The following is a 243,793-nucleotide window of genomic DNA, read 5'->3' on the forward strand; positions in this document are numbered from 1 at the left end:
AATTCAGAACTCTACTTTTAACCCCCGGAAACTGTTCTCTATCTTCTCCTCTCTCCTCAACGCACCGCCTCCTCCACCTCAGTCCTCCTTCACTGCTGATGACTTTGCTGATTTTATTCGATGAGAAGGTCACAGACATCCGCAGATCCTTTACAACCACCGCCCCCCTCTCTGTGCCCTCCCCCCCCAGACCCATCCCTTCCTTTTCCACTTTCTCCCCCCTTACAGACTCTGATGTCTCAACTCCTGCTCTCCCACCGCCCTACAACCTGTGCCCTTGACCCTATCCCCTCTTCTCTCCTCCAGACTTTCATACCTGACATTCTCCCATTTGTCACCTCCCTTGTCAACTCCTCACTGTCTTCTGCCTGTTTTCCAGCAACCTCCAAGAGGACCCACATCACTCCGCTGCTAAAAAAGCCTACTCTGGATCCCTCCATCACCCAGAACTACTGCCCGGTATCTCTTCTTCCTTTTCTTTCTAAAACCATAGAATGAGCCGCTTCTACTCAACTTTCTTCTTTCTTTTCTAACAACAACCTGCTAGACCCCCATCAGTCTGGCTTCAGATCGGGCCACTCGACAGAGACCGCGCTCCTCTCCGTCAGTGAATCACGCCATGCTGCACGAGCAGCCTCCCTCTCCTCTGTCCTCATACTTCTAGATCTCTCGGAAGCCTTCGACACTGTGGATCACTCCATCCTCCTGTCCGCCCTGTCAGCAATGGGCATCTGTGGCACAGCCCTGGACTGGATTGAGTCCTACCTCTCTGATCGCTCCTTCCAGGTTGCCTGGGCTGGTACGGTATCGATACCTCGGCCCCTTGCCACAGGAGTTCCCCAGGGCTCAGTCCTAGGCCCGCTTCTTTTCTCTTTTTTCTCTTTACACTCGTTCCCTTGGCCCTGTGATCACTGCACATGGGCTATCCTACCACTGCTATGCGGACGATACCCAACTCTTCATCTCATTCCCACCATGATACACAGGTTTCAGCTTGTATCTCTGCTTACCTGAGTGACATCCAGAGCTGGATGGACAACCACCATCTAAAGCTCAACCCAGGTAAGACTGAAGTGATATTCATCCCTGCTAATACCTCTCCCCATCTGGATCTCTCCATTTCCCTCGGGGATACCACACTCACGCCATCACCCAGTGCAAGGAACCTCGGCGTGGTGATGGACAGCAGACCCTCTCTGAGAACATTGCGGCGGTGACCCGGTCATGCAGGTTTTTCCTATACAACATACAGAGAATCCGCCCCTTTCTCACCCCCTACCCGACCCAGCTCCTGGTCCAAGCGATGGTTCTGTCCCGCCTGGACTACTGCAATTCCCTCTTGGCTGGCCTCCCAGCGTCCGCCATTAGACCCCTCCAACTTATCCAGAATGCAGCAGCTCGTCTGGTCTTCAACCTTCCCAAATACTCACACGTCACCCCCCTGCTTACTTCCCTCCACTGGCTGCCTGTCATGGCTCGCATGAAATTCAAAACATTGGTGCTAGCCTTCCAAGCAGTTAAGGGGTCTTCCCCAGCTTACCTACAAAAAATCACCCCTGTCAGACCTCTTCGTACAGGCCGCTTGGCACCTCCCTCTCTTCGAACCTCCACCTCACGCTCACGACTACTGTCTGTTCTGGCTCCACGGTGGTGGAATGAACTCCCCATTGAGGTCAGAACTGTAGAATCTCTCCCCACCTTCAAGCACAAACTGAAGACGCACCTCTTCAAGCAGCACCTCTCCCCGTCCCTCCCTACCTCCCCTTGTCTTTCTGTGATTTACTTTGTGTATCGGTATTTTTAGTTGGCTAGGTAAGCAGTGTTTGGATAGTTAAGTTTGGTCACTTTTGCTTTGTTGTTTGTTTGTTTATTTATTTGTTTGTTTCAAAAAAAAAAAAAAAATTCAAATAGGCCCTGGTCCTTATCTTTCTTCTATAGGTAGCAGTTGAAATTGTACTTCCCTCTAGGGTCTTTCAGCGCACTTATCCCTGGTTATGGGTATCCACTTTGTTGTACGTTGCTCTGGATAAGAGCGTCTGCTAAATGCCATTAATGTAATGTAAATATCTGTTTATAGGTGCCAGAAGTTGGTTGACTCGATGCAACGCAGATGCACAGCAATTATCAAAAACAATGGTTATGCAACTAAATATTAGCTCAGTAATTTAAAGTGAAATTAAATCTTGAAAAATGTCTTCAGTTTCTACAGTTTGAAGAGAGTTTGAAGAGAAAAATGTCGACACAGCCATTTTTTTTAACAGTTAAATATTCCTTTTCTTTGCTTCCTGTAAAAGAATAACGCAGACTTGATAAATTTGCTAACTTTGATTTGGAATTGAATGTGTAACGTTTCCACTACATTTGAAATATTCAACTAAAAGCTATTAAAAAAATATTTGCACATATGCACAACTGTATACGCTTGTAATTTGGACATTTCTGGTCCTCCATGAAGAGGAAGTGGTGTCTTGAGAACATAGTCTTGCCTTCTTCTCCAAAGAAAACTACAAAGGTCATCTCTTCCCTCCTTGTTATATTTCAGGGCGACTTAAGCCATCTGAGCTGTGCATATGTTCCCTGGTATTTCCCATGGGCACAGCGTGATTATCCTGTACTCTTCTGTGTTACTGTTCTTGGGAACCATAAGCACTATTACTCCAGCAAGTGCACATACAATAACAAATTTGAGAACTGTACAGATTAAGCAGTATTAAAATGTGTAAATGTATTAAGTCCTTATGGTTCCCAGAAACAGTAACTCAGATGAGGACAAGGTAATCATGCTGTGCCAATACTTTCAAATCCCCTGATGTAATTCGAAGTGTTGTACTCACCTTTTATTATCAGCCAATGATAGACGGTTAGGTACAGGAAGGTCCATCCATATATCCTTCTCTTTCTCACAGTTGGCTTTCTGTGAATCTGGCCTGCACCTTACCCCCATGTACCTCCCTTTGGTTGGGAGACCTGTTATACATGTACAGTACAAACATTCCTCAGACAATTTGTCTTTTCTATTAAAACAGCCTTTTTCATTATGTCTGCATTAAACAATGTTTGCAAACATTACTAAACCAACAGTGGGCTCCAGAAGTATTGGAAACCTTGATAAATATGCACAAAAAATAAGTTTTATTTTCCAACATGTGTAATCTAGTGTGCTTTTGACTGATTCAATGGAATCAACCAAACTCTTACTCTTTCAAATATAAAATGTATTTCCCCTAAAATAAATCTTCTGATTTCCTCTATTATTGCATTTGTTAGACTGAATGGTTTCAGACCTTTAGACAAAATGTCATATTTAATGAAAAAGTCAGCAAACAGCCATGTTACCGCTATGAAAAATTGCCCCCATTGAACTTAATAACTGGTTACACCACCTTTGGCCACAATAATTGCAACCAAATCCTTCCTTTGATTTGATGTCAGTCTTTCACATGGCTGTGGAGTCAAGATCACTTGGAACAGTGAGGAATCCTCCCAGGAGTGGCTAGATCATAAGTTATCCAAGAGCACAGCAACAACTCTTTGAGAAAGTCACAAGATCCAAGAGGGACATCTAAACTACAGGACTCTCTAACCTGAGCTATGATCAGTGTTCATGACTCCACAATAAGAAAGAGACTTTGCAAAAATGGGATTCATGGGAGAGAAGGTGGAAACCAATGCTAACCAAGAGAAATATCAATGATCATCTCAGATTTGTAATCAATAAATAAATACATGTCGAATCTATAGGCCACTTGGAATAATGTTCTATAGAACAGTGAGTGAAAAGTGGAATTTTTGGATGACATGGGTCCCATTATGTCTCATGCAAAGCACATCCTGTACAGAGTAAGAACATCATACCCACATTCAAACATTGTGGTAATATAATGCTGTGGAGATGCTTTGCTGAACCCAATATAGATGCTGTGGTAGTACCTGAAACTTGCAGTTCAGTCTTGAAAACCTACCAAATTGTCTGAAATTAATTAAATAATTTTTGCAAAGAAAAGTTGGCCATTTGATTTGGGTGTTTGATAACCTTTCTCATTAAATACATGAAATATTAATGAAAAACTTACTCAGGTTACCTTTGTGTAATATTATATTTTGTTGAAAGATCTGAGGCCATTCAGTGATTCAAATATGCAATAATAGAGGAAATCAGGTAGGGGGGCAAGTAATTTTTCACGGCACTGTACTGTAGCGTTCATAGATGGCTCAGTCACGCGTTATGTATGATGCACCAGTTTACTAGCTAGAACATTGCCAACATGTTCCTGATTGTGGAACATTATTTTACTGTCGTCTTATTGTACATAATGTAGAGTATACTTAAATGCAATGTGTATATACCATGGCTGCAATTGTCACATAGGGTATTGAAACATTTTCTGTGTGCAGATATGTGCTAGATGAACATAAAGTTTCCCTTGGAGGTATCATAAATAGTAAAAAGATTTATTTCATCCCAACCCAATGCAACAGAAGAGCAACTGTAGAGCAAAGAAAAATGAGTACAACAGAGAACTAATACTGTATGCTTTATAAGGGACAATAAACCGTTGACTTGTAGTAAAATATATAATTATTTTAGGATTAACAGCAAGGCACAATTGAGCCATTTGGGATAGATTTGGAGACACTCATTTATGAACATTTTTCTTCATAAATATATCTTTAGCATTTATGCATATCACCCTCAAGCATTTTCACCTAGATTTTTTGTATTAATCCTACTTTATTTATACCTAAATTATGAAAATAAACTAAACTAAATGGTACAAGATCCAGATCTCTGTGATGCTCACAACCAGAGTTATAAATCCTTTTATAGAACACCACATACAGTACAGTGGGCTCCAGAATTATTAGCACCCTTAATAAAAATGGATAAAAGAGGCTGCATATAATAAACAACATGGATAATGATCTATATTTTATGTTCAAACATATGGGAAAACAATATACTTTTATTTAAATACATTTACTCATGTTTCAATGTTTACATTTAATCTATTTTTTCTGAAGACTACAGGTGCCAAAATTATTCGCCCCCCTCACAATTATTGTCAATTATTGTAAATCAAACAAAGTGAATTTGCTAATACAATTTTACTGGATGTAGTTAATCACAGTGTAAAGGAACTACACTCACCAAGCACTTGAAGTTGAACTGTGATTGTTTCTGGCTTGAAGTTTACCAGAAACAATCACAGTTCATCCATCCATCCATCCATCCATCCATCCATCCATCCATTATCTGAACCCGCTTATCCTGAACAGGGTCGCAGGGGGGCTGGAGCCCATCCCAGCACACATTGGGCGAAAGTCAGGAATACACCCTGGACAGGTCGCCAGTTCATCGCAGGGCACACACACCATTCACTCACACATTCATACCTACGTGCAATTTAGACTCTCCAATCAACCAATTTGCATGTCTTTGGACTGAGGGAGGAAACCGGAGTACCTGGAGGAAACCCACATGAACATGGGGAGAACATGCAGGCTCCGCACAGAGAGGCCCCGGCCGACAGGGATTCGAACCCAGGACCTCCTTGCTGTGAGGCGGCAGTGCTACCCACTACACCATCCATGCCGCCCAGTTGATAAGAGCAAGTGCTAAATTGGACTGAACAACTGCATGATTTACATGGAATATATAACGTTACATTAAAAGTTGTTGTGGCTGATGCATTTATTTTATAGAATATGGCATGAACACACACAAAGTCACACACAGCATGCACACACACACACATACACATACACAGTCACATGTGTATACAAACATACATGCATGTACACAAACAAACACACACATGCACAAATAGGCTACATGCACACACGTGCACGCAGGCTATACATGCACAATTTACACACAAATTCACTCCCTTCGCACACACAGATGTTCAAACAATGAGTTTCGTATTTAAATGCAATTTGTGCATTATCAAGTAATTGTTGTTGTGTTTCAATGATATTTCAATATTTTATATTTTAAACACCCACAGAACCACCTCTACATCATTCACACACACAAATCAGACGTGTGTATCGGCACACATTCACCCACCTACCCACAGACACACACAGATACATTGTTTAGAATTAAGTTTTTGCTGTGCAGATTCACTGGCCCATTTTAGATGATCACAGTATGCTTGTGTTGGAGGGGAACATCTGATGCTCCATCACTAAAGCATTTGTTTTTATTACATAATTCCAACACAGAATGATAGAGGAGACCTTACTTAATAATTAAGAAACATATGTGAAAGTTTAGCATTGTGTCCATAGCTATTTTTACGGTGTGACAGACGATTAGCCAAAAAGTTGACCCAATTTACCTGACTTCACCCGAAAATGTAGTATTGTTTGTGTATATTTATTAAGGCTACACATAATTTTGGAGCCCACTGTAAATAGTAGAGGATTGGCCAGATTTGGCATCTGCACGAAGGGGGTAAACAAATTAATACTGCTTCAAAATAATGTGCGAGATTATGAGAATGCCAGTGATCAGGTTAGAACTCAATTCTCCATTTTCCCCCTCGCTCTTAATGTTCGCTTATGTATGAAATAACAATGGAACTGGAAAAAGAAATGATTAGTTCCGTAAGAGGTTGAAAGACGCGCTAAGGTGTTCTTTTCTAAATTTCTAAATGTGCGTTAAATATAAAGGCAAGCTCTAGAAGGTATTGTTTTCCAGCAAAGAGTGGAGGTAGATTTGCGTTTAAATAACATGCTGAGTTACTTACCGTTCGTGATGGGTCCCAGAAGGCTTAGCAAAGCCAAAGTTAGAGAAATAGTAATAGGAATCCCCATGTCTCCGGTAAAATAGTTCACAATCTATAAACTCCCAAAAACAAGTAAAATGTAAATTAATTAGTTATGTCGTGAGAAGCAATTCAGTTTTCACACAGAGACTAGTAGTCGCCTATACCATACACCCTGCCCAGACGCGTCACTGTTTCCTGAAAGCAGACTATTTCTTAGTTTATTCAACATACACGGAGGAAATAACTTTCCGGAGTTCGCGGCCGATGATGCTTTGTAGGGGAGACCGGGGATGGGTATTTCGCTGGCATAATTTCTGTTACAATATTGTAACCAGTTGCAAAGGTTAACTGTTGTAAATACATATATATTAATGTCCAGACATGCTTTTTTAAAATTATGTGGTTAATGATTCAAGTAATTTTGCCCACTTGTGCCAGGTATTTATTCGACTTTTTAATTTTTGTTAATTTTTTTTACTTCTTACTTGTTTTTCATATTCATGTCTGTTGTTCTGTTTATATTCATTAGTCTTTGCACTCCTCTTCCCCTGTGATGTCTGAGTCTGAATGTTTACGAGCCCAGTCACTCCCCTGTCTGCATGCTCCACTATTCGGGTGTTTACGGTAGTTCCGGGGTTCAACCTTCCTTCCAATCTTGCATTCCTTTCTCTCCATTTCATGTTTGTACATAGCACTAATATACTAATCCCAACTAACATAGAATTTGTACAGTACTAATTAGACAAACCCACTAATATGTTTCTCAAATTAACAAACTAACATTCAGTAGTTTAGGGTATTTGCAATTTAAATTACTTAACTGACTTACTGTCAGATGTTCCGAGAACATTGCGGCGGTGACCCGGTCTTGCAGGTTCTTCCTATACAACATACGGAGAATCCGCCCCTTTCTCACCCCCTACTCGACCCAGCTCCTAGTCCAAGCGATGGTTCTGTCCCGCCTGGACTACTGCAATTCCCTCTTGGCTGGCCTCCCAGCGTCCGCCATCAGACCCCTCCAACTTATCCAGAATGCAGCAGCTCGTCTGGTCTTCAACCTTCCCAAATACTCACACGTCACCCCCCTGCTTACTTCCCTCCACTGGCTGCCTGTCATGGCTCGCATCAAATTCAAAACATTGGTGCTAGCCTTCCAAGCAGTTAAAGGGTCTTCCCCAGCTTATCTGCAAAAAATCATCAGACCCTACACCCCTGCCAGACCTCTTCGTTCAGCCTCCACAGGCCGCTTGGCACCTCCCCCTCTCAGAACCTCCACCTCACGCTCACGACTACTGTCTGTTCTGGCTCCACGGTGGTGGAACGAACTCCCCGTTGAGGTCAGAACTATAGAATCTCTCCCCACCTTCAAGCGCAAGCTGAAGACACACCTCTTCAAGCAGCACCTCTCCCCATCCCTCCCTACCTCCCTGTGAACCTTAATTGTTATCTCTGTGACTTGCTTTGTGTATCGGTATTTTTAGTTGGCTAGGTAAGCAGTGTTTGGATAGTTAACTTTGGTCACTTTTGCTCTGTTTGTTTGTTCAAATAAATAAATAAATAAATAAATAAAATAAAAAAAATAAAAAAAATGGCCCTTGTCCTTATCTTTGTTGTACAGGTAGCAGTTGAAATTGTACTTCCCTCTAGGGTCTTTCAGCGAACTTATCCCTGGTTATGGGTATGCACTTTGTTGTACGTCGCTCTGGATAAGAGCGTCTGCCAAATGCCAATAATGTAATGACTTACTAACGCATCTCCAGTTTCAATTCTGTTCTGTAACTCCGCCTCCGCCTCCTGATTCTGTGCAATTGTCTACTCCCTAGTCTGGAGCTGTTTGTATTACATGTGTGTCTTTGTGATTCCAGTCCGCGTTTTTGTTTCCCCCCTCGTTATTGTGCTATTACCCTTTCATGTGTCTCACCTGATATTTATTTGTTAGACCCTCACTCCCATGCCCTGCCTAGTTTGTCTCATTCCCCTGTGTATTTATACCTGTCCTGTTTTTTGAGTCCCGAGCCCTTTATTCCTTCCCCCTGTTCTAGCCCACTTATTCCCGAGCCTTGTTTTCCTGAGCCTTGTTTGACCCCTGCCTGATTTTGGACTCTTTTGTTGGATCTGCTTTTGTACTTTGGATGTGGACTGTGGGGACTACAACTTCCACATTCCCACAGGAAAATTCCGCAACGTCCACCACGAATGACGTCTAACTTGGTTCAGCCAATCCCGTAATGGCGGGAGCAATAAACGGTCCCGTATAAGAGCAAGACATGTTCTTGGGATCTCTCTTCTGCTTCTTCTGCTTCTTCTCTTCGACGCACCCTTTTTGGCCATTCGCTTCAGCTCATCTGCTCCGAGACTCGGACAGAGGCTGAATGCTGCACAGCGCACTACCAGGCCTACAGACACACCCCGTTACCTCGCGGTAACTTCGTGGCCTATAGCAAGTGGAAACTGGCGTACTCGGAACACTACATCAGTTTACCCCTGCAAAGCTCACCAAAGAACAACTGCAACGAACATCCTTCCAGCAACCGAGTGGACCAGACGACAACGCGCGGCTAAGACGCCCCAGCCTGCGCATCTCTCCAGGACACGCATTCACAGCACCATCGCGGCTCCTATAAGGACAGCACGTCTTTTGGATCCAATGCGTATGGACTCAGTGAGAGAACAAACATTCAGGCATAGCCAGTGTTTAGTTTAGTCTTAACTGTTTTTGTGAATCTGTGTTTCAATATTTACCACCCTACCATTGTAATGTGTTTGGTTAGCTACATATATATGTACGTGAATTGATTCGCCGTCTTTTGCGTATATAGAGTAAAACTACGCAAGTAGTCCCTTCTCACAGCTAACTCTAACTCATTACCACACCCAGAACTCTAGCTCACTCAAGCTAGCTACTCCCACCTTTCCTTTGTTCAAGCAACACGCACGCTCACGCGCGCCCGCGCGCCCGCCCGCCCACACACACACACACACACACACACACACACACACACACACACACAGACACACACACACACACACACGCCCTAACTTAACCTACTAATTTACCCAACTAAATTTCCATTAGTTTATCTGTTATGTGTTTGTATGTTTGTTTAATAAATATATTTTATTAAACCCCGGTGTCCGTTTTGGAATCGCATAGACATGAGAGCCGAGTTAAAGCAGTCTTTCGAAGAACTTCCAACCTTCAGGTTATCGGTATGTTTAAGCATTAATATTGGTTATTTTAATTATGAATTAAAATACTAAATTTGTGGTTAGATATTTCTGATAACAGTAATTTTATGAGACTGATTACTTTTTGCAGTTATACTGCTACATAACATTAACTGGCGCCCCGGTTTCGTAGAGAGTAAAATCCCTACGCTATTTGGCGGCCCGTGCGAGGACCCCACATAATTTGGAGCCCCGTGCGAGGACTCTACATAATCTGGAGCCCCGTGCGAGGACCCCTACAGGACTGACCCCCTGGTTTTTCATCTTGGCCTGTTTTGGATTACGCTCTGTCTGTCCCTTCATCTGCCTATTAAACCTACCATTTTTCTGCACCCCTGTCAGCTTTTGGTTCCTCTGTTCCCCCCGACGTAATACGTAATGATCTCAGTTCTCAAACGAACGAATCTTTTCAAATGAATCTTTCAAATGAACGAACCGAGATCTGGCCGCCCCGCTTAACCAAAAACAGTGATTTCAGTGACTTGCAGTGTCCAATGGCAGTATTGTGTGATTAAGCTGATAGGCTTACCGAAAGGCCAATTAAACAACCACAAATGAATGACCATACGTACCTACGTCAGCGAGTCATGGAGCCATACTGAGCCGGTGAACGAATGACTGAAAGGATTGAACGAACGAAAGAGCCACAGAGCCGGTGAACTAGTTTGTGAATGAAGAGACAAATGAGCCATTGAACGACTGAATGAATGAGTGAGCTGGTGTTGAACTGTAAGTACAGCACAATTGACCAATAGGGCGTAACATTAATGCTGTCTGCAGGCAATCCATGGATCAGCTGAATAGTTAGGATATCAGAGATAATATTTAGCAAAATCATGTTGTCTTTTTATTTTCTGTAATATAGTCAGCTAGGCTGTGCAATAAAAGTGATCAATGGTTTTGCAAAGACCACAACGTACATCGTGTCATTTTATTTCTGTAGGTAGTATATTAAAACATAGCTAGCTATGTGTTGGCTGCAATAATATATTTCAGGTGTTGTCTTAATTGCATTAGTTTAATTTTTAAAGTTTTAATATTACATTATATACAATGTAGCTAATTGTAGCCTATGTAATCTAACTTTAACAACATAGCTTATTTCTTAAGAAACCTGAAATGAAGCATTGGAAGATAAAAACATGTATTAATGCTTTTCATAGCTGATGTATTATTTTGAATACTAAACAGATAGCTTTTGTGCAGTATCATCTGAACTGAAAAGCATAATTAAACAGATGTTCAATGTATTGACCATTATTAAGAAACATTTTGACGCAACAAGTAGCGTCAATGAATGCTGTCTAAAAGAGGGGTAATGATTATGGTTATTTAACCAATTACACTTTGGTTGTGGTTTACACGTTATAATAAATTAATTCCGCAACTAGACTGGGTGATATTCCAAGGGAGCCACACGCAGGCGGCTGTGAACCAATACAGTTGTATGCTGCAAACAAACTGAGTAACATATGAGACTCATTCCGGAAGTACAAGTGAACGAACGAGTGAGACGAACGGCGGATAAACTGAGAAACACATGAGACTCATGCCCATAATTTCCGTGATGTTATGTACGGTTCCGAAGACCCAAACGCAGACCAGGGGATATTCCAAAATTGAGTTTTTATTACAATCCAAGTCCAAAGCTGAGAGATCACTAGACAACAAAGCCAAATCGAGATGCAAAAGGAAAGTTGAAAAAAACAAGCAGGGGTGAAAAATCCAGAAAATCAGAAGGCAGAGGTACTTAAAATCAAAATTAAATAATCAGAGGTGCAGACAAAACAAAGGGGCTAAGCAAACTCCGAAACAGATAAAGAGTTGTCGTAAGGAATCTCAATAAACAGGCATACTGGTAACTCTGAATAAAGATTAACATTCTGACAATGAACAAGTCAGAGACTGAGGTTTAAATACAAGAGGGAAGGTGACAAGGCAGGTAATCAGTGAAACTAAGCAAGTAATCATGGGGCGACATGGCTCAGGCAGTAAGAGCAGTCGTCTGGCAGTCGGAGGGTTGCCGGTTTGATCCCCCGCCCGGGGGGGGGGAGCAAGACACCTAACCCCGAAATGCTCCTGATGAGCTGGTTGGTTCCTTGCGTGGCAGCCAATCGCTGTTGGTGTGCGAGTGTGCGAGTGTGTGTATGAATGGGTAAATGAGACGCATCAATTGTACAGCGCTTTGGATAAAGGTGCTATATAAATGCCAACCATAATCAGTGATAGAACAGAGAGGTGAATTACAGAGCAGAATTGAGATAACGTTAGTAAATTAGTTTTGTGCTTAAATCTAAATTACCCAAGATAAGTGACTGTTAGTTAATTAGTTAGACAGACAACAAGTGTGTTAATATAATTAGTACTGTACAATAATTTTGTCAGTAGTTATTAGTAAGTATAGTGCTATACAACATTAATTGGTGAGAAAGCAGGAAGTAAGGAAATGCAAGACTGGGAAGGAATCCCGGAAACCCGGAAATCTCCGAAACCACCCGAATAATGCTGCACGCAGACAGGGGAGTGACTATGGCTCGAAAACATACAGACACAGACATAACAGGGGATGACGAATGCAATGGACTGTAAAGGGTCAAAATAAACCAGATACGAAATAAACATAAATAATAAGAATAAGAATAAACAAACAGACAAAGTACAGGAACATTATAAGTGAACGAACAAGGGAGCCAAACAAACAAATCTTTTGAACAAACAGAGCCAAAAGCTCCGGCTCACCTAAATGAACGAACGTTCCCATCACTAATGCTGCTGTCGTAATAAATGGTTATTTGCATTACTGTCACCTCCCTGGCAACTTCGACCAGTGTGGCCCTTCTCATTAACAACGCATTTCTGCCTCAGAATGAAAAATTATTTAATCGTAGTACCGCAACACAAATGTATGATCAATGTATGAACCGCTTACATAGCCAAATAAAATATCCTAATACACAGGTAAAGACAACAATTAAGGTTTACAGAGAGGTATGGAGGGAGAGGGAAAAGAGTTGCGTCTTCAGTCTATGCTAGAGGATGGCAAGAGATTCTACTGTTCTGACCTCCACGGGGAGTTCGTTCCACCACCGTGGAGCCAGAACAGACAGTAGTTGTGAATGGGAGGTGGAAGTTCAAAGAGGGGGAGGCACCAAGCGGCCTGTGGTGGCCGAATGAAGAGGTCTGGCAAGGGTGTAGGGTCTGATGATTTTTTGGAGGTAAGCAGGAGCTGACCCCTTAACTGCTTGGAAGGCTAGCACCAATGTTTTGAATTTGATGCGAGCCATGACAGGCAGCCCGTGGAGGGAAGTAAGCACTACAGTACTACAAGTACTACAGTTAATTGATGAATGCAGCTAAGCACATATCACAACAATGAGACAGGCCAGTAAAATGCTTGGGCAAGAAATTAGTGTTCTCACGTATTACTTCACCATATGTCTCGTTCACAACAATGACAATTCAATGATGCAATACCATATGTACATGGTTTTATTTCAAACAGTATATTCACCACTGGCAGGTCAGTGGGAGAGGTAGCTGAAGTAGTGAAGATGAATTTCAATCCTTTTGAGCCAAGCCTCAGTCTGTGGACAAAGGTCACAACACAAAATTAGCTTTAGTACTGATTACTGTTGCAGGAAATGAAAAATTTCAATGCATTGTTTGTACATCATGTACCAACAGATGGAACGTGGACCAGTAAATTACCTTTGACAGCAGTGTTTTGTTCCTCAAAGCAATGTATTATAGTCCAGGATGATGGATGCAAAAGGACCTTTTACTTTTGTAAAAGTTCTGTTCTGTAATTGCTTTTGTCTTTTACTGTTCCTTTTAGAAATAGCACATTGTTCATTGTGCCATATTTTTATATTTTATATTATATTTTTATATTGCAACAGGTCTCCAATAAATAATTTTAATGGTAAATGGACTATATATATAGAACACCTGGTATATATACTCACTTAGCACTTGATTAGTAAAACAAATGTACACCTACTTATTCATGTGATTATTTAATCAGCCAATAGTGTGGCAGCAGCGCAATGCATACAATCATGTAGATACGGGTCAGGAGCTTCAGTTAATGTCCACATCAACCATCAGAATGGGGAAAAAATGTGACTATGAGGAATAGCATCTCTGAAAACACAAAACGCATCATAACTCTAAGTGAAAATAAGTCTAATAAAAAAACCAACCAGAAAAAAAATCCAAACCTGTGGCCCTGTGCGAAAAAGTGATTGCCCCCTAAACCTAATAACTGGTTGGGCCACCCTTAGCAGCAACAACTGCAATCAAGCATTTGTGATAACTTACTCTTACAGTGCTGTGGAGGAATTTTGGCCCACTCATCTTTGCAGAATTGTTGTAATTCAGCCACATTGGAGGGTTTTCGAGCATGAACCGCCTTTTTAAGGTCATGCCACAGTATCTTCAGGTCAGGACTTTGACTAGGCCACTCCAAAGTCTTCATTTTGTTTTTCTTCAGCCATTCAGAGGTGGACTTTTGGATCATTGTCCTGCTGCAGAACCCAAGTTCGTTTCAGCTTGAGGTCACGAACAGATGGCCGGACATTCTCCTTCAGGATTTTTTGGTAGACAGCAGAATTCATGGTTCCATTTATCACAGCAAGTCTTCCAGGTCCTGAAGCAGCAAAACAGCCCCAGACCATCACACTACCACCACCATATTTTACTGTTGGTATGATGTTCTTTTTCTGAAATGCGGTGTTACTTTTACGCCAGATGTAATGGGACACACACCTTCCAAAAAGTTCAACTTTTGTCTCGTCAGACCACAGAGTATTTTCCCAAAAGTCTTGGGGATCATCAAGATGTTTTCTGGCAAAATTGAGACGAGCCTTAATGTTCTTTTTGCTCAGCAGTGGTTTTCGTCTTGGAACTCTGCCATGCAGGCCATTTTTGCCCAGTCTCTTTCTTATGGTGGAGTCATGAACACTGACCTTAACTGAGGCAAGTGAGGCCTGCAGTTCTTTGGATGTTGTTGTGGGGTCTTTTGTGACCTCTTGGATGAGTCGTCGCTGCGTTCTTGGGGTAATTCTGGTCCGCTGGCCACTCCTGGGAAGGTTCACCACTGTTCCATGTTTTCGCCATTTGTGGATAATGGCTATCACTATGGTTTGCTGGAGTCCCAAAGCTTTAGAAATGGCTTTATAACCTTTTCCAGACTGATATAAAGTAATTGAGATCTTTCTCATTTGTTCCTGAATTTCTTTAGATCTCAGCATGATGTCTAGCTTTTGAGGATCATTTGGTCTACTTCACTTTGTCAGGCAGGTCCTCTTTAAGTGATTTCTTGATTGAGAATAGGTGTGGCAGTAATCAGGCCTGGGTGTGGCTAGAGAAATTTAACTCAGGTTTGATAAACCACAGTTAAGTTATGTTTTAACAGGGGGGGCAATCACTTTTTCACACAGGGCCATGTAGGTTTGGATTTTTTTCTCCCTTAATAATAAAAACTTCATTTAAAAACTGCATTTTGTGTTTACTTGTGTTGTCTTTGACTAATATTAAAATTTGTTTGATGATCTGAAACATTTAAGTGTGACAAACATGCAAAAAAAAAGAAATTAGGAAGGGGGCAAACACTTTTTCACACCACTGTATATATACTCAAGTAGTGTGCAAAAATGTAAACAAAAGTGAACCTGACCTCTAAATGGTACAACATTGTATCTTTGTAACTCAGGCAACTATAACACCTTGTAAGCCTGCAAAGAGTCTTTCAATACTTGCTTTTTTCCCATTCTTCCTAGCAGAACACTTCTAGCTCAGAAATATTCTTCAGCCACCTTGCATGTACAGCATGTTTTAAATCTCTCCAGAGATTTTCAATAATATTCAAGTCTGCGAACTGGGGTAGCCATTTCAAAACCGTCATCAGTCTTTCTTGGAGGTACTTTATGGTCGATTTCGAGGTGAACTATGGATCATTGTCTTGCTGGAATACCCAACCACTCTTCAACTTCCAAGTCTGAACTGACCTTTGAACAATATCCTCTAGAATTAATATTTGGTGGAATCCATTCTTCCTTCCACTCACACAATATTTCTTGTGTTCCCAGCTGCCACACAACCCCAAAGCATAATGGATCCACCTCCATGCTTCAAAGTTGGCAAGGTGTAGGTTCAGACGCTTTGTATTGAGGTCATTCTTTCTGGCAACTCTGCCATGTAGGTCTTTGTTGTTTAAAGTATGTTGTATTATTGTCTCGTGAACAGCTAGACCTGTGTTTGCTACTCTATTTTGCAGCCTTTTTGTGTGGGTTCTTATCCAGAGCGACTTACAACAAAGTGCATACCCATAACCAGGGATAAGTGCTAGAGACCCCAGAGGGAAGTACAATTTCAACTGCTACCTGTACAATAAAGATTAGGACTAGGGCCTATTTGATCATCTGAATTTTCTTTTGCTTTAAGTAGCCAAACAAAACTAGCAAAGGTATCGTCCTAATGACACAAGTAAATAATACAAGTAAAGACAACAGTTAAGGTTTACAGGGAGGTAGGGAGGGACAGGGAGAGGTGCAGCTTGAGGAGGTGCTTCTTCAGTCCGCGCATGAAGTTGGTAAGAGATTCTGCTGTTCTGACCTCCACGGGGAGTTTGTCCCACCACTGTGGAGCCAGAACAGACAGTAGGTGTGAGGGGAAGGTGCGAACGAAGAGGTCTGGCAGGCGTGTAGGGTCTGATGATATTTTGGAGGTAAGCTGGGGTTGACCCCTTAACTGCTTGGAAGGCTAGCACCAATGTTTTGAATTTGATGCGAGCTATGACAGGCAGCCAGTGGAGGGAAGTAAGCAGAGTGGTGACATGAGAGTGTTTGGGAAGGTAGCTGCTGCATTCTGGATAAGTTGGGGGGGTCTGACGGCGGATGCTGGGAGGCCAGCCAGGAGAGAGTTGCTGTAGTCTAGGTGGGACAAAACCATTGCTTGGACCAGGAGCAGGGTCGAGTAGGGGGTGAGAAAGGGGCGGATTCTCAGGATATTGTATAGGAAGAATCTGCATGCAGGAATGTTCTCGGAGAGGGACAGCCTGTTGTCCATCACCATGCCGAGGTTCCTTGCACAGGGTGATGTCGTCATTGAGGTATCCCCTAGGGAAATGGAGAGATCCAGATGGGGGGAGGTAAGAGCAGGAATGAAGATCATTTCAGTCTTACCTGGGTTGAGCTGGTGGTTGTCCATCCAGCTCTTTATGTCACTCAGGCAAGCAGAGATGTGAGCTGAAACCTGTGTGTCAGATGGTGAGAATGAGAAGAAGAGTTGGGTATCATCAGCATAGCAGTGTTAGGATAGACCATGAACATTGATAACAGGACCAAGGGATCTAGTGTAAAGGGAGAATAGAAGTGGGCCCAGAAGTATGTGTTGCAAATAACAGTAATTGTTAAACAGAATCTGAATAGAATGATTAAGAACTCATAACTGAAGATTCAGGAAGTGCCCCTTTATGACCCTGCATTAAAGTTGTGAACGTAAATATTCTGGCTAGGCCAATGTGTGGTTGTCCAAATAGAGGAAGCAATGGTATAGGACATATTCTAGAGAAGGGGATAATGCAGTGGTTGACATCATAGTCAATATTTTCAACATTTAAACTGACTGTTACACTGGTAGGTGGGAAGAGGAGGGAGTTCAAAGTTGTCATGACATTTATAGGAACAGAAAACCCCCTATAAACTCATGAGAATAGAAAACGGTTTTGGATGCCTGTGTCTGATTAATGTGAACCTTCATTCAAAGGCTGTTGTTATTCAGTTCAAGTTTTAGTTTTTCTCTCATTTTGTTCTCTGCTGACAGAGTTATATATAATATATCACAGGAAATGGCCATATCAGGTTCTCTGATCTCCCCACAGGAAGTGAAACTGCAGCGCCGACAGTAAAATTGAAGTGCAAACTCGCAGGGCAAGCTGTCAGCGTAACATTTTGAATTGACTCATTTATAATTGTGGTAAACTGATTTCAGAAGTAAAACCAACATTTTCAGCAAGGTTTTAATTAAATTGTTGCCTGTGCACTTGAATTTGAGATGTTACACACAGTTCAGATACACTACATGCATGGATAAAAATGCCCTGCTTTCCTCCAAAGTGTAATTTAATTTTTAGGCCACAGTGTTACCTGTGTTTGTTAATTTCAACAAGCTTTGTCAACAAAACAATTGTACTCCATAATGAATGCATTACACTGTTCAACACATGAAACAATTCCTATTCATTGTGCCCTCTGCTATAGCCAGTGATGATGATCTTACACAGTTTGATGTCACAGATTCAACATACTACAAATAAATGCATTGTGTTTTTATTGGAGCACAAACAAAAATGGCAGTAATGGAAGTGGGAGACAGACATGCCACTGACCAGTTCATGGAGACTGTAATGCAGTTTTATCTCAGTGCAGTAAATGGTGTCAAAAAGCACATGCCAATCAATAACAAGGTTCTCAAGCCGGCACAATTCCTGGAATACCAAGTCACAGCATTTACAAATATTACCCATTGCCATTGACAAGGACTGGCACCAAGTTTCACTTCTCACCTCACTCAGTGGAGAGCCCTGCTTCCCCACCCTCTCAAGGATCTCCATGAATATGCTGGCTTTACCTCACAGCACTGCAGTGGTGGAACACGTTTTTTCCCCAAATGAACTTGATTAAAACTGACGTCAGGAATCAGCTGTCAACAGAAAGGCTGGATGGAATATTGACTGTGAAATGTTGCAAAACGTGTCCATTTATGATCACAAAAATGCTTCTGCAGAATAGGGTAAGTGCATACTTATTTTATCATTTTATTTCAGAACAAATCTGTCAGTAAAAAAATAGCCATGTCAGTAAAAATGGTCAAACTGAGAGAGTCATGTCAGTAAAAATTTAGGTTAAAGGTTGGTTATTTCACATCATTAGCAAAATATCTAAAGGTACATTGATGGTGTTTAGACTCAAATTCAAATCTGTTTGCCTGGTCTGCTTAATGATATAACTTAGCTAGCAATACCTGGCAGCTAATGTTAGTGAATTCAACTAGCAGCAGCCTGTAGCATAGTGGTTAAATTACACGACTGGTACCCGCAAGGTCAGTGGTTCGAACCCCAGTGTAGCCACAATAAGATCCGCACAGCCGTTGGGCCCTTGAGCAAGGCCCTTAACCCTGCATTGCTCCAGGGGAGGATTGTCTCCTGCTTACTCTAATCAACTGTACGTCACTCTGCCAAATGCCATTAATGTAATGTAATGTAGCCAGCTTGCTAACTAATTAGCTAGCTAGAGTCCATGTGGGCTTCCCATACGTACACAGAACTCTTGTCTAAACTCGTCATGTTTGTCTGCCTGCACGTTACTGGTAACCTTAGCTAAGATTCTGGATAGAATGAATGTCCAAGACAAGGGTTGCTTTGCCTGCCAGCATAACATTATATAATGTTAATTATAACGTTAGCTTATTTCTGATGTAAGTGGATGCTCTGATGGCAAAAAAAACGTATAGTCAAACACAGAAGCCTCCACTGATGAAAATGGACACAGTACATAAGTGCAAAGTACAGTACTTGTCAAATGAAACGGATGCAGCGCAATAAGCAAATTGCAGTAAGAAAATGAAACAGATGCAGAGCAATCAGATAATCAGTGAAAATTACAAACTACAATCCCATAGGTGTCAGCTAACATTTCTTTAAGTGTTCACAGGGGAATAAGGGATGGCAGCTTGTTCTGTTTCTGAAAGGAATTCCAGAGTGTAGGACCCGCAATGTGAAATGCAGAATTTCCCCATTTTGTTCTAGCTGTAGGTAGGTGCTAGTGGTACGTGTGATCTAGTGGGATAGTTCGGGACATGAAATGAAAGGTGGCTGGATAGATACGGAGGTAGTTTGGCAATGAGAGCTCTATATGTAAATTAGACTCCATGATGTTTTCTCCTGAGCTCAAGGGAGGGCCACTCCAATTTGTGGTACAGCAGGTAGTGATGGGTTCTAAACCCTTCGCCTGTGATGAATCTTAAGGTAAATGATAAATGGGGTCAAGGGAATTTAGGATAGTGACTGAGGCGTGCATGTACATAGTGTCGCCATAGTCAATAATAGGCAGGATAATTGTCTGTATAATCCTTTTTCTACTCTCCTGGGTGAAACAGGTATTATTTCTAAATAGAAATCTTATTTTAGGTTTCATTTTGTTTCTATACAACAGAGGGTGCTGTTGTATAGAGTACTGTGTCATCAGCATAGAAATGAACATTACAATTAGTAAGATTAGAGGCAATTTTGTTTATGTAAATGGTGAAAAGTGGCACATATCACATTTATTTGGGCTCACCAAATACAGATACAGATAGCATAGCAAGTTCAGTATTATAGACAAGGAGACCTATACCTGCCCTATTCAGGTGCCGACCATCGCTGCTGAACAGGTGTCCAAAATCCAATGAAGTTGTCAGCATAAGGGACGTTGAGACCACTGCAATACCCTTTGAGCCAGATGTGCAGTTGTCGCAGGCGGCTGAAATCCATATTGCCGAAAGATACCGATGGAATGGGTCCACTGACCATGCACTGCAACCGGCTGCCCAGAGCTGAATTAATAAGTTCCATAAAGTCCTCTTTTAACTTTTCCGATTTTTGGAGGTGGAGATCGTTTGAACCCACTTACATTACACCGATTGGTGTTCCCGGACGATGGTTGAAATGTTGGAATTAATATCTGAAACTCGTACTCCTGGATAACAGAGAGTTTCTGTGTTTCAAAGTTTTACGCCTCTAATCATAGACGAACCCACAACCAGTATGATAGATGAGCAGCTTGGGGGCTCTCGGTTACTCACAGGCCAATTTGCCTGTGTAGCTCTGGGCTTTGCAGCTGTGGGTGGCCAAGGTAGGACCCCTCCCTCTGTTCCATTCCCTGGCGGATGGGAATAAGTCCGGGGGGGGCACCCAACTTGGAGCCGGTGATCCGCAATGAATCTGTCTCCCAGGTGGGGCAAGACATCTAGGCGAGATGTGTGATGGCTTTGAGGCTTTCCCAGGGGCTGGGAGAGCCCGTCCAGTACATGGAATTCATTTGGAGCTGGAGGGAGAGACGTGCACCTACTGCATCGGCTGCCCATCAGAACACTGGTCCAGGGAGTGACTGGAGCTGGTGTGCTACAGACTTTCAGCCTAGCACCCAACCCAGGCCACTCCACAAGTGAGTCTAAATGCATATCGTCTTCTTTGATTGAATATAAAATTTAAATCTGTTCTAAAATCCTCTCATTTAGTTTATTACAGCTTTGGCAAGGAGAGGTGGGCAGACTCAGCATTTCTGCTCTGAAGATATATATATATTTTTTTTTCTTTTAATATTAAAAGCGAATAAAACATCCGAGATCCTTACACAAAAAAACACCGTCATTAAAATATAGATTGAAACTTAAAAGGTTAAGACCATATTAAGACTTGTAAAAGCGTTATATAAAACCATAAAGGAGGTGAAAGTCCAATTTTTGCTTTCTTTTTTAAATCACAGCTCAGAGTGGAACTTCCTGCGCATTCCACGTGTTCTACCGTATGAGGTGAGAGGAGAGAAGGGAGGCAGGGGATGTTAATGAAATGGTGACCTGACCTGAAATATGTGACCAGACTGTACCCAGTGAAAAAAGAGTCAACACCACAACCTGGACATAGCTACATACTGAACACTTTTATGAAAAGTGAGTTTGTTATCAGTACGCGAGCCAGTTTATGCACCAATTAATCAATTTCGGTGTAACACTGGCAAGGAGGTAATTTAAAGTACAGAAGCTTGAAGAAAACTGTGTGGAGTTTCAGAGATGAGACCGCAGAAGAAATGCAGCAACAGTGATTTATTCTCGACAAGGGAGACGCAAAAATTTTATTTTATTAAATTCCTCATAGTTAAAACAATCTAGGAGGCAGACTTTGGTAAAACAGTGACATTGTTCACTCATGACTGGTAGGAGTTGAGGCACTGGGATTCATATTGTGACTACTCACGTTGGGGCATAGCACCACCCTGTCTGACAACTATCTTGCTTATACCATAAATAACTTGCCAAAGTAATGGGAACGAAACGCAATGGGAACGGGGAACGGGAAAACTCCATGACCCCAACCAGTCTGGCTTCAAGAGTGGCCACTCCACTGAGACCGCCCTGCTCGCGGTCACTGAGGCACTCCACTCTGCTAAAGCCAAATCCCTCTCCTCTGTCCTCATCTTCCTCGACCTGTCGGCCGCCTTCGATACAGTCAACCATGAGATTCTGCTCTCATCGCTGTCTGGGATGGGTGTCACAGGGTCTGCACTCGCTTGGTTTTCCTCCTACCAGGTGACTTGGAGGGGCTCAGTCTCTGACCCTCACCCCCTACAAACTGGAGTCCCGCAGGGCTCAGTTCTTGGGCCTCTCCTCTTCTCGCTATACACCATGTCTCTTGGTTCTGTTATCTCTTCCTATGGCTTTTCTTATCATTCTTACGCTGATGACACCCAACTCTTTATTTCCTTCCCCCTCGACACCCAAGTCACCACATAGATCTCTGCCTGCTTGGCTGATATCTCTGCGTGGATGACTTCCCACCACCTGAAGCTCAACCTTGCCAAAACTGAGCTTCTCTATATCCCTGCTAAGTCCTCTCCGTCAATCGACCTCTCACTGACTGTTGAGGACTTTGTAGTTTCCTCCTCCCGTACGACAAAGAATCTTGGGGTGACTCTTGATAACTGCCTCACCCTGGCTCCACAAGTATCCTCCACTGCCAGAACCTGCAGGTTCTTTCTGTATAATATACGCCGTATCCGTCATCTCCTGACGGAGAAAGCCACTCAGCTCCTAGTCCAGGCGCTCGTCATTTCCCGCCTGGATTACTGCAACTCCCTCCTTGCCGGTCTCCCAGCGTGTGCCATCAAGCCCCTCCAGCTGGTCCAGAATGCTGCAGCCCGCCTGATCACCAGTCAGCCCAGGTCGGCTCATGTCACCCCGCTCCTCATTGGCCTCCACTGGCTTCCTATTGCCGCACGCATCCGTTTCAAGGCCCTAGTGTTGGCATTTCAGGCTGCTAAGGGGACTGCCCCACCTTACATACAATCCTTGATCATTCCCTACTCCCCAGCTAGACCACTCCAGTCTGCCAGCTCTGGCCGCCTTATGGTTCCCTCTCTACGTGCACCTGGCGGTCGAGCTGCACGTTCACGCCGGTTTTCCGTTCTGGTTCCTCAGTGGTGGAATGACTTGCCTACCACTGTCAGGACAGCAGAATCCCTCCCCCTATTTCGACGCAGACTCGAAACCCACCTTTTCAAACTCTATCTTAGTCTTCCCTCCTGATTTGGATTAAAAGCGGCTGCCAAATGACAAAAATGTAAATGTAAATGGAAAAAAAAGTCCCTGTTGCTAAGAAAAAAAATCTTCACGTAGCCTAAAAGTTCCTGCTACAACAAAAAGTTTACTAGCTCACCATCAGCAAAAGGAAATACAATGTTCGGCAAATATTAGCTCGCAAAATAATAGTAAGCAATTTATAGAAATTTGACGCTGTATTCCAGCCTTCAGTGCCATGCAACTGAACGGAGCCCTTCTCATTTTGAACTAAAGCATAGAAAGACCTCTATTTCTTTGAATTGTACAGCACAGCTCTCAGTTGGCATGCTTCCTTTGCAGCCAGTCCCACAAAACAACATACTACATTATTACGGACTTCATGCATGTAGTGTACAGACAATATATTTTTTTTCCCATCTGCAGCTGGCCTCATCAACAAGGCCCGGGGAACCCTCCATTGTCACAGACTCTTATCCCGCCCCCATAGACTTGCACTTTAATAATACTTCACATACCCCATTCAGTATCATCTTGTATTGTAAATATTTATTTTTATTTTTATTTTTTATTTATAGTTACATTCCACTTTATTTTATATCTATGTGTCTATTTTTAGTATTATTCTTTATGTTGTCTGCATGCACCCACTAACCACAGCAAATTCCTTGTATGTGAAAACTACTTGGCGATTAAAGTGATTCTGATTCTGATTCTGATTCTGATATCAGTGTAACGTAAACTCACCGTATTCCAAACACCAAGTTAGCTCAAAGAACAGTGCAACATTCATGGTGACAAAATAAAAGAAAGTGAGTGTTGTTTTGTGTGTGTATGGTCTAATTCATTCCGTTTTAATAAAAACTTGTAATAAAAACAGCATACATTGACATGGTAATAGTGCTCCCCTGTGACATTGAGGTGGGGAAGCTGTTGCTAACCAGAGAATAGGACCGGGCAGGCTTATATGCCTCAGCCTGCATAATAAAGTGAATGGGTGTTCAGACCATCGTGAGCTAGCTAGCAAAACGGTCTTCTGAACATAGGGGCGTTGTGCAGTTATTTGTTGTTTTCTATATATATATTGGTCCAATTCACATCAAAGTGTTTTATTGTCTGGGATAGTCAATAAGAAACCATAATCATAAACCACATTCTTTCAGAGAAAAACTACAATTGAACAGATTTTAACTTCTGGTGGAAGGGGTCGCTTCCCCCCATGTTCTGTTCGGAACACGGTGAGTCTATGTTCCTGAATATATTTTCGTATCTCGGTGTGTTCCGTGTCTATGTATATTCCTCTACGCTCACAACTTACTGTTGTTTTATGGGTTGAATTACAGACAGTAGACGTTTGATCACACCTCAAGCACTTGTGTATTGTAATCATGCCGAGATCTAAAGAAATTCAGGAACAAATTAGAAAGAAAGTAATTGAGATCTATCAGTCTGGAAAAGGTTATAAAGCCATTTCTAAAGCTTTGGGACTCCAGCGATCCACAGTGAGAGCCATTATCCACAAATGGCGAAAACATGGAACAGTGGTGAACCTTCCCAGGAGTGGCTGTATACAATGTTATATACAGTGCCATCGGTAATGTTTAGGACAAAGACATTTTTTTATTTGGCTCTGTACTCCACAATTTTAGATTTGCAATCAAACAATTGACATGCTGTAAAAATGTATATTCTCAGGAAATATTGACGGGCATGTTTACAGACTTTGGTCTCACCATATTGAAATTACAGTGTGTTTCATACATAGTAACCATAACCATCTAGGCCTTTGGTTTGTATTATTGTCATTAAACATGAGGGCCAGAGTTGTTCCAATGAATGTCAGGAAGCCATTGTGAGACTGAAAAATTAAAATTAAAATCTGTAATGTCTGTTTTGTTATGTCAATCCTTAGGTGTAACAAAATCAACTGTTTGGAACAGCATTAAGCAGAGAAAACATGTAATGGGGCAAAGGGCATGGCAAGCCAAGTAAGATAGCTGAAGAATTCTCATCATAATAAAGAAAAATCGCCAAACACGTGTCCGACTGATCAGAAACACTCTTCAAGAGGCAAGCGTGAATGTGTCAGAGACTACTGTCCACAGAAGACTACAATAATGTCTCAGTGGGTCACAGACTTCAAGCAGTCATGCATACAAAAAATATGCAGTAAACATGACTATCATTTACATCACATAGATATGTCCCAAACATTATGGTGCCCTGAAATGGGGGATTATGTTTAAAAAGTGCGTTCATGTCTAGATGGTGAAACCATCTAGAATATATAAGTGAATAACTATGTATTGTTGTTTGTAACAATATTAGCAGGGTTGATATGCACAGGTATTAAAGGAGACTGGGCTTGGGACTGGGGCAGGTGGAATAACCAGGGCAGGAGGGAAGGTGACAACTGGCACCCACACAGCCTATCTCCCGACAGTCAGATGCTGCCACAACTGGGTCTCTTGAAGCTTCTCAGGACTGGTGTTAAGTACTGGTATTGTTTTGATTTTGCCAAGGACTTCACAGACCTCTTCGGAAGCACACCTGTAGCCTACCTGAGAGAAAATACAGTGGTGTGAAAAAGTGTTTGCCCCCTTCCTGATTTCTTTTTTTTTTTTGCATGTTTGTCACACTTAAATGTTTCAGATCATCAAACAAATTTAAATATTAGTCAAAGACAACACAAGTAAACACAAAATGCAGTTTTTAAATGAAGGTTTTTATTATTAAGGGAGAAAAAAAATCCAAACCTACATGGCCCTGTGTGAAAAGGTGATTGCCCCCCCTGTTAAAACATAACTTAACTGTAGTTTATCAAACCTGAGTTCAATTTCTCTAGCTACACCCAGGCCTGATTACTGCCACACCTGTTCTCAATCAAGAAATCACTTAAATAGGACCTGCCTGACAAAGTGAAGTAGACTAAATGATCCTCAAAAGCTAGACATCATGCCGAGATCTAAAGAAATTCAGGAACAAATTAGAAAGAAAGTAATTGAGATCTATCAGTCTGGAAAAGGTTATAAAGCCATTTCTAAAGCTTTGGGACTCCAGCGATCCACAGTGAGAGCCATTATCCACAAATGGCGAAAACATGGAACAGTGGTGAACCTTCCCAGGAGTGGCCGGCCGACCAAAATTACCCCAAGAGCGCAGCCACGACTTATCTAAGAGGTCACAAAAGACCCCACAACAACATCCAAAGAACTGCAGGCCTCACTTGCCTCAGTTAAGGTCAGTGTTCATGACTCCACCATAAGAAAGAGACTGGGCAAAAATGGCCTGCATGGCAGAGTTCCAAGACGAAAACCACTGCTGAGCAAAAAGAACATTAAGGCTTGTCTCAATTTTGCCAGAAAACATCTTGATGTTCCCCAAACTTTTGGGAAAATACTCTGTGGTCTGACGAGACAAAAGTGGTTTTTGGTGTGTGTCCCATTACATCTGGCGTAAAAGTAACACCGCATTTCAGAAAAAGAACATCATACCAACAGTAAAATATGGTGATGGTAGTGTGATGGTCTGGGGCTGTTTTGCTGCTTCAGGACCTGGAAGACTTGCTGTGATAAATGGAACCATGAATTCTGCTGTCTACCAAAAAATCCTGAAGGAGAATGTCCGGCCATCTGTTCATGACCTCAAGCTGAAACGAACTTGGGTTCTGCAGCAGGACAATGATCCAAAACACACCAGCAAGTCCACCTCTGAATGAGTTGTTGCTGCTAAGGGTGGCCCAACCAGTTATTAGGTTTAGGGGGCAATCACTTTTTCACACAGGGCCATGTAGGTTTGGATTTTTTTTCTCCCTTAATAATAAAAACCTTCATTTAAAAACTGCATTTTGTGTTTACTTGTGTTGTCTTTGACTAATATTTAAATTTGTTCGATAATCTGAAACATTTAAGTGTGACAAACATGCAAAAAAATAAGAAATCAGGAAGGGGGCAAACACTTTTTCACACCACTGTATATACAGTTGTGCTCATAAGTTTACATACCCTGGCAGATTTTGTGATTTCTTGGAGATTTTTCAGAGAATATGAATGATAATACAAAAACATTTCTTTCACTCATGGTTAGTGGTTGGGTGAAGCCATTTATTATCAAACAATTGTGTTTGCTCTTTTTAAATCATAATGACAACAGAAACTATCCAAATCACCCTGATCAAAAGTTTACAAACCCTGGATGTTTTGGCCTGATAACATATACACAAGTTGACACACAGGTTTAAATGGCTATTAAAGGTAACCAACCTCACCTGTGATCTGTTTGCTTGTAATCAATGTGTGTGTATAAAAAGTCAGTGAGTTTCTGGGCTCCTGACAGACCCCTGCATGTTTCATCCAGTGCTGCACTGACATTGCTGGATTCCGAGCCATGGGGAAAGCAAAATAATTATCAAAGGATCTGCGGCAGAAGGTAGTTGAACTGTATAAAACGGGAAAAGGATATAAAAAGATATCCAAGGAATTGAGAATGCCAATCAGCAGTGTTCAAACTCTAAATAAGAAGTGGAAAATGAGGGATTCTGTTGAAACCAAGCCACGGTCAGGGAGACCAACAAAAATTTCTCCCACAACTGGCAGGAAAATTGTTTGGGATGCAAAGAAAAACCCACAAATAAGTTCAGCTGACATACAGGACTCTCTGAAAAAAAGTGGTGTGGCTGTTTCAAGATGCACAATAAGCAGGCACTTGAAGAAAAATGGGCTGCATGGTCGAGTCCCCAGAAGAAAGCCATTACTACGCCAATGCCACAAAGCTGCCCGCTTACAATACGCCAAACAGCACAGAGACAAGCCTCGAAACTTCTGGAACAAAGTTATTTGGAGTGATGAGACCAAAATTGAACTTTTTGGCCACAACCATAAACGCTACATTTGGAGAGGAGTCAACAAGGCCTATGATGAAAGGTACATCATTCCATTCCGGAGGTGGATCGCTGATGTTTTGGGGATGTGTGAGCTACAAAGGCACAGAGAACTTGGTCAAAATTGATGGCAAGATGAATGCAGCATGTTATCAGCAAATACTGGAGGAAAATTTGCACTCATCACCCTGGAAGATGCGCATGGGTCATACTTGGACGTTCCAACATGACAATGATCCAAAACACAAGGCCAAGTCGACCTGTCATTGGCTACAGCAGAAAGTGAAAGTTCTGGAGTGGCCATCTCAATCTACTGACCTCAATATCATTGAGCCTCTTTGGGGAGATCTCAAACGTGCAGTTCATGCAAGACAGCCCAAGAATTTACAGGAACTGGAGGCTTTCTGCCAAGAAGAATGGGCAGCTTTACCATCTGAGAAAATAAAGTGCCTCATCCACAACTACCACAAAAGACTTGAAGCTGTCATTGATGTTAAAGGGGGCAATACACGGTATTAAGAACTAGGGTATGTAAACTTTTGATCAGGGTCATTTGGATATTTTCTGTTGTCATTATGATTTAAAAAGAGCAAACACAATTGTTTGATAATAAATGGCTTCACCCAACCACTAACCATGAGTGAAAGAAAAGTTTTTGTATTATCACTTGGATGCACCGATTATGCAGGATGTAGACTGTCTCATGAGAGAGATGGCAATCTTTGATCATGACGTCTTGGGCCAGGAGGCAGCCATGAAGCTAACCCACCTCCGTCAAGGCAACGACACTGTCGCAGGGTTCTCCATCACCTTTCGAGCCTTGGCAGGTGAGACGGGGTGGCCCAAGGGACCCCTAATGTCCCTATTCCGCAATGCTCTCTCAGAGCCGGGCAAAGACGTTTTAGCTCCTCTCGAACCGCCCCCAACACTGGACACTTTGGTGTCTACTGCCATTCGCATTGATAACAGACCCATCCCGGCCGTCTCTCATAGTTGAATTCCCCCATGCCACTTCTCCGACCAGGCATGGGCCTCTGAGGCGCCGGCTTCTTTTTTGTGGGGAAAAAAGATGGAGGGCTAAGGCCCTGTATTGACTACCGGGGACTGAACAGCATCACCATAAAGAACCGGTACCCCCTTCCCCTGATGAACTTGACATTTGAACGGCTGCAGGGGGCGTCCGTGTTCTCAGAACTAGACCTCCGCAACGCCTACAACCTGGTACGCGTCAGGGAGGGGGATGAGTGGAAGACCGCTTTTAACACCCACAGCGGCCACTACGAGTACTTGGTGATGCCATTTGGGCTCAGTAACGCCCCTTCCGTCTTCCAGGCACTTGTTAATGACGTGCTCAGAGAGATGTTGGAGAAGTTTGTCTTTGTATATCTGGAGGATATATTGATCTTCTCCAAATCTCGTAAAACAAGTCCTCAAGTGCCTGCTGGATGCACGCCTATATGTGAAGGCAGAGAAGTGCGTGCTCCACACCACATCCGTCTCCTTTCTGGGGTTCATCATATCTGAGGGGCAGCTCAGAATGGACCCCAGGAAGGTGGCGGCAGTCAGGGACTGGCCCACCCCTGGCACAGTGAAGCAGGTGCAACGGTTTCTGGGGTTTGCGCATTTTTATCGCAGATTCATTCGCAACTTCAGCACTGTAGTGGCTCCCATCACTGCATTCACCCGAAACACACCTTCTCGGTTCCAATGGAACTCAAAAGCCCAAGCACCTTTTACCGAGCTGAAGAAGCGCTTCTCCTCTGAACCGATTTTAATCACCCCAAACCCCTCCCTCCCCTTTATTGTGGAGGTCGATGCCTCAGAGCAGGGGGCAGGACCTCTCGATGGGAAAGTACACCCGTGTGCATGGCTGATTGCAGTCACCTGTCTCTTCCTGGCACTGCTCTGAGCTTGGTGTTTCAGTATTGACACATGCACAGATCTGGTATTGTGGGAGAGAGAGAGAGAGAGAGAGAGAGAGAGAGAGAGAGAGAGAGAGAGAGAGAGAGAGAGAGAGAGAGAGAGAGAGAGAGAGAGAGAGAGAGAGAGAGAGAGAGAGAGAGAGAGAGAGAGAGAGAGAGAGAGAGAGAGAGAGAGAGAGAGAGAGAGAGAGAGAGAGAGAGAGAGAGAGAGAGAGAGAGAGAGATGTTTCTAGACTGAATTTATTTCAGTTAGAAATTAGAAATAGACAAGTTTAGGGTCTTTTCTTGTTTTCCTTTAGGTTGGTTGGCTCTTGAGAACCTTCCCTAGTTTTGTTTCTTGTTTCCGCCTCAGTATTGAGGGGCAAGTGGCAGAGTTCGGCAATCACTGTTTAGCCTGTTCAAGACTGCCGGTATACTCTCGTTTTGTTTTCCCTGACTATTATAGTTCTAGTCATATTTTCGGTTGGCAGATCGCCGGGGAGTTTTGTGCCCTTTTTCTGTTATTTTCCTCACTTATTTTAGTGGTTATTCAACTTATCGTTGGTAACTTTGTCATCTCTTCCCGGTCGCTCTTGGTCTCCCGCCTCTGCTCCCTCACATCCGCACTGAAAAGACGTCTTTTGTTTAGCTCGGAACAGCGCCCACCGCCGGCACCCACCAGCCCCCCCCACCGGCCCCCACCGCTCCTCCCCCAGTGTGGGCGCTAGGTGTGAGCATGTAGTGTGTATGTGTGATTGTGTGAGTTGTGGGCTGTGTGGATGTCTATGGAGCATTAAAAAAACTAATTGGGAGGACAGTCATGGTGCAGGGGCCTAAACGCTGGCCAACTATCCCTGTCCGCCTCCCAAGGCCCTAGTGTGATATGTGGTGTGGGTGGAGTGTGTCTCTGACTGACGTGCAATTAAAATTGGGGGGAGTGACCAGGGCAGGGGGCTCCCACCGCGGTTGGGCGACAGAGAGCTAGTCTGCCCCATCCCTCCCCCCGGAGCCCTAGTGACATATGGTGACTAGTGTGTGTTGTTACATTTGTTTTTTGTTTTTTTGTTTTTTTTTTGGGGGGGGGTGGCGGCGCAACAAGGCAGGGTCCGGCAAACAGGATAGTTTTCTTTGCGATAGTAAGGATTGTGAGGAGCCGGTGGGATTGTTTTGTGTCCATGTTAAGGTTAGTGAGGTCACCAAGTAGGCAACGGGAGGAGGAGGCCGGGATGGGGTGTTCTAGGTGCAGAGATAGGTCTTCCCAGACCCTTCGCCAAAATGCGTTAACAGGTGTGCAGTGCCAAGTGGCATGTAAATAGTTATCTGGCAGTTTGTTTCTGCAGTGTGAGCATATGTTAGTATCACTGATACCCATCTGAAACAGTCTTTGTCCTGTATAGTGTGTTCTGTGAAGAATTTTGTATTGGATTAGCTGTAGGTTTGAGTTTTGGGTCATTCCAAAGGTGTTTTTGCAAATTTGCGACCAAAAGTGAGGGTTAATAAGTAAATCTTTTTCCCATTTATGGGTTGGGAGTGAATGGGATGAATCATACTCAGATAATCTTATATAGATTTTGGAGAGTATTTATTGTGGTGGGAGTTTTAGAAGGTTTATTATATTTGGCGGGACTCCGCGATCCAAATGTTTAGTTTTGAACCTGGTTTGAATTATAGATTTCAGCTGGAGGTATTCTAAATATTTGTTTTTGTCAATACCATGGGTATCTATTATTTGGGTAAATGTGCTCCAGATGTCTAATTCCCTTATCATACCAAGTTGTAAAGTTAATTTTTATTTTATTTTGTAGTATGTCAGGGTTGTTCCAGATGGGTGTGAGTCTGCATGGGACCAATGAGGACCTGTTTGATTTAAGAAGTTCCCACCATGCTGTCAGCGAAGAGCTAATGCTGATACTCTCGAAGCAGCAGTGATGTTTGATGATGGGACTGATGAATGGTAAACCCTGTATTAGGATGTCATTACATAGTGATTGTTCAATATCCAACCAGCCACAATCTTGTTGATTTTGCGTCATCCATTGTACGATATATTTTAGTCTATTGGCCAAAAAATAATTATAGAAATTGGGAAGCTCAACTCCACCCCTATTTTTGGCCTTCTGTAATGTTTTTATGCTTATCCGCGGTGGTTTAGATTTCCATAAGAATTTAGTCATTGCGGAGTCTAATGATTTGAACCATGCCCTAGGAGGTTTATTGGGGATCATTGAGAAAATATAGTTGATTTTTGGTAGAATTGTCATTTTGATTGTAGCTACCCTTCCCATGAGTGATATGGGCAGAGAGCTCCAGCGAGTGAGGTCATCTTCTATTGTTTTGAGTAGGGGAGCGTGATTTAAGCGTATTAAATCAGATAGTTTGTCTGAGATGTTGATGCCCAGGTATTTGATGTTACCGGATTTTAGTGGGATGGCTGCGCTTAAATGGAAGTCGTGAGCAATAGGAAGGGCTATTGATTTGTTCCAATTTATAGAGTAGTCTGAGATAGATGAGAATTTGTTTATGAGTGATAATGTTGCAGGTTGAGAAGTGTGTGCGTTTTGGAGAAAAAATAATACGTCATCTGCATATAAGCTAATTTTATGGCTCATGTTTGCTGTTTGAATCCCTTTAATGTTCACATCCTGTCGAATTGCGGCTGCCAGTGGCTCAATAAATAAGGCAAATAATGAGGGAGAGAATGGGCATCCTTGCCTGGTGCCCCTCCCAAGGTTGAAGTTTGGAGAGGTTTGGTCATTTGTTTTGATACATGCCCTAGGTGAATTGTATAGTATTTTAATCCAATTTATGAAGTTGTAACCAAATCCGAATTTTTGTAAGGTATTGAAGAGGAAGTTCCAGTTTACTCTATCAAACGCCTTTTCTGCATCCAATGAGACAATTACTGCTTCTGTATTTTTAATGTTGCAGTTGTCTATCAGATCAATTAGTCTCCGTGTGTTGTTAGTAGATTGACGGCCCTTGATAACTCCAGTTTGGTCTTGGTGTATTAAATGAGGTGTTACTTTTTCGATTCTACTTGCCAGTGCCTTGCAAATAATTTTCAGGTCGGCGTTTATGAGTGATATTGGGCGGTAGCTAGATGGGAGTGTAGGGTCTTTGTCTGGCTTAAGGATGAGGTTTATATTTGCACAGTTCATGTTAGGGGAAAGTCTGGAGGTTTCTTTAACTTTGGTAACCATTCTATGGAAGGTTGGTGCAAGCATAGGCCAGAATGTTTTGTAGAATTCTGCTGGGAAGCCGTCTGGGCCTGGGGCTTTCCCATTGGGCATGTGTTCGAGGGCCTCCTGGAGATCTGTTATTGATAACAGTAATTCCAGCATTATATTTTGCTCATCATTAAGTTTTGGCAAATTGATAGTATTCAAAAATTCTTCTATGTCTGTATTGGAAGGATTGATATTGGATGAGTACAATTTCTTATAGAATTCCCTAAATATATTATTGATTTCTTCTGGGTCATGGGTTGGTCTTCCAGTTGAGTCTGTAACTGAGGTGATCAATACTTTTTCTTTGTTTTGTTTCAACTGATTGGCTAAGAATTTACTTGATTTATTACTTTGTTCAAAATTATTGAGGCGTAGTCTTTGTAGGTGAAATTGTATTTTCATATCTATTAGTTCTTGATATTTTATTTTAAGTTTCCTTAACTCGTCTAGTAGGTGTTCTTCTTGAGAGGTGGCGTGTGCCATCTCCAGGGCTTTAATTTTCTGTTCTAGTTCTAATTCAAGTGCTTGGTCCCTTTTTTTCTTGTATGACGAGTATGAGATTATTCTACCTCGCATGACAGCCTTTGCCGTCTCCCAGAGAACGCAGGGTGAGGTGCCGGGAATGTCATTGGTATGTAGAAATGTTGCCCATTCTTTTTCGAAAAATTTTATGAACTGTTGGTCTGTGAGTAATGATGCATTAAATCTCCATTGTCTAACTGTTGGTGTTTTCGTTTTTTCCGTGATTGTCATAGTAACTGGTGCGTGATCACTAATCGTAATGGGGTGAATATGTGTTTCAGATATAGCCTTGGTGAATGAATTACTGGTTAGAAAGAAGTCTATGCGGGAGTAAGAGTGATGGACCGGCGAGAAGAAGGTGTATTCTTTGAGCGTTGGGTGACAAGAACGCCATACATCGCACAGACCGAAATCTTCCATGTATTGCTTTATTGTTTCCGTGGATTGCCAGTGACGGTTATTAGCTGCTCTACTTTGTCGGTCAAGGTCAGGATAAAGAGTCAGGTTGAAGTCCCCACCCATTATAAGTGGTGTATCCGAGTGTCTAACTAGTAACGTGAATAGGTGGTGGAAGAAGGATGGGTCATCAATGTTTGGACCATATATATTTGCAATACATATTTCTGTATTAGTTCTATGTATTGATATTTTGATTATTATGAATCTACCCTCTGGGTCTATGAGAGTGTCCTTACAAGTGAAACTAATTTTTTTATTAATTAATATTGCTACTATAGCTAAGTAAACATGGGGGAATTGTGATGATTTAAGTGTATGCTGTTCTGTTTTGGGGATGTGAGTTTCCTGTAATAAGACGATGTCTGCTTGTAATGTTGTTAAATATTGTGAAATTTGACGTTTTTTTAAAAGTGAGCCGGTTCCTCGCACATTCCAAGTGACAAAGCGCAGTGAGTTCATACTAGACATAATTCTTTAATTAAATCTGTAAGCGGTGTGCGCGTGTGTGTGCGTGAGTGCGCGCGCGTGCCTACATGTGTGAGTGTGTGCATCGAGTGCTTTCTAAGCAGAGTATTATTGAATTTTCCTATAAGTACGTTACAGCAACAAAAATAATGACAGCAACAGAGATAATGACAGTAAGAATAACAATTATAAAAATAACATTGAGGTAACACAGATCCTAATGATAGGGGATCATTCGGAGGGGGTGCGTATTCCATCATTCTCAAGCTATTGAGCTGTGCGAACTAAGCGTGCGTGATTTAAACAAGCGTGAAGCATACCCATGTTGAGGAAACACCTCTACAACCCTGTCCCCCGGCGGCCAGAAGGAGATCTTCAAGCCGCATCATCTCATGGTCTGGACCATGATTTCGGGAAATTTAGGGATCTTTTTTCATGCAGTGATCCATCTCTGCTGAGTCCCTCCCCCCAGCCTTTGGCAGGACCGGGGCACAAACTGCATCGAACTAATGCCTACATCAAGGTCCGATGCCTTAACCATGTGCCACCACAGTACTTCAAGACAAGCTTTTTTACATCCAGCTGGTGCAAACGGCCCCAGAAAACCTTTTTCTAGAACTCTGCAGGTTCTTTTAGGTACTTCCTAGCAAAATAGCTAGCTATACCACAAAGCTAAAGAGGGGGAGAAAATCAGGTATTTGGATTTCACAAGCTTATACCCATACTGTCAGGCTAGGAAAAGCTACCCCATAGGTCACCCTCAGATAATTTTCAAGGACTTTGAGCCCCTCGAAAATTACTATGGCATAGTCAAACAACTGCCACAAGGGCTACTACACCCCCATTCTACCCTATTGCTGTAATGGGAAATTAATGTTCCCTCTCTGTCGAACATGCGTTGAACAGGAAAACCAGACTACACCCTGTCACCACAACGGTGAAGAAAGGTCGATTTCAGGATGTTGGGTTAGTATTGAGCTGATGAAAGCTATTGAGAAGGGTTACGTGGTAGTCAGGATAGACGAGGTGTGGCATTTCCCCCAAAGCTCAGACACACTATTTTCTGACTATGCGAAAACCTTTCTTCAGTACAAACAGGAGGTTAGCAGTTACTCAGAACAGAGGCCGACAAGAGAGCCTATATTAATGACTATTTTGAAAAGGAGCATATTAGGTTGAATCCTGATAAAATATGCTTGAATCAAGCCTGGAGATCCATCAACAAACTTCTCCTCAAAAGCCTCTGGGGGCGCTTCTCAATGAGGGAAAATTTACCCATAGCAGAAATGTTGAAAGACCCCGACCAGTTTGCTTGATACATTTTTGGTGATGAGTATGATGTCACTCACTTTTCGTTTGTCTCGGAAGACGTGGCATTGATTCAGTGGTGTCATGTAGATGGAAATGGTGGACAAACTTGCAAACGTGTTTCTTGGTGCTTTCACAACGGCCCATGCATGATTTGTTTTTTGTAAAGATGTTGATAGGCAATGCTTTCAATGCGGTTTCTGATGAAATTGAAAACATTGTGTACATTTGTGACTGTTGGCAAGCGCTTTACAATGAATTAATGAAGATGAGACATCAAGTTCATTGAAGGTGTCGAGGACCCGGCCCTAGGCCCCCCTGATGAGAGATTGACGGGGGATGGGTTTGGAAGGAATGTATTGTTAACCCCTCGCACACGCCATCGAGGTGGTAGTAAGAACGCCCGTAAGAAGAAAAATATGTGGTACAAGATAAATGTACAACCGTATATGGATACTGAGGAGTCTGAAGTCGGGGGACTTAGATTTAGGGTTTTAAGGAGCAAGGTTAAAGTTCTGACTGAGAATACCCCAACCCTACAGGGGAGGGGCACAATGCCTGGCTAAAGAAAAAAAATAAGGAAAATGGAAAGGATGTCAATACCGAAAGAATATTAAGAGGCTTTAAGGGCCTTCCTGATTATAGCACGAATAATTTATCGGATAGATTCAAAGGACTGACTATAGAAGAAGTTGGGGGATGATTTACACTCAGCTATTGGCTGGATGTCCTTTGTAGATCCCTTAAGGCGCCACTGAGAGGGGCACCTGAAGAGTGTGTTGAGATGGTGGAGGGCACTAACTTCTGGCTTGTATGAAGTCAAAGTTTGGAGAGAGTCCAAGGAGAGATTATGACAGGGAGACAAATACCAGTGATGAATAGGTTCATTAAAAAATTACATAAGAGCTAGTGTTTTTCCACTCGTATATTAAGATGGTGGAAATTCCCAAACAGGAGGGGCACATGAGATAAAGTATTGGGGAAATTTCTTTTGAGATATGAGAAAATGAGAATTGGAAAAACAGAAATAATGAATATGGTCATTAAAAAACGAGTTGCATAAGAGATAAATGTCTTCCCGCTTGATATATTGGGGACATTTCTTATCAAAAAGGTAAACTTTGGTATGCAGAAAAGATATATAAGGAATAAGCTTTTAGACCTTAGGATGGGATCTTAGAATTTTGCTGTTGAAGATATCTACAGGCTGTTGAAGAGAGAGCAACGCAAGACAGCTGTAGTCAAGCCGGAGTGGCACGCTCCCTCTGCGCGCCACTCCGGGATCTGGATATGGAGAACATGGAGTGATGTACGTGGTGCGGACTCAGCCCAAGAGTTGTGGCAGCGGGACTGATGTCGAAGAGGTGTTCATGCGCATCCCTCATCATACAGAAAAGCTGGTGAAAGAGTTAAAGGGCTTTTACGACATGCTTGGAGCCGTGAACTGCACCTGGAGGCCAACAGACGGGACGCGGGGTTCCTCCACGCTACAGAACACCTTCCTGCTGGACCCACGCAAGAACCTGAAGCCTCCCCCCACTAACCTCAGTGTCAGTGAGGAGAGGCATATGCTGCGGCTGCACTGCAAAACCCCCGACGTGTTCGAAGACATACCAGTGCACATCCCATACAACAGGCAGAAGAAGTACGAAGTGCAAAGTCACGTCTTTCGAAAGTCTGGGTCTTGATCCTGCCCCAGATTCCCAAACCAATGCAGCTGTTCAAAGAGCTCATCAACAGCAAGGCGGAAGGATCAAATCCCACAGAAAACGAGATGGCTATATTTAGGGCATGGGTGGTAATTATAATCTATATTACTTGTAAAAGTAGGAAAAGTAGTACATAGAAGCTCAACATTATAAGTTTCCTTTCATTTTTATGTCTTTTATTTTTTAGTAAGATACTATATACGATATAAATAAGTAGTAGACTTTAGGGGTGTTCGTACCCATTGTATTAATGGAAGTTCAGTAGCTTTTATCTCCGTGAAGGGGGAGCCATAAGATAAGGTAAAGGCCAAAGAGGATGATGGATATTTGAGGGGTGTACCTTGATTTTTAAACATCATAGGTGGAAAGGTAAATTAGAAAGAGCTAAAGGGGTATATGTAACTTGCATGTGATTAGCAAACTGCAAAAGATGATATGTACACTGTAATCTGTATAACTCTATTCTTTTGATTGATTATAATAAAGTATATCTTACTATAATCATATGTGATAAAGAGTCTTTAGAGGAATACATTGAATACAGGACATCGAATACCAGATTTGCATCACACCCTTCACTTCGAGACTGGGCTGGAAGTTCAATAGAACTTACCAGGGCTCCAGGACATTCGGAGTACTTGAGTTCGTCCCCGAGACACCTCATGGTGAGGTACTGCTCGCGGGAACGTGAGGTCTGAGCTCGGCAAGGGGTCCGTGGCTCACGACAAAGGGATACCCAGCACTCTAGATGACGACAAACTACTGCCTGTAGCTAACAAATTTTTTTTTATTTTTGACGATGTGTAATAATCACCTTGTTGAAAAGGTGTTTACACAATATGTACATCACCGCAACCTCAGTGCCATCTGCAGGATTTGTTTTTTCAGGGTAAAACTAGCAGAACAATCAGTTTGAATACGAATTATCTGATTTTGTTCAAGAACCCGAGAGACAATAATCAAATAAATGTACCCCAGCAATACAAAGTATTTCATGGAATGTTTTAAAAATAGCACAGAAAAGCCCTATGGTTATCTCCTTATTGATTATAAAACCAAAACACTGGACACACATCGTCTCAGAACAGATTTGCTTTCAGAGTATCCAGCTGTTTAAGTCCAGAAAAAAGAGTTGAGAAACCAATATGTCGGCTAGGATTCATAGGAACCACTTTTGAAGCTATTACTTAAAGCTAAACCGGCTCAGAATCGACTCATTTTGCGTATTTTGCGCAAGTTAAACACGATGCTGATAAAAAGATTGGTGTACCCAGGAAAAAACGGGCTGCCTTCTACCACTCTTAAGTGTGGCGGTTCCATTTATAAGTAGTCTTATTTGCAGCAAGACAGAGTTCAAGCTGATGGAGTATGCTGAAAAAATGTATTTAGTCCCCAATGTCAGTTGGATAGATTAAGGGATAACAGAACCCCCATACCTCTAAGACAGACTGCTGAAAACGACTTGGACGTCTCTATCAAGACTATTTTGAGTAGACATGATTTGGACTCGCACGAGAAAGCCAAGTAATACATATAATTGTTGCATAGATACTTGTCCTTGGTTAAGCAGGGGGAACTTGAAACGAATACTTTAACGCTGACTGTGCCAACACCTTCTGTAAAGAATGATGCAGACCAGACTTTACCAACAACACAAGCCGTCGCTGTCGGTGTGGAGGGGGCACAGCCGGGTTAAGCCATCCCATGGCCCTGGGCTATCTGTATCTCGGGGGCCCCCTGGCCGTGTGCGCTGCACTCGGGCGGACGCAAGCACCCATGTGTGTGCGCACACACACATTTGTTTATTCAGCAGTGCATCGAGTTCCAGGCAACAGAACCGCTTTATTATAATTGTATTCATACACAAAGACGCTATTAGACTAACTTATAGGCTGTCAGCTTCACAGCCACGATAAAAATCATATTGGTGATGTAAAGCTTTAATAACAAATCAATACTGTTAAGCAGCCAAAACACATATAGGCCTACTAAACCAACAGCGAGATAATAGCACTATTGCACATAATAACCCAACTGAACAGCCAGAGAATAGCACAATTCCACAAAACCCAAAACACAACGACAGACACCTTACACGATTGTCAGAATTTTACATTATTGTTGAAATAGCCTAGTCGGCACTAGAAATATTTAAACTACTTTACAGTTGAAGCTATAGGCCTAGGCCTACTCGTGAATAATAATATCTGACTCACCACTGATGTTAAAGAGCCCAAAGTCGTCAATGAGGTCTCCAAAATCCAGTTACTGAAGTAAATCATGCTCAATTGATATCAAAGTCAAATTGTTCAATCCTCAGCCATTGAGGTCCTCAATCTATGTTTTATAATAGCCAATGTCGAAAATTATCTTTCCCCACTGGCATTGCTGCCAGGCAAAGTTAGGTATGTCCGGAGTGCTATGTCAACATTGGGGAAAACACTTTGGAGCTGTGTCTCTTTTATTAATATAAATAAGTTCCTTGGTGTTGGGTCACTGACTGCATCAGCTGAGAAACTGACAAATTGAATTAGTTCATCAGGAAAATCCTCATGTAGATTGGTGTTATACTTGCTTTGCAATTTGAGGCTTGCTTCGCGTATTTCACTATTGGATAGATTCCATATATAGTTAGAAATGCCGTTTCCAATCTATTAATTCTTTTGGCCAGGGGTGGTCTCATCATGCACAACAGCATTATGAGTGTCATCTTCTGCTATGTGTGTTAAGAGTATTGTAAATATTTCTGTAATTTAAATGAAGAGCCTTTGTTGTGTGTGCTTGTGCAGACCATCTTGTTGATGACAGTCCTTCCACTGTCTTGATACATTTATTCTCGTTCGAGTCTAGCCCATTAATGAATATTTTCCAGCGGCCAGGCGAGGCTGAGAAAAAGTTAAAAATAGTTTGGGCTAGTCTAAAAAACAAATTAGCCTCACTGCAGCAATCTACACTGCACAGGGAGTGGGCTGCACACGGAATCCAATCAGCAAGTGGGCATTTTTCCTGAATACGAGCCCTCAATCCCTTGTATGTCCCCTGACATATTAGACGCGTTATCGTAACACTGTCCCCTGCCATTCTTTATGTCAACGTTCATGTTCTGTAGGACACTGGTAACCAATTCAAACAGTGACTCACCTGTATGACTAAAATTTGGCAAGATTTTCTGAAAATGCTCGAAGACGCTCGAAGACTTTTAAATCGGGGGTAGAGTCAACAATTAAAGAAAAGTACTTGGCTTTCTGCAGCTGCATAATTATTTCATATTGAACCCGTTGACCCATTTGACGGATAAATTCTTCACAGATAGTGGAGGATAAATATGAAGGTGTCCCTCGACCCTTTGACCCCGAAAGGGTCAAATTGGCTGAGTAGTTCCAAAATCCCCAAATAATTGCCATTATGGGGAGAACCTAAATGTTCATTTTCTCCTTGGAATGCAAAGCCACGTTCCAATAAGAACTGTATGACTGCCACAACTCACCTCAAAACTTCTCTCCAGTAATTCTCTTCGTCTTTGCACTGTTCCTTTAGCGTGGAGTCTATCCCATGCACCTGTGTGCGAGAAAGCCAAGTGAGCGTGGTGTTTCTATGTGGCTGGCCTGCTTCATGCTCCTCCACCCGGCAAACTGCATGTTTCCAATCCGAAAAACCAGAATGAGCAAAAGCAGATGAGGTTGTCTCGCCAAATAGCCTACAAAAAAAAACAATAAACATTCCCAGAGGATGGGGAATAAACGAGCCATTCTCTTGAAACTTTTTCCACATTTCGGAGTGTGCGTGTGAACAAAGTTTTACTTAAGCATCGTTTCAGATTTTTGTATATTCTTTCCGATGCCAAAAAATGTACATCTTTGTTCTGACAGTGTGGGGGCCGTAACCCCTTTATTGACCCAGTAGGAACGCAACTCTTCTGTAATTACTCCCCAGCATTCAGCATCTAACGATATTTCTTACTCGGTGGCGCCGTCACTGTCTGATAGTGTTATTAGGCCGTTGCCTACCTCTGAGACTTCCCCGCAAATATTTGGGCCTACCTCTGATTCTTCCGTGCTAATATTAGCTTATGCTAATGTTGAAGTACCTGGCTCTTCGAAATGAACAACATCACAACTTGTAGGCCCGGCCGGCTGGCATTGTGATTGAAAAAGATGGGTGCCCAGATTTGGTGTCTTCTTTAACAAATCAAAAGCTCTCTCCTGTTTCTGTTGCCATCTTCTTTTCTGGGCCCTGCTTTCATATTTCCATTGAATGGACATTTTCACAGGTTAACTGTCTGTAACTGCTAGCTAGCTATTATAAATTTGTTATATGGCGCTCATCTACACCATAGAGTTTTAGTGGTTTACACTTGAGTGCAACATGAGAGAAGAAATAATGGGGAAAGCCAGGTATGGGTACACTGAAAGGACAAAAGAGACCAAGCGATCATAATGTTATTCAATCACATAACGCAATTCCTACAGATAATCATGCTTTGTCAGGGGGCCCCCTAGTGGCTGGGGCCCGGGTCTGCAGCCCCTGTAGCCCATTGTCTTAACACGGCCCTGGGAGGGGGATAATATATTTAAAGAAGTTTTGAAAAACGTGCCATCGAGAAACAGAAAGAATGGCTCAGTACATTTTAGATAAGATGTTTCAATCGCAAGACACGGCTTTGTCGGGTGAATTTATTTTAAATGGCACCGTTATGTGCGTTTCCCACATATTTGATTTGGTGAAAAGTGTTACAGCGCCACAAATGGTGAATGTTAAGGCCCAGACACACCAAACCGACGGTTGGCCGCGGAGCGCCGACAAAGATCGCCTCCCGTCGATACGCGTCGTTAATGTTGGCTGTGCCGAACACACCGCAATGACGGTCCGCCAACGGCCGAGTTGCACGTACGTTCTGCGCCTGCGTGAGAGGTAATAACTCTTGTCTTTCAAAAAATGGAAACCGGAAGACCGGGGAATGCGTTTGCATTGCGTTGGACCGAGAAGCAGCCATTGTCTCGCTCACAACGAACAGTTTGCAGCAATTTCCTTGTTCTCTCGTTATTTAGTAATACTAATCGAAAATTATGTCTGGTAGTGATAGTAACTTTGGAATGGCTTGCTTTCGTCGCTTCCGTTTCTCTTCTCGTGCACTGATTCGCTAGCTGGACAGCCAATCAGAGAGCTCTCTCTCATCGACGGCGTCAGAGCCCTCCAAAACACGCCGACGGAGTGTCGGCGTGCTGGACACACCGGAAAGACTCGGCCGACGGGGCGCCTTGGTGTGTCCAGGCCTTTAGGCCACAGTGTTGGCATGAATTCCTGAGGGCTATTGCGACTCTAAACATACCACTTTCTACAGTTCCAAACCGCCTTGATAAAGCTTAAATCAAATCACTTAAAAACACTGGCAAGATACCACAAGAACCCCAGAAGCTCCTATATTTAGATCTCCGATTTTGGATGCTGCCGCAAAAATTTTCTGGCTTTTGTTTTTATCATTATTATTTATTTATTTATTTTACTGCAAAATGTGTTTTCCCTTTCTTACTAATGTGTTAACTTTTATTTTTTATTTTTTTATTCACACTATGATTTTAACATTGCTAATAAATGAAACTCTGACTTATAAAATGTGTTGTCTTGTTTTATTTTCAAGCATCATCAGGATCATCACCACAGTACATTAAAGTTTGAACATTATGAACATTTATGAACCATTATGAACATTTTCCCCATTTGTACACATTGAACACAGTTACAACTGTGTAACACAGAACACAAATCAGAAATACACACACAGGGCCGTAATTTCGCAAATTGCAAGACTATGTTATCATTTTTAACCAAATTATCCGAATATTTTAATACATCTTCATAGATTGATCTTCTTGACATGTGATAGAGGAAAAAAGGCAGTGTTCACCACACGTGATCGACATAAGGTCTTGAACCTGTTTGTTTGAGAATTATATTCTTGAACACAAAGTTCAAGTTTGTGATTTGGTTTGTTTCCAAAACTGTCAAAGAAACAACAACCGATACGACCCTCACTTATATAGACAACTTAATTAGTGATAAATGTTGACCGCGTTCTTCGTCGGGTGTGAGGTTAAATGCGTAGTGTGTAACCTTTCAAAAAGTGTCAATAGCTAGGGCTCCATTTTTAAGATGACTTCCAGAGGCGAGTGCTAGCTGGTAAAACTTACGCATGGCTGATATTGGGGTTGTAGAGGCTGAGCTTTGTTGTCCATCCACGCAGACCGCTAAGTATTCTAGATTATAGTGTTTGAATGCAAAAGAAACACCCATAAATGCATAATTGTTGACCATACCTATAACAATAGATTTTAGTAGCGTTCCTAAAAACAAATTCTCCTGATTGGAGCCACGTGTCCCAGCATTTTTTTTTTTAGATAAACTCTATCAATAGGATATTTTGCAGTAGCCGAGAGTAACAAATACAGAAATATTTTAACAAATAAAGATGCTGTGTTTATTTTGTATGCCACAGCGTCACTGCACATTAGGCAAAATTAATTTTCTTGAAAGAATATATCGTTGTGGATTGGTACCAGCAATTCCAACACATTACTGACATTTGTAATGGTGGCTCTCTTTGTCAAACCATTATTATTGCCAGTGGGGTCTGTTACATCCATATGTCCGACTGTATCGTTGTAAAAAAAAGTCCCGCAGAGAAAAGTGAGTCCAGGGTGTGTCTGTCGTAGTTCATTAAAAATTCTTATGATACTACGGTATGGGTAAGTGCTCTGTGAGATCAGTCTGTCGTCCAACGAAACATCAACCTGAGAAAAAATGGCCCCAGGATAGTTTATCAACCCCACTACTGCACCGTCGGCGATGGCTGCCCCATCAGGTCTTGTGATTTTGAGTCGGCGTATTGTTTAGGTCAATAAGGTCTTCACCATTCCCTGCGATGAAAAACTCCCTACTTCTACATGTGTTTTTTAAGTCCAGCTCTGACTTAACACACTCTTCTGACATATCATGCATCAGGGTTAGAATATGGTTTTAAAAACTTTACTACTCGATGCCTGTCTATATTGTTTACCTCTTGGCTTCTTTTTTGACAATGACACATTCTTACAAACTGTTTTGTTTTTCTTTGCGCATGATTCACGCCTCGCCCCAGGGGGTCTTTTCACTGACCCGCGCGACATCACGAGCATACCTGAACCATCTTGGTCCTTCCACTGCTTGCCCAAGTCATGACATTACTGAACACTTCGCTAACAATGTTAACCAGTGGTCTTGAGATGTGGATTTGCAATGTTTAACCCTTTTTTTAACAGCGGCACAGCCATTCGAAAAAGCCCGCAAAAAATTCCACCGAGCCCTGATCATACATTACAGTACTGCCCAAATATTGAAAATGTCTGTTAATCAGAGAAAATAGTGAATTACACCAGTAATGTGATGGTGCTTCTGGCAAATAAACCCTGATTGCAAACTAATTTAAGGCACCATGACAAAGATATTCAAATAATGCAAATAAAGGTATAAGAAGGCATATTGCTAGGTGGGGTGTAGCGGGACGAGGTGTGATATCACAAGCCATATATATAATTTCATCTAAGTAAATGTCCTTTATTGCACTTTATTCAATTCACTTTTCATTGCAAATATCCATGTCTGAGAATAAATGCAAAGTCAAACATTTCTAAGATGATATGCATCTCTATTGTGTTAGGCCATGGGAAAAAATGGTGCCACCAAAACAAGTGCATGTTATCATCAGATAAAATCAGAATAATTATCATCATGAATTATAATCATAATTGAGACAAAGATGTATTCTCTAAAGTTATGAATATAACATTTTGCACATTATTTCTCCTTTCACCGTTTTACTGCAGGCCTACTGTGTAATGACAAATCATACAGGCCACTCCAAAATATAGTAAAATAGCTTAATATGCAATGCCCAGCAAAATGTTACGGTGTCAGTTGAAAAAGTTGAGAGAGAAAGAAACGCTAACATCCTTATGTGTGCAGTAACTTTCAGTGACATAGGGATCCTGTCAGTCATGTACAGTCGTGTTAAAAAACATTGCAGTACGCCATCAGTAACCTGATGAACCACTGTTATTAGTAGTGATATTTCTGCATGGCAAATAATTTACTTGTAGATGTAGTAGTGTAATAGAAAAACAACAGACCCAATGATATGCATGCAAAAACCCAAAACACGCGGGAGAAAACGAGCAACTACAGTTAAAACAGATCAAAGAATAGTCAGAATGCCAAAGATTCAGCCATTCATCAGCTCCAGAATGATCAAAGATGATCTACAATTACCTGCAAGTGCTGTTACAGTCAGGAGACATTTGATCGAAGCTAAGCTATCAGCAAGAAGCCCCCGTAAAGCATCATTGTTAAAGAAATGGCATGTGCAGAATCGGTTAAAATTTGCCAAGGAACACATTGATTGGCCCAAAGAGACAACCTTCGATTTTCTTCTCCCTGGTGGCTAATATCAATCTTTGGCAAACGAAAAAACAACTTCTCTCTCATCTCTTTCTATCAGCTTGATTTGAGCAACCATAAACTGCGCAGAAATGAACCATAATGAATCTGTGTTGTCGTATTATTTATATTCTTTTTTGTTGACCTGAGATTTGTATTTCTGGTAGAAAAATAGAGTTCTATGGGCAGGTTGCCCTCCAAGCATAGCAATGAGTCAAGGTCACATGGTTTGTGACGGGCATTAAGATGCAGCAGACTTGCGGTTGCAGTTCACTGCTAAGCTAGCGCAGTATACTAGACGTACGTATCACCATTCCACTAGCTAAGCAATGGTACTAATAGGAACTCGCAATAAGCAGCGTTATTGCAATAATGTATCCCCACTGCATTAACGTTAGCTAGCTTGCTAGTTTACCCTACACCTGACAACACTGACAGACAAGTCATTTGTCTTTGTTGCAGTTTGTTCCGTTTATCTGGGCACTGTCAGATAACGTGCAGTTATTGAAAAAAATCATAGTTATTTGCTTCGCCAGGGTTTGGTGGTCTTGCTGGCATTTTGATCCTAGGATGTTGCCTTTGTATTTTTTTTTTTAAGTCCTTTCTAAATCCCCAAGAAGGTCCAAGGACACTTTAAAATCATTCATTTAGTTTTACTTTGGGAGGCAACTAGCAGCAAAATGATGAAGTTAGGTTAATTTTGCTTACAAAGTAGATAAGAGTAATATTAAAAGATGTGTGAAGATTCCATTTAGCCGTGCTTGGCTATTGGCACGGCTGGAATGCAAACTGACCAATAGAGACAATGGACCGGACCTGTCCGTTGTATAAATGTTGGATAGCTAGCAGCACTGAGTGCCAGATCTTAATGTGACATTGCAAATCTCATGCTTAGAATTGGTACAGTGTGTTGCTTTGTTGAGGCCACACAGTCAGTGTCAGCCCATGGCCTCCAAATCACTTAATGCCAGCCTGAGGGTGGGAGATTAATAACACAATGCACATCCAGGGATTTTAAAGAACACCTTTAATGAAGTCCAACTCATTCCTATGAATAGGCAGTATATAGGATTACATATAAATAATTGCTAAGCAATCATTCAATACAAGTTCAGGGGTGACAGGGTTGAAGTAGTACAACCTGAAAGCATACACAAGGAGCAGGAATATGAAATATGAAATCAATCCAGAAGACCAAGTTAATAATCAAAGGCCCGACTAAAACTACGTTTCTGACCTCTTCCTGACCCTTCCCTGCCTCCCCCTCTCCTGTTGCTGTGGTTCCAGGAGCCTCTTCCACCTCCTCCCCTTCCTGCACGGCGACCATTGAATCGCCCAGATCCCCGGTCACCATCAGTGCGTTTGCTCTCCTCCAGCTCAGGAAGCTCCGTGGCAGCAGACAGCTGCCAACGTCGACCGTCCTGCCACACTTCCTGTAGAGAGGACAGGAGGGGTATAATGACATGAGGCAAAGTTCACCTGACAATGGAGAATGGCGGATCTTTGTTAATGGAGAATGTAGCTGGTATCTTGTGATTATAAAAAAGTCTAATTATATGGATGATTATATCCATTATGGTCCATCCCTTTTGTAATGTAATCACTCCCCTATCACAGGAATAGCCATCACTGCTATGCTGTCAGTAATCTCAACACCTGGCTTCCTTTCAGCACCCATACTAGTTGGATTATGGCCGTTACACATGCTGCTTAGTATGCAGGACTAGTAGCATACTTTGCTGGTGCATTGCTTTCACAGAAATAGTGTGGGACTGCACAGGTGTAAATTTAAAAGGCAACAAAGCAAAAGTGTCTGACCTGCTTTTTAAATAAACCTTTCAGAGTGAACATTGGGCGTGTCGGTCACCAAAGCAATCTCACCAAAATAAATTTAAATGGATTCGTAAATGCGTCTGCAGCTATTTAAATGCATAGCCTAAATAAAGGGATGGAAACATATGTCCTCCAGGCTTCATAAGAAGTGAACCAATCACGTCCAAAAACAAACTTTAAAAAATCCAAAGTAAACACACATCATGGGAAAGCCTTGTGAAAGATGTAATACAGAAAATGAATTGTCGACATGGAAAAGCACTGGGAGTTGTAGGCTATGACCTCCAGCACACCTTTTTATAACTTAAGCCTTAAAAAAAGGAAAGGCTTGGGATGAAGTTGCCGAACAGCAAGGTCAATTCCTTTGTTTTTGCTTTACACTGAAGACAATTGATGTACGTGAAATGACACGACTGATCAGAATTTCACCTTTCATTTCCTGGTATTTTTATCGAGATTTATTAAACAACTTCGAACATATCAGACCTCCCAATTTTTAGGTGAGCAAAAGTACTGGAACATGTGAAGAAAAACCGTAAAACATCAGTCAGTGGAATCACAAACAATCTCCACAGGGCAGGGGTGAAGGTATCTCAATCAACCGTTCGAAGAAGACTTATAGAGCAGCAATATAGAGGCTATACTACAAGATGCAAACCACTCATCAGGAGTAAGAATCGAGATTCCAATTCACAAAAAATTAAAGAGATGAGCCACAAAGGTTTTGGAACAAAGTTTTATGGACTGATGGGCCCAAGATTAACCTCTACCAAAGTGATGGAAAGGCCAAAGCGTGGAGAAAGAAGGGATCTGCTTATGATCCAAAACATACGATATCATCTGTGAAGCAAGGTGGAGGAAGTGTCATGGCTTGGGCTTGCATGGCTGCCTCTGGAGTTGGGCTCACTAATTTTTATTGATGATGAACCTCATGATGGTAGCAGCAGAAAATATTCTGTCTGCCAACTTACGGAGAAATGCATCCAGACGAATTGGGAGGCAGCAAGAAAATTAATTAATCCTGCTGCTACTATCATGAGTTACATCATTAATAAAGCTGCCTTTGTTTAGGCCTATATTGCTGATATAAACGTTACATGAAAACCATATTAAGGGAGACCACATTGCTATAATCAGCCCTTTTGGCTCATTGTAGCTATGCTTTTTATATAGGCCTTTAAATGCTTAAAAAAAACAACATCGTGCTCTCATTCTCATATTACTTGTTATGCGCATGGACCTGTCTATTGATTTTGTCACCTCAACGAGTGTGTATGTTCATGAAAATATATGACGGGGATAGGGTTAGAAGAAACTGGCAATACATACCTGGATTTCTTTCACCTTAGCAGTTGGAACATCAAAACAAACACCCTTTAAAAAGACAAGTATGTATGGGTAAGTATCAATAAGTGCATGCATTGTCCTTGATTCTAGTTCATGAGAGTCATGTCATGATTCATGTCAGTGAAAACTACCAAAAAAGTGTACATGCAAACATTTTTATGCACAGTAATACGGTTTATTATACTTGTCACCATTATTTAATATTAATTTGTATATTCATTTGACACAAACAGACCCAAAGCCGTCAAACCTAAGAGTGAGTCTCATTTTCCAACAGTAAATGTTGGAGAAGTAGTGCATTCAGGGAATGTTCAATTCATGTTCAGTTCAAATTCAGAGTATGATATGGGCAGTCTTCCCCTTAAAGCAAAGGAATCTCAAAGTGTGGAACACATACGGTCTTGCCCTTGAGGAAAGTCATCCTTTGGATCTTATTGTCCATGTCCTCTCCAAGCTGCTCCTTTAGGCTCTTCCAGGCATAACTGATGCTGTGCATCTCTTGTGAGCACTTCATCAGCATGGTTGTGTAGCCCTGATGTAAAACAAATAATAAATGTAAAGATTATCAACATTAGATAAGCATCTCACAAACTTAGGTGTTTGGGGTGTTCATATTGAATTTAGAAGAACACTGCACTGCTATAGGCTCCCCTATAAGCAAGTTTGCTTCCCTGATGCTGAAATCTTGACATGTTCCAGAGCATCACATTGCTGTTCAACGGTAACTAACACACCATTTTCAAATTTGTATATACATGCAACAATTTACACTATTGTTTATGATGCAATTTATTAAATACTTCTGTCAGGGAAGTAATTCCTAATTCACCATTGGGCCATAGGGAACTTCAAAAGACCAGGGGCCTCATTTATATCCGTTGAGTACGCAGAAAAAAGGGTTTGAAATGTGCGTACGCCACTTCAAGCATAAATTGGGATTTATAAAAAAGAAAAGAACTTGAAACATAAATTGGGGTACATTTAAGGAAACTTTGACCCATGTATACGCACATTATGGAGGTAGAGGGAAATGGCGACCCTGCAGGCAAAGTATTGAAATACAGACAATATAACAATATGACTCAATTATTTGGACTCCATATAACATTAATTTTCATAATGGACTTGGTGCATCAATTCGTCCACTTATTCATTCAAAGTTATAAAACGGCTGGGTGATGACCGTGTGCAATGATGTGCAATAGCTGCTTTAGCACTGTTGGAGGGCTTTGCCAATGGCAGGCTTCGGATGGAGAGGGTGTTCAGGGATCACAAGGATTTTCCGGCCCAAGATGATGGAGCCTCGTCATCCCATCAGTGTGGGATGGCAGAATTGGAATGACCCAACGATACATATGGTTTCCCTACACTGCGGGTGAAGCCAACATCAAAGCGCAAATTGTACCGTTCCCTAATTTAATCGGTGTGATCGAATGCACTCATGTCGCAAAAAGGACACCAGACGAGGTAGGGATCTGACATATAATCAGTTTTTGTAAACCATTTTTTAAATGGTTAACTGTGTAACTGATATTGTTCATATCTTTTTCTTCTTTTTCTTAACTGTACTAACAAATTTAATTGCATTTTCAACTTTATTTTGGGCCTTTTGGGATTTTCATCTGGTTGCAATTTGTGCACTTTGCTAAAGGTTGATCCAACAGGTTGCTCTATAAATGAATTTGGCAATTTAATAATTAACATCTTTGATAATTACCAAATTAAATCAAATAAACATTTTACATGTTGATTAAGTGAGGCGTTTTAACTGGACACACTTCAGAATTCAGAGTGCTGGACATTTAAATAAGGGCGCTGACGGTTAAAACCGCTGGATTCCGGAATTGCTGTTAAACACACACAATCCTCGCTTCCCTGACACTTGAGGCAAAGAGAAGAGTCGCCCAATATTCACACCAGCAACATTCCATATTGCATATTGCACAGGCCACTTATCAAAGTGCTTCAAACTTACTGCATCGGAGTTGAGGAGGGAGCGCTGTTCAATTGCGGTAGCACCAGATATGTGGGCCAGGGCAGCAGCCAAGGCCTCCACTGCCCCCCGCTGCTCAATCAGCTTCTTTGCAGCCTCACGGAAATAATCAATGGCAGTCGTGGGTACAGAATCCAAATACCTGGGTTGAAGAGTGATATATTAAGATATACCATTGCTGATATGTGCAGAAAACAGATTATTTATCGATAAGACCCAAGTTACTGATTTCAAACATCTGTGGTTCCCAACGATGTTGCTGAAGATCTACCATCTTGCAAGTTTTAATTTCAACCATAATTACAAACACATGATTCTACAAATCTACATCATTATGGATAGCAAGGTAAGCATTTATGGCTTTATAACTCCAGAAATCACAGATACTTGGCAGGAATGAAACAAGACACCTGTACCCAAAATTATTATCTAAACTATCAAACCAAAATGTGGAAATTGAATTGGTAATTAAAGTTACCAATATTAATGGTCAAATACATGACTGATTTGACTTGGCTCCCATGTTCACATGACACCAAAACATACACAGGGTTTAATTATTATTTAATTTATTAAACAGACAAACAGCTAAGGGGGAAGCATCATACTTTCATGGTGTCCTTCATCAGCACCACTTGCTGTATGGTGTCAAAACTTGAAATACTCGTAAATATCTTGTTGAAGAACAGCCACAAGCTAAATTAAGTAGAGTATTTATTCAAAAATATACAATTCAACAAAAGAGGGAAATTAGATGGAATGGCTGCTATCCCCTATAGGCTAACAGGTTGTAACAACAAAGGTTTGAGGCTAATTTGATACATTGATTTGATACATTTGATGACTTAAAACCATTTAGCCAACAGATGTGCTCCATGCTGCATCAGCTTAATGTATAGCTAAATTTATTTATAGCTTATTTATAGCTAAATCAGCTTAATTTATAGCTAAATCCACTCCCCAATTCCCATAGAGATCCATTCAAATGAAGAGGTTTTAGTATCGCTTGTAAGACAACTTGAAAAATATAGCTGCAAGCAGCAATGAACGGGCCCAAGCACCATGGGCGCAACCGCCTTGGTGGCATAGTTGTGCCAATGACATGTTTAACAATATGTACACACTTTGGAAATAATCACCTTCCTTGGCAATGTATAGTGTGCACAGGAATTCCCCTTTGATCAATGAAGATGTTGGTGTTGCTATTGGAATGCATCAATGATATGAGACTCACTTCCTGTTTCCAGATGGTGGCGCTATAATATTGAGCCGTGTATGGTTTTTGAATTTGATTACACTCCAATAATAAACCTATTTCAAAATTTTCAGCCACATCAGAAGATGTTGAGTGAAATTAAGGTCAATTCAATGTTCTAGTTTCCAGATGGTGGCGCTATAACATTGAGTCATTTTTGGAATATGGATTTAATTACACTCCAACAATATACATATTTCTACATTTTCGGCCACATCGGAAGATGTCGAGTAAAATTAAAGCCACTTCCTGTTGCCAGATGGTGGCGCTATAACATTGAGTCATTTTTGGGATATGGATGTGATTACACTCCCACAACGAACATATCTGTGTAATATCAACCAGATCAGACCATCTAGAATGAAATTACGACCACTTCCTGTTGCCGCGGCGAGACCTCAAATTGTACGTCTCGCTATAGCCGTACCGTTTGACATATCAGAAATATCCTTTCAATTTAGCATCAGGATTATCCTGAGACCATTCTCACCACATTTGGTGTGAATGTGATGAACCCCCTAGGAGGAGTATTTCAGAGTTTGGTACGTGAAAAAACACTTAAAAACACACAAAATCCAGAATAGCTCACTTCCTGTTTGGAAAAGTTAAGGGATGCAAATGAGAAATGTGTGTGTCTTGAGGAGACCCATATGCATACCATATTCGGTGAATTTACGTGAAAGTATATGTCCACAATATTAGAAAAGAACCATAGGGGGCGCTGCGTAGCCACGCCCAGATGTATGTGGATATGGATGTGATTGCACTCCAACAGTGAATGTATCTGTAAAATATCAGCCCAATCAGACGATGTAGAACGGAATTAAGCCCACTTCCTGTTTTCGCTCATAACGTGTGTATTGTACGCCTCGTCATTGCCAAACCGTTTGCGATATCAAAAATCCGTTTGGCTTTTAGGGTCAGGCCTATCCTAAGATCATGCTCACTACATTTGGTGTGAATGTGATGAATACCCTAGCAGGAACACATAGAAATATGATAAAAACCTCACTTCCTGTTGCCAGATGGTGGCGCTATAACATTGACTTCTTCTTGGGACATGGATGTGAGTATACTCACACAATGAACATATTTGTAAAATATCAGCCAGATCAGACGATGTAAACCACAAAATTATGGCCACTTCCTTTTGGCGCGGCGTGACATAAAAATTGTACGCCTCGCCATGACCATACCGTTTGAGATATCAAAAATATCCTGGCAATTTAGAATCATGACTATCTTGACACCATTCTTACCACATTTGGGGTGAATACGATGAACCGCCTAGGAGGAGTACTTAAAAGTGTAGTACATGTGAAAACGCAAAAAATTCAAAATGGCTGACTTCCTGTTCGCATATTTGCATCAATGCGAATGAGAAATGTGTTTCAATTGAGGAGCCACACATGCATACCAAATTAGGTTCATGTAGCTCAAAGTGCCTGCCCACAATAGACAACAATGCAATGGGGGGGGGGGGGGGCAGCGCAATAGGGGGCGCTGTGGAGTCCCTCGGCCACACCCAGGTTTGAGTATCTGATAGATCCTGACGGCCACCACTTCTGATGTGTCGGCAAAATTTCAAGACTTTTTAGCCATGGCAAGGCCCTCAAAACTGCCCATTTGACGGAAGAGAAAGAATAATAATAATAATAATAATAATAATAATAATCTTTACAATAACAATAGGGTCCTTCGCACCCTACGGTGCTTGGGCCCTAATAATAATAATAATCCTTCCAATAACAAGAGGGTCCTTCGCACCCTACGGTGCTTGGGCCCTAATAATGATAATAATAATAATAATCCTTCCAATAACAGTAGGGTCCTTCGCACCCTACGGTGCTTGGGCCCTAATAATAATAATAATAATAATAATCCTTCCAATAACAATAGGGTCCTTCGCACCCTACGGTGCTTGGGCCCTAATAATAATATTTACAATAACAATAGGGTCCTTCGCACCCTACGGTGCTTGGGCCCTAATAAGATATCCAGACTCTGGAGATTGATAACAGACTTCACGTAGTAATGGTATGCAAAGGATAAGCAACCAAATGCAAAACATGACTACTACTAAAATACACTTTAATAAAAGCTGAGACTCTGCACTTTGACTACAAGTGAATTGTTTGACGTTTTATTTCCTGTTTGTCATCAATCAGAATAAGCAGAAATGGGTAGGGCTGCACGATTTTGACAAAAATAATAATCACGAAGATTGATATTGGGATTGTGATTATGAAATGCAATTAATAGAATTACAATTAAATACCTATTCTTTGGTGCTACTGCACATGAACACACTCACACACATACAGATATGTGCCAAGACAAATAAAGCTGAGATGTGTTCCTAAATACAGTAACTGTGCAAGTCTTAGGCACCCTAGATTTTTTATATGAAGTTGGTCTTGGATGTTTTTTTGTTTTCTGCATTATTGTGAGAATAAAAGAACAAATTTGTTTTCAAACATTTATTAAAATAAATAAATGTTAAGAGTTTTTTGTATTTTGTTAAATAAAGTAACATGTTAAGTAATAGACCACTGGCTGTCTGGGATTACCTGGAAAGCCAGAAGCATATTTCTCCAATAGGTGGAACAATCCATCAACTGATATTCTTGGACAGGACAGTGTACCTGCCCAAGAGAATTGATGCAGTTTTAAAGGTGACAGGTGGTCATAACAAATATTGATTTGATTTTAAACTGTTCACTGCTCTTTACAGTAAATCTTTTTATATTTAGAAACTGCTCATTTCATTATTCTTCAAAGAAACTTCACTTTGATTTTTGTGCCTCATACTTTTGCACAGTACTGTATTTTCTTTTTTTCTTTTTACCATAGCAGTCAAACATCAAAAGCTTAATCACGGTTTTAAATTCATGCGCATCAACATAAAACTAATGTGGACAATTATATTATTTTTGTTCAAAACTGTTGGCACGCTGGCAGTTACTACATCATAGTCGGAGCCACTGTCGGCTCAAGCCTGGTCAGCTTGTTGTCCGTGAATGATAATAGTAGGCATCTAATCTATAGTGATTTAGTGTTGCCAACAGTGTAATCATCCTGTCATTAGAAAGTAAACATTTTAAGTGAAATGTTTGCATTTTCTGAACGCCTAAAAAGACAATGCTTTTACACAAAAATCTTACCTATTGTACCTTTACAATATACATCCATTGAGCACTATTAGGTAACTTAAACATTTTTACTTCAACTGCTGTAGCCTATCCACTTTGAGTTATGATGCGTTGTGTTCAGAGATACCACTGTTGTAATGTGTGGTTATTTGTGTTACTGTCAGCTTTGACCAGTCTGGCCATTCTCCTATGATGTCTCATTAACAAGGCGTATCTGTCTGCAGAACTGCTGCTCATTGTTTTTTTTATCACCATTCTTTGCAAACTCTAGGGATTAGTGTGCGTGAAAATCCCAGGAGATCAGAAGTTTCTGAGATACTCAAGCCACCCTGTCTGTCACCAACAATCAATCCAGGGTCAAAGTCACTTACGTAACACTTTTTCTCCCACTCTGATGGTTGAACATTAAGCTCCTGACCCGTATCTACATGATTGTATACATTGCACTGCTGCCACACAATTGGCTGATAAGATTACACCTACTTATTAGAGCGATTAAGTAAAAATGTTCCCAATAACATGCTTGGTGAGGGTAAATCTCATTGTAAATCCATTTCCAAAAATTAAGTTTCAAAGGCATTAAGACTTAATTTCTTCATAATGAGTCTCTTGGTGCATTACAAATGCCTAGATAATGGTATCCATAATGTACGGTACAGACAGTTGTCTGCCTCCATTGCGAAATAACCACTTGAGTGCATGATACGATTGCATACTAAACAACATAACGAAAAAATGTGTGGTGAAAGTGCTGCATTATTCCGAGTTACATACTTCACTGCATCTTTACTGGAGGATTTGATGATCTCATTGGCAGATGGGACACCAACCCGTTTAAATGTTATGCCCTTAAAAATAGAATTGTGCGTTTAGAAAGAGGAAGCAGTTAAAACACACAGGGATTCACATCATGCAATTACATCAACTGCCAGTTTGCCCACATAAGCTTAAAAGGCAAAGTTACTACCAAAAAAACATTATTTTAATCCATAAATGATCGCAACAGTACAACAAATGTAAACAAATGCCAAATCTTAAGCTTGCAAGCAGTGGTGATTCTATAAAATCATACCTGGTGTGGCAAAAGGATGGCAAGGTAAAAATGTAGGGGTAGCATGCCCAATGCAATTTTGGGTGGAAGGAAGTTATAACAGAATTAACAATGATAATTCAAATGATTCGAAATTGTATCACCTAACAGTAACTTCATTACTTCTACTTCTTGAGGGCATCACGTAAAATTAAAAACTAACAGTTTATATTTACTATATAAAAAATACAGGCCCCACAGTAGGAACTCAATGCAACAAAAGTCAGTACACTTTCCATTACTAAGATTCAAATCTTTTATTTTTTCAATACTTTGTATGTCCACCTTTATTTTTGATGACAGACTCAATCCTCCTCGGCATGGAGGATATCAGTGTTGCACAAATTTCTGGAGAGGTGTTCTGCCATTCTTCAGAGATGTGTGTGCATGAAAACCCCAGGAGATCAGCAGTTTCTGAGATACTTCATCATTTTATAACCATGTTCATGTAATTAGTGCAATTAGCCTAATTGGAAATCACAAGTGTACTCACCTTTGTGAGTATACCTGTGGTTTAATGATCACAGGTGTATTCACTTTTGTTGCATTGAGTTTCTACTTTGAGGCCTGTATTTTCAATGTATTCTTTCGAAAGTATTTGTTTTTTATTGTTCCTAAGAGGAAATACTCTACTTGTCAACTTAGAAATAATGGAATTATTGAGAGGTGATACAATATTGAATCATTTGACATTTAAGTGATATTGCACACGGGTGTACTCACTTCTGTTGTATACTGTATATACATACAGGTGCATCTCAAAATTAGAATATCATGGAAAAGTTTTTTCCGTAATTCAAAAAGTGAAACTCATATTCTAGATTCATAGATTAATGAATCTAGAATATATGAAAGTTTCACTTTTTGAATTCAATTACAGAAAAACTTTTTCACAAGTTTTGGGAAAAGGCCTTGTGATGTGATGGCAAGAGCAAAGTATGAAGGCTAAAAAACTGCCCAAGAACCAGAGCACCCCACTCATCTGAGAAACATGGTGATGGGGGTGTTGTTTGGGCTAGTATGGCCGCCATATTGAGCCTTGCCATATGTCACTCTGAAATTTAGCTGAAGTACATACCATTGACAGTTGGGTACGTAAAAGATTTGTTTGTTCAATTTAGAACAACACTACGGCAAAGGACATTGAAATTGCATAATCCCCAGGCTCATGCTTGCCCAAAAAAAAAAAAAGCATATTTCTATTAGTTTCAAAATGTATAGTTACATTATTCTATACATAGTAGATGACAAAATATCCTCTTTGATTCGTTTTTTTTTTTTTTTTTACATAACTCAAAATTAATACATGGAGTGAACACACATCACAAGAATAGCTACGAGTGTAGCTGAAGTTTTAAAGCAAACAGAATAGATGGCTAGCTAGCTAGCTCTCCATGACGCAAAAAAAGATGAGCATGAGCCAAAGATCACATTTAATTTTACTGCCAAGTTATAGGAATGACAGTGAATCTAACATAACACTAGCTTGCTACTTAATTAAGATGGGACTAGAATGCATAAATGTCTGGTTGCTAGGTGATGTTAACTCAAAATGAATAGCCTTTCATTTTGAAAGCACAATATAAAACAATATAAAAGTGAATGCGCTCGTTTTAATTCTTTGGCAAGTGACCATGGTATAAACAGGATAATGCACAAGCTATGAGGTTATATATTTTTATGAACTCATTCCATAATCATGAATAAGCATCAAACAAGCATACATTAGCTGCTAGCTACTTGTGACAAGATGATGTCAGTGACGGTCAGTCACATTTTCTCCCCATTCTGATGGGTGATGTGAACATTAACTGAAGCTCCTAACCTGTATCTACATGATTGTATGCGCTGCACCGCTGCCACCCAATTGGCTATTTGGATAATCACATGCATAAGTAGGTGTAATAAAGTAAAAATGTTCCTAATCAAGTGCTCGGTGAGTGTATTAATACCATTACATGCTAGACCTGTGATGGAAACTCTCAGTATTGAAACCAGTTCCTGGATGGTTGCTAGCAGTAGGTCAAACCAAACTGAGGCACACATATTACTATAGAGTGATGAATAAGCTAACAAACTAATTGACTCAGACCGATCCACCGTCCATAGATTTCATTGGGTGGGGCGACATTCATGCACCATACAGCACGAGTATCTCACTCTGCATTTAAGTGAGAAGAACAGTGTTTGCGACAAAGGATGTGAGGGGGAGGGGCAGATATGCATACATTTCTGAGAAGGGGACTGGATCTCAACTGGCTAATATGGGGATTTACAACCAAGTTGGAAAAAATGATAATTTCATAATAATAAAATAAAATAAAATAATATATATATATATATATATATATATATATATATATATATATATATATATATATATATATATATATATATATATATATATATATAGATAGATAGATAGATATAAAAACTACTTTCATATCAGTTAGTTTAGAGAACTGGGGAGGCAAGCAGGGTAGCAAGAAAATATTTTGCAACAACCACCCTATGCCACCCTGATGACTACCCCACTGCTTGAAAGCTTTCCTGTCTCGGATTAATCCAACATTATTTTGCTTGAAAAACACTCACGGCATTGTTTTCCACATATCGAAGCTGTTCCTCTTCCTTGCGCTGGTAGAAGCAAATGCAGATACCTGTCCTGCCCGCTCTGCCTGTTCGCCCTGACCTGTGGATATAAGACTCAACATCCTGGAAAGAGAACAATTCCGCATTGAAAAACATAAAAAAATAAACATTTAATTTAGCACTACAGATGTACAGATCAGCGCTACAGACTAAAGCAGGCTGATAACTCTGTTGTGGGCAACAGGAGATGAGCAGTCGTCTGGCAGTCGGGGGGGTTGCCGGTTTGATCTCCTGCCCTGGGTGTGTCAAAGTGTCTCTGAGCAGGACACCTAACCCCGACAAGCAGATTGGTACTGCTGTTGTTGTGTCAGTTGTGTCAGTTGTGTCAGTTTGTGTGAATGGGTGAATGAGAGGCATCAACTGTAAAGTGCAATTAAGTAAATGCAGTCCATTTTCCATGTATAACTCAAATAATATTTTTTGGACAGAACAAAAGATTAAATATTGTTTCATTGTTTTGGCACGAATGTGCTTAAGTAGCCACTTATGACCATTTTAGTATGCTATATTTTAGTGTATTGAAAGGTTTGCCAAAAAAAAAATATTCACAATATTCGTTTGGTTTGTTGAGCATATTTGCAATTAAGCAACTTGGAAAAAGTACAAAGCTAGTTCAGCTTTGTTATAACCATATTAAGTCAAGTCACCTGTGTAATTCATTTCAGTCCTACATGCTGTACATGTTGCCACAGCGTGCATGAGCTAGATGTCAAGATCAATTAATTGAGAGTTAAAAGATAGTCCAAGCTGTTTTTCTCTTCAGCCTATCTATGCACTAAAATCAAGTATGAATGGTGTCTTTTAAACTTTTAAAGTCAATGCATTACATTGGAACTGATGCATTGGCATACATTAATTGCAACAGCCCAAATAGGGAGAATGATTTTTTTTTTATTAGTTCCATTAACCAACTAGAGGGGGTGTGTATCATACTACTCTTGGCGCATGGCAGAATGTGCAGTTTGGAATGCAACCTCATGGTAAACTGTTGTAAACACTAAAATAATTATTGTAAAGACTGTTTACCACTACTTAGTGTGTACCTACCATCCAAAATAAGTGACTTCTTTTGAGTTATAATACACATTTTTCACAATATTTAATTACAAGGCCGAACATATACAGTCATGTGAAGAAGATAGACAAAGGTTTTAATGGGGTGTCTTTTTTTACATATTTAAACATATGGACATTTAATCTTCATTTTAACAATATTGAGAGATGGAGGTAATATAACTAAACAAATACAACTGAGCCTGTATTATTAAATCCTCAGACATTTAGTTTGCTCTTGATTGTTGAAGTGAGTTGTATCACCATGGTGAGATCAAAAGACCTAATATTTCATGGGGTGTCCTAATTTTTGACTAAGTGAAAAAGTGTAATCTCTGATAATTCTCAGAACACACATGGGTATGCCAAAAGCATTTATACTGTACAAGTGCAAATGTGTAACTGCAATGAGTTATGCTACTTCCTTACCTTTGGTGGAGAACACTGTATGACCAAGTCAACTTCTGGAATGTCGAGCCCTCGAGCCGCTACGTTTGTGGCTACCAGGACTTCAAAGGACCCATTCCTGAATCCTTTCAGTGTCATCTCCCTCTGTTTTTGAGGAATGTCTCCATGTAATGACTGGGCATCCTGTGGTGCGCAGGAATAGAAAAAAAAAGTAATCGTCACACATTGCTACCCAAATCTGAATAAATAAATAAAATTAATCCGAAAATTTTGTTCTACACCTTGTGTACACAGGGAAGCAAATCCACCACAACATTCAAATGCAATCACATTTTGTTTACATTTGAAAACCATTTCATAAAACAAAAATGCTTTGTGTTTTCATTTAAGTTAATGTACATACTTTATTTTACCATTTTTTAAATGTTAAAGCAAAATCAATTTCATATTCAATTTATTGCCCTCTATGACATAACCCTGTCATAATTTAACCCTTTAAGTCTCATCGGACAGTGGTTATGCTGTGGTGGGTAGTTTATGCATTCATTCATTTTCTCACGGTGCAATTAACAATCTACGGTAACAGGATATACCGTTTGAAAGTGATAAACTCGTAGTTCTCTGCAGAACCTATTTTATGGAAACGTTGATAGAACGTCCATGGTTTACATAGGATTTCTCTGGAGGAATTATCATTGTTGTCTGTTTCGCTGTTGCATACTTATAGAAATGACTGCTGTTATCTACATTTTGTACAGGTTCTTTGGAACACGATGGGCCAACGTACGAGCTGACCAGAAATGGTATTGCAGTTGGTCAGTATAGGCCCTCACCCCATCCATTAGCAAGAACATCTTGATTTAGATCATTATAAAATTAGTAGACATCAACTACGCTATGAAAGTTGAGTCTTACGCCGATTAACCAGATTCATGTTTATGTAGGATGAGAAAAGCACCTCAACACCCCCACTGCCAGACAATAGTCAAGAGGTGTTCATAGCCAAAGTGGGAATGTGGCCAACTATTCAGTAGCAAACTCACCAACAAAGGAGGGAAAATCAAAATGGGCTGCATGTTTTAGGACATTGGGTGAATTTGGGACACTTCTTTGTAAATGCAATTTCTGAGCCTGCCAAATTACCTGAGACACTAGCACTTTGTAATCTTGCATCTTCTTATGAGCAAACAATTACAAATCCTAACAATGTGTATTAATATTGTAAAAAATATATTGATCGTTTTATTTGTTATTTAAACATTGCAAAGTTTAAGTCTTTGAAGAGCCTGTCAGGGAGGTTACTGTAACAGCGGAAGGAGCGGTATCGCTAAACATGCTCAGTGTACAGTATTTTCATACTTTTAAGGCTCACCGAATGCAAAAATCAGCATTCTACATTAATATGAGACCATTCAAAAATAAATAGTTTAGACATTTCCAGAGAATTTGGCTTTATTAGAATTCATGCTACTCATGGCTTGTGAGAAGGGGTTAAACAGGCTACCATTTTATAGTTGAAATGGCATAGGCCTAAAGCTTTTTCGTTTTGGTTTCAACCGCTCAAAAAAGGATGATTGCATTCTCAGTTTCAATTCTGGCAGGGATTGTAGGTGACCACAGGATTAGAATACAAATCCAAAAATGCCATTTGATTTGATTTCTGTCATACTGGTACCACAAAAATATGAAAATGAAATTATTAATCGAATTATCATTTTTGTCATGGATAATGAGGTTACAACAAGAAACTGCCATTACAAATTATTTTAATCCTTTTTCATTTAAATTATGACAGGGATGTGTCAGAGGGTGAAATAAATTTAATCTAAATTTTTCAAATGGTCAGATGAAATGTGTATATTAAATTGAAAAGTAAAATGCAAAGTGGGATTAGAATTATAGCATGCATTTTGTGCACATCGAAAAACAAAATACGATTGCTGATTTGCATTTGAATCCTGATACAGATATGCTTCCATATTTTATGAGGATTCTAACACCATTACTGAAGTGCACAGTCAGGAGCAGATTGGTACCTGTTTTATGGAGGTATTCATTGACAGCTCGCTGGCCTCCTTCTTGGTCTCACAGAAAACTATGGAGCGGCCATGGCTGCCACTATACACCTGGATTACATCTCCAATGACCGCCGCCCTCTGAGACCAGTGACAGGCGATAGCCAGATGCTTTAGACCAGGGGAGAGAAATGGTCAATGAAAACAAACTGAATTTCCTTTTGCATTATGATGCATGATGATACACGTCATACGTCAAATATCACTTGTATATGTCAAGTGATACATATGGGTGTACGCATATTCTCCTGCTGAGTAAAGTTCAAATAATAATTTCACCATTTATTCACTGAGGTACCATTAATATGCAGCAGACCTTTAACCCTGTGCGTACCACACTGAGTAGCCTATGTAGTTTATTAAAAAAATCTATTTTGTAAATGTCGATAAGCCCGACCATTTCGATGTTTCTAAAAGGCATACTATGAAGGATTTCTTGCTTCCCTTCTGTGTTTACAACCAAACAACATTTCACATTCCCATTCTCAACCCCACCAACTCGATGACAAAGCTACCCACCTATAAAAAAAGATGTGTTATTCTGGCTAGCTGTCAGTAGATTTGTAACATTCGGAACTCGAGTGTGACGTCGAAAAACATCCCGGTATTCATTCATTCATTCATTCATTATCCTAACCCGCTTATCCTGAACAGGGTCGCAGGGGGGCTGGAGCCTATCCCAGCATACATTGGGCGAAAGGCAGGAATATACCCTGGACAGGTCGCCAGTCCATTGCAGGGCACACACACCATTCACTCACACACTCATACCTACGGGCAATTTAGACTCTCCAATCAGCCTAACCTGCATGTCTTTGGACTGTGGGAGGAAACCGGAGTACCCGGACGAAACCCACGCAGACACGGGGAGAACATGCAAACTCCGCACAGAGAGGCCCCGGCCGACAGGGATTCGAACCCAGGATCTCCTTGCTGTGAGGCATACCGGTATTTCATTTTGTTAAATTGGTCTATCAATTCAGTATACTTCGGGCCAAAAAAGAAAAACCCACAACCTCAATGGCAATGACATCAAATAACCAACTAAAGGCTAAATTGTAAACTTGAAAAATAGCCAAATCAGAAACAAATCCTTATTGTGACATTAGCAAAGCAATAAGGCTTTGTACTCTTGTCGATGACTGCAAATGGTAAGCAAAATCTGAAAAAAAGACTTAATCTTTCTTAAAATGAAAATTATTTGCCTCCTTTCGCTTATTTCCAACAGCGAAAAAGTATTGGTGTAGTACTTTCTTTGTAGGCTACTCTAGCAACAGCCCTTGCCTAATTTCGATAGAATTTTAAGTTCTTAGTTTGTGTTCCTCATTTGCAGTCATTTTCAATTAATTTCATACCGGTGGATTTCAGTCTGCTCTAGCCTGTCTGTAAGGAAGCATTGCAGATTTTTATAACATACACACACTCAGACATGCATCAACTAATATTCAATTTATTTTTATCAGACATTAATTCTTCCGCAACATCTTTTTCAGTCTTTTTTGGAGTCCCCTGCCCAGGAGAGGAAATAAGCAGAAATGTCCCAAACAGTTTTTAAAATAGCAAATACTAAACAAGCATGGTACTGGGCAGAAGAGAACACAGGCTGCCAATGTATCATAGTAATGACTGAGCATGTTTGTTTTATAATATTTTCAAGGCAAAAATCCTGCATAGTATGCCTTTAATTTCATGCACATTTTTGCTGTAAAATAACAGGAAGTGACAACAAAAATAAACTTTTTGAAATCTAATAAGCAAACAAAACGATGAACAATGCCATTATGACTGTTTCATACCAGCCACAAGCTGGTTTCCCTGTGAATCCCAGCCACATACCTCCACTGTGGTGGCAGTTTTTTTTGTCTTTTTGCCAATGAGGTCGATGTGCTCGAACTGTGGCCGCATGTACTTCTTGGCCACATCATACACCCAGGAGGGACAGGTAGCAGAAAAGAGCAGGGTCTGAGGATTGCAGTCTGAATCTGAAACAACATCCCGGCGTATCAGTCACCTAAACGGCACAAGGCCAATGAGACAATTCTGACCTCACAACTTCTAATATGGCATCGTTTTTGATCGCCTTCGGAGTCTGTTATTGGCATTTGTCAACATGAGGACCAGAGTTGTGCTACTGACAATCAAGGAGGCAATTATGATGGTGCAAAATAAGAAACAAACAGGCAGAGACATAGGCCAAACAATAGGCTTGCCAAAATCTCAAAAACTGTTTGGAACATCATTAAGAAAAAAGTATACTGGTAGGCAAAGGAAAACCTTTATCGTTATTTTTCAAGATAAGAGTGTCTGTATCTGTATCTCTAGGTAGGGTGGGGGGCCATTTGAGGGCCCCTGTCTCCTCAATGGTTGAACATTCTGGTTCATGAAACATTTTAACACTCTCATATAGCTTACCATGAATAAAACATTTGTTAAAAATCTAAGAGGTGTCGTAAGAAAGATTATTTCTGATCGAATGCCTCGTTTCCATGTTCAATATTTTGCATTTACCTTTTTTGTAGGAAGATGCTAGAATCTCTTCAACTTGTTCAGAAAAGCCCATGTCCAGCATCTGGTCGACTTCATCAAGGACCACATGCCTCACCAGGGACAGGTTCAGTTTGTTGTTCTGAAGATGATCTTTCACACGCCCTGGTGTGCCCACAAGGATATCGATGCCATTGCGGATGCTATCCACTGCAGGGAAAAATTCAGGTAAACGTATGTTGAATTGCAAAACAAATGTCATGAAAGGGCTAGTCCACCCTAAAATTAGAAGAAACATCTTTTAACCAAAATTTTCTGTAGTGACTTTTTGTAGGGTTAATTAGCACCGAGTTTTGGGGCATTTATTGGGATCGAAGCATATCTACTTCAGAATTCATCCTAGGCTGCTGCCTAATATTATTAAACCACTTGAAATGAATGTTTGAATATTTTTTGGCAAGCAGCACCTTTTAGTACACTGTTGAGGAATACAGCGTTAATAGAAACTGGAAAAGGTGAGTCTAGGCAGTGAAGCATGAGTGCAAAACAGGTTTTTGTCCATTGACTTCAAGGTAAAAACCCAAGCTGATTAAACAACCACAGAAAAAATACAAAAAAATGGAGTGATTAGGTTATGAGATTGACTGTTTGGGTCCAGAAGTATTGGGAAAATATTGAATTTTAATACCTCTTTTATAATAAAATGAAAAAATTGCCCTGTCTCCAATCTCGCCTATGAAGTCTGTAAGAACACAATAGAAAATATTGACATATTTGTTGAGTAATCAAACTGCTGCAGCTCAGCCAACAAGAAAAGGTTATAATGCAGTTATGCTAGCTTGGCAAAGTACAAAGCTAAGCTTAAGTAATTAATACATGTATAGCTTCTTTGTTTGCCTTGAACATGCGTCCACGGTGTGCATGCATGCCTGTATAACCACACACATGCAGGAGAACATACAAACTCCCCACATGACTGCGAGCATGCGCACCCAATGCAAAAACAAACACACACACACACACACACACACACACACACACACACACACACACACACACACACACACACACACACACACACACACACACACACACACACACACACACACACACACACACACACACACACACACACACACACACACACACAGTTTGTTGTACATCACTGAAGTGAATTGTGCTTTGCCCTCTTCGGTACTTTGTGTATAATAAACTTTGTATTATTTTCCAAGGTTGTTTGTATTAATATTACTCCTGTATTGAATGAAGTCGGCTTCTGCTAATTAAAAAAAACTCCCTTCACCTTCTTAGCTGAATCATTTATATTAATTCCATATCAACTGAATGTGTAGTATTGTGATGAACTATTAATGAGGAATTTTAATGATAATGTAATTATTAACTGACATTGCCAATTTAATTATAAAATATTTTATGAGACTGATATTTTAAATTAGGCCACCATCTGTATAAGGATGGTATAACCATATATCCCATGTTATTTGGCACCCCACGTGTGACAACATCAACATGAAGACGGATGCATGTTAATTATCAATCCTCGCAATTGGATAGAGGCATATCCCTTACACACCTCATCTGTGAAATACAGTGGTGGGGTGTTATGGCCTAGGTATGTATGGCTGCTGAAGATACTGGCTCACTTATCTTCATTGATGACATAACTGCTGATAGCTGTTAGTAGCAAATTAAATTCTGAAGTGCATACTGCTCAAGTTCAAGTGAATGCCTCAAGACGTATTGGCCGGAAGTTCATTCTACAGCAAGACAATGATCCCAAACATACTGCTAAAGCAAGAAAATAGTTCAATTTCAAGTGGCCAAATCAATCACCGTATTTGAACCCAATAGAGCATGCCTTTCGTATGCCGAAGATAACTTAAGGGGACGAGCCCCCAAAACAAGCATCAGCTAAAGATGGCTGCAATACAGGCCGGGTAGAGCATTACCAGAGAAGACACCCAGCAACGAGTGATGTTCAAGAATCGACTTCAAGCAGTCATTGCATGCAAAAGATATGCTAACAAAATACTAAACATGACTACTTTCATTTACATAACATTGGTTATAACCACTGCTACAATTTCTACATGGTGAAACGAAAATGTAAAAAAATGTTAAAATCTGACAATGCACTTTAACCACATTTTTTGTATTACAAATCTAAAATAATGGTCTTTGTACCAAACATTATGGAGGGAACAGTAGGTAATTGTGTGAAATAGAATGGATGGAGTGTGTAGCTAATAAAAAATCATTTGTGAACCATGTACAACTGCAAAAAATCTCATGTGTGGGTGAAACACTCAACTTTCCATCAGAACGATCTGAGCAAAAATTTACTTGGCAGGCTTACAGTGCTACCATTTAGCCAACAAGCTATAGGCAATGAACACAGTCGAGTTTGCCAACTCAGCTACGTAGTAATAAAGACGAAATTGTTTGTCAATTATAGTTAACTAGGTAAATGGCAAGCCTCAGCATTTTTATTAAACTTTATTCTTCCAGGCCTCAGATAAGAGATAGGAGACATTACATTACATTATTACATTACGTGGCATTTAGCAGACGCTCTTATCCAGAGCGACGTACAACAAAGTGCAAATTAAACACAAGAACAAGTGCAAAGTGGACCTGAGAGGACAGTACTTGTTCCAGACATGGTTTCATAGACTTTCAATTGTAAAAAAGGTATTCAAATTAAATATTTACCGAAAACATCTGGACCAAAACAATCCTACAGATAATTAAATTTATGGCCGAAACAAATTAGCCTACTTTTACATGATAGGGAGATGCCAAACTAGCGCTTTTCACCATTAGAGTAATGACTAAGCATATGCTGTTCACAAAAAGACACGCAGGCCAGTTGACGCTACCATACACATCAAGGGAATGTATCTTATAGAATGCATCATAGCAACCAACAGATAAAGCTTGGCAACCACGCTGTCGACTTGACGCTAACTTACACATGAGGGGAACGTAACTGGAAACTGGAAATATGATTTGTATGATTTGTAATTTGTTGCAACAAGGCCAACAAGGGGTAACAGTGAAGACAAAATACTGATAAAAGTTAGCAGCCAGAAGCGTGTCTTTTTGTTTGTTTCCTTCCCACTCCTCCCCCCTTTGGGGCAGTATACTGAAAACTGTATTTAAGTCATACTGTGTGTGTGTGCGAAAATTGAAGAGCTATCAGAAAGCTGGTAGGCCTTCCACTCTCTTGTTGTGTTTGATCAAATAAATAAGGGGGTTAACTAGCTATCTCCAATTACACCATCCCAAGTTTAAATACTAACAGCCAAAAAGGTAACGGCTATTTTTTAGCTGATAAGCTTGTTTCTATACACTGTTCAACTTTGTTGTTGTGAAGTATCCATCCATTATCTTAACCCGCTTATCCTGAACAGGGTCGCAGGGGGGCTGGGGCCTATCCCAGCATACATTGGGCGAAAGGCAGGACCCTGGACAGGTCGCCAGTCCATCGCAGGGCACACACACCATTCACTCACACACTCATACCTACAGGCAATTTAGACTCTCCAATCAGCCTAACCAGCATGTCTTTGGACTGTGGGAGGAAACCGGAGTACCCGGAGGAAACCCACCCAGAAACGGGGAGAACATGCAAACTCCGCACAGAGAGGCCCCGGCCGACGTGGATTCGAACCCAGGACGTCCTTGCTGTGAGGCGGCAGTGCTACCCACTGCACCATCCGTGCTGCCTACATTTATAACATAATATTTTCCCTTTGTCTAATATTGCATTTTGTCAAAAGATCTGAAACCATTCAGTGTGACAAATCACAGTAACAGAAAAAATCAGGAAAGGGTCAAATACTTCTTCATGGTATTGCACACACACTTGGGCTTCTGAACCCCAACCCAGCACTGTTGATTCTTCACATTTTGAAGTACTACCATCAAGACCCTGAAACAATTGGTCAAGTCCACATTTCATAGAAGGCTGGCATTTACTGATGTTTGACCACATCAGTGTGGCAGGCTTATATCATGGAAACCCTGCTCTGTGAACATAAGAGGAACTCACGTTGGGGGACGTAGGAGCTGCCACCATAGAAACAGGTCACAGATAGCTTTTTTGTGATATCTTTAAAATCCTTGGACACTTGAAGAGCCAGTTCTCTGGTTGGTGCAAGGACCAGGACCTGGATAAAAAAAGAGCTTGTTAAAAATTACTTCAGGATAAACATTCATGAGGTGTCACAAAACATTTTTTTTAAAGTAAGTAAGGTCCTAACTAAGGTTGGGCAGTAAACAATTTGCTACCATAAAAACTTCCCCAAATTTCAGCATGGTATTTGGCATTACCTGCCAATTTAAAAATAAAGTTGGATTTATGCTATTCAAAATGCTGAATTTATGTGGTCGTTGCTATATAGTCTCCTACGACACAGTGGGCGCACTTCAACTGCAATCCTTTTCACACCACAAAATATTATTGGGATAAATGTCCCATGTGACACTAACAATTTCTTTTGTGAAAAACATCAGAAATGAAATAGCAAATGTTACACATTTACAACACCAGAATATTGAGGCTTACAGCAGTAACAACATTTATCAACAAATATAAAACTTTATACAGCAGGAACCCTAACATACCTTAAATGGGAGAAAGGCCTATTTATACATTTTAACAAAAAAAATTATTCTCATAATGGTTTCCTTGACTGTTATTGTGGCACAATATTGACAAACACCAAGAACAGACTCCACGGCCATCAAAAGTCTAGAATCAACAGACTGGAAACTTTCTTATACCTTTACGAAGAAAGTGGCTGAAAACATTTGACTAATCAGAAACTAATTCCATTTGGTCCCCTGAAACAGGCAGACTATTTATAAAAGGGATGCAATTCGTACATGAATCACCCAATATGGATGCAAATACCCTCAAATTAAAGGTGACAGTCTGCTCTTTGACCTCATATTAATTGTTTAATTTCAACTCCAATGTGCTGCAGTAAAGAGTCAAAAAGGGCAGACATTATATCCATCCACCCATTATCTTAACCCGCTTATCCTGAACAGGGTCGCAGGGGGGCTGGAGCCTATCCCAGCATACATTGGGCGAAAGGCAGGAATACACCCAGGACAGGTCGCCAGTCCATCGCAGGGCACACACACCATTCACTCACACACTCATACCTACGGGCAATTTAGGAAACCCACACAGACACAGGGAGAACATGCAAACTCCGCACAGAGAGGCCCCGGCCAACGGGGATTCGAACCCAGGACCTCCTTGCTGTGAGGTGGCAGTGCTAACCACTGCACCATCCGTGCCACCGGCAGACATTATATGACTGCCCAAATATGTATGGACTGCACTGTATGCACAACAGAAATGTTATGATGGTAAGGAAACAGACAGTATCTTTATTCCTCTTTATACCTCGGCATAGGGTAGTACTGTCGTACTACCCAACCCAAGTCCTAACTGAAGAGAACAATGGAAAAAACACATAATAATCAATCCATAACAATAACATTTCTGAAATCATTTAGTGAAATTATAACTATGAACTCCTGCATGCATGGGCATGTATGAAGTAGCTGGTTGCAGGGATGGTGAGCACGTAAAATGGAATACCTCAAAACTGGGTATATTGCATATTCCTGTTAAAATAATTAATGTAAAGATGAGATGTGACATCATAATTCTATAAAGATGTATGAGAAATGCAATACTTCAGGTAAACCAATTCTGAGAGGAATATTAGGGAGCATGAAATTTTTTTATGCATCGAAAACTACGAAATATCACTTAAACCAAATATTAATCATTACTGAATCAAAAATTCAAGCAATTCTTTTTTTTACCCAAGCTCATTAAGACATCTCTTTACAAAAAATTCCTTTGCTGGGAGTCAGGCCCAGGGAGAGGTCCAATTCCTTGGACCTGACTCTTTGTAAAATTTGGCATCTAACAAGCATGGTGCCCCCAAATAGTATTGGGAAGCGCTCACCTTTGGAGCTCGGCCTCTCCTCCTCTCCTCAGTTTCTGCCAGTAGCTTTTCAACAAGGGGAATGGCAAAAGAGAAGGTCTTCCCTGTGCCCGTTCTGGCCTGTGCCACCACGTCTTTTCCATCGTAAACAGAGTTGAAGGTTTTGACTTGGATATCAAATAGGTACGACACACCTCGTCCTATTGGGAGAGGAAAAATAAGTCAAGGAAAAGTGCATTCAACGGAGGAGAACAATGGGGATTGACAAACATCATTTTGACAAACATCATAAATGGTTGGCATTTATATAGCACCTTTTTCCAAAGCGTTGTATAATTGATGCTTATCATTCACCCATTCATACACACACACACACACCAATGGTGAATGCCTGCCATGCAAGGCACCAAGCAGCTTGTCAGGAGCATTTGGGGGTTGCATGTCTTGCTCATGGACACTTAGACACACCAAGGGCGTGATCAAACCGGCAAGTCTCCGACTGCCAGACAACTGCTCTTACAGCCTGAGCCAATGTCGCCCCCAAATTACAAAATACCTGCGTAAAAGCTAGACATACCTTGAAGGTTTTTTATCATTTCTTTTGAGATTCTGAAGTTGGAGAATGCACCTTCTTTCTTTTCCGGAGTCTCTTCCTGCATGTAAAAGTAAACAAAAAAACAGTTCTGAAAAATTGATTTGTTTGATAATTTTGACACAAATAATAAATTATATAGCAAAGCAGCAGTATGTTGCTGCTACATCCTAGTAAAGGGCAAACTGCCTCCGTGTGACATCACAACTACCTTCCACAGATCAACAGAGCGGCTACGTCGACCCGATGTCGCTTTTCTCATGGTGCTGTCAGTAAAGCTTTGGATGCATTAATGTCATTGTACAGAGGAAAAAGAAGTAATGTTAAAAACACTACTCCACTATTAGAGGGGGCCTCCTCAATGGAAGGGGATAGATTGGCCCCTGCAGAGTGCCCATTGGTCTCAGCTTCTTGCTGGTCAGTTATAGTCAACTTTGCATTCAAGACACCTTGAAGGTTCTTCTGCAAACACTCACAGAAAACTTAAAGTTACTACAACTGTGAAAATCTCTCAAAAGTACCAATGCACTTATTTTCCTATAGTAATGAAGTGCAAACAGAGAAGACAAGTCAAAAACTGAGAAGTTCTGAGGAATAGAACCTGATTGTGTAGAATTACAATGGCAAAATGTCTTTTTGAAGAAACAAAGTCAAATCAGGCATTTCTCAAAACCCAAATTACCTTGATTGAATTATCATGTTCAGAGCCACTGGAGGACTCTTCACTGGAATGAGATGGAGTTTTCATTACTGGCGTTCCATTATCCAAGTTGCTGTTGACATCATTGGACTTCTTCTTTGAGCTTCCTTTAGTAGTGTCATCTTTCTTTTTCTTCTTGGGAACAGGTGGATCACACTCAACCTCCACTTTAACTTCTTTCTTTTTATTCAGCTTTCCTTTCTTGGTCTTTTCTTTTTTACATTTCTGTTGATCATGAGCCAGGAGAGTTAGGATTTCAGAGTGTTTGGGAAGGTGTGTATTCATCCCCATTTTACAAATGGATATAGCCTAGCCTAGCCTAGCTTCAATGTTATGTCGGCCATGTTAATAATAGCCATATTGTTGAACTGACGCAAGTAGCTGTGAAGATATTATATTAATCATCAGTAGACAGAAGTCAACAAGCAAATGGTAAACATGTTGTCCCCCACACCCATGCACTCTCACCACCTCTGATTTCATTGGGTGGGGGGGACAATTGCCTGAGTAGCTGTGAAGGATAAACAGAAGACTTACTTGACAAAGTGAATTAAAACTGAACACCGAGGATTTTGTTTTGCGTGGTTTTTCTTTTGTTTCTTTATTTTCTACACATAATTAAATTATACTACACGTGAAATGAGGAGTGCACGCTGCCATAGAAGGCAGGACAATTGGGCTGGCCCTGGCAAGAATAAGGGGGCCGTCTTCCAACAGAGGTGAGTCACCGGTGGAAATGGTGGATGTGCCCTTTTGGTTTTTTCCTTTTTCCATGACTACATGAAATTAATCAGCAAGAGGCCAGACTTGCTCTAAAGCAGTGGTTCTTAACCTTATTGGAGGTACTGAACCCTGCAAGCTTCATCAGTGCATTCACCGAACCCTTCGTAATTGGAAAAATAAAATATGATTTCATCAAAACATAGGTATATATTTTATGACCCCTGCCAAACCCCTGAGATTGTTTCAACGAACCCCTGGGGTTCGATCGAACCCAGGTTAAGAACCACTGCTCTAAAGGAATTAGAGGAGATGGCTTGTTCGTTGACAAGAAGCAGGCTTACAACAGCTGAGCTCATTTCTGCTGGCTGAGTGCGATTTCACCAGGTGGTTTATACAGACTACGTACATGACATCCTCATGAATTAACATTAAACCTAGTTTTTTTGCAGGTTTTCCAGCAACAAGCCCGTCTATTTTTCACCAGGATTGTCTACATTCTGAGAAAGAGAGACAGAAATTGCACCCCTTATTAACCCATGTTTAAAACTTTATCGGAGTTGTATAAATAGAAACAAAACATAACCATGTTTCCCTCTGGTGAGTATTTAGGTACTGTTGGTTACTTCCGGAAACAGACTTTTCAGATCTTTCATGATAGATAATGAATACTTCTCATGATGAAAAAGGGCACAGCTGCCCCCCTACTGTCAAAACCTGCAAGCAAGTCAGACTGCTGTGGATTAGTGCGCCAACATATATCACCTGGTGATAGTTGTGCGAACAACAAGTAATTACTGGGGAAAAAACTAAAAATCCCGCTGCCTGGCAGATCTCCCGAGGCGGGAGAAGCGGGGGGCGGCCTGTAGCGTAGTGGTTAAGGTACATGACTGGGACCCGCAACGTCAGAGGCCCTTAACCCTGCATTGCTCCAGGGGAGGATTGTCTCCTGCTTAAGTCAACGTCAACTGTACGTTGCATCTGCCAAATGCCATTAATGTAATGGAATGTAATGTAAAATGAAACAGTGGTTTTGTATCTCAAACCCATATGTATTCAGTGTGTTGTAAAAACAAAGGAATTGGCCTTGGTGTTCCAATATATTTGAAAGCAACTGTAAGTAGGCAAGATCTTACACAAGAATATAATGGATTATGGAAAATGAGCTGAGTTTAAAGTCCAAACCAGAGGCTTAGCAACTTGCCACAAGGTATTTTACAACAAAATCAGCTAATAAATGTGGTACCATTACATGTGTATCATAATTGGTGATATCCCATCAGGATTTGGGCGTAAAATCATTACACTACAAAGAGTGGGTAATTAACCAACAATCAAAACGTTATCTCCTCTCGGTTACAAACTTCCACTTGGCATCGTAGCTGGCTAAATCACTACAGAAATATCATACCCATATCCTCTACTTGATTACAGTTGACTTAATTGATCTAGGTGTTTCACTATTTAGTTATCAATTACATTGCAGCTTATATTTGCGGTGTCACCGATTTATGTTATTAATGCATAAAACAGAGTATTAGTAGGAATTTAAGTAATAACTAGGCGATGTGCAACCCAGTCCTACAGAGGACAAGAGGGTTTCTCCAGCAGTGAAGTTTCCCCCTTAGATCTTTGTCTTCTTCTGTTACAGGTCAACCATCCAACCTTCATTTGAAAACGGATATTGACTGGGCACCACCATACTAATTATTAATGAATGCCATCTCATGTAGGCCTAGTTTGACCCCTGTGTTTCACCACTAAAATGAACCAGTTGCAAAATATGCTTTGATCATTGTTTTATAAAATATAATTTAGGCATATTTTTGATGTGACATCCACTACTGTTCAAAAGATTGGGGTCACCTTGTCTTTTTCTGCTTTTTCTGATTTAATATTTTATTTTCTTGGTTTGTAATCAAACAATTAATACATGGTCAAAGTGCAGACTGAGCTTTTTTTGGGGTATTTTTCGTTTCACCATGTAGTAATTACAGCACTTTTTACATGTAGTCCCCCATTTCAAAGTTTGAGACAAATTGACAATAAAATAGTCATGTTCTGCATTTGGTGGCATATCTTTCGCATTCCATCACTTCCTGATGTCTGTGACCTATCAACATCATCAGAGTCTGGATATCTTATTTTCAGGTCGTCCAACAAGCAATACTGCAACTCTTTGCATTTGAATGGGTCTCAAGGGGAATTTGGGGGTGGGACTAGATTCAGCAGTAAATTATGCCGATACAGGTTGTAACACGTGTTGGATGAATGGCTTTAAGTAATCAAGGGCTGAAGGTATCAAATGAGCCTGAAACCATCATGCTGCAGCCAGATATGGCGTAAATACGACAAGAACTGTTTCTCCTGACAAATTTTCCTCTGGAACTCAATGGAAAAAATATTCAGGAGAAACATTTATTGTAGTATCGTCAGCATACCTGACAGCAGCTCTGTGATTTTGGCTCATTTGATACCTTGGGCGACAGGGAATTAAAAGCTGCAGTATTGTAGTGCGAGTCTGTAGCTGTGGTCCACATAGGCTATGGCTTATTGTTTTTCCATAGCTGGCGTTTCAGAGGACTCTGTTTATTCGTTGACACGCAAATTCAAACTACTGGCAAACAGAACGTAGCTTTCCAATATGCGGTATCTACATAAAAATAAATAAAGCAATACATCATTGGACAAATTTTGCACGCAACATTACTAAGTAGGAAAGTTGAAAAATAAAGGCTATAATTATGTGTAAACACTGTTCATAATTTTATTAAACCCATCAACTTTAATCAACTGTGTTCCGAACAGCAAATTAGTGTAACTTTCAAGGTGAATAAATAAGGAATTACTTCTAGATCAGCTTTGGTTTTTGTGCGTGTATAGAGTAAAATGTGTGTGACAGAGTGGTGGGGAAGCTGTTGCCAACAACAGACTACAAACCGGACAGCCTTATATAGCTCAGCCAAAAGTGTTCCTTGCTGGAGTGTCTCGGTGGCACAGCCTGGAGAGCACCATCCACAAGCTCATTGTGAGCCACGATGTTGGCTGCATTCCAATATTTGTTGCATGTCGTCCCCTCTCTCACTCCCTTTCTTGCGGTCTCTCTACACTGTTCTGTCCAATGAAACTGAAAAAGCACTAATTTCATATACAGTGGGAGCAATAATTATTTGATCCCTTGCTGATTTTGTAGGTTTGCCCACTCACAAAGAATGGAACTGTGTAGAATTTTTATCATAGGTACATTTTAACATTGAGAGACAGAATATCACAAAATAATCCACAATAACATCATCATATAAATTTTATAAATTTATTATCATATTTTTGCATGAAATAAGTATTTGATCCCCTACCAATCAGCAATAATTCTGTCTCCCACAGACCAGTTAGTTTTCCATTAAGAAGCACTCCTAATCTCAACTCATCACCCAAAACACCCGTGTCAACTCGTTACATCGTTATGTAGCTGTATAAAAGACACCTGTCCACACAATCAATCAGATTCCAACGTTTCAACCATGGCCAAGACAAAGGAGCTGTCTAAGGACATGAGGGACAAAATTGTAGACCTGCACAAGGCTGGGATGGGCTACAAGAAAATAAGCAAGCAGCTTGGTGAGGAGTTAACAACTGTTGGAGCAATTATTAGAAAATGGAAGAAACGCAAAGTCACAGCCAATCTCCCTTGGTCTGGGGCTCCACGCAAGATCTCGCCTCGTGGGATATCAATGATCATGAGAAAGGTCAGGGATCAGCCCAGTACTACACAGGAGGAGCTTGTTAATGACCACAGTTGGGACTACAGTCACGAAGAGAACCATCAGTAACACACTACACCGTGAAGGATTAAAATCCTGCTGCGCGCGCAAGGTTCCTCTGCTGGAACACATGTACAGGCCCATCTGAAGTTTGCCAAAGAACACCTGGATGATCCAGAGGAGGCTTGGGAGAAGGTGATGTGGTCAGATGAGACCAAAAGAGAGCTATTTGGCATCAACTCGACTCGCCGTGTTTGGAGGAAGAGAAATGCTCAGTACAACCCCAAGAACGCCATCCCCACTGTGAAGCATGGAGGTGGAAACCTTATGCTTTGGGGGTGTTTTTCAGCTAAGGGGACAGGACGACTTCACCGTATCGAGGGGAGGATGAATGGGGCCATGTACCAGGAAATGTTGGGCGACAACCTCCTTCCCTCAGTGAGAGCACTGAAAATGGGTCGTGGATGGGTCTTCCAACATGACAATGACCCAAAACATACGGCCAAGGCAACAAAGGAGTGGCTCAAAAAGAAGCATATTAAGGTCCCGAGTGGCCTAGCCAGTCTCCAGACCTAAATCCCATCAAAAATCTGTGGACAGTGCTTCAGCTGCTGTTCAGATCATTGTGAATTAGTGTTCGGAACATTGAGAGCTACTGTCTTCTGAACACGGGGAAGTTGTGTTATGTCGCTTTTTCTCTGTAATTATTGGTACAATTCACGTGAACCCATGTGTTTTAGTGTCTGGCATAACCAATAAGCAACCATAATGAACCATAACGCCCAATGAAACTCCTTGGGAGAAAACCTACCATTGAATGGATGTTAACTTCTAGTGGAAGCAGTCGCTTCCCTGTGCTCTGTTCGGACAACTGTGGGTCTACGTTACTGAAATCAGGCCAGAGGTTTACCTATATTTTCAAGGTTTGTGTAGTTTAACTATTTCTAAAATAAAGCAGAATTGTAGGCATAAAAGAAACATTCTTGGACCAGTAGCATCTGTTGAAGTTTGATGAAAATGCTCTTATTGAAAACCAGGAATGTCTAGAATAATGATGAAGTGTGATTTAAATGCTTTTATTAAAACTGTGAAATGGTTAGAATTGAGAATAAGTGAATAAAGTCAGCATGAGTAATTAGAACTGTGAGTCTGTTCAAACACATTGAGCTGCAAAGTACAGTGCAGAGAACACTTAATCAGGTGTTTAAAAAGCCATGGCATAGGATACGACCTGTTTTGACTAAGTGATGCCGGTCAAGCAATTTGTGTCTTTGCAGAGAAATGTTTTGAGTTAGTGATCACCAGCCAATTTGCCCGCGTCAATATAGAGGCGAAAGGTTAAGACAGCCCAGCTTTCATAGAGTGACAGAAAATATTAAGGCGGGTTAAGAGAGACAATGTAATGTTATATGACAAAGGATTGGTTAGCTATAATGTATAAAGACTAGGATACTTCCTACTGTTACTTTGGAATTCTCTGGTCTCTGGAAGCTTCTTGCACGGAGCACACAGATCCCCCAGATTAATCTGTTTTATTTTAAACTAAAGATTTGTAATGAGCAACTATTGACTGAATATTTCTTCAACATCATTGCCGCCAATAGAACTTCACCCACGTAAAAGGGATGAGGAGGAAAAGCGACAAAAAATATTTCCTCAACACATCATTATCCATCAGATATTGAAAGTGAAAATTCACTGCCTTAAATGGGCCACATTAATCGGGTCACCACAACGATTGGCTTGCTGCATACATATATAATCAGATGCATTGGCAAAGTTTACCGTTACATAACAATAAGACAAATTGTATACAAACCTGTACTGGCATTAAAGGTACAATAGGTAGCCTAATTTCTGACTCCTAACGGTAAAGAGAATAATTTCAACAACAGACAACCTCAAATCACAACACTATTTATAAATCGTGATTATACAGTTCAGTGTTCTCATCCACTGTTTTGGAAAGCTGACTAACAAACGCAACAGAGTCTGCAGTCTTTTTGTAGTGTTTTAGTAAGAAATTGTACGCCGAACAGGTGACAGATCTTGACTTTGGTGTGCTACACAACACTATTTATAGTTTTCACTTTAGCTAACTATATTGTGAGCAAGCAAGTTATTTGGCTGCGTAACTAGCCGGTTATATTACTATGATATGATAGTCTACCACAAACGATGGAACCGCCACTTAAGAGTTTGAGAGAAATAAAGGTTTATGGATGATTGAAAATGTGAAGAGAAAAGGAACGTGTAGCTGCCCAAATTGCACTCAAGACAAGCGATCACTGAAACTGTATAAAATTGCATATCGGGTTAGAAAACAATAACAGTTCACTATAACAAGCAAATTAGCGATTACTAGTTCGTTTCCCGAATGTACTAATATCCACCTGAAGCACAATACTTGCGCAATCCCTACTATGTTCGGGATTTTTGATACATTTGACGGCCCGACAAAAAAACACAGGCAGATGGTGATTCAACATGTGATAGGATAGGAAGGGATTTACAGTGGTCTTGTAACAATTTTGGCCCTTTAACGGTCAAGAGAGGAATTTCAGCAACAAACACACTCAAACCACAACACTGTCTATTCCTTCCCCTTCTCTGTGAATGTGCGGACTTCACTATCTAACATAAACACAAACATGTTTAGGCTATAACACAATCGTGACAACATTAACGTAACAATTAGCGTTCGAGTAGGTATTATCGGACAGGTTCCTTTTACAACAGCGAAACGTAAACATCAGCCGTATCTAAAAACGGGCGAAATATTGGAAACATTCTGTACCGAGTTAAGTAGAAATTTTTTTCTATGTGCTTGCAGAGACTAACGTCAAGTAACTTAAATCGAAATGTGCTTTGTTTCTGAATAAACACGCAGAAAATGTTTAGCTATCTAGATTTACAACTGGCATTCACGCCAGCCACGTGGAAATTGCTTGCTAATTCAACAACTAGTTAAAGTTAGTCTAGTTAATGCCATCAATTCCGACATGCTGCAAAAGCGAATTGAAACGAAGCAGTTAAGTTAATCAAATCGAAACGTCTTTGTCGTTTTGATGTAGCCCCATCTGTTACTGCAAACATCATGTACATGTTCCTATGTAGCTTATTTCCTCCGCAACACGTGCTTACCGTCCATGTTGTAATCTGAATTGAGTATGTCCGCCTGCGCCACAACATTTCATTTAAAGTTATCTGAATTTACCTTCATTGATTTTTTCTCCGCCAAACTGGTCCCCATGTTGTTTTCCATTTCGATATATTCACTAGTCATTGTGATCTTTACTGGCATTTTCACTTCGATTACTTTCCCCACAAACGGAACGATGTTAAAATCCGCCTGGAACACAGACGAGGTTAGAAAAGGAAAGAAACATGTCACGTCACTAGCGAAGTCGTGAATTACGGATAGTAAGAGGAACCAAAAGGTCCGATGGCATTTGCTGTGTCTCAAATTCAACATTCATAGGCTGCGGATGCGTCACATTATTTTTCACTGCAACCACTACCACTCCTCCACGACAGCAGAAGTCGGGGGTTGGTAGGTGCATGCGTGTGGCGATCGGAAAGTGAGGACGTGGTGAAGAACAAGCGGTTTTCAAATAAACGTATAACAAACTGAATTCATATGTCATTTGTGACGGTTTAGCATAAGATGGTTTCTGACTGGATCGGAATGGAAGGTAGTAGTGGAGGCAAGTCAGATGAATGGAAGAACGGAGTAGAGTTTCTAGTTGGAAGTTAGGTCTCCAGGCAGTGGGAGCAGCAAACAGGGTTTAAAGGAATACAGTCAGGAGGATAAGGCTTCTCGTGCCATTCATATTAATAGGCCTACTTTGCTCTGTCTATGGAGTTGAAAAAAAGCCAGAGATATTGAAATGGCTAAAGTTCTTTGAGATGGAAGTTCAAACGCTCAGTCCTTCTTCAGAGTGTAAAAGTAGGTTGCATTAGTTTTAAGGTGATGGCATATGTTCCACATCTACTAAGATGTTACAAATGCCGGAAGTATGGACATATAGCGGCAGTGTGTAACGGTAAGAAAGGATGTGCTGAATGTGGAGGGGAACACAAATATGAAGAATGTGGGGATAAAGTGCACGCTAAATGTTGCAATTGTGGAGGCGCTCACAGTGTAGCATATGGTGGATTTGAAGTAAAGAAGATAACAATAAAAATTAAACATGTAAAGACCGTAAATAACATCACCGTTGCAGGAGAGAATGAAATAGGGTTAATCAAATTGTAGATGTAGGCATTGAACAGAGAAGCCAAACCTCGAAGAGTCCAAGTACAGATACATTGATTTTGTTCATTGCCTATTCCAGATAGTAAGACGACATTGAAAAAATATTGTTTTTCCACCTGAAGCATCTCCATGCTAAATCTCCGGTATCTCCAATACCGATAAAACCCAGCAGCATATGGCCTAGTAATGTTGAAGGCAGTGATGTTGGAATAACATTGATTTATAGTTGGCTTGATTACAATTGATTGATTTGTAGTTGACTATGTAACCACAATGATGTTGAAAAGTCATCGATTTATATTTGACCGGGAAATATGATCGAAATGTAATGACTGGGAGACCATCATGTGGTAGACCAACGTTACTGCACCCGACACATCTCATTTGTGAATCCATATCAGGGAAGCATGCATTTATTTAGGCTATCTAATTTTTGAAGTTGAATTGTAACAAATTGAATATTCGGAAACGTTTATAGTTTACTTACATTGTCTAACATTATATGCAGTCATACATATATTCGTGCCTGTCACAATGGTCATTATTATAATTTAGACACCTATAAAATGACGCTCCAGCCGTATCTGATTGACAGAGAAATTAAAAGACTTGCACAAATCAAATGACGAAAATGACACCGCCGACCAAGAGGAGGAAGTGTATTACTTTTTCTCTGAACGGTGATTTATAATGACAAAGATAAAGAAAATAGCAGTGAACAAAGTATTGCTAGCTAGATAGCAAAGCCAACCAAAGTGTTTCTGGGGAGAACTGGCTAAACATGAGGTAAGTAACTTGACTGTTGTGGGTTAATCAGCGAATGAGTCAATTAACATAAATGTCGAGAGAAGAAAATTATACATTTGCTTGTCACAAGGTCAAGTGGTGTTATTTCTACAGATTGCCAACCTTTACCCATGAACCAGGTCTACTGGCAATGGGCTGGCGGTTCTGAGATGTCAGCCATTGAAGTCACTGGGATGCCTGAAATTTCCTAGGGAAATATTACGTGAGGACATCGTTAGAGCATCCTCGACATTGCGATACAGTTAAGTTTAGCAGGCCGTTTAAAATAGCAATGATGAGTTTTATTGTAATGTATTCTGATAGGAATATGCTGTTATGTTTTGCAGGAAAAGTATTGGGGGTGTGGGGAATAATGTGTAAATAATTAATATGCTTATATGCGAATTGAATTGTCCCTCACTGTTCCCTAACATTGTGCTTTATCTTTGTCCTTTTTCAAATTTCAATAGGCCACATTAATCAAGTAAGCTAGTCTTTAAAATAGCCTATCTTTAGCCTTCTGTTATTGTATTTTTAAATATCTTAATCTGCACCACTTGCACCCACAATGGCATGACGCACATTTAGGTCAATACTTCATGCCACAGAGTCAGAGATACTACAGGAGTTTAAAGAGACCAAGAACAGTGTTGCTTATGAGAGACTACGAACCGTGCAGGTGTAGCCTATAGCCGACGGCTCTGAGCTATATCGTGAGCTAACACAGGGAAGTTTTTGTAGGCTATTTTTATTTTTATAATTATTGCTCAAATTCACATACATCAGAGTATTTTAGTGTCTATGATAGCCAATAAGCACCTATAATCATAAACCACATTCCTCAGGAGAAAGACAACCATTAAACGGATGGAAGCGGCCGCTTTTTTATTTTTGTTAATTTAACTGTAAACATTTAATTTAATTTAGTTATTTGTTGTTTAATTAGTAATGTTGAAGGATAATCAGATGAGGTCTGATTATCTATGAGGTCTAATCACTGTTTGCAAAAAAAAAAGAAAAAACAAATAGCTTTTTCCACTTTGATGTTTTCTGTAATTCTGTTGTTAAGCTGTTAGATGTTTATTCTTCTGTACCTGTCTTTAAGTATTTTTTTCATTGTTTATTTATTGTTAATTTAATTGTAAATTGTTGAATGAATTTAAACTAATCTAATCTTAAAACACAAAAGTACCTATTACTACTTTTTGCATTATATTTTTGAATTTGCTGTTGATCAGTACTTTTTAACTGGCAGTATTTTAAGTCTTAAGCTGTTCCTCTCATTTCACAAAACTACCATTTTCATGAATGTGTTTTCAACCCTACTCGTGATTTTGCATAGTTAAGTACTCAAGGAACCATGGAACTTGGAAGAACCATTTTTAATTGAAGAACCATTAAAACCCTTTTTTTTTGTGTTAAAATGGTGGCTTTGGTGGTTCTTTCAGGCACCTTTGGGGGTTTTATTTAAAAATGTTCTTTTTTTTGTGAACAAAACTTTTTTTTTCTTTTCTTGAAAATAAAAGTAATAGGGGGGGAACAGAAAACAATCGGGAAGGGGGGTACAGACAAGTTATATCTCAAATAGATCAGATTGGAGAGCATTAATCAACATGTTACTTTGCAGTCAAAATACAACAACTTCCAAACATCAACTGTTGCCGGCTTAGCTTTGTTTAGACTAGCAGTAGTGCATTCAATATTAACAATCCTTTGTAAAAACCATATCCAAAATGTATTCATGCATATATTGAGATGTAAATGATCTGATGATATGCCAAACATTGATGGAATTTCCATCATTTCAAGTGCTGTCATCAAAGACCTTGGTGTTACTTTTGATCCAGATCTTGCATTTGACACACATATTAAAAACAGGTAACGGGTTGCTTTTTATCACTTGAGGAATATCTCCAAAATTCGGAAGATACTGTCCTTAAATGATGCAGAAACGCTAGTGCATGCGTTTTACCTCAAGATTAGATTACTGCAATGCTCTTTTGTCTGGATGTGCAAATTCCTCTCTGAAAGGGCTCCAGCTAATTCAAAATGCAGAAGCTCATATTCTTACTAGAACAAAAAGATTTGAGCACATCAGCCCAGTGTTAGCTTCACTTCACTGGCTGCCTGTTAAATTCCAAATAGATTACAGAATACTACTTCTGACTTTTAAAGCCTTACATGGGCTTGCCCCTCTATATTTAAACAATTTACTTAATCCTTATACTCCCTCACCAATACTCTGTCAGGGTGCAGGCCTCCTTGTTATTCCTAGAATAACTAAAAGTTCCATAGGTGGCAGACACAATCACCTTATTTAAAGCTAGGCTAAAAACGTATCTCTTTAGTCTGTCCTATAGTTGAGGGGCAGGAGTGGGTGGCTGGCATAAGCTATCGAGTCTCTGGTGGACTTGCCGGTTAGTGCTGTCAGTGGATCATTGTTGGTAGTGCTGTGTTAAGCATAACCAGTCATGGTCTGGTGGTGACCGTCTCAAGCCTGCCCTCATGGCTGTGTTGGCCACTGCCTCGGTTTCCCTTAGCTATGCAGCCATAGCCTTATTCTGCTGGGGTTCTCCTTATCGCACACAGGCACTTCTTCCTCCTGCTGTGATTGACCAATTACTATCTGGACCCCCTAACGATGTTACTTTCCTCTTCTCCCCGCTCTGGGCACCTGCCCGGAGCGCTAGCCCGACTTTTCCTGCACACCCCCTCCTGGCCCAGCCCAAGAGCAGCCCAAGAGCAGCCGTACAACTCCCTCCTGCCACTGCTGATTCAGCTGTAGCACCAAGGCTGTCCCCTTGCCTGACATTGCCACCCATTGGCGTTCCTGCCATCCCTCAAACTCATCTCTGGTTCAAGTTTATAATTGGACATTTATGCACTTTTATTTAATCTGGTTTTCTGTTTAAAACAATTCTTTCTACAAACCGGTGTCAACCAGCAGCAGATGGGTTCCCCTACTGAGTCAGATTCTGCTGCTGGTTGACACCAGTTTGTAGAAAGAATTGTTTTAAACAGAAAACCAGGGAGTTTTTCCTTGCCACTGTTGCCCTAGGCGTACTCCTGGGGCCCGGTTTCTCTGTAAAGCTGCTTTGCGACAAAGGCCCTTTGTAAAAAGCGCTATACAAATAAAATTGAATTGAATAGAATATATCAGGTGTTATCCAATGCTGCAGAATTATTTTTTTTTTGCAGATGTAAAGCCAGCAAAGAACATTTTTTGTTGGGTAATTCTAAGGTTAAGATCAGAATCATCACTAAGCAAATGTAGGGGTCCTCGCACGGGCTCCAAAATATGTAGGGGTCCTCGCACGGAGCTCCAAATTATGTAGGGTCCTCGCACGGGCCGCCAAATAACGTAGGAATTTTACTCTCTACGAAACCGGGGCGCCAGTTAATGTTATGTAGCAGTATAACTGCAAAAAGTAATCGGTCTCATAAAATTATGTTATCAGAAATATCCAACCACAAATTTAGTATTTCAATTAAAAATTAAAATAACCAATATTAATGATTGAACACACTGAACCTGAAGGTTGGAAGTTCTTCGAAAGACTGCTTTAACTCGGCTCTCATGTCTTTGTGATTCCAAAACGGACACCGGGGTTTAATAAAATATATTTATTAAACAACGTACAAACACAGAACAGATAAACTAACGGGAATTAGTAGGGGAAGTTAGGGTGTGTGTGTGCGTGTGTGTGGGCGCGCGCAAGCGCGCGTGTCGCTTGAATAAAGGAAAGGTAAAAGTGGGAGTAGCTAGCTTGGGTAAGCTAGAGTTCTGGGTGTGTTAATGAGTATCAGTGTTAGCTGTGAGAAGAGCAACTACTTGTGTAGTTCACTATGTATGCGCGAAAGACGACGAATCAATTCACGTACATACACGGCTAACAGAATACATTCAAATGGTAAGACGGCAAATATAGAAACACAGATTCAAAATAACAGTTAAGACTAAGCTAACACTGGCTATGTCTGCAAATGCTTGTTTAGTCTTACTGAGTCCATACGCTTTGCTGGATCCAAAAGACGTGCTGTCCTTGTAGGAGCCGCGATGGTGCTGTGAATGCGTGTCCTGGAGAGGTGCGCAAAGCTGGGGCGTTCCTACGTTGTTGTCTGGTCCGCTCGGTTGCTGGAAGGATGTTCGTTGGTCCCTTTTCCGGGTGGAAAAGTTCGTTGCTGTTGTTCTTTGGTGAGCTTTGCAGGGGTAAACTGATGTAGCGTTCCGCGTACACCAGTTTCCACTCGCTATAGGCCACGAAGTTACCGTGAGGTAACTGGGTGTGTCCGTAGGCCTGGTAGTGCGCTGTGCAGCATTCAGCCTCTGTCCGAGTCTCGGAGCAGATGAGCTGAAGCGAATGGCCAAAAACGGTGGGTGGAAGAGAAGAAGCAGAAAAGAGCAGAAGAGCGAGATCCCAAGAACGTGTCTTGCTCTTATACGGGAAAGTTTATTGCTCCCGCCATTACGGGATTGGCTGAACCAAGTTAGACGTCATTCGTGGTCGACGTCGCGGAATTTTCCTGTGGGAATGTGGAAGTTGTAGTCCCTACACAAACATAGGCATGGATTGGAAACAAAATTATTCTTAAGCAATAAGGGCAATACGGAGTTGACATGTTTCCAAAATATTTTCACAGATGGACAGTCCCAGAACATTGGAGAAATGACCAAAATTGACAGTAGTAATTGGGTTGTAACTTCATTTGGTACCTTCAGTAGGGTGTGGCATAGGCCCTGTGAATTACTTTGAAATTAATAAGTTGATGTGCTAAATTTCTAGAAGTGGAATTGAGATTGGACCATACTGTACTCCAATTTGGGTGGAAACCCAATTCACCAAGCTCTCGACTCCATTTGGCCTCTACTGCAATTGGTTTTTTTATTGCATCTAATAGTTCACGGTAAATTTTAGATACGCATCCATGCGAGGTTGGAGTGGGTTCAATCCAATGTATCATAGGGTGGGTCGGAAGTGGACAGCACTCCGTATGCCTTTAGACCAGATTTCAGTTGTAAATAAACAAAATGTGAGGATACTGGAAGAGCAAACTTAGTTTGAAGGTGCTGGAATGTTTACAGGCCATCATTGCCACGTATGTCTCCCAAAGTGTTTACACCCATGATTCTCACCTTAAGGGCCTTGATTATAATACAGCCAAATCTCTGTGTGAGATTTTTGCGTTCTGTGCCTGAGAAAAGAAAGCCCTGCAGTCTAATTGGGCTGGCCAGACCTGCCTCTATTGACCTAAGGCTTGAATCTGGAAGGCTAGATAATACATTTTTAAATTTGGGACTGCCAACCCGCCTGATAATTTGGGCTGCTGTAAGGTTGCCAGACAAATTCTCGGGCGTTTGCCTTCCCATAAGAATTTTCAGACCATTGACTGAATGTCATTGAAATAATTAGGTGATGGGGGCAATGATAGCATTGCAAACAGGAAGTTGATTCTTGGCAAAACAAAAAATCTTAATTATTGTAGTTCTGCCTTGAAGAGACACTTTAAGGTTATCCCATCGTTGGACATCTGCTTTAATCTTATTCAATGTAACATCAAAGTTATTCCTGATCATTTTTGAAATGGTCGGAAGTATAGTGATGCCAAGGTAGGTGAAGAGATTTTTCACTGGTATATGTGGGGGAAGACGAGAGGTTCTTGCTGATAAGCTAATGGGCATATAATTAACTTCATCCAATTGATCTTGTAACCTGACATTTCCCCAAAATCTTTAAACACTTCCAACACATGAGGGACAGAAGTTTCAATGTTATCTAAGAATAACAAAATGTCATCAGCATATAATGGGGTGACATGGCTCAGGCAGTAAGAGCAGTTGTCTGGCAGTCGGAAGGTTGCCGGTTCGATCCCCTGCCCGGGCTGTGTCGAAGTGTCCCTGAGCAAGACACCTAACCCCCAAATGCTCCTGATGAGCTGGTCGGTGCCTTGCATGGCAGCCAATTGCCGTCGGTGTGTGAGTGTGTGTATGAATGGGTGAATGAGAAGCATCAATTGTACAGCGCTTTGGATAAAGGCGCTATATAAATGCCAACCATTTACCATAATGAAATGAAATGATTATGGCCATAAATTGGAATGGGGAGATGGATTTATTCTGTCCGATTTTTTGTGCCACGGGTTCAAGGGAGAGACAGAACAGAATTGTGGATGACGGACAGCCTTGTGTGGTTGATCGTCCCAGTTAGAAAGGGGGGGAAATAACTTTGCCTGTTATGACTGATGCGGTTGGTGTGTTATACAGGGCTTTGATCATAGCAAGGAAATGACCCCCAAAGCCAAAGCGTTTGGCTCTATTTCAGATCTGTATAAGCTGCTGTAGAAAGTTTGAAATATATTATTTACAACTTGAGGGATAGTGGAAACAGTACCTGTGTGATCCTTAATAGCACTGATAGAGGCCTTGCTTTCACTCTCCTTCGGCCTCAGTGCTAGCAAGCGACTCGGCCTTTCGGCACCAAAGTAATATTTCTGTCTAGTTCTGTGAAAGATGAATTCAGCCCTAGAGAGAGACAGAGCATTATATTCTCCTTCAAGAGAAGCGAGCCGTGCAGCTTGATCATCTGTAAAGTTTTGTTTTTGTAAGTTTTCCAGTGTTTCTTTTTTTGTTGTTTTTTTTTTTTCAACTTATTAAAACGCTTATTCTGCCCTTTGGAAAGGGTAGAAGAGAATAAAATTCAAAAGCCCCTGATAAAACAGTTTGTGGTTTCCACAGAGTTCGAGAATTATCACAGCCCACCCTATTGATGGCCAAGAACTCTGCCAATTCAGCTTTGAGACCGGGTACAAATACTAGATTTGTAAGCAAAGTAGTGTTGATGCACCATCCTTGGCAATATCAGCAGGTAACCGGTGTTTACGTTACATTACATTACATTACATTACAAGGCATTTAACAGACGCTCTTATCCAGAGCGATGTACAACGAAGTGCAGATCAAACACAAGTACAAGTGTGAAGAGGACCTCAGAGGACAGTACGGTTCCGAGTCCTATGTGATAGGGGAATGATGCCATAAAATACAATGAAAAGAAATAGATTATTAATACTCTACTCTATCTGAAGATAGGCTTGCCTGTCGGGAGGGGGAGGGAAACCAAAAAATATGGGAAAAACTATATACAGACAAGATCGCAACCCGCGTAGGTATCCTACAGGCTTGCAAAAACATAAACACTTTCTGAGATGTGACTCAGTCCATTGCAATGCTGCAATCGACAACTCAGCTCAAACCACCATTCCTCATATCAGCCAATATTTATTGAGCATCGAATAAGAAAATAGCTGGCTAGCTGCCCCATATTTGGATCGGAGTTAAATAAAAATGGTGTGATATCTGGTTAGCAGCTAGATTGTCACTAACATTTCGAGATTGAGAATAATAGTAATAAATAAAAAAGAGGGCATTGTGCAATTTAGAATGTAAAATCCCCTGAAGAAAAATCAAGTGTACCTAAACTTATTACTAGCTGCTTCTTAGTTAAGTATGCTTAAGTAAAGCTATGCTGCTTCGTAAATAAAGAGAATATGCATTGCTGGCTATCGGGTTAGCAGCTAGGTTGTAGCTAACATTTCGAGATTAAGAATGAAAGTAAATAGAAATAAAGGTAAGGACGGTAAGAAGCAGACCCATCAACAGAGCCCCAGTACATTAGGTGAGCATTTCTACCGGGTCAGCTTCCTCAATCGGTGGATCATGATGAACCTCTACAGCAGTGGAGCCCCCTGGGTCCAGCCGGCCAGCGTGCGAGGATCGAACGGGTCCTGCCATCATCTCTTTCGGCTTGTCATGCAGCGCGGCGCTGGTGAAGGACACAGACCTGTGTGATTGCTGCAGCAGACCTGATGATCGAATAAAGTCCTCTGCTTCTTTCGGACATTTAAAGGTCCATTTCTTACTGCTGTGTTCCATTCTAAGAGTAGCGGGATAGAGAAGGAAAGGTTTGAGGCCCAGTGCTCGCGCACTCTTGATAGCAGGGTTGAATCCCTTCCTTTTGGTTGTGGTCACAGCACTATCGTCCAAAAAGAACAGGAGGATCGACTGGTCGTGCTTCACAGGGTGTGTCTTTGTCGCTTCTTGTAGGATAGCATTTCTGTCCTCCCATCTCCATAAGATAAAGATGAGAGTGCGAGGTTTGTCGCTGCTTTGTCCGCGGCCATTGTAAATTTTGATACCGTGGCCTGGAGGGAATCCATTTAGCTTTAAGGTAGCTCGCAGCGTCAGAGCCCTCCGCCGACTCTGGTAAGCCCACTAAACACACATTATTTCTGCAAGCCCTGTCTTCCATATCAGCGGTCTTTCTTGTGAGCTGTTCAATTTGTTTTTTGAGTCTGTTAATAAATGTCTGTCCTCACGCACTGCTAGCTGAACGCTATCAATATGGTTTTGGGCCTTTTGGGCTGCCTTTGCCTGATGTTCAATATCCATCCTCAAACCTCTAACGAATTCCTACATTTTTTTTTTGTGAAGCTGGGGAATTAATATAGAGCTCATGGCGTCTTTGACGGCAGATGTAACAGCAGCGTTGATTAAGTGTTGCTGTTCTCTTAGAGCTAACCTGATACATTACATTACATTACATTACATTACATTACATGGCATTTAGCAGATGCTCTTATCCAGAGCGACGTACAACAAAGTGCAAATCAAACACAAGAACAAGTGCAACATTGGACCTGAGAGGACAGTACAGTTCCGAGTCCTAGTGTAAACATACAGAAATTCAGAACCCTTGAAGAGTACAATCAACTTTCAATCTAGCATACCACAGTTGGCAGCTAGAATACAACAACAGCCAATAAAAACAACAATACCTATACAAGTACCAATATCTATACATAAGTGCCATTATGGTCTAAGGCTAATCACAGTGATTGTGAGTTGGGGAGGGAAAGGTGTAGCCTGAAGAGATGGGTCTTCAGTCTGCGCTTGAAGGAGGTCAGCGACTCTGCCGTTCTGACATCCACCGGGAGGTCATTCCACCACCGTGGGACCAGGACAGACAGCAGTCGTGAGCGTGAAGTGCAGGTGTGGCGAGGGGGAGGCGCCAGACGGCACAAAGTGGCAGAACGGAAGGGTCTTGTAAGTGTATAGGTCTTGATAAGGGATTGAATATACACAGGGGCTGATCCTTTAACTGCCTGGTATGCGAGCACCAAAGTTTTAAATTTGATGCGAGCCATAACAGGCAGCCAGTGGAGGTTGCTGAGCAGGGGGGTGACATGTGAATGTCTGGGAACATTGAATACCAGACGGGCTGCAGCATTCTGGATGAGTTGTAGGGGTCTGATGGCAGATGCTGGAAGGCCAGCCAGCAGAGAATTGCAATAGTCCAGGCGGGACAGGACCATTGCTTGAACAAGGAGCTGAGTGGAGTAGGTGGTGAGAAAGGGTCGGATTCTCCGGATGTTGTACAGGAAGAACCTGCACACCCGGGTCACCGTAGTGATATTCTTGGAGAAGGATAGCCTGTTGTCCATCACCACTCCAAGGTTTCTTGCACTAGGGGATGAGGTCACTGTGGTATCCCCTAGTGAGAAATCAGAGAAGGGAGAGGTTAAAGCAGGGATGAAGATCACCTCCGTCTTATCTGGGTTGAGCTTTAGATGGTGGTTGCCCATCCAGCTCTGGATGTCTCTCAGGCAGGCAGAGATACGGGTAGAGACCTGTGTGTCTCATGGGGGGAAGGAGAGAAAGAGTTGGGTGTTATCGGCATAACAATGATAGGAGATGCCATGAGCAGAGATAACGGGGCCAAGGGATCTCGTGTAGATGGTGAAGAGGAGGGGTCCGAGGACTGAGCCCTGGGGGACCGTCCACAATGGCGGCGTCTAGGTCCTCTTTTGAAATCAAAGTATCTTTGAATTTCTTCTTGGTCGGGGCTTGTTCAACCTCTCTTTTGCGAGAGTCCTTTGCAGAGGATTTATAGTTAGCTTTTCGTATATTGGTTGAGTAAATTACAGGTTAGGACGATAATCTAAGCGGAGACGAAAGACTACATGTGCATCGCCATTGAGTGGTCACACCTCTCCCTTAAAAATGTTCTTCAAAAAACCTTGGTCTGAAAGGTTCTTTGTGAAACCAAAAATGGTTATGGATATCTATGGGCTATAGATATATTTCATAACATTTATCAGGCTGTAGATAAAGCAGAACATATTTTTTCATAATATTTTGAAGTATGAATAGTAATTTGCTAATTTGCTAATTGCTAACCTACCTGTTCTGCCACCTCTGAGTCTGTGCTTTGTTCTGATTGCCTGTCCTGTGACACTGTAAACTGTCATTACTTGCAAATAGTATAAACTGAGGTTCCCCATGCCTCACACAAAAAGACGCATCCAAAGATTGTGATGCAACTGGCAAATTATGTGATGCAAGTTTGAATCCAACTGCATCATTTTTAATGAACGGGTGGAACATTTGAAATTGCTTTTATAGCAGCTGCCACAAGCAGGGTTACTTGTACAAAAACATCCTTCATCCCTAAACCACCCCTAAAAAGAGAGAGAGAGAGAGAGAGAGATCGCTTCCCTGTCAACATTGCACAGGGCAACATAAATCCTCCACAATGACAAAAACCTTTTTTTTGCATTAGTGAGTAAAATTCCACTCTCAGCCTCGCTGCCACCAGCACCCCTAAAACATCTATTGCCTCAAAAGTCCCTGTCCCCAGTCTCCTATTCTTCCTGCTGTGCCATGTAGCAAGGTTGGCCTGCCCAAAAAATAATGATTAGGAACCAAACTCTCCCTTTTTCCTCCACCCTGTACCTTGGCCCCCAATATTCATCTGCCATGAAAGTCGGGCTTGCAGCCAACCCAACCCAACCCCTTAATATTCCCAGCAGTCCCCCAACCTACTGCACAATTGGATCCAGGTCTTTTCAGTTCCTTCTGTTTGACTGAAATATTTTACAATTGTGCAGTACCACTTCACTACAGATTTACATAGTAATCTATAACGTTACACAGTAATATACAGGTGTGCAAGTTGTAATTTTTCTTTTCATGCGGTTATGGGAAGCTTGGGCCACTTTTTTCCAACTCATTCCCGCAGCGAAAGCAAATGCTAGCTGTGCAGACATGGATTTGGGGGAGTGAATCTGAAGCAAATGCGGAAGTATGAACTGAAGGGTAATCGCAAAGATGTCTTCCTGCTTGTAACATTGAAATCGTTTACAATATCATATTTTTAATATTGTTATATTTGCATTGCCAATGTTATAATGAGTCTCCTGGCTCATAGTGGCATGCTTTGTTAGAATTCAAACCACCTGAGTGGTGAAATCCCCTTGCAACAAAAAAATTACCTACATTGGAGTACAGTCAGTGACAGTGACTGAATGATTACATGTTTAGGTATGTGTACCACAATGTGTCACTTTTCCTTTCTGCATCAGACAGTATTCAGACCCCTTAATTTTTGACACTTTATGGTGTCGTTTATTTATTTAATTTTAAATTGATACATATTTGCCCATCGATCTACAATCAAAAACCTGTAAAGACAAAGAGAAAACATGTTTTTAGAAATCTTTGCAAATTTATAAAAAAAACGAATATCTCTCATTTATAAGTATTCAGACCCTTAATTCAGTACTTTGTGAAGCCCCTTTGGCCCACCTGGATTTGGGCAGTTTATTCCATTCTTCCTGTCAGATCCTCTCAAGCTCCGTCAGATTGGATGGAAAGCATCTGTGAACTGCCATCTTCAGGTCTCTCCACAGATGTTCTGGGAGTTTAAGTCAGGGCTTTGGGTGGGCCACGCAAGGACAGTCGGAGACTTGTCACAAAGCCTCTCCAGCATTGTCTTGGCTGTATGCTTTGGGTCATTGTCATGTTGAAAGGTGAGTCTGAGGTCGCATATGGAGCAGGTTTTCTTCAAGGACCTCTCTGTATTTGGCTAGATTCATCCTTCCCTCAATTCTGACCAGTCTCCCTGTCCTTGCCACTGAGAAGCACCCCCATAGCATGATGCTGCCACCACCATGCTTCACCATAGGGATGGTATTAGGTGATGAACAGTATCTGGTGTTCACCAATACTGGTGACATACTTGGAGGTCTGCCCAAAGAGTAAAATATTTGTCCTTTAAATGCCGTTTGGCAAACTCCAAGTAGGCTGTCATATGCCTTTAACTGAAGAGTGGCTTCCATCCCCCTAATCTACCATAAATGACTGCTGCTGAAAGGGTTGTTTTTCCAGCAGGTTCTCCCATCTCTGCAGAGGAATTCTGAAGCTCTGTTAGAGTGCCTGGACACTCGACCACAAACTGCCTTATCCCTGCTGTATCCGTTTGCTGGCTATCAACCTTAGCCTGTCTGCTCTGCTCTATTTACAATAAAGACTAAACTACAAGCTATGACTTTATCTCACATCTGGGTCTGGTGTTCTACAAGCGTCATAGAACAATCTGGCCAGAATGGACCCAGTGAGCCCAACCCCGGCTATGGAGGCACTGAGACTCCAGGGACAACGCCTCGGAGTGCACGAGAACAAACTCCACTCCCTAAGCCACAACGCGAACACCTTACTCCACCAGGTGGCCATGTTGCTTGGTTGCCTGGCTAAAAGAACATCAAACCTGACGCTCTATCCTGTCTGTACTCACCTCTTCAAGCTGATGAAGAGCCTGCCATGATCCTGCCTTCCTGTACTCTGGTCGCCACCACACAGTTCGATATTGTCAGCAAGGTGGAAGAAGCCTTGAGGGGCTGTCCAGCCCCTGACAACACTTCGGCCAACCGACTGTTCATCCCTGAAGCTGTCTGCCTGCTTGTCCTGGACTGGGCCCACTCGTCCTGGCTTGCCTGTCACCCTGGGGTCAGCTGTACACTGGCTCTCCTGGGTCACCACTTCTGGTGGTCACCCGGCAAACCAGATACGGCCAAATTCGTGGCCGCCTGTCCTGAGTGTTCCGGGGGGAAATCCAGGAACCAGCGACCCCAGGGACTCCTCCAACCGTTGTCTGTTCCCCGTCGCCCATGGCTTTGGACTTCATCACAGGTCTACTCATCACCAAAGGGAATGTCAATTGTCCTGACGGTGGTAAATGTGGGCACTTCATCGCCTTACCGAAGCTTCCCTCATCAAAAGAGACTGCTGAACTCCTAGTGCTTCATGTGTTCTGCCTGCATGGCCTTCTCCTGGAAGTAACCTCGGACCAACGTCCACAGTTCTCCAGTCAGTTTTGGAAGGCCTTTTGCACACCAACTCTGGATTGCCCTGGAGAAGAATCTCCGCTGCACGGTCACAGTCACCGACCTTCTGCTCCAATTTCACGGTTACCCCTCTGCATACATCTGATCACCACTTCATCTCATTCTCCCTCCCTCTTTCTCCCAATCCTACTCCCCTCCTCTCACCCACACTTCCTCATGCCGCCGTAATCTCCACTCCCTCTAAGCCTCTTCCTTTGCCACCACTGTCACCGCCTCTCTCCCCCCTCTCTAATCCTTCTCCAAACTCCCCACTGACTCTGCATCTGCCACCCTCCTTTAATTTCTCTCTTCTGCTTTTGACTCTCCCTGTCCCATTGTCTCAAAGCCACCTCACACATCCCCTCCCAGTCCTTATCTGATACCTTATGTACATCCAGGGCCAGCCTCTGTGCAGCTGAGAGGAAGTGTGGAAAATCCAGAGACCCATCAGACCTCACAATCTACCAGTCTCTCCTGGGGGTATTCTCTTCTGCTGTCACTCATGCAGAATGATGCAGCTCGTCTGGTCTTCGACCTTCCCAAACACATTACATGACATTACTGGCATTTGGCAGACGTTCTTATCCAGAGCGATGTACAGTTGATTAAACTAAGCAGGAGACAATCCTCCCCTGGAGCAATGCAGGGTTAAGGGCCTTGTTCAAGGGCTCAACAGCTGTGGGGATCTTATTGTGGTTACACCGGGATTAGAACCACAGATCTTGCGTGTCCCAGTCATTTACCTTAACCACTAAGCTACAGGCCCCCAAACATTCGCATGTCACCCCCCTGCTTACTACCCTCCACTGGCTACCTGTCATGGCAATTCAAAACATTGGTGCTAGCCTTCCAAGCAGTTAAGGGGTCTGCCCCAGCTTACGTTCAAAAAATCATCAGAGCCTACACCCCTGCCAGACCTCTTCATTCGGCCTCCAGAGGTGGCTTGGCACCTCCCCCTCTCCAAACTTCCACCTCCCACTCATGACTACTGTCTGTTCTGGCTCCACAGTGGTGGAACGAACTCCCCGTGGAGGTCAGAACAGTAGAATCTCTCATCTTCAAGCGTAAACTGAAGACACACCTCTTCAAGCTGCATCTCTCCCTGTCTCTCCCTACCTCCCTGTAAACCTTAATTGTTGTCTTTATCTGTGATATTTGCTTGTGAATTAGGATGTTTAGTTTGGCTAGGTAAGCAGTGTTTAGCTAGGTAAGCGGTTTGTTCATACATGTGCGTGTGACGGTATTACGGAAAAAATCAAATGGGCCCTGGTCCTTATCTTTGTTGTGCGGGTAGCAGTTGAAATTGTACTTCCCTCTAGGGTCTTTCAGCACACTTATCCCTGGTTATGGGTATGCACTTTGCACTTTGTTGTATGTTGCTCTGGATGAGAACATCTGCCAAATGCCATTAATGGGATGTAATGCGGGTGGAGAACCTACCATGGATAGAATATGCCTAAAATTTGTTGCCCGTCTCCTCTACTGGGGTGTCTCCATTCGCCTGCTATTTTGGCTATCAGCCTCCTATGTTCCTGGAGGAGGACAGGGATGTGGAGGTGCTGGCAGCTTAGCTCCTCATTCGGCTGTCCTTACGGATGAGGTCCTGAGGAATCAAGAAAGTCTACTTACAGCAGTCAACCAAATCAACGTCCCTAACACCAGCTTGAAGGAAATCTGCAAGGCACTTTTGCGTCCTCAATAAAGTGTTATGTTGTCAGTATTGTGTGATGTGTGTGATCTTTTAAATATAGCCTATTTGTATACATTTTAAAGAGCATGACATTAAAATGAACTGAGGTAGCCTACTGAAACAGGATGTTGTATATAAATATAAAACAAAATACAAATGAAACTAACTTAAAATTACCTTAAAATTGCTCTACAAGTCGCTGGCGTGTCTGTATAGCAGCCGCATTTCGAGGCCCAAGAGCTGGTTCCGGAGGCAGTCGTTCCTCTGCATTGGGGACTTCAGGCAGGGGAAGGCCCTGTTTAATGGCCACATTGTGCAGGACACAGCAGGCTAATATTATTTTGCACACCTTCCCGGGTGCATAAAGAAGGGTACCACCTTTATTGTCCAGGCAGATCCATCTTGCCTTCAAGACCCCGTTTGTGCGCTCCACAACGGCCCGAGTAGCAGTGTGTGCTTCATTGTATGCCAGCTCCTACGGTGTCTGCGGGTTGGTCAGTGGGGTCATAAGCCACGGCGTCAGTGCGTAACCCCTATCCCCTATGGATATAGAAGGGTAAGTCCATATATAAAACACACATGCAATTGTATAGGCAGGCTATATTCTTACCAATGAGCCAGCCGTTCCTCACAGCTCCATCCTCCAAACGCGTGCCAACTGCGCTATTACGCAGGATAAATGCATCATGCGTCCCACCAGGCCACCGTGCCACAACGTTTAACAGCATACACTTTGCATCACAGATCAGTTGCACATTAACGGAATGAAAGTTTTTCCGGTTTATGTAAGCAAATGCATCACAAAGAATGTGTAATCTACTGAGTCGATTTACATAGATAATTCACAATCATGAACCTAATCTGGATCTTAAGCCTGCTAATTGCCAACTAATTTAACTAAATGTGTTATATTTTTAATTGTTTGTCATGTTCATATCACGTGTTTCAAAGGCATCTGCGTATTGTTTACATAACAGAGCGCAATATGAATTAAAATGTAAATTTCCAATAGTGACAAGCATTATTTATGTGCATTCTTGAGTTTACACAAGCACTATGCGTGGCCAGCAGCAGGTGTAGATTTTGTTAGTAGCTACGAAAAGATCGGAGCTTCTAAAATATTGATGAATGCCAAAAACCCGTAAATTTCCCTCTACTCACATTTTACACACAAATTCGTTCTGCTCACGTTTCATGAATGAGACCCAATGTGTTAAATGGATGACATTAAGAAATATACACACTTAAAATACAAACATTCAATAGATGTTAAATACATATGACAATGTTACTAAAAACAGAGGTGAGCACCCTTTATTAACATTGTTGCCTACCCAAAAGTGGTCCTGAAATGTCTAATTTTACAGTTACCACTGGTTACACCTCTGGTAATCCTGTTCCCCCCCCAATCTACAGATTAATTTACTAAGTGTATCTGGTGCTAGACCATACAAGCATTTATAAAACAATTTCAGGTAAGAAAACTGTATAAAACTTTCAAGACTTAATAAGTTATAACGCTTTAGTATAAGACAGTGATGCCATCTCTGAGACTTTTTATCCATTATTTTAAAAGTTTTATTATACAAAGAATTCATTGTTTTAATAACAACATCAGAGGCATGGCTCCATGCTGTTAAGAGATGAGTAAATCATGGCATGCATATATAATTGCGCTGATTTTGTGGGAATATAGTGTCTTATAAATTTAAAACCATTTAAATAGTTTTTTACAGTTGAAGAAATGTTTTTAATATTCATTATTCATTATCCTAACCCACTTATCCTGAACAGGGTTGCAGGGGGGCTGGAGCCTATCCCAGCATACATTGGGCGAAAGGTAGGAATACACCCTGGACAGGTTGCCAGTCCATTGCAGGGCACACACACCATTCACTCACACCTATAGGCAATTTAGACTCTCCAATCAGCCTAACCTGCATGTCTTTGGACTGTGGGAGGAGTCTAAATTGCCTATAGGTGTGAGTGAATGGTGTGTGTGCCCTGCGATGGACTGGCGACCTATCCAGTGCGCGTTTTCGTCTCCCTCCTGTTATGATGTTATTACCCTATTGTTTCCCCACCTGTTGTCTATTTGTTTAGCCCACCTTCTCCTCCCCGCCTAGATTGTCACCTTCCCTTATGTATTTAAACCTCAGTCTCCGTTTCACCCATTGTCAGAACGTTGATCATTTATAGAGCCATATTACTTGTACGCCTATATATTGAGATTCCTTAAGATTCCTTTCACTTAGATTTTCGAGCTTGCCTTGCCCTCTTGTTTTGTTTGCCCATCTGCTTTCCTGGTTTTTGATTATCTGCTTTGTGTTAGTGATTTCGATTTTTGCCTTTGCCCTTTTGATTTATTGGATTTTTGACCCTTTTGCCTGTTTGCTCGACTATTCTTTTGCTTTCTGTTTTTGGCATTGTCTTGGATCTCTTGGCTTACAAACTCGGGATAAATAACGTTTTGGATTATAAATTCCTCTACAAATTATAGGAACGTATTAAACCAGGGGTGCCAGTAATTATGAAACCTGTTTTTGGGGAAATACATTTCTATTTGAAAAATGTAAGACTATAGTTGATTCCATTGAATAGTTAATGGAGCATACTACTTTATAACGGTTGCTTTGTCCTGTGACTACAACCATTAATGATATTAATAACAATGAGAAGGAGAGGGAACGTGGGCATGCAAACAAAAAGTAGCTGTATACATTTATGCAGTTCAATGCAATGGCAGACATAATCACTCCCCAAGGTTAAAGGCTAAAAAAGCCTGACAATCAAGATTCCCAGATTACCGCCGAAAAGTACCGACAAAACCAAAAAGATGAAATAGTCCACAAAACGAAGGGCAAAAAGAAAAAGGTTAGATCTCACCCCTCTGTGGTTTGGAAGTCCATCATTTCAGTTCTTATAATCCAGTAATCCAAAGAAAAAGAAAAGTCTTTTAAATCCAATGGGCCTTTGTATTTCATTTTCCCAATGGTTCAATAAGTCCAACAAAGCAATCCTTTTCCTTGTTTTTTAAAGTGATCGCCAACAGTCCTAACTAGGCCTTAGCCCAAAACCATTCTCTCTACTTCCTTTGTTCCCCTTGGTACCTCCCCTTCCTGTCTCTAGCACACCCCCTTCCTGACTGCTGGTGGTGAGAAAAGGTATAGCTCTAAAGAAATAGGGAAGAGTTTACAGGCCCTGCTAACTGATGGAACCCTATTCCTTAACAGGGTTACAACTTCACACATGTTGGAATATAAAGTTAATAATGGAATTCTTTGCTAGTTTACTGTGGTTTTTATGCATATTTTTCAAGGGTGTCAATAATTCTGGAGCCCACTGTATATGCATCATTTAAATAAAAGTATGAATGCAAGCGTTTCACATATGTATGTGTGAGTATTCCATATGTATGTGTGAGCGTACCCATGAGCATGTACATTGAGGTCTGTAAGTATTTGGACAGTGTGACAATTTTTGTTCTTTTGGCTCTGTACTCTAGCACATTGGATTTGAAATCGAAAATGAATATGAGGTTAAAGTGCAGACTGTCACCTTGAATTTAAGGGTATGTCCATTCATAATGTGTGATCTGTGTATGGACATCTTTTTTTATCCATAGTCCTCCCATTTTATGCGATTAACATTGGACAAAATAATTGGCTGTCTCTGATTATCAGACATATTCCACGTGTGTATGTTGATAAGTACCAATCAATCTTAAACAAAAAAATGTGTGCACTGAACTTGATTCAGCATAATTTGACACCCCTAAAATACTTAATAAGGACCACAGAATTCAATTTCAGGCAATTTAATTGAGATTTAAAATGCTGTGAATTTAAACATCTTGCCTTTTGAACATTAAAATGTATATTAAAACTTATTTAGGAGTTAACAGTTTTTCGCCATTATTGCTTGCTGTTTTTGTGTAAAAAAATGGATGAGGAATGATTGTCGTGGTGAAGAAACAAAAAGAGCTCTGACCCACAGAACCAGCTATATAAAGACAAGATTGAAAAATAGGCTATTTGTAGCGGTGCCACCAAGCTTCTGATAAGTAGCCAATATCTGCAAAACTAACATCTAAACAGTCTAAACTAACATCTAATAACTGCCAGCTAATTAGCTTCCTTTGCTTTATATAGGCTACATAAAGTATGTATGCGCCACATAGGACTGGAATAAAATGAACAGAGCCAGTGCTGTATACATACCTCACTATAAAAAAAGAATACAAAACATCTACCCAATAAAATGAAGGGAACAGATTACAAGTATTATTACTGAATAAATATAACTTAATGTTATTAATTAAATTGATATAGCATGTAATATTATTGATTAATGTGTTAACTTTCTTGAGTAAATAAGGGTGTCATTTTTTACAGTGTGGAGCCGCACTGCATGCAGAGTAAAATGGGTGTAAGCAGTGGAATGTCGGGGTCAGGGAAGTTATTACTGTTGTTGTAAACTCTCGAGTTCCACGTATTATGGAACAGATAAAACAAAAATGGTTTGACATTAAACTGGAGGCAAAGTTATACAATTATCCCAGGAGAGACATTGCTGTCTGGAATTACCCTGGAGGGCATCATCGGTATGTTTTCCCTGTCTTGTGCCAGTTCCCAAGAAGCTGGATGAAAGGAACTGAAAGCATTCTGTAATTGGACAGGAATGGCTTGTAGATCTTCTGAGTTCTGGTCCAGTGTGTTACATAAACTCAGACAGAGGTGTCTGGGAGGTCAGAACCATTTTTATAAGGTCTATGGTCGGAACTGACTCGTGAGCCTCACCAAAGAAATTGACCCGGTCTTTGAAGATGCGCTCTCTCCGAAGTACGCTATTTGTGCAATGAAGGTCTAAGCTATAACTTGTACGCCCTATTTATAGCAAACTTTGTTTTGGTGTTTTATGTCATCTATTTAGGGGGCGACATGGCTCAGGCAGTAAGCGCAGTCGTCTGGCAGTCGGAGGGTTGCCGGTTCCATCCCCCGCCCGGGCTGGGTCGAAGTGTCCCTGAGCAAGACACCTAACCCCTAAATGCTCCTGACGAGCTGGTCGGCGCCTTGCATGGCCATTCGCCGTTGGTGTGTGAGTGTGTGTATTAATGGGTGAATGATAAGCATCAATTATACAACGCTTTGGAAAAAGGTGCTATATAAATGCCAACCATTTATAGTAATCTCCAATTAATCAATAATTCATCCGGATTAATCAGGGCCCGAATTAAACACAACCCATTTTAATGCTGGCACCAGTTGCGTGTTTTTATATGGTATGAATAATTGTTATATTCAACTCACATAATAAAATAACAAACATAACTAAAATAATTTTGCCACATGAATGAATAGAGACAATGACAAGAGACAGGAAGGAAGTACATATAAGGAGTGGGGAGGCGGAGACATGAAATGATACAGGGGGAACAAAGGAATGAGGGAATGAAACTGGAAACAGACTACGGTGGTCAATTTTATTTGGCTCACGTTTGGCCCAATGAGTTGGAGGCATATCATTCAACATGAGCAGATAAGATGTTTCGATACTGTCAATAGGTACGTTATCAATGAAGGCCGTTGAGCCAGCCAGCGTTGTGGCAGCTATACATGCCCAAAATATGGCACCCAAATCACCATATTTCACAGATGGGGGGGGGGGGGGGGGGGTCTTTTCTTGGGCTGTTCCTTTTAGCCTCCACAAGACCTTCTTTTTGTTACTACATAACTGCCATCTGGCCATCCTGTTTTTGCAGATAACTAGTGGTTTGCATTGTGCAGTGTAGCCTCTGTACATCTGTTTGTGATGTCTTCTGTGGAGAGTAGTCACTGACACATCCATGCCTGCCTCCTGAAGAGTGTCCCTGATCTCTTGGCCAGGGGTTTTCTTCAGTAATCAACTGTAGAGGTCTTCCTCGGTCTACCAGTGCCTTTACAATTATAGCTCAACAGTGCCCTCTTTCTTCTCAATGATGTTCCAGTTCCTTTTGGAAAGCCTATCTATTGGCCTATGTCTCTGACAGTTTTTTTCTTCATATTGCTCAGCCTCATAATGACTTCCTTGACTGTCATTGATCAAAAGCCTTGAGTGAAGACTAGATACTGAAAGCTTTCTTATACCTGCACCAAGGATATGATTGAATATACCGGACTAAACAAAAACAGCTGAGAAGCATACGGTCAAATTGCCTTTGATCAGGTAAAATGGGGGCATTATATATGATCACCCAATATGAATGTAAATATGTAAATAATTAAAGGTGACTGTCTGCACTTCAACCTCATATTTATTTTTTCATTTCAAATGTGCTTTACTGTCCAAAAACGAACAGACTGCATTGTAGATATACAAGATATATACAGTACTGTGCAAAAGTTTTAGGCAGGTGTGAAAAAATGCTGTAAATGAAGAATGGTTTGAAAATAGAAATGTTAATAGTTTATTTTTTATCAATTAACAAAATTCAAAGTGAGTGAACAGAAGAAAAATCGAAATCAAATTAATATTTGGTGTGACCACCCTTTGCCTTCAAACCAGCATAAATTCTTCTAGGTACACTTGCACAAAGTCAGGGATTTCATAGGCATATAGTCAGGTGTGTGATTAACCAATTATACCAAACAGGAGCTAATGATCAGTGGTCGGCCAAGGAAACTTAGTGCAGCAGATTAAAGACACATCATGCTTACTTCCCTTCGCAATCGGAAGATGTCCAGCAGTTCCATCAGCTCAAACCAGTGGCAGACCCAGGTACACCCATCTACTGTGAGGATAAGTCTGGTCGTCATGGAAGAATTGTGGCCAAAAAGCCATACCTCTGACATGGAAACAAGGCCAAGTGACTCAACTATGCATGAAAACACTGGGGTGCAGAAAAATAGCAGAAATATTTGGCTGTAGCAGAAGGCAGTTTGTTCAACAAAGGGCTGGAGAGTGGTACAAGAATGAGTGTCTGCAGTCAACAATGAAGCATGGTGAAGGTTCCTTGCAAGTATGGGGCTGCATTTCTGCAAATGGAGTTGGGGATTTGGTCAGAATTAATGGTCTCCTTAATGCTGAGAAGTACAGGCAGATACTTATCTACCATGCAATACCATCAGGGAGGCATCTGACTGGCCCCAAATTTATTCTGCAACGACCCCAAACATACAGCCAATATCATTAAGAACTATCTTCGGCGTAAAGAAGAACAACGAGTCCTGGAAGTGATGGTATGGCCCCCACAGACCTCATCTCAGGGATTACATGAAGAGACAGAAGCATTTGAGGCTGCCTAAATCCACAGAAGAACTGTGGCTAGTTCTCCAACATGTTTGGAAAAACCTACCTGCCGAGTTCCTCCAAAAACTGATGCTGTTTTGAAGGCAAAGGGTGGTCACACCAAATGTTGATTTGATTAGATTTTTCTTCTGTTCGTTCACTTCTTCTGTTCATGCATTTTGTTAATTGATAAAAATGAACATTCTTATTTTACAGCATTTTTTCACACCTGCCTAAAACTTTTGCACAGTACTGTATGTAAAGAGGAGTAGGCTCAGACTGCAGTTGCAGTCATAGCAGTAGCTCTGATAGCTATCCTGGGGCAAGTAGTGCGAGTTGTGTAATAATGCATAGGGAGAGCGAGTAGTGCACAATAAGTAGGTCTTCCATCAGTTTTGTGCTTTTATGCCTACACAAAGTAAAAGGGGGTGAAAGGTGGATACAGGGTGCAGATACTGCCATGCAGACCTCAGGTCTCACATGTAAAATCAGTATCATATCAGTAACTGTATGTGACAAAGTAGCAGCAGAAATACCATTGCAAGGACAACACAGCGTAGGTGAATTCTAAGGCTTTTATTAACACACAGCAAGAAGGTAGTGCAAAGGGACAAGATTGTAATGTCATACATTTGCTTCAGTGACAAGGCTGTGCCTCCTGTGGGCACAGAGGGTCAATTTACATGTAAATGAATGGTTTACGATTGAATTGGTATAGCTGAATATATAGCCTCTAAAATATAGGTCATAGACTAATCATAAATGCTGTTAATTTTTCACCAAAGTACAGATGAGGGGGAGTCAGATTGTCAAGACTGATTCAAGATAGTTGAATCAGTCATGATTTTGGGAAGCCATCATTTCTTTAAAGATGTTTTTTCTGGTGCTGATAATACAATAAAAATAGAATGGTTTTTTTTCTCTTCTCATGGTGTACATCAGTTCAAAGAAACTGGCACTGCTTCTTTTGTGAAAAATTACAGACACTACTTTTTGTTTAATACTTTTTGTTTTCAAACTCATGCAATAAATTTGCTTGATTGCTGCTTGTGTTCTCAGACATTAAGATTTTAGTATTGTATAGTGTTGTTTACTTTTTTCGAGGAGGGGTAGGTGACTTCATACTTCTGGGTGGGGTTGGGGATTTGGAGCCCTGCGAGGGGGTGGGAGATTTTGCTCTGACAGGTGGAGTGGGTGATTTAGCACCAACAGGGGGAGTTGGTGACTTTGCACCAACAGGTGGGGTGGGAGACTTTGCGCTGGAGGGGGTGGGAGACTTGGCAGCTTGGGGTGAGGGGGCTGGGGATTTTGGGGGTGCAGCTGTCCTGGTCATCTGTCCAAGTTTGGGCTCTGGAATATCCTCACCCTGCCTGTAGACACTTACAGTGATCTCCACAAACTCACCGCCATACTTGTTCCGAACATTAATACTGTACTTTCCAGAATCGTCCGATGACACAGACTTGATAGTGAGACTGGCAAATTTGCCCGATTCAAATGAAATCAAGTTGTGGTCATCAGACACCACTTCTTGCTCATTTTTGAACCAGGTGACCTCAGGGCTGGGGTCACCCCACACTGTACAGGTCAGGCTCAGGGTCTATACAGAGCAGACATAAGGAGAGTTCATTCAGTCATTTCAGATTGAAAGTGTTTTCCTGTGGCTGTTTATTTAATCAATAGATCTAACAATTGTTTTTATTATATCACTATCAATTGCTGCACAATATTTAATACAGAAATCCTAAGACTATACTTCTGATTGTTGAGCTATTCTAATAGCTGAGACATCCGAGGAACAAATGTTTTTTTCTTCAATTTCATCGAAAGTCTATAGATGGTGACTATGGTCAACTGGTCAACTGGTGACTCAAGCTTTAGGCCGACTGGATTTCATTATGTATTTTGTCAATTTCTGGCATGGTTCACCAGTTTATTTGCATCCATCCATCTTTCCACCAGAATTCTATTCATGTACATTGGAATGTACATTAATGTACATTGACATGGGTGAGAGGCTTCAAATTAAATACTTGACTTATGATGCACAGTGCAGTCCGTAAGTATTTTGACAGATGATTTGTGTTCTTTTGACTCTGTAGTCCAGCACATTGGATTTGAAATGAATATGATTGAATATTAGGTTAAAGAGCAAACTGTCACATTTAATTTTAAGGTTGACATTGGGTGATCTGGTTAGGAATTGCATCCTTTTTTATCCATAGTCCTCCTATTTTAGGGGACCAAAATTGAACAAAATAATTGGCTTATCAGCTCTTTTTGATTAGTTTGTTGTATTCAATTGCTTCCTTCATGCCAGTATAAGAAAGCTTTCAGTGTCTTAATACTTGGTTTTTGACTGCCTTTGGAGCATGTTATTGGCATTTGTCATGAGAATCAGAGTTGTGCCAATTACAGTCAAGGAAACCATTATTAGGATGATAAATAAGAGACTGCTCTCTTTCTTCCTAATGATGTTCCAAACTGTTTATTCTGGTAAGCCTACTGTTTGGCCATATGTCTCTGACAGTTTTTTCTCATTTCTCATAATGGCTTCCTTGACTGTCTTTGGCACACCTCTGGTCCTCATGTTGACAAACACCAATAACAGGCTTCAAATGCAATCAAAAGCCTAGAATCAAGTCTATATACAACAATCTTTCTTATGCCTGCAATAAGGAAGCAACTGAATATACATCACTAACCGGAAACAGCTTAAAAGCCAACTGTCCAATTACTTTTGGTCCCCTAAAATGGATTATGTAGAAAAATGGATGTAATTCCTTCACAGATCGATATGGACACCCACAAATTGTGACAGTCATATTTATTGTTTCATTTAAAATTCAATGTGCTGGAGTACAGAGCAAGAAGAACAGAAATTGTACCACTGTTCAAATACTTACTGACTGCAATGTATTTAAACTAGACAATGAAATGTGTCAGACCTTGTCTTCATTCATTAATGATTCAAATTTAATTTAATTAAAGTTTAAATGTTTCTCGATCAGATCTTGAGAGGGAGACTATCATTACACTGATCCTTAATTAACTGACCCTTGTGGTAACTGAACTGTATTGTTACAATAAATAAAATCATTACAGCTGTGAAGTGCGACATGCAAGTGTGACAGTAATAAAATATATTTGAGTCAAATACATAAGTCTGATGCAGATCTAAACTAAATCTTACCTTCTTTTCCATAATAGTAACAACATCAGGGAGACCACCGACCACTCTGCCACGGTCTGAGGATTTCAAAATGAGAGAATTCCATTTCTTCGTCTGACCAATTCAATCAAATTCAAGCTACAGTTTGGACAATGACTATACTCACTCTTTTCTGCAAATGCTGCGGCCCTGAAAAAGAAGAATGTTTCATTCAATCACTAAAATTATTTTTTAAATGACCTGCCCTCTCATATATGCAATAAATGGAAGATGATGAAGCAATAAATGATCAGCCATACTCAAACAAAGAAAGTTACTGCCTAATGTATGGGGCATAGCATGGCAACAAGAATCAGGGAATCTTAAACTATCTGAAAGCTAAGAAATGAACCACTTAAATGAGAAAAAACTTTAAATGGCAATGTTCATTTCTCCAAAACAAGAGGCACTACTTAAAAAATTGAGTAACTATTTTGTGTGACTGTGTTCAACTTCCTGTTAACATGTGGTCAAAATCACAAGACATATTTTTCTTATTTTCACCTTAAAAAGTAAAAAAATGGCACTAGGCACTCTGACCGGTCTGCAGCTACACAGCAGTAAGTTAATCAGTCCTCCTCAGACCACTATCGGTTGGTACTTACCACTGCTGACAGGGAGCAACCTACAAGCATTGCCGTTTCAGAGATGCTCCAACCCAATCATCTGGCTATAAAGATGCTTTATGCTTGCCCATTTCTCCCATATCTAACACGCCCACTATGAGAGCAAACTGTTTGCTTCCCGTCTAATACTGTATATCCCTGTATATCTTGGTGTTGTTATGAGATCATCAATGTTATTTGCGTTATCTGTGAGTGGTCATAATTGAACTGGTGCCTTCAGATTGCTGCTTTGATTCTTTTAGTGGCCTGAGCCAAGTTTGAAGGATGAAGGTTGGCTGGATAACTGCGGTGTGCAGATCAGAAGATTCAGTTTGAAAGTGCAAAATTAGTCTTCGGGATTTCCATTTTTTCCACACTTCGGAATATGATTAACAACACATGCTGCAGAAAGTAGTGGAGTGAAAAGTAGGATATTTTACTTGTGAAATGTAGCAGAGTGAAAGAATGAAAGTAAAAGTCTCCAAGAATGGAAATTCTTTAATAATGTACAGGTACTGCAAAAAGTACTTCCAATAATGAATTAGTGCCACTGTCCACCACTGTTAACAGGTTCTGCAGACAGAAACGTCTTGTTTATGAGAGACGTCAGAGGAGAATGGCCAAACTTGTCAAAGTTGACAGGTAGGTGACAGTAACGCAAATAACCACACATTACAAAAGTGGTATGCAGAAGAGCATCTCTGAACACACAACTAAGTGAATAGGCTGCAGCAGTAGTCTGTGAGTGGTCATAATGCTTTGACTCATGCAGTTTAGCACAGCAGACATATCACTGGACTCTACATGACAAGACAGGCTTTTACAGTGGTTTCATGTTTCATTTGGTGGTTTGCTTCTGCGGCATTCTGAATGCTGCCAGCTGGGAAAAAATAGGCAGTTGCCAATTGTAGTGGGTAATCTGGTAACCAGAAAACAATAATTGTGTTTGTTTTTGGTTGTGCGTTTACTCTCTTGGAAACTTTTGGGAGGGACAAAGTCAAGTTTCAGATCAAGCGGAATGGTGGATATATGCTGGATGTTACATTACATTACATTACAACTATATATAAGTGCCATTATAATCTATGGCATACTAGGCTAATCATGGTGGTGAGGTAAGGAGGGAAAGGTGCAGCCTGAAGAGATGAGTCTTCAGTCTGCACTTCAAAGTGGTCAGAGACTCTGCTGTTCTGACATCCAAAGGAAGGTCATTCCATCACCATGGGGCCAGAACAGACAGCAGTCATGATCGAGAATAGTAATTTGCAATGCTTGCTATATTTCAAACAAATACATAAAAAGAGGTAATGCAATTATTGAACTGATGACTGTGAATGACTGTGTTGAAAAGTTAACCATTTGGTAAGATAGGCTAAAGCAAATGATGTGACCAACCTGTATCGTGTTAATACATTTTTTTAAATATGGACAAAATTAAACATGTGTTAAACAAACAAGATTGTAGGCTAATTGTTTGCAATATTGCACAATAAGCACAATGTGAGCTCTGCTTGGAACACAAGCGTTCCTGATTGTGGTCATTGAAATTTTATACCTTGATAGCTCCTATAAGGAGGGCCACACAGCTGCCTCCTTTCATTGCTTTTCCGCAATACAGTATGTCAGTGTTTCCCAACTCCAGTCCTCGGGACGCACATGCCAGAAGGTTTTTGTTGTAACCAGTAACTCACACACCTGATTTAATGATTGAACCAATCAAACCACAAAAATGCCCTTGATTAGTTAAATCAGGTGTGTGAGCTACTGGTTACAACAAAAACCTTCTGGCAAGTGGGTCCCGAGGACTGGAGTTGGGAAACACTGCAGTATGTCATAGCCTACCTACCTTTTAAAAAACTTTCTGGAAACAGATTAGCAAAAATTTCTAGAACAAGCTCTGAAGCAAACGCCCCTACCCCACTCTCCTTCACACACAAATTAGTGCCATTCAGATATATTCCCACTCTGTTTCCTCCCTTTATAGACATGAGAATGAGTAAGGGAGAATTTTGGCAAAAGCTGCTTAGTCCCAACTATCACATTTGCAGCTAATTAGTAGAACAATACTAGGCTACTACAGCTTCTAACCTCTTTACATTCATTTATTTGATGACAGGCTTGAATGGCTCTAACTATGCACTATGAAAGTAATAAGCACTAGGTCTACTAAAAGATAATGTGCTAACATTTACTTAATCTGTGTCAGTCTGTATATGTTCTCTTCTTTAAAACTCCTCCACTGATCAAAACAATATCCATTTTTAATTATTGTTCTGTTCTGCCGAAGATCATTTTGGCAGACGTGCCTTCAGATTGCTGCTTTGATTCTTTTAGTGGCCTGAGCCAAGGTTGAAGGATGAGGGTTGGCTGGATAACTGTGGTGTGCAGATCAGAAGATTCAGTTTGAAAGTGCAAAATTAGTCTTTGGGATTTCTTAGACAACACATTTTTTCAACACTTCAGAATATGATTAACGATACATGCAGCAGAAAGTAGTGGAGTAAAAAGTAGGATATTTTACTTGTGAAATGTAGTGGAGTGAAAGTAAAAGTCTCCAAGAATGGAAATTCTTTAATAAAGTACAGATACTGCAAAAAGTACTTCCAGTAACAAATTACTGCCACTGTCCAACACTGTTAACTGTCAGGTTCTGCAGACAGAAACGCCTTGTTTATGAGAGACGTCAGAGGAGAATGGCCAAACTTGTCAAAGTTGACAGGTAGGTGACAGTAACGCAAATAACCACACATTACAAAAGTGGTATGCAGAAGAGCATCTCTGAACACACAACACATTATAACTAAGTGGATAGGCTGCAGCAGTAGTCTGAACAATAAGTCTAATAAATTCCTAATAAAGTGCTCACTGAGTGTACATCGCTAACTCTGTTAGCATGATTAGATAGTTGATGTTTTTGGATAAAGTCAGGAGTTTCGGTTTCATAAAGGGATTTCTCAATGTAGATGGGCTTGTTGCTGGGACAACAGTGTCTTAAGCACAAACCTACAAACCCCCAGGTTTAAGGTAGATTAAGTAAATTAGGAGGATAAGATGGACATAAACCACTCAAGCTGGTCATAGCTGGATTTTACACCAGGGACAGCTAACATCAGCTAAGTTGTATAACAGACATTTGTTTACTTTTACGTTAAGTTAATGTTTGTATTGATGAGCTAATGTTAACAACATCCACGTTTCTATGACACTATGTGCAAATGGCCTTTGAGCTCATGCGCCCGATTCTTTTAGTTTTTTATACCACAAACTAAAATTACATCAACTGCCTTTTCATCATCAACCCCATGCCCCTTTCACCCATTTTATCAGTTGGGCTTGTGTCCGGTTGAACTTGAGAGGCCTTAATTCTCTGTCATCTAATATTATTAGGTTTAATTCTAAGATAAATATAGGCTAACGCATTATTTGGAGCTAGCAAGCTATTTGAAATTTACGTTATGACCTAACATGAAATAAGCTACTACAACTTTTGCTATTGCAGAATGCCACAACATTGCCTACCTGGCTAACGCACAAAAAAACATGTCAACGTAGAACTAACCATAAAGCGACAGGTCCAATAGACTTCCATGACTAAACGAATACTTGCCTGTTATCCGTTCGTTGACCTTAGCATTCCATAATATCCCCAGGCTAGTTTTACCTCCAGTCCCCCAAGCGCCAGCTCAGGTAAGACTTTTGGCATAATAATAATTGAAAAAAACCTAGTAATTAATTTCAAGAAATGTCTGGGCAACTGTGTTGACAGTGATTTCTGCTGGGTGGAATGCAAACATCTTTTTTCTGTAATTAAAATTTACAGCGATCAGTTTCTAAAGTGTTTTCTTTTCTTTTCACCAATGCACCAAATGGAAAGGTCCAAAAAGGAGAGACAGGAACTGTGATCTGCAAGCCACGGACATGATCAGAAATCAGATTAGTCTACCGCACCTCGCATGCTGAAATGAGTTGAAGGGACACTGGGTAACTCATTGTAAAATTTTCTAAACGCTTGTTTGTTCACTGTGCAATGTATTCAGGATATTTCAGTTTTGTTGATTTTTGTCGAAGTGCAAAGTTGTACTGGAACTCTGCCCTCGTTCAGATCAGCACCATGGCGCTGTCTAATTTCAAGCGGTAAAGTCGGTTATTTAATAATACTGGCCTATCACACAACAGTTCATGGAACACATTCCTTACTGATGTACAGCTATTGCAGCCAATGAAAATAAATAAATAAAATACAGCAATTCTTCGATCATTATGGAAAATGATCCAATTGCTCGTACAGCACTCGTGTTCGGAAAAATTTTATTCATCGTAATGGGTACTCATCTCGTCAGATTATTCAGATCACCCCGAATAAAAACATTTAATATGACTTTCAAAAAGATAGGGCCGGCTAACTCATAGCGTGTACTCGCTCTCTGTAGTGGCATGCGAAGTTGTAAACAGAGAAACAGAGTCGTTCGCTGACAGAGAGTATTTTTAAATAAAAGTCGGCTAACGTATTGCTGGTGCTAGCTTAACTGTATCAAGATAGCAAAGCATACCTTTGAATTACACACAAGCTTGCATACTGCAGTAAGTGCTGGGTAGATTTTAGTGGTAGAAAGGAACTATGAATGAAGCAACTTGAATTTAGCATTTAATACTTTATTAACATTATTTAGCTAGAAAAAAAGATAGTATGTCACTGCCCTTGCTGAACAATTGCCAAACTTTTATGTAACATGGTAGTGTCAGCAGCATGTTGTATTTCCTAAAAATATTGTATAGATTAAATATAGATTAATTGTATTGACCATGACAACACTAGACATATAGCTACATTATTAATGTAAAAAGTGGCCCGCAATCATTGTTGGGAATGTAGGCCTAGAATGATGACTATGACGTTTTGGCTAATATTAGTTCAACAATTGTATGATCTAGATCGAGCAGTTCAGCATGATTGCTAGCTATATGTATATCCTGTCATTATCTGTTTCCCTTAGGCTGCACATGAAACCATTAGCTAGCTATTTAAAATTGTATATATTTAGAAATCAGTGTCGTAATATTTTGTCATGCTCTTGATCTGTGTCCGTTCGCCAGCATCACAACGTTCCTTTGTTTTGTTTTTGACACGGGTAATGTTCCTCTACATTTAATAAGGTAGGCCCTATAGCCTACTCTATAAACGGCTTGCTTTACTACTTATTTTCTTTCAACAAGCTCATTTTTCTGATTTAGATAATTAGAAAATGAGTACACATCAACTACGCAATGAGAAGTTTTAAAGTTTGAATTGGTAAGCCTACATTGCATGGTTTAAGTCTGTGATGAGCCTGTCGGTGAGGTTACCATAACAGCGGAAGGAACAGTATCCCATCTGAATTGCAATACAAAAAATTTGCATCCGTATTTCAATGAATATGAACAATAGCACTAAACATGCTCGCTCATATACAGTATTTTAATATTTTAAGGTTCAACAAATGCAAAGATCAGTATTCTATATTAATATGTGACTTTTCAAAGAAAGAAATAAATAATTAGGCGTTTAGATTGCAATTCCAGAGAATTCGGGTTGACAAGGGATAGACAGACGCATTAACTGTAACCAGTTTTTGCAGTACCTGTACTTTATTAAAGTATTAAAATTCTTGGTGACTTTCACTTTCACTCAGCTATATTTCAAAGGAAAATTTTAGACTTTTCACTTCACTACTTTCTGCAGCACGTGTCGGTAAGCAAGTGTGGAAAAAATGCATTGTCTAAAATATCTCAAAGAAATCCAAAAGAATAATGATGCATTTTTAAACAGAATCTTTCAATCTGCACACCACAGTTATTCAGCCAACTCACTCCTTCAACACCCCCACTGCCGGATAGTAGGTGTTGATAGTCTGGGTGAGAATATGTCTGACTGACTATTCAGTAGGGCTACATTGCAAGGTTTAAGTCTTTGATGAGCCTGTCAGCAATACCGCAATATGCAGATAAGCTTGAGTATAACTGGAAGACAGACTTTGCCATCTCGATCCAGCCTCGATGCAGCCATGCTCTCTATCAGCTAACAACTCTGTTTCTCTGTTAACAACTTTGCTACATGCCACTACAAGAGAGATGGTACTGGTTATGAGTTAGCCGACCCTCTTTCCGAAAGTCTTAAATTGTAGTTCAGGCTGGAGCTAGTGCAGACTGCAATTTAAAGTCCGTAATAAAATGTATTCAGAAATGTAGTGTTATAGTAAACAGCAAAGTTAGTTAGCCGACATTAGCTGTTGATATTCGCTTCTGAAGCCGGACATGGACGTAATGTTACAAGCAATATATTATAAAGTTTGTTAATTTCATGTAGGGAGGGCAAAATGGAGCTTTAGAATGTAGAACGCTGTATGTGCACATGAACAATACATTCCTTACAGAACAGGTAGTTTCCCCACTTTTTTACTTCATAGCAGTGATGATAAAACTTACAAGAAGTAAGTTCTAGCGTGTTGTGTATGAGGTTAGTGTGACATGGCTAGCATAAGCCAATAGCACAAACCTATACAATTAGCTTTTTAACAGTACTTGGTAAGTAGAATTATAAAAATTAAAGCATTCAATTACGGTCAACATTCTCAATTTTTCTCAATTCATAAACAGAAAAAAGTCCCACTACATGATCGATAAAAATTTGTAATAGTTATATACGAGATGCCAGTGCTTCAATTAAAGATATACCCTATACCCTCACATTTGCCACCTGGTAATTATGGGCAATCACTGTGGATTATGGGCAATCTTGACTTCTCTGCCGGTTAAGCACCAAATGAAACACAAAACCACTGTTCCTGAGTCCGACTATGAAATTGATAACTGTACCTAAGACCAGGCCATTTATGTGTCATAGCTGTGAGGAAATGAAGGTGGGGGGAGGGTGTTCTTCATCAGTAAGATCTGCACAGCTGTTGGGCCTGGGGAGGATTGTCTCCTGCTTAGTCTAATCAACTGTACATCGCTCTGGATAAGAGCGTCTGCCAAATGCCATTAATGTAATGTAATGTAATGAGGATTGTTGATGGTTGCTCATTGACAACCAGCAATTGTGCGTGGGGGCAAAGAACCTCCCAGATCTGACCCTGCTGGTCATTTGATGAAGCTACATTTGGTTTTGAATTTTAAATGAAAAAAAAAAGCAAATAGAAAAATACTTGGTTGGGGCACAAGTGTCACAAGTGCATACCCTCTACTTAACTGCCTGTAACTCCATAGTGAAGTAAGATATGAAGATGTGATGAATACAAAATAAGTGACTGAGAATTCATAGAGTAAAAAGTGTGACAATATTCCCTGCTCTTCCCTAAACTTGGGGAGGGTACATTTGTAACAATTATGAGAGAGCTCTATCTATTATAAATTCTGATGTAATGACATATTGAACATTTAAAGATGGATATATTGGTTCAAACAATCAGAAAAGATGTAAGGGTATATAATTAGTGGATTTGTCCCATGAACCAATTACATATACATTTAAAATAATCTAAAATGTTTCAGTCATTGTAAGAAATAATAAGCAATAAGCAATAATCTTACTTCAGTCTCTGGAATTCTGCATAGGCATCAGTGTATGCTGCAATGAAAAGACAAAAAATGATAAGCATATTGCCATATTTTCAATGTAAAAATGTTCAACCACGAATCTGAGAAATACAATTTAAATGTAATGTGTCCATCATGGTTGCCCAGTTACCATCCTATCAATTGCTCTAGTTAGCCCCATATCTGAAAGAAAACCAGAGATAACTGGATTCCCTAAAAAACCTTTACATTTATTTATATTCCATTATGCATATCACACTGCATGAATGGTCAGTGAAACCTTTAAAGAGTGGTAAAATCAAGGTTGCATATTTCAAAACAATATATGCATATTGTATATCTCTCATATACATATAGTACCTGACTAATACAAGCATGAATGAACATGAATCAATAATAATAAATATAGCTGGCAAGCACACAGACTGCGACCACACATGCAACATGGATGTAGAAACACCACACAGGTTTTTTGTCACTCCCTGTTGATTTTTAGTGTCCACAATTGGAAAAACATGTAAAATACATAATTCATTTTACATAAAATACGTGATTTGGAAATGGCTGTTTCAATAAATGAATTAACCCTTTAAATCCAATGTAAAAGGAAATGTATTCCCTGTTTGCACTGCTTTTAAATAAAGCCTAACTGTTGCACACACACACCAGACACTTGGATGACGGCAGTATTTACAAAAACATTTAAAAAGATGACAGAAAATGTTTGACGGTAACAAGCCATTCAGCCAAACTTGGCTTGTCATTTCTATTTAAAATAAATAAATAAAAACACAATCATTTGAAGGGTACAAGTGTACCATCAAAACCTATGAAATATGAGAAGAATTATTCATGGTAGGCGACACGGATGGTGCAGTGGGTAGCACTGCCGCCTCACAGCAAGGAGGTCCTGTCGGCCGGGGCCTGTCGGCCGGGGCCTCTCTGTACAGAGTTTGCATGTTCTCCCTGTGTCTGCGTGGGTTTCCTCCGGGTACTCCGGTTTCCTCCCACAGTCCAAAGACATGCAGGTTAGGCTGATTGGAGAGTCAAAATTGCCCATAGGTATGAGTGTGTGAGTGTGTGAGTGAATGGTGTGTGTGCCCTGCGATGGACTGGCGACCTGTCCAGGGTGTATTCCTGCCTTTCGCCCAATGTATGCTGGGAAAGGCTCCAGCCCCCTGCGACCCAGTTCAGGATAAGTGGGTTAGGATAATGAATTAATTAATTATTCATGGTACACACAGAATGCTTGTAACAAAAAACAAAAAGCGCCCATTCATGCAATACTTGTTCTACTGTTCATTTCTCCAAATCCACATCAGTCAGTGAGAAAAGTATGGGTACCAAAAAATGCATACAAAAGGGTTTCTTAGGAACTATACTTTTATGCAGCGTTTTTCTCCAAATCAAATGGATTTAGTAAATAGACCCTCAACAACCATATTTACCCTATAGGTTTTGGAGCTTGAAACTTATCTGGTGCATCTGGATTACTTTACATTATCCTTAATATACATTTATTGGTCAGGGGCTACTCTTAGCTTGTAAAACACAATTGTTCCTAAAAACGTTTATTAATTCCTAAAAACATTTATTAACTACAGCATTCTAGTTTAAGTTCAGTAAATATTATTCAGTGATTGTGCACAGAAAAAGATGCAACTTGAGTGTGTTCTTTTTTCAAATGAGGCTTGCCTTGTCCGGAGAGGTCGAAGGTGCGAGTGTGGGACTTCTTAGCATCCAGGATCTCAATGGCATAATGGCCCTTGTCTTTATCAGTGGGCTCACATATCTGCATCCAGGCCATCTCCGAGGTGCCCCCAATCCTCATCTTCTCAGATGAGGAGATCTTGCTTTCCCTGGATAATTGGGGGGAAAAAGTCAGCCGATGCTTATCAGTGCCTAAAAGATAAAAGATTATCGACTGAAAAATTTAAACCCCTTGTAAAATAATGAAAATCGTCTGAATGTTTACTACTTTACGGTAGTTTTCAGGATTTCGACATTCCTTCCAATCTCGCAGTTCTTACTTCCTGCTTCTCTCGGTAGTTAAATGTTGTAAAGCACTATTCTTACTAACTACTACTAATCTAAATATTGTACAGTACTAATCCGATGAATACACTTACTGTCTGTCTAACTAACAGTCACTTTTATTGGGTGTTTCTGCACTGTTCTATAACTCTGCCTCCCTATGCTATCCCTGATTACTTGCTTAGTTTAAGCGAAGTGTTCGCACTTGTCTCTGACTATCACTACGTCTTCAATCTATGCAAATGTCTACTCCTTAATCCGGAGCCGTATGTTTTACCTGTTTGTTAAAGTGCATCCAGTCCGCGTTTTCGTCTCCCCCTGTTATGGTGTTATTATCCTATTATATTTCCCCACCTGTTGTCTATTTGTTTAGCCCATCTTCTCCCCAGCCCCGCCTAGATTGTCACCTTCCCTCATGTATTTAAACCTCAGTCTCCGCTTCATCCATTGTCAGAATGTTGATCATTGATAGTGCTGAGTTTTTGTATGCAATGCAAATTGATGCAATTGTATTCCACAGCCTATTCTTGAGATTCATAAAAGACACCCCTTTGGTTTTGATTTTCGAGTTTTGCCTTGCCCTCTGGTTTTGTTTGCCCTTCTGCTTTCTTGGTTTTGACTATTTGCTTTGTTTTGTGCCCTTTTGTACCTTAGCCCTTTGACTACTTGGATTTTGACCCTTTGCTTGTTTTCCCGATTATTCTTTTGCTTACTGTTTTTGATGTTGTCTTGGATCTCTTGGCTTGAACTCTACGTTTATGGCCCGTGGTCTGCACTGGGTCCTCAGTGCCGAACGTAACATAATAATCATGGGTTATGAAAAAAATGGGTAATGAAGTAAAGAATTATAAAAAAGAAACATTTGCATACCTGTGGAACCAATGAGTTCTCATTTCTTCTGTGTAGTATTTCATGTAGCACTGCAGTCGGATGCCTTCTGGTGTGCACTGAAGCTTAAGTTCAGATGCAGAGGATCCTAGAAAAGACAGCATGACCAGCCATAAAAATGTGGTATACACTCACAAAACACTTTATTAGGAACATTTTTATTTATTAAATGCCATTATCTTATCAGCCAACTGTACGGCAGCAGTGCAATGCATATAATCATGTAGATATCGGTCAGGAGCTTCTGTTAATGTTCACAATGGGGAATGGGGAATGGGGAAAAAATGACTTTGACTGTGGAATGATTGCAGACAAGGTGGTTTGAGTATCTTAGAAACTGCTGATCTGCTGGGATTTTCACACAACCTTGTCTCTAGAGTTTACAAAAAAAAAACAAAAAAAAAAAAACAGTGTGCATACAGAAAAGCCTTGTTAATGAGAGATGTCAGAGAAGAATGGTCAGACTGGTAAAAGCTGTCAGGAAGGCAAATAATCACACAAATAATTACAACAGCAGTAAGCAGAAGAGCATCTCTGAACACATAATGCATCATAACTCTAAGTGGATGGGCTACAGCAGTAGAAGTAAAAACAATTAGTCTAATAAATACCTAATAAGTGCTCGGTGAGTGTATATGCTGTCATAGTAGCAGAAATAAATGTGCAGGTATTCTATCCACAATTCCAGGACAAAAAGCAGTTCTCAGTCATTTCAATTGCATGCTATGTTATTTCTTCAAAATAATGGGAAATAACAATGAAAATACCATTTGAAAAGTAAAATGCAATGCTATTACAGGGTACTACTATCTTTCAGTTTTACTTCATATTAGCTTCATCAACACTACAAAATATTTTTAAATGCTCACGAGAATAACCACAACTTTTCATAAGTAGGGATGTGTACCGAGAGCCGGTATTTTTTGGTACCGGTTCCTAATTGGTCGGTACCAGAGTACCGCTAAAGATTCTTGACAAACTATACTATTTTCGGTATTTTTTAAGAGTCTACCTAACCGTCGCGTAATTATGACACTGCCGCCATCGACAGGTTAAGACGCAGCGCCCCGTTGTTTTCTCTAGTAGTCGATATGTCGGCCTTAAGAGCTAAGCGCTCCAAGGTATGGGCTCACTTCATCAAACTCAATGAATCCTCTGCAAGAAAGTAGTTACGTCAAAGGGGGGTAACACCAGCAACATCATAAAACACTTGCAGTCTACCAATAGTATAAAGCTGAAGGAGTGTGGCGTGTTTGACTGCCTAAACAACGCATCTAAAGTTAGCAACCCGGCAGACGCTAACAACACCGTGCCCTCCTCCGTGCAGGCAGACTCGGACAGTGCTTCTTCATCAAGTCACGGTTACCCAATTACCCAATTGGAGACGCCCAAAGGCATTAAGATTTACATTACATTATTATTACATTATTGGCATTTGGCAGACGCTCTTATCCAGAGCGACGTACAGTCGATTAGACTAAGCAGGAGACAATCCTCCCCTGGAGCAATGCAGGGTTAAGGGCCTTGCTCAAGGGCCCAACGCTGGACGCTGTGCGGATCTTATTGTGGCTACACTGGGATTCGAACCACAAACCTTGCGTGTCCCAGTCATTTACCTTAACCACTATGCTACAGGTTGCCCCTGTAAGATAATGAGAGAAATAAATTATTTTTGGAGAGCTTTGCACTGTAGCTGTGCCTGTGTATTTGGGAATTTGTATTTGACTTCCACAGTTGAATGTTCCGGGTTTTACCCAGACCTGCATCACAAGCTAGGAGAGGAAAAACCAATGGCATGTTCAATTTCATATGAGGAACCTCATTGGTGGTTGGAGAGATAATCTTGAACTTTGATTTCAGGAAAAATAGATTTTGCATTAAAACTGTGAATGTTGATGCTGATGAGGAAGGAGCAGTGAAATTCTAACAACATGAATAGATCATTTTAATAAAAATAGAATCCACTCACTATAGTAGTGCTTTTTAAAGTCAAAGTCAAATTCAAATCAAAACAACTGTTATAGGCATTGAAGCAGCCAAAGCAATAGGATTCAAGCAGCTTTCCAGCCTGGACACAAAATTTACTCAAGTTTAAAAAAAGAAACCTTTTTATTCAGACTGACCTGCCCAACATAAGACTAGAAGTTGCAACGCTATAAACAAAGCCTAGAATTAATTAATTAACAGAATTAACACAATTTATACATAACAAAATTACATTTAATTGAACACTGCAGCCAGAATTATCCACCTGCAAACTGTTTATATAGAACAAGAATTATTGCTTATATGTTTGGGGTATATATAACGAGAATTATCTTGTTATACAGTACTGTGCAAAAGTTTTAGGCAGGGGTGAAAAAATGCTGTAAAAAAAGAATCCTTTCAAAAATAGAAATGTTAATAGTTTATTTTTATCAATTAACAAAATTCATGAACAGAAGAAAAATCTAAATCAAATCAATACATGGTGTGACCACCCTTTGCCTTCAAAACAGCATCAATTTTTCCAGGTATACTTGCACACAGTTTCTGAAGCAACCCAGCAGGTAGGTTGTTCCAAACATGTTGGAGAACTAGCCACAGTTCTTCTGTGGATTTAGGCAGCCTCAAATGCTTCTGTCTCTTCATGTAATCCCAGACAGGCTCGATGAGGGGGCCATACCATCACTTCCAGGACTCGTTGTTCTTCTTTACGCTGAAGATAGTTCTTAAGACATTGGCTGTATGTTCGGGGTCGTTGTCCTGCTGCAGAATTAATTTGGGGCCAATAAGATGCCTCCCTGCTGGTATTGCATGATGGATAAGTATCTGCCTGTACTTCTCAGCATTGGGGAGACCATTCATTCTGACCAAATCCCTAACTCCTTTTGCAGAAATGCAGCCCCAAACTTGCAAGGAACCTTCACCATGCTTCACTGTTGCCTGCACACACTCAATCTTGTACCGCTCTCCAGCCCTTCAGTGAACAACCTGCCTTCTGCTACAGCCAAATATTTCAAATATTTCATTTTGACTCATCTGTCCGGCTGCCATTTTTCTGCACCCCAGTTCCTGTGTTTCCGTGCATAGTTGAGTCGCTTGGCCTTGTTTCCACGTCAGAGGTATGGCTTTCTGACCAGACTTCTCCGCACAGTAGATGGGTGTACGTGGGTCCCACTGGTTTCTGCCAATTCTGAGCTGATGGCACTGCTGGACATCTTCCGATTGCAAAGGGAAGTAAGCATGATGTGTCTTTCATCTGCTGCACTAAGTTTCCTTGGCCGACCACTGTGTTTACGGTCCTCAACATTGCCCGTTTCTTTGTGCTTCTTCAAAAGAGCTTAGACAGCACATCTGGAAATTTGACATTTCTGCCTGGGAGAGACCTTGCTGATGCAGTATAACTACCTTGTATCTTGTTGCTGTGCTCAGTCTTGCCATGGTGTATGACTTCAGACATTAAACTGTCTTCAGCAACCTCACCTTGGAAGCAGAGTTTTAACCCTCATACACAGCTGTTTCTGTTTCAGTTAATGATTGTGTTTCAACCTACATATTAAATTGATGTCCATTAGCTCCTGTTTGGTATAATTGGTTAATCACACACCTGACTATATGCCTACAAAATCCCTGACTTTGTGCAAGTGTCCCTACAAGACTTGATGCTGGTTTGAAGGCAAAGCATGATCACAACAAATATTGATTTGATATAGATTTTTCTTCTGTTCTCTCACTTTGCCTTTTCTTACTTGATAAAAATAAACTATTTTCACACTTGCCCAAAACTTTTGCACAGTACTGTATATACCCCAAACATATAAGCGAAAGTTTCATGAAAATTGTTCTGTCGACTTCATAGATGTCGTCACATGCCATGTGACTCCCCTGGGAGGATAGAAGAGCTGGACACAGGGGTATATCGAAAGTCTGGATTATACCGCTATTTTATTATTTAGTCATGAGCGGGGAAGGGAGAGAGAGCGAGAGCGACTCTTAAAATAAACAAAAAAGTATTTGCCAATTACCCTCATGGGATCTGGGAAAAAGAATAAAGGCAAACAAAATTAAACTGTTCTGTTTGCTGTCACTTTCCAGCTCTGTTGCTGTTCAGCCCTGTCTCTCTCAGAAACAGCTCTTTCATATGTGGACACCTACTGCGGAAAAGAGCACATGTTAACAGCCTTGACTAATTTGAAATGTAGTCTGTGCCCTTGCTGCAATGTTGTTAAAGCATTTTTCTGAAAGTTGAAAATAGCAAAAAATCTAAAATATACCAGATAAAAAATAATTTAAAATGTAAAAATTAAAAATCACTATTGTCTCAGGCAGGTCCCCACGCTGATGGCATGGGCCAGCATGACTGTTGGAACATCTCATTCTCTATGATTGCCAACTATTATGCCGCTATTATGCCCCAGGGATTTTAAGGCCTATAACTGCTGTTTGGACTGGTGAAACTGAAAATTGGTAGTCCTCTAAACTGACCTGTTTGTCAGATGCTGGCACTAAAGCATTCAGTCAAACATTCAATATTTAAAAGATCATACATTTTGTCCAATCCATTTGTTGAAGCTTGCACTAATATAGTCACAGGACTAAAGTTATATAATTATGCACATTTAGTTTATTAATTCTAGACTTTGTTGGAAGCTTTGCAACTTTTGTTAACATATCGGGCAGGTCAGTCCGAATAAAAACAATTTGAATGGTGTGGGGCTGTGTTTCCCGAAGCCTTTTTAATGCTACGTCGTTTGTAACTTATACCTTAAGCTGTACCTTAAAGTTTCCGGGTGTTTCCCAAAAGATCTTGGCTAATTATACCTTCTGTAATAGATACTTTTGTAAGGTTGGTCTGGACCACTCTTAGCTATACCTCATCAATGTTGTCTGCTCACTCCACTACAGTGGCCACCATTGTTACGACTGCAAGCCTCTGAAATCAGCTGTTGCTCCTAGTTATGTTTCAATCTGTTAAACAATATGTACACTAATAGTTCTACAGTTATAGTTGGCTAATAATTTTACTAAAATAGCACATTAATGGGAGTGTTTTCATGCAAATAATAAAATTGTACATTAAGATGGATGCACGTTGCACTTTATCAAACATGTAGCCTAATTAGCTTTTAAATGATATTCCCCCAAATTATATCAGCTGGCAAACAATTAGGGGCTAAATGGGTAGGAGTTATTATGGTGATGAGTAAGGCCAAACTATGGCGGCGATTCAACGTGTTCAACAGAATTTGATATTAAAAAATATTACCGGGCTGGAAACGGGAGATCAGGAAGTAAATATCAAGGTTGGACGCTACTCCGTTTCACAAGTTTGCTTAGTTTTGTGAACTCAAGCAGGATCTGAATTTCTGTTAATTTCAAAACCTGTACATTGTGCACAATGTTCCCGTTGTTGAACACAAGCATCTAAGAAGGATGACGAATGAAGAATCACTCGTCCAACAGCAAATAACCTCTTTAAGATTGCGCTAGCAGTTTCCCACTCTAGCAGCACACATAATGTGCATGCACTTTCTATTCATGCTTGTAATCGCAGTGTAATATAGTCTATTCTTGTTCATGTAAAATGCATCGTGCACCTGTGTGAGAAGTGGCTTGACAAAGAGGCTGTCTTGAACTCTAGCTAGCAGAGGACTGAAGCATCATTCAAGAAAACAAGGGGACACAAAGTCATGGCCCTACTTATGAAGGTAATATGTAGTTCTTATTAAGCAGTTACATATTTTTATGAAGGTCAATTTAGAGATTTTGTTGCCACATAATATTGTTTATAAATTAGCTAATGCATAATACTGTATAATGTTATTAGTTAAATTCCAAATATGTTTTGAATAAAATATTAGGAAGCAACCTTCATCTGTAACACAGAATTAGCACAATAACTTATTACAATTACAACAGCAATTAAATGGTAAATGGTTGGCATTTATATAGTGCCTTTATCCAAAGCGCTGTACAATTGATACGTCTCATTCACCCATTCATACACACACTCACACACCAACGGTGATTGGCTGCCATGCAAGGCACCGACCAGCTCGTCAGGAGCATTTAGGGGTTAGGTGTCTTGCTCAGGGACACTTTGACACAGCCCGGGTGGGGGATCAAACCGGCCACCCTCCGACTGCCAGACGACTGCTCTTACTGCCTGAGCCATGACCCCTCTTGAATTGAATTAAAAATATACTTATAGCATATAGCAATCATACATGAGAGTTTATATGATTCAAGCCATTTTGCACAGTTTCACTCGTGATTTGTGCAGTCTGAAGTTGAAAAATGCATATGATGATGATATTGCATGAAATTATATTTGGGGAAAAAAATATTAAAATTAAATTTAAATGAAGTCAAATATGGATCCAAATGAATAAATGCTTAAATGAACATGGAATGGAATGGAATACATACCCGCAATATGGGCAATGGCATTGATGATATCTTCAAACACTGTAACAAACAGAAGTCAATTAATTTGTTTGATGTAATTCATGTATTATCTACAAATGATAATACATCAGTCAGCCAGCATCAGTGTGCACCAATGTGCATCAGTGTGCTACAGCACTACACTGTGGCAATACCTTGGCCTGAAATGTCAAATAGAGATACATCTTTTCCTCTGTCATCACCAAGTGTAGCTTTGTAAATGCCCTGGTCTTTCCTGGAGAACTACAAAGAAAACAGAGAGTGTTTTGAAATGAAACAATTACAGATTACTGTTAGTGGCAGCTGGTCAGAGGAGGCAAGAGAGCCAACACATGGTCAAGTTTGAGCAGGAAGAGATAAAAAACAAACCTGTTTATTAATTTGTATACCCATTATTACCATTATGAGTTTCTGCTCAGTTTCAACCTTTTAACAAAGTTTATATTTGCCTCCCTGGTGATAAGACCCACAATATGCTATTGATAACCACATATGATAAACATTCACATGTTTATCAATATGGTCTCCATGTTCTAGCTCACTGCTTAGGACTAGTTACCAGGGGGATAGGAAGACTGCAGGTTCCAGACATTGGTTTCGGTTCCACTTCAAGAACAATTTCTTCATCATCCTTATACCAATGGAACGTAGTTTCTTTCTTCACATTGGCAAGCTGTGACACAGATATAGAACACACATTCATTAAATAAAGGTTCAGCATCTTAAGTTTCCTTTTACACCAGAGTGTTTAGTGAGGTTATATGCATCTATAGATCCACCATTCGCTAACAAACACAGTTTTCTATTGATATTTTGCCTGTTCCAATCTTTCAAATAAATAAGTATATATGAAAATCTATTTCTTAATCATTTAATTTAAGGCATATTTAGAGAGAAAATATATACACGCCACAAACTAAAAGGTTACGCACATATAACAAGAAAATAGGAGAAGGAGAGAGTGTGCTGTTTCATCTGAGGGGCTGTGTAGGCCATGATTCATTTTGGGCCTCTCACATATATTCATTTTATGCTCACATACATATATTCTCTTTCTCTCATACATACAGTGCAGTCTGTAAGTATTTGGACATTGATGCAAATTCCATGCTATGACTGTCAGCTTTAATTTCAGGGTATTTTCATCCATATCAGGTGATCCTTGTAGGAATTATATTCCTTTCTATATCCCTTTCTAGGAGAGTGGACATGACCTGGAATTTTCATGAAATTTCATTTCAAGACAAAATAATTATTCTTCCTGTGTGGAATATGAGTTCTAGTTATGTTTTTTGAAATTAGCCCAATATTTTTCAAAATATTGATACAATTTTAATAGATATACTTTGTGCCAATTAAAGTAAAAAATTAACGTGATAGAAATACAAATGGCGGCCTGTCGAGGACCCGGCCCTAGGCCCACCTGATGAGAGATTGACAGAAGATGGGTTAGGCAGGAATGCATTGTTAACCCCTCGCACACGCCAATGGGGTAGGAGTAAAAGCTCCCGTAAGAGGAGAAGTATATGGTACAAGATAAATGTACAACCGTATATGGACACTGAGGAGTCTGAAGTCAGAGGACTTAGATTTAGGGTTTTAGAGAGCAAGGCTAAAGATCTGACTGAGGCCATGCGTAGAATGTGTTCTAGCATGACCGTGGAAGATGCTGAACATGCTGAACGGGAAATTGGTGACCCAGGGAGTTTGGCGTTCAAGGAGACGGTAGATGTGATAACATACTTAGTTGACACGTGTGGGCTTGCTCCTACAGGGGAGGAGCACAAGGCCTGGTTAAAGCAACAGGATGAGGAAAACAATGAAGATAATTTGGAGATCAAAGAGTATGAGGAGATGGAAAAATGTAGGAGAGATAAGGAAAACGGAAGGGATGTCAATACCGAAAGAAGATTAAGAGGCTTCAAGGGCCTTCCTGATTATAGCACAAATAATTTATCGGATAGATTCAAAGGACTAACAGTGGAGGAGTTAAATGATGAATTACACTCAGCTATTAGCTGGATTTCTTTTGTAGATCCCTTAAGGCGCCACAAAAAGGGGCACCTGAAGAGTGTATTGAGATGGTGGCAGGCACTAACTTCTGGCTTGCATGAGGTCAAGGTGTGGAGGAAGTCAAGGAGAGACTATGAAATTGAAACAGACACCAGTGATGAATAGATTCCTTAAAAAAATACAAAAAAAGCTAGTGTTTTTCCACTCGTATATTGAGATGGTGGAAATTCCCAACCGGAGGGGCACATGAGATAAAGTATTGGGGAAATTTATTTTGAGGTATGAGAAAATGACAGTGGGACAAACAGAAGTGATGAATATGGTCATTAAAAAGTTGCATAAGAGATACATGTCTTCCCACTCGATATATTGGGGACATTTCTTATCAAAAAAGGTACACTCTTATACGGAAAAAGGATAAAAGGAATAAGCTTTTAGACCTTAGGATAGCATCTTAGAATTTTGCTTCACAAGATATCTACGAGCTATTGAAGAAAGAGCAACGCAGAACAACTATAATCAAGCTTGAGTGGTAATTATAATCTATATTACTTCTATAAGTAGGAAAAGTAGCACATAGAAGTTCAACTTTATAAGTTTCCTTTTATTTTTATGTCTTTTATTTCTCATTAAGGTACTATATAAGGTAGAAAAATGTAGAGAAGTTTCTATAGTTTAGATAAATATAATATTCTAGGAATAGTTTATTTTAAACGTCCAGAAGGGGGAGCTATAGGATAAGGCTAAGGCCAAAGAGGATGGGTATTTGAGGGGTGTACCTTGAATTTTAACATCATGGTGGAAAGGTAAATTAGAAAGAGCTAAAGGGGTATATGTAAGTTGCATGTGATCAGCAAACTGAAAGATGATATATATCCTGTAAGCTGTATAACTCTATTCTTTTGATTGATTATAATAAAGTATATCTTACTATAATCATATGTGATAAAGGTTCTTTTAGAGGAATACATTGAATATAGGACATCGTATACCAGATTTGCATCACACCCTTCACTTCGAGACTGGGCTGGAAGTTCAGTAGAACTTACCAGGGCTCCAGAACGTTCGGAGTACTTGAGTTCGTCCCCGAGACACCTCATGGTGAGGTACTGCTCGTGGGAACGTGAGGTCTGAGCTCGGCAAGGGGTCCGTGGCTCACGACAATTTTGGCGCCCAACGTGGGGCACGAGTAGTTGAGAACTGCTCACGGCCTAGTGAGGCACTGCCCGTGTAGATTCCTACTCGTGGGGCTCGAGTCGATTACTGGCACTGACGAGAAAGGTGCTAGGCACCTAAGTAGTGAAACCGTAAGACTGTATAGGACAGTAAATTCTAATAAAGTAATAGTATAAATATTAATTTATAACTAGGTGGGAAAATGGCTGTCAGTGATATGCCAGACCCACATATAGAAGTATATTTCCTAATAAAGAATAGCCCATAGTAGGGACTAAACAAGTCGCGCATCCGACAGAGGGAGAGGCATTGGTTCGAAAAATACATGAAGAGAATGGACATTTCTCTTTTAATGTAATTAAGAACCTGAAAAGGTTACATATACCCAAGCTGAAAGAGGTAGTGAAGGGAGTAGTTAAGAACTGCTCACAATGCCAGATGATTAATACACCACACGGCCTGTGGAGTGCTGGATTACCTATAAGGTCGGGAGTACCCTGGGGAAGTATTTACATGGATTCGGCCGGTCCTGTGATGCGATCCACAGGGGGGCACCGATACTTACTGATAATAGTTGATTTGTGCACTGGGTACACCCTTATCCATCCTCTGTGGCAAGGTACGGGGAGACAGATTCTAGCCAGGCTAGAAAGCACAGTAATAGCAATAGGAAAACCCAAAGAAATCAGATCAGACAATGGAGCTCATTTCAAGAATACCTTTATTAATAAATGGTGTATCAAAAACAATATAGAAAGAATATTCTCCCCACCCTATCATCCTCAAGTAAATGGGATAGTAGAGAAAGTGTTAGATAAAAATATGGTAAAATTGAAAAAGGGAGGAATAACCACAGTGGCACAATGTAGGAAGATATGAAAGGGCCAGGCTGTTGCATCCTGTGTTCATGTAATGAGTTAAGGCCAGGATATCAGGGACCTGGTGGGGCAAGAGTACCCCCAAAAAAAGAGGGGTTACCAGGGGACGCCCTATGGGGAATGACAACCCAGACAGGGCATTCTCCAGTCGTGATGATGCACAGATTAGTGGTCTGTGGACAATGCAGAATTAGCATTGCGACAAATACCACTTTCCTCATGGCCAGAGAGATAGAGGGGCCTGAGAAGGGGGGGCAGCCTAGGAAAAAATGTTACTGCCTTGAAACAGCAGAAGGGGAACTTGTGACATGTAATGAGTGCAGAGAACTCACTTTCGAGGGATCAGCTGTAGCAGCAGGCCTCACTCATGCATTAATCCCCTATGATAAAAACGAGACCTCCAAAGGTCAGGAAAAGTCAACATACGCCCAGCCCATTATGGGTAGACAATGAGACGACCAACTAAGAAATGTTATTGAACAGACATACAACTACGGGCCCACCTGGCTGCTGATGGTTAACCGAAGGGGGGAAACAGATACCAGACCTATGAGGTTTAGGCGAAAAGCCATAAATAGAGAAGGAAGAGTAGTATGGAGATTAACAGATTATAAAGAAGAAGTTAAAAATTGTCTGTACCCACCAGAAGATGCTGAAGTACTAGACGTACCTTTTGGGGATCATACAACCAGAGCATGGTACAGCAGTGATACAGATCTATTAATGAGAAAGTTCAAAGCTAGAGCACAAAAAGTAGGGCAAGTGGCATACTTCAGGTTACACGCTTTCCCTGTAGAAGGGATATTAAAAGGGGTTAGAAGACAATTAACTGTGTGCACAGAAGGCCTAATTGATGATAAAGGGCAAGTGAGAGAAACAATTGTGGTTGAGGAATCTCGGCGGGGAGCCACAGGGCGGGTAAACCCTCGCCACAACTATTCTGATGATAAAGATGAGGCCACAGGGCCTCTCTACATACTAACCATAACAGTCACCACCAGAGTTGTGGTTGGCGAAGGTGTATACTCTGTTTCAGCTAGGCACTCGGTTGAACCCCCGTCTGCAGACGAAGATGGAGGAGAAGCAAACACTACGGGAAAAACAAATCCTACGCCGTGAGTCTTTGATGAAGGAACAAGATCGGGAATGTTATGGGTTAGCAATACTAGGGTTAATATTTTTTGTAGCAGTAATAGGATTAGGTTTAAGTTATGTAATGAAATATAGAGTCCCTTACCAATATACATGTGTTACTAAGGAAATAAATGTGATCTGGTGTGAATACAACATGACATCACCAGGAAGTGAAAACAGTACTGAAAATTGCGGTCAGAAAATGAAAAACGAAACATGCTGTCACTATTTAACTCGCGGTCGGAAATCCAGTATGATAGAATGTGATGTCAGCTGTATCACCACAGACGGGAAACAGAAATGTTCAAGAGGCAGGCAAACTCGATATTGTCCAAGCTCATTGGGGCGTAAAGTAAAGCGAGAGGTCCCGACAAAAAATACTCAAAGGGCGAGGAGATGTGAGCTTAAATACCCCTTGATTATAAGGAAAGGGTTACCGAGTCAAACTGGACTTCGATGGCCGCAATTAGAACAACAAGGAATAATATGGGGACCCACAACACCACTACTCACTAGTCTTTATATAGGGGACCCGCAACAATATCCCAAAATAGATAAGTCAATAATGATGCAAAAGGACAAAACCAGGACTATTTCAAAAATTATGTCCCTGACTACTTTATGCCACCGCTCAGGACTAATTTCACAGGGAAGCAAGAACATGGAGTTAAGCCTCAACTAATTTATTTTAATGATAAATACTAATCATAGGAATACTACATGTCATTTTTGTATGCTTAAGGTGCAGGCGTCATAGACAACAGTATGCATACCACAAGCTCAAGTCTCAAGAACAAGAGCATGAGCATCATCGTACTTTTGCTGAAATCTTGACCAGACGACCCCGGCAGGAAATCACTGATTTTTAAGAAGGGAGGCCTACGATAGACATAATAATGGCAGTTCCTATGAAACCATGAGCCAAACCGGGAATGTATCAGGGGAAGGAAATCTGGGAGTGCGGGAGAACGGTGAAGCAGTACCATTAGCTCTATCCATGGTGAGTTTCCTCCTCCGAGCTCTTGATTTGAATCTTGGTAACATAGTAACAGTAATTAAACTCATTAGGAGTAAAAATTGTTAATTGAGTTCTAAAACCAAAACCAAAACGTTTTATTTGGTTACTAGGAATGCGGAAGGGCAAGATTTCAGACCAAGATGACAAATATAATTTGAATGCTGTCCGTGGCTCACGACAGGCCCATAGCCATTGGGCCTTTGAGCAAGGCCCTTAACCCTGCATTGCTCCAGGGGAGGATTGAAATCACATTACATGTCATTTGGCTGACATTTTTATCCAAAGCGACTTAAGACTAAGCAGGAGACAATCCTCCCCTGGCCTTGCTCAAGGGTCCAACAGATGTGCGGATATTATTGTGCCTACACTGGGGATCAAACCACCAACCTTGTGGGTCGCAGTCATGTAACTTAACCACTATGCTACCGGCCTCCACATAAACTGTATTCAGCATTATAGCCATGTCCTTTTTTTTGGAATGTGAGTTACCGATTTGAAATGGCTTGCCAATATGATACAAAAGTAGATGCTTTGGTTATTTTGCTGTGGCCTAGCATCTATCATTTTAACATACCACAAAAGTGAGAATCTACCTTCAGGGCTACTAGGTAACAAAATATCAGCATCAAAATAAAGTAAGCGTCCCATTAAATAAAATGCGAGTTAACATGGAATTGGCTTTTGATTGCCTTTGGCAGGCACGTGCACAGACTGTAATTGAAGGGATTGGCTTGGCCAGTCTAAAACCTTTAACTTTTTTTCCCACTTTTTCTCTCTCCTTTCTTCTGTTGTTTTGGGTCACTGTCTTGCTGCATGAAATTTGGAAGAATTTCTCTGTAAATTGGCAGACAGAATGTTTTTTTAGGCTTCTGAATTCATCCTGCTGCTACCATCATGAGTTACATTATGAATAAAGATTAGTGAGCCCACTCCAGAAGCAGCTGTGCAAGCCCAAGCCATGACACTTCCTCCACCATGCTTCACAGATGAGCTTGTATGTTTTGGATCATCCCTTCTTTCTCCACACTTTGGCCTTTCCATCACTTTGGGAGTGGTTAATCTTAGTCTCATCAGTCCATAAAACTTTGTTCCAGAACTTTTGTGGCTCATCTCTGTACTTCTTTGCAAATTGTAATCTTGCCTTCCAATTCTTACAAATGATGAGTGGTTTGTATCCTGTGGTATAGCCTCTATATTGCTGCTCTCTAAATCCTCTTCGTTTGAGATACTTTCACCCCTGCCCTGTGGAGATTGTTTCTGATATCACTGACTGATGTTTTGGGGGTTTTATTAACAGTTTCAGGATAATCCAGGTAGTTATAATCCACTTAACAACTTTCTCATCCTGTGAAAGTATCAGAAATTGACTGGATTTCTCATCCACGGTCAGCATTCGGGAACACATCATATACTAATATAAGAAAGCAGTATTTTTAGTCGACAGTACATTTGAGGAAACAACCCAGGATTATACTCCGAATTACATAACACTACATTACATTAATGGCATTTGGCAGACGCTCTTACCCAGAGCGATGTACAGTTGATTAGACTAAGCAGGATACAATCCTCCCCTGGAGCAATGCAGGGTTAAGGGCCTTGCTCAAGGGCCCAACGGCTGTGCAGATATTATTGTGGCTACTCTGGGGATCGAACCGACGACCTTGCAGGTGCCAGTCATGTGCCCTAACCACTACGGTACAGGCCACCCTATACAGTATTGGTCAGTATGTACTGACCCAATGAAGGTATTGGTCACTGCAGGAAGGTAAAGATCTCTATTAATGAACTGTGATTTATGGTTGGAGTCTTAATTTAATTTTGAAAGCACACACCAGATTTCATAAGTCTATGCTATAGCTTTTTGTATATTTTTGGAAAAAAGGGCCCCTGTTGAGAATAAAACCCAGGACTTTCTTGTTGCAAGGCGACAGTGCTATCCAGTGTCCCATCATGCCACTAGGAAGTTTCATTAATCAAACTAGAAAAATGGAAAGGGTAGTAGAACACAGCTACACAATTTCAAGATGATTAGACTTCATTAAGGATATCTAATGCATGCTGAATTTTGACAGGTGGATGACGGCCATGTTTTTTTAAGCTTCATATGGATCGTTCTTAAACACGTGACAACTTCCTTGATGATGACGTGTTGACTACATTTATTTTTGTGGTAAAGGATTTAAACTAGCCATAGATGGCATCCATTAAAAATAATTATGATGGTGGAAAACTTGAAGGAAACGGAGATTGGGGACCAAATAATGTGCAGCTTATACCACAGGACAAACAACAAAATTGTAAGTTTTGTGTTTCTTGGTTTGAACGAAAGGACTGGCTAGCTAACAGCTAAGAATTCCCTTTTCCGCTTATGTTTGTTTTTTGGAGTAGACTCACTGTCAAAAATCGTGGATTGTATTCAATTTTGTGGAGGACACGGTTAGCTCTGCGATGGGTAGGATACAACTACACATCATTAGACTTTATTGACCAGTTCTCTTATTTTAGCCAGTTAGCCAATCACTTCTCTAACACACCTGTCACTAAGTACAAGGCAGAGACAAGTCAAAATGAGCTGCTCGACTGTGTTCACTGAAAATAACTGGTTGAGGAAATAACAAAGGCAACATTTGTGGCTGTGCAAACTGATCAGATGACAGACTTGGCATGCGTTAGCCACAGGGGCATGTCTACGGGTAGGCTGGGTAAGCCTTGCCCACCGAGAGATAAGCCTTGCCCACCCAGAGGGATCGTCTGCCCATCCTAAGTAAACTCACTGTTATACTTGTTTTTTTGAGCATTCATTTATGAACTTTTTTGTGATTTTGTCATTGGTCATCAAAAAAACGCACTGCTATTTGCCATTTGGAAGGTGTGGGTGTGCTTAGTCAGTGTGCCTCCTTTACATTATCTCCAAACTATGATACTTCTTCACATATACAGATGTACGGTGAATTCCAAAAGTGCAGGCCGCCGGCTATATAGCCGACTACTGCACTGGTAAAGGCCGGCTACTTTTGTGAGAGCAAAATGTGTGGTACTATGTGATGTTGATTTTTCCATCATATCGGCCACTTATTTTAGTTCCAATCCTGTCAATCACATATTTTCGCCAGCCCGCTCAGTCAATTAAAACGAATACAAACTGCAGCATGCTTAAAGATTTTGGGTGCATTTGATTATTATTTCTCTGAGCATTCAGGGCTCTGAGCGACAAACAAACGCATCTGTATTAAGTGACTAAGGCTTGCTTCTTGAGTCTGCTTTGGGAGGCAGGTTAAACACCCCTTTCTTTCTATGGTTTGCTCTTGTAACCTACCTATTTTCTATGCTAGATCATTTTGCCTGTAATTTCTTGTTAACTTGCTGTTGTCTGAACTACAATTAGTCAAATGAAAACAACATAATCTAAAGCCTATTTCACGCATAAGCGACCATTCCCTGCAGTCACACCACTGTCTAGCTCAAGTTTACTGTTCATGTCAGCAGACTCTCACTCAAAATTTGATTAAGTAGGAAAAAATGTTTCTGTCTCAATGTTTTCACCAATTATGCAGCATAGAAAACAAATGGAGCTAGTTGCTTTTGAGTTTACATGAGGGAAACATTGATATTGGCCATATAGCCTACTGGCAATGTGTGCTTTCCCATTTCCCCAGTTCTAGTACAACCTTCACTCCATCATGGCAAATACATATCTACTGTGCAGCAGACAATCACAGGCTTTCTTAAAAAATAGCAACGTGTTGGTTAAGTCTCTTTGGTAGCTTATGAAATATGATGTAGTTGTATACACGTATGTAGGCCTATAGCATATTAAGCTTGATCTCTCCCGATTTTGTAGTTCTCTGCATCCCATTATGTTCTTATCTATCCTCATTTTTATTGGAAAGGAGAGGAGTGAAAATATTTAAAGCAATTGTAGTGTTCATTGAACAGCTATTGTAAACAAGTGCATCATTCCAACCAGGTGTTCTAGTATCGCTGCGGATTTTCCTCTAGACGCGGTAACGTTTGATTTTAAATTGCACAGCAAGGGTTAGGGCTTGAGCCAGTTTGTTTGTCTCGATCGCTGTTAATCACTTCTACTAGTTGCATACCTGTAGAGTGATTGAACGTTTGTCTTAAATAGCTTAAATAGCTGTGGAATTTATCAGTAGATTATGTAATGACAGGTAATGACCTGAAGAGGTCATTGTCATAGCCTAGGGCATTGTTCTGTGCCGAGTAGTAGAAGAAGAGGAAACCGGATAGACAGGGGATGCTTTTGTTGTTATGCTGGCAGACCTGTAATAAACCGAACACTGAGAACTCACGTGTAATCGTGTCTAAATATATATGTGCCTGTTAGCTAGAGACAGACATTACAGATTAGCTTTGATTTGATATTGCTTGTGAGCAATTGTAGGCGATTGAAATAGGCGTGTCAGAGCGACGCTAGTGTCCCAGTTTGTGATGTTATGTTTCACCCCATCCCAGCCTGCTCTCTCCCTCGAAGACCCCCCCTCTGACGTTGGCCTCCACAGCGTCGGAACCCCTTGAACCTCAGCTACCCCCCGCTGACCCCCTGTGAGGACTTTGCTGTCACAGGGGGACTATGGAACTGCCAGTCTGCCACTCGGAAGGCTGACTTCATCCCTGCATATGCCTCCCTCCATTCCCTACAATTCCTTGCCCTCACGGAGACCTGGATCACACCTGACAACACCGCCACTCCCGCTGTCCTCTCATCCTCCTTTTCCTTCTCGCACACTCCCCGGATTTCCGCCCGTGGCGGTGGTATTGGTCTTTTAATATCCCCCTCATGGAAATTCTCTCTTCTCCCCCTCTCTGACCTGTCCATATCCACTTTTGAATTCCATTCTGTTGCAGTATCCTACCCTACTAACCTTTTCATTGCAGTTATCTACCGTCCTCCAGGGCCCCTGGGAAACTTCCTTGATGAGCTAGACACCCTTCTCAGCTCCTTCCCTGAGGATGGCACCCCACTGATTCTCCTTGGAGACTTCAACATCCACCTTGAAGCCTCCCAGGCTGCTGCCTTCCTACCGCTAATCCACTCCTTCGGCCTCTCCCTGCAACACTCTCCTCCAACCCACAAGGCGGGCAATGTCCTAGACCTTGTCTTTGTGAGGAACTGCTCACGCTCCGATTTCATGGTTACCCCTCTGCATACATCTGATCACCACTTCATCTCATTCTCCCTCCCTCTTCCTCCCCATCCTCCTCCCCCTCCCCCGCCGTAACCTCCACTCCCTCTCACCCTCTTCCTTTGCCAGCACTGTCACCGCCTCACTCCCCCCTCTCGAATCCTTCTTCAAACTCCCCACTGACTCTGCATCTGCCACCCTCCTTTCATCTCTCTCCTCCGCCTTTGACTCTCTCTGTCCCCCTGTCTCAAAGTCACCTCGCACATCCCCTCCCAGTCCTTGGATATCTGACACCCTCCGTACCTCCAGGACCAGCCTCCGCACAGCGGAGAGGAAATGGGCAAAATCCAGAGACCCTTCAGACCTCACAATTTACCAGTCTCTCCTGGCGGCATTCTCTTCTGTTGTCACTGCCGCCAAAGCAAAATACTATCAGACACAAATTCAGAACTCCGCTTCTAACCCCCGGAAACTGTTCTCCATTTTCTCCTCTCTCCTCAACGCACCGCCTCCTCCACCTCAGTCCTCCTTCGCTGCTGATGACTTTGCTGACTTTTTCGATGAGAAGGTCACAGTCATCCGCAGATCCTTTACAACCATCGCCCCCCTCTCTGTGCCCTTCCCCCCCTCTAGGCCCATCCCTTCCTTTTCTACTTTCTCTCCCCTTACAGACTCTGATGTTTCTCAACTCCTGCTCTCCCACCGCCCTACAACCTGTGCCCTTGACCCTATCCCCTCTTCTCTTCTCTTCACCAGACATTCTCCCATTTGTCACCTCCCTTGTCAACTCCTCCCAGTCTTCCGGCTGTTTTCCAGCATCCTTCAAGAGGGCCCACATCACTCCATTGCTAAAAAAGCCTACCCTGGATCCCTCCATCATCCTGAACTACCGCTCGGTATCTCTTCTTCCTTTTCTTTCTAAAACCATAGAACGAGCTGCTTCTACTCAACTTTCTTCTTTCTTTTCTAACAACAACCTGCTAGACCCCCATCAGTCTGGCTTCAGATCGGGCCACTCGACAGAGACCGCGCTCCTCTCCGTCAGTGAGTCGCTCCATGCCGCACGAGCAGCCTCCCTCTCCTCTGTCCTCATTCTTCTAGATCTCTCTGCTGCCTTCGACACTGTGGATCACTCAGTCCTCCTGTCCGCCCTGTCAGCAACGGGCATCTGTGGCACAGCCCTGGACTGGATTGAGTCCTACCTCTTTGGTCGCTCCTTCCAGGTTGCCTGGGCTGGTACGGTATCGACACCTCGGCCCCTTGCCACAGGAGTTCCCCAGGGCTCAGTCCTAGGCCCGCTTCTTTTTTCTCTTTACACTCGTTCCCTTGGCCCTGTGATCACTGCACATGGGCTATCCTACCACTGCTATGCGGATGATACCCAACTCTTCATCTCGTTCCCACCATCTGATACACAAGTTTCTGCCCGTATCTCTGCTTGCCTGAGTGACATCCAGAGCTGGATGGATAACCACTATCTAAAGCTCAACCCAGGCAAGACTGAAATGATATTCATCCCTGCTAATACCTCTCCCCACCTGGATCTCTCCATTTTCCTCGGGGATACCACACTCACGCCATCACCCAGTGCAAGGAACCTCGGCGTGGTGACGGACAGCAGACTGTTCCTTTCCGAGAACATTGCGGCGGTGACCCGGTCATGCAGGTTCTTGCTATACAACATACGGAGAATCCGCCCCTTTCTCACCCCCTACTCGACCCAGCTCCTGGTCCAAGTAATGGTTCTGTCCCGCCTGGACTACTGCAATTCCCTCTTGGCTGGCCTCCCAGCGTCCACCATCAGACCCCTCCAACTTATCCAGAATGCAGCAGCTCGTCTGGTCTTCAACCTTCCCAAATACTCACACGTCACCCCCCTGCTTACTTCCCTCCACTGGCTGCCTGTCATGGCTCGCATGAAATTCAAAACATTGGTGCTAGCCTTCCAAGCAGTTAAGGGGTCTTCCCCAGCTTACCTACAAAAAATCATCAGACCCTACACCCCTGCCAGACCTCTTCGTTCAGCCTCCACAGGCTGCTTGGCACCTCCCCCTCTCCGAACCTCCACCTCACGCTCACGACTACTGTCTGTTCTGGCTCCACGGTGGTGGAACGAACTCCCCGTTGAGGTCAGAACTGTACAATCTCTCCCCACCTTCAAGTGCAAACTGAAGACGCACCTCTTCAAGCAGCACCTCTCCCCATCCCTCCCTACCTCCCTGTGATCCTTAATTGTTGTCTTTGTGATTTACGTAGTGTTTCTGTATTTTTAGTTGGCTAGGTAAGCAGTATTTGGTCAGTTTGGTCATTTTTGCTTTGTTGTTTGTTTATTTGTTGTTTAAAAAATAAAAAATAGGCCCTGGTCCTTATCTTTGTTGTACAGGTAGCAATTGAAATTGTACTTCCCTCTAGGGTCTTTCAGCGCACTTAGCCCTGGTTATGGGTATGCACTTTGTTGTACGTCGCTCTGGATAAGAGCGTCTGCCAAATGCCAATAATGTAATGTAATGTAATGAATAAATTATGAAATTGTCATTTTTATATAGAGGGTAATTTTTATCATCCAGCTCCACAGACAGCAAGTCAGTCGCAGATGTGCAGCAACCTCCATCCTCCGAGGCAGCACAGCCAGTAAAATCATGTTTAAAAATGTTTTTATTTCTGATTTCTCCCAATTTGGTTGCTAATTGTTCCCTATCTATACCAATTACTCCTGTCATCCAGGATATGCCACATACATACGGCCACGTCCCCTGGCAGCATGAATGGATCTAACGATCCAGAGAGCAACACGCCTTCTCCAAGCCGCATGTTCTCCAACCGCTTCCCGCATGTCCTCCCCCCGCCCTCGAAGTGGCGAGCCAATTATGGCGCTCCACGGTGTGCAACTGCAACAAACTGAATTGCAGGTTCAAACAGCCAGGTTCGCTGCATCTTGTGCCTCCTCGGCTGAAGAGCTTCATTTTTTACTAAACTTGACAAAAACTAAGCTGTTTATACTGGCAATTGAGTTGAAATGCAATAAAACGTGTAATGTACAATTCGACAAACAGAATAACAAAACGGACAATAATGAATCCCCCCCATTCTAGGAGTTCAAAATTCAAAATTCTTGTACACACACAAACAAACAAAACATAGAAAAGAGTAACAAAAATATCTAAAGAAAATGTTTTAATTTCATCTGCTAATCATATTGGGCCTAGACAATGTTCTATCCGAGGCAGAACTATCTTAGTTCATCATAGAAATGTTCATCATACGGGCACTGCTGCCTGACCCTGTGTATTCTATTCTATTGTAGCCTACTGAAGATCCGAACCAAACCAAAGTTTTCTTCTCTAGTTCATCATACAAATTCTCATCATAAGATATAAATCAATAAATCTAAACTTTTTTTTTTCAAGGGGTAATTATACCCCCCCCCCCCCCAAAGATGACATCCTAGTAACACTGGTTAGCCAGTGTGTAATTGTGCTTAGGTAGGCTACATTGTTGATGGTTCAGTTATGGAGATTTCTCTTTTGTGCATCTACTATAGCAAGGCTAGGTTTCATAATTTAGAGCAGAATATATTATAGTCCTGTAGCTCAACTGGTAAGGCTTGGCACTAACACTGCCAAGGTTATGGATTCAATTCCCACTCACTGATGCCAACCATACTGACACATGTCACTCATGGTATTGAAAGGTGCTTTGGATAAACACATTCATTAAATTACATGTATGCTAATGACATATTTTCAAATGCAATACTGGACTGTACAGATTATACTTTTAGTTTTTAGCCCTCTCATCCAGTATCACCACCAGCGACCACTGGTGTAAGCTATAAAATCAGTCACCTACTGTGATTAGACACGAACCCTTTTGGTGCATCGACACACCAGTTGATATTACCTTACAGACCAGCATCACAGTACAGTCTTCTTCCACACAGAAAGAAATATATTCTTGAAAGTGAGGACCTAAAATTAAGAAAAAAGTTTTCATTATGAGCAAACTTTTACATTACATGAACACTCTTATCCAAAGAGACTTACAGTTCATTAAACTAAGCAAGAGACAATCCCCCCTGGAGCAATGTGGGCTTAAAGGGCTTGCTCAAGGGCCCAACAGTTGTACGGATCTTATCAGAGCTACAACAACCAACCTTGCAGGTCCCAGTCATGTACCTTACCCACTATGCTACAGGCGGCCCAATAACAATGCTGTGAATTATGATTTTTGTTTTTTATATAATTGACATGATTCTTAAGAAATTATGAAGTATTGCAGACTCCCAGTTAGCTAATGAATAGCCCACATTTCGCGCTACAGTGATTATAGAGTGATATAGTACCTTGTTTCCTTATGTACTCTTTCCTTTGGAATTCAGCTTCCTTTAAAGCTGCCTTGAAAACTGCAAGAGAACAGAAAGTAAAAATTAATACTGGAAATTTGTATCCCAAGATACTACATAATATCTGCACACATTTTTACTGACCATCTCCGACAAGGACCAGGGAGGACTGGTTCTTGGCTTTTCCATCGTGGATCTGAACAGTGTAAGTTCCCTCATTCTCTTTTGTGAAGCGATCCACCACCATCTCAATAATACCAGCAGATGCATTATGGCTGATCTTGTGGCTCTGAAAATGGATACACAGATGCAAAATTGAAAAATGTGATTGATCAATGCAATAGTGCAAAAGTGTTGAAACATGGCAGTGGCAACACTAAATATTAGTAATTTATTTTATATTTCTCATTGATTTGCTAAATATTTGGTTTTGGATACCTTGATGAACACATTTCAGTGATTACTATTGGTTAGAGCAGGGGTCGGCAACCCTGGTCCTGGAGAGCCGCAGGGTGTGCTGGCTTTCGTTGTTACTTGGAATTAATTGATCAATGAAAGCCGTTGATTACACAGTTAACCTACCTCACCTGGTTTCTTGGGTCTGAATTGGTTGCTTATTTTAAGGTGGAGACGAAAGCCAGCACACCCTGCGGCTCTCCAGGACCAGGGTTGCCGACCCCTGGGTTAGAGCGTGTTTCTTGAGCAATTTATAAACCACATATGATTCTGTATTTTGTTTTCTGCTGATGATGATGATTCAACTGGAGAAATGTGGACAGTACCTCACTACTGGTGACCTCTTTGTCATTAACAACAAATCTGTAGGAGACAGCAGAGGACAACTTCTGAGCCTGAACCCAGAAACGGACACGACCTCTCTCCAGGATTTCGTACGCCAGCCCTGTCTTCAAAGGAACAACTGAAACAGAAATAAACTAAATTAAACAGATGTTCAATAGATGTATGGCAAGTTATGTGCATCCATTAGAAAAACTGATTAAAAATCTACACAGTTTATGGGCAACTAATTAATAACATAGCACCAAGCTAGTCTTAGCTAGTTTTTTAACCAGTTGTCCCCCCGAAAAATATGTCATCACAATTCTGCAACCCAGTGATGATTTTACACAGTACAGATAGCACAGCAGATTGCTAGCCAGATAAAAAAAAATAAACATCCAACTACTTGGTACTTGTTCAGGTGAGGCAAGGAACGCCAAGTGTCTTTTTTCTTGTTGCATAGATAACAAGCAAATAGTAAACATGTTTTCCCCACCTAATGCTCCAGTGTCACTACATCAGAGTAATCACCATTTCACCATTTACTTGACGCCTAACATTGGTAGTATGAATACAGGTAGTTTTTAGTGGATATACAGTAGACTAATCTGAAGTACAGTGCAGTCTGTAAGTAATTGGACCATGGCACAATTTCTGATCTTTTGACTTCTTACTCCAGTACATTGGATTTGAAATTAAACAATGAATATAAAATTGACTGTCACCTTTAATTTGAGGGTATTATATTGGGTGATCCGTGTTGGAATTTGCCTTATTGGGCCAGAGTGCCAATGACAGTCAAGGAAGCCAATATGAGGCTGAGAAATAAGAAGAAGAAAAAATAGACCAAACCAAATGAATGGTTAAAGAAATAGAGCACTGGGTAATTGCAAATAACCTATTAGGCCAAGTTGATGATCAAAGAATTTGTGCCATGATGAAGAAAAACCTTACAGATCAGAAACACTCTTCAGGAGGCAGGCATGGATGTGTCAGTGACGACTGTCCACAGGAAACGTTATAAACAGAACTATGGAGTATACTGCGAGATACAAACTACTAGTTAGCCGCAAAAACACGGTGACCAAGTTACATCATGCTAAGAATTACCTAAAAGAGCCTGCATAGTTCTGGAAAAAGGTCTTGTGGACAGATAAGACCAAGATTGACTTGTATCAGTGTCATGGCAAGAGCAGAGCGCGGAGGCTAAAAGAAACAGCCCATGAACCAAAGCAACCTACCCTCATGGTGGTGGGGTTGTTCCAGTATTGGCATATATGGCGGCCACAAGTGCCACTTGCTTTCATTTATAATATATCATAGCAGCAGCAGAATTAATTCTGAAGTGTGCAGAAGCATTTTATCTACTGAAGTTCAATCAAATAACTCATTAGATGGTGCTCCATCACAAAGGAAGGCAATGATCCCAAGCATACACCTGTGCTCTCTTTCTTTTTACGGATATTTTTATGTAATGTAATGTAACATTACATGTTATTTGGCTGACGCATTTATCCAAAGTGACTGACAGCTGATTAGTGGGGGGGATACCTGGGGGGATACAGGAGTACAAGGGCCCAACAGCTGTACAGATTTTATTATGGCTACACTGGGGATCAAACCACTGAGCTTGCGGGTTCGAGTCACACTATGCTACAGGCTGCCCCTACCTAGGACAAAGTACACAGTACACAGCCTCATATGGGCTTCATTGACATAATGGCACACTGCTGGACTTCATGTGACAAAAGCCAATAATAGGCAATTAAAAGCCTAGAATCAATGATCAATACTGAAAGCTTTCTTATACCTGTATGAAGTAAGCAATTGAATACATCTGACTAATCAGAAACAGCTTTGCAGCCAACTGTCCAATTACTTTTGGTCGTCAAAAATGGGGGCACTATGTATGAATGTATGAAGGGATGTGATTCCGACATTAATCACCTGATATGGATGCAAATCAAATTAAAGATGAAATTCTGTATTTTAATTGATTGTTTCATTTAAAATCCAGTGTGCTGGAGTACAAAGCCAAAAGATAAGAAATTGTACCACTGTCAAAATACAAAATACCACTAACTATAACTGTTCTAGAACCACATTAAAGTGGATTAAATCTGGCAAAGTACATCTTGCTTCTATAAGCCAGTGTGTTTATGATATACATTCAGTCAGCACTTTATTAGGTATTTATTAGCCCTCTGGGGTCGGCGGACAAGATCAAATCAACTTTCCTTTCTATTTGGATGATTAACTTTGTGAGATTTTACCAGACATATGCAATGAACATAGTGACAGAAACATTAGAATCTTGACTTCCAAATGCACCTATTGACATATAATATTAATTATTTTAAAATGTTTGAAAATAGATGTGAAATAAGAATGCTTTCAAATAGAAATGTTAATAGTTCATTTTTTATCAATTAACAAAATGCATGAACAGAAGAAATGAATGAGCAAAGGAAAACTCTAAATCAAATCAATATTTGGTGTGGCCACCCTTTGCTTTCAAAACAGCATCAATTCTTCTTGGTATACTTGCAAACCACAGCCACAGTTCTTCTGTGGATTTAGGCAGCCTCAAATGCTTCTGTCTCTTCATGTAATCCCAGACAGACTCGGTGATGTTGAGATCAGGGCTCTGTGGGGGCCACATCATCACTTCCAGGACTCCTTGTTCTTCTTTACGCTAAAGATAGTTCTTAATGACATTGGCTGTATGTTTGGGGTCGTTGTTCTGCTGCAGAATAAATTTGGGGCCAATAAGATGCCTCCTTGATGGTATTGTATGATGGATAAGTATCTGCCTGTACTTCTCAGCATTGAGGAGACCATTAATTCTGACCAAATCCCCAACTCCTTTTGCAGAAATGCAGCCCCAAACTTGCAAGGAACCTCCACCATGCATCACTGTTGCCTGCAGACACTCATTCTTGTACTGCTCTCCAGCCCTTCGGCGAACAAACTGCCTTCTGCTACAGCCAAATATTTCTATTTTGACTCATCAGTCCAGAGAACCTGCTGCCATTTTTCTGCACCCCAGTTCCTGTGTTTCCATGCATAGTTCAGTCGCTTGGCCTTGTTTCCACGTCAGAGGTATGGCTTTTTGGCCAAAATTCTTCCACGAAGACCACTTCTGACCAGACTTCTCCGCACAGTTGATGGGTGTACCTGGGTCCCACTGGTTTCTGCAAATTCTGAGCTGATGGCACTGAAGGACATCTTCTGATTGCGAAGGGAAGTAAGCATGATGTGTCTTTCATCAAGTTTCCTTGGCTGAACACTGTGTCTACGGTCCTCAACATTGCCATTTCTTTGTGCTTCTTCAACAGAGCTTGGACAGCACATCTGGAAACCCCTGTCCGCAGCAGAATCTGGCTGTTCCTCACCCAGTTTTAACCCTCCTACACAGCTGTTTCTGTTTCAGTTAATGATTGTGTTTCAACCTACATATTAAATTGATGATTATTAGCTCCTGTTTGGTATAATTGGTAAATCACACACCTGACTATATGCCTACAAAATCCCTGACTTTGTGCAAGTGTACCTAGAAGAATTGATGCTGGTTTGAAGGCAAAGGGTGGTCACACCAAATATTGATTAGATTTAGATCACAGTCTTCTGTTCACATTTAATGACGACGTACTTTTAAATTGTTTGGCATTTATTGTTATTTTGCTCCGTAGGCCATTCCGCTTGGAGTGCTGTATGGCCACTGTTTCTTTTCCCTCTAATATTACTTTAGAAATTGGTTGAGCCACCATAGTGGTTGTTTGTTGACTTCTTATCTTTTTGGTTGGCCTTGGTTTACTTTTAGTGTATTGTGATTTAAGTGTATATTTCCTTTATTTGGTTCATTGTCTTTTTAGGTGCATGCCCATATAACGCATCTACTGTTGTGCCCTGAAAAACCGAGACCATTCTGGCTGGTGGATTGGCCCTCAGGCTACTAATTCCGCCTCTATTATTTCAGAGTAGCTTTTGGTCCTGTACAGTGACTATTGTTTGCTGTTGAAATTGTGTATTTCTTTGTGGACAGTGTGTAGTGATCACGGATTGTGCTGTGCATCACATGGGTTTAGGACTATTGTGTCCTACTCAACCCCTAAGGGCCTACCCTAGCCACATGGTTGAAGTATCTATCTCTGGATTGTTGTATTTTTCTTTTGTGTATTTATTTATCTAACTATTTGGTGGGAAGACTACCTGTAACACCAAGGGCCAGTAGCTTTTTCTCGATGTGCTGGAGTATGATACCAAACAAACTACTTTTTAAGGATAAATAAAAATACAATCTTTATTTTTATATTAACAGTTGTTGCTTCTTATGCCATACCTAGCTGGATTCCCCTACCCATTATAATCAGGGGTGGTGTAGTCACTCTTAGCCTTGTGATGTTTTACTTCCTTACCATACGGTCACATGGATTTCCAAGAAATTTCCATGCCCCTCGCCTATCATCAATTACAATGCACACATGGGGGGTGTTGATCTGTCCGACCAACTGATACAGTATTACACAGCACAGCACAAATGAGATGAGATGGTACTGGAAATAGTTTTTACATTTTTTGGACATTGCGCCAACAAATGCATACATTCTGCACAAAGAACTATGATCACTGGGATAACAGGAAGCAATGACACACAAGGCTTTTGTGTAGGAGCTCACTGCACAGCTGTGTGGTGTCTCATAGAAGGTACACAGAAGGTACCAAAGGAATCTCACCGATCATTTATAATCATGTGCCAGTGCCTACATCCATACAGACTCTGGGTGTCAGCAAGGTAGCTTTGTATGGTCGCAAGACATGTGCGCTTTGCAGGATGGACACTGGGAAATGTTGAAGTTTGATCAAAATGCTTTTATTGAAACTATGAATGTTTAGAATAATGATGAAGTTTATTAAAACTGTGTGTCTGTTCAAACATATTGTGTACAAGAGTGCTCAAAGTACATTAAGCTCATTTAATCAGGTGTTTAAAAGGCCATGACGCGGGTTTCTGATTGCGGGCCTAGTAGCGTGTGCCTTCAGAAGGGAAATGTTTTTGTTTGGTGATTGCAGTGATGGGGGCTTAAGACAGCTCAACTGTCATAGAGTGACAGAAAATATTAAGGCGGGTTAAGAGGGACAATGTGATGTTTGCATATCAGATGATTGGTTAGCTATATTGCATAAAGGCTAGGACACTTCCTACTGTTACTTTGGAATTTTCTGGTCTCTTGAAGCTTCTTTCACAGAGCACACAGATTCCCTATATTAATCTGTTTTATTTTAAACTAAAGATTTGTAGTTTGAAAAACTATTGACTCTTGAGTGCTTCTTCAAACATCACTGCTGTCAACAACTTCACCCAACTAAAAGGGCCAAGGAGGAACAGCGACAGAAATATTTCCTCAACAGAAAAAACAGAGCACTCCGTGGAAGTGCAAAGATTGTGATGTCCCCCTGTGCTTGCAGCTAAACAGGAACTGTTTCCAACAATGGCATGCAAAACTTTGAGGTCTTTGAGAATGGCATCTTCATTGCACTGGTTAGATGCCAAACTATTTCATTATAATAGTACTTGTACTCTGTGCAGTGACAATCAAGTTGAATCTAATGTAATCTAATGTGGTGATTTCAATTCCAGATTCAAGATTTCAATTTCCTGAATCAAAAAATGTATTTGTTTCTGTCTTCTAAATGGCTCACTGAGTATTGCTTTGTGGAAAGGCTTAGAGGTAGGGAGGGGTCAGGCCAGGTGTGAAAAGCCTACTTATCTGGCAGGTCATTCGCCCTCCCATTGTCAACTGGTGCTGAATAGTAGTGATAACACTAAGGTTTTGTAATTTATTTTATATTTCTAATTGGATTTCCTACAACATCTTTTGATATCCAAGACCTAGATGAACACATTTCAATGATTAAAATTTTTTGTTACAACTGTTTAGTGTGTGTTTTTACAGCAGTTTTGTATGTGTTCAAAACTACTGTTTACAATTTGTGTGATTCTAGAGCAACATATGATTCTGACCAACTTACTGTTGCCATATTATTGTAGCTGAGTTTGTGTTGAGAACTTTGGAATCACTGTAGATACAGTTGATTAAAATGACAGAAATGTCAGAGCATGGCACAGTCACCTGTTTCCCTCATTTTGCCCTCAGACAAATGGATTAAAGGGTTAAACTTACTTATTTTTTTGATTTATTGGTCTTCTACTTAGAGGTTTTGACACGTTGTTTATTCAGAGATGCTCTTCTGCATACCACTGTTGTAATGCATGGTTATTCGTGTTACTGTCACCTTCCAGTCAGCTTCGACCAGTCTGACCCTTCTCCTCTGACCACTCCCATTAACACATTTTTGCCAGCAGAACTGCTACTCACTGGATGTTTTTTTGTTTTTCGCACCATTCTCAGCAAACTCTAGAAAATCAGCAGTTTCTGGAATACTCCTGTTTCTGGTGCCAACAATAATTTCTCTTGGTTAGCAGTGGTTTCCACCTTGCTACACTCTCATGAATCTCTTCTTTGCCTTGTCTCTTTTTTATTGTAGAGTCATGAACATGATATAGCTGAGGTTACAGGGGCTTGCAGATGTTCTTTAGGTGTTCTTCAGGGATCATGTGTGACTTCCTGGATTAGGTGTAACTGTGCCCTTGGAGGAATTTTGGCAGGCCAGTGACTCCTGAAAATATTTACTACTGTTCCAGTAGTTCTACATTTGGAGATAATGACTCTATTGTGGCTGGGAGTCCCAGAGCCTTAGAAATGGCTCACCTTTTATGGAGTTTCCTTTGATCACGGCAAAACAAACCTCTGAATTAAAGTTCTGCCAAGAAAAGTGTGTGGAAAATACCTCCACAGTGTTGTAAAGAACTAATAACAAATGATATAATTAGGTGTTTGATAGCAGTTTGACTGCTGCTAAATGTGGTGCAACCAGTTTTTAAGATTAAGGGAGCAATTACTTTTTTCATTGAAAAATGAAAATAAATGAAATTGTAATTTATGAAATTGTGTTTTGTTTTTACTCAGGTTACCTTTTTCCTTTTTTCGAATATTACATTTTGTCTAAGCATCTGGAACCATTCTGTGGTCCTGAAAGGTCCTAAATAAACGTACAATACATTTGACATTACATTTTAGTAATTTGGCAGAATAGTTAAAAACTGGTGGCGGCATGGATGGTGCAGTGGGTAGCACTGCCGCCTCACAGCAAAGAGGTCCTGGGTTCAAATCCCCGTCGGCTGGGGCCTCTCTGTGAGGAGTTTGCATGTTCTCCCCGTGTCTGCGTGGGTTTCCTCCGGGTACTCCGGTTTCCTCCCACAGTCCAAAGACATGCAGGTTAGGCTGATTGGAGAGTCTAAATTGGCAATAGGTATGAGTGTGTAAGTGAATGGTGTGTTTGGCCTGCAATGGACTGGCAACCTGTCCAGGGTGTATTCCTGCCTTTCGCCCAATGTATGCTGGGATAGGTTCCAGCCCCCCTGCGACCATGTTCAGGATAAGCGGGTTAGGATAATGAATGAATGAATGAATGAATGAGTTACTGAATCAAATCAATATTTTTTGTGACCACCCTTTGGTGTCAATTCTCTGAGATATTGAATTGCAGGACAGCGTTGACTAAGACAGTCAGCAGGGAGGTTGTTCCAAGCATGTTGGAGAACTTGCACAGTTCTTCTGTAGATTTTGGTTGGCTCCTGGCTTCTGACAGCCTTGATCAAGTTTTTATGAAAAAAGTCAAATAAGTTACTTCTTTAAATTAAATACAAAAATGTCTCTGTAAAATTAAATATTTAGGAAAATGAATATTTGGAAATCTCAAATATGTTCTTTTATACTAACACACACACAAAAAATACACATATATATAATAAAGTCTAGGGTGCCTAAGACTTCTGCACAGTACTGTATATATAAAACAAATATAACGTTTAACGTTACTTGTATATTTTCACACCAACGTCTTTTTCCATCAATTTCCTGGAAAACTAGATTTTACAAGATCATTGTGTACCAGCGGGCATGTATTTAGATCAAATAAATGTAAATTTTCCGTTCCGCTCAAATCAATATCCTTTTACGCAGCAGTGTGTATTCTTCCCTTCAGAGCTATAGGCTACGGCTCTGTTTCCCCCTCCTCATTTAAACACAGTCAAATTGCTGTGCAATTTGCTTAATTCTGTAGAAATAGCCTATATTGAAAAGTCAAAGAAAAACCCCAACAAATTCAAGCAGGGCAGAATTAGACTGATTCCACTAATTGCAACAGTCTCCTCTGTCAGCTGGTGCTGAAATTACTCAACCTTCAGGTTGAGATAGCGATGCACTTTTTCCTTCAATAATGAAAAATTAAAAACAACCAGAAATGACCACATACCCTAATCTAGTGGTTCCAAATCATGATCCCTGGTATGATGGTTTTCATTCCAAACACAGAATTTTTATTCTTATTTATATTTGTTCTTAATTTTCTTAATGTTTCTTAAAAAAAAAAAAAAATCTTAATTTGATGCTTTGATTTGATGTCCATGCTGTGCTCATTATGCAATATTGCAAACAATTACTTAAAGAGGTGAATCACTGGTGAAAGCATGGACACATGGCCACTAAAACTAATAATTTGGTAGAGCCAAATCTGTATTGTTTTAATAGGTTCAAGGAAAAATATGATCACACTTAAACATGTGTTGAACAACTTAATTAGGAGCCTATTAATTATCCTAATTGCCCTTCCCTCTAACGGTTCATAGGAAAAAATAATTAATCAAAATAAGGACATACATTTTTATAAAGCCAAAACACAGCAAAAGCTTTTCAGCTGCACTGATCTTTTCCATCCAGACACATTCAGTGTCAGAGACTCTCTACATGCTCCAATTTCAGCCTTGCACCACAGAGATTGGAGCTGTTTTGTTAGCACAACCCAAGTAGTATGTGTGCAAGTAGATTTGGCTGAAACTGCTCATGGCCACCTCCACTGGATTGAGTGCCATAAGACACTACTGGTAGATTTGGAAATGTTATCTCAACATTCCCAGTTATCAAATGTTATATTAATGCATACTTTCTTGTGGAGCACTGATAAATAGCTTGCTACTAACATAACCTAAGCGATCAGAGTGATAATCGTTGTGACAGGCAAACACAGACCGACACTCTGTACCAAAACATTGTATTTACAATAATTAAAGGTCATCGGTTGAAAATTGGTGTTGGGGGTGTTTCAACGTCAGCATGTTCACACAGAAGGGGGAGGGAAATCTTTATTAAGACTTTATAAAATCATTATTGTTTGTTTCTGTCAGTTTTCATACGGATTAGATACTAGCTAACTACCTAGCTACTACTAAATAGCGAGAGGCAATATTGTATTCACTTGTTTATGACTTGCAACGTTTGAATTCATCTGAATTTCTGGGGATTTCTCATCGGAGTTCTGCGGCCGCGGATTCTGAAGGACCTAGGTATAGCCAACGAATAGCTGGCTGCTTTTGATAGTCTACTGACAACCCTGACTGTGCACCTCATTACAATGGTTTCCCGTTTCATTTGCCATTCTGCTTCTGGGGAACAATACAGTAGGGGGCAGCCACATTGCATTTCGGCCTGTAACAGGCTGAGCAGTCACTTGTAGCAAGATTAACCATAAACCATAATTTTAGGGTTTGTCATTGCATAACCACCACCAGATGGAAAATGTGAGCACTCTACTCCACAGCTGAACAAGAGACTTTTGTAATGCATGCAGTGGCGATCATATAGGCGGTACAGCAAGTGCAGTGGCACCGGGGCCCGTGGTTTAGGAGGCCCGTGGTTTTGGAGGGCCCATGGATCTAAACTATGTTTGCTTTATCAGTGGTGTTTGTTTATATATCCTTAAATAAGCAAACTTGTCTCAGTCATGGTTATTAGCTACACTTTCTTTGTACAATATGTGATCACGCTAAATTTATACCGTGTGATCTTGTATGTTGCATTATGAGTTGTGATAACGTTGATATTGATGTTTTCACCTAATGGCGTCTGCCAAATGCCATTAATGTAATGTAATGTAATAGTGTGAATGTACACTCAGTGACCACTTTATTAGGTAGACCTGTACATCAGCTTGTTAATGCAAATATTTAATCAGCCAATCATGTGGCCACAACTAAATGCATAAAAGCATAAAAGGTTCAACTGTTTTTCAGACCAAATGTCAGAATGGGAAAGAAATGTGATCTAAGTGACTTTGACTGTGGTATGACTCTTGGTGCCAGACAGGGGGGTTTGAGTATCTCAGAAATTGCTGAGCTTCTGATCTCTAGATTTTACAGAGAATGGTGCGAAAATCAAAAAACATCCAGTGAACAGCAGTTCTGCAGGCCAAAAACACGTTGGTAATGAGAGAAGTCAGAGGAGAAGGACCAGACTGGTCGAAGCTGACAGGAAGGTGACAGTAATGCAAATAACCACGCATTACAACAGTGGTATGCAGAAGAGCATCTCTGAACCTGTCCTCATAACCTGTCTAACAGGTTGTCTAAGTGGATAGGCTATAAACTGAGCCTTCTCCTTCACCTCCTTAGTGAAGTACTCAGTGTCCAATAGCTACTTATCAGGCCAGCACTTGTGTGAAGGCCGACAGGCTTACTGAAATACCAATCAAACAACCACAAATTAACGACTGTACGTACCTATGTCAGCGAGCCGCGGAGCCATACTGAGCCAGTGAACAAAAAGTGACTGAAAGGAGTAAACAAACGAGAGCCACTGAGCCTGTGAACTATTTTGTGACCGAAAGGAGCCAGTGAACGAGAGAGCCGAATGAGCCATTGAACGACTGAACGGCCGAGCCATGAACTGAAAGTACAGTGCCGTTGAGCCGTAAGATGTAACGTTAATGCCGTCAGCAGGCAACGCATGTACATTCCGCAGACCAGCTGAATAGTTAGGATATCACAGCTAATATTGAGCTAAATCATGTTGTCTTTACATTTTCTGTAATATAATCAGCTAGGCTATGTAATAAAAGTGATGAATGGTTTCGCAAAGACCACAAAGAACATTTGCATTAAAGTAAAATTTTAGCTAATGTTACATTATATACAATGTAATTGTAGCCTATGTAATTTTAATATGTCTTAACTTTGACATCAATGTCTCATAGCTTACAATTTCTTAAGAAACCTGAAATGAAGCTTTGGAAGATAAAAAGGTTTATGAATGTTATTCATTGCTGATATATTATTAAGGCTACTAAGCAGATGGCTTTTGTGCAGTATCATCCATACGGCAAAGCATAATTAAACAAATGTTATATTTATTGACCTGCTGCCCGGATAGCAAGTGACTCTGGACCGGATCCGTGCCGGTACCGGCTGACTTCAGGCCAGATCCGGCCCAGAGTGACTTACTGTCTAAAAATATTGCGTTGGTTTTATTTTCCTTGGATTAATAGGCTCAGCTACAACAGGGCAACAAGTGGCATCGAGACAAAGCGTACTTACACACACGTACAAGCACACACACATTCCTATTCTTTGTTAGCATTGATTTCCAGATTAGTCTACTCTGTGTTTGTAGTTTTGTTTAATAAATAATTTTAAGTTTGTAAGTTTTGGTGTTGCATGACATGACAAATTAGTCTTCCGAAGAACTCTATATTTAATCATTAATATTGGTTATTTTAATTATTAATGAAAATACTAAATTTGTGGTTAGATATTTCAGATAATAGTAATTTTATGAGACTGATTTCTAATTGCAGTATACAGTGTTTCTCCTACATATTTGGCGCCCACATGAGGACTGAGATGTATACGATTGAAGTAGTCATCCTCACTATTTTGTGGAGAACCTACAACCCTACAGTGTTGATGAGGGATGACGGACGGTAACTTCACATTGTGTTGTGTCTTTATTTGGCTTGAGTAATACTGAGATTAGAGCTGTATTCATGGTGTTTAAAGAACTTGGGGTAGACATCTGGGGCCTCATTTCTAAAACACTATGGAGAATCCATACTAAATATTGGCGTATGTACAAATGAGGAACTGTACGACATGTACGTATGCCAAAAAATATTCTGATTTATAAAACCTTGCGTATGCCTGCAAGTGCTTAATTTCCTTTAATAAATCCCAAATCAACTTGGAATTGTCCGTATGTGCACGAGCCCAACACACCGCCTAGTTCACTCCCACAATTACCCATACATGGTTAAAGAAACACCCTTAATTAATATTGAGAAGCAGATAAATATCCTTGTAGGCTATGTCTGTGAATGGCAATATCAGAGCGCAAAGGGAAGAATAGAAATTTAGAAAGATAAATAAGAAAAATAATTTGAACATTGATGGAATTGTTTGACAAAAGCAAATTCGTCCTCATTTAAACGTTGTTGTACAAAAAATTGCTAACCGATAACCGAAATTTTTTTCTGAAGCTGAAATGCTAAACTCAGTAAAAAAAGCACATTAACCACCAGCCGTATCATTGCGGTTTAAGCAATATTACAATACGCTGTTTAGATTCTAAACTAGCCTTCAATCTGTGGCCATTTCAGGGGGTAAAGAATGCAAACACCCCAGGGAATTGAATTCTACAGTACCATAGTACCGTAGAATTTCGGTGTTTTATTATTAGCTGTTGGTTCACTTATGGCTTATTGTATGGTGTTTTTTTATCCACGTTTATTTGTTAACATGCAAAATCGAGGCTCAACAAAATCGGCTCATAAGCCAGTCATCATCTTGGGCCGGAAAATCGTTGTGGTCCCTGGAACTGTCATGGTTTTCACTGCCTACTTCTGGAAATTCCAGTATTTACCTCTCTGGACCTCGAGAGGGCGTGCCGGCCACGTTCAGCAGGAGAAATTACCTCCCGCATGTGGAATGCGGGTGTGATCATGGCCGATTGCAGTCAGCTGTGTGGAGAGCTATTTAAGTATCTTCCTGGCACTGCTCTGATCGTTGGTGTTTCATTTTGATATGTACACTGAGCAGGTAGAGGTATAGAGGTATAGAGGTATAGAGGTATAGAGGTATAGAGGTATAGAGGGTTATTGGAGGACTGAATTGCATTCAGTTTCAAAATTAGCTAGAAGTAAAGGGACCAATATTGTTTCTTTTGGGTTGGTTGGTTCCCGTGGACCTTCCCTATTTTTGTTGCTTAGGTCCGCTTCTGTTTAGAGGAGTGAGTGGCAGAGTACGCCGCTAATGTTTAGCCCTTTCGAGACTGCCTGTCGGAAATCTTGTTTTGTTTTTCCTGACCGTTATAGTTCAGGTCAGATTTTCGGTTGGCGAATCGCCGGGGAGTTTGGTTCTCTTTTCAGTTATTTTCTCACACAAAACTCACCCACTTCTTCGGGGATTTCGTGCCAGTTTGCAATTTCATGGTTTTGTTTCAGTGGGCAGTTCGCCATGGAGTCTCTCTTCCATTTTCTGTTTTATATTCCTCTCCTAGTGGCCCCACATTTGTGAGGGGTCCGCGCTGATTTCAGTGGTTATCCAACTTATCGTTGGTAACTTTGTGTTCCCTTCCCGGTCGCTCTTGGTCTCCCGCCCCTGCTCCCTCACAGGAACACCATCTCCATCCGAAGCCTGCCATTGGTGAAGCCCTCTAACAGTGCTAAAGCAGCCATTGTGCATCATTGTGCATGGTCATCACCCAGCCGTTTTCTCACCCTTTCACAAATACTGGAATTGCTTAACATTTAATTTTATATGGATTCCAAATAATGAAATTGAAACTGTAATTCACTGTTTCCCTCTGCCTCCATAATGTGTGTACGCATGGGTCATAGTTTCCATAAATGTACACCAAGTTCCTCAACTTTATTTTTTATAAATCCCAATTTATGCTTAGAAAATAGCGTACACAAATTTAAATACCTTTTTAGTGCATACGCAATGGTTATAAATGAGGCCCCTGGTCCTGGGGCTTTATCCTTGGCAAGTTACAGTAAGTAATGTTACACTGTTTTTTGATACTTTAGGTTTGTGGTGCCTCTAGGATTTCAGCCTGGTCTTCATTCAGTAGAGAGCAGAAATATCTTACAAAAAATGTATCTTTCTGATTATTTTTCATTTGTCAGTGGTAAACAGTTTCATATAATACATTCTGAACAGTGGCGGTCATATAGGCAGTGCAGCAGGTGCAGCGGCACCGGGGCCCATTGTTTAGGGGGCCCTGTGGTTTAGGAGGGCCCATGACTCCATGTCTTATAACAGTTTGTCTTTTTTTTTTTTTTTTTTACAGGTCTTTTTTACAAGACTACGTTTTGTGATGTGTGTTTATATATCCTTAAATAAGCAAACGCATCTCAATCATGGTTATTAGCTACGCTTTCTTTGTACAATATGTGATCATGCTAAATTTATACCATGTCTATTTTACAGAAAATAAATATTCAGTGAAATAACTTGTGGCAGGCTAATTCATTTGGTGTTAGAATCATTTTATGATAAGAGTGCTCCCGGGAAATATGTTGGCTGTTTTCCAATGTGAACTATCTTGATGTGTTGATAGCTATTGAGCGCCATTATCATATTATGTTATCCACATTTATGATGACATAATTTGTGAATATGCTGTCATTCAAAGACTGCAGTATGTGAAACAGCTTATAACAGTTATTTTACCCCAAAAAAGCAGAATTACTGAGTTTGCTGTATAAGTGCAGCAAGTAAAATGAAGAACCCTCATAAAACTGGAACATAAACTGAAGTAAAAATAGCTGTCCTGGGTTTTATGCAACAGAAATGATTAAGCTAAAATCAGTGCTCCTGCTTTGTGAGACCCCCAGACATGACATGGCCCAATAACTAGATGGAAGATCTGATGCTTAAATTGTCCCTGATTTCAAATGCTATTCCCCATTCCATAGTTCTGTCAAAGATGACTCAATTATTGATGTTAATGTGAATGGGCTATGTGCGTATATCATTTGAAGCATTGTGACTCCAGTTTCAATGCTTGTGAAACCGCAAAAAAATTGTTTATTCATTTCATAGTCTTAATTAAAATCATTTCCCAATCGAGTTCCATCTTGAAATGAATTAGCCTACATTCTGCAATGTGATAAGAAGAAAACGCAATGGGAGAATTGATCATTTCTCAATCATTATAGGCTACATATTGGTCTTGATCAGTGGCGGTATGTTGTCAAAGTGAGGAGGCAGGGAGCGGATGTTTAACTAGGGGGGTTGAGGGGAAAATGTTGGTCTAATTATTAGTACTTCTACCATTCCTAGCCAGATCCTTAGAAGTCAAATAAAATGTGACTGCTGGGTAAGGCCACAAAATAATGGAGAAACTTTCAAAACGTTTTATTTTTAATGCTACACTACATACAGTATGTATCTGTTTCTTGTCATATCTGGGTCCGTCTATATATGTACACCCCTGTCTTAACTGCCCCAGCCTAGCCCAAACCAAATGTACTGATTCCTAAAAATACCCTTCCCCCTCTCCCAACAACAGAAAAACAATAATTCCCATAATAACATAAACAAAACAATGTCGCCACCACTAAAACTCATAAGCTGGAATGCTCGTGGCATTGGCTCACCGGCAAAAAGAACTAAAGTAATCAACCACCATAAAACTACAAGCTGACATTTGCCTACTTCAAGAGACCAAACTATCCCAAAAAGAACAAACCAAACTTAAAACCCAATTTTACTCATCCTCATACCGTTCATACCGATGGCGTTTCGTCATCATTCAAAAGAAAACAATATATCAATAACCATACTAAAACAGATTCAGAAGGCAGATATATCATTATTAATGGTACAAATAACAACATTAATACCACAATTATCAGTATCTACAGCCCAAATACAGATGACCCCGCATTCTTTCATAGCTTTTTTACATCCGTAAGAGAACTACCTGACTCCACAATTATAATAGATTTTAACACCATGATTAATGCACCACAAGATAGAACTTTATCAGCCTTGCTCGAACTGTATATCAGTTCATGCCCCAATCAGCCTTAAATTGAATTATAAAGCCTCAATCAAAACGACTGCCAAATGCCAATTTAACAATTCACTGTTAAAAGAAGACTTCATTCCATTTAAAAAAAAAAAAACAATGGACCCTATTCATAGAAACCAGCGACTCTCCAGACATATCACCCACAACTTTGGAAACCAAAGTTCTATTAATAGGAGAAATAATAGCATACAGTTCATACAGGGAAAAGAAAAAAGTAGAACAAGAAAACAATCTGGAAAATAATATTACTAAAATACCACATTAATGGGTCATGCATAAAGAATAAAATTGTACATTACTAAGGATGCGTGTTGCACTTCATTGAACATGTTGCCTAATTGGCTTTTAAATTATATTTATAAACTGACGATATCCTACTCTCTCTGTGGGCTGGAGCGATGTTTAACCTTAGTTATTTCTTTGTTTTGTTGGACACCATAGTCCTAAAACTGGAAAATAATTTTCTTTATTCAGCCCCACGTCCTCTAACAATATCTCCATTTCATTTGCTGTGAAGCTGTGGGACCGCTTCTTTCTGCCATAGTTTGTTATTTTCGTGTTGGTACTTGCTGGTGCGCTTTTATTGAAAATGTCAGCTAATCAGAGAAAATAGTGAATTACACCAGTAATGTGATGGTGCTTCTGGCAAATCAACCCTGAAACCGTAAAAATATATCTACGGTTGGATAATTTAGTCTGTACGTTTTAAATTTTATTAATAAGTTCCCACCAGTCGTGATAAATGCAATATTTTTTAGTATTCCTGCAGTGTTTTATTCATAAAGAACACTACTTTCTTTCATAATGTCAAGCAGTAGCTGCATGGAGTGAATAATCGATCTTAGAGGCGTCCATGGGCCTAGTAACATAGCACGTAGAAGCTATCCCTTAAGCAATTGTTCGGGTGACATGCCTGGAAAAATAAACAACTTTAATAAGGTGTACCTTTCATGTCTTCATAAAACGCTAAGAGACACTTATCGGGAAATGTGGGCCAGAGGATTTTACTATTTATGGATTTGATGCTGTAACCTGTGGAAGAACCTATGCACTTGTAAATTGCTTTGGATTAGAAGTGTATGCCAAATAACTAAAATGTAAATGTAATGTAACCTAGTAAGCAGAATCAATACAGAAAAAATTACAATTCTTCCAGAAATTCATTCAACATGATCCCCACCCAACCGCCCTCTAACTGGTTTAAAACTTTGGACTTACTCATCACATAATTCTACTGGAAAAACAAGAAACCAAGAATAAAACTGGGTACCCTACAGAAACCAAAATCAACAGGTGGTCTAGACGCTCCCAATTTCCACCAGTATTACCTAGCAACTCAGCCATAGAACATGGAACAAACAGAATGCAAAGAGTTATTAATTAGTGACCTACCTCTTCTTAGCAAATCCATTTCAAAACATAGCTGCTTCAAAAACCCAGCCATTGCCAACACTAACAGCATGGTGAAAATCAAATCATATATGATTAATTTCACACACTCCATGCGCCAAACTCCAATATGACACAACCCGGATTTCTTAATTAATAACCAACCAATTAAAGGCATAAAATGGAGGAATAAGGGCATCACCCACCTTCATCTATTTTCAAACAGCACAATACTTTCCTTTGGACAGCTGATGCTTAAATTCAATATAAGCAAATACCAATATCTGCAATACCAGTATATCCAAAACCTAAATTGAACTGATAAATAACCCTCTGTTTCCATCTCCACTAATAGCCTGTATTGCTAAAATAGCAAATAGTCCCAAGCAACTCTCAAAACTCTACAAAGTCATATCTACATCAGATTCTACAATATCATTACCAATAGAAAAACTGAATAAAGACCTCAATTTCAACCCCGACAGCAACTTCTGGACACAAATCTACCAAGCCACCTTCAGCATGTCAAAAAATATTCATGGCCAGACTGGTCAAAGTTGACAGAAAAGTGACAGTAATGCAAATAATCACACATTACAAAAGTGTTATGCAGAAGAGCATCTCCGAACACACAAAGCATCATAACTCTAAGTGGATAGGCTACAGCAGTAGAAGCCTAAAAATTCTAATAAATACTCGGTGAGTGTATGTCCTTTAAGTTCTTACCATATTGTGTAGTTTAGCCTGAGACCCTCAATCTATGGTTTAGATGCCTACCATAAATACAACCAAAAGTAATGTTACACTGCTTTGCTGGAACAGAAGCTGTTACCATAGCTACGTGAAATAGGTCCATTATATTCAAAACAGGGGCTGAACTATGAACCTAGCTAATTGTTGTCAATGATAAGCTATGAAATGATGATATTGCAACAGTTTAACCATTTTGACAAAAAATAAAATCATTGTTCATTGTTTTATGTTGATGGGTATTAATTTAGAACCGTGATTAAGCTCATTTTGATGGCACTACTTCATAGCCGAACTGAAATGGAAAAGTAGCGCATCCCTCCCAGCCAATCAGAATTGAGTATATAACTAAGCCTTTGTATAAAACGGAATAGCAATGGCTGGTTTAACTCACACTTAGCCTATAAGTAAAAAAACGTCAGCCTGCATTGTGTTTATTGTAACGACCATAGACCTACAGAAATGCAAATTAAGCAAAATCGTTATTTCTTATATAGTCCTGTACGTTGAGTGCACGATCTTGCATTCTAGCATTTGGCTGGAGAGTTATTCAATCTTTTTTTTATTACTTTGGGTGAGCCATCATACACATTTCCAGGGTGACATGCAGATCAGGTTCATGGACTGACACTCTGCTGTCCCCTACTGTCATACATTGCAATTATTGCAAGTATTTCAGACAGCGATGGATTACAGTGCTCACATTTGCCACCTGTTGGTGGTGTGAACAACAAATAGTTACTCATAACAAATTTTCTATGTTGGCGTGTCAGATCCAATCATCTCAGCCCCACGTCTGGTAATGCTCACATAAAGGTCAAGTGCAGGTCACAGAATCATAGCTATGTGTCAGTTGGCAAACTAGCTATAGATATTCTCGTAGTAGCTGTAGTTGTAGTTGTAGAAGCTGTATCGTTACAATCACATTATATAAAGATGACCAAGAGACTCTCATACTAGATTAGCTGTATAACATTGGAGGTACATTTATATTACATCTATTTATATATGAAATATAAATGTGTGTATATATAATAAATATCACACATTTTGAAAATATCACCATGAACAAGGTTGAACACCTCTTCACCACCAAATTCAGTTCTCTACCGTTTGAAACTCTACCTTTTGGTTTAAAACTCTGAATAAGGTGGGACCCATACATGTAGACTGTAGGCCAAGATTAGGGGTATCTGTGTGACTTGGATGGAAGAACAGCAGCATTCTTAGAAACACTGTAATATTTTATGGGCCTTGCCCCATCAAATTACACTGTTTCTTTTACACAAGATATCTGACATATCACTACTTATGAGTTATGTATAGCCCTTTGTTTTGGACAGAGAACAGCTTTGTGAAGTTCGAGTGCTTAATGATGTTCTTTTGTTAACAAAAACCTGACAAATGTGGGGTGTGAACATTAGTATTGTCAGTAGTGTAGTGTGGATGTGTGAAAGTATGGTGAAGCAGTGTTGTATAGTGCATACCCCAAAAATACAATAAGAGCAAAAAGGGTATTTGTCGGGAGAGGGTTTCCTCAATTTGGAGACAGGCATACTTTAAACTCTCTGGTAGCATTGGCTACATGTGCTTCCAATTGCACCAACAAGCAGCACAGGCAGTCACATTGTCATTCCAAATAGAAAGAAGCAGTACCAAGGAGATTCTTGGTTTGTAGTGCAATGCTAATGAGATACTTCCACAGTCATTAACTACTGGATACTTGATTCATTGTAATAACAGTTCTCCATTCAAATTTATTCATTTGTGCACACACTGTCAAGTCATTTGGGACCTTAATTGTTGGAAATGCAATACAAATGAAATGTGTAATGTATTTAGAAAATAAGTACTTACTTGGATGTCTGATTGCATAGCTGAGTTCAAGCATTTTTGCCAGGTCTGCAAAAGTAAAGATAATACAATTTTATGCTTCTGTTTTATGAAATATGGCACATGCAAAATGTATGAATGCATTATAACTGACCAGCCACAAATAATTACAGTTACAAAAATGAAAATATATGAACATCATTAATCAAGGTTTTTCAATCATTTAAATCAAGACTTGACAAAAAAGTACACAGAATCTGCAAAGTTTGTAGACATGCAAAATTTTGTTTATTTCCAAATCTTACTTTAAAATGCCTATCTGTCATTCCTCAATTCCTATCTGTGGCCACTGATAGTAATACAAGTTTATTTTCACAATTCAAATACCAGAGTTCCATTTGAAACAAAGCTATTTAATAGGAGCGCATCAAGTGATTTATTTTCCTTAGAAAATAATATTTGGAGAAAGAAGACTGTCTAGAGACAACCAACAATGTTGTCTGACATGGTAACATTGAGCAATTAAACTTAATTATTAACTTAACTTATTAACTTAAGATCCTTTTTTGGATTTTTGCTCTTATCACGTAATGGTCTGTGCCAACATTAGGCCTCTGGTAAACCTCTGTAGCCTGTTGTATGGTATGGTATGTTATGTTATATTTCCATGCAATTAAAATGATCCATAAGAATTACTACACTAAATATTATTTGGTTCATTTAAAAGGTGAAAGACAAACTACACGTATGCAAGCCAAGTAACAACCCACCTTCCTCTTTCAATGCATGGCTGGCAGAGACACCATCAGTGTCAGTCACAGCAACAGAGAACGTCCCCAGATCATCTTTGTCAGGATTGGTGAAAGTAAGCTTAGAACTTGAAAATAAATTGTAATAATTTTGTTAATGATTTGTTGTGTTTTCTATTCGACAAGGCATTTCTTTACAAAACGGCTAAATGTAGAACTACGAACACTTACCTTTTTGCTTTTGTTTCAATTTTGACTCTTGGGGAATCAGTGATTTCTTTGTAGGACTTTGACCAGATAAACTGTGAAATTTCACTGCTTTCACAGGTTTCAAATGACATGTAAATATCCCCTGTCTCCTCATCAACTCCACAGTGAATCTCCTTGGTACCTAACAAAGAAAAATAGACAAAGTGAAACTTACACATTTTTTATTTAAGAAAAGAATAAGGAATAGGATATCATATCCCCTAGGTTCATATAGATCCTTTACAAATGTATTAGTAGGGGAGAGAAGGGCATATTGTCACACTTTTCACTTGGGCACAATACATCACAACAGCAACCCATGGTCAGTGTGGGTAGAATGTGGCAGAGACATGGAACAGCTAGAATTTAGGGATTTACCAATTTTTCTGAATATTTAAAGGATTACCCTCAGGCTTAACCCCTTCACTCAGACTCCCAATCTGGCCACCCAAGCCCATTTTTGCAGCGTTCTACCTTGAGGGTTTATAACCCCAGAGGTAAGCATCACAAAGACTTGAAAATGGTTTAAGTGAAGGAAGACACTTGTACCATTTCATGTAATGCAATGTTCTGAAACACAAAATCTGAAATATTAAAGATCTATGAAGCAAAGTGTAAGCAATGTACCCTGGCAACCCTTAGTGTGTCCAAATATATCCAAATGGCTAAATTGTGCATTGCTGTAAATCATAAAATAAACGTTTTCTGTACTCTAAAGTATGTAATCTTTATCAAGATCAATTTCACTGTGAGTGGTATGAATTCAAACAAAGCATGCCACTATCCAGGACAGTTTGCATATACAAGTATAAAGCAGGGGTGCCAATAATTTTGGCACCTATGGTTTTCATAAAAAACATTGAAGCATGAGAATAAATGTACTGAAATAAAAGTATATCCATCCATCCATTATCTGAACCCGCTTATCCTGATCAGGGTCGCAGGGGGGCTGGAGCCTATCCCAGCATACATTGGGCGAAAGGCAGGAATACACCCTGGACAGGTCGCCAGTCTATCGCAGGGCACACACACCATTCACTCACACACTCATACCTACGGGCAATTTAGACTCTCCAATCAGCCTAACGTGCATGTCTTTGGACTGTGGGAGGAAACCGGAGTACCCGGAGGAAACCCACGCAGACACGGGGAGAACATGCAAACTCCGCACAGAGAGGCCCCGGCCGACGGGGATTCGAACCCAGGACCTCCTTGCTGTGAGGCAGCAGTGCTACCCACTGCACCATCCGTGCCGCCTCATAAAAGTATTATAATGTTATTATGTTGTTTATCAAATACAGCCTTTTTTCTTCATTATTAAAGGGTATATATTCATATACAGCAGTCTGACTGGAGTCACTGTTTTGACTTGCAACTTGACTTGACAGAAAATAAATTACTTCACACAATGGTGTTGCACCAATCAAATATGTCTTATACGGCGAGAACAGTGGTTTTGCGTTTCATTTGGGGGTCCTGCCTTGGGAGATCTCCTGGGCAGTGGGGCGGTCTGACATACTTCTGACAATAGAGGCAGCAGTGCCCTTTTTAATTTGTTTCTATTTATACACAACTCAGATAAAAATATGAGGTTAATTTAGGAGGATAACATGTATTATCCACGGTCATGCCTCTGTTAGATAATGACCGAACCACACTTGCATGGGATCAATATACATGAAAAATCAACTACCAAAATCCGTTTGGTAGTTTTTATTAAAAAAGATGAGTGAAAATATGAGTTTTCTTTTTTGCACTCTTCAAACTTTTTTAAAGCGTTCTACAGTTTCTCACCCAATTAGAACAGTTAGTGCCTTTTCTTAAAATCGTGTTTTCATGTGCTACGGTAGTTTTTATTTTGAGAACGAGGCCCCATTGAAAATGAATGGTGAAAAGTTTGTTAGCCAGTGACTCAATGTAACGCAACTGCAAGCCAGGCGGAAGATCATTTTTAAAAATAAACTTTCAGGGGAAAATGACGGATTACTGAGATTACTGATCATTAATGATGGGTGTTATATATAGCAGAAAATACTCGCTGAAGTGGCAGGGCAGTCACACAAAGAAATCATACGCATAATTAACAATAAAGTGCTTGAATTTTCAAATTGACCCGTTTTCAGGTCCCATTGCAAGAGATTTTGACCTCAATTGGGTATTCCTGGTTAAATAAAAGTAGAAAAAAGAAAATATCCTGTGTCCGCTACGCCTGTGGCTACAACCAAATACACAAAAGCCAATTCCCTGTTTTAAATAGCTGAATCTGTTTGCTGCATATGACCCACAAAAAAATATGTGTGATAATAACGACAGACAAATTTGGATAAATATTTTTTGCAGGTGGGATTTCAAGTTCCCTGCCATCTCCCCTTTCTGGATCTGGACAGTGCCAGATGTTGTGGGTTGGTTTTCATAGTAGCCTATGTGGGTGTAAGCATGATGAAGTAACCCAGGAATGTGAAAAGACTTCTGCTGAAACATACATCATTGTACACTACGCTGGGGGAGTTGAGGAGGGCAGAGTTTTAGCTGTTTTGTTCCTTCGTGGAGGGAGGGCGGGAGGGAGTCCACAAAGATTGGATTCCGGGGCAAAGAGTGGAGGAGGGTGGTAGTGGATTTAAGGATTTAATTTAATTTAGCACTCACTCTTATCAATTTCTTCATCAATGATGAGACATCAATTTCATATAAATGGTGTCATATGCGGGCAGTACAGACAACATTATAGACAATTTCTACAAGACTATTTTTATATGAAAAATGTAAGTGGTAAGAAATGTTGGATTCACAAGCTTTTTCTGACAATTTTGACACTCTTTCCACTTGAGCCGGAACTGTTTCAACTTTGAACTGTAATCGCCAGGAATGTCTTAAAACTGTACTGATGGTCTATAGTCATAGCAGAGACATGTATCTTCTGTCTGGATTAAAATTATTTGCTCTAATGTGAGCATATATTTTTTTCATTTATATTAATTTTATTTATCTGCAAATACTATCCTGCCAGTTTCCCTCAGGCTCAGGTAATGTTTGATTTGCCTATAACCTATGTTGAGTAAAGCACAACATAGGTTATAGGCCTGTGAAAGTTGAAAATACATTGCTTTGTATCAAGCCCCCGGAGTAAAACAAACGTGCAGTTATCCAAGATGATTCAAAGCTAGATTATTAAATGGAGTAGGGTGGGACACTTTTTGTTCACAAAAATGGCAGTGTAGACATTTTTCTCTCCACCTCTCCTCAAACTGTATAAATTGAAGACATCACCACTTTAAATTACTGAACTAATATTTAGTCGCATAACCATTGTTTTTGCTGCTGCGCATCTGTGTTGCATTGAGTCAACCAACTTCTGGCACCTAGAAATAGGTATACGCATATGGCAACATAATCTCTTCAAGTATTTTGATGCATTCAAACTGATCCGTGATCTCTGGTATACGAACCAACACCGTAGTATGAAAAACATCCCCATACCATGATTATGCGCCACCATGCTTCACTGTCTTCACAGTGTACTGTGGTTTGAATTCAGTATCCAGGGGTCGTCTGACATACTGTCGACGACCACTAGACCCGAAAAGAAAATTCTTTGTAACAGCACTTCTGACTATTCTTCGATTCTTCGACTATTTCAACAGCAGTTGCTTGTTTTCTTCCGCTTGTTTGGGTTTTTTGTTGCCATTTTAAAGCATTTGAGAATTTCAGCTGAGCATCTTATAATTTGCTGCACTTCTTTATAAGTTATCCCCTCTCCAATCAAGTCCCCTCTCCCCGTTGTTCCTCCGAACAATGTTTGGAACGGCCCATTTTACTGAGCAATTCAGAAGGAAATATATTTTATAACAATGTGAAACATTTGCTTTACATTTTCTTCCTTAATAAAAGACTATTAATGACACCGTGCAGAAATATCACTACTACTAATAACAGTGGTTCATCAGGTTACTGATGTTGTACTGCTATTTTCTTGAACACAACTGTATATAGCCTGTTATTGTCCTTAAGACGAAAAGAAGCAACGAAACCTACCGCCAAAAAATATTCGATGGACTACGATAGTTATTATGCAGCCCTATTGTAAATAGTCCTTAATTTTTTTCAATTATTCATTTTCATTTTCCTTGTTAATTAAATAGGTGACTCCAAGATGCAAGAGATCTCTGTCCTTTTCCATCCTCTTCCTGGCATGTGTGCAACCATTCCATTTGTTTATTTTTTTAATTATTATGATTATTGCCTGCCCTTACACATTCAGTGCAAAGTATCTTTAACAGTTTATGTATATTTTTGTACCCATTACCAGACTTGTGACGATTGCTTCTGAATTGACAGTTCTTTTGCCTATCCCATGCTGATAGATGACAAAGGGATTTTGCTTATTTGTTACATCATATTTATTATATGTATTCTACTGAAACAGTATAAACAGTTTATTTTATTTCTCAGGAAGTGATGGAATGACGCAATATAGTTCCTTTACACTGAGATTAACTAAATGAAGTGCCATTTGTTTGATTTTATTTACACATTTTTTAGGGGTGCCGATAATTTTGAAACCTATGGTTTTCAGGAAAAAAGATTACTTAATAAAAAACATTGAAACATAAGAGTAAAAGTGTTGAAGTAAAAGTATATCATTTTCCCATATTAGATTATTATTATTAGATATTAGATTATTGTGTTGTTTATTATATGCAGCCTTTTTCTTCATTTTTATCAAGGGTGCCAATAATACTGGACTGTATTTTGTGAATAAACATTGATTCACACCAATTTATATCAGTAGCTATAGAGTTGTTTTTTTATTTTGTATGAACCCTTTTGATTTGCCATCTCCGATCCCACCAAAATTTGGAATGGACCATTTGGGAATTATGTACAAGCATTCTCATATACACCCCCTGCTATACGCCCCCTCAAGATGACAAGCAGCCAGCTGCTGATTCTCATACCACAGCCACAAGCTGCACACGCGCAGAGCAGGGCAGAAGAGACCCAATCATAAGCGTGCACAGAGAGAAAGCTCCGGGTGCCCAGACGGCCAACAGGGATTATCACCCTTTTTCTTGTTTAAACCTATATCTCATATTGCCTGTTGCAGATTGGCCCTGTAAGATATTGCTGCAATTATATAAAAATAAGGTAACATTGAATGGTATTGTACTGTATCAAGCAGTGAACACTGCTACCCCTGCCTTCCACATATCCCTCAGGTGATGCACTGCTCCTGCAGGGCTGCCAACCATAATCAGCACTGGCACAGGCCAGATTCAATCACAGAGTATGAACCCCTTAAATTGGTCATTTTTAATATAGAGCAAGTGAAGATAACTGTAGGCCTAGTTGTAGCTACTGTATTGGTGCTGGGGTACCTGGCAGTGCCTTGACACAGACTGGTTCAGAGTCATCAGAGGCCTTTCCAACCCCTTGAGCGTTAACTGCACGCACTCTGAAAACGTAGGTTTCACCTTTCTCCAGGCCAGACACCTGAAAGTCAGATTGATAAAATCTTTTAATCAGCAAGCATGAAATATTAGCCATGTTGGGAACATCCTGTATTTTTCATCTCAAAATGTAACTAGAAATGAAATTATAAGCTTAACAACAGCTTGACAACATTTTAATAGGTTACATTAAGGCCTATTGTAGGGGTGTTTAATTTACCTTCAGGTAACGGTGCTTGACAGCAGTTTCATTCACTGTGGTCCACTGACCATGTCCCTTCTTGGATACATCCACAAAGTAACCAGTTACTGCACTTTGACCTATGTACACTGGGGCCTTCCACTTAATAAGCAAAGAGTCGTTCCTAACCTCCAAGAATGACAGATCGTGGGATGGACCTGATAATAAAAACAAAACACACAGTGAAATATGTAAGAGACAATAATACAATGCAAAAACTAGAGAAAAGAGGGAAAGGGACTCTACAGACAGGTATTTCTTTCATAAGCAAAATATTTTGACATTTTAAGTCAGGGATGGCTTCTATTCCTCCTATTTCTTTTTGAATGCAAATGAGTTGTGGACACTGATCATAATATTAACTCATTTTTTTTATATTGCATGAATGCCAGTTCCCAGTTGTCAGACCAGGCCACACAATGAAAGTACTGGGCTGAGTTTTAAAGTACCTGGTTCTGGCATGTCCTGGGCCACACAATGAAAGGGAGTGGCGGGCTGGGTTTTCACCCCGAGTATGGCCAAAAATCTGACATATTAGAGACCAAGGGCGGCTACTCACGTATCGCAGTAAGCCAATGATACAGCGACTGATGAGCCAGCAGTGGCGACTGATTAGCTGTCATCTGTCACGTCCATTCCCTTTTTCCTTGTTTCCCCATTTTCTATGTGCTTTCAATGCTCTTTCGCCAGTCATTAGCTGTGTCTCAAACCGCAAACTTCTGTGCTCCGCACTACCAAGTCCACACTCCAGTCAGCGTTTGGGAGTCCGCACTTGGAGCACGAAAGCATGGTAGTTTGGGACGCACTTCATGGCAAAACTTGACCCGTTACCTTCAACCTCTGATGTAACTACGTAATTCCACTTAGTAAATAAACATCAGATGAATGTGCTGTACAAGTACATCTGAAATAGTCTGATAAATATATGTAGCCTACACTCAGAAATAAAGGTACAGTGAAATGTGTTTAATTACTTCAGTTCCTTTTGCTATTGTTCAAGAAGCGGTGTTGACGAAGCCATGTCAGTGGGGGCAATGATAGCTACCTGATATTAATTGCAGCTTGGGACAACTTTCAGTGAAAATCTAAATAAAGATGCTATTGCCTTGTGAGCGACTATCTGTTTTAATTATTTTCATGAGGTTTAGGAGCTGGGTGCTTCGTAGGCTATTCAGTTATTCAAAATGGAGCCGGTAATGCACGTGGCTATGCAAAGTCGTTATAGTGTCATTTGCAGCGGAATGGAAAGATCCTTGCAAGGACCGGAAAACTGCAGTGATGAAGAGAGCAGTGCTTCGCCAAACAGCTGTGCTACTTTGCTACACTGGTTAAGATTATCACATTACATACGTTTAATCTTTAAGACGAGTGTTGTTTTTGATCACTTATTGTGCTGTTCATTCACATTGAACCACTTTATTCGCATAGAAGATTCTCATAATGTACCATCTTTCCCACAGTTATGGGAATTATTTGTAATTATAGCTGGATTTTACTGCAGGTAACAAATAAGACACCTTTGCTATCTTTTATTTTTGTATGTTATGGACAAGTTATTTGCACACTTGCTGTTTGAGCAATCCAGCCAGCTACTAACTCTTCAGAGCACACAGGAATACATACGTAAATAAGATTACGAATATGAATATTGGCTAAAATAGCTAGGTTACCTAGAGCTAGCTGTGTTGGATTAACGTTAGCTAGCAAGCTCTGTTAGCTACAGCAAATTGCATTGCAATACTGTTAACAGCTGACGTTAAGACAGTTAGTTACATAGCTTTGTGTTGAAACACTAAATGATGTGACAAACGTTTAAAAATGTGTGAAAATGTTAACGTACAAAAATATAAACTGCTTCAATGCATAATATTGAGGGATTTGAGCCTACGATCTTGCTGCCGTCATCCACCATTATGCAACAAATTTCTTGTCTCGACAGTTTCCTGAAAATGAATTCTGGGATTTTTTTCCAGTTGAACATGCAACGTTGTGCACTGCAAATATTGAACAAATGGAGTGCGCATCCAGGCACTTTATCCCTGCTAGCACTTCCAGACTTTGGTTTGGATTCATACGCCAAGATGGATGCCTGCTCGCTATGTGCACATCACATCATATCTGTATTTCCTTCCTGGCAATTGTTTCACCTATTTCTCATTGTCTTTCATCAGTGTTGCTTATAAGCCTGCCAGTGTCTGTCTGTCTTTCTTTGCTAGTTTGCTTTGTTACCTGTTTCTTCCTCATTGTTCTAGCCTCTGCTTCCCTGTCCAGGTTGTCTGTGTGTTCTTTGCCCTGCTTATTTTTGTTTTCTCTCCAGCCACCAGCCTGCTCCTCTGCCCTACCCCGGATCCTACCCTCGTTGACCCTGGGCCTCATTCCCCGGCTTCGACCTCCGCCTGTTCCTCGATATCTGCCTGCCTAAGTCTGCATGGCTCCAGTGTAGATATTTTATTTCAGGAGGGGAAATAAATATAAACTGACACAACAGGTTGTGGCCATAAAAAACTCTATTGCAAAAGAAACAAAAATGCCACAAAACATTCTTTATGGAGTGTTCTGGAGTATTAGTTTCACACATTCAAAAACAATAGCCTGTTGGTCAGAAATATGGACTGAAAATGCTTGGAATTTGTGAATAGCCACTAGGCTACCCTGCCGACCATTTAAACCTATTGGTATCCGAATCAAATAGCATTGCATTATTGTCCACAACAAATTCCCAAGGGTTATTTGATTTCAATTCGGTTTGCTATTAAAATATTGTTTCACGGTCGCAAATGTCTAAACACACCTTAACCAATGTGAATTTTCAGGCTGTAAAATATAACATTATTTTTTTCAAACAATAAAAGAGATTTATATTTGTAGTTTAGCTCTAGAAACCTTGTTCTATTGTATGCTTAAATTTTTTTTCTGTTTTATGAACGGATATCAAAGTTAATGAGTGTAACACTAACACCTGTACGCCACCCACCACCTTGTATTTGTCTGAGTCAGGGACAGTTGTAACCGTGCCATGGGATATTTGTAACACTCATGTACACGTATTTGGAGTAAACCGCATTGCACTATCCTCTGAGCACTGGACTGGGTTTTAAAGTACTTGGTTCTGGCATGTCCCAAGCCACACAAACAATGGAGCACTGGGCTGGGTTTTAAAGTACCTGGTTCTGGCATGTCCCAGGCCACACAATGAAATGAAGCACTGGGCTCTGAGGGAAGTCCCACTCCAGCCATATTCCCAGCTTGGACGGTAAACTCATAAGATGAACCCTCCTTCAAATCTTCAACCTACAGTGGAAAAAATGTAAGAATGTAAGAAATCTAGATTCACACATTGGTGTATATTTGGGATCAGTGTCCAATGAGTTTGGAGGCATTTGGGTGAACTATATCAGATAAGATGCTTCTGTACACTTATGAATTAACACTTACTGTAACTGTAACCAGGCCATCTTTTTTATGCCTAAAATATAAAACCCCCACCACCGTATTTCACAAATGGAGGGGGGAGGCTTTGGTTCTTGGGTAGTTATTTGCATCTGGGACAGCAAGACATTTTGTGGTTTCAGCAAAAGGCACCATAATATGAATATGACAAACTCCTTCCTTTACTAATCAAATTGAAACTTTGTATGCCATGTCTTTCGGTCATCCTCCAATTGGATGTATAGTAATAAAGTCAAAAATATGGCCACCATCAAGCAATCAGCTTTCAATACAGATGTGACAAGCTGTGACAGGCTTAGCAATGGCTGATCATCATTAATCTTAATAAAGCTAGGGAATAACACATAATTTTGGGGCAGAGACTGAAAATGTTTGTACCATTCATCAGATATACAGTGGGCTCCAGAAATATTAATAAAAAATGAGAAAACCGAACAATTATTGTAGATAAAATCAAACAAAGTGAAATTTGTAATACAATTTTACTTTAATCATTTAGTTAATCTCAGTCTAAAGTAACTATAAGTCATTACATGACTTTCTGTGTAATAAACGAGGTAACAAGCATGCAATATCCCTTTGTCAACCAGTCTGTAGGGTCGGGGACTGGCGGAGAGCCAAGAGCGACTAAGGGTAATCCCTTTAGCCACAAAACTCCAGAAGGTATACGAAACAGAAAATGTCTGGAGACAACTCCAACCAAAATAAAAGGAACAGCCCAAAAACCAGAAAATAAAGCAACCCTTGAAAACCAGGGCGAACAACCCAACGAAAAGGAGTGCTAAAATTGAGCACCGCAAAACCCCGGACCGGGGACAAAATAAAATGACCTAGTATAAAAGACTAGGCGAGAGAACAAAGAACCTTGAGTCGCAGCTCAGGAAAAACACAAACCAAAAATACAGATACCGGGGACAACGTCCCTCACCCGCAAGCTCACACGAGCTGTAAAAGAAAAGAAAACAGAACAGAACCTTACGGAAGGTGTCAGCCGTGCACACAGCACCAGCTAGCTGAGTGTCCTCCTTACCCTATATATTTTCTTTCTTATTTCTTTTTAAATGAGACGGCAAAACCAGAACCTGCACGATACCTGACTCATCACAAACAGAGTCTTACCGCGTGCATACCGGCTTGGTAACAGAGCGAACAGTGAATACCAAAGCGCCGACGGAATGCCAGCAAGCGCTTTAAATACCCACCAGAGGTAGGCTCCCCTGGCACTAATGAGGGCCAGGTGAAAATAATAAGCCCCTGGTGGCCACACCCGGTGCTACCTCCCAACCCTGACACCATCAGCATGGGAAAAACCAAAGAACTGTCAATTCAGAAGACACAGATGGTAATTGAAAGTCGGATAATGGATACCAAAAATACATAAATGGTTAAACATACTACTTAGCACTGTAAGGGTAATAATAAAAATAAACATTAGGAATGGTTGCAAACTTGCTAGAAAGAAGATGAAAGTGCATATTATCCCTGCGGATGGTAGGGAAAATGGTGAGGGAGGCCATTAGTAACCCAAGGATTGCAGTTTAAGAATTGGTTGTGTCTTGGGGTCACCAAGTCAAAAAAAATATATATTGGCATATGATCTGGTTGCCTCTGCTCGGAAGTCTTAGTCATATGCAAATTGTCCAGCAGGGACAACAGGGCTAGGGGAAAACTACTCAGGCTCCCAACTCCCAACTCAGCCGACCTAGTACTGGGAATGGCAAAGTGATAACGAAAGACACACAAGACTCTAATTCCACTGGCGAAAAAGGATTACTGACCCTAACAGTAGAATATATGAAAAACATTAACACTCTAAACCGACAAAGCAGGTTTAATTAAAAAGAGACAGGAATACATTAAACACATTAACCCTGTCCACCACATTATGTCCTCACTACCCCGAGGTAACGAAAAGTTGCTGCGTCTTCAGCTCCCACACATTTTCGCCACAACAGGTAAATGAGTATTGTCAGTCACATCCTTCACACAGGGGAAAAATGAAAATAAAAAGGCTAATGTGCAATGGAACATGAAGAAATAACACACAAGCCCCAACTTAAATAGAAAGACACACAGCTGACTTTCATTGGTAATCAGACCACACATGGGGAGACAATTGGAATCAGTCGTCAGCATGAGGATATTGATTATCTGAGCGCCACTCATTTTCAAGTGAAATAGATTGCCAAATTGGCAGAAAGTGGCTTGAGCCCCATCTGGCGACAAAAAAAGGTCATGGCTGTCATCTTTGCCAGGGGTGTTTGCACCTGTTTTTTGGGGCTATATAGGACTGTGCAAAAGTTTTAGGCAGGTGTGAAAAAATGCTGTAAAATAAGAATGCTTACAAAATTAGAAATGTTAATAGTTAATTAACAAAATGCATGAACAGAATAAGTGAATGAACAAAAGAAAAATCCAAATCAAATCAATATTTGGTGTGACCACCCTTTGCCTTCAAAACAGCAATTCTTCTAAGTATACTTGCACAGTTTTTGAAGGAACTCGGCAGGTAGGTTGTTCCAAACGTGTTGGAGAACTAGCCACAGTTCTTCTGTGGATTTAGGCAGCCTCAAATGCTTCTGTCTCTTCATGTAATCCCAGACAGACTCGACGATGTTGAGATCAGGGCTCTGTGCGGGCCATACCATCACTTCCAGGACTCCTTGTTCTTCTCTACACTGAAAGTAGTTCTTAATGATATTGGCTGTATGTTTGGGGTCGCTGTCCTGCTGCAGAATACATTTGGGGCCAATCAGATGCTTCCCTGATGGTATTGCATGATGGATAAGTATCTGCCTGTACTTCTCAGCATTGAGGAGACCATTAATTCTGACCAAATCCCCAACTCCATTAGCAGAAATGCAGCCCCAAACTTGCAAGGAACCTCCACCATGCTTCACTGTTGCCTGCAGACACTCATTCTTGTATCACTCTCCAGCCCTTCGGCGAGTAAACTGCCTTCTGCTACAGCTAAATATTTCACCTGATTTTTACTCATCAGTCCAGAGAACCTGCTACCATTTTTCTGCTCCTCAGTTCCTGTTTTCATGCATAGTTCAGTCGCTTGGCCTTGTTTCCACATCGGGGATATGGCTTTTTGGCCATAATTCTTCCATGAAGACCATTTCTAACTAGACTTCTCCACACAGTAGATGGGTGTACCTGGGTCCACTGGTTTCTGCCAATTCTGAGCTGATGGCACTGCTAGACATCTTCCGATTGCGAAGGGAAGTAAGCATGATGTGTCTCAAGTTTCCTTGGCTGAACACTGTGTCTACGGTCCTCAACGTTGCCCGTTTCTTTGTGCTTCTTCAACAGAGCTTGGACAGCACATGTGGAACCCCCTGTTTGCCTTGAAATTTCTGCCTGGGAGAGACCTTGCTGATGCAGTATAACTACCTTGTGTCTTGTTGCTGTGCTCAGTCTTGCCATGGTGTATGACTTCTGACATTAAACTGTCTTAAGCAACCTCACCTTGGAAGCAGTTTGCCGTTGAGTTTGCCGTTCTTCACCCAGTTTTAAACCTCCTACACAACTGTTTCTGTTTCAGTTAATGATTGTGTTTAAACCTACATATTAAATTGATGATCATTAGCTCCTGTTTGGTATAATCGGCAAATCACACACCTGACTATATGCCTACAAAATCCCTGACTTTGTGCAAGTGTACCGAGAAGAATTGATGCTGGTTTGAAGGCAAAGGGTGGTCACACCAAATATTGATTAGATTTAGATCTGATTCTTCTGTTCACCCACTTTGCATTTTGTTAATTGATAAAAAATAAACTAATAACAATTCTATTTTTGAAGGCATTCTTACTTTATAGCATTTTTTCACAACTGCCTAAAACTTCTGCACAGTACTGTACAGTTTATAATGGAAAAATAAAATGGTTGATTCTATCAACTACTATTCCATTAATAACGCGCACTACTGTTACATTTAGTAATAGAGACCAAACCAGAGTTACATTCGGAGCTTAGGCTACTCCATTTAATTAGTGAACACACACAACAACCAGTTGCCAAAACGTGACGTTAAAACAAGACATCCAAACATATGATACTGCAATGTCGCAGCAGTGCCAGGCATCTTGAAAATAAAGCTTATATCAATAACTTTGTTATGTTTTAGTTTACAGCACATACAGTTTACAGCCTTTGGTGCATATTCATCAATATCCCTTTTTCACAGCCGGAATTTAGCAGACGCTCTTATCCAGAGCGACGTACAACAAAGTGCAAAATCATCTAAGTGTTTAAAACATCTAAATGTAACATTATATTTTGAGTCGATTTTGCAATGGAAATTTGGCAACCCTGTGAGCTAGTAGTTGCTAACATTAGACTTAAACTTAAAAACGGAAGGTGTTGGTGTCTGAAGTGTGCGTTGTCCAATGCATTGCATCGTCATATTAATTTATAGTAAATGTTTCTGTGACTGTGTGGTGGGGAAGCTGTTGCTAACAAGAGACGATGAACCCGGGGGGAGCGTGTCTATGTTCCCACAGCCCTATGTTCCCACAGCTCTATGTTCAGTTGACTTCACACTCAGCAGGCTGCTTGCATGGGACCTGAAGAAATCCAGTGTATGTTTGTGCAATTTAGACACAGTACACGTTCAATTATCTATAAGTTTTTAATGAACAAGCAAACAAGCGAAATAAGAAAAAAAAATACACTATTTATGCAGTTCACTTAAAACTGGAAAGGGCTCTACATCAGTACTTTTCAACCTTTTATGTGCCAGGAACAGGCATCTGCAAGTGCTGTCCTTTGAGGACTATTTTGACATCTAAATATATCAAGTTCAGTTTACACGATCAATAATAAACATTTAATTTTGAAAAAAAATTCAATCTTAGAAATGTGGGAACATAGAGCTGTGGGAACATAGGGCTGACCCCAACCCGGGGGCAGGCTAATACAGCTCAGTCAAAAGTATTCCTTGAAACATAGTTCACACACATATACACATTGTTTTATACAGACGGTTTCACTTTTTGTAACTCATGTTAAGATTAAACAGGTAAAGATTTAATGGGGATTTGCCTGCACAACATAGTGCAAAACGGTAGTACTTCAGGTGCTGTTTGGAAAATTCTGAGCTGACACAGTTCTGAACAACTGTTACTTCTGAATAATTCACATGTATCCAAGTGTTTTTGTGTCTGGGATCACCAATAAGCAATAATCATAAATTACCATCCCCAGGAGTAAAATTACCATTGAACGGACTTCTGGTGGACGCAGCTACTTCCCTATGTTCTGTTTGGGACACAGTGAGTCTACGTTAGTCTAGCTAAGTTAACTAACTTGGCTAGATGATCTGTTACCAATGTTTTATCATGATATGGCACCTAAAATGCAATTGACAACTGAAAGTGAAGCATATTGCCAGAATTGTATTTTATGTAGGCCAGAATTACACCATATAGCTATATACAAACTTATATTCCAATAGCAATAACCCAAATATTGGGTTTGCCTGGATATAGCTAGCTACGTCCGAGACATCATTGTGTTTTTTCACCAGAAAACCAAGACAAGATTTCACCGGACCTTTTACCACAAAAATGTTAGCGGCTAACATTAGCTATAGGTAGTTTTACCATAATGTTATTAGGTTTACTTTGTATTTCTTCCAAGTTGACATCATTTAAGGCTGTCGGCTTGAAGAAATGGTATCTGACCTCTAACAATAAACTATTATTTCTTGCAGTTGCTGGCTTAATGGTAACGTAAACTCACTGTGTTCTGGACACCAAGTGAGCTCACTATGTTCCGAACAGTCCAACTTTCATGATGAATACATAAAAAAATACTTCTAGATCAGCTTTGGTTTTTGTGTGTGTGTAAAGTCTTAATTCCTTCCGTTTTCCTAAAAGGCACCCGAGGTGCTTATTGTGCGGAAATCTACTAACCGGCGATCTACCCTGCCAAGTCCCTCCCTCTGGAGCAGCGAGCCAATTATGCTGCTCCTCATGAGCCGGCCAAACTTGGCTTTTGGCAGGACCGGGAATCGGTCCAGTCTCGGTGTGCAACTGCAGCAAACTGCAACCGCAAGGCATCTTAGCCTGTTGCGCCACTGTAGCCCCTTGAAATGCCTTTTTAAAGAGAGATGTCTCATCCAGAGCGATGTTGATTAGATTAAGCAGGAGATCCTCCCTTGCCTAACGGCCGTGTGGCTACACCGGGGATCAAACCCCCGACCTTGTGGGTCCCAGTCATGTACCACTACGCTACAGGCTACCCTAGGTAGGCCTGTTATTAGGTCGACCTGTACACCAGCTTGTTAATGAAAATAATTAATCAGCCTCTAAATGCATAAATGAATGGTGTGAAAAACAGAAACTTGCAGTGAGCAGCAGTTCTGTGGGCAAAGATCTGTTGTTAATGAGAGGTCAGAGGAGAAGGGCCAGACTGGTCGTAGCTGACAAGAAGGTGACAGTAATGCAGATAACCACGCATTGCAACAGTGGTATGCAGAAGAGCATCTCTGAGCACATAATGCCTCAGATCTCTAAGTGCGTAGGCTAGATCAATAAGTAAGTGGGGGTGACATGGCTCAGGCAGTAAGAGCAGTCATCTGGCAGTTGGAGGGTTGCTGGTTCGATCCCCCGTCCAGGCTGTGTCGAAGTGTCCCTGTGCAAGACACCTAATCCCAAAATGCTCCTGACAAGCTGGTCGGCGCCTTGCATGGCAGCCAATCGCTGTCGGTGTGTGTGTGTGTGTGTGTATGAATGGGTGAATGAGAAGCATCAATTGTACAGCGCTTTGGATAAAGGCGCTATATAATTGATTTGCTGATGGCAGCAATAAACATACCTGAAAAACTTGTTCCTTAATGGGTGGCACATTGACCTCATTCCAGTGCAAGCTGGTCACCTCGCACTTGTCAATGTAGTAGGCATTCACTTTGGAGCCACCAGAGTACTTTGGATGTTTCCAACCCAGAGTCATGGAGGCACCGTCACAAGACAGCAGTGTGATGCCATAAGGAGAGGAGGGGACAGCTGCAGTGGAGATGTATGTTATGAAATGCATATTGTCAAAAAATCACCACGACACCCCTTGTTACAAAAGTGGCACACAAATTCACATATTATTTAGGAAATAAAAACAAAATACAAATGTATGAGCTAGTTACAGGAATTTAGTTATACTGTGATTAATTGTCTGCCTAATGCTAAGTAGTCTTGACAATTATCAGACAATAACTTGGCTGACATTTTCCTGAGTTAGCATTCACCTTGCACACCTCAGGCCCCATGTTTTGGAAACCACTGGAATAAATGCACTGAAATCTGTATGGTCTTTATTTTAATAACCCTGTGCTTTATTTTAACAAGGTTGTTTAAAGCAAGAATGCATTCTTGAAATGGAATTGCTACCTTGGAAATGCCTTTAAAAATCACTAGATGCACTTTTCAATTAAATATTGCTAGATCCCATGGCACTCTGAGTTGTGACTGTCAGTTGAGCATGCCTGGGAACTAATTCCTCATTCACCATTTGGCCATGGGAGACCTCAAAGGATCAGCTCATAGTGGTCTGCAGATAGAAGGAGCAGGACCTGAGGGGTTCAGCAATTGGGGTAGTGAATGTGTGTGTGCGTGTGAGTGCGTGCATGTGTGTGTGTCTGCATGTGTGACTGTCTCAATGGAAGTGGCCTAGCAAATGTCATGCTGGCGTCTCTCATACTATTAAGATTCCAGATCTTAAAAATGGTTCATTCAAATACAGCCACTCATTTGGAGATTCTAGATCAGCCCATACCAGAATAAAGTGGAAGCCAGAGTGTCACTGCTGTCTTCATAATTACTGGCTGATCTAGTGTATCCACATAGTGGTCACAAACATTTCATTAATAGCCATAGCTGTCCCTCCCAAAAGTAGTCCTTAATATTCAGTGTCCCGATAATGCTCACTAGGAAGGGTTTATTTTTCAAAAACCATAAAAAGGGATGTTGTAAGTAATATACAGCTATGGAAAAAAATTGGAGACCACTACAGACCGTCACAATTATAACATGATTGCCTGATTGCGATTATTTGAGCTGACTGCGATTATTCAGCATAATCTTTTGATTCCATTTTGCACAAACCAACAAGTCTCTATTCATAGCGGAGAGACTCCCCTACTGGTGCAGCAGTGCGTTTGACAGCTCTGGGGAAAGTTATGCCAGAGATCATTTACAGACAGTCATTTTGCTGCTTAATTTCTGTAGCCTTTGTTTAAAAACCTAGTTTATGAAATAATTAAATAATATATTCTACATTTTGGAATTGTTGTGCAATGCAATCGCACCAAAGGGTGGATCTACCATGTAATATTTGCTACATCATTATTTATTCGAAGAGCGTGTTTCCATCGCCTATTTCCTATACTCTTTATCAACAAAATGGAAGAAACACCTCAAATGATATCAACAAAATGGAAGAAACACCTCAAATGAGTCTAAAACCTTTTTAGCTATCTTGTGGAAGATTTGTGGAATTGTCGTTTCCATCCGGCTTTTCTATTTAGATAATGCACTTAACAAATCTTGAATAGATGCTTTGTGTTTCACCATTGCATGCATATCAACTTTTGAAAATAAAGTCAAGCATCCTTCCACATAAAAAGTGGTCTTCAACCACTTTTTTGTTGCGTGATGTAAGCATACACAGTAGTTTTAGAACAAGCTGAATAAATAATAAATCAATCAATCTATGTGCCACAGAGTGAGAAGCTATTGGGCCAGAAGAATTACCAACGACCATTTCGATAAGGAGCAGGAATGGCTGTGGCTGTGGATTTTGTTATTTCTTTTTGCCTGTTTTGCCTGTTTTGGCCATAGTACATTGTTTATTTTGTCATTTGTAATTTTCAATAATTTATTTGTATTTTTCAGTAAAGACTTTGTATATTTAAGTTATTATTTTATTTCATATATGGCTAGTTCTAGAATTGGGGGTACATTTTGTGTCTCCCAGATAAACCTTTTGTTAATTAAAAAAACTAAAAACTTTATTGAATCAGTTTTTAATAATAATACTAATTATATTAAACTTTCACTCATAATAATGCTTGATGTATATTTTAGGCACAATTTATACATAAAATATTAACTAAATTACTCCCACCCCACCCATTATTGACTGTCTTCGGCTCCTGATTCATTCAACTTGAATTAACATGTATAATTATAATTAAGTATAATTTACAGTTTTTTGTGCTTACTCTATTAACAGTTAACATCAATTGCATAGGATATCTATTTTCTGTATTATATGTAATTTCAGTAATAAAAATATATATTTTGTGTCTGTCTCTATGTTCTGGTCAACTGGTATAACTGTTACCGCTGTTATAAAACCGCATTAAAATTTCCAAAGCGTTCAAAAGCATGCGACCTGCACCCAGTCATTTCACTTCCTCTGGCGGGAAACATCTTGGAAGGCAGTGAGGTACAGTACTGTGCAGAAGTCTTAGGCACCCTAGACTTTATTATACCAGTCAAAAGTTTGGACACACCTTGCCTTTTTCTGGATTTTTTGATTAATGTTTTATTTCCACTGTTTGTAATCAAGCAATTAATATGTGGTCAAAGTGCTGATTCTCATATGTTATTAAACCATGTTTCTATACATTTTGGTTGCACCATATAGTAATTACAGCACTTTTCAATGTTTTAAAATGTTTTGTATTTGGTTGCATATGGTAAATGGTTGGCATTTATATAGCACCTTTATCCAAAGCACTGTACAATTGATGCTTCTCATTCACCCGTTCATACACACACTCACACATTGACGGCGATTGGCTGCCATGCAAGGCCCCAACCAGCTCGTCAGGAGCATTTGGGGGTTAGGTGTCTTGCTCAGGGACACTTCGACACAGCCCGGGCGGGGGATCGAACCGGCAACCCTCCGACTGCCAGACAACTGCTCTTACTGCTTGAGCCGTCATCACGAGAGTCTGGATATCTTGTTCTTAGGTTGTCCTACAAGTAGGGATGTGTACCAAGAGCCGGTATTTTTTGGTACCGGTTCCTAAGTGAGCTCCAAGGTATGGGCTCACTTCATCAAACTCAATGAATCCTCGGCTCAGTGCAATATATGCAAGAAAGTAGTTGCGTCAAAGGGGGGTAACACCAGCAACATCATGAAACACTTGCAGTCTACCCATAGCATAAAGCTGAAGGAGTGTGGCGTGTTAAACAACGCATCTAAAGTTAGCAACCCGGCAGGCGCTAACAACACCGTACCCTCCTCCGTGCAGGCAGACTCCGACAGTGCTTCTTCAAGTCACGGTGAGTGTATGAATCATTAAAGGGGAAGTGAAATACTAGATTAAGTTAATAATTTACAAGATTGATTCCTAATATATACATCCTTAAAGGTTTAAGACTGCCAGTAAAGCTGGATTAAAAATAATAAGTAAAATTACCCTTTTTTAAAACATGCGCAGCGCCATTTTATCCGAGTGTATAGCGTGACGTCACTCTGTGCGATCTCGGCTGCTGCCAGAGAAAGTAAATATGTTGCTTTTCCTGAACAAAAACTGTTGTCAGGAGAAACACCTCCCCTACACTGTTCTGTTTACATGTATGTGTCTGTTGGGTTGAACATGTAGGCAAGGGCTTTGGTCATCTCCCTAGGTTTTTTTTTTAATTTCATCTATTCTGAGAAGCATTTGTAATTTTAAGTTAAGCTTCTGTTCTGTTGAAGCATTGTCACATTGACAGTTACCTTTAATGCTGTATGGAGCTGCCTGCTCGTTTTTTTGACATACCTCGCACTGCACATGTTGACTTGCTAAGGCAGGTGCTGTAAGTTGGCAGGTGCTGTAAGTTGTTTAAAAGGCAGGTGCTGTAAGTTGTTTAATGATGTTGCTGGTGTTACCCCCCTTGTGGTAATAAAAAATGATTGAATCTTTTACCATCTTGTAACGTCTTTATATTGTATACACTAAATTACACGCCGAGTATCGATAAATACCGGCACCGATAAGGAGTATCGGTATTGGTATCGATAAAATCCTAACGATACACATCCCTACCTACAAGCGATACTATAACTCTTTGCATTTGAATGGATCTCTATGGAAATTGGGGGGTGGGAATAGATTCGGCTGTAAATTATGCTGATACAGTATAGAACACATCTGTTGACTAAATGGCTTTATGTCATCAAGGGTCCAAGGTATCAGATGAGCCTCAAACCATCCTGCTGCTGCCAGATATGCTGTAGATACTACAAGGGAGATTTTTCCTGTTCAACTCAATGGAAGAATTGTTCAGGAGAAACAACCCTTGAAGTATCTACTGTATATCTAGTAGCAGCACGGTTGTTTGAGGCTGGCTTGATACCTCAGACCCATGATGAGTATTTTTGAAAGTATCTGTACAGAATGTTATACAGGTGCCTAAGACTTCTGCTCAGTACTGTACCTCACTGCCTTCCAAGATGTTTCCCATGTCATGTCATGCTTCGTTTCTCATTATTTTGTACAAAATGTTGAAGATACACCAACAGCAGATTAATTATCAGTAGAATTAACAGTAGATAATAACAAAAAAATCTGTTATTGTGATATTGCAGTGAATCTCACACTCAATTATTAAAAAACGATAATATGATGAAAATCCATCAAATTTACCTGGCCAAACTGTGAGAATAGTTTGTGGTATCTCATTGATGTCCTCATCCCACAACCAACCTCAGTGACCGGATGTCATGTAGAATTAAACAATATTTCTGCCCAAGAAATATGGGCAGAAATCGCCAATGACTGACTTGCATGCCCAGGGCGTGAGGGAGATGGTATGGTGAAGCATGGGGGCCACGCTTCCTGAGGGGGCAACATAATGACCATGGATGTGTAGGCTCTCTAGCCCTTGACTAATAGGTTGGACCCTTTAGCTGACTGGTTAGTGTGCTTGCCTGGCTGCCCCTGAATTTGCAACAATATGATGCCCATCAGAATTGTAATTCAGATGTATTTGTTAGGATTAAATATTTGTTTTTAGATTTAAAAATATTTTTTAAAGGTTTCAGAGTCAGGCAGAAAATGTTGTTGTTTTTTGTCTTAACTATTGGTGGTCAACTCTGTTATTCATATCAACTCTGTTTGTTTAAGGTTTTGTTTTAAAAATTAGATATGTTTTATTGTTACCAAATTAATCAGAAGCTGTGTAATAACTAACATTCTTACTACAATTTCAAAACATTTCATTCATTTTTAAAGCTATTTTTAGAGAAAATGCATACCATCTTGGCAACTTTTCAGTTAATGCGTTGATATGTCAACTACAAAACAAAAATTCTGTATCTTATTAGACTTAATGTTGAATTAATGGATGTAGAGACAAAAGTTATCTTAGGGAAGACAGGGTTTTAAATTGTATCACATTTGTTGACTATATATATTTAACCCAATTTGTCAACAACAGAGTTGACCAATTTTTCTGATAGTACATTGATATTATCTTTGAATCAACAACCAAATAGATTATTTTCAGTGGAATGCAGGACTTAAAGGTACAATAGGAAATTTTGGACTCCTAACTGTCAAGAGAGTAATTGCAGCAACAAACACCCTCAAACCACAACATGCACTGTTTTGGGAAGTTGGCAGTGACAAACGTGACTGCCATCTGCAGTCTGCCATCTTTTCGTAGTATTCTAGTAAGAAACCAGGGATAAGTGGTGTATGAACAAACCTATCTTGCTAGCTATGATAGCTATCCATGTAATTACTGTATTGGCGAGCAGTGAAAGAGAATGAACAGATGTCATACCTCATGCCAGGATGTGTTAGCTGTTGATAGCTGCAAATCTGTATGTAACGTTACATTAAGGCAGTCCTTCTCAAATAGTGGGGTGCGATGCCAGGGGGGGGGCGCGTGTGACCCTGGGGAACATGCTTTTGTTTGCCGTACTAGAATAAAGTGTAACTGCACATCCACTACAGTAGTTGGCAGTGGCGCTCTCATTGTCAGAGTGTTAGGGAGTATTAGCTCTATGGTGTAGGGGGTTTTTTTTGCACCGAGCAGGTGATATGAAGTGCAGTAAACAAACCTGTTACATCGGTCATGTTTGCAACAGTGCAACGTTTTACGACTTACAAGAATACAGGTTTTTCTGGTTTACATTACTTGCTTAACTGTGTTGAATAAACGGAGTAAGCTCCGACTGCGTTCCGTCTACAGTCTCCGTTATTCAACATAACAAAACCCTCAAGAGACAACATGAAAAAAATTTTAACAGGGATGAAAAGAAAGGCGGAGAGAGACGAAGATAATGAGACAAAAGAAAGTCACCCGAAAGCTAAGACGAGGAAATATGACGAAGCGTATGTAGTGCTTGGCTTCACTGTGACTACAGTGGGAGAAGAGGAAAGACCGGTGTGTTTACTGTGTCTAAAAATGCTAGCAGCGGACAGCATGAAGCCAAATAAATTAAGGCGCCACTTAAAGACATTACACCCCAATCACGCTGATAAGCCGCTGGAGTTTTTTCAGCGAAAACGTGCCGAATATTGCCAACAATCATCCCGCTTTGTGAATGCTACTTCAGTAAACCATCGAGCACTGTTAGCATCATATAAGGTGGCGTACCAAATTGCTCAGTGCAAAAAACCCTACAGCATAGCAGAGGAGCTGATACTGCCTGCAGCATTAGACATGGTCTCTGTCATGCTGGATGACGCAAGTGCTGCAAAACTAAAAACTATCCTTCTGTCCAATGACACTGTCGCCAGACGTACAGATGACATTGCTAACGATCTTCAAGAACAGCTGGTAGATAAACTCAAAGACAAACGTTTTGCCTTACAATTTGATGAAGCAACTGACCGCAACAAAGACTGTTTGTTTATTGCTTATGTACGTTTTGACTTGACAAACTCCCTGTGTGAGGATCTACTTTTTTGTAAATATGTCAGAGACAGAGCCACAGCTGAAGAGCTATTCAGAATGCTGGACTGCTTTTTGACTGAGAATGGGCTAAAGTGGGAGAACTGCATTGGTGTTTGCAGTGATGGTGCACAAACCATGGCAGGGAAGAGAAAAGGACTTTGGGCACTCATCAAGAAGGCCTCACCTAATGCTGAGTGGACACACTGTATTATACACAGAGAAGCACTTGCATCAAGGCAACTTTCCCCTGAATTAAGTGAGGTTATGACTGACATTATAGGTGTAGTCAATTTTATAAAGACCAGACCACTAAAAACAAGAGTCTTCTCTGCTATCTGTGAGGAGATGGGAGCTGAACATCAAGCTGTGCTCTCTCACAGTGAAGCAAGGTGGCTGTCACGAGGAAAAGTCTTGTCCCAAGTTTTTGAGCTCAGAGAGCAGATAAGAGTGTTTTTGGAGCAGGAGCACAAGTATGAAGTCGCAGAAAAATTTAGTGATGAGAACTTCCTGGGAAAACTGGCCTACCTGAGTGACATATTTGGAAAGCTAAATTAACTAAATCTACAGCTTCAAGGGAAAGATAAACACCTCCCTCAGGTCACAGACAAGATCAGCTCTTTCACTCGAAAGCTTGCAATGTGGGGCAGGCAACTTGATGAAGGAAACACTGATTAATTCGAGAACCTGCATGAATTTATGGACACTACTGACTATGATGCTACCTCAGTGATTCCACACATTAAGCAGCATATTTCATCACTGATGGGATTCTTTAAAAAGTACTTCCCTGAAAACAGTTCCCAGTATGACTGGGTGAGAGATCCTTTCAGTGCACCAGCTCCAACTGGTTTCAGCTCTGCAGAAGAGGACCAGTTCATTGACATGACGTCTGACTACACATTGAGACTGAGGTTCACATCACAGACACTGAGTGAATTCTGGCTGAGTGTAGAGGCAGTATCCACTCTTAGGGCAGAGGGCTATAGGCATTCTGCTTCCTTTTGCAACATCTTACCTCTGTGAGACTGGCTTCTCTGCTGTTGCTGCACTGAAGACCAAGTACAGGTCCCAGCTAAACATTGAGCAGGAGCTGAGAGTTGCAGTATCATGCTTCAAACCTCGCTTCGAAAAGCTGTGCACTGCAAACACATGCTCATTGTAGCCATTAATCCTGACTTCCTCATTTTGATAAAAAAAGAAAGAAAAAATCTGCACTAATTGTTTTATTCATTTTTGTTTTGTAGGTTAAAGTGTTTTATATATTGTGCTCCTGAGTTAATGTTGCTGAACTGAATTTAAATTTGTTATTATTTATTGATTTTATTTAATTTTATTTTTCAGTATCAAATGGTGCAATAAGTCGGTCAAAAATGTTTACAGTTTAAACAAGGATTTATTTTTTTTAATTTCAGGCAAATTGATGCACTTAAAATCTTTTCTGTTACAGACTAAAAAACAATGTTAATAAAGTTATTCTTTGTTGTAAGTTGAACTATATTTCTTTCTTTTTTCTTTTCTTTAATGTTAATAAGGATACAATGTTATGCAGAGGTGTACTTATAACAATTTTATAGACAAATGATATTATTTATAGTCGCGGCGGAGAGTGGGAGGCGCTAATTGTTTTCTTCTTGCTAGGGGGGGCGTAACAGAAAATAATTGAGAAGCACTGCATTAAGGCAATGTTGTTTTGTAAGCTTGCCGGTGACAACTTGCAACTGGAGCTAGCTAGCCACCCCAACAAGACAAACCGATAGACATTCAATGGCTAGAATAGCTCCACTTTTTGAGATTTAAAGTATGTTACCCATTGATCCAGAGTGAGACATGATGTTACTTAGTTATTTTGGGAAATCAGCAGGGCAACTTAAACCTGAAGTATAGATAGCTAGCTAGCTAGCTAGCTAGGTAAGTAACACATTAGTTGGGGTAACACATATATAGTTATATGACTAGCTTAAATATAGCTTTGTGCAATTGTATCGCTAGCTACTAGTAGCTAACAAGCTAGCTAGCTAGCTATGAATAGCTAATGTTAGCTCAGCTAACTGCCATCTTTAAAGTGGTCAGAAATAGCCTGTCATGACGGGTGCATTCCATTAGCCAGAAAGAGGATACTCCCTAAATCCACAACCACCCTCCTCTACTCCGTGCCCTGGAAACTGATCTTTGTGGACTCCCTCTCTCCACTGTCCCATCACAGTATAGGAACAAAACGGTTAAAACTCCGCCCTCCTCCACTCCTCCAGCATAGTGTACAACTGCTGTTTCAAACCAGCTGTTTCAAAACCTAGCTCAAGCTGTTTTTTTCAGCAGGGGTAAATATTCACTTGCGAGGCTGTACAGGGATGTACAGTCAGGTCCAGAATTATAGGCACCCTTGATGAAAATTAGCAAAAAAGGCTTTATAAAATAAACAACACAGATAATGAGCTATATTTTATGTCCAGACATATGGGAAAACTATAAACTCTTATCCTAATACAATTATTCAAATTTTTCTAAGTAATACTATTTTTCATGAAAAATGTAGGTGTCAAAATTATTACCCTTAAAGATTATTTTAAATAAAACCTAAAAGAAAAGGTTAAATCTGGAGTAAAATTCTACTTATATAAGTTAATCTCAGTCTTAAGGAACTGTATTGTGGCCTTCCATCACTTCCTGTTTCCCTAGGGTATAGAAATGAGGTAACACACAGGTAAAATCCCTTTGTCCTCCATCACCATGGGGAAAGTCAAAGAACTGTCAAATCAAAAGAGACAGATGGTTGCATGAAAAAGGAACAAACAAATTCAAGCGTCTGGAGTTTGCGAAACGTCATTGGAACTATGACTGGAACAGGGTGCTATTGTCAGATGAGACCAAAATTGACATTTTTGGCCGTGTATACCATCGGAATGTTTGGCGTCAAAAAAGGGATGCATACAAGGATAAGCACCTCCAGGACTGCAAATGCTTTTATTAATGAGCTCCCAGACTCATTTGTGCACTGTGAGGATGTCCTTGCCTCCAGCCAAAATGCATACACTATCATTAACTCAATTGATCAGCTGACTGGCAACGTAAATAACATAGAACCCTGGATACTATCGCACCTCTTCAGAAAAGAAAAGTTGGCCATAAGAAATTAGCACCTTGGTACAATGTCCATACTCGTGCTCTCAGGCAAGCTTCACGCCAACTTGAGCGCAAATGGCGCTCTACGAAATTGCAGGTATTCGTCCATGCCTGGAAAAATAGCCTACTAACCTATAAACATGCCCTCTCCACAGCACGTTCATCATATTTCTCTACCTTAATTGATGAAAATAGAAACAATCCTAGGCACCTGTTTAAAACTGTTGCCAGATTGACTAAGAATCATGTTGATCCCTGTGTCTCAATATAGTTTAGTAGCAATGATTTCATGAATTTCTTTGATGACAACATTTTAAAAATCAGGGACAAGATTCAAAGTTCTTCTGCCACTCCTCCTATAGGGTCTGTCCTTCCATCCACTCAACACATAGATGCACAATCTTCGGAATGACCGATGGCCTATCTGAACTCTTTTACTCCAATAGAGCTCATTGAATTTAATACCATAGTTAATTCTTGAAAATCTTCTACTTGTCTTCTAGACCCTATCCCAACAAAGCTTTTGAAGGAGCTACTACCAGTAATTGGAGCACCACTCCTATATATTGTCAATGCTTCTTTAGCATCTGGACACATACCACAGACTCTTAAACTTGGACTCATCAAACCACTTCTTAAGAAGCCAAACTTAGATGTGAATGATTTGTCCAACTACAGGCCCATTTCGAACCTCCCGTTCCTGTCTAAAGTACTAGAAAAGGTCATTTCAAAACAATCATACATTGGAAGTTTTTCAATCTGGTTTTAGACCCTTCCACAGCACTGAAACAGCCTTGGTCAAAGGACTCAATGACCTACTCCTCGCTTCTGACAGTGGCTGCATCTATGCACTTGTGCTTCTAGATTTAAGTGCAGCATTCGACACCGTTGATCACCTGATCCTGTTGGATAGACTTGAAAATCTTGTAGGCCTCCGTGGACAGGCTCTCGCTTGGTTTAGATCATATCTATCAGATCGATATCAATTTGTGCACTTTAACAATGACTCCTTATCAATCCAGGGTTAGATACAGAGTACCATCAGCCACCAGTCAATCTCCACCCGGCTGCAACATTGAGTGGCTGGTCACCAAAATCCAAGAAACATCTGTTGTGAATGTATACAAGCCCCCACCAACTGTGCTGACTGTATCATCGCTACCATCTGTGACTCCTCCTGCCATCTATGCAGGTGACTTCAATTGCCAACATACAGATTGGGGTTACAACCACACATCGCAGGATGGTGAAGCGCTGAGTGAGTGGGCTTCTAACGCTGAGGCACTGCTGCTCTTCGACCCAAAGGAGCCCCCAAGCTTCTTTTCTGCATGCTGGAACTCTCACACCAACCCAGACTTGGCCTTTGCCGTATGCCGCAGTAACAACCTGAAACCGGAGAGACGTGTCTTGGACAGGTTCCCTCGTTCACACCACCGGCCATCCATCATCAAAGTACCATCACTGGTACAGCCGGTAGCTGGCAAACCGGTCAGGAGATGGAACTTCAGGAAGGCGAACTGGCGGCAGTTTATGGCGGAAACGGAAAGAAGAACTGCTGGTCTCCTGGACCCAGAAGCAGCTGATGTGGATGCTGCATACGCCGCCTACTGTGAAGTCTTCCTAAGGGCAGCAAAACACAACATCCCACGTGGCTACAATAAGAACTACATCCCGGGCTGGGATGAGGAGTGCAGCTGCCTGCTGCGCCAACACAAGCAGGCAAGCTCCAGGGAAGAAATGGACGCAACAGCAACAACCCTACTGCAGAAGCTGGATGACACCCGAAGGGCCAGGTGGACTGAAGTAGTGGAAGCTATTGACTTCACCCACTCTAGCCGGAAGGCGTGGCAGACCATCAACCTGCTCTCAGGGAGAAAAACAACCCCCCGCAGGTGTCCAGTGACAGCAGATGCCATTGCTTCCCAGCTCCTGAAAAATGGTCGCTTCCCTGATGCTGACAGAAACGTCACACGATTCACCTCGTGTGAGGTATCGTCTCTCTCCAGGGCAGCCAGCGTCGATGCTAACCTCTCAGGAGACTTCACAGTAGCCGAACTAAGTGCAGCAATCAACAAACTGAAGCCGGGCAAGTCATCAGGTCGAGACAATATCCACCCAGAGTTTGTCATACACCAAAGTGAAAGAACATCTTACTGGCTATGCTCGTTCTTCTCATCATGCTTCCGGAGGTCCAAGCTCCCAAAGACCTGGCGCCGGGCTTCCGTCATAGCCTTGCCAAAGCCGAACAAACCCGCCGAAGACCCGAAGTCCTACAAGCCCATCTCTCTGCTCTGTGTCCCTCCTGGAGAGGCTGATTCACAGCCGCATCAAGCCAGTGGTGGACCCACAACTCCCACCGGAACAAGCCGGCTTCCGCCGAGGCAGGTCAACAGTGGATCGGGTAACGCTACTCACCCAGGACATCGAGGACAGCTTTCAGGATAACGAAAAAGCTGGAGTAGTATTCCTGGACCTGACAGCCGCCTATGACACCGTGTGGGACAGTGGACTACATCTGAAACTGTTGAGGACAATCCCGGACCGGCACATGGTGAGGTTCATCATGGAGATGCTATCGAACCGTAGCTTCATCCTACAGACCAGCGATGGCCAGACCAGCAGGCTCAGAAAGTTGAAGAACGGTGTCCTGCAAGGCTCCGTCCTCTCACCAATGCTGTTCAACATATACATTCACGACCTGCCGGATACAACATCTACCAAGTATGGCTATGCGGACGACTTGGCCATCATGCTTCGACGCCCAACATGGAAGGCGATGGAAGATGGCCTCAACCGAGACATGGGCATCCTGGCAGACTACCTCCAGAAGTGGCACCTTCAGCTCAGCATGGGCAAGACCGCCTGGAGTTCCAGCAAGCCCCCAAGTACCTCGGCGTATGCTTGGACCGGACACTGTCCTACAAGCAACACCTGGATGAAGTGAAGGCCAAGACAACAGCAAGGGTCTCGCTCATCTGCCGCCTGGCGGGTTCGACTTGGGGAGCTTCCCCCCAGACCCTACGCATATCCACGCAAGCCCTGGTCTTACCCATAGCAGAATACTGCGCCCCAGCCTGGAGCAGAAGTCCACATGTGAACAAGGTAGATACTGTCATCAACAGCGCCCTCCGTATAGTTACTGGTTGTCTGAAACCCACCCCTGTGTCCTACCTGCCAGTCCTAGCTGGAATCGCCCCAGCCAGTCTCCGACGGGATGCGGCTACCCTCGCCCTGGCAAGAAAAGCCCAGAAGCACGACTGGCACATCCTACACAAAGCCACAACAACACCGGCACCACCATGCAGGCTTAAGTCTCGCCATCCCTACAACAAGGCAGCACAAGAGATGCTACAGTCTATCCCTGAGGACTTGTCCAGAGACGCCTGGCTGGCAGCATCCTGGAAACAGACGTGGGAGACGGCTGGGCCCTCCCGCAATCAACGATACATCCGGGACGCAGGAGGCGGTGTAAAAGGAGAAGACATGCCACGCCATCTATGGACCTCACTGAACCGTATGCGCTCTGGCGTCGGACGCTTCAAGTCATCTCTGAAGAAGTGGGGCCTATCGGACAGTGCGGCATGTGAGTGTGGCGAGCCTGAACAGACTGCCGAGCACATAATCACCGGCTGCCCCCTATACAGCCCACCCTCAGAAGCTGGCCTTTTCGACTTAGGACCGGAGACGAGGGCGTGGCTGCATGACACTGAGTTGGCCATCTGACGATATATGAAAGAAGAAGAAGAAGAGTACCACAAGGATCTGTGCTTGGGCCCTTGCTTTTCTCTCTATATATGCTTCCCCTGGGACAAGTTATTTGCAAACATGGCATTAACTTCCACTGCTATGCTGATGACACACAGTTGTATGTATCAGTCAAACCTGAGGAAGTTGTCCAGCTGTCAAAAATGGAAGCTTGTCTTGAAGACATAAAGAAATGGATGAATCTTAACTTTCTTTTGCTAAACTCAGATAAGACTGAGATAATGGTAGTCCCAAGTCCTTGAGATGTAAATTATCTGATGATATGCCAAACATTGATGGAATTTGCATCACCTCAAGTGCTGTCATCAAAGACCTTGGAGTTACTTTTGATCCAGATCTTGCGTTTGATGCACATATTAAAAACATCTCTCGGGTTGCTTTTTATCACTTAAGGAATATCTCCAAAATTCGGAAGATACTGCCCCTAAATAATGCAGAAAAGCTAGTGCATGCTTTTGTTACCTCAAGATTAGATTACTGCAATGCTCTTTTGTCTGGATGTGCAAATTCCTCTCTGAAAGGGCTCCAGCTAATTCAAAATGCAGCAGCTTGTATTCTTATTAGTAGTCTTATTCTGCCGGGGTTCTCCTTATCACACGCAGGTACCTCTCCCTCCTGCTGTGAATGACCAATTACCATCTGGACCCCCTAACAATGTTACTTTCCTCTTCTCCCCGCTCTGGGCACCTGCCCGGAGCGCTAGCCCAACTTTCCTGCGCACCCCTCCTGGCCTGGAGCTCCAGCCAAAGACCAGCCTGCCACTGCTGATTCAGCTGTAGCACCAAGGCTGTCCCCTTGCCTGACAGTGCCACCCATTGGTGTTCCTGCCATCTGTGCTTCAAGTTATTGGACATTTATGTACTTTTATTTAATCTGGTTTTCTGTTTAAAACCATTGTTTCTACAAACCGGTGTCAACCAGCGGCAGATGGGTTCCCCTACTGAGTCAGGTTCTGCTCAAGGTTTCTTCCTGTTTCCAGGGAGTTTTTCCCTGCCACTGTAGCCCGAGGCGTACTCTTGGGGCCCGGTTTCTAGTTCTGTAAAGCTGCTTTGTGACAAAGGCCCTTTGTAAAAAGCGCTATACAAATAAAATTGAATTGATTGAATTGAATAGTCCTCAACATTGGGGGCCGGTTTTTGAAGTTTGTTCACTTCATAGCACTGCCGAAGCTACCCCCTTCAAAAAGACAGCAGAGCTCCTATTCCTCCATGTCTTCTGTTTGCAAGGCCTGCCCCTGGAGGTAACCATGGACCATGGCCTTCAGTTCTCCAGCCACTTCTGGAAGTCCTTCTGTACACTCATCTGTGCCAAGGCCCAGTTATTAGCCGGCTTCCACCCCCAGACCAACGGCCAGGCCGAGAGGATGAACCATCAGCTGGAAAAGGCACTGCGCTGTGTGGTGGAGAAATCCCCGTCTTCCTGGGACTTACTCCCTTGGGTGGAATATGCATGCAATTCACTCCCAGTGTCCTCCACTTTCACCTTTCACCTGCTACCTGTGCTATGAGCCACCCCTGTTTCCAGAGCAAGAGAGGGACATAGAAGTTCCTGCCGCCCTACTGCTGGTACGTCATGCCCACAGAGCCTGGATGAAGGCCCGCATTACCCTCCTACACTCCCCGCTACTCTGTTGGCCAAAAGGTTTCTACCAGAGACATCCCCCTCTGCTCTGTCACAACTCACCCCCACACTTTGTAACATAAAGAAGATATGCTGCTGTTTGCCTTGCAATATAATTTAGTCTACTGTTAGCTACCAAACAAACAGTAAATACAGTAATACAAAGTAAACATAGTCTAACGTTATTTCCGGTCACTGTCACAATTAATGCAGTCATGTAAAAAGTGTCACTTCCAAAGAGGCGAGTGCAACTTAGTAGCAACAATTCCCAGGCAAGACGTGATGTAGCTAAAAGTTAGCGAACTTAGCGAGCGCCTAATGTGCGTTCCTGTATCAAACTCAAGAAGGTTAAAATATAACGGCCATTTATTGGTTCTGAAAAGCTTCTTCCACTGGTGCTACCTCAACCAATCCGTAGCAGCTTCCTTTGAAGGGAAGACCTAAACCAGACCCTCTCCTTCTAAATCAGTTGGCTGGTGCCAACTTTCAACAATGGACACGCCCACAAACTGCCAACTTTCAGCTTCATGCACCATCGTACATCTCCCATAGAAACTGTATGTGTGAAATCATAGTATACAGTATGTCCATTTATTTTACCTCCTTGGTCTGAACACAGTTATTTATTTTCCAGTCAAAAATGACATACATTTCAGAGGACAGATCTGACAGCTATTGCTGCTGATTGCTGCTGGTTTACATGCCTGGCACACTTCCTGTTTTGTGGTTTTGTGGTGGAGTGAGAGGAAAGGAGACAAACGGAGATGGAGACAAATTATTGTGTTTGGAGTTTGCTCTGTTTGCTCAGTGGTGGGTAGAGAAAGAAGATTAAATTGTACTTTTAAGTGGGGGGCTAGTATTAGTTTGCATTTTTAAAAACCCATATTATGAACAATTAAGGCTATACTATGGCATGATGAACAGAAATGTTTTTTCAAAATTATACTTGCATGCATTTAGGATAATGCCCTCGGGATGAATAAAGTATCTATCTATCTATCTCTCTAGGATATTCATACAAACTTTTTTCACTGAACTGAATGATCACGGTGGTTACTGAAAGTCATCTTTTTTTAACAATGTTTAATGTTACCCTACATATACTGTGGTGGCCCGACCAGGGATCGGTACACCACTGGGGTGGAACGGCCCGTGCGCCGGCGCCAAGAGTTGGGGATGCTGATTCACTCTGAATATTTTCCCCTGTCCTATCTAAGTGAACGGCACCTTGGAGAGAGACCGGGAGGAGAATCAGCACCATGGCCAGCAACCCCCGGGGCGAGACGGGTGCGGCCGCATTCCGCACGTGAAGGAACAATTTGAATTAAGCAGGAACAGCTGACACGAGTGCGGAAAGGAGAGGCGTCTACAAAAGGAGCCGAAAAACGCAACCCGGGGCTCATGACGGAGGAGGAGAGATCCGGAGCCAGAGCTAACTTACGGCGAGAGAGCCCATGCACGCGGAGGAAACCCCCACGGACGAACCCTCAAAAGTCGCGGATTCACGTGAGCCGACAATTAAAACAACGCGCTCGCTAACCTCTCTCTCTCTCTCTCTCTCGGAGCCTAGACGGCATCAAAGGCGGGCGACTAGGCGAGGAAGGACGGCTTCAGCGGCCAGGGCACCGCCGGGACAGAGCGAACCACCGGCGGATTCAAGGCGGACGAACACGGCTAATTGAATACCGGTTTTTTTTAGAAGTTTTCCCGACAGTGGAGTTCCTAATTTTGTGGACACTTATATTTTTTTAGTTTCTTTTCTTTTATGGTTTTTTGCATGAAAAGAAAGCACGTGTCGGTGCTGGACTTGTGAAGTGCCCTGAAGGCACGTGGGGAAAATAAAGACGTATTTTCACCCATTTTACTCTCTCTCCCTCTCTCTCTACCAGCGGGTCGCCACAATACCTCAGTAAAATTGTGTGCCCCAGTTTTCAGATAATCCACTACCACTCTTAACTAGCTAATGTGACAGGACATGGGTTTTTTTGAGAGATTTAGGGCCTGTGTCCACTACGCTTCTTTTCACGAGCGCCAGCACCTTTTTCAATTCTTTTCCATAGGGAGAGAGTGCATGCAGCCGCATGCAGCCACATGCAGCCGCCTCTAGCAAAAGCACTGCACCTGGTTTATTTTTTCTGAGCCTTTTTTGTGCAGCCGCTTCGGTTGCTTCAAGTTCAAAATAGTTAAACTTTTCAGAAAGGCGCGGCACTCAATGTCACTTTTCATGATCCACCAATCACAGCTTTGATGGGGCGGGACTTAAAAGCACCCTAACGACCCTAAACGTTACCCATCTTCATAACATTGTTTCAAATACAATGGCAAGAATATGAAGGAGAAGGTTGTTTAAGTGATGTCAGAGTATCCGTACTAGGGCAAGCATGCTTTGGTTTGCTGAACTCAAAACACTAAATAAATAAACAAACAAACAACAATGAGCGATATCTTCCATAATGGACAGACTGTTTAAGTGAGAGTTTGTCTTTTTTTTTTTTGTCTGTTTTTTTTAGGCGCATCATCCCAGCACTCTGCCAGCACTTTTTCTGCCTGAAAAGAAGTGTAGTGGACACAGGCCCTTATGGGTGCTGATGCTGCACTAAGCTCAATCTTAAAATCTCTAAAAAAATGTTCCTGATCTGATGGGCATTGACGTTCAGGCAGAGGACTGAGTGAGTGAAAGAAGATAGAATGAGGGATGCCCACATGAGGGATACACACACACACACACACACACAGTTCTTATATTATAAAAACACATACTTGTATGTAGTCCCATGGAATTGAGATGAGGAGTACAGTACAAAGCCACTTCATCTTCTCTTGCCTTTGTTAATGTGAACAATTGTCATTGTTGTCCTGATTGATTTACAGCACTACCATTGAGCACAATATGGTTTTAAACTATTGAGTGGCATTTAGGCCAAGTGGTGTTACTGTTGTAAATGTAAATGTAAAAATAAAATATGGGAAACAAATTATTGAAGAAAAAATGTGTACATAAGCCATCCCAATGTGTTTGTTCAAGTGGTCTTTGAAAAGTTTTGGGTTCACTCTGCCCTGGAGGTAAGAGCAGTTATCTGGCAGTCGGAAGGTTGCCGGTTCAATCCCGCCCTGGGCCTGAGTGTGTCTGTCCTGAGCCAATCACCGTTGGTGTATGAGAGTGTAAATGAGAAGCATGAATTGTACAATGCTTTGGATGAAGGCTCTATATCAATGAAGACCATTTACCATTCATTTCCAGGAATTATATAGCATATATAATTTGTTATACTTACTTATGGAAGCTTCTACCAAGAGAGGAGCAGATTCCTGTGATTCTTCACTGAGCCCAAAGTCATTGACAGCTTGTACACGGAAGACATAGGTCTCTCCACCAGTCAGTCCATGGACTACAAACCTAACAGCAACACATTTGTGAAACATATATTTATATCATAAAGTAATATTTTCACACCAATTGTGGTCTCTTTGACTGTACCACATCAAGATTGAGATGTTTGGAATACCTGGTGTGTTTATATGGCTTGTGGTTACATGGTATCCATGCCTTTGTTCCCACTACACAGGCATCAATGTAGTAGCCAATAAGATTGCTGGGGTTTTTAGGGGGCTCCCACTGTACAAACGCTGAAGTCTTTGTGTTCCTTGTGGCAACAACTTGACCTGGGGCTGACGGGACACCTGCACAAACAGTTTTTGATTTTACAAAAGGACAAAGAACAAAGTTTCAAGAAGACTGTGATGTACAATAATTTATGCAGTGTTGCCATTTCAACAAAAGTATTAATTTTTCCAGAAAGAAATTTCTGAAAAGAAAGATTACCCACTGGTCTATTTAATTCGCTGTAAAAAAATTAAACTCTGATACTGTAGAGAGATGTTTTTGTTTTCTGAATTCCATCTACAAAATAATTTAATTGCTACATATGAACATGACAAAGACATAAAAATACACAAAAGATCTATGCACTTTGGCCTTTATTAGGTATTTATTACACTTATTTTTTAGACTTCTACTGCTGTAGCCCATTCACTGAGAGTAATGTTGCGTTGTGTGTTCAGAGATGCTCTTCTGCATACCACTGTTGTAATGTGTGGTTATTTGCGTTACTGTCACCTTCCTGTGAGCTTTGACCAGTCTGGCCATTCTCCTCAGACGTCTTTCATTAACAATGTGTTTCTGCAGAACTGTTGCTCACTGGATTTCTTTTGTTTTTTGCACCATTCGCTGCAAACTATAGAGACTAGTGTGCTTGAAAATCCCAGGAGATCAGAAGTTTCTGAGATATTCAAACCACCATGTCTGCCACCAACAATCAATCCAAAGTCACTTAGATCACATTTTTTCCCCATGCTGATGGTTGATGTGAACATTAACTGAAGCTTCTGAACCGTATTTACATGATTCTATGCATTGCACTGCTGCCACACAATTGGCTGATTAGATAATCGCATGAATAAGTAGGTGTAATGAAGTCGAAATTTTCCTAATAAAGTGCTCAGTGAGTGTACAGTATTAAAGTGACTAGTGACTTGATTTTGTAGTTTGTTTTCCATCCATCCATCCATCATCACCCGCTTATCCGGAGTCGGGTCGCGGTGGCAGTAGGCAAAGCTGGGTATTCCAGGCGTCCCTCTCCCCAGCAACGCCTTCTAGCTCCTCCTGGGGGATCCCGAGGCATTCCCTGGCCAGGAGAGATATATAATCTCTCCAGCGGGCTCTGGGTCTCCCTCGGGGTCTCCGCCCAGTTGGACGAGCCCGGAAAACCTCCAAAGGGAGGCGCCCGGGAGGCATCCTGATCAGATGCCCGAACCACCTCAATTGGCTCCTTTCGATGCGAAGGAGCAAGGAGCAGCTCCGGATGTCCGAGCTCCTCACCCTATCTCTAAGGCTGAGACCGGCCACCAGAACTGTGAATCTGACTCTGAAGTTAGATTAGTCAGACATACAGTAGACTACAACTGCCGTTCATCACAGAGATTATTTATGGGGGATGGGTAGTAAAGGGGGATATTCTGCAGTTGTTCATCATAGGGGTTGTTGATGGTTGCAGGGGTTCGCCGCTGACAATAATGGGGGTGTCAGCAATTGCACTTGGGGGGCAGAACACCTCCCAGATCCTGCCCCACTGGTCCTTCGATTAAGTTATATTTGGTTTTGAATTTTAAATGAAAAAAAAAAAATCCTAATAACTTGTTTGTGTTCTTATTTGTTGAAGAATGTGACAACTTACCCCACATTATGTGACAACTTAATGACTGATGTGGAAAGTTGTAACAAGTGCACACCATCTACTTAACTGTTGATAACTGTTGTAAATTTGGTATTACATTCATTCCATTGTGTTGTATTGTGCCAAATAAATGTAATAGAGTGAAAAGTGTGACAATATGTCCCACTCTCCCCTACTTTTTATTTCAGTCCCGTTTCTCATTGAATCAGTGCTTTTTTGTTTAATTCCCCATAGCAAGTAATTTTTATTTTTCATTTGTACATTATGTGAAGTGTGACTGACATGTCCCAATTACCTGTTACCCCTTTTCCATTACAGAATGTAGATATTAAGGTGGCAGCTATATTAGAGACCAAACGCATTGTACTCAAAGCTGTGAGGTGATTGGTGAAGCAAGTTCAGCTTTCAAAAAAAAAACTTTTCATTTTTCCACATCTTAAAAATGAACAAAGGAAGTGTGTAATTCTGGTTTGAATTGAAATGTTTGAAGTATTTATACTGGCAATGGTTCAGTCTTTTTAAAAAAACAACTGTGAGAAACTTTATATGCTACGTACCTGGACTTTAACAACCTGAAAAGAACATGTCAAACACGATCTTATTTATGGTAGCAGGATATGACAATTTTCTCACAATTTGTGTATTGAGAGAAATATTTGCTTACCGTGTGGGTCTTCCTTCTTGATAGGACCTGTAGGCACAGAAGCCTCACTTGTACCATATTTGTTTACGGTGTGCACACGAAACAGGTACTGTTTACTGCTCTCCAAGTCAAACACAGGGTAGTGAGGGGATTTCAGCACCACACCAGTGTTCATTCTCTGCCAAGCATCACTGCCTGCCACAGTCTACACAAAAGAAAGATCCAAAAAAGAGAAGGTACCTGTTAATGTGGAGTACATTCAAGTTGTATTCTTATGAACCAAACCTATTTTTATGAATGGAAAGCATATAATTAAAATTGTATGCATTGGACGAGCCCCACAGTCTCAGATTGAATCCAACTCCATTGAGAACACACAATTGGCAATCGTATCACCAAGGTATGAGAGAGTTCAGTCAGTTAAAATTAATTTTTTATTGGCATAACCTTTATTTTCCTACATTTGAAATGTAGCGTGCTTTATTAATGATTCAGTGGAATCACTGAATGGTATATATTGCAGATATATTGTAATAGAAACATTTTGACACTTTGTCTGTCACCTTATTGTCTCTCAAATAACTAGCCTTTACCCATAAATATGAAAAATCTGTGAGAAACAGCTGTATGGGAAAGTGCCACCAGAATCATCCACAAAGATGACTTTATCTGAGACAACCATTTTTATTTTTATATGTTGTCTTACATTTCATACAGCTACAGTGGGTAAAGCTAAAATTGGAAAAAATGCAAAAAAAAAAAAAAAAAGGCAACAAGAAACCTGTTCCTGACACAATCCTAGTCCCTATGGATTGGCCAATTCAAAAATTCCCTAATGCTGCTTGGACCCTGTCAATTGCTGTTATATTTAGTTTTTGCTTAGTTTTTTATTGGATTTAAGTCTGGATACATTACATTACATTACATTACATTACATTATTGGCACTTGGCAGACGCTCTTATCCAGAGCGACGTACAAGTGATTAGACTAAGCAGGAGACAATCCTCCACTGGAGCAATGCAGGGTTAAGGGCCTTGCTCAAGGGCCCAACGGCTATGCGGATCTTACCAGGATTAGAACCACCGACCTTGCGGGTCCCAGTCATTTTACCTTAACCACTACGCTACAGGCCGCCCCTACACAGATACACAGATGGCCATTGCAGAACATGGATGTTCTCTTTCGTATTCGATATGTATGGAGAAGGATCCCCCTGTTCCTATCACAGGGATAATCTTTAAGACATGCTGACCACGCCCTGATAAGTGCCCTATAAAGCACCCGAGTTGATGTGGAATTAGATAGACAGAGACTAATAACTTTTGCAGCAAGAGCTTACTTTCCACATTAAGGTTAGGGTGTCTGTCCTTGGGGCAGCCTCCCAGGGTGGTTAAAAATCTTTTAAGCTTAACTGATACTCCACTGAATGTATAACATTCAATCACATGTTAATGCATTCAAAAGTTATAGTATGTTGTGGTGCTGAGGTGTCAGCTAAATGTAGACAATTTGGAGAAAGCTATTTACCAAATGAGACCAGGACAGGGAGTGTGGTGGTTTGCATCATTGTGCAAGTATCTTTTTAGCTGCAGTAAGGACAGCCAACCATAACAATTTTGAGGTGGAGATAAATCAAGTTTTAAATTGTCATTCAAAATTAGTACTCTAGGACAGCATGGAATATCTTGGATAACGTTGGATAACGTTGTGGCCTCTTGGTTCCAAAACTGATTTGCAGTGGGGCAATCACAAAACATATGCATGAAGGTGCTGATGGACCCCTGAGGGCACTACTCATAGATCAAAGAATGGCCATAATATGATGTTTTCTAGGTGTTATATTGTTCTGTTAAGGAAGTTGTAGTGTATAAGAACAGCACTCGAGTCCTCCATTTTTGGGACATCCACAAGTTTTGTGCTCGCTAGTGAATTGTTCCCTGAGTGTGTATTGCTCATGGCTGTATAGCTAATGCACACAGGGGTAGCTGTTGCAAATCTTGCTTCTGCTTCTGGGGCTCCCAGACTAGTCTGCAAACTGTGTGGATCGGCAGTACCGCCACCTAGAGGTTAGGAGCGGTTCTGTGCCAATGCACCTTTACCAGGTGCATGGGTACAATTAGCTGAGGTGCGCCCACATAAAGCGGCAGTACCGTCATCGCATGACCCTGCTCTTGGAACACATGCAAGCTAGCACCTAGAAAATGTATGTTTTGTACTGTCACCTATTCGGATTGCGTTGCTGTGTTTGGACTCTCGCATGTGTCATTGACTAAGTTTTGGATTACCCTGGTTATATCTGGTTTCCCCATGATTAAACCATTGCTTGTGACCGCGACTACAAACTGTACCAGTCTGCCTGATCTGTCAGTTCTTGAATAAAGACATTTATTCAGTGAATTTCTGGGTTGCGATTGATACCTTGTTCCTGCTTCCTGACACAGGTACCATGATGACATCAGGAATTACTGGCCAAAAAATGTCTTGATCTCCTCCCATAGTTTTATGAGATTTGTATATAGAGATTTATTGTAGAGAGATTTGAAGCATCAGCCATGAGCTGACATGGTGGTGCAGTGGATAACACTTTGCAACAAGAACTTCAATCCCGACTGGAGGGCTTTCTATATGGAATTTGCTTATTTCAAAATGGGTATGGTTGGCTGGCCTCACTACAGCTAAAAAGATGCTTGCCACTGTGGAAGCCACCGTTTGTCCTGGTCGCATTGGGTAAATATCACTGGGGTGGGGGAGGGGGGGGGAGTGACAGAGAAAAACTGTTTAAAATGTTCTGTATCAAAATTTTTTGAAAGAAAATATTTGATCAAAAAAATTATTTGATTTAGGTCTAATCTCTTTAAGAGGATGTGAAGAAGCTGCCTTAATTGATTAGCCATATTGTTGGCACACTTGTTATTCAAAGAATGACAGATTAGTTCAAAGGAAAGTTTTGTGCCCCACCGAGCATGTCTAACATTTAACAAAAATGCATAATAATGTTTCAATATTTGCCAAGGGGGCGACATGGCTCAGGCAGTAAGAGCAGTCGTCTGGCAGTCGGAGGGTTGCCGGCTTGATCCTCCGCCAGGGCTTTGTCGAAGTGTCTCTGAGCAAGACACCTAACCCCCAAATGCTCCTGACGAGCTGGTCGGGGCCTTGCATGGCAGCCAATCGCCTTCGGTGTGTGTGTGTGTGTATGAATGGGTGAATGAGAAGCATCAATTGTACAGCGCTTTGGATAAAGGCGCTATATAAATGCCTGCCATCTTTGCCAATGGTGTTATTAAACCATGGGTCATTTTGGCACCTATGGTTTTCAGAAAAAAAAAAGAATTACTAAATTTAAAAAATGAGAATGTGAATGTATTGAAATAGAGGTATATAGTTTTCCTATATGTTTGAAAATAACAAATAATGTTGTTTATGAAATACAGTCTTTTTTTTTCTGTGACGCTCTCCTGTTTCCATCCGTTTTGGGTTTTCTCTTGTGCTTATCTTTCAGGCGGCCAGTGGACAGGAGAGGGAGGGTCATCAGTGGTAACAACGAGCACCTGCGCCTTGTGTGCTTTGTGCTTGAATTACTTGCCATTCCTGTTCAGGGGCCTTTAAAAAAAAAGAAAAAGTTTTCCTTCATCCCACGCAGACATGGACTTTGTTTGACGGACTGAATAAATGCAATTTTTTTAGTTATTCCTTAAAACTGGTGTGTGTCCCTTACATTATGATTTCCAAGCGGTCGTAACATATTAAGTGTGCCAATAATTATGGAGCCCACTAGGTATCAATTTAAATAACTGGAATCTGTTAGCAAAACTGAAATTAAGTGTGCAGTATAGCTGTTTAATTTAATCCATTGGTAAGCGTATTTTCAATCCCATCTCCTTTCCAGAGCGTTATGCATCAGAGGATGCATTCATTTATCGCCACCCCATATGCAGCCCAATAAGGAAAACTTATTTGACCTGATGGGATATATCAGTGTAAATTAGCTGTTTTTTCTCACGGCTTCTAAAAATGTATGCAAAGAGGGGAGTCAGAATAATCTATATATCCTCCACCCTAGTATGTTCACACTAGGTATAGATATGCATGAACACATTTATTGCAACTATGCATCAAAAGGAAACCATAGCATGTCTTTCTGCAAATCTTGCATTCCTGCTTTCTCTCTCTCCCTTTCTGTCACTCACACCCTAATTGTTTCAATTTCCCTTGTGTACTTACTAATCTACTAATGCTAGATCAGGATTGGGTAATACTGACATTCTAATCATGTGTTCATGTTCATGTTCATGTTTCTTGTGCATGTAATTTACTCATTTACTAATGCTAGGGCAGGATAGGTTTATTACTAAAGATGACTAATTACCTTGTTAACTTGTCAATCCTCCACACCTGATTTCCATTCTCTTGCTGCTCTCAAGCTAATTGTCTACACCTGTCTTCACCTGCATATAAAGCTCAGTTTCATGGCTTGTCTTTGAGAAACTGTTTGCCTCCTGTTTGTCAGTGCAGCGGTTGAGCGGGTTTGGCAAGCCATTGTCTACCGATTACGGTCCAAGCCTGTTCATTGACCAAAAATTATTGACTTCTGTTTTGTTGACCAATTGCCTGCCTGTACCATGACTTTGCCTGCTGTTTTTGTGCTTTTGCCCTGCGGAGCAGACTTCGGTCTTGACTCTTGCACCGTCATTGACCCTGAGCCTGCCTACCATCCACCTGTACTTCTGACAGCTTTCCTGGCTACCGGACTTCCCGCATGGTGTACTGATTACGAGACTGCCTTCTCCCTCGGTACTGCGCTTTGGTTTTCTGGCTGGATATTTACGTGTATGAACATTGCTTGTTTTTGACTACGCTCTCTGGATATTCCCCAAATAAATATGCCTTGTGTTCATCTGCCCCTGGCACCTCACTATTTAGTTTCATTAGCATTGTCGAGGACCCGCCCCTAGGCTCCCCTGATGAGAGATTGACGGGGGATGGCTTAGGAAGGAATGCATTGTTAACCCCTCGCACACGCCATCGAGGTGGTAGCAAGAATGCCCGTAAGAGGAAAAATATGTGGTTCAGAGATAATGAGCAGCCATACTTGTCAGTAGAGGAGTCCGAAGTCGGGGGACTTAGATTTAGGGTTTTAAGGAGCAAGGTTAAAGTTCTGACTGAGAATACCCCAACCCTACAGGGGAGGGGCACAATGCCTGGCTAAAGAAAAAAAATAAGGAAAATGGAAGGGATGTCAATACCGAAAGAAGATTAAGAGGCTTCAAGGGCCTTCCTGATTATAGCACAAATAATTTATCGGATAGATTCAAAGGACTAACAGTGGAGGAGTTAAATGATGATTTACACTCAGCTATTGGCTGGATGTCCTTTGTAGATCCCTTAAGGCGCCACTGAGAGGGGCACCTGAAGAGTGTGTTGAGATGGTGGAGGGCACTAACTTCTGGCTTGTATGAAGTCAAAGTTTGGAGAGAGTCCAAGGAGAGATTATGACAGGGAGACAAATGCCAGTGATGAATAGGTTCATTGAAAAATTACATAGTGTTTTTCCACTCGTATATTGAGATGGTGGAAACTCCCAACCGGAGGGGCACATGAGATAAAGTATTGGGGAAATTTCCTTTGAGGTATGAGAAAATGACAGTGAGACAAACAGAAGTAATGAATATGGTCATTAAAGAGATAAATGTCTTCCCACTTGATATATTGGGGACATTTCTTATCAAAAAGGTACACTCTTGTACGCAAAAAGGATATATAAGGAATAAGCTTTTAGACCTTAGGATAGCATCTTAGAATTTTGCTTCATAAGATATCTATGGGCTGTTGAGAGGGCAACGCAAGACAGCTGTAGTCAAGCTGGAGTGGCGCGCTCCCTCTGTGCTCCACTCCAGGATCTGGATATGGAGAACAGAGTGATGTACGCGGTGCGGACTTAGCCCAAGAGTTGTGTCGAAAGAGCAACCCAGAACAACTATAAACAAGCTTGGGTGGTAATTATAATCTATATTAGTTATATAAGTAGGAAAAGTAGCACATAGAAGTTCAAAATTAAGTTTCCTTTTAATATTATGTCTTTTATTTCTCATTAAGGTACTATATAAGGTAGAAAAATGTAGAGAAGTTTTTATAGTTAGATAAATATAATATTCTAGGAATAGTTTCTTTTAAACGTCCAGAAGGGGGAGCTATAGGATAAGGCTAAGGCCAAAGAGGATCGGTATTTGAGGGGTGTACCTTGACTTTTAAACATCATGGTGGAAAGGTAAATTAGAAAGAGCTAAAGGGGTATATGTAACTTGCATGTGATCAGCAAACTGAAAGATGATATTTACACTGTAATCTGTATAACTCTATTCTTTTGATTGATTATAATAAAGTATATCTTAATATAATCATATGTGATAAAGATTCTTTTAGAGGAATACATTGAATACAGGACATCGAATACCAGATTTGCATCACACCCTTCACTTCGAGACTGGGCTGGAAGTTCAGTAGAACTTACCAGGGCTCCAGAACGTTCGGAGTACTTGAGTTCGTCCCCGAGACACCTCATGGTGAGGTACTGCTCGTGGGAATGTGAGCTCTGAGCTCGGCAAGGGGTCCGTGGCTCACGACAGCATCCAGCTGCAAATTATCCCATTTTGCTATGCTTCTAGCCCCATGTCACTGTCATTCTTTTGACTGCTGTCCAATCACATGAAAATAGAGGCAGGGTTTGACATTATTTAGGTTCCATTGTAAACAAAGATGGAGGAGAAACTGGTTGGCACAGTTGACACCGTTTTGGCCCATCCACATATGATTTCACAAAAGTTGTTTCGTGTTTCCGTTGTTTCCATCGCAAAAAAAAAAACACACCAAACTAACATTACCTTTCCAATGGTAAGTGCTTAATCTGAATAAAAATTCATTAACAATGTCACGCTCATGCTAGCTTGCACAACATGAGTAAATTAAAACAAAAAGCCATTTCTTTTTTTTTATCAGCCTGTGTGGAAATATTTTTTTTGATCAGAAATACAAATGATGTAGCTCATCTAATTCTCATGCCACCAATGCTGTTATTTCACCTGTCATGAATAAAATGCACTCAAGCTGTGTTATTATTCTGAGTTTGCATGTTATGGTGCTCCATGATCACAATTTAAATTACACAATCAACAAAGTGTTTTAAATTACCCTAGCCACTCACATGCAACTCTTTATACCGCCACCGTCCGAATTAACTTTCCCAGTGATGCAACTGCCAATTATGTGTTGCCATACATCCATACCAGCCACACAAGGCCCTAGCAGGATTTGATCCCAGACCATGGGGCCATCCATACACTAGAACAAGAATGGTGCCTTAACTGGATGAGCAATCTTTCTGAAATACTGGAATGATGAATAAATAGTCAAATTTACATGCATTTGTATACCTGTCAGGAGAAAGATTAAAGTGAAGTGCTCAGTAAACAGAAGACAAAATATGGCATGTAAATAAGCAGTAAGTCACCTGTGCAATATATAGATCTTCGCTTTATTGGCCATGCCTTAAGATGAATGTAAGTATGAATGTGACATACCTTCTCTATGAGGTACCATACAGGCTCCCGTCCACGGGGGTGGGGTGGGTCCCAGCTAATCACTAGAAATGAATTGCTTATTTCTGAAGCATGGACATTTGTTGGAGGTCCAGGTATCTTCACATGGCCTACAGATAAAATACATCACACAGAATCACATTCAGTTTGAGAATGGTGTCTTGTATATCTTACAGGACACCCCCCACATACATACACACCTAGCCTTAATATATAGCTACACTCAGTGAACACTTTATTAGGTGTTTATTAGACTTATATTTTAGATGTATTGGTCTTCTGCTGTATCATATCTACTTAAGAGATTTGACGCATTGTGTGTTCAGCGATGGTCACCTTCCTGTCAGCTTTGACCAGTGTGGCCCTTCTTCACTGACCTTTCTCATAAACAAGGCATTTTTGCCCACAGAACTGCTGCTCGCTGGATGTTTTTAGTTTTTTGCATCATTCTTACAAAGTCTAAGAAGAGTCTTACAGAGATTGTTTTGCGTGAAAATCCCAGGAGATCAGCAGTGTCTGAGATATTCAATCAAAGTCACTTAGATTACATTTCTTCCCCATTCTGACATTTGGTCTGAAAAACTGAACCTCCTGACCATGTCTGCATGCTTTTATGCAATTAGTTTCTGCCACATGATTGGCTGTTTAAATATTAGCAATTTTTTTGTACAAGTTTACCTACTAAAGTGCTCAGTGAATGTATATTTATTGCATATTCACAGAAAGAATAATATACGTTTAGGAATGCATTTGTTATAGGATTGCAGTGATCCAAGTAAATGCAGTTACCACAATGTTTTCATCAAAGCTTACATGCAAAGTTGACAATATTAGATATCTGACATAAATAAAATGATTAACAAACTACCTTCCAGGTCGTCTTGGTGAAGAACAATTTCACGTTGTCCACCCAACTTGATCACTGGCATAAAAAAGGACAGAATTGAGCAATGGCCTACATTTACTGTGTTCTGATTTTACAAAGATATAAAAGTTCACTACCTCTATTAGGAATTTTAGATATTATGAATTATCACAGACTTTTTTCAGTTCAGCTACAGAGGGCCATATCAGGCAATAATAAGTGTATTATAATTAAGTGTATTATAATTATAATTAAGTATAGGCTTGTCTTTTATATATATGTATCTATTTTGCACTGAACTGAAGTGCAATTCATGTCAAATACTGTACTTAACATGTTGGCCTGTTAAAAGCAGTAAGGCTAAAGACAAAATAATTACTTTTTAGTTTAAACAAATATTAGTACTGCACATCAATGTAATTCCTATATTCCACTTATGCAGTATGTGACAGAATGTTGAATTTGAGCTTTTTGAATTGTTCCAGATGCTTGTTTAAACAAAACAAAACAATATATTACCCATGGATAGCCCACTATGTAATGAAAAGGAGCTAGACATGCAATTGATTAGACTCTCTATGTGCGTGTGTGTCTCTGTTTTATCTAAGGAATGAAATACCAGTCCAATGTTGTAGGATTACACCATATGTCACTCAGTACGACCTTCAATGAGAGGCCGCAACCAAAATATTAAATTCAAAATACAAAAATGTTGTTTAATCAATGAGACAAGAACCTCTGAGAGAGATATTTTTCACAACAATCTTGGGAAAAGAACTACATATAGTAATTCTACAAGTGTTAGTTCCAGTCAAGTAATGTGACTGGACAAGAGGTATTCCATGAGTCCTGAAATACAATATAACATCACAGGGGTGTTTTACAATATGTATCACTCCGCTTTACCAGTGTTCTGATATGATCTATTATTGTTTAGAATTATAACCATTTTATACTACAGTCTTGGTGAATACTCGATTCTGATTGGATGCTAGATGGTGATTAAATTCATATAATCCTTCAAAGTTTGTCAAGTAGTGCCAGTCAAGCCTGATCACAGTTCTAAATGAATACGCTACCTGCAGTTTAGCCAAGGAGTGACCAAAAGCCAGCAGTGCGATATGAGTTAAATGGGGTTTTATTTATTAACCATGACTTTGACATGCCAATAAAGCTATTTGCATTGGCATGAGATATGACTGTTGAATGGTACAAAGTAAGTACAGTAATGTTACATTGAGATGGCTAATAGCCTTAAACTCTGTAATGTTTTGGTAGATTGCTAATGCTGAAATGGTTGTTTATAAATGGACTCTCAATTAGCTATAATCTTTTCATTTAGTGGCTAGCTATCATCAGCACAAAACAGAGAAGCTGGCTATGTTGGCTAATTTGTGTGATATAGTTGTGTAATATGCACCCCAAGACGATTTTTATGCTGAAAACCTTTTCTGTGGAAATTGCACATAGGCAGTTACAGCGAAAAAATGAAGGCAGACTGGGAATTATGAAGTGCTGATTAAGAAACAAATTTAAGTCTCTTTAAAACCATTAATTTAACCAAGATAATAAATTATCAAACCAGGACTTAGCTATCTCCTAGCTTCCCTATTTTGATCAGAATTTAACCAACATATGTAACCATAGCAGCATGCTGAAACCGCACGGCCTGGAGTGAAAAATTTAAATAAGTTTTATTTTGAGAATGAATTGGCAAAAAATACTGACAACCCCGCTTCTATTTTTATCTATGGTAAAAGACCATGGTATAAGCGGAATAATCCAATCCGAGGTGGTCATTACACGGCGCATCATCCGTTAAAACCGTGTAATGACCACCTCGTCGTGGATTATTCCTTACAGAACTGCAAATAACAGAAAATTCCAACTTCATTGCCATCTAACAGCAGTGCAAATACGATAAATAATATTTGATCTAAATTATGAATGGTCATCAGATGATGAGGGAGAGGAAAGTATGCCAAGTTTGTCTGTGCAAACCCCGAGGCGTGCTCATATAACATGAGACTTTGTTGAATTAGAGAAAAACAAATATAAACCTACAAGGCAAACAATATCAACATCAACCTTCACTCCATTGAGAAGATGTCCATCCGGATGACCAAAGGAGAACTCTATTAGTATAAGTAGCTATCTTAGGCTTCGTGCTGGATATTAAATTGTTATATACATGCCCTCTTAGCATTTGATGCAGGACCCAGAATTCATGTCAGGTAATACTGTTTTCAACGGCGTGGTGAAACGGATTGGAAAAACTGGAAAAGACAGACCACACACCATCGCCCTATTTCACCTGAAGATCAGCCTGTCTTTAAATATTATAGTCCAGACAGCCCAAACAAGGGGCTAAACAAGGTGTGGTATGACATTCAATTGCATTTTGGAAGCAGGGACAAAAAGGGAAATCGGGATCTGGTATACCGCAGTTCCTATAGGCCTGCTGGCAGAAATGTTGTCCAGGATGTGTAAAGAGGCAGGTACACAAGCTTCTTATATCAACTACAGCCTGAGGGCCACTACGATACAGAAACTGTCTGATGTATTGTAGGACTAGAAGCCAGGGAGATCATGACAGTGAGTGGGCATAGGTAAAATGTTGCCCAAAGTAGCCTCAATATACAGTCACAATGGTCATCCGGATTCATAGAACCATATAAGATCTTCATTGTAACATGTGTAACTCTTGTTTTATTTTATTATTTGCCCCCTTCCTGATTTTCTCTATTATTGCATATTTTTCACACTGAATGGTTTCAGATCATTAAACAAAATGTAATATTCAACAGATGAAACCTGAGTAAACACAAAATGCATTTGATTCAATTATTGTTTCATTGATTTCATGAAAAGACCAGGCCAGGCTATTTTAGCTGGACCCTGATGTAGCCATGGGAAAAAAGGGTGGCAGAAACAATTTGGGTTGACCCATGCCTGTCAGCTCAGAAGTGGAACTGGATCCTCTCTGACTTTAAGTCTCTGAAATGTTCATTGGGGCTTTACTTGAAGTAACGAATGGGAATGAGTAAATGAGTACTGCAAGGTGTATGATAAGCAGAACCCTGGTCTTTCCAATTCAGTATCTCCCATTTGGTCCAAACATTCACATTTCAGCTGTCGGTGTTCTCATATATTAGGTCTGAATTGAATTCACTTAACTCAAAAGATAAAACATCTTTATTCTTTTCCGCAGTCTCATGTTACCAAGTGATTCGATCAAATCAAAGCCTGCGCCGCATTGTAAGATCCTCACCAATCAGCTGTAACATTCAATGTGAAATACACCTAATGGACATAATATTTATTGGTACAACAGCATTTCTTGTTCTTTTTTTTAATTCTTTTTTTTTTTTTTTTTACCTACTGCCTGACATACGAAGCTAACATTACCCAGTTTAACTGAGAAAGCTAGTCAAGCATTATTATCGACCAGCTATGCGTGAAAAATGTAAACCTATGTGTAACCGTCTATAGAAATGGAGAAAAACAATTTTCTTGTTATCCTCCAGAGTTTATTTTTTTCATTACTTTCAAATTTTTTTGGCGGATGTGAAATAAGTCAGATGGCACCCTACTAGAGCATTAGTTGCTAAGTCGACGTGCACCGGCTATCAGTAGTGGTCTTTCTTTTTCTCTATTTCAATAAAAGTGTTGCGACAAAATGTGGCGTGCATTCAACAAAATATTTTAGCTTTAAAAAAGGTGAATGATGTAATGATGTAATGATGACATAATGTGTAGGTAGGTACATTACCATTCAAAAGTTTGGGGTTACCTTGCCCTTTTCTGCTTTTTCTGATTGAATATTTTATTTTCTCTGTTTGTAATGAAACAATTCATACGTGGTCAAAGTGCAGACACAGAGCATTTATTAAAGGGCATTTTATATAATGTCAAATAAGAGTGTCATGTTTTGTATTTTGTTGCATATCCTTTGAATTCCCTTTGCATATCCATTGACTTCCTGGTGCCTGTGACCCATCAACATCATCAGAGTCTGGATAGCTTATTTTCAGGTTGTCCTACAAGTGATACTAAAACTTTTTGCATTTGAATGGATCTATATGGGAATGTGCAGGTGGGATTAGATTCTGTCGTAAATGATGCTGATACAGTATGGAACACATTTGTTGGCTAAATGGTTTTAAGTCATGAGGGGTACAAGGTATAAAAAATGAGTATCAAAACACTATGCTGCTGTCAGATATGCAGTAGATAATACAGTTGTTTCTCCTGAATATTTTTTCCATTGAGTTCAACAGGAAAATTCATCAAGAGAAACAATTCTTATAGTAACTAGTTTAGTATTGCTTGTAGGACAATCTGAAAATTAGATATCCAGATGCTGAATGATGTTGATGGGCACCGATATAACTTATGGCATGTAAAGGATATGTAACCAAATAAAAGACTATTTTATTTGACATTATGTTAATTTGTCTCAAACTTTGAAATTGGAGACTACACAAAAAGTTCTGTAATTAACTACATGGAGAACCCAAATTGTATAAAAAATATACTGGGAAGCTTCTGGGAGTGGAAACCAAGACCAGAGGTACTTAAAGAGGAGGAGGAGATGGATGTCCCTCTGTTGCTTGAGTGCCACAACTACTGTACAAGACCTGAGCTATCTGCTTTGGATATAACCAGGGAGGAAAATGAGGAGCTGAGGTAAGAAACAAGTCCTAAACTGCAGGAGCCAACCCTACATCAGACCTTTGTTTAGAGTGGTTCACAGTATCAGATGTGGAGATCAGATTTTAGACCAGGTAAATGGCAAGCTAAGCCTTTGTTAGGAACATACCACACGTTACTCTACAATACGATATCATATTGGAGATCATTGCCTTTTCCCCCTCAACTTTGGATTCACCAGGTACCGCCACCTCATCGGCCATTTACCTGGAAGGGGTGCCATACGCACACATGCACACACACAGGGACATCAAACCTCTATAATTACAAAATAAAAAACAAAGCAATGCCAATATTAAAATAAATGTTTTTGTAATCCGGTGATAAAATAGGCCCTAGTCCTTATCTTTGTTTTACAGGTAGCAGTTAAAATTGTACTGCCCTCTAGGGTCTTTTAGCGCACTTATCCCTGGTTATGGGTATGCACTTTGCACTTTACGTTGCTCTGGATAAGAGCGTCTGCCAAATGCCATTCATGTAATGTAATGTAGTTGTGTGGACATTGTTTGGTATTCCAGTGTCATACAAATATGAACTGTATGAGAGAGAGCTTGTTTGTAATTGACGTTAACATTAAAAGCTACCGTAGAACCTGAATTTGGCATGTACTGTTAGTTCCATGTGGTTTTGAAATTATTTATAATTTTACTATGCAATAGTGCAATGGCATTTCTTAGGATTCAAGGTTTTCCTATAGCATAATGTCGATGTAGTCCCAAAATCATAGCTCCCAATTTCTTGCATGAACAATATCTAGGATCTGGATCATGAAGGATATCATGATATCATGTGTCCTTTTGGAGTCTCCAAATGTCCTTTTTGGAAAACTGCTGAGACATAGCTTAGAAAACACAATGCAGAATGCTCACGTTTGGTGATGTCCAGTGTTGTGGCTATGGCTCCATTTTGTTCCTTCCAATTTCACTATGTTTGAGCTTCTTTAACTTTGGTTTTTCTAATAGTGAGAGTAATTCTGACTCTTTGATAATAATAAGTGTACCTTTCAGGAGAGACTAGGATTATGCTTGTAGCCAAAAGGGATCAAGAATAGTTACCATTTTATTTTGGGCATGCCATTTTCAAACAAAAACAGGCGAAACTTGAGGAGTTAATGCATATTTATAATGACCTATCAAGTATTAATTGAACCTCCCACTATAAAAAATAAGGAATAGAATAACAAAAAAACAATGTTTTAAGTGCATTTGCATATTGTTTGGTTCATGTCTGAAAATGCCAATTATAGACTCCAAAGGCAATCAAAAGCCCAGAATCAAGATAAAATATATTCAAAGCAAAGAGCTTCACAGGCACTTTGTGTGATGACAAGCATCTACTTACCTTGGCAGCGTTCTTCATCCATTGGATCCAGGGCAGTTACTTTATCAGAGCTTCTTGAAGGCCTGCTGATGCCTGCTTTGTTCACAGCACGCACACGGAAGTGATAGGAGTGTCCCAGTGATAAACCGTGCACTGGGTATTTACAGATCTTAACAGGAGAGTCATTGCATTGCACCCAGGTATCAGTTCCAGATTCACATCTAATAAAAGAGAAGGAAGAGTGTGGCATAAAAAATAAAAATAAAAAAAAAGCATTAAATAAACTCTTAAAATAAAAACTCAATAAATACATTTTATTTAAAAACTCCATTACTAAACAGTTTGATCATTAAAGTGATCATTAAAGATCAATATAAAACCGTCAAGCCTCCAGTGAAAAAAACCGACATGAACAATTCGAAATCTGGAGTGAAACAATGAATATGCGGTTAAAGTGCAGACTTTTAATTAGAGGAGGACATGATTAGTATAGGACTCTATTTAGCTTTGTAATTAATAAACAATCTTCTTTTTTATAACGCTGGGTACTGGTTACTTCTTTCTGAAGAGTTTGTGATAGTGAAGGTGGTTCTGTTTTCGTTCATACTTTTGCTACGAGGTGTTAGCTAGCTTCGATTTAAGTGTATTAAGTTACACGGTCTGTGGACACACGGTTACTAAGACGTAACACTAGTTTGTGTTGTATTCTGGTGAAATACATAGCGTTTGCCTTGCAGTTTGTAATCATATTTATTTCGTTGCTGTCTATTACGTTCGGTCGGTAGTCTGAAGCATAAGTTTTGTGTCATTTTGAGTCGCTAGTTGCTTAGTAGCGATTGTCTGTCACATTCCACTTGTATACCAGTTAATTGTAGGCGTTGCCGTGGTACCCGAGTAAAAGGGAGAGCTGTTTTATTTTCTTGATTTTAAAAGCTGCAGGCGATAGTGGTTAGTGAACATGGAATTTAATCTGGAGAGGTTTTTAGATAGTCCTAGCTTAGAACAGCTGGACAGCTGTAATAAAGCCGATCTCCTGGAAGTCGCGGACTGCTACGGGGTTGACAGTTCGCTCAGGGACGAAACAGTCTATTAAAGCCAGAGTTAAGGAAGAGTTGCTAGAACAACAACTGCTACCTAGAGGTGCTGATGTCGGGCAATCGCTCAGTAGTGAGATTGACTCGTCTCCTGTTAAGCCTGAGTGCTCTGTTGCGCTTCAGCGCCAATTCGAGTTGGAAATGAAACGCTTAGAGCTGAAGGAGAGAGAGGCTGAGGTGCGCTTAAAGGAGAGAGAGGCTGAGGTGCGCTTAAAGGAGCTGGAGGTTGAAGCTATAAAGGCTGGTGGCTCTGCTGGTAGCAGAGCACAGCCAGCTGAATTTGATGTGAGTAAGCACATTAGGATGGTTCCCCCATTCCGTGATGCAGAAGTGGAAAAAATGTTTTTCCCTGTTTGAGCGTGTTGCTATCACGCTCAAGTGGCCAAAATACGCCTGGCGTTGTTGTTACAATGCATGCTTGTGGGTAAAGCTCATGACTCTTATTAGCCATTGTCCTTAGAGAAAAGTCTTAACTACGAGGAAGTGAATTCTGCTATTCTCAGGGCACACGCGCTGGTCCCGGAGGCTTATCAGCAGAAGTTTAGGCGCTTTCGGAAAGTGGACAGCCAGACTTCTGTCAAGTTCGCCTGCGAAAAAGAGAGCTTGTTTGACGGCTGGTGCACTGCACAGGAGGTTGTAACGTTTTAACAACTCCGTGCTCTAATGGTCATGGAGGAGTTTAAAAACTGTTTATCCGAACGGGTGAGTTTTAGCGGACAAATTTACGCTCACGCATTCATGTTCGTCTTGCTAGGAAATCTCCGCTACGTCATAACGACGTCACTCCTCAGAGGGAATTCCCGTAACAGTGGCTGTTTATGTGCAGAGGTGGAAAATACAAATGCCAATAATGTAATGTAATGTAGCGTAGTGGTTAAGGTACATGACTGGGACCCGCAAGGTGGGTGGTTCGATCCCCGTTGTAGCCCAATAATCTATAAATAAACAGTGAATAATCCTCATCTGACAGTGAAGGCCCAGAAATACATTATTACTTATTGAAGATAAAGTAAGAGGCCATCTTGTGTCAATAGAACCAGCATCCCGATCTGAGTGGGAGGAAGAAAGGGAAAGGCTGTGCAATGAAGGTGTTCTGATACAACACCCACAGAGTGAGAACAATTATCCCAAAGACGTGCTTGATGACTGAACCCAAAGAGGTGGGCCCAGCCCAAGTCACGCACCTCTCTGTGATAGAGGAACTGCATGGGAAGGACATCAGCAAGTGCCATAAGTTGTGGATGGACTGGAAAAAGACTTTGCTCACTCCTTGGCCACCTGAAGGATCCTGGGACACTAAAGGACACCTGAGGTCATTCAACTCACTATTTGGAGAGATCAGCAGACATTCAAAAACCAAGCAATGCCTCAGACAGTGAATGACACAAGCAGAGGTCCAGAGGAAGGCCCATATATTGGTTGCAGAGCTGAAGAAACACCCTTTACCTGATATTCTGCCACAATATCAAGACATGATCCCACCACGGTATAACCCAAGTGTGCCCTCATCTGAATCACCTCTGTCATCTTCACTTTGCCCAGAAACTCCATCACTGAAACCAAAGCAGGTGTACCACCAGATATTGGAAGAAGACATGCCTAGGCCAATGACCTTAAAGGGGCATCTGACTTTCAGAGGAACACTTGAAGGGGAAGGGTTTTTTGTGGAGACGACATGCGCAGTTCCTTCACGCCCCACCTACAGGACCTACATAGCCGAACATATGCAAGCAAACACAGAAAGAAGACCCCAAAGGGCCCCTCTGGAGAAGGAGCAATAGGACAGGAACACTTAGAAAGCCACCCTTGTGCACAAAGAGAAAGCACACCCTCTAGACACCTGACAGATTTTTGACCCCAAATGAGGCAGAGATGCACACTCGTCTGAGGATGGCTCAGATCTAGCCAACATGATTGATGCAGGGGTACAGAAATCATTGACAAGCAAACATGCCAGTCTAAAACAGGTTCAACAGGAGTTGGAAGAACTGGAAGATGGAGAGAAGAGAACTAGGCAAAGTCACGGAAAACAGCATCAAACTTGACACGCTCCTACAAGAAGCAAGAAGCTGGGGATCGACACAAACACTACATAAGAGAGCTGTCTGACTCTGGCAGAGGGCCCTGAAGGAAGAAATGACCAAATCAAGCAGAAGCAGTATGCAAAAATCTGACACTCAGTATTGAAGGGCGTGAGGACAGGCCTCAGAGAAATAGAAGATTGCTGGCAACGTACTCCTCCAACTACACTGTCACTGTCACTAACGTATCACCAAGACATCAAGACAGAACCATAAGCTTTATTCTGACTCCAGTCAAGACGGGTGGGGACAGATAGATTACCCGGGACAAAGTGTCCATTTAACTCTCCTACAACTTCTACCTCAACAAGGTTCCACTGTGCTATTCATCCAGTATGTCCCATAGGGCTTTGCCGAGCTGGAAAGCATTCAGAGCAGGTTACCTAAAATACGAAATGGCGCTGGCCCATGAACAGCCAAGTTTGAGATCTTATTGGCAGGATATGCATTGGCTATAGGGGACATCATTGCCATTATCTCCCGAGTTGTAGGACATCACGCTGATACTGCACTTTGAGCAGCAGGCATCTACAACAATCCAAGCAGAGGACTGGTTCCATTGGGCCAGGCATTCAACACAGTCAGGCCTCTCATGTGGCAAGCCCTGCATTAGGAGTGGCCTTCCCACCCAGAAATGACAAGACTCACAGACACTTTAAGTGATACTGGGAATGTTGATGAATACATCCGCCAGAAGCAAGAACAATGGCAGAGACAGACGGGATAGTCCTGTCCTGGAACACCAATTTAGTGTCAACATTGCTTTTCAGCAAGCTGTTAAGAAAAGGACTGCCTCAAGCTATTCAGATCAAAGATATTGTTGGCCAAGATGCCAAACCACTTTGTCAGAAGGCACAGAGATGGTGAAAAAAGCAAAAAGGAGGAAGAACATAAAATTCAGAAGAAGCTGATCCTCAAACACCTGGCAGCACTGAAGGAAAAAGAGAAAAACAAGGATTGTGTGGCAACCCAAGCAGCAGTGGTTCTGCCAACTGCAGTGTCCCAAGCTATGATCGCACAACAGCCTCAACAGAATCAGCAACAGCCCCTATAAGACCTGGACAAAAGTGCAATAAGACCTGGAAAAAAGTAAAATTTAAATGTTAAAAGTATAGTAATTCCTTGGAAACCCTTGTTGAATCTGAAAGCTTTTAGAATATGCTTTTAAAAAGGCACTTCTTTTCCAGTGGTGGGAAACTGGCTGATATGGATTTTGAGAAATTAACAATAGAACAAGTCAATCTTTTGTTATATTATCAAGTACATTTTGTGTGTACCACGACTAATTCCTTACTTACAATTGAGATACAACAATCCCTACTTTCAACTATAATTTGAGGGCTTTTACATCCATACTGGGTGAGCTATTGTTATCCATATTCCCCCCAATTTCAGGGGACAAATTAACGCAAAAGTCATCATATTTTATATTTTGTTGAAAATTCTTTGCAATCAATGACTGCCTGAAGTCTACGACCCAGAGACATCAGTGCCCGGTTACATAAAACACCTGAAGTGTAAAGTTTCCCTTAAATTTAAGAGAGTTGCACAACGGACCCTTAAATGTCTCTTAAGGCTTTCCTGAAATGAAATGTCAGAAACCCTCAAAAACACCCTTAAGTATTGCATTTTACCTTAAGTAATCCCTTAAAATCTGTTAAGTATTGCATAAAACACCTTAATGAATCAATCAATCAATTTCCCTCATTAAAATTTAAGGTTAGGTACAGATTACATTAAGTCTCAGTAAATAAAGGAATAGCTGAGTTTCTTTTAGCCATTGGAGGAAGAAAATGTCCCTCCGCAAATTTTTCATGATGCAAATGCTGTAGACTACACGACAGACAAAAAGTTAATTCTTGCATATAGATTTGCATGACAATCTATTTACGAGATCGCAAACAACCTGCTAGGCGAACACGATCACCCAATATACCGTGTATATATTACAACTTTTAATTGTCCTGCAGTCTTTGGCAAAAATTTTCAAAGCAGTACTAGGCCTACAGAGAAGAGAGTGATAGGCATACTCATTTATTTCATATTTCATAGTTAGCTACTTCTTACAGGACTCTCACTCCGCTACTCCATCGGCTCAGGTGGTCTGAGTCTACTCTCTAAACCGCCTGGTATACTAGCCAGAACCAATGAGTTCTTCCAAAGAATGTATTTGAACATTTTTGTGGATGCTGATAAATCGGCTGGGGGCAGTCCACTTCCTATCAAACAATGTAACTTGCATTAGTTGGGCTTCAAACGTTAATACAAAATATAATTTTTACGTTTCTTGCCTGATTATGGCTTGCTATAGTTATCTATGGGTAGCTAACTAGCTAGCTATGACTTTAGTTCTCACTGGATTCCCTGCTATAATTTCTCAATTCTTTTTTCGCAGATATGCATATTCTCATATTTTTTAAGGACCTCCTGAATTGTGGCTATATTTCTACCGTTAATCTAATCTGTTATTTCCTCCTGTTTTTTGTCACTGTCACAGTCGGATTGAGTTTGCTTTTTAAAATGGCTTTCATTTTCACGTATTCCTCCAACAGTATACACTTCCCCTCATCCTCATCACTCTTCAGTATTATCCAATCAGTTTTTATGCATTTGCTTCGATATGAGCAGACAAGATATTTCTGTATACTTTGACATTCATCCAGCTGCAGCCATCAACAGTAATATAATCAATGAACACAAGTGAGCCAGTTCCAGTGGTAGCCATACATGCCTAAGCCATAACACTACCTCCATCATATTAGACAGATGAGGTGGTATGCTTTGGATCAAACCAGTAACAATGCCTTATTATTTAATTGGAAGATGGAAAGGACATCGGGTAGGATGTTTCTAATATTAATATTTACATCTGGAATATACATTTTCCTGTGATTTTGGGTATAATTATTTTGCTGTATATTACAAAATTGTTCAAAATTTCTTATATCCACAGGCCAATTCAAGAGAATGAATGGTCTGCTTCAATGCTCTTCCATCAGGTTCACAACAGAGTATCACTATGCTCATGTTGGCATGATATTCTCCTGTGTACTTGAAGGTCTTTTAGCTGAATGGTGAATATGTGCAAGCCTAAAATGCTTTTCAGCCAATCAAGAAGCAGGACTTGAACTATTATCATATTATCAGCATGTTTAACTTTATATCCATTTCACATTATATATATGTACATATAAAAGTATATACATTTTTTGAGATCTAAAAATTTTCACAATAGTCACAGGTAACCTGTCAACGAAGTATCCGGTCATTGGCCCCTCAGTGGTGGTGTTGGGTGCTTTCCAGGTAAGGAAGACATAATCTTGGTTGGCATCAAGGACCTTAATGTCCATGGGAGCACCTGGGGCCCCAGCCACAAGAGGAGCTGCATCTACAACACACATATACACACAGAAACACAAATTCACGCATGCACACACGCACACACGCACACACACACACACACACACACACACACACACACATTGCATGTTATAAAAGTATGGGGTTATTATTGCCTCATAAATCTTTAAATAAATAATATGAACCTTATGTGAATTAAATGAGATTCACAAATATTTCTAGTATCTTAAAAAGATCAGTACTGCTCAAAAGTGTTTGACACTTTCACAAATAGTGAAATGAGAGTGCCGTGATGGCGCACGGCTAAGACATCAGACTTTTGTTCCATGCAGTTGCATACCGAGGTTGCACAGTTGCACGCCTGCCAGATTTGAGTATGGTCGGTGCATGAGAGAGTGGCATAATTTGGCCGCTGCTCCGAGGGTAGGAGGTGGTAAACAGCAGTTTTACAAGAAAATTTGCTTGTTGGTTGTTCCAAGCATAGAACTAGCCACACTTCTTGTGTAGGTAGTCTCACTTGCTTCTGGCTCTCCAGGTAATCCCAGGCAGCTTTTTATCTCAGAAGTGGTCTATTACTTAATGTACTTTATTTAACAAAATAGCTAAATTTCTCTGTAACATTTCATTTTTTGTAAAATGAATGTTTGGAAATTTCTACAGACATTATTATAAAGAAGAAAACTCAACAAAGATAAAATGTATACAGGTAATTTTCTTATTTGTGTTACAAATTATGTCAGAGCAATTTCACATTCCATAAAAAATGAAAAACATACTTACTGTCAGTATTAATGGATTTATTTTTATTAACCTCTTCAAGATTAGGATTTATTTTTCTTTTTTTTCACATTTGTATATATACAGTATAGGAGAGCTTTTTGTGTCACCACATAATTTTAAACGAAGCCTTACTCTTGCAATATGATGCAACTATTTTCTGGTCAAAATAAAAGAAAAACACTGAAAATATTGTTTGCTGATTTTCTAGAATAGAGAAAATATCAAATAAAAGAACGTTTTATTAAAAATTGTCCAAAGATTTGATGTCTGTGGTGTTACCCAACAGATAAAATCTTTTTAAAAATAAGCAGGAAGAATGTCTAAACTACTTTCTGTTGGAAGTGATTGAACAAAGACGTACACATTCTGACAGGTTTGACCTACCAGGGACTTTCTCATACCTTTTGTTAAATTTAACAAAAACACAGAATTTTATATGTCCCATATTTGTTTGATCAAAAATGTTATTTGTTTATAACATGGAATATAGCTTTTGGACGTAAAATAATACTGAATGTTGGATATTTTATGTTTCCTTCTTGTTAGTCAGCTAAAAAGGGCTGCATGTTTAAAATGATCATATTTGTGTGCAATGGTCTTTGGTGTTACTGTCTTTTGTGTTACCGCTTATTCACGGTAACACCACAGAACTGGTGTTTGTGGTGTTATTTGTCACACCTCTTCACAATAGAGATTGTAAGTGCTTATACAGCATACTAGTATAAACTGTACTTCAGGAAAATAGTATAATTTCACATGATATTGTATCATGGAATATCGTACCATATGTGAAGGTAACACACAGGCATGAATGATTTTTAATGTGTTTTAAAAAGAAGTTTTATTAAAAAAATGAAAAATCATTACGCTCACAAATGTGGAAGAAAATTGGCAAGATGAAAGACACTTAATTTTTAAGACAAATCTCAATTGTGTTTTTATTTTTTTTTTTGATCAGCTGGTTTGCAACTGTTAACTAATTATACAAATACAAAATATATAGTGCCAAAGAGTTTTGCCCAGTACTGTGTTTTTGCACTCACAAACAAATCAATCCAGAGCAGACAAATGTAATCATACATTTTAATTCCTTGACATGCATTATTATTATTTTTTCTGAAAACATTTACTAGTGTATGGGCATTCATTTGACAATGACTCATTGTGCTTTTTCAGATCAGATGTGGGTTCATTTGTGGAATTTGAATATTGGCTTTGAATATCTTCACTGCATGTGGTGTGTTCTTTGTATCGGCTGCTATGTAAAAGCATATCCAGCACAGGACAAAATGTGTAAATATTCCAGCCGTGGCATTTGAATAAAATGTGAGATGTAACAAAATAATGTTGCAAAGATTATTTCAGTGCATCTTAAGCCTAGATCTGTTTCTGTCTTGTGCCTCGCTTTATGCCTGGCGGAGAAATGTATTGTGCAATTCGACCCTCGTTAATTGCGTGAACTTCAACAGAATACATAATCAGCCACACTTATATTATATCCGCCCTTTATTTGCACAATCCACCCTTAAATGCATATACATTAAGGACATAAGCACGTCTTCGCCTAGATCACACACATACTGCGGTTCTAGCCATGCGCCAGTTTGATTAATACAACGCGTTTCCTGGGCAGAATGCATCATATGTATGCCAGTAAATCATTGCAAAAGGCATTGTAAATCTGGCCCATAGAGTCTACAAATGCAGCTTGCCTGTGATTAAAACTAGTCTGGTAGCAAGAGGAGACACTTCACATCAAAGATGGGTAATTACTGGGCCAGGTAATTACTCGGCATTTTACTCTTGATTTATTTAGTGTAGAAATAACTGCATGATTTCTGCACAAGAACAAACACTTGTAGATAGACGGTACTGATAACAAAAGGTGGCTCAACAGCCTTTCAAGGACGCCATCTTTCAATTTTTTCTCTTACCTTTCACGAAGAGATATGCACTGTGTTCAGTAGTTCCACTTTTAGTCCACATGCGGAGGGTATACAAGCCCTCATCATCTTTATTGAGGTGAGGTAGTGTCAGCTGGGCAGTGCCCCCACCAAATTTCATCTCAACCCACTTTGATTCCTCCAGGAGATGCTCTAACAAAAATATGAACGATGGGTCATTTATATCCTTTAATTAAAATGTTCTGGTCCCGAACAAATCAAGAACCAACCTAAATAGCTTGCAAGAAACTGGTTGGGTCTAGAGATGGGCATGATTAATCTACTTGTTTATTGAAATGGACACTTAACTTAATGTCTTAACCAGCTAAAGTTTAATATTTAGTATTTCAATTTTTATTTTTTTTATCCTGCATTTTAGCCTAACTTTTAATAAAAAAAAACATTCAAAAAGGGATTGAACAGTATTCTATATTTTGATGGGTAGCCTACAGCAGTGGGGTCAGAATTTCAGAGTAATTGACTCGAAAACCAAGCATACTAGGCTACGGCGACATTTTGAAGAGGGTAATCTGAAAAAACTTCCATGTAAATATGTTGCATCAAACTTAGTTTGCCTATAACAGGTATATAATATACACTCAGTGAGCACTTTATTAGGTATTTAATAGATTTATTTTTTTGGACTTATTAAGTTTCCTGCTGCTATAGCCTATACACTTAGAGCTTTGAAGTTGTATGTTCAGAGATGCTATTCTGCATACCACTGTTGTAATGTGTTATTTGTGTTACTGTCACCTTCCTGTTAGCTTTGACCAGTCTGGCCCTTCTCCTCTGATTTCTCTCAATAACAATGCATTTCTGTCCACAGAACTGCTGTTCACTGGATGTTTTTTGTTTTTCACACCATTCTCTGCAAACTCTAGAGACTAGGAGATCAGCAGTTTCAGAGATACCCAAACCACCCTCTCTGGCACCAACAATCAGTCCATGGTCAAAGTCACTTAGATCACATTTCTTCCCTAATCTGACATTTGCTCTGAAAAACATCTGAACCTTGTGACCACATCTGTATTGTTTTATGGATTTAGTTGCTGCCACATGATTGGATGATTAAATATTTGCATTAACAAGCTGGTGTACAAGTGGTCACTGAGTGTACAATGTAGATATAATGTGCAACAAAAGCACCATGACTAATGTCTAGATGAAGGAAAATGATAGCAATCCTCTCAGTTTAAATGCAATTTAAACGCAATTTAAACACAAGTGCGATTCAACTAGAAAAGAGCATATTGCACAGCATGTCACTTGTATCATAAGTGGTATTGCCAGCTTTCTCGAGACAAGGGACATCGCCATGAAAACAAACCCAAACAACTGGACAGGGTTTTAGGCTCGCGGACCATGGCAGGGAGTTCAATACCTAAATCAACTGTAAAATTGAATTGCAAGCTACTGTCCTTGACCAATAGTAGGTAAGCCATAACTGTGGAAAAACAGGTTGCTTGTTATATTTCCATCCAAACGAACGACCAGATTTCTTAAAACCAGCCGAAAACCCACAACTTCCCTTTTTTCACTTTGGAAAAAACAAGCGCAAAGCTGTTTTTCTGTGCCGTTCTTCAGATATTGTCCTATCAGCTACCTACACTCACCGAGCACTTTATTAGGAACATTTTTACTTTATTACACCTACTTATTCATGCGATTATCTAATCAGCTAATTGTGTTTCCGCAGTGCAATGTATACAAGCATGTAGATACGGGTCAGGAGCTTCAGTTAACTCAGTTCACATCAACCATCAGAATGGAGAAATAAGTGACTTTGACAAGTGGAATGAGGCAATTGTTGGAGGCAGACAAGGTGGTTTGAGTATCTCAGAAACTGCTGATCACCTGGGATTTTCACACACACTAGTCTCTAGAGTTTGCAAAGAATGGTGCAAAAAACATCATAGGAGAATGGCCAGACTGGTCAAAGCTGACAGGAGGGTGACAGTCACGCAAATAACCACACATTACAACAGTGATATGCAGAAGAGCATCTCTGAACACACAATGCATTATAACTAAGTGGATAGGCTACAACAGTAGAATACCTAATAAAGTGCTCACTGAGTGTATAGTCTTTTGTTATGTTATCTGCTTTTTTTGCCATCCGCTAGTTTTTCCTGAAATGGCGCCCCTATTGTGCATTAACATATCTAATTAATGTGCTTCCACTGAATTTTATTGTTTTGGCTGTGGTCCAGCTTATTGAATGCACAGCCAATTTCCAGGGTTCTAAAAATAGATTTTTAACAGGTAAATTGATTAAATTCCTTGTTTTATACTTATACCCTTTTCTTATATAGTACTCCATTGATTAAACTTAAAATAAGATACAAGCGAGTATATTATGTTAATGATCCACTTGCATTTGCTTTTGGTTTTGGAGGATTTGAAAATACATATACACTATTTGTTTTATAATAAATGCCTACAGTCATACACATCATCTGGATAAATGCAATGCCCTTCTGAGCTACTAACTTCTCCAACCAGATTCATTTGAAATTACAGTAATAGAATAAGGAACAACATACAAAGAATAAAACATCATTTCAGTTTAGTTGAGTTCAGATGACTCAGTAAACTAAACTAGCTGCAAGAACCATTTTGTCTCTGAATTAATTATCAAATCTGTTCTGTCTGGACCATACTGCTAATGCTTTCACACACACACTTAACCAATGTATTCTTACCATCTTTGTACCACATAATCTCTGGCTGAAGATTTGCAAGGTCAGGATTCAGAATCATCTTACAAACCAGGCTAACCGTGTCTCCTTCAGATCCAAATGTCACCCCAAACCTTTCCACGAAGGTGATCTCAAGTTTGGTATGTTGTATATTGGACAATGGAGGAACTGTATCAAGACATTAAGCACAATGAATTTGACTTAGATCAGAAATGCTACTGAGATGTTGACATTTCTACATTATTGACAAAGATTGATCATTAGAAGGGAAACTGTATCTACAGTGGTTTCATGTTTAATTTGCCGGTTTGCTTCTGCAGCAAGAATGCCGCCTGCCGGGAAATGCTTCGACAGTAGCATTGCATTGTAACAGGTGCAGCAGTGATTTGTAGCAAGATTACTCATAATCCATAGTGGTTTAGTGTTTGTTTTCGCACAACCACCATCTGGTTTGAAGGTAAGCACTCCAAACCACAGCTGAACAAGACAATTTCTAGTGCAATTGCCTACCATTATATCCCCTTTCTTGAAATATCTTGGTTTCAGTGAAATTATCATCAATTTATACACTGTAGTACAGTACAACCTACAGCTAACCTAAAGTGTTAACCATGTGTTTTACGCAGATTTAAGAAATTGTTTAAAAGACTACACAGTTCTGTTCCAAATTCCAAGTCGGAATTTCCCAGTTACACTGACACAACCACAGAAATAACATTACTTGTTAACTGTGCTCCCGTCTAGCTCTTCAAGTATAATATATGTCTAGCTAAATAGGTAGCTAATCTGAAAAAGTCAGTAATTGTGGTAGAGTATAATTAGTATCACAAATGTATCCAAATAGTCATTCAGCCTATTTAAATGGAGAAAAGTCACTGTGCTGTTTGGTATCATTGTGTGCACCACACTGAACATGGTCCAAAGAAAGGAGAGGAGATCAGAAAGAATAATAGACAAGCATGGTAAAGGTAAAGGCTACAAAATCATCTCCAAGCAGCTTCATATTCCTGTGACAACAGTTGCAAATATTATTAAGAAGTTTAAGGTTCATAGAACTGTAACCAACCACCCTGGACATAGCTGCAAAAGAAAGATCGACCCCAGATTGAACTGAAGGATCAAAGAGATACAAGCTGAACTCCTAGGTGAAGGTATGTCAGTTTCTGATCGTTTCATCTATTGCTTTTTGAGCAAAAATGGGCTCCATGGAAGAAGACCCAGGAGGACTTTGAAAGAAAAACATTAAAAAGCCAGACTGGAATTTGCTAAAATACATATTGACAAGCCACAATCTTTCTGGGAGAATGTCCTTTGCACAGATGAGTCAAAACATAAGCTTCTTGGCAAGTCACATGAGCTCTATGTTCACAGACTAAAAAATGAAGCTTTCAAGGAAAAGAACACCATACCTACAGTGAAACACGTAGGAGGCACAGTTACATTTTGGGGTTGCATTGCTGTGCCTGGCACAGGGTGCCTTGAATCTGGGCATGGCACAATGAAATCACAAGACTCAGTCATTAATTCATTCATTCATTCATTATCTTAACCTGCTTATCATGAACAGGGTCGCAGGGGGGCTGGAGCCTATCCCAGCATACATTGGGCGAAAGGCAGGAATACACCATGGACAGGTGGCCAGTCCATCGCAGGGCACACACACCATTCACTCACACACTCATACCTATGGGCAATTTAGACTCTCCAATCAGGCTAATCTGCATGTCTTTGGACTGTGGGAGGAAACCCACGCAGACATGGGGAGAACATGTAAACTCCGCGCTGTGAGGCGGCAGTGCTACCCACTGCACCATCTGTGCCACCAATCACAAGACTATCAATGCATTTTGCAGTGAAACATACTGCCTAGTGCCAGAAAGCTCTGTCTCAGTCATATATCATGAGTCCTCCAACAGGATAATGACCCAAAACACACAGCTAAAAGCACCCAAGAATGGATAAGAACAAAACATTAGACTATCCTGAAGTGGCCTTCTATGAGTCCTGTTTGAACATCTATGGAATGAGCTGAAACTTGCAGTCTAGAGAAGGTACCCATCAAACCTGAGACAGCTGGAGCAGGAAGAATGGGCCAAAATACCTGTGAACAGGTGCTCTCATTGAGAGCCTCTAAAAGTTGTGCAATAAAATATTAGGTTAAGGGTCCCATCATTTTTGTCTAATCCATTTTCATTTGTTTTATCATTTACAATATGATGTTGAATAAAAAATCAAAAGCAAAGCATTTGGTGGATATGGTGAATGCTATTTACTTTAGTCAGTTTCAAGTTATTCCTGAGAAAATTGTGCATTCTTCATTTTTTCGGAGGGGTACTGTATACAACAAAAAAATGTACAGTACGGTAATAATGCAATGTTTATAACTTTTCTACGACAGTTTATGCATTGCAGATCTTTTCCAGTGCAAAGAAAAAAGTTTACTTATCTACAAATATTGACACAATATGCACAATTTCCTACTGCAAATAAAAATAAATACATCGTTGTTTTTTTTTATCTTTATCTGTATACATATTGTAAAGTGTCTCAGGGTTGAGAAAAGCATTAAATAAATAAAATGTATCATTGTTATTATCATTCTTATATATTATTATATCTGATGTTACTGAGTATTTTGTATTAATTGTTGTATTGTTACTCAAATCAGGGGAAGTCTCCATCACTGCTAAAAAAGATTTTTACAAATTGTATTTGATTGATTTCTCAGATGTTGGCACGCCTGTCATTAATGGAAATGAAAGAAAATAGATTGATATCAAATATTAGTTTAAAGGACAATCTTTTAAATAATAGCTTAGCCTACCATTGACAGCTAGTTGTGGAAGAGGTAAGTCGGAATGCACTATTTACAGAGGACAATCTTATAGTAATACTAGCCTTAATTTTACTGCGCACAGTAACATTTTTCATGTTCCAGAGTTCTTACAGCTACCGAGTGCGTGACATCTAGTTTTCGACTTCATACAAATTGAAGATCCTTTCTTTGAATCTCGCAATGCTATCCATGCACGGCTGTGTAAATATTATGATGTATGAATAATATAAATGTCAGACACCGAAGATGATTGGTTCAGAGAAACAGGAGTAATTCTGTATTAACATGACCTCACACACGGAAACACACACCATTTATGAAAAAATGGATACTACACTGAATGTTACATTTGTTGCAATATTTCTTGGATACAATGCTATTGCATTGCTGATGTACAGTGAAGTAATAATTCCCCTCCCCCATTCTCCCCCAGAACTAAATTTCTTTCCGCAATCAAACTGAATAAATAAGAATCCGAAGTAGAAGTTATAAATAGATAATTATGGGCAAACGTTTTTGATTGTTAAGAATTTGGACCTTATAAATTCTGAGGCACACTTGAGCTTGCCACACAGCACACCGTTTGAAAACCACTGTTCTAATGTTTGGCTTGAGATACATTGAATGTCTTTTTTTTAAATACTTTGGGTACGTCTTGATACACAGCTTCAGTTGCAAGTTGAAGTTGCAATTACATGCAGATCTAGCATCAGATTTCCAAACCCCAATTCAAACTTTAACCATTGTAGCCTACAATATAATGCTAAGCTGATCCTGAACATCATTATTTGTGAAATGACAGTGATTGCGCTGGAAGAGTGCTCACATTTGCTACCTGGCGGTGGTTATGTAATAAGTAAGATCTCCCTAGGCAGAAGCGAAATATGAAACCACTGTGTAAACATATAATTCAATTTTTATGATGGTATGACAGGTTAATGGTTTAAATAAGAAAGAAATGGGTCTGTGTGATGATGAAAACAATGGCTGTTTTCCATTAAATATTGTACTACTGTCACACTTTTTTGACTTCAGCTTATTCGGATTAAATGCTTACATTGTGTGTACGCATTTTTAAAATCACAGTCAGTGCAGCCATTCCCTAGATATGAGGCAAAACAGTTTCACTGACCATGAATTTAAAAATGCCTACACACATAATTTAAGCCAAATAAGCTCAAGTAAAAAAAGGGTGACAGTGCTCCTTGAACAGCAGCACACTGTGTATGGGTTCATGTCAGTAAGAAGTAACACACATTACCCTAGCTCCTAAAACTGGCATATTAATATCAAGTATCAAAATATCGTCAGCTGTTTTCAGCCTTACTCGAGAACACAAACACATGCATACAATAGTAGCCACTGCTTATCATGCAGCCCAGGCTGTTATTTGTTGCTGTGACAGCTGGGCTCAGTTTATGGGAAGGAAGCAACACAATCCGAGGACCACGCCTGATCGCTAAGTAGAGTTTTTGTATCTCCCTGTGTCCAGCTCTTCTGTTCTTCCCGGGTGTGTCACTGCGTGTGACAATAGCCTACCCATTTACTGTGCAAAAGGTTTGTAAAAACATAATTGTTACATTAATTCACTCGTTTTTTTTAACATATAAGGCACATCACAATTTAATTTTATATTGAGATCATAAGAATTCTATGTATATGTCTGATATATCATTATATATAAAAGGGGCCATAATCATCTAAAAATAAATGTTTTCTACATTTAGTAGAACATACTAATCAATATATATATCATTTGTACAAACCTTTTGCGTATGGGTAATCTCAAGTGGAGACTGCCATGTAATGAATGTCCATGTGGTGTTCTTACCTTGGCAAGGGAACAGTAAGGGTGGGCTTGGCTCCTCATCCCCTGCAGCCCCTGTGAGGCATACATTTGATCAGCAAAGGGAAGTCATGGACGCACATTTCCGCTAGCATAGAATAATAAAGAACATTCACCATTTGTCCTTAATTTTACAAAGAAGCACAAACATTATCCTTTAACTTCACAGTTCTATAATCATTAAAACAACTTTGCAAACAACAATGTTGAGTTTCATTGCCAGTCAAACTTAAGGACAAATGGTGATTGAATTACAGTCCTTACAGTCCTGTGCCACTTGAAAGTGAATCATTCAAACTATCACACATCTATTTCTTCTTTTTATGAAAAGTAGCGTAGCACTCAAGAAAACACTGGCAATAAACCATGATTACGGGAGCAGGGACCTGATATAAGAAGGGATAATACCATTATCAATGGTGACCTGGAAGTAATACTTACGCTTTACCACCACAGAGGCACTGGTGGTCGCAGTACCATGCAAATTTGTGGCCATAGCTGAGTACTGACCAGAATCAGAAAACCCACACCTGTAAGCAGAAAATTCAAACACATTTAATAAAATCTGGAAATCCATTAATCAATAATAATGTTTTTTTGCAAATGACATAGTTGTTTGTCATCTAAAGAGCTGAATACAGAATACATAATTTATAACTAGCGACAAAATAAATGTTATGGGCATTACGCATTACCTTAACAGTACATGAAGGCTAGTAATTAATAATAGTTTTAATTCAGGGACTGAATTAATGTGTAGGGGCAATTTAGGAAAAGTAACACTGGGGATGTCCGGACAACACTATTGGTGTTAAATCAAGCTCTAAAACTGACATTGTGCATTGAAACTTTGCTCCTCCATTCTACAGCATTTAGGAGGATCTTCAGGCACAAATGACAAACATTTCAAGCTGCAAGAAGAGCTGAGGGTGAGAATAGAAGGAGAAATTTGACCTTCAGCCTGTCTGTACTATTTTAAATCCACCCCAATTTAGCTATATAGTTCTAAATGGCAAATCATTTTCAATCAAATCTCTTAGAATTCTTATGCCCTATGTCTTTTGGTCAAGACATATGGTATAAGAATGTCAGTTCCAGTGAATCTGTCATTTTTAGGGGAAAAGCTTGTGTTTGAATTGGGCATTAGCACTAGTTCTCTGACTGACTGTCAAACTGACAGCGAAGAGGCTCTGTGATCTTTAAGGAGGTTACAGATCGAATGACACCACGCTCAGCACTTTGGCATGAACAGCTGAGGATGTTGGGTGTCACCGTGTCTAGCTCTTGACTAAATTTGAAAGTGTACTTGCTGGGCCATTTGTAAGACTTGGTTTCCCAGATGAATGTACAAATCATATTAATATTGAGGTGGATTTTTCATTTTCAAAGTGACTAGAAAAATGTCTTGTGGAAAATTATTTATGTAAATTTTTACATGAAGTGGATTGCACATACAGTAGTTAAAAAGTATATTTGATATTATCTATGCAGGTTTAAGCTATTTGTTAAAATTAATACAGTAGAACCTCAATGAAACAAACCTCAGAGTCATTTACTGAATAAGATATGAACCTGGAAGTAGCATATGCAAATAAGCCTTTTCAATTCCTGATTATAAAAATAAATATCTCTGTATCTCTATCAGTGGTGTAAGAAAGAGATTTCCCATTGATAAAAACTGGGAATGCACCTTTCCTTAAAAGCCACCTAAAATGATTAAACTGTGAGCTTGAGAGTTTCTGTGTGAGCAGATTAATTAAACAAAATCAAAAGGACTGCCTTGTGTACAATTAAACATGTTTAGAGAAATTTTAAATTGAATGATTGAGACATATTTAACAGAGCTACAAGCAGCTTAAATTGAGTTGAGTGGTAAAAAGGGGTTTGCGTATCTGTAGACTACTGGTAGACTTCCTTTCTGCAATTGCTTCTTTTCTGATATGGGAAGGACCATCCTTAGCTTACCTTGAACTTGCAGTTCATCCCTTGTATCCTCTTTTTTAAAAATACTTTGTTTATTGGTTTTTGAAAAGGTATACAGATCATTGCACAGAAGAGGACTGTTCTAGCAGAAGACACTGCAGATTATACAGTTGCACTTATACAGTCTACACAGCCAACCCATCCCCTGCTTCCTCTTCCCAATCTATCCCACCCATCCATTAGAGGTAGGTTTGGAGAGAATGAGGGGAAAATAACAACAAAAGACAGGGTGTGAATTACAAATACAGAATATATAATATAGTATCATGAAGTTACTATATTATAGTCTAAAACCCCAAATTATAGACATTGGCAGTCGCTCCAAAACACTCCTTCACCCTCATGTTTCACCTATGGCAGACACATACACACATGAACATACTCTTACATACGAGCAATAGAAGCTGCAATATTGACTGTGCTTTCAATGGAGTTGTCACAATGTTTCTGACAACAAATAAGAGGTTTGGAACAGAAATATATATATAAAAGATGTTGAAACCCAGTATCAAAGGTTTCATTGATTACAGACACAATTTTTCATGATCTGAATAGACAAGTTATTAAAGAGAGGTAACACAAAACAAATACTCTTAGTTCTTTGCGTTAAAAAAGAGATAAAAACCCTGTCTGCTGACCCATGCAAAGAGAAATTGTTTTTTTCCAGTTAAAGATGCTGCATGACATCTCTGACTCAGTGGGGTCCATTTCTCCATGGGAGGGTGCGTGAGCCTCTTTACAGTTTAACATAATCAAGATGGGGGTTCTTCAAGAAGCTCTGTGCAGATTCACTATTTAGTCTACATGCAGCTGACTGTCTGATTAGATGTGCTAGTACTCTACCTACTTTCTTGTCATGTTCAAACCATTACTCCAGAGAAATGGTTTGAACATGGCTGTGTCAACTTTTCTTTATAAAGACCTGGAATGGGAGAATAAGAATATTCATGATCTAGCTGTAGAATTTGATGTGTTTCCCCTATCCGTGTGTAAGAGAATTCAGGATACCTTCAGCTCATCAAAGTCAGAATAGGTGAATTGAGTGAACAGAAAACAGACTATGGAGAGCACAGAGGGTAACTTCTAATTCACGCAAGAACCCGGATCTGTGCCGGTACCAGCTGACTTCGGCCCAGAATAGGGGCATACCCAACCCGAAGTCACTTGCTCTCTGGGTAGGGCAGATTTCACAAGAGAGATATTTTATCACTGATATGTAATATACAGTGCATCCGGAAGGTATTCACAGCGCTTCATTTTTTCCACATTTTTTTATGTTGCCTTATTCCAAAATTGATTAAATTCATTTTTTTCCTCCAAATTCTACACACAATACCCCATAATGACAACGTGAAAAAGGTTTTTTGAGATTTTTGCTAATTTATGAAAGATAAAAAACTAAGAAATCACATGTACATAAGTATTCACAGCCTTTGCCATGAAGCTCAAAATTGAGCTCAGGTGCATCCTGTTTCCACTGATCAACCTTAAGATGTTTCTACAGCTTAATTGGAGTCCACCTGTGGTAAATTCAGTTGATTGGACATGATTTGGAAAGGCACACACCTGTCTATATAAGGTCCCACAGTTGACAGTGCATGTCGGAGCACAAACCAAGCATGAAGTCAAAGGAATTGTCTGTAGACCTCTGAGACAAGATTGTCTCGAGGCACAAATCTGGGGAAGGGTACAGAAAAATTTCTGCTGCTTTGAAGGTCCCAATGAGCACAGTGGCCTCCATCATCCGTAAATGGAAGAAGTTTGGAACCACCAGGACTCTTCCTAGAGCTGGTCGCCCGTCTAAACTGAGCAATCGGGGGAGAAAGGCCTTAGTCAGGGAGGTGACCAAGAACCTGATGGTCACTCTGTCAGAGCTCCAGCGTTCCTCTGTGGAGAGAGGAGAACCTTCCAGAAGGACAACCATCTCTGCAGCAATCCACCAATCAGGCCTGTATGGTAGAGTGGCCAGACGGAAGCCACTCCTTAGTAAAAGGCACATGGCAGCCCGCCTGGAGTTTGCCAAAAGGCACCTGAAGGACTCTCAGACCATGAGAAACTAAATTCTCTGGTCTGATGAGACAAAGATTGAACTCTTTGGCGTGAATGCCAGGCGTCATGTTTGGAGGAAACCAGGCACCGCTCATCACCTGGCCAATATCATCCCTACAGTGAAGCATGGTGGTGGCAGCATCATGCTGTGGGGATGTTTTTCAGAGGCAGGAACTGGGAGACTAGTCAGGATTGAGGGAAAGATGAATGCAGCAATGTACAGAGACATCCTGGATGAAAACCTGCTCCAGAGCACTCTTGACCTCAAACTGGGGCAACGGTTCATCTTTCAGCAGGACAACGACCCTAAGCACACAGCCAAGATATCAAAGGAGTGGCTTCAGGACAACTCTGTGAATGTCCTTGAGTGGCCCAGCCAGAGCCCAGACTTGAATCCGATTGAACATCTCTGGAGAGATCTGAAAATGGCTGTGCACCGACACTCCCCATCCAACCTGATGGAGCTTGAGAGGTGCTGCAAAGAGGAATGGGCGAAACTGCCCAAAGATAGGTGTGCCAAGCTTGTGGCATCATATTCAAAAAGACTTGAGGCTGTAATTGCTGCCAAAGGTGCAAACAAAGTAATGAGCAAAGGCTGTGAATACTTATGTACATGTGATTTCTTCGTTTTTTACTTTTTAATAAATTTGCAAAAATTTCAAAAAAACTTCTTTCATGTTGTCATTATGGGGTGTTGTGTGTAGAATTTTGAGGAAAAAAATGAATTTATTCCATTTTGGAATAAGGCTGTAACATAACAAAATGTGGGAAAAGTGAAGCGCTGTGAATACTTTCCGGATGCACTGTATTGGTTCTGGCTAAACTAGACTCACCTGGACTTGTTTCATTGAATATTCCATGTATTCCATAAATAAACATTTATATCTGAAGATTGTGTGAAGTAACAATGTTGAGTGAATGTTGGTTTTGCTAGCTTTTTACCAACACCTGTAGATTACTTTGAAATGAGGTACCTGCTTATTCCCAGACTATGCACTCCATACTTGCTCTTCATTGTGTATTTTCCAGGGGCCTTGAGTCGATCAATTACTACACCATCCTTAAGCCTGAAAAACATGGAACATATGGAAAATATAGTGGAATTACAATTGAATTGTTACAATACAATTGAAAAGGCTATTGAATTTATCACTAGGGATATTTCAGTATAATTCAGGGTGATGAAATCACATCAGAAATGTAAGGGATTGAGCTTGTGATGTACATGTGATATTAACTGACAGAAGAGCCCTACCATTTCACAACAGGAGTGGGGTGGCCCTCCATGGTGCAGAACAGCTTTACGGGCAATTTCTCCCACACGGTATGGGACCTCAAAGACACCATGAAATCAGGACTCCTCCCCTCCTCCTCGTGAAAGTACTTCCTGGCAGACATCATTTTGGCCTGTTGGTAGCATGATATACAGGGCAATATTTGTTTAATCTACAAAGAACCAAAAGTAGTGAAGTACACTACTTCATGTTCATATACACTTACTGCTTGCTTGGGAGATTAAAGACAACTTGTGGTTCCCATCCAAAACATGAGGTGCCTGCCAGAACAATGAGCACTGCAATCCCAGTTTACTGAATCCCTCCTACAGTACCAGTCAAAAGTTTGGACACACCTTGGCCTTTTCTACTTTTTCTGATTGCTCAAAAACAGTCTGGAGCCCCCTCAGTATGTTCCTGACAGAAAGTGCCCTTGCCTCTTACTTACTTTTATCCATGCTGATTCACCAATCTGCTCCTGGAGGGCTGATGTGCTATTGAGCTATAATGCACTGTAGATACCTAGCAGATTAGCAAGCTAATTTAGCACCCAAGTGATTTAACTTGATATGACACTATATTTAAAATCTAAGGTACATGACTGGGACCTAAACTGTTGGTGGTTCAAGATGGTGAGGAATGCCATAAAGAAGCAAAGGATCACAACTTTTAGAATTGCAGAGATTGGTTACATCTTGGGGTCACAAAGTCTCAAAAAGAACCCAAAAAAGGCATCTCCATACCAACAAAGCACAATGCACAAAACCAAGCATCTGCAGTTTACCAGATGTCATTGGAGTAGCTCATTAAACAATTACAGATGTAAGTTCTTGTAAGTTGATTTACCTTGAAAAACATTAAATATATACATGAAAAACAGACAGAATCATACAGGCAGGCCTTTACCTCTCTCTGAATCTCTAAGCTTTCCACTTGCCGATGAGTCGATTCTCGCATCAGATGGACCTCGTACTCCAACTCAGACAATACTCTTCCACAATGGATGGCACAGCGTTCAAACTCTTGCACCTCTTCCTCTTCACCAGTTCTATGTACACCCACACACATGCACACATACACCCACACACATACATTGCTATCACAATTGTTTCAAAAAAGCGATATACATTTTTGACCATCAGTAGACAAAAAATATATATTAATTGTAAAGTGTTTTCTGTAGCCCTATTTGCTGGAAAACTATATAATATATTTACAACAGCATATTCTTCTTCGATTTGCTTTGATTTAATATAGTTTGTTGTATTATGCCAAGCAGTCTGATATGTTATTGTATAAATGTGGTTTCTGAACCTGGGTCCCAAACTGAAGAAGCTGACAGGCTAAACACTACACTAAATCAGTGGATTGAGTAAACCCATCTGTCAAGCAAATATACTCTTCTCCTGTCAGTTAAATTCTGCTTTAAAATCTTCAGCACCCTCTTTGGAGATTTGATTTTAGTGTTCAGAGGTATGTACATGCCATGAGACTGGGTCAGCCTACACATGCCATTTACAATATATTTGTTTCTATATTATTTTTTAAATATACACACAGTACCAGTCAAAAGTTTGGATACACCTTGCCCTTTTCTGCTTTTTCTGATTGATGACAGAAGAAATAAGACATCAAACAATTCACATGTGAATTCACATACCTCAGACCCTTTAATCCAAAACCATTTAATCCACAAATGTTTTCCATACTGTATCAACATAATTTACAGCTGAGTCCCAACCCCCAATTCCCTTAGAGATCCAATTAAATTGGATCCTAAAGTATCGCTTAGTATCGCTTGAGATATCCAGACTCTGGTGATGTTGATAGATTTCATGGCATACAAATATATACCAAATACAAAACATGACTATTTCATTTGACTTTATGCTCATTTGCCTCAAACATTGAAACGTATAAAAAGTGTTGTAATTGCTACATGGTAAAAATTTATAAATGTATAAAAATGCTCTTTAATAAAAGTTGAGAATCTTCGTATTGACCACATGAGAATTGTTTGATGAAAGAGAGAAAATAAAACATTAATCAGAAAAATAACAAAAAAGGCTCCAAAATGTGTCCAAACTTTTGACTGGCACTGTATATATTTGGTAACCACTTATTACACTGATATTTAAAATGTTATCAAAGTAATTGTTCATTTAATCCCTTCAAGCACAAAGTTCATTTCCCAGAAAATACATATTAATTAATTCACCTTTGAATTCTTTTGCTTATTAGAACTGCTTTGTTACTAACAGCCTAGTGAATCTTTACTTTTATTTCAGAAAGATTCAGAATTTGCACAGATGTTGCTATCACAACAATATGGTGAGTTTGAAACAAACACAATCTTGGCGTATTTACATTGTATTTGGTTACACATTTGGGCATGGTTTCATACAGATAATTGCACAGCAAAAACATGAGCAAGTCAGATTTGAAACTTACTGCTGTGACGTAAATATATTTGGACATGTGAATGTAGCCTATATCAGTTGCACATAGACCAAAGGTTGTATTTGGTTTACACTTGTCCTTTTAATTATGGTTTTTCAAGATACATAATAAAAAATGCATGTCTCAGAGCTAACTGGAGTACTGTGAAAATGTCTGAGGCATATGTAAAAACATTCCATCAACTGAAGATGCTTTCAAAATTCAATTCGAGGCACACAGTCCTGCAGTTTTATAAGAGAATTGACTGGTAGGTTGTACCAAACATATTGAAGAACTTGCCACTGGCTCTCCATCTAATCCCCAACAGACTTGATCAAGTTTTTTGTTTTTTTTTATCAGAAAAGTGGTCTATTACTTAATATGTTACTTCATTTAACAAAATACCATAACATTTTTATTCTACAGACACACTAATGCAGACAAAACATTTTCAAAGATCAAGGGTGCCTAAGTCATTGTACAGTAGTGTAGGTCCCAGTAGTTCATACTGATTGGCACATTATGGAAAATTATGGTGACAATGTTACAAGTGTGCAACAGTGTTAATAAAGGATTATGCAAAGCAAAATGTTAATGAGATATTGCTTTTAAATTAATAATTTAAGTGGACCAGCCCACTTAATGACAATGTCCAGTCATTTGAAAAACTGGAGTAGTTTCATATATGTTACAGATAATACATGACTGTCCTATCCTGCATCTCCACTATAACAATTTTCCCTGTTCCTATACAACATCACATGGATCAATGTGCAGGATTCGGTCCTGTAGGCTTGACTTGCTGTCCTTTAGGCATCCAGTTTGACTTGCCTGACTTCTACCCAGTATTCACTTAAAATAGACAATCATGCATCCCCCCCCCTCCCGCCCTAAGTGAAGGAGTACTGGGGAACCAACCTCTGCCTAAATGTGGGCACGTTGTAGACTGGCTCCTCCTTTGTAGGTTGGACAGCCTGGGAAGCTTTGGCTGTGACCTGCTTGTGGCTCTGTGATTTTTCAGAGTGTGTTTTTCTACAAGCAAATGCAAATGTTTAAAATGAGCAATAATTATCTCATATTTTATGAAACAAAAAAGACCCACACAAGATATCAGGACTTCACCTTGATCTTCCTCCTACAGTTGCAATAATTTCAATATTAATCTGTTCCTGTACAAAAAGTTAAAAAACAGTTTAAGAAAAACCTTAAAGTAAATAGTTTTTACGAGTTGAACAAACTAATTCTTAAGAGAAAAGGTTTTTCTGTGGCTATTGCAACTGAAAATTCTTTTTTCAATTTGACAAAAAAAAAGTGCTTGTCTTCCTTAAGCTCTACATCAGCATCCACCTCAATGAATACAAAATTGTGATGCTTGGCATGGCTTCAACATCTTCCTTCCATACTTGTTTTATGCAACCATGGTGCTCACTCCCCTCCATTGGCTCCAAATTTCTGGTTGTGTTACAGAAGATTCAAAATGTTTTTCTTGCTTACCGCTTTGTTAGTCAGTCCTGTATATGTTCAATCAGTAATTTACTAATACAATCCTCAGTGCTCTTGTAACCACCATCTTCTGAATAACATAATTCCTTATATTTGTTCTTCTGTTACTGAGTCATTCTTTCTGCCCCCAAGCTCCCCAAAGTAGAATGAACTACCTGCCAAAAATAGGTCTGTAGGGACTCTTATAAGCTCTCAGTATACCCTAAAGACACGCCTCTAAAACTATCTGCATTTCCCCCTATAGAATTTCTCTGTCATGTCTGTCATGAATTACACATGTCAGAAAATTGTCATATCTTTCTCTTTTTGTTTTGCTGTGTTTTCATGTAGTTAATTTGGGATGCATTATACTTATGGACTTTCATTTTTGTGAAATTGAATGTTTTGTAATCAGTGTACTTATAAACGTTATTTATCCTAGATTTTAGTATTTTAATGCATTTCACTGAATGCATTTTAAGTTGTTTTACATGGACAGAGCGGTTAATTAAAAAAGAACAGATTTATTACAGATGAATAATGTGTTTGTATGAATAATGGATCTATCATGACTTAATTTCCCAACACTTATCTTACAGTGGTTATCCTTTATTTTTCAGTCTTGGAGTATTTGGTGACTGTGAGTATCTGTGTGAACTGGTAGTGACAAGAGTTTGTTTTCACAGTCCAAATACCAGAATTCAATTTGAAACAAAGCTATTACTATGAGCACATGGAATGCTGATTTTTCGTAGAAGATAACATAATGTGTTTTGGAGAAAGAAGACAGGCAGACAGAGTCAGAGTCAACCAACAACGTCGTCTGTCAGGGTAACATTAAACATATCAAACTTATTTTTAAAAACATATCAAACTTTTTGGATTTTACCTACCTTGAGTACTTCTGGGCAACATATTTCATTTCAGTGCTGCGATAATCATGGGAAAAATGCTTGTGCTTCCGCTGGTGAAATGGTAAAGCCTTAGTAGGCATGGCTGAAAACCTTCAGAAGACCTGTCAAGCTAGGGGGAAAGGCATAATCTCTTTAAATGACAACGCACTTCAATATACACAAGAGTTAGATATCTAAAATCACTGTCTGGAGACTTTTGTGTGCCATATCCATCTTCAGCAGAAGAGCTTTGTGCAGTGACGCACCTGGTCCACATTGATCATGCCAGTGATGATAAACAATAAGTTGTTTGATAGAAAGATAAAAGGTATTTTGTCTAAATTTGGAGGGTGGACTCTTCACATGTGGTGTTTTTTGTAGATGTGGTAGAAAGTAAACTCTGATGGTCTTTGCATAAAGTATCATAAAAAGTATGGGAGCAGCCTATAGCCTAGTGCCTTAGGCACATGACTGGGACCTAGATGGTTGCTGGTTCATGGCTGGGCCCTTGAGCAAGGCCCTTAACCCCTGCATTGCACTGCCCCCTGCTTAGTCTAATCCACTGTAAGTCACTTTGTATAAAACAGAAACATATATTTATCTATTTTTAGGCAGTGCAGACAATAATACATCCAGCACTAAAACAAGACAATTCAAATAATTCATACCTAAAATTAGAATTATCCATATACTGTCAAATAGTTATGAGAGAAAGTTGGACAAATCTGTGTAAAAGCCATAGTTCTGCTGAAGTTCATAATGAAATAAAAGTTCTGTGGTGATATTCAACTGCATTATTTAATATTTTTCTGAAGATTTTGAATAAAAATACAGCCATATACAATTGTTTCAACAAATCTACAAATACTTGTTATGGCTGACACATATAAGCTGCCAGCACAAGATAATGTACCAGCAAAATCTCTTTGTCCTTTGGCATCAATATGTCCTGGATGACCTTATTTAGTCTTCTCCTTTGTATATGTTTTCTTTTTAGCTACACCACATTATTTGCTGAGGTGAATAACAGTGGTTTTTAAGGTCACATATTACATAAAATAAACAAAATGATGTACTGCTTCATTAGTATAAATATCCTTTCTTTACAAATTTGATGACAATGGAAGCAATGAAAAACATCTAGAAAGCATTTGCTTTTATTCCGGTGTGCTATCCCCTCAAGAGTTATGCCTCTTTAAACAAATTTCCTCATCTTCTCGAGTTTCACAAATGGTTTTCTAAAGAGGTTACATCATGAAGGTCAAGACAAAAATTCCTGATGGGGAACACCTCATTTTACCTCACCTCAAAAAGACATGCAACAATAACTTAGCTTTTATTGATATATATATCCACATTCAAAAATATACATTTGCTTGAGTTGGCAACATATTTTCAATATCTACCTCAAAAGCATCTACCTTAACATGTTTGCTTTTCTAAAGCACTGACAATTAAATTCTTCCCAAACATTAATGTTACAAAGATCAGCTTTTTTCCTCAGCAGCACCTGCAGGAATCTTTAATATTCAGACTGATAATATAGCACAAAGGAAATCTGACTTACCCCAAGAGAATAAAGAACTGCAGAGAGGAAAGCATCAGCCAGAGCCCACTAGGGAGTCACTTGCTGATTGAAAATATTACCCACACACTTAAGGAATGCTATTCCTCTTGCATCCCATTTATGGATAGGCATAAGACTATATATAGCATTTACCTCAGCATTCCATTTCATTTTTACTGGAAGCAAAAATTGTGTCAGTATCCATGTACACTTAAGAATCCAAATAAAAATATATAAATGTTCTTGTATATATTTAACATACACCAGCAGTTACTGGTGGATCTATATTGATATGATGTGGTGAGGGCATGGTGCACATATTTAATGTGAAAGACAATATGTTTGAAATGTAGACACTTCTCAAAAGAAGATAAAAACATTATAATGCTACATAATGACCACAATCCTGTATGCAAGTACATGTGAATGTGGCAGAAATTAACTACTATGATAATTTTCTAAAAAATCTGTGACCTGTTTCATAAAGTATGTGACTATTAAATGTATCACACATCAAATATAACAAAATAACATTATTTTAAATAGGTTTACTTTCCACTGTAACACTGCTGAAACCTTTTTAGGGTTCTAAAAAGAACCCATGGCCTCAGTTAGAATACTTGCCAACAGCTATTTTTAACAAGTGATTAGGTTTTCAAAAATGGTCTGGTAGGTGACAGATACCCGTGCCAATTACACTAGCCCCACGAGCAAGATGTGTGTCCTTTGATAAATAAGTTGGAAAGT

At 40.4% G+C, this 243,793-nt stretch overlaps 2 protein-coding genes across 2 annotated transcripts; both read right to left on the reverse strand.

Moving 5' to 3' along the window:
• Positions 1-47,288: 47,288 nt before the first annotated feature.
• On the reverse strand, positions 47,289-80,821 carry ddx21 (DEAD (Asp-Glu-Ala-Asp) box helicase 21). Its single transcript, XM_061227326.1, has 15 exons — positions 80,607-80,821; positions 72,891-73,133; positions 72,194-72,269; positions 71,638-71,816; positions 69,696-69,813; positions 65,645-65,830; positions 64,973-65,118; positions 63,098-63,247; positions 61,083-61,244; positions 59,544-59,663; positions 56,633-56,706; positions 51,434-51,593; positions 49,856-49,990; positions 49,441-49,485; positions 47,289-47,711 (listed from the first exon to the last, which is right to left on the reverse strand). Exons 1-15 carry the CDS (start codon positions 80,691-80,693, stop codon positions 47,478-47,480), a joined length of 2,115 nt encoding a protein of 704 aa, XP_061083310.1. The 5' UTR covers positions 80,694-80,821; the 3' UTR covers positions 47,289-47,477.
• A 24,347-nt stretch (positions 80,822-105,168) lies between these two features.
• myom2a (myomesin 2a) lies at positions 105,169-243,169 on the reverse strand. Its single transcript, XM_061229219.1, has 37 exons — positions 243,047-243,169; positions 241,480-241,609; positions 240,023-240,136; positions 237,572-237,713; positions 236,647-236,798; positions 236,366-236,458; positions 231,801-231,889; positions 231,345-231,395; positions 226,681-226,845; positions 223,967-224,128; positions 221,139-221,280; positions 214,739-214,938; positions 208,688-208,741; positions 207,802-207,929; positions 200,248-200,431; positions 197,856-198,030; positions 197,625-197,746; positions 178,766-178,953; positions 171,652-171,778; positions 168,467-168,645; positions 168,175-168,289; positions 162,782-162,941; positions 162,572-162,678; positions 161,826-161,870; positions 141,840-141,976; positions 141,202-141,346; positions 141,058-141,117; positions 140,616-140,683; positions 125,906-126,019; positions 125,502-125,589; positions 125,329-125,367; positions 118,900-119,005; positions 117,691-117,854; positions 115,990-116,026; positions 107,946-107,968; positions 107,801-107,856; positions 105,169-106,207 (listed from the first exon to the last, which is right to left on the reverse strand). The coding sequence occupies exons 2-37, from the start codon at positions 241,578-241,580 to the stop codon at positions 105,698-105,700; spliced, it is 4,542 nt and encodes a 1,513-aa protein (XP_061085203.1). The 5' UTR covers positions 241,581-241,609; positions 243,047-243,169; the 3' UTR covers positions 105,169-105,697.
• Positions 243,170-243,793: the final 624 nt, after the last annotated feature.

This window comes from Conger conger, chromosome 2, assembly GCF_963514075.1.
Source record: "Conger conger chromosome 2, fConCon1.1, whole genome shotgun sequence".
Lineage (NCBI taxonomy): Eukaryota > Metazoa > Chordata > Actinopteri > Anguilliformes > Congridae > Conger > Conger conger.

Coding starts and splice junctions, on each gene's coding strand:
- ddx21 (XM_061227326.1), bottom strand. CDS start 80,693: ATGCCAGTAAAGATCACAATGACTAGTGAATATATCGAAATGGAAAAC. Junction 61,245..63,097: donor TGAATACCTCCATAAAACAG/GTACCAATCTGC, acceptor TGCGCACCACAG/GATGCCCAGTCATTACATGG. Junction 59,664..61,082: donor TACAGTGTTCTCCACCAAAG/GTAAGGAAGTAG, acceptor TTCTCTTTCCAG/GATGTTGAGTCTTATATCCA.
- myom2a (XM_061229219.1), bottom strand. CDS start 241,580: ATGCCTACTAAGGCTTTACCATTTCACCAGCGGAAGCACAAGCATTTT. Junction 236,799..237,571: donor GCTTAGAGATTCAGAGAGAG/GTAAAGGCCTGC, acceptor TGCTACCAACAG/GCCAAAATGATGTCTGCCAG. Junction 198,031..200,247: donor CAAGAAGGAAGACCCACACG/GTAAGCAAATAT, acceptor CTGTTTGTGCAG/GTGTCCCGTCAGCCCCAGGT.